The sequence below is a fragment of the Oncorhynchus mykiss genome, chromosome 8 (assembly GCF_013265735.2).
Source record: "Oncorhynchus mykiss isolate Arlee chromosome 8, USDA_OmykA_1.1, whole genome shotgun sequence".
NCBI lineage: Eukaryota > Metazoa > Chordata > Actinopteri > Salmoniformes > Salmonidae > Oncorhynchus > Oncorhynchus mykiss.
The window spans coordinates 37,459,374-37,747,731 of record NC_048572.1 but is presented as its reverse complement, the minus strand read 5'-3'; the positions used below and the strand labels follow the sequence as shown (position 1 = coordinate 37,747,731).

General features: G+C 43.0%; 3 protein-coding genes across 7 annotated transcripts; 1 reads left to right on the top strand and 2 right to left on the bottom strand.

Annotated features, from left to right (window-relative positions):
- Positions 1–14,132: 14,132 nt before the first annotated feature.
- LOC110530909 (fibronectin type III domain-containing protein 1) lies at positions 14,133–95,607 on the bottom strand. Its single transcript, XM_036986868.1, has 23 exons — positions 94,694–95,607; positions 82,497–82,691; positions 82,036–82,122; positions 79,386–79,454; positions 73,258–73,539; positions 73,004–73,102; positions 65,370–65,487; positions 65,099–65,286; positions 64,491–64,598; positions 59,579–59,773; positions 58,082–59,379; positions 56,252–57,619; positions 55,989–56,100; positions 55,422–55,763; positions 50,160–50,192; positions 48,798–48,944; positions 43,384–43,620; positions 34,677–34,785; positions 17,765–17,844; positions 17,572–17,601; positions 16,642–16,803; positions 15,072–15,194; positions 14,133–14,824 (listed from the first exon to the last, which is right to left on the bottom strand). Exons 1-23 carry the CDS (start codon positions 94,764–94,766, stop codon positions 14,709–14,711), a joined length of 5,571 nt encoding a protein of 1,856 aa, XP_036842763.1. The 5' UTR covers positions 94,767–95,607; the 3' UTR covers positions 14,133–14,708.
- A 25,164-nt stretch (positions 95,608–120,771) lies between these two features.
- LOC110530908 (otoferlin) lies at positions 120,772–273,503 on the top strand. Of its 5 annotated transcripts, none has more exons than XM_036985431.1 (47): positions 120,772–121,144; positions 133,949–134,007; positions 160,032–160,120; positions 177,075–177,174; positions 182,347–182,543; positions 219,628–219,698; positions 219,854–219,986; positions 220,169–220,223; positions 233,117–233,248; positions 234,652–234,714; positions 234,936–235,020; positions 235,152–235,311; positions 235,474–235,660; positions 235,878–236,064; positions 236,330–236,553; positions 237,389–237,497; positions 237,623–237,827; positions 238,239–238,359; positions 238,707–238,807; positions 239,036–239,126; positions 239,234–239,350; positions 239,706–239,858; positions 240,358–240,550; positions 241,057–241,181; positions 241,270–241,404; positions 242,138–242,299; positions 242,909–242,980; positions 254,686–254,805; positions 255,106–255,267; positions 255,437–255,599; positions 256,072–256,247; positions 256,473–256,502; positions 256,643–256,780; positions 256,948–257,023; positions 257,720–257,868; positions 258,370–258,642; positions 258,842–258,969; positions 260,451–260,621; positions 260,731–260,891; positions 261,094–261,236; positions 261,861–261,949; positions 265,352–265,450; positions 267,028–267,269; positions 267,796–267,974; positions 268,332–268,432; positions 268,954–269,161; positions 270,165–270,268. In XM_036985431.1, exons 1-46 carry the CDS (start codon positions 121,066–121,068, stop codon positions 269,132–269,134), a joined length of 6,186 nt encoding a protein of 2,061 aa, XP_036841326.1. In that variant the 5' UTR covers positions 120,772–121,065; the 3' UTR covers positions 269,135–269,161; positions 270,165–270,268. The 5 variants fall into 5 exon arrangements, with proteins under 5 accessions (XP_036841326.1, XP_036841328.1, XP_036841327.1 ...); XM_036985433.1 differs by lacking the exon at positions 265,352–265,450 and adding an exon at positions 265,045–265,143; XM_036985432.1 differs by lacking the exon at positions 268,954–269,161 and having other exon boundaries at positions 270,165–270,400.
- A 103-nt stretch (positions 273,504–273,606) lies between these two features.
- On the bottom strand, positions 273,607–285,725 carry drc1 (dynein regulatory complex subunit 1 homolog (Chlamydomonas)). The gene is made up of 16 exons (XM_036985436.1): positions 285,470–285,725; positions 285,199–285,286; positions 284,975–285,087; positions 284,522–284,705; positions 284,235–284,372; positions 282,523–282,609; positions 282,297–282,419; positions 282,071–282,210; positions 277,167–277,301; positions 276,391–276,847; positions 275,251–275,340; positions 275,033–275,119; positions 274,660–274,805; positions 274,120–274,272; positions 273,868–273,970; positions 273,607–273,756 (listed from the first exon to the last, which is right to left on the bottom strand). The coding sequence occupies exons 1-16, from the start codon at positions 285,595–285,597 to the stop codon at positions 273,691–273,693; spliced, it is 2,238 nt and encodes a 745-aa protein (XP_036841331.1). The 5' UTR covers positions 285,598–285,725; the 3' UTR covers positions 273,607–273,690.
- Positions 285,726–288,358: the final 2,633 nt, after the last annotated feature.

The following is a 288,358-nucleotide window of genomic DNA, read 5'->3' as shown; positions in this document are numbered from 1 at the left end:
CTTTAGAAGCTTCTGATAGGCTAATTGACATCATTTGAGTCAATTGGAGGTGTACCTGTAGATGTATTTCGAGACCTAACTTCAAACTCATTGCCTCTTTGCTTGACATCATGGGAAATTCAAACGAAATCAGTCAAGGCCTCAGAAAAAAATTGTAGACCCCCACAAGTCTGGTTCATCCTTGGGAGCAATTTCCAAACACCTGAAGGTAGCACTTTCATCTATACAAACAATAGTACGCAAGTATAAACAACATGGGACCACGCAGCCGTCATACCGCTCAGGAAGGAGACGCGTTCTGTCTCTTAGAGATGAACGTACTTTGGTGCGAAAAGTGCAAATCAATCCCAGAACAACAGCAAAGGACCTTGTGAAGATGCTGGAGGAAACAGGTGCAAAATTATCTATATCCACAGTATATCCACAGTAAAACTGTCCTATATCGACATAACCTGAAAGGCCACTCAGCAAGGAAGAAACCACTGCTCCAAAACCGCCATAAAAAAAAGCCAGACTACGGTTAGCAGCTGCACATGGGGACAAAGATTGTACTTTTTGGAGAAATGTCTTCTGGTCTGTTGAAACAAAAATAGAACTGTTTGGCCATAATGACCGTAATTATGTTTGAGGAAAAAGGGGGAGGCTTGCAAGCCGAAGAACACCATCCCAACCATGAAGCACAGGGGTGGCAGCATCATGTTGTGGGGGTGCTTTGCTGCAGGAGAGACTGGTGCACTTCACAAAACAGATAGCATCATGAGGAGGAAAATTATGTGGATATATTGAAGCAACATCTCAAGACATCAGTCAGGAAATTAAAGCTAGGTCGCAAATGGATCTTCCAAATGGACAATGGCACCAAGCATACTTCCAAAGTTGTCCTATAGAAAATATGTGGGCAGAACTGAAAAAGCGTGTGCGAGCAAGGAGGCCTACAAACCTGACTCAGTTACACCAGCTCTGTCAGGAGGAATGGGCCAAAATTCACCCAACTTATTGTAGGAAGCTTGTGGAAGGCTACCTGAAACGTTTGATCCATGTTAATCAGGGATCCGATCCAGTGAAGTTGTAGTGCGTCAAATTCAAATGACAAAATAGTAATATTAAACATTCATGAACATACAAGTGTCCTACATTATTTAAAATCTTCTTGTTAATCCAACCGCGTTGTCAGATTTCAAAAAGGCTCTACGGCAAAAGCATACCATGCTTTTCAAACCAGCACAGGTGTCACAAAAATCACAAATAGTAATTAAATACATCACTTACCTTTGAAGATCTTCCTCTGTTTGCAATCCCAAGGGTCCCAGCTACACAATGAATGGTCATTTTGTTCGATAGTCCTTCTTTATGTCCAAAAAAGTCAGTTTAGTTGGCAACACATCCACTCGTTCAACATGCATACAAACAAATCCAAAAGGTTACCGGTCAAGTTCGTCCAAACAAGTCAAACGATGTTTCTAATTAATCCTCAGGTACTCTAATATCTAAATAAACTATACAATTTAAGACGTAAAATAGTATGTTCAATAGGGAAGAGCACGCACCTCATTCAAGCACGCAACAAGACTACTTTTCTAGTGAGGGACACCTTAGAAAAACTACAACTACATGTTCATTTTTCAAGAAACAAGCATGAAACCCTTTCTAGAGACTGTTGACATCTAGTGGAACCCATAGGAACTGCAATCGGGGTCCTTTTTATTTGTATATCCCATAGGTTAGCATTGAAATGACCTTTGACCTCCAAAACATTTCTGGATGGATTTTCCTCAGTTTTCCGCCTGACATATCAGTTCTGTTATACTCACAGACATTATTTGAGTGTTTTCTATCCAATGCTACTAATTATATGCATATCCTAGCATGTACACATGCATATACACACACTCTCATTAAAATAAACGCATACAAGAACACACACATACATGTAAGAGTGCCAGACATGCACACAAACATATACAGTTGGCATTGCTGTTATAATTTTAGTTGCCCTTGATGTCCTTTTTTTTTGCATTGTTGTTTGCCATTTTCTTGTCTTTTTCTTTTTTCTCTTTAGTTCATTCTCATGGTTGTTGGTGCATTGGGGGGGTTCTTGAGGGTGGAGAATGGAATTAATTGTATTTTTTATTTGTCTTCGGGAGGACTGTGGGAGGAGTCTCGAATTGTTAAGGGACAGCTATTTGGGAACTGGGGGGGGGGATCTTGGAGGGTTCGGGTTGACGCTTTTTGGCCTGGTGGGAGATCTGTCAATATGCCCTTGAGCAGGGCATTGACCCTGGATGCTTATGTGTGTCGCTCTGAATGGGAGTCTGTTGGATGACTGGTATGATGTAGTTGTTGAGGTGCTTCACTGTAAGTATATTGTATGTTTCGGATATTCAATAAAACAATATTTTTTTAATGTTTATGGTGCCGTCTGGTTTGCTTGACATAAGGAATTTGATACTTTGATACTACTTTTGATACTTAAGTATATTTGAGCAATTACATGTGCTTTCGATACTTAAGTGGAAGTGAAGTGGAAATGTCTAGGAGAAAGTGTGAAAAAACGCTGAGTGCTGAAAAAATGTGTCTGTCCTCGGTTGCAACACTCACTACTGAGTTCCAAACTTCCCCTAGAAGCAACTTCAGCACAATAGCTGTTCATCGGGAGTTTAAAGAAATGGGTTTTCATGACCGAGCAGCCTCACACAAGCCTAAGATCACCACACGCAATGCAAGGGGTCAGCTGGAGTGGTGTAAAGCTTGCCGCCATTGAAAAGCGTTCTCTGGAATGATGAATCATGCTTCACCATCTGGCAGTCCGATGGAAGAATCTGGGTTTGGCGGATGCCAGGAGAATGTTCCCTGCACCAATGCATATTGCCAACTGTAAAGTTTGGTGGAGGAGCAATAATGGTCTGGGGCTGTTTTTCATGGTTCAAGCCAGGCCCCTTAGTTCCAGTGAATGGAAATCTTCACGCTACAGCATACAATAATATTCTAGACATTTCTGTGCTTCCAACTTTGTGGCAACAGTTTGGCGAAAGCCCTTTCCTGTTTCAGCATGATAATGGCCCCATGCACAAAGAAATGGTTTGTTGAGATCAGTGTGGAAGAACTTGACTGGCCTGCACAGAGCACTGACCTCAACCCCAACAAACACCTTTGGGATGAATTGGAACGGCGACTGTGAGCCAGGCCTAATTGCTCAACATCAGTGCCCGACCTCACTAATGCTCTTGTGGCTGGATGGAAGCAAGTCCCCGCAGCAATGTTCCAACATCTATTGGAAAGCATTCCCGGAAGAGTGGAGGCTGTTATGGTAGCAAAGGGGGGACCAACTCCATATTAATGCCCATGATTTTGGAACGAGATGTTTGACAAGCAGGTGTGTACACACTTTTGGTCATGTAGTGTATATTTCCTTTTACTCAAGTATGACATGTGGGTACTTTTTCCACCACTGGATACCACCACATTATGTAAATGGTACTCAGATTTGGAGAGATTGCATCCATGATGCCAAAATCATTCAACAGATTGTGGAGAGCATGAATAATTTGGCCCTAGGAACAACAGTTTTTTATTTTTTTATTTGAGAAAAATTTGTATTTTCAGGTCTTCATTTGGCTATCCATACCTGTTATTTATTTGCTTTAGTTTTCATTATTTTCCTATCCAGCATTCTATTTGCTGGCTTGCTCTTGATTTCTGTGGCATTTTATTCAAATTAAAAACAACGTGATTTTCTTGTGTTTTATATATATTTACACGCTATAAGGTCTGAATAACACTGTGAAATTGAGAAAATTATGATAATGAGCTGTTTGAAAAGACTGCCTGAAAATTCTGTAAATTGGGATGGAGTTTTGGTGACATCACCAGGCGATACGTTTGTTAATAGACCAAGAAGAACGAGAGTTCCAAACCTCTGACAATAACAGCTAGTTTAAAAATGTCCCTGCTTCACTCTATGCCTCACGCAGGGTTTAGTTATCTTTTTAGCTATCTGTATACAGCGTTAGTGTTATTAGCCTATTTAGCTAGCCTATTTAGCTAGCTCGAACCAGCTAATATGCCACTGCCACAATGGATATCAGAAACGGGCTTTGCCAAAGTACCAAAACAAAGCCAAAAGGAGAAGGAGAGTGTTGAGCAGCAGCAGCACCATGTGCAGAGCCTACCCACCCCTCTACAAGCGCCGCCAGGATAATGGCTCCACAGCCACCTCCACCTCTGACTGTTCCTGACGATCTTGGAACAGAGGAGCCAGCCTAGGTTTGCCTAGATTCCTACCCTAACTGCAGGTTTTTCTGTCCAAAAATTGTAATTTAATAGCAGCTGGTTCATAGGAAGAGAGTGGCGTGAATACTCAGTTATTACAGAATTCAATATAATTCCAATGCAAGAAGCCCCCACAATTGTGCCCCTCACCAATTTAAACTGCACCCTTACTCACTTTATCCTGGCTGTGCCGAGCGTAGTTCTTCAGACATTGTCAAGAGGTTGAGACTAACTGAAAGGTTTTTGTTTTTGAGTAGGAAATACAATTTCGACTTCTGTCTCCATTAGTAGCTAGTGTCACTGCTAGCTAACCTCACTAGCATAACCTACCTGCAGCATGGTATCATTGCTACCTCCCTTCTCTAGTCTAGTTATCCTACGCTCACCCGTTATGTTAACTAGACCGTCTTCTTAGCGTTCACGGCATCGTCGGTCACAGGAGCACTCTTTCTGAAGGCTGTAGGGGAGCAGTATTACGCTGCAGCGGCAGCAAGGATCTGTGGAGGTAAGAAGGGTCGGCTAACCTAGGGCCCAGCTCTGGCGGCTGAGGAGGATAGTGTGTAAGGCTACGGCTCTCTGCCCTACCCTCTCTCTTTGGGTTTAACGATTGCTACTCCTTCCCTTCTTCAAATTTCGCAACAGTGGGAAGGCAGAGTTGCGATAAGGCAAAACCCAATTCTCTGTGCAGCAGTTCATTTTCGTGACTATGCTCAGAAAATGGAGGAGAAGCACTTTTTATCCCGGCCCAAGTCATTTTCCACACATGTCCCTAACATTATAAAACTCAGCAGGTTCAAGACATGCCAGTTATGTAGCTATCCTACTGCCCAGTATTAAGAAAACTGCTGTGGAGGTATTTGCTTTGGCTATATTGTCTGATGTCTTACGTTATGGTGCTGGCTGCTCTGTCCTAAGAGAGTACACTTCCTGCATCTATCCAGACTGACTTACGGCACGGGGAGACCCCATCCTATAACACAGTGACCACGCTGTTTGGGGTGGAAGGGCTGACACACCCAGTAGAAGTTGGTGATGCCATATGCTTTCCCTCCTCAACTTCGAACCCCTCGATGACCAGTCTGTAGTTACAACCCTGCTTACAACCAGTCCTGTCAGCTATCGTCATGCAGGGTTTATACCCTAGCAAACAAATCAATTCAAGCTGGTGAGAAAGGAGAAAAAAGGGGAGAAAAGGGGGAAAGCGACAAACCTGTGACTCTTGGAAAAGAGTTCCAGCCCCTTATGCACGCTCTCTATTTTTACAGTTGGTGTGCTTTTGTCATGGAGAAGTGGCTTTACTACTGTATGTTCCTTCCTATACTCTGTTTTCCACTGTCCCATGCTTCTATGATCTTTTGGACAGGGTGAAGGTTAATCTTGCTAATGTCCTTTGCCGCTTTCTCGGCCAGCCAAGGCCCCTATAGTGATACAGTTTATCCATAAGGGGGGAACGCCGCTTACACCCAGTCTCTAAGCTTCTAGATCATCCAGGGATGTGTCTAGTGTGCTTAAAGTCCTTTCACAGCAGCTATTAACCCCTGAAAAGTGTGGAGATGTCATATTCATTCTTCTTTCACTTTACCTCTGCCCTTGGCGTCCCTAAGCGTAAGTGTGGACTGCGCTCTACCAGCCACTGTTCATGCCCATAGTCTACCCAGGGGTTTCTAACCCCACATTTGGCCCTGGTCGACTTTTTCCCATCTGTCACCTTCTCTAGAAGGGCATCCTTGTCGTTGTCTGGTATGTGCGGTTCGATCTACTTGGATTGTAGGAGAGCGCGAGTAAAAATGGGTCCCTATTTGTTTTACTATATCCTGCCAGATCATGAGGACAACTGGGGAGCGAGGACCTGCCAATCAGAATTAGTTTTTCACCCCAAAAGGGCAGACAGAAATATTAGTCAGTTTTATCAGCTGTCTGGGTGGCTCGTCTCAAACGATCCCGCAGGGGAAGAAGCCGGATGTGGAGGTCCTGGTCTGTGGTTGTGAGGCCAGTTGGACGTACTGCCACATTCTCTAAAATGATGTTGGAGGCAGCTTATGGTAGATAAATTAACATTCAATTATCTGGCAACAGCTCTAGTGGACATTCCTGCAGTCAGCATACCAATTGCACGCTCCCCTCAAAACTTGAGACATCTGTGGCATTGTGTTGTGTGACAAAACTGCACATTTTAGAGTTGCCTTTTGTTGTTCCCAGCACAAGGTGCACCTGTGTAACGATCATGCTGTTTAATCAGCTTCACTGATTCACCACTTGTCAGGTGGATGGATTATTTTAGCCAAGGAGAAATGCTCACTAACAGGGATGTAAACAAATTTGTGCACAACATTTTTGAGAAATAAGTTTTTGTACATATGGAACATTTCTGGGATCTTTTATTTCTGCTCATGAAACATGGGACCAATACTTTACATGTTGTGTTCATATTTTTGTTTAGTATATAATGCAGGTGATGGAGGGGCTTGGAAAGGCCCTCTCCTACAGAGGAGTATACCTCTTGGGCACTGTTTTTGGGACATCTCTCATTATACTGAGATTTTGTGCACCATATATAGGGCTTCCCCTCACTTTGTTGTGAGGTTGTTCCCGATGGGTTGTCTCTGCACCTTCTCTGTCTACACTCCATTGTTTTCGGGACCTCTGAGGGTTGCTGATGTTGGAACTTTTGAAATACTGTAGTTGGCCATATTCCCACGTGATACATCAAATTGAGTATTTGATGGAGAACTTACTTGCTCAACCCTGGTTCTCTGATAATCAGTGAGATGTTTTCTACCTGTCTGTCTCCAACAGATGCTTTTAGTAGGTACTTCTGACAGAGTAGGCGGTCCTGGCAAACGTGATATGTCTCGCTCATATTATCAAAGAACCAGTGTAATTTCTCTTTCTTTCTAACTCACACACGCACAGCCTCGTTCTCTCTCTCGTTCTCTATCCTCTCAGACCTTCTACCGATTCCTATAGCAATGATTTAATCTCTCCAGAATGAGGACTAACATTTTCCAGCCCAAACAGCGCATGACCTACTTATTCAAAACAACACACACACACAAAAGTATCAGCATGTGGAAAACAGTTAAAAGACCTGCATCATTTTACTTCGCACGCAAATTGTTCTAATTTACGTTTTAATAACCTTGTAATTAAGCGTTGTTATGTCCGTTATTCAAATATATGGAAATTGGTCACTCTTGATGAATATGGTGTAACCAATAGCATTGTGTTTTTTTGATCTCCTGGTATTTGGGAGCTGTTCTGAAAAAGATGCAGAGTTTTATAATATGAGGTCCACCTGTGGAAAAGGACTTGTGCCTGGACTATCAAGCCAGCATGATGTCACCCTTCTACTGAAGGTGGCTCCCCTTCCTGTTCGGGTGGCACTCAGCGGTCACCGGCCTACTAACTGCCACTGATCCAGTTTCCCCTTTATGTTTATTGGTTTCACCTGTTTTGTGTGTAGGCTGATTAGTCGGGCTATGTTAGCCAGTAGGCCCGCCTGCTCTTTGTGCGGGATTGTTTTGTGTTGCTAATGTGCACGTTTGAGGTTGATGTGTTTTTCGTTCCTGGGCTTTTCGCCGGACTGTTTGAGTCCCCGTGTTTGGGGCGTTTGTTTTGTGTGCGCCCTGTGTTTCGTGGGGTGGCTTATGTTCGCCGTGTGTGCAATTAAAAGCACTACCCTGTACTCTCTGCTTCCTGCACCTGACTTCGCACCCACTACGCCCAGAGCGTTACACATGGCCTTTTGGACCTCTTTAGTATAAAGGATCTGCAGTGCTTGCACAGTATCCAGACCTTGACTTTCCCTTAAATGAAATAAAAATATTGTGGAGGATATGACACAGACATTAATGTCTTACATGTACAGTTTTTGGTCTCGCTGCTTAGAGCAAATGTATAGGCTAGCAGTGTAATACATGGATATGAACGTGAGTCAATGAAGAGGAGAGGATAGTGCAGATGAACGTTGAGAAGATAGAAAGTATTGATTTCCTGAACCTCAGGCTGTGGACTGTACCAACCTGTTGATTTCAGGTTACCTGTGCTGAGCTCCCTGCGCTATTTGCCTAGGCCGTCTATCCTTCTCTGCTCTCCTGCTCTCATCAGACGAGTGAGCTCATCATTGGCCCTGATGCTAGACTAAAGCAAATGCTGCCTTAGACAATCCAACTAAACTAAATGTTTACTGCCAAGGCAAGGGGAAAGTCAACTCGCTTTTATTTTCTATCCAACAACAGGAAACTGAAGAACAACAGGAATAAGCCATTATGAGAGCAGCCAAAGCGTTCTCTTTGGTGCATCTGAAACGGAATTCTATTCCCTATAAAATGCACTACTTTTGGTCAAAAGTAGTGCATTATACGGGATATGCTCAGCTTCTTGTGCTTGTGGATCATATCAAACATATTTTAAGTAACTCTGATGTTTTTTTCTTCTTTAGAACCAGCTAAGCTGCTGTTCCAAAGGGATACCATCAGTGATCTGCCCAACTATTCTTATTTTCTTTTCCACTCTCTCATTATTCCTGACCTGTTCTTATCCTTTCTGTTGATGCTCTCTTTTTTCCCTCTCCCTCTCTCTGCCTCTCTCTCTCTCTCTCTGAATCTCTCTCTCACACATACACATCTAACATCTGTAGCAGATGTAGTTATCCCATAGCTTGTGCTTTTGCAGTGCGTTTCTCTTCCCCCTGTCTCCTTCCTTCACATTCTCTCGCCCACTCGTCTCCTCTTCCCCAATGTCAAAAGAAAGATACGTACTCAGGCTTATAGTATAGTCTTTGAATGTGTATCAACTTTGGGGCCACCCCATGCTGTTAAGAACACTGACCAAAATGCCACTGTTCCATCTTCAGCTCAGAATAGCTGCACTCTAAGACAGGGAGGAGCCAATAAAAATAGTTTTGCGTAGAGAAGTCAAACCCAGAAGTAAAGAAGAAGCAGCCATCACCCACAACCCTGTCTGGAAAAATATGTATACATCTGACAGATGTGCAGTAACGTGTTGACAACCCAAAAACAACCATTATCTTGCCCTATTAGTGATGTCTCCCTGTTTACTCTGCTGCGATGCATTTTTAAATGGGACCGACCGCCATGACGCGTCTGACTATCAGCCAACCCAAACACAACGTTGTTTAAATGCCGCAGAGAAGGAATGGGTTCACTCTGATAAGACTGCTGGCTTCACCATACTTTCCTAATGGTGAAACCAGCATGGTGATGGAGACTAACTCGCTCAGTGATGGATGCCACAATGGAAAATAAAAACTCTCCTCTGTTATGGGTCATGGAGGACATACTTAGTTTTAGGCAAGATATTTAATTCATTATAGTGATGATACATTTATTTTTGGGTGCAGCTGTGCGGGGTAGGGCCCGTTTCTTTCTCCAATTTAGCTTGCTGTGGGGACCTATTGAGGGCACAGAAAACAGAGGAACGCACATTATGAAAACCCTGGTAAATTAGAGAAATTACTCTCATAGGACAACCTTTTTAATAAACTCAAGACGTTCCAGACTTACGTAGCAGAGGCTAGACTAGCCTGCTGGTCTTACTGTTCAGAGTTATTGAAGGCATCAATCAGAGACTTATATAAAAAATTAAAAAGATGAATGGACCTTTAGAGTGAGAGTGTGTCATGTTTATGTAGCAAACTAAAGCAAGTGAAACCTCACCACTATTACACACTCTTATCGCCAGTGCCTCTGTGATTCCTAGGAAGAATGTATTTTTTATTGGGTCTTTAAATCTCATAGTCAGGACACAAATAGTGTGCATACAAGTAAGCTACAACCAGAAAGACTGACAATGAGAATGAATTCCCCTGAAAAATAAGTTGTTACATTTTAGTAGGAATATTTTTTTACTTTTAGGGAGGTAATGTGGAAACTAAATAGTGTAGTTACCTTTCAAGAATGAAATACAGTTTCCAAAAAAAACTGCACATTGCATAGACTGAGATTGTTCAACAGAGAAAAGCAGTAAAGCAAATTAACATTCAACCATAAAAATGGCAAAACTGTTTCCAGAAAGTTCCTCTCTTCCCCTCCAAAGAACATCTCGGCTCCTCCAGCGAACTCCTCAATTCTTGAATATATGACAAATCACTATGTTGTTATCGCATGAAAGTGACAGTGTACAAGTAGCTCAATCACAATTCATACAGAGAAACCTGTCGTTCACTGAAAGTTATTGGGCCCTGCCACTCACTTCTGCTGGAATATTTAACTAACAGATGCTCTCTCTCTCTCTCTCTTTCCCTCTCCTCTCTCTGGCTAGGTGCATCGTAACACATGTGGCTGTGCAAGCACTGCACCTGTCACCTGATCTCGCTTATTATTATTAAAGTTTTCCTTCAGCTTCTCTCTCATCCTCCCATCCACTTAAAAATGATATTGTTGGCCATGCTGGCAATTTCAACCGTTTCTAAGTGATTTTGTGGACATATAGTGCCTTTGGAAAGTATTCAGCTGTATTCTAAAATTGATAATAATAATTTTAAAATTCCTCATCAATCTACACACACATTGCCATAATGGCAATGCAAAAACAGGGTTTTAGATATTTTTTCTGAAAATCTAAATGAAATATCACATTTACATGTATATTCAGACCCTTTACTCAGTACTTCATTGAAGCACCTTTGGCAGAGATTACAGCATCAAGTCTTCTTGGGTATGAAGCTACAAGCTTGGCACAAGTGTATTTGGGGAGTTTCTTCCATTCTTCTCTGCAGATCCTCTCAAGCTCTGTCAGGTTGGATGGGGAGTGTTTCTGCACAGCTATATTCAGGTCTCTCCAGAGCTGTTCGTTTGGGTTCAAACCTGGGCTCTGGCTGGGCCACTCAAGGACATTCAGAGACTTATCCCGAAGCCACTCCTGCGTTGTCTTGAATGTGCGCTTAGGGTCGTTGTCCTGTGGGAAGAACCTTCGCCCCAGTCTGAGGTCCTGAGCGCTCTGGAGCAGGTTTAAATCAAGGATCTCTCTGTACTTTGCTCCGTTCATCTTTGCCTCGATCCTGACTAGTCTCCCAGTCCCTGCCGCTGAAAAACATCCCCACAGCATGATGCTGCCACCATCATGCTTCATAGGGATGGTGCTGCCAGGTTTCCTCCAGACGTGATGCTTGGCATTCAGGCCAAAGAGTTCAATCATGGTTAAATCAGACCAGAGAATCTTGTTTCTCAGGGTCCGAGAGTCTTTAGGTGCCTTTTGGCAAACTCCAAGCGGGCTGTCATGTGCCTTTTACTGAGGAGTGGCTTCAGTCTGGCCACTCTACCACAAGGGGCTGATTGGTGGAGTGCTACAGAGATGGTTGTCCTTCTGGAAGGTTCTCCCATCTCCACAGAGGAACTCTGGAGCTCTGTCAGAGTGACTTGGTCACCTCCCTGATCAAGGCCCTTCTCCACCAATTCCTCAGTTTGGCCAGGAAGAGTCTTGGTGGTTCCAAACTTCTTATATTTAAGAATGATGGAGGCCACTGTGTTCTTGGGGACCTTCAATTCTGCAGACATTTTTTGGTATCCTTCCCCATTACTGTGCCTCGACACAATCCTGTCTTAGAGCTCTACGGACAATTCCTTCGACCTCATGGCTTTGTTTTTGCTCTGACATGCAATGTCAACTGAGGGACCTTTGGTAGACAGGTGTGTGCCTTTCCAAATCATGTCCAATCAATTGAATTTACCACAGGTGGACTCCAATGAAGTAGTAGAAACATTTCATGGATTATCAACGGAAACAATATGTACCTGAGCTCAATTTCGAGTCTCATAGCAAAGAGTCTGAATAGTTATGCATATAAGGTATTTCTGTTTGATTTTTTATTTATTTTAAATTTGCTAAAATTTCTAAAAACCTGTTTTCACTTGATCATTATGGGGTATTGTGTGTAGATTGCTGAGGATTTTTTTAAATCCATTTTAGAATAAGGCTGTAACAAAATGTGGAAAACGTTCAAGAGATCTGAATACTTTCCGAAGGCACTGTATGTCCCTTAATGTGTAATACATAGTTTTGACAGGTTATGAAACTAAATTGAACAAGTAAAACTGAAACTGAATATATTTGCTCAGGTTTTGACAGTTTGAGTTTCCCTACACGTGGAAACAATACACTGTATGTGACATTAAATGTGGCCATTCAGATATCCTCACTGAACAAATGAACTGTTTAGGGGGTCCTTGGTTTCCATAGCACCTTTATTCAATGTCCAACCATTCCTGAGCAAATATTAGGTATTTTTTTTCAATGTCCGTATACATACAACACTTCCACACCAACTTCTCATATCGTCTCGTAAATACCAAAGAGTATAAAAACACTATGTATGTTCAAGAAAACAACTGACACCAAAAGTAGTTGTCAAAAGCCATTACTCTATCATACTACTGTTATGAACCAAATATCTTGATTAATAATAAACACACATACAAACCCTTAGCTCCCATTAGTACTGTTCAGTTTGTGCTTTGGTCTTTTACATGATCTCCATTTCATTAGTGATATCATAATCACAGGTGCACTTTGATGAGATAAATAATGCCAGGGGCTGACTCGGCAATAGTTGGGAATGGGAATAAACAAGGACACTTTCTGATCTGGAAGACAAAAGTTAAACTAAGCAATAGCAATACAGTGCCTTGCGAAAGTATCCATCCCCCTTATCCATCCCCCTTAGCATTTTTCCAATTTTGTTGCATTACAACCTGTCATTTAAATGTATTTTAATTTGGATTTCATGTAATAGACATGCACAAAATAGTCCAAATTGGTAAAGTGAAATGAAAAAAATGACTTGTTTAAAAACATTCTACATTTTTTAGACTATACTATAAATAAGATCTGGTGCAACCAATTCCCTTCAGAAGTCACATAATTAGTTAGATAAAGTCCACTTGTGTGCTATCTAAGTGTCACATGATCTGTCACATATATGTTCTGAATGGCCCCAGAGTCTGCAACACCACTAAGCAAGGGGGCACCAACAAGCAAGCGGCACCATAAAGACCAAGGAGCTCTCCAAACAGGTCAGGGACAAAGTTGTGGAGAAGTACAGATCAGTGTTGGGTAATAAAAAAATATCAGAAACTTTGAACATCCTACGGAGCACCATTAAATCCATTATTCAAAAATGTCAAGAATATGGCACCACAACAAACCTGCCAAGAGAGGGTCACCCACCAAAACTCACAGACCAGGCATGGAGGGCATTAATCAGTGAGGCAACAAAGAGACCAAAGATAACCCTGAAGGAGCTGCAAAGATCCACAGTGGAGATTGGAGTATCTGTCCATAGGACCACTTTAAGCCTTACACTCCACAGAGCTGGGCTTTTACGGAAGAGTGGCCAGAAAGAAGCCATTGCTTGTTCGCCAACAGGCATGTGGAAGACTCCCCAAACACATGGAAGAATGTGCTCTGGACAGATGAGACTAAAATTGTGCTTTTTGGCCATCAAGGAAAACGCTATGTCTGGAGCAAACACCTCTCATCACCGTGAGAACACCACCACAGTGAAGCATGGTGGTGGCAGCATCATGCTGCGGGGATGTTTTTAATCTCCAGGGACTGGGAAACTGGTCAGAATTGAAGGAATGATGGATGGTGCTAAATACAGGGAAATTATTGAGGAAACTGTTTCAGTCTTCCAGAGATTTGAGACTGGGACGGAGGTTCACCTTCTAGCAGGACAATGACCCTAAGCATACCGTTAAAGAAACACTTGAGTGGTTTAAGGGGAAACATTTAAATGTCTTGGAATGTCCTAGTCAAAGCCCAGACCTCAATCCAATCTGTGGTATGACTTAAAGATTGCTGTACACCAGCGGAACCCATCCCACTAGAAGGAGCTAGAGCAGTTTTGCCTTGAAGAATGGGCAAAAAAATCCCAGTGGCTAGATGTGCCTAGCTAATAGAGACATACCCCAAGAGACTTGCAGCTGTAATTGCTGCAAAAGGTGGCTCTACAAAGTATTGACTTTGAATTGTTATGCACATTTTCAAGTTTTCCATTTTTTTGTTTGTTTCACAATAAAAAATATTGTGCATCTTCAAAGTGGTAGGCATGTTGTGTAAATCAAATGATACAAACCCCCCAAAAAATACATTTTAATTCCAGGTAGTAAGGCAACAAAATAGGACAAATGCCAAGGGGGGTGAATACTTTCGCAAGCCACTGTACATGCTTTTCCTCCCTCATATACAGACTGCTTTTATAAAAGTGCATGTTAATGAATACATGAAAATATAAATTGTTGTTTAAAGTATTATATTCTCTTCAATCTGAAGTAGTATACATTTGGAATGTTGTTGTCTTTCTGCTGTGGTTAGCAACAGTTTATCTCCAGGGGGCGGGGTCAGTAACAGCATGAGAAAGGCTGCAGCAGGGTGGAGTTGGGTTGCCCTCGATGACGTACTCTTTGTGACCCCCTGTGTTACCACTTGCCAGGGATGGGCACCCCGCACTCATACCATCCTCCGAAGAGATGTGGCGTACGCCGGCCGATAGGTCCAAAGTTCACTGGCTCCTGCCTGTATGAGCGATAGTAACCTGCACAGGGGCAGACAGGACAAATTATTATAATGCATTATGAATGGACGTACCACAACATTTATAATGCTTCGTTAGATGATTCTGACTGTTTCTAGAGCATGGATATTGAGGTTGTATATAATCAAGACTCTGGAACTTAATCTGTGAGAATATTTATTTACTGAATACTATGAAAACAATCCTACAAAAGGCTGTAGGCGCGTGATGAATTCTGGAAGTTTGATTATTATTTAAAAAAATGTACCTTGTGCTGTTGGCAGATGCATTGAGAGGTTGGGGGAGCCTGTCCTCCCATCTAGGTAAGAGTCTACAAACTGGCAGTGGTCCTCCCCATGACCGAATGTGTCTGCTATACTGTAGAATGTTTCTGGAGGGCGAGAAAGAGCAGTCAAAGCTTAACAACAGAACACACTCTCAAACAATATTCTATTAAGTAATGCGACAGAGCCTGGTCGGCTACCACATTTTCCCAAAAATTATCAAACACAACATGTAGAAGAGAAAGAGGGAGAGAAAGTGTGATTAAGAGAAATGTAGAGAGAGGGAGAGAGAGAGAGCGCAAAATGGGTGTTAGTGAAGGAAGGGAAAGCAGAAGAGGGAGAGACGGTGGTTAAGAGGTTATTAATAGAAAGAGGAATATCAGGAGTAATCGTAAAGCTACTTCAATTGAGAAAAGACTTGAGCCGAGAGAGAAAGAGAGAAGTATACTGAACAAAAATACAAGCACAACATGGAACAATTTCAAAGATTTTACTGAGTTACAGTTCATATAAGGAAATCAGTCCATTTAAATCAATGCATTAGGCCCTAATCTATGGATTTCACCTGACTGGGAATACAGATATATATCTGTTGGCCACAGATACCTTAAAAAAGGTAGGGGCATGGATCAGAAAACCAGTCAGTATCTGGTGTGACCACCATTTGCTTCATTCAGCGCGACACATCTCCTTCGCATAGAGTTGATCAGGCTATTGGTTGACCTGTTGAATGTTGTCCTACTATTCTTCAATAGATGTGTGAAGTTGCTGGATATTGGCGGGAACTGGAACACGCTGACCAACATGTCGATCCAGAGCATCCCAAACATGCTCAATTGGTGACATGTTTGGTGAGTATGCAGGCCATAGAAGAACTGGGACATGTTCAGCTTACAGGAATTGTGTACAGATCCTTGCGACACGGGGCCGTCCATTATCATGCTGAAGCATGAGGTGTTGGCGGCAGATGAATGGCACAACAACGGGCCCCAGGATCTTGTCACGGTATATCTGTGCATTCAAATTGCTATCGATAAAATGCAATTGTGTTCATAGCTTATGCCTGACCATACCATAACCCCACCGCCACAATGGGACACTCTGTTCACAACGCTGACATCAGCAAACACTTGCCCACACGACGCCATACACGATTGTGAGGCTGGATGGAAGTACTGCCAAATTCTCTAAAACAACGTTAGAGAAGGTTAATGGTAGAGAAATGAACAATTAATTCTCTGGCAACAGCTCTGGTGGACATTCCTGCACATTTTAGAGTGGCCTTTTATTGTCCTTCAGCACAAGGTGCACCTATGTAATGATCGTGCTGTTTAATCGATATGCCACACTTGTCAGGTGGATGGAGTATCTTGGCAAAGGAGAAATGCTCACTAACAGGGATGTAGAGAAATAAGCTTTTGTGCATATGGAACATTTCTGGGATCTCTTATTTCAGCTCATGAACCATGGGACCAAAACTTGACATGCTGCGTATTATTTTTATTCTGTGTTGATAAAGGAAGAGAGGAGAGGGGGAAGTTACAGCAGTAGTACCTTTTAGCCCATCTCCCATGAAGATCTTGTATCTCAGTGAGTTGCAGAGGACCACACCTACAAACTTTCTGTACCATGTCCTCTTGACGTACTGGCTGCCCTTACAGGCACTGTGCTGGGGGTTGTATCGGAAGGAAAATGGGATCCAGATAGGCTCTCCACCTGTGGGGGAGTGGGGCAATTAACAGGAGACTGTCCTGTGTAGCTAATTTGGTAAGACCGTGGCTCTAGCAAGGCCAGGGTTGTGGGTTTGATCTCTTTTGGGGTCACATATACTAAAATCTATGCATTCACTTTACAGAAAGTCACGGGATAAAAGTGGCATATATTACAATACTACAAAACGGTTGAGGTTAAGCGTTCAGCATATCTTTAATGACAGTTCCTCTATCTGACAGAGTGCTTGACAATGCTACACTCACAAAGCTAGTCATTAGTACCTACACTCAACCTGTCAGTTCTCACAAAGCTAGTCATGACTAACTACACTCAACTCCTTTACAACCCCTTTACTGACAGTGTGCACTATGCTAGTCTCTCCTATTCAGATACACAGTAAATCACCTCCACTCATTGTGCATAGCACCCAGGGGAGGGGGAAGGGTGAGAGAGGGTTGAGGAGGGAACCAGTGCCTGTGCCCTTGTCCCTCCTCTTTGAAATACCTGACTGACTCTCTCAATTAAAAACAATGAATACCAAAACTCTACTTTGACATTGTTTTACCACTATGGCTGTCTGCCAAGTCCAGTAAATGTAAGTGTATTTGTATGCAACCGTATGTATGTCTCTCCACAGACTGTTAACTCCTCACAAGCTCACTCCAGCTGTCATTTTGGGTTTCTTCAAATGATCTGAAGCAATGTTGGTCTGGACTAGAGTATAAGCCAACAAGTTTTGAGTAATATATGAGAAATATCGATACCACTCACCAGGTGGTCGTTCAATAAGAAGAGGGTCGTCTGAAAAAGATTTTTAAAATGTGTTTAAATGAGAGACATGAACTGGGACTGAATTTATACATCAACTAAAAATGGGAGGATACAGACAACTCAGGTAGATGTGGCCTAGCCCAGGCACAAAGTAAAACTGACCCTATTAACCTGACCTAATACTCATACAGACCTGACTCAGTGACATAGGTGATTGTATCGCTGACCGGTCCCAGCCCAAAGACATTCTTCGCCTGCACTTTGAAGTAGTACCTGAGGTAAAATAAGACAAAACAGAGTGTGTGTATAGTCATTAATCTAGTAGTTAAAGAGTCATTTAGACAGGACTCTGTTGCCACATGAAAGGTATTTATACTCTAATGACTAGAACAGATGTCCGGAAGGGAGGCAGCACTCGTAGAATTAAAAGAAGACTGTTTTTATGTTCTTATGAATCTAAAGTGAGCAGAACGCAATAAAATGGTAATTTGGCATGTGTGAAGAGGGATAAAGGGAGTGACAGAAGGAGGGAGAGAGAGAGAGAGAGAAAGAAAGAAGGGGAATGGAGTAGATTGAACGTGGGGGAGTGAGGGAAGGGAGGGAGGGAGGAAGAGAAAAAAGTCCTCAAGTCAGCAATTTCTCACTGAGAGCTTTTCTATGACACAATGTCCCTCCTGACTGAGTTCTGCCCTTACAAAAAAACAAAATGTCAATTTTGCAGTTTCAAATTTTAAAATCACATTTGATCAAGTTAAATGTTTTAACATGTGAAACTGCAAAATATTTTTTTTTTATTATTTTCACATGCAAACTTGCAATTCCACATCTGAAAATGAAAATAAAATGTGGAGTTTCACATGTAAGAAAACTTTCACATGCGAAAATACATTTTTCACATATTGAATTGCAAGTTCACATGTGGGGTTGAAATAATGTTATTCTCCCCACATGTGAAAGATGGTGTTAACATGGTGTTAGCAGTAGCAATGTTTCCCCTGGTGGAACTAAAGTGACCACAACTAAAAAGCCCAAATGCAGGACCGGGGAATGATTTTACGCAATTCAATTCTACATCAATTTTTGGATTTATAAATGTACATGTGCCCATTGATTCTTGAAGAATATAATGTATTTTTCATCATTACTTTAGTTTAACTTTTTTACCCCACCAGAACCCAGAATATAAGCTTGTTTTAATGCAATGTTTGTAAACAAAGTAAATATGAACAACCTAAAAACATGGTTAAACCTATAATTTTTATATCATGGCTGGTCAGTCCTTAGCATAGTCTATGGATTTGAGATAGGTTGCATTTCTCCAGCCCCATCCCTGAGCTTTTTACTAAAACTTTGGTAGGAAGAACACTTTGTTAATGTTTCAATTAAAACTTATTCGGGATCGGTTAGCATGAGGTTATAAGTAACAAGAACATTTCCCAGGACATAGACATATCTGATATTGGCAGAAAGCTTAAATTCTTGTTAATCTAACTGCACTGTCCAATTCACTGTAGCCATTACAGTGAAAGAATACCATGCTATTGCTTGAGGAGAGTGCACCATTTTGAAAATGAAAAGTTTTTAATAAACAAAATCGGAACATTTGGGCAGTCTTGATACAAAATTTTGAACAGAAAACCAATGATTCATTGGATCAGTCTAAAACTTTGCAAATACACTGCTACCATCTAGTGGACAAACCCTAAATTGCACCTGGGCTGGAACAACACATAAAGAAAGGCCTTTCTCTTGCATTTCAAAAATGATGGTATGAAGAAATACAAAAGTACGGTTGTTTTTTTCTTTATATTATCTTTTACCAGATACTGTTGAGGTTGGAAGTTTACATACACTTAGGTTGGAGTCATTACAACTCGTTTTTCAACCACTCCACAAATTTCTTGTTGACAAACTATAGTTTTGGCAAGTCGGTTTGGACATCTACTTTGTGCATGACAAAGAGTCATTTTCCAACAATTGTTTACAGACAAATTATTTCACTTATGAACCACTGGAATTGTAATACAGTGAATTATAAGTTTACATACACTATGTTGACTGTGCCTTTAAACAGATTGGAAAATTCCAGAAAATTATATAATGGCTTTAGAAGCTTCTTATAGGCTAATTGACATCATTTGAGTCTATTGGAGGTGTACCTGTGGATGTATTTCAAGGCCTATTTCCCATGCCTCTTTGCTTGACAGCATGGGAAAAACAAAAGAAATCAGTCAAGACCTCAGAAAAAAAATTGTGGACCTCCACAAGTCTGGTTCATCCTTGGGAGCAATTTCCAAACGCCTGAAGGTATCACGTTCATCTGTACAAACAATAGTACGCAAATATAAACACCATGGACCACGCAGCCGTCATACCGCAAAGGAAGGAAATGCGTTCTGTCTCCTAGAGATTCATGTACTTTGGTGTGAAAAGTGCAAATCAATCCCAGAACAATAGCAAAGGACCTTGTGAAGATGCTGGAGGACACAGGTACAAAAGTATCTATATCCACAGTAAAACGAGTCCTATATCGATATAACCTCAAAGGCCCTCAGCAAGGAAGATGCCACTGCTACAAAACCGCCATAGAAAGCCAGACTACGGTTTGCAATGGCACATGGGGACAAGGATCATACTTTTTGCAGAAATGTCCTCTGGTCTGATGAAACAAAAATAGAACTGTTTGGCCATAATGACCATTGTTATGTTTAGAGGAAAAAGAGGGAGGCTTGCAAGCCGAAGAACACCACCCCAACCATGAAGCACAGGGGTGGCAGCATCATGTTGTGGGGGTGCTTTACTGCAGGAGGGACTGGTGCACTTCACAAAATAGATAGCACCATAAGAAAATAAAATTATGTGGATATATTGAAGCAACACCTCATGACATCAGTCGGGAAGATAAAGCTTGGTCGCAAATGGGTCTTCCAAATGGACAAAGACTCCAAGCATACTTCCAAAGTTGGGTCAAAATGACAACAAAGTCAAGGTATTGAATTGGCCATCACAAAGCCCTGAACTCAACCCTATAGAAAAATTGTGGGCAGAACTTAAAACGTGTGCGAACAAGGAGGCCTACAAACCTGACCCAGTTACACCAGCTCTGTCAGGAGGAATGGGTCAAAATTCACCCACCTTATTGTGGGAAGCTTGTGGAAGGCTACCCGAAACGTTTGACCCAAGTTAAACAATTTAAAGGCAATGCTACCGAATACTAATTGAGTGTATGTTAACTTGTGACCCACTGGGAATGTGATGAAAGAAATACAAGCTGAAATAAATCATTCTCTCTTCTATTATTCTGACATTTCACATTCTTAAAATAAACTGGTTATCCTAACTGACCTAATACCGGGAATTTCTACAAGGATTAAATGTCAGGAATTGTGAAAAACTGAGTTGAAATGTATTTGGCTAAGGTGTATGTAAACTTCTGACTTCCATTGTATATTGTGTTATAATCTCCTACATTGCTTTCACATTTCCACAATCTTCAAAGTGTTTCCTTTCAAATGGTACCAAGAAAATGCATATCCTACAGGCAGTTTTGGGTATGTCATTTTTGGCAAAAATTGAAAAAAAGGGGTGGATCCGCTTGAAACACCTTTAATGGAGGAATAGTGTTATTTAATATATGGTGCAATCCTCTAGTGAGTGAGTTACTTTGTGCCATTAATATCAAGCAAAACCTCTAAAGTTGAGAACAAAATGAATAGTATTTCAAAGAGAAAAACCCCAAAGTATTGGTAGCAAAACCAAATATTTTATGGAAATCATTCTGAAATCTAAGAACAAATTTTCCCTATCTTTGGTTTTGTTACCTTGGCCTTTGTTTTCACTGCCTTTTTTTCCAGTTGCAAGGTTTGACACATTCATTCTAGCAACATGGAAACCTGCATCCCACTGCTGGTACCTCTGAAGTTAAGCAGGCTCAGTCCCTGGATGGGAGACCAGATATAGCTGGAAGTTGTGAAGAACAAAATGCAATGTGGGGAATTTTTCTTTTCACATGAGGGAAAAACACATACAAAAATAAATACAAATTCACGTGATCTGTTCACGCGTGTCCGGAAACCACATGTTTTTTTCAAGCATGTCCGGAAACCACATGTTTTTTTCAAGCAGTTTTTAAATATTTTGGCGTTTGTAAGGGTGAGGTCACTTCACTTTAGTCTCAGTGTGTTTTAAATACATACTGTACAGGAGAGGAATTATTTAATACCCTCATATTCAAAACAACACCGTGAGACGAGGTTTTGCAATCTGTCCATATAGTTGACAATGTGTGTCTTTGTGTGTTCTCCCCCTGCTGTAGGGTTACATACAGTAATTTCACAGTCCGCTAATTTCCACCCAAACCCTTAACAACGTAAAGTCTGCCGGTCTGGATCCAATTACTGGAGCCATGTGGAAACTGACCAAAATATCAGAAAAGAAAAGAGAAAAGGAGGCAGAAAAAGGGAAGAGTGAAAATCACAGAGAGAGGCAGAAAGAGAGAGAAAGAGAGAAATGTTCTCATATACAGTACCGGCCAAAAGTTTGGGCACACCTACTCATTCAAGGGTTGTTCTTTATTTTTACTATTTTCTACATTGTAGATCACAACTATGAAATAACACATATGGAATCATGTACTAACCAAAACAGTGTTAAACAAATCCAAATATATTTTATATTTTAAATTCTTCAAAGTAGCCACCCTTTGCCTTGATGACAGCTTTGCACACTCTTGGCTTTCCCTCAACCAGCTTCATTTGGAATGCTTTTCCAATAGTCTTGAAGGAGTTCCCACATATTCTGAGCACTTTTTGGCTGCTTTTCCTTCACTCTGCGGTCCAACTCATTCCAAACCATCTCAATTGGGTTGAGATCTGGTGATTGTGGAGGCCAGGTCATCTGATGCAGCAGTCCACCACTCTCCTTCTTGATCAAATAACCCTTACACAGCCTGGAGTTGTGTTGGGTCAGTGTCCTGTTGAAAAACAAATGATAGTCCCACTGAGCGCAAACCAGATGGGATGGTGTATCACTGCAGAATGCTGTGGTAGCCATGATGGTTAAGTGTGCCTTGAATTCTAAATAAATCAGACAGTGTCACCAGCAAAGCACCCCCACACCATTACACCTCCTCCTCCATGCTTCACGGTGGGAACCACACATGTGGAGATCATCTGTTCACCTACTCTGCATCTCACAAAGACACGGCGGTTGGAACCAAAAATCTCAAATTTTGACTCATCAGACCAAAGGACAGATTTCCACCAGTCTAAAGTCCATTGCTCGTGTTTCTTGGGCCAAGCCAGTCTCTTCTTATTATTTGTGTCCTTTAGTAGTGGTTACTTTGCAACAATTTGATCATGAAGGTCTGATTCACGCAGTCTCCTATGAACAGTTGATGTTGAGATGCGTCTGTTACTTGAACTCTGTGACGCATTTATTTGGGCTGCTATCCAAGGTCCTGTAATTTTTTATCCTATGCAGCAGAGGTAACTCTAGGTCTTCCTTTCCTGTGGCGGTCCTCATGAGAGCCAGTTTCATCATAGCACTTGATGGTTTTTGAGACTGCACTTTAAAAGTTCTTGAAACTTTCCGGATTGACTTGACCTTCATGTCTTAAAGTAATGATGGACTGTCGTTTCTCTTTGCTTATTTGAGCTGTTCTTGCCATAATATGGACTTGGTATTTTACCTAATAGGGCTTTCTTCTGTATACCACCCCTACCTTGTCACAACACAACTGATTGGCTCAAATTACACAAATTAACTTTCACTAAGGAACACCTGATAATTGAAATGCATTCCAGGTGACTACCTCATGAAGCTGGTTGAGAGAATGCAAAGAGTGTGCAAAGCTGTCATCAAGGCAAAGGGTGGCTACTTTGAAGAATCTCAAATACAAAACATTTGTTGATTTGTTTAACACTTTTTTGGTTACTACATGATTCCATATGTGTTATTTTATAGTTTTGATGTCTTCACTATTATTCTACAATGTAGAAAGTGTGGACTAAAGTGGACTAATGACAAAAGATTGTTTTTTTGTGCATTATTCATGCGCGTGTGCGTGTGCTCATGCGCGTGTGTGTATGTGGAGACGAGGGGTAGGGTTGCTGCAGTGCAGAGAAACTGAAATGTATACATGCCTTTAGATGGATCCTTACAGACAGCCACACCCAGACTCAGGTGAACCTTTCATGAACAATTATAAACTGTCAATCACTCTACCCGCTTTTCGTACACAACGTTTTTACTCATGAATTTACACACACGCACAAGTCATATGCAGTCATGCAGAAACAGACAGACACACAAACCACAGAGCAAGAGCAAATGCATGCACAGTAGGCTTCTACATTCCAAAGTTATGTATTTAGGAACATCGGTCTGTGCGTTTTGTTCGTGTCTGTGTGTGTCCCCGCAGTGACAGTGGATGAGTGTTTAAGGGAGTGTGTGTGATGTTCGTGGGACAGTTCATCAAGATTGTGTGTGTGTGTGACAGAAACAAAGTGTGCTGATTTGTGTAGGCCTACATATGTGCATGGCTAACACCTGAGCGTGAACCGTTGGCTCGGGTCTGAATCGTTGACTTGGGTCTGGCACCATGGAGGGAAAGCTTTATGGCTACTTGGAAGAGCTTACAAACGCACACCACCCCCTGCCAGACCCTGTGTCTCCCTTAGACACCCTGCTCTGTTTAACACCCAGAGCTGTGTGTGTGTGTGCATTTGCGTGTCTGCCTGTTACAGAGCTGTCAGGTTTCCTGCTCGTGATTTATCGACACAACTGCTCTGCATTAAGTTTCCACTTTCTACAATGTAGAAAATAGTAAAAATAAAGAAAAACCCTTGAATGAGTAGGTGTATCCAAACTTTTGGCTGGTACATCATGTTTTCAGTATGATTTAAACGTGTTTTCAAACCTGCCTCTACCCAGTTAGCTCTGATTTACATCACTCTGAGGGCTTCTTAATAACTTACTGTATATAAGCATTGCAATACCACACAGTGCTGGTCTCTGACTGGGGCTGACATCACACACACATGCATAGAATTAAACACACAGAGACAGACACAGTGAACACATGTTATGTGTCTAACATCACTGAGACCTACCGGGAACAATAATCATATAAACGCACATTCCAATACCCTATAGGTAGGCCCAAAGAATTGCCAAACATTCCAGCCACCCCAAGCCATATACGGTTCACTTTGCTACCGTCTGGCCAATGGTACCGGAGCATCGGCTCTTGGACCAACAGGCATCGAGACAGCTTCTACCCCCAAGCCATAAGACTGATAAATAGCCAGACTGCTGAATAGTGAATTAATGGTACAATTCCTGACATTTAATCCTAGTAAAAATCACCTTATTTTAAGACCGATTATTGGTATAACTGAGGCAAGTTTGTAGGCCTCCTTGCTCTCAAACGCTTTTTCAGTTCTGCCTACAAATTTTCCATAGGATTGAGGTCAAGGCCAATACCTTGACTTTATTGTCCTTAAGCCATTTTGCCACAACTTTGGAAGTATGCTTGGGGTCATTGTCCATTTGGAAGACCCATTTGCGACCAAGCTTTAACTTCCTGACTCATGTCTTGAGATGTTGCTTTAATATATCAACACAGGAGCACGTGATGCCGCGGAGCTGTGCAGACGTTGACAAACCGAGCTCTTCAAAGTTATTCTATTTTTACCTAAATAACAACGTTGAAACAATATTCTAACATCGGCTGATAAATTGTCAAGTACTTACCTTCCCAAAGAGCCATGGACCTCCGACCGAGAGGCAAGAAGGACGACCAAAACGTTGTTCATTCCCAAGATAACGATAACGCTACAGCTAGCAAGATTAGCATTAGCCCTCATAACTCAGACAACAGTTCCAGTTCCAAACTGTTGCTCTCAGCAGTCTCTTGCGAGCCTGCCGACATGCTGGCTACTCTCCTCCGGGAAATTCAGGATGGTAACAGAGGTCTTTCTATGAAAATTTATAAGAAATCGGCTGAACTCCATTCTTCCATTGACAACCTGAAATCCTCCATTAATGATCTCCTTTTGAGAACGACTGAGGCAGTTGCGCATTATCACATCATACCATCGCTCGACATGACCAGGTCTTGATACAACTGCAAAAGGACAATGCCTACCTCAAAAACAAGGTAGATCAGATGGAGAACCAGAATAGACGTAGTAATATCCGTGTGGTGGGATTGAAAGAGGACAGCGAGGGCCGTGACCCGGTCCGTTTCTTCACTCAATGGATCCCGGAGGTCCTAGGCATAATCAACTTCACCAAGCTGCTGGAAATCGAACGCGCCCACAGAACATCAGCGCCGAAACCCCAGCCAGATGAGCCCCCACAAGCCATCCTGATCAGGTTCCTCCGTTTCCAAGACAGAGAGAAGATACTGCAACTTGCAAGAGCCAAAGGGGACATCACCATCGGTGGAAAGAGGGTCAGCCTTTTCCCAGATATGAGCGCGGATCTCGCCAGACGTCGCAAGCAGTTCAGACCTGCCGCCAAAGCACTGAAGGAGAAAAACATGACCGGCTACCTCATCCACCTGCGCGGATGAAAGTTCAGTACAAAGGCCGAAGCCATCTCTTCAACACACCGGGAGAAGTCCACACTTTTTTCAAAGAACTGAGCAACGTCTGAGCCAGGACGGTCTCACTGGGGGATAAAATGCAGTTAATTTGTTTTCTCTTATCCGGACTGAACTGCTGGTATCTCCCGGTCACTATAATTGATCTGTACATTTTCAACTAACCGTATCTTTCCGGGGTGAGTTCTATTACATTTACAGGAGAGTATATTTTGGTTTAGTCCATATCCACTGGGCGAAGCAATAAGTGGGCTTAGGCCCACTGCTTTCCCCCACATTTGTGTTAATCTTTCGAAAAGAGACTCAAGCAGCCCTTACCGTGGGCAGTAAATATTCAGCCATAAATATCTATTCACAACATTTGTTTTCAACTTAGAGAGCTCGCAGGTTTTAGTTTACGCCAAGGTTTAGCTAGTAAGAGCAAGATGGAAAGCAGCAACGTATCTCTACAAGGATATTCATTTCGGGGCGGTAGGGTAGCCTAGTGGTTAGAGTGTTGGCGTAGTAACTAGAAGATTCAAACCCCCGAGCTGACAAGGTACAAATCTGTTGTTCTGCCCTTGAACAGGCAGTTAACCCACTGTTCCTAGGCTGTCATTGAAAATAAGAATTTGTTCTTAACTGACTTGCCTAGTAAAATAAAAAAATTAATGTTTGATTGTTGTTTTAGTCTGACAATCGGGGTGGGTGGGATTTTTATTATTATTTTTTTCCTTTTTTCTATGTTTATTGTTTCCTTCCTAAAGAGACACATAGGTCTGCATATGACACATAATTATCTGCATATGATAGATTTCCATTCAGTTACATATTTGAAACCCAACCTATGCTTACTTAATCCACTAAAATATGTCACATTCAACGTAAAAGGCCTTAACAGCCCGATTAAAAGGAAAAGAGTCTATACATACCTTAAGAAATGAAAGGCTGACATTGTGTTTTTACAATAAACACATCTTACAGCCAGTGAACACAAGAAATTGAAGAGGGAATGGGTAGGACAAGTTTTTGCATCCTCTTTTAACTCCAAAGCAAGAAGAACTGCAATTTTGATAAGTAGAAACATCCCCTTCTGCTCTAACAACACCATCTCTGATCCATCTGGCAGGTTTGTTTTGGTGCAGGGGCATATGTTTTCAGAGTCTTGGATCCTATTGAATATTTATGCTCCTAACTTCGATGACCATAGGTTTATTCAGAATGTCTTCCTTCAGGTCGCTCAAGCACCACCAGGATGGCTACTGGTTGGAGGAGATTTAAATTTTTGCTTAGATACAGTTCTTGATAGGTCTTCTGATAAACCCTCACTTCTTACCAAAGCCGGCAAGCTCACCATATCATTCATGAAAGATCTCAATTTACTAGACATCTGGAGACAGTTGCACCCACAGGATAGGGACTACTCTTTTTATTCACACCCACACAAGACACACACACGCATAGATAACTTTTTACTTTCGACACAACTGTTTCATAGAGTGTTAGATGTCGAGTATCTCCCCAGATTGCTTAGTGACCATTCTCCTCTGGTATTATCAATCTCCATTCCTACCAAGGTAAATGGAGCATATAGATGGAGACTAAATTCTACACTCCTAAAGCAACCTGAATTTTGTGCATTCATCAAAGAGCAGATCAATATTTTTACTTTGACAAACAAACCCTCCGCTCCTGACAGCTTCATTCTTTGGCACACATTGAAGGTCTATCTGAGGGGACAGATTATTTCCTATACTAAAGGGCTGAAGAGAAAACACGGTGCGGAACTGAGTGCCTTTGAATCTGAAATCTCCGAGCTAGAGAAAACCTACCAAAGAGGCCCGACTAAAGATCTATACAGGCTTTTGGTAAATAAAAAACTTAAATATAATATTCTGAACACATATCAAGCTGAGAGGGCCATCACTAAATCCAAACAGCGTTATTACGAGCTTGGAGAGAAAGCTCACAAAGTATTGGCATGGCAACTGAAAGCAGAGGAAAGTAAGAGGACAATTAATGCCATAGAAACTCTTACTAATGAGATATATTTCGACCCTACTGAAATTAATAATACTTTTAAGAAATACTATGAAGACCTCTACACTTCCCAATCAAGCGATGATCTATCAGAGATCAACTCCTTTCTCTCCTCTCTCAACCTCCCATGCCTGTCAGGGGAAGACAGCGAGCGCCTGAGTGAACACTTCTCAGTTCCTGAATTGTTGGAGGCCATTAAATCCTTACCTTCTAATAAATCTCCTGGGGAGGATGGCTTCCCTCGAGAGTTCTATAAAGAAATTAGGGAGCTGTTGGTCCCCTACCTTATGGAGGTACTTAAAAAAGCCTCCTATAGACCAATCTCTCTCCTTAACACAGATTGTAAACTGGTCACCAAGATGCTATCTAAGAGACTGGAGTCATGTCTTCCCCTGTTGGTCAACCCAGATCAGACTGGCTTCATAATTAATAGATTGTCCTCCAATAATCTCAGAAGGTTCTTTGATATAATTCACCTTGCTAACAAAAACAAAATACCTAGTGTCGCAGTCTCCCTCGATGCTGAAAAGGCCTTTGATAGGGTTGAATGGCCATACCTCTTTCGCGTCTTGGAAAAGTTCGGTTTAGGTACCGTGTTTGTAAATATGATAAAATCACTCTACAAATCTCCTAAAGCTAGGATTGCTACCAATGGGATTACTTCCTCCTCTTTCCCTCTTTATAGGGGGAACAGACAAGGTTGCCCAATTAGCCCCCACCTCTTTGCCCTCGCCATCGAACCTTTGGCTGAGGCTATTAGAACGTGCCCTGACATACATGGCTTTGAGGTGGGCCCCCATACCATAAATTATCACTCTTTGCGGACGACCTTATCTTATTTCTAACAAACCCAGAACACTCCCTCTCTCACTTGTAGATCCTACTACAGTGTTATAGTTATTTCTCTGGATATAAGGTCAATTTTGATAAAAGCGAAATCTTACCGTTGTCTGTCTTTGACCATCATACCATCAAGCACAAGTTTCCTTTTAGATGGTCGCCTATGGGCTTCACATATTTGGGCATAATGGTGGATGGTAATCTGAACAACCTCTATAAACTCAATCTGGCCAGTTTGTTGCAAAGGGTGGAGGTTGACCTTTGTAAATGGATGGACTTACCTCTCACTCTACTGGGCAGAATCAATGTAATTAAAATGAATGTCCTGCCCAGATTTCACCCCAATTTTAGAATGTACTACTGGGCTGCACAGTCTAGGTTTCTGGCCCAGAGGTTTGACAATGGTCCCTCTCCCTCATGGTTGAACATTGAAAAGCTTGAGGTAAATGATGACACTTGGGCAGAATTGTTTTACAAATGGGACAGAAAATCTATAAAAACCATCACAGACAACCCTTTAATCATACATTCTGTCCTGGCATGGTGCAAACTGCATGAGCTGTTCGGACGAGAGGGATTCCTTTCCCCTAAAACCCCTTTATGGAACAATAGATTGATCCCTATGTTTTTCCAGAATAGAAACTTTAGACCATGGTCTGATAAGGGGATCACTCTTCTGTAACATTGTTACGAGGAGGGAGTTCTTATGTCTTTTGATCAGCTGAAACAAAAATACCACTTGCCTAACAGGGACTTCTTTAGCTACCTACAACTACAAAACTGTATTAGAGTGACTCTCAAGGGACAATGGAACCTACCTAAGATGTCACCTATTGAACAACTTTGCCACGCAGACCAACCACAGTTCAAGACCATTTCCCGTGTATACGATGCTCTTATGTCAGGACTAACACTGCCTGGGCTAGATAAACCTCGACTTAGAAAAATATCTGGGTATTGATCTTGATGAGGATCTATGGAGTGACCTATGCAGGGATGGTGTTACATCCACATTGAACTCCAGATACAGACTGATCCAGTTTAATTTCCTCCATCAGCTCTATATCACCCCACCTAGACTGCACAAGTTCAACCCAGATATATTCTCCCTATGTTTTAGTGGCTCAGATGAAGGAACATTCCTCCATTCCACTTGGCAGTGTTCAAAACTACACGGTTTCTGGCAGGGGGTATGCGATACCATATCCTCAATTCACAGGGTTGTATTCCCTTTAGACCCGGAGGTCTGTCTACTGGGTAACTTTACTAACAACAATCTTAGGCAAAGCCAGATTATAAAGCTAACAGAAATATTGCTAGCGATTTGCCAAGAAATGTATTGCCTTGAAATGGAAATTGGATTCCTCCCTGTCAGTTGCAATGTGGCTATCGGAAGTTAATAGTTGTATCCCTTTAGAGAAAATCACTTACTGCCTGAGGAATACGTCAAAGACATTTTAGAGAATTTGGCAACATTTTATTGACTATATGGAGAATCTCCCCCCACATCTCATTGATTGAATCTCTATATAATCCTCACATAATGTTTCACACGTAATGTATAATATGTAGCCTACGGCAGGTAATCCAATGTCTCGTTATTATTTTTTTCTTATTGTATGTTTGTATATATAATTATAATTATTTTTTTGTTACGCTCGTCTGTTACTGTCACTTTGTCCTATCGTTGTCTGATATCTTTTCACTTTTGTTTTGAATGTTCTTAATTGGAAAATGCAAAAATAAAATATTCAAAAAATATATACATATCAACACAATTTTCCTCCTCATGATGCCATCTAGTCTGTGAAGTGCATCAGTCCCTCCTGCAGCAAAGCACCCTGGCAACATGATGCTGCCACAGTTGGGATGGTGTTCTTCGGCTTGCAAGCTTCCCCCTTTTTCCTCCAAACATAACGATGGTCATTATGGCCAAACAGTTCTATTTTTGTTTCATCAGACCAGAGGACATTTCTCCAAAATGTATGATCCTTGTCCCCATGTGCAGTTGCAAACTGTAGTCTGGCTTTTTTTATGGTGGCTTTGGATTTTCTTCCCTGCTGAGTGGCCTTTCAGGTTATGTCGATGCAGGACTCGTTTTACTGTGGAGATAGATACTTTTGTACCTGTTTCCCCCAGCATCTTCACAAGGCCCTTTGCTGTTGTTCTGGGATTGATTTGCACTTTTCGCACCAAAGTACGTTCAACTCTAGGAGACAGAACGCGTCTCCTTCCTGAATGGTATGATGGCTGCATGGTCCCATGGTGTTTATACTTGTGTATTATTGTTTGTACAGATGAACGTGGTACCTTCAGGTGTTTGGAAATTGCTCCAAGGATGAACCAGACTTGTGGAGGTCTACCTTTTTTTTCTGAGGTCTTGACTGATTTCTTTTGATTTTCCCATGCTGTCAAGCAAAGAGGCACTGAATTTGAAGGCAGGCCTTGAAATACATCCACAGGTACACCTTCAATTGACTCAAATGATGTCAATTAGCCTATCAGAAGCTTTTAAAGCCATGATATCATTTTCTGGAATTTTCCAATCTGTTTAAAGGCACAGTCAACTTAGTGTATGTAAACTTGTGAACCACTGGAATTGTGAATTATAAGTTAAATAATCTGTCTGTAAACAATTATTGGAAAAATTGCTTGTGTCATGCACAAAGTAGATGTCCTGACCGACTTGCCAAAACTATAGTTTGTTAACAAGAAATTTGTGGAGTGGTTGAATAATGAGTGTTAATGACTCCAACCAGTGCATTTAAACTTCCGACTTCCAACTGTACAGACCATATACACACACACTACATTGTCACTCCCACACAAAACCCTCACACATTCAGAAACACTACAAACACACACACACACACACACACACACACACACACACACACACACACACACACACACACACACACACACACACACACACACACACACACACACACACACACACAATACAAACGCCAATGTTGTTTAAGGACAATTTTTTTTTTTATGAGCATGGCCTTATTTCTATTACACATTTTATGCACTGCAGTGCTACCTAGCTGTAACTTATGCTTTGATTACTACATTCATTCTCTGATCCTTTGATTGGGTGGACAACATATTAGTTCATGCTGCAAGAGCTCTAAGAGGTTGGAGGACGTCCTCCGGAAGTTGTCATAATTACTGTGTAAATCTATGGAAGGGGGTGAGAACCCTGAGCTTCCTAGGTTTTGTATTGAAGTCAATGTACCCCGAGGAAGACGGAAGCTAGTTGAGGCTACTGTCAAGACTTTCCCTCCAAGGTGAGGATCAAAGAGAGCCCTCCTCTCTCTCTTGAGAGTGGAATGTCTGAGTGTTACAACAGAGAGAAGCGTTGCAGTATTTTAACATAAAAAAATGGGATATTGAAACAATATTTCTAAAATAAATAATGTGGGAAATGGTTGTTGGGGCTCCAATCAATAATCATGTCAAATCAGTTGTTGTTTTGTGATATCTTTAAGGATGGTTTAACTAAATAACTGTATCTCTGAAAGTGTACGCATTCAAGGGGTCAGGTTTACATCTAAATGTGGTTAAACTTATATGATTAAATATGAAACTATTTGTGAAAAGATAGCAAGATGATTTTAGCCTTCGAAATGAGATAAAATTTGTCATTGAAAGTTTTACCCAGTCAGTAACCACGTCCACGTGAGCACAGACATTATGTCAACAGGATGGAATGCCCCATTTTTCCAGAGTGCATAAAAGGACTGCTAATGAAATTGACCACAGACCGAAAAATGCCGGGTCGCTGCCGGTGTGGTAAGTGATCCTAGCTGTACCTTGAATAATCAACCATTGAGACCAGAGAACGTGAGGATTTGGTCCACACTTTATGAAATGGATTAAAAACTACAAGTCCAAAAAATGGTAAGACCCTCTGAAACTCTCGAGTGAAGAAGATGAAGACTACACAGGAACATTCAGTCTGCAGCTGTTTAAGTACTGTTAGCCTAGGAAACTTGGCCGAAGACAAAGCACAGTTTCCTTTCACCACCATAGAAACCTCTAAAAGATCTATTCTAACAAGCCTCTCTGAACACCGTGTGGTACACCTCTGGAGGAACCGTTCTAACAGACACTGTTAGACCTAGAAGCTACAACCACAAAGGAGTCTCTGATTGACAAACTTCTATCAAACTACTCTCCACAGACGGAACGGGCAATTTCAACAGAGAGATGACAAAGATATACACACGCACATTGCAATTATTTTTGAATGAGCGGTCGTTCATGTGCCAAGTATTCATATTACTATTGTTAGGTTCTTATTTTTCAGAGTAAATAACTTGCGGACACTAGAGAAGCTTTAACCAACTTTAATTCTTCCCAGAGGTTCTGTACAGCTGTAATCAGACAACCCAACATTTGTCCCATCCAGATATTTATATCCCACTTACGACACTCCCTCCCTCCAATCCTTACAGTCTCTCCCTCTCCTTTACACGCCCCTCCCTTTTCATTGTGTACCAAGCCACCATATCGGATTAGTCCACTAAGGACTTCCCATTGTATTATGTTAGTAATCAAGGTATAATCTATCCTTTGTGTGTGATTATGTCCTTCTATGTGATTATTTAGTTAGTTAGTAAATAAATAATTAAGCCAATTTTTAAGCCATGCAGATTTGAAGTCAACGACGTTCAGAACGAGACTGATATGAGATAATAATAATTCATGGATGATAACGATATATTCTGATATATTTTTGAGTTAATTCGGGAAACGGTAACTCATTACAAACTTTTTCTGTTGTACCCCAAGTTACTGATGAGTTAATTGTTACATGATTCATTTAATAATTAAACATAGTTAATTGATTTGATAAAATAGCCATCATCACATTAATGATAGTCACGTCACGACATTACTGTAGACCTTCATAGCAAAGCAATGTGTTTTAACCAATTATTTGGTGATGTGAATATATTTAGTGTAGTATTATCTGAAAAGTTTTTTTTCTGAAATCCACTAAGGAGGATGGTCCTCCCTTTCTTCCTTTGAGGACCCTCTGCTGACATATACGCATACCGGCACGATACAAACACAAATACATACACACATGCACACCCTCACACACACTTTTACACTCATCATATGCTGCTGCTACTCTGTTCTTTATTTTACTCTAATTATTACTGTATCTATCCGGATGCCTAGTCACATTACCTTGCCTTCATGTACATATCTACCTCAAGTACCTTGTATCTCTGCACATTGATCCTGTACTGGTACTCCCTGTATATACTGTAGCTTCATTCTTGTCTATTTTATTTGATTCATTTCATGTTAGTTACTATTTTATGTCGTATTATTATTTTTAAACGCTGCATCGCTGGGAAAGTTTCATAAGCGAGCAATTCACTGTAAAGTCTGCGCAAGCTGCATTCTGCGCATGTGATGAATACATTTTGATTTGATTTATAGTTATAAATACTTACACACAGACGCAAACACGCAGGCAAACACCTCCCCAGACGCACACTCATGGGTAAAGAATATATAAGCCGTAACATCTCGCAAATCCTTTGTTTGTATAAGCAGCCCATTGTGAAAGACGCCATAAACACTCTCACACACACAGAGAGCATATTCTCACCTGGAGTTAGGTTTGAGGTTTTCAACAGCCAGATGTGAGCCGCTGGATGCACTGGAGGACCACCTGTTGTTAAGGACGTCATCGTATGAGGCACTGTGGACCATGTAGCCTGCAGGGGTCACACACAAGGCGTGGGTCAGGGGCCAAATGTCACCAGAGGTTAGAGGGATCAAACATTGAGGGATCAAACATTGATCCATTTTAAAGTTTGAGAAGGAGAAATCAAATGTGTCCATGTTGGTTTTGATGTGTAGCCCAAGGTAAGGGTGGTCTGATGTTAGAGAGGAAATATTTAATTTGACAGGAGAGTGATTGGAGGCAGAAGAACGATCCCAACTAATTTGAGGTATCAGTGGTTTTAAACTAGAGACAGCCACAGTAAGTCACATTGTGGATCTGCTAACCACTACACATACAGAGACAATCTGTTTCTCTGTTTCTCACCTCTTGTTTTGCCTCCTCTCACACACAGAAGGGTAAACTTCCATAAAGCCCCAGGCCAGTACGTGAGTACTGAGGTCATGGAATGCTCAGATCATGCCACTCAGCCAGTGGAAACTCTACAAGGGCGGTGCTCCCTGCCACATCTAGCTCCTATGTGTTCATATTTTTTCTGGAGCCTGGCCAACACAGCTGGCTCAAGGTGGAGGGGAGGAGGAGGAGGGAACCACTACCACAGGCACCACTCTTGCTCTCTGATTGTGTTGATCCCTCTTTCTCTCCCTCTCTTTCATTTTTTCTCTATGATTATATTTTGTAATCAGAAGTGTGAAAACAGAAGCACTGTTGCAGCCTGTCACTCACTTATCCTTCTCTCCTCACTCTTTCATTCTCTCTCAACCCTGCTGCCTCTCTCTCCCTCTTTTTCTTCCCTCTTTACTTTGCTCATCTTTCTGACAACGCAGCCCTTAAGGGAATAAAAATTAGAAAACGTGAAATATTTCAATATTGTAATATATTACAAAATGTGTTTACAAGGTATATATAAATGTATGTAAAATGTATATCACAATATATATTAAATGCATCGGGAAATGTATTTAACGTATTTCAAAATACAATCTGAAGTACATTGAAAATGTATTTTAGAATATATTTTCAGATACATTTTCACATGTATTTATCAAATTATTTAGTAAAAGTCTTTAGAAAGACTTTGTTGGGTTTTTCTTTAGTTTTACTATTTTCTACATTGTAGAATAACAGTGAAGACATCAACACTATGAAATAACATACATGGAATCATGTAGTAACCAAAAAATGCATTTTATATTTTAAATTCTTCAAAGTAGCCACCCTTTGCCTTGATGACAGCTTTGCACACTCTTGACAGTCTCTCAACCAGCTTCATGAGGTAGTCACTTGGAATGCATTTCAATTAACAGGTGTGCCTTGTTAAAAGTACATTTGTGGAATTTATTTCCTTCTTAATGCGTTTGAGCCAATTAGCTGTATTGTGACAAGGTAGGGTTGGTATACAGACGATAGCCCTATTTGGTAAAAGACCAAGTCCATATTATGGCAAGAATAGCTCAAATAAGCAAAGAGAAATGACAGTCCATCATTACTTTAAGACATGAAGGCAAGTCAATGTCAAGAACTTTTAAAGTTTATTCAAGTGCAGCCACAAAAGCTATCAAGCGCTATGATGAACCTGGCTCTCATGAGGACCGCCACAGGAAAGGAAGACCCAGAGTTACCTCTGCTGCAGAGGATAAGAAATTACAGCACCAGAGTTCAAGTAACAGACACATCTCAACATCAACTGTTCAGAGGAGACTGTGTGAATCAGGACTTCATGTTTGAATTGCTGCAAAGACACTACTACTAAAGGACACCAATAATAATAAGAGACTTGCTTGGCCCAAGAAACACAAGCAATGGACATTAGACCGGTGGAAATCTGTCCTTGGTCTGATGAATCCAAATGTTAGATTTTTGGTTCCAACCGCTGTGTCTTTGTGAGACGCGGAGTAGGTGAATGGATGATCCCCGCATGTGTGGTTCCCACCATGAAGTTTTGCACCGTGAAGTTTCTGCAGGTGTGATGGTGTTGCGGGTGCTCTGCTGGTGACACTGTCAGTAATTTATTTAGAATTCAAGGTACGCTTAACCAGCATGGCTACCACAGCATTCTGCAGTGATATGCCATCCCATCTGGTTTGCGCTTAGTGGGACTATCATTTGTTTTTCAACAGAACACTGACCCAAAACACACATCCTGGCTGTGTAAGGGCTACTTGACCAAGAAGGAGAGTGAAGAGTGCTGCATCAGATGAGCTGGCCTCCACAATCACCTGAACTCAACCCAATTGAGATGGTTTGGAATGAGTTGGACCGCAGAGTGAAGGAAAAGCAACCAACAAGTACTCAGCATATGTGGGAACTCCTGCAAGACTTTTGGAAAAGCATTCCAGGTGACTACCTCATGAAGCTGGTTGAGATAATGCCAAGAGTGTGTAAAGCTGTCATCAAGGCAAAGTGTGGCTACTTTTAAGTATTTCAAATATCAAGTATATTTTGATTTGTTTAACACTTTTTTTGGTTACTACTTGGTTACTACTTGATTCCATATGTGTTATTTCATAGTTGTGATGTCTTCACGATCGATCTATTTTACTTCACAGATCGATACCGTTCTAATGTGATCGCAGATCCCCATGGTAGATACATAATTGTCAGTGGTAGGCTGCTCAATACGAACATACTTCTTGTTAATATTTATGCTCCTAATTGGGACAATGGTGATTTTTTTCAAATCGATTTTCTCTACACTCCCAGATATGTCTTCCCATATGTTGATCTTAGGCGGTGACTTTAACTGTTGGTTAGACCCACATTTGGATCGATCCTCCACTAAATCTACTACCTTGTTAACCTCAGCTAGAGTTGTCCGAACCTTTATGTCTGAATTCGCAGTCTCAGATCCTTGGAGAATGTTTAATCCATCTGGAAAAGCATACTCTTTTTTCTCAACGGTTCACCACACTTTTACGTGCATAGACTACTTCCTTGTAGATGACAGGCTTCTCCATTCCATATCTTCATGTTCATATAATCCAATTGTTGTATCTGACCACGCCCCTGTTACTATGGAAGCAGTCTTTCAAACTGTTGACAATCTGCGAGTGACCGCCTTGGCGGCTCAATACTCAACTGCTCGGTAATGAACACTTTGTCAATTTTGTTTTGAGTCAAACCGACTTTCATGGTCACAAATAGAACCCCAAACATCTCTGCATCTACTCTTTGGGAAACTTTGAAAGCTTATATCAGAGGTGAAATTATTTCCTGCACCACACTTGAGAACAAACTGAAAAAGGATAGGCTATCTATGTTAACACACTGTATTGCCCAATTAGATGACATTTATGCCGTTTCACATTCTCCGGCTATTTATTTGGAACGTTTAACTTTGCAAGCAGAATTTGACACATTATTACCAGACCAGGTTACTGAACTACTTATCAAGTGTAGGTGCACTTACAATGAACAAGGAGATAAAGCCAGTAAATTATTAGCTCACAAGTTACGTCAACTATCATCATCATTTCAGATTCCTAAAATGTGTACATCGTCTGGGATATCATTAGACCCTAGGGGTATCAACGATGAGTTCAAGAGATTTTACCAGTCTCTATATACTTCTGAAAGTAATGTGGATGCATTGGAATTGGAGGATTTCTTCCACTCACTTGCTGTGCCTTCGGTCAGACGGGATTTGGTAAAACAAATTAGAGCATGGGTTGGTCAGGTGTTCCATTCCTCATTTCAGAGTAAGGCAAGAAGTTGAAGAATTGTCGAATGCTGTCAAATCCCTTTAATCTGCGAGAAGCTCAGGGCCTGATGGCTACTCAGCAGAGTTTTATAAAAAGTTTATCTCCAAAATAGCCCCTATTCTAATTGAAATGTACAATGAAGCATTTGTAAATGGTGCTCTCCCACAGATTCTCACTCAGGCAACCATTTCTCTTATTCTTAAAAAAACAAAGACCCTCTTGACTGTGTATCATACCGTACAATTAACCTGCTAAATTTTGACTATAAAATTCTAGCCAAACTTCTGGCAACACGTCTGGAAACAGTCCTCCCATCAATTATCTCTCCGGATTTATTAAAAATAGACACTCATTCTTTAATCTTCAACGATGATTTAATATTATATATAATCCTTCTGTCGCCAATACCTCTGAAGCCATTATATCCCTGGTTGCGGAGAAAGCCTTTGACCGGGTGGAATGGAAATTTAAAAAATTACGCTCTAAATAAATTCGACTTTGGCTCCAAATCCATGACTTTGATAAGAGTTCTGTACTCATCCCCTCAAGCCTCTGTCAGGACTAATAACACTCAATCAGATTGCTTCCCTTTGCAACGATCGACACGCCAGGGTTGCCCTTTAAGTCCCTTTCTGTTTGCCCTCGCCATAGAACCACCTGCAATAGGACTTCGCTCCAACCCCCTCATCAAAGGTATAGTCAGATACGGACACAAACAAAAACTGTCTCTATATGCAGAGGATTTATTATTATACACATCCAACCTTTCTGTCTCTGTTCCTGCTGCCCTTGCCACTTTCGCATCCTTCGGTCACTTATCAGGCTAAAAACTGAATCTCAGTAAAAGCGAATTGATGCAGCTTAATATGGCCGCATAAAATTCCCCTTTACATAACTTGCTATTTAAAATTGCTCACAGTAGATATATTTATCTCAGGGTACATGTCACAATCAGATTTGAAAACCTTTTTCATGCCAACTTTGCTCCTCTTTCAACCTGTACTAAGGACGATTTGGAACGCTGGTCTTTGCTACACCTCTCCTTAGTCGCAATAATTAATTATATTAAAAGGAAAGGAATACTCTCCCTAAATTCTTATATCGCTATCAGTGCCTTCAGATTTTTCTTCCCAATACATTTTTCAAAAAGATCGATGGCCTAATACTGCCCTTTATATGGGACAAAAAGCACCCCAGGATATAAAAACAGCTTATGCAGAGGCCCAAACCAGACGGCGGTCTAGCTCTCCCGGATTTCAGATTCTATTACTGGGCCGCTAACATTAGGATTATTCAGTACTGGTTGCAGAGCAGAGAGATATTCCCACCCCCAATTTGGCTCGAGATGGAGGTTGCCTCATCTATACCGGCATCATTGTCTTCCCTCGCTCACTCCTCCGTTACAGGCCCTTACTCCTCCTTCACCAAAAATATATGTGTCAAAACAACATTGAAGATCTAAAATCAATTTAGGCGCCACTTTGGGTTTCAGACAACCTCTTCTTTGGATCCGGTGGCCTCAAACCCAGCTTTTCCCCCCATCTATGGTTGATGGAGCTTCCTCAACATAGTCTAGTCTCGGTATTAAAAGATTCAGGGATCTGTATATTCACAATACATTTAGTACGTTTGAACAATTATCAGCTAAATTCTGTCTCCCCAGAAATAATTTCTTTAGGTTCTTACAAGTCTGGAGTTATGTCCACAGCAAAGATCAAGGATTCACCCTTCCTGGTGAAACACAGTTTGACACACTTCTTATCCCACTTTCTACTCTGAAAGGCACCTCGTCAATAATCTATAGTCAAATTTGCTCACAGCAAAACATCTCATTAAACAATATTACATCCTCATGGGAGGAGGAACTGGGTGAGGAAATATCTGATGAACTATGGGAAGGGGCACTCAAAAGGGTACATAGCAAACTCATTCATAGCATTTATAGCAAACATAGCAAACTCATTCATAGGGCCCAATGGACCAAAGCAAGATTATCCAAAATTTACAAGAATGTGAACCCTAATTGTGTACGATGTAATCAGTCTCCTGCTAATCATGCACACATGTTTTGGTGTTGCCCATCTCTTGTTGGTTTCTGGAAAGACATCTTTAACACACTCTCAGAATTAAGCGGCACACAGATCGAGCCAGACCCTTTTATTGCACTTTTTGGGGTTTCCTTACCCACAATACAACTGACCAAAATGAATAAGGATGTAATTGCCTGTGTCACTTTGTTAGCGAGACGATTAATTTTACAAAGATGGAAATCCTCTGCACCTCCTTCTCATACTCTTTGGATTAAATCCATTTTGAATTGCATAAAGTTGACAAAAATTAAACACACACTCAATGGGTCTGTAGACAAATTCTATGCAATATGGGCTCCCTTCTTTTCTTATGTTTTCTTATGGGGCGGCAGGTTAGAGCGTTGGACTAGTAACCGAAAGGTTGCAAGTTCATATCCCTGAGCTGACAAGGTACACATCTGTCGCTCTGCCCCTGAACAGGCAGTTAACCCACACTCTTAATTCTGAGAGTGTGTTAAAGATGTCTTTCCAGAAACCAACCTAGGCCATCATTGAAAATAAGAATTTGTTCTTAACTGACTTGCCTAGTTAAATAAAGGTCAAATAAAAATGTTAAACAACTAAATTTTCCTGCAGTTCCAGAGTGATGTATATTTACATATTAGTGATGTAAGAGGCCTGGTGCATACACGACATCTCAGATGTTAAGGATTGTATTATCTGTGCTTGTTGACCTATAACAACTGTATCATATATATATTTTTTTCTCTTGTTTTTTTATTTTTTGGTATTTGTATGTTTTTATGTCTCTCTCTCTCTCTGTTTTGCTGTATTGTTGTCTTTGATGTGTTGAGTTGTTTTATAATTACTACCAAATAACTTACAAGTGCAATTATTTTGTAAATGCTGGTGTTGAAAATTCAATAAACAAAGTTAAAAAAAATATTTAAAAAATAAACATTGACCATCTAATACTCAAATCATAGTGGAAAAGCAGGTGAGCTGGTTCTACACTTTTTGGCAATTTTCTGGTGTTTTGTGGTGAAACACTGAGCGTGTTGAGCATAACACATCAACCCTGTTACCCATAGATAGACAGGCTAGAAATGTTTTACCAATTGACATTACTATTTTGAATCTTGTATTCAATTGCCCCTTCCTGTTGCACACAACAAGCTTCAATTCCCCCGGTCACAAGAGGATTCATGGCTGATTTAACTAGTAATTACTGTTCAATTTTTCCCAGATGTGATAAATTCCCACTTCCCACTTGGTTATGAACGCACCATAACACCGCTAACCATACACTGTAGAGCCATATAATTACCACTCATTGGAAGGACAAAGCCTAGACCTACACGTTGACATATTGTGGAGCATTGTACAATGTATAATTTGTTAAAATCGATAAAAACGATTATACATTATTTTTTTTTACAGCCTAGCGCCCGTGATACTAAAGGCACGTACTAGTCACACTTTTTATTACATTTTTTAAGAGGGGAAAATGTGTTTTTTATAAGGTTGAACTTGTGCTCTTTATGACAGAATGTTAAAATTAGGTGACATCCATATACTCACCATCACAATTTAAATTACTTATATCACTGGCAAAGTTTTGGCTTGGTGACCCCAAAAAATGTCTCCATTGATCAATATGTAAAGAGTAATTTAGGAAGGCGAATTAGGAACCCCTTTGGCCACCATGTAGACAGATGTCATAGCCATGCCTTTCTGGAATATTGTCAGGCATAACAAACAGTACATGCATTTGAGGAAATGCAAGGCACTGAATCCATTTTAGCAAAGACGTTAAATACTGTATATTGAAATGAGAGAGAGATCGAAATAGTGGGAAAGAGAAAGTGGTGCGGGTCTGCGATACTATGTGGTTTAGACATCAGAGAATGGCCCAGCCCACTCCAGGACTAGGAGCTTCTGTTGGCCAGCCAAAGGCAACACACAGCTTCTCTCTGGATGACTGAACCCATGTCTCTGACTGAAGCACTGTTCACAAGTCACACTCACTACACACTGGATCCCTCAATCTATCAAATATAGTTTTACAGTACTCAAAACTCAGTTACTGACGTCTAAAACATTGGGGGTTGGGTGACTCCCTAAAATCTAACGAGCAGCTGACTAGTTAGTGTCACACCCTGATCTGTTTCACCTGTCTTTGTGATTGTCTCCACCCCCCCTCCAGGTGTCGCCCAGCTTCCCCATTATCCCCTGTGTATTTATACCTGTGTTCTCTGTTTGTCTGTGGCCAGCTTGTTTTGTTTCGTCTATCATACCAGTGGTTTTCCCTCTGCTCTGGTCTCACGAGTGTTCCTGTTTCCTAGTTTTCCCGTTGTTGACCATGCTGCCTGCCCTGACCCTGAGCCTGCCTGCCATCCTGTACCTTTTCCCCACCAATCTAGATTACTGACCTCTGCCTGCCCTTGACCTGTTCTTTTGCCTGCCCCTGTTTGAATAATACACTTTGTTATTTCGACACTGTCTGCACCTGTGTCTTACCTTAAACGTGATAGTTAGATTATGTCTGCTGACCTGCTATGATCCTTTGAAAAGCATAACAAATGGGTCAGGATAGAAAAGTTGAAGTCATACATAGGCTACGTTTACAGAGGCATCCCATTTCTGATATATTTTCCACTAATATGTCTTTTGATCAATCACATCAGATATTTTCACGTCAGATCTGTTTAAGAGCTGATCTGATTTGTCAAAAGACTAATTAGTAAAAAAAGATCAGAATAATTGCAGCATAAGTGCACACTAACTGCTTGAAGCACTTACAGAATACTCTTCACACCTCTCACATTGTATCTACAGTACACCCCACTATGTGGCCAAGCATGCTAGTCACCCTGCGTGACATTGTGGTCCACTCACCTGACACCATGTCATCCTTCAGTGGGATGGCCCAGTCCAGGATGACGAATGAGTGACAGCCTTCCATGGCGACCACCGTGATGTTGTGGGGCTTGTTTTTGGGCGGCTGTTTCTGATTAGTAGCCAGGCTGTCTTTCTTGAGCAGGTTTTCCAGGACGTCCACCTGTAGGTATTCCAGAGCCTCCGTCAGCGAGCACGGAGCGCCCGGATCCTTCTGGATGAAGTTCACATACGGAGCTGGAGAGAGGGATGGCAGGGAGGGATGGGAAAGCAGCAAGATGGTTGATCAATTGTGTACAATGCTGGGTTTACACACCAACCAAGAAATCCCTTGGGAGAGCACAATGTTTTCTTCGGTCTACATTTTTACTGAACACTAAAATTATTATGTTGAAGAGGCAGTGCAGCTAGATACATGTTTTAAAAAAAGACATTTCCACACTATGAGGTTGAAATTGCCCAATCTGTTCAGGTGGGATGGAGTTTTTGGCCCAGATCATGACATCACAATCTGATGTGATCATTCTGACCAATGACCAGTCATCTTTTATTTGCTTATGTATCTTACTACTTTGAAGGTGTAGGCGGGGTAGGCTCTAGATTCTAAATGACCCTATTCGCCAATAAGGGTTGTGTATATAAATATACCGCCTTCAAATTTGCATCGACACGCCCACACACGATCAGACTGAGCATTTCCATGGCAAAAGGACACTCAGGAAAATAATTTAATTTGGAGTTATTTTTATGACATGATGATTTATTCAAAATTATTTAATTAAAAAGACTGCATAGAGGTTTTAATACAAGAAGGCAATGTTTTAACATCTGCTGGTGGGCAATAAAGTCTCATATTACAATCTATTCCGTTTATAACTGAGTCTACTATGGTTCCCTCTGTCAGGAGTTCAGGAGAAGTCAGAGTGGGTGATCTTGTGTAGCATAACAGGTCGTGTGAGACCCCTGGTCCCATCCTTCTTCCCCATTGGGTGATTTTCTGTCTGTATTTTTGTTGTTCTTCGTGTCCGTGGGAGCTACTGTAGTGCCAGTTGGATCCATACACAGCTGTGAACACTTCCAGAACTCCCAGAATTCTCATTATGATTGGGATGGGAATGGGAATTTGGCTGGACTCAGTCCCACTCCACCACACGACTCGGGACAGGCAACTGTAGCCAACAGACACTGTCCAACAGGGCTACAAGGTTTCTACTCTCCTTTTTTTAAGAATACAATAGATTTGAGAACATTTCAACTACATCAAATAATGTCCTTACAGCTACATGTCCTTACAGCTACATTTCTGGACACTGATGTATGTGTCTGTCTGTGTATGTGCTTTTGAGATATTGTGTCTTCTATAGAGTTTCTATATCTATCTTTTGATCTACTACATTCTGAGGAAGTAGATGTAGTGCTCTTAACCCTTTCCTTTATGTTCCGGAACAGTTTGGAATCACTAAAATACTATTTCATGTAATTTTCCACCATGACCCTTCATCTACTTTCCTAAGTATGGGTCTCAAACTTGTAAAACATGTAATTTAAAAGAAAACTAAAAAAGTTGACCTGGTAGCGACATCCATAATGTTCTGGTTCAATTTGACCCGCAATTTGACCCCTGCAATTTGATCTTGACCTTGGTCTATTATAACCTTTGAACGGTTTGTTCTAGAAACAAGCTGATTTCACATACTGTAGATATAAGTTTATGTATAATTTCCCTATGTTGCTGAGAGGCTGATCAATACTAATCAATACTACCCCTTCAAGACAATTTGACCTTGACCTTTGTTCTAGAGACAATTGTTATTCTGTGCAGTAAAGATCCATCCATGATGATCACAAGGATATAAGTTTGTTTTCCCTGTGACGTTCAGAGGCCGAGGGACAGTGATCTGAATTCTAGCAAAACATTTCATAAATGTCATAAAAATGTATGTAGTAATTTGATGGATTTACGAATTTGGTACAGTATTCAAACAATTGACTTAACATTTTTTACAGTTGGGTCTATCAACTCAGGGGGGGAAAACATACGAAAGAGGACATTCTCAGCTACTGAAAAATACATTTTGAGAGGTTAAAATCATATATTTATGAAATTGACCCGGAACATAAACGGTGTAGGCCAAATCGAACATAAGGGAAAGGATAACTTTATACTTTTCTTCCCTTTTGTAACACTCCATTGACTTAGATCATACGCTCTATACGAGTCTTCAGATAACATGTGTCGGCCTGTAAAGAGGAACCCAATACCCTTTGTCTGGCGCCAGTACAGTTGACTGACACGATTGGTCAATTGAGTTAGCATGGTCAAACCCCCTCCAGATATAGGAATGGTGGACGTGTCAGAAAGCTGGCTGCTGTGTTGGATCTGATATATTAAACTCGTAAATATGAGAGAGTAGGTCTCCTTGTTTGGCCGTCTGGGACCTCTCCTCTCACTGCTGATATCAGCGGGTTTCATATTTTTTCATTATTTCACTGTTATTCTTACTCTATTTCATTCTGTCTTAGGATTTCTATAATAGATGTAATGAGCTTCAGATGTGTTTGCTGTGCGTCCGCCGGCCTCGGCTCACAGGATAGTTTAGCTGGATTAGATTACCTGTTTCAGGGGCCAATGTTGTAATAACATTGTAATAATATGGTAATTAAGGAGACTTTCATCCAATGCTGTCAACAGATAAGCCTACACCATATTCAGTACACATGGCTCTGGTGTTTCAAGCATCGTGCACCAGCCAAACAATTGGAACCAATTCTGTTCCAATTGGTGGTACTGCCCAACTCAGGGGTGGGCAATAATTCTGTCTCGAGGGCCACATCGGGATTGCAAAATTAAGCAGAGGGTTCCACAGATTTCTTTGCAGACCGATTTGTTCGTCAAAAGCAATTTGCGGGCCAGAATAAGGGCAGTTATTTGAAAATGTTATAATGGACCTATTCTACATAATTTCTATCTATTTTAAACGTTGAAGAGTGACCTGTTTGTAATAATGTTTTTACACAAACCTCCCCCAGACCGGATTGAATGGGCTCGTGGGCCAGATCCGTTTGGGCTCGCAGGCCGGATCCGCCGGTCTAACCGGTAAGCCTTGCTTGGAAGGCTGTCCAATGTCACTGACACATTTCGAACTCAGGTCCTCATATTGAAAAATACCAGTTAACACTGCTGTTACTGAGACCCGTCGGTTAGGGTACTGTCCGACTATGCCACGCCAACACATTCACATGGGAGATGTGAGTGGCGCTCCCTGACGGCTCAGCAAGAATGTACACATCATCATTAGGAGCCCAACAAACACAGAGAGGCTCCTTCATGAGAGACAGTAGGAGGGAGGGAAGGAGAGAGAGAGAGGGTGATGGGGAATCAGAGATGTTGGTTTTATTCCTGTTCAGTGTGGGGGGGTTTCAGTCTGTTTTTCCAGCGATAGGAGTGGATGTGGATAAAGCAGACAGAGGAGGAGACAGACGAGGCCAAAGCAAGCACTTTAGAATGGTAAAGAGACAGCAGGACGCTTCAAGAGCAACTGAACGTAGTAAGCAACTTCTCCTTTTGGAAACAGCCTACGTAGCATTGATATGAGTCAGAAACATTTATTCTAGTTTCAAAATTGACTACAAAGTGCAAATAGGGTAATTTTGGTCATACAGTCAGTCTCATCCAAAACAGATTTGCGAGATATTTAGGAAAAAATGGCATGTCACGGAATGAAAGGTACCGCAATAGCTTTCTTTGGGTTGGGTTTATTTCAATCCTGCCCACAAGCCCACAGCTGGCAGTACCCAAGTAATCATTAAAATGGTGCACAGCTGCATGCGACCTGATCGTAATGCTCAGGGACCATCAGTAAATTACACAATGTACATGGGAAAATATTTTTAAATATCAATGCCCTAAAACCCTTAAACCAACTATAACTTGTAGAAATGCATATAAAAATATTGAAAGCATTTCATGAGACAACTAAAAGGTGTGCCACATGAACATATTGTCCCATTTACATTGTGAAATGTATTGATGTTCCCTAACTAGCCCCACAGTTAGGCTATGCAAAGCCAATCCAACTTTGCCACTGTCGCCCATGTCATGTGGACCCTGAACTGTCAAGACCCTGGCCCTTACAATGCGATTGGCGTTGGGAAGTACAAAGGCCTACAGTGCGACCATTAGTTCTACCAACAACATTCTCAACTAACTCCGTTGTCTCCAAATCTCTAGTCTGTCATAGTGACACTTTACACACAGACCCAGTCCCATGTATTATGTACACCATGACCAGAGAAGGGGGTTCCTCCTTGCAGATGCAAGTTTAGCAACCCTAGTGTGTCTTTGTTCCAGCCCAGCACTAACACTAATCATGCTCTTCAATCTAGACCAGGGACCTGGATTAGTTCAATCAGCTGTGTTAGTATTGGGCTGGAACAAAACCCAGCAAACAATGCAGACAGCTTTCCAGGACCATGATTGACCGTTAATCTCTGCAAGAGAGGGTCCCGGAGGGGTGAAACAACATTAGAGGTCATTTCAGGATATCGTCTGTTAGCTGAAAGAAGATACAACTCTGATAGTTCTGCCAGACCAATGCAAAGATGGCACTCCCTCACCTAAAGGGATTTTCCTTGGCCCAGGGGTAATCATGTAAATATAGGCGCTAGTCAAGAACTGTGAATGTATTTATGATGTGCGACTGAACGAGCCAAGATATAGAGAGCCAGAGTTCCTTTCTCCTCCGTGAAAGAAAACTGAACACACACCAAATAGGACTATAATTATTTATAAGGCTGAGACAGGTGTTGCACACAAGCGAACGCACACACACACACACACACACACACACACACACACACACACACACACACGCACACACTTAAAATGCGAGCACGCTCACTCAATCAAACACAAACGCATGCAGGTGTTTCAGCTGGATGCCTGGATGAACATTATTTATGTTACGAAAAAAAAACGGCCTTTCTCTTTGGCATTTAGAGGGACTTCACAGAAGCCCCCCCCCCCCCCCCCCCCCCATTATTATTATTTTTTTTTTAATCACTCACTACAGTATGACAGAAGACATTAAGCTCTCTTTAAACTGAGATCCATCATATAGATAAGGGTAATGGGGTGTGATGACAGGGTTAAGTTCTCAGCAGTAAAGTCTAAATACACAGAGGACAAGGTTAAGCTCTTAGACAGTGATGCTGAAATAACCGCAAGTGGTATGTTTCATCAACGTAAGGTGAGAGATAGATAGGCTGTCAAACTCAAACACAAACAGCTCAAACACACTTACAAGCACTCACCCACGTGCATTCACCCAATCAGGTACACATACATGCAAGCAAGCATGCTCCCACACATTGCGCATACTACTGTTATCACTTTTCTCCATACCGTAGCCTACCTGTGAAGCGTTTCTTCCCGGTGAGGTCGAACTCATTGGAGGGGCTATTGTTGAAGGGCCTGGTGTCTGGTTCAGGGGTGGGGTGGTCTGTCGTGGTGGTGGTGGGGGGCAGCGTGGGGGGCAGCGTGGTCTGCCACAACAACTCATCTAGGAAAAAAAGGGACACAAACTAAATCCAAATACCACTGAATTTAGTCTGTGTGACATTTTGTACGTAGCACTAGACTTTTGTAATGGGCATGTAATAAGCATGCAATAGCTCTTGAAAGGAGTGTGATATCATTGGAAATGACCTTGATGTTTTTTTCCTTTTAAAAGGCAAGTTCTTCATGTGTAATGTTTTGCTGCCAATATTTTTCCATTCCTGAGGCACCGGCTTTTGAGCATCATGCCCGTTTGTTTCGCAGTAGATTACTGTAATGTTCATGGTTCTGAGCCTAACAAATGTGTAAGGATTAAGTCAGTGAAGTCATTCAAATCAATGAGTTACTTCCAGCAGCACCAGGCGTTCTGGCCTGTGGCGTGCCAACGGACCTCTGCATGACACCATCATGTGCCTCACACACAGCCTTGCAGGGAAACACTAAATATATTGGGATGCAATTTGTCGAGTAGTGCATATACGAGCAATAGTTTTCTCATGGCACTAATCAAAGTATAACATCATGGCGTATGCTTACCAAACATAACGTAATCACAGTTCCTCCATTCACTGAAACCATGAATGACCATGCATTACCAGTATACCATAACATGACATGATACACTTTATATACTATATACAAAAGTATGTGGACACGCCTTCAAATTTGTGTTCGTTGGGAACTTCATGAGATGGGTTTCCATGGCCGAGCAGCAACACACAAGCCTAAGATCACCATCCACAATGCCAAGCGTCGGCTGGACTGGTGTCAATCTTTGCTGATTTTTGATTGAGATATTCGACGAGCAGGTGTCCACATACTTTTGGTTATGTAGTGTAAATCATCACACAAGTCATCATCACATGCAGCAAAATCACAGAGCAGAACAGTACAGTAGAGCATGCCAGCGCATTCTCTCCGGGTTAGTAATGCAGTTCACAGACACTGTAGCGGTTGAGTTGAGTTGGCCAGATGAAACATCAGAAACACAGCCGATGATGGAAGGAACCCAAACCCAACCCAAACAAACACACAACCGACCATAGAAAAGACCACAGGCAAGGAAACATCAAATAGAGGAAACAGTCAACAAACAGATGAACTGATAGATAAACAATGCAGGCAGGCAGGCCCAGCCCTACGGCCGTCGGTACATAGCCATTACTCAGCCGGGTACCTTCCTCAATGGCTAAAGCATCAGACAACATGGCAACCATACCCATAGAGTCCGTTTCCAGTCCCGAGGATTCCTCTGTAGGAGAAGTGAGACAGGCTATAGCATGACCAGAAACCACTGTACACACACACACACACACACACACACACACACACACACACACACACACACACACACACACACACACACACACACACACACACAAATATACACACACGTACTGTATAAACATGCAGCAACACTCACTTGTCTTTCTAGCTCCAGCACAAAAATGGTGCACTGTTTTGAGCTAAGAAGGAAGTATTTCCTCCGTTATTTGTTCTTAGTCATCTCAATTGCCATGTAGTAAACTCAAACCAACTAGAGATGGTTATTCCCTTAAAAAATGAGAATTCCGTTGGAAAACACATGACTTATGGCTGTCTGCTTTTGGGTGTATGTTTGTTACAATAAGAGCCTAATACTATGTATGTGTACTATGTATGTGTCTGAATGTGGGCTTTGCGTCTGTACTGTGTTAATCCCTACGGAACACTTAGGTCTAAGCCATAAAAGTGTGTTTGGACGTGTAAGAATATTCAAAGATAAATACACAATACAGAGGACTAAAAGTCAAGAGGGAATTAACCATCAATGGAAGATAGTTGTTTTTCTGTACTGGCGAATTAATGATCAATGGAAATAGTTTATTTGTCATGGGGAACTGAAGATTAATGGGTCAGGGACACGGGTGGAATTCCAGTCTGGGACTCATACCTACATGTGAGGTGGCAAGTTTTCATTGGTCTGAATTGTCTATACGTTGAGCCTGAAACTGAATACTTGGCCATTGGCCCAATTTTACTGCAAGGAATTCTAATTGAACAACCACAGGCTAGGCTTGGGTATAAACTACATCCTGTCTCTTTGTTCAGAGGAGAAACATTGAGGCCAGGGAAGAATGACCATCTGCCATCTACTTTCCAGCATAACAACTATTGATTTGTTCTCTTTGAATAAATATATTTTTTCTCCCCCTGATTTGCTTTGACGGTCTGTGTTATAGAAGAATAACACAAATTGCTAACAAGTATGTGTTAATTGTGTGTCTTGTGGTAAATATAATTGTGTAGTGAGACTAACTGCTTAGCTCAGGGAATGGGTTAGGATGTGGCTGGCCCTGATGTGGTTCCCATCAGATCTGGATTCAAATACTATTAAAAATAATAAAAATAATACATCTGATGGCACCAATAGAATAGTCCCAAAACTGCAAACCCTGCCCATCTTCAGGCTGGTTTATACTTTGTCTATCGACATGTATGGAGACAATTAGAATGCGACAAGTCTCACTGTTCAAAGCAACATTTAATTTATACTCCTGTGGAATGTCTGTAGACTGTCGCTACGACTGTCATTTTCCTTGCTGCAGGCAGATGAAAAAAGTTCAACTTTGACCCTGTTGCTGGGTCCGTTGCCATGGTTACCTGACTGAGACCGCAATGAGTGCACAAGTTCTAAAATTCCCAGGTAGAATGCCATGCTTATTTTGTCACAGTCATCGCACAATATTTTCTGTAATTAGCTTGCCATTAACTTGTAAATAATGATCTCGTTGTGAATTTATTTTCCTACAATAATGAATAAACATTTGCTAAATTTAAGAAGCTGGATAGATAGCTAGCTAACAAGCTAAAACTAAACCAAAACATTGTTTAGAAAGTTGATTTTAGTTACCTGACTTGCTAGATTGACATATACAGTGCGTTTGGAAAGTTTTCAGACCACTTGACACATTTTGTTACAGCCTTATTCTAAAATGGATGCAATCAAATAAATCAATCTACACACACTGCCCCATAATGACAAAGCAAAAAACAGGTTTTTAAAATATTTTGCAAATGTATAAAAATAAAAACCCAGAAATACCTTATTTACATAGGTATTCAGACCCTTTGCTATGAGACTCGAAATTGAGCTCAGATGCATCCCGTTTCTTCAACTGATTGGACATGATTTGGAAAGGCACACACCTGTCTATATAAGGTCCCACAGTTGACAGTGCATGTTAGAGCAAAAACCAAGCCATGAGGTTGAAGGAATTGTCTGTAGAAGTCAGAGATGGGATTGTGTCGAGGCACAGATCTGGAGAAGGGTACCAAAAAATGTCTGCAGCATTGAAGGTCCACAAAAACACAGTGGCCTCCATCATTCTTAAATGGAAGAAGTTTGGAACCACCAACACTCTTCCTAGAGCTTGCCGCCTGGCCAAACTGAACAATCGGGGAAGAAGGCCTTGGTCAGGGAGGTGACCAATAACCCGATAGTCACTCTGACAGAGCTCCAGAGTTCTTCTGTGGAGATGGGAGAACCTTCCAGAAGGACAACCATCTCTGCAGCACTCCACCAATCAGGCCTTTATGGTAGAGTGGCCAGATGGAAGCCACTCCTCAGTAAAAGGCACACGAAAGCTTGGTTTGAGTTTGCCAAAAGGCACCTAAAGACTCAGACCATGAGAAAAAAGATAATCTGGTTTGATGAAAACAAGATTGATCTCTTTGGCTTGAATGCCAAGCACAATGTCTGGAGGAAACCTGGCACCATCTCTACGGTGAAGCATGCTGGTGTTAGCATCCTGTTGAGGAGATGTTTTTTAGCGGCAGGGACTGGGAGACTGGCTATGATCCAGGAAAAGATGAACGGAGCAAAATACAAAGAAATCTTTGATGAAAACCTGCTCCAGAGCGCTCAGAACCTCAGACTGGAGTGAAGGTTCAACTTCCAACAGGACAACGACCCTAAGCACACAGCCAAGACAAAGCAGGAGTGGCTTCGGGATAAGTCTCTGAATGTCCTTGAGTGGCCCAGCCAGGCTGGACTTCAACCCTATCGAACATCTCTGAAGATACCTGAAAATAGCTCTGCAGCGACACTCCCCATCTAACCTGACAGAGCTTGAGAGGATCTGCAGAGAAGAATGGGAGAAACTCCCCAAATACAGGTGTGCCAAGCTTGCAGTGGTGTAAAGTACTTAAGTGAGAATACTTTAAAGTACTACTTAAGTTGTTTTTTTTGACTATCTGGAGTTTACTTTATTATTCATATTTTTGACTACTTTTACTTTTACTTCACTACATTCCTAAAGAACATTATGTTGTTTTTACTCCATACATTTTCCCTGATACCCAAAAGTACTCGTTATGTTTTGAATGCTAAGCAGGACCAGAAAATTGTCTAATTCACATACTTATCAAGAGAACATCCCTGGTCATCTCTACTGCCTCCTGATCTGGCAGACTCACTAAACACAAATGTTTATTTGTAAATGGTGTCTGAGTGTTGGATTGTGCCCCTGGCTATCCATAAATGAAAAACCAGAAAATCGTGCCACCTGGTTTGCTTAATATAAGGAATTTGAAATGAATTATACTTTTACTTTTGATACTTAAGTATATTTTAGCGATTACATTTACTTTTGATACTTAAGTATATTTAAAACCAAACACTTTTTGACTTTTACTCAAGTAGTATTTTACTGGGTGACTTTCACTTTTACTTGAGTCATTTTCTACTAAGGTGTATTTACTTTTACTCAAGTATGGCAATTGAGTACTTTTTCCACTACTACAAGCTTGTAGCGTCATATCCAAGAAGACTAGGGGTTGTAATCGCTGCCTAAGGTGCTTCAACAAAGTATTGAGTAAAGGGTCTGAATACTTATGTAAATGTAATATTTCTTTTTTTTTATACATTTGCTAAAATTTCTAAAAACCTGTTTGCTTTTACATTATGGGGTATTGTGTGTAGATTGATAAGGGGAAAAAAGATTTCATACATTTTAGAATAAGGCTGTAACGTAACAAAATGTGGAAAAAGTCAAGAGGTCTGAATACTTTCCGAATGCACTGTAGCAAATACATTTTTAAACAGATGGGTTTACTGGTGTTAAAATACTCCAGTTATGCTATTTTGGACCACCAGGCTGCTGATGTCATACAGCCTGTCGTTTTTGTGTTCACACTTTCTCATAACGACAACGACAAGTTTGAATTCCGGCAACAGTAGGATGTTCATGATGTTATTGCGACAACTGTCTACAGACATGTCGAGAGACCAACTGTAAACCAGCCTTTAGCCTGCCAACTCCAGCCAGGCTAAGGAAAATGCTCAAAGTGTTTGAACATTTTTCAAAAAGTATTTGGACCCAGGTCCTGATCAGGTTCCACTGGTCTCGACTGTGCCTGGCCAGATCTTGCAGGGCTCTCTACTTATTATGGTCAGTATGTTATGGAGATGGTAAACAACAACAGCTCACAGACTAACTGATGACAGACTCCATTCTGATCCACTGCTTTTAGCCTGCATAAGATGTAATAGATTGTACAAGCCCAGAATAAGCCTAGTCCTGGACTGAAAATCATTCTCAGTTGAAAGTGCATAAATCCAGAGAGGTATACTAAGAAGCGGGATAAATTATTTAGTGAGCTAACTTTGGTCAATTCGGAGTTCATCTTAGGATAACTGTTGACACGAAGGTGGCCCACATTTTAGCCAGGTCAATTTTGAATCCTTCAGGCAATGAATTCTTCAGCTGTAACTTCCGGGGAAGGATAACTCACAGCTAACTGTCTGAGCCACGAGTTGAGGGCCATTTACATCAGATTCCCTCCCTCTGACTAAGATTGCATCATCATCCGCTTAATTTTAGGAAGACGGCTGATTAAATATTTTATTAATAAAATATTTTTTTTGCGTACATTTGAAAAAATATTAAAATATCTATCACCTTACACATTTAGTAACGACAGGATGCATTTGAAACTTCACAGATAGTAAAACTTTTGAATGACTATACTACGTGACAACAGCCTGCTGAATATGCGAGGTAACTTCTCTTTCATGCTGATTTTGGCAAAAATGAAAATGTGGCTCTGACATGGATTGGTGTTTCACCATTGTCAAATGAAGAGTTTGTCGTTTGACTTGCTGGGATTATCCACTTGCGACATACAAGCGCAGTCACAAGCCTGGCTGGAATTAACAGAAGATAGAGGATAAATATCCTCCTTCGTAACATGAATGAAGCCTGAACTGGAATGTGAAGCTAACTGAAGCTGGCTAGCTTCATAAAAACCTGAGTAGATCTAGCTAGCGTCGTAGTACACCCCTCTGAAATCGGCTTAATCTGGGTCTGGGAAACTGGCCCTACAACAGCTACAACTACTACTAGTACTACTACAATGATAGTACTAGTTTGATTACTATAACACTACTAGTAATCTGACAGTACATACAGAAGCGTTAGTCAGCGTTAGTCAGACTTGCCTTCAGGATAACAGTCCAGGATGCCATCAGCATCCAGCATTGGGAATCCCTCATCATCCCTGATCAAAAATGTTCCTGGAGGACAGGTCGGGAACACCGGCATGGTTATAGTCTCCTCTGTGGACATTTCAGTGGTGGTTGGTAGCGTTGTCGGTTCAGGTGTGGTCGTGGTAGGAGGTCTGGTTGTGGTTGTGGTCCTTGGTTTAGCCTGGTCCAGGCCAATGATGGGTTTGCCACCCACAGTCAGGAACTTGTCTTTGGGGTTGACCACCGGTTGGCTTTCCCGTCCGTGACCAAACAGAGCCTGGCCCTCCTGGTTCACCAATGGGCTGCCCTGGTGGTCTAGCAGGGGAGAACAATCAATCAGTTATCTATATGTGTAAACAAAACAGTATGGGTCTGTGTTGTAAGTGTGATATCTCCCTTTCTCCTAAGGAGGAATAAATAGGGGGGGGGCGAAGTGTCTTTATATACCAACACATTACAAAGCTCTTAGGAATGTAGACCTTTAATACTCCTAGAAACAGTGTTCAATATAAGAGAAGGGATTAGTTGACAGTATCTCACCAAAGATGGTGCGTCCGTCCTCTCCCAGAACCACCCTCTTGGGTTGGCCCTGAGAGTCCTGGAGAACCCTGCCATCCTCGTTCATCAGGACCCCCTTATCCAAGTCCAACACCTGGAGAATAGAACACGTCCCAGGGTTGGAGATACGTCATAGGGAAACATATTACGGAGAGTCTGCAGAATGGTTAACCATGTAGATGAAATGTCTCCTTTCAATCCCCTTTACTTTGCAATAAAATGTATCGAGACACAGACACACATACCCACTTGGCTCCATCAGGCCCAGTGATGTACCTTCTTCCATTAGGTTTGGTGTTGTCATTGGATGTGCTGGACTCTTTGTCACTGGTCGCCGTGAGATTGGGGCGGCCATTTTTACCATTTCCATGACCATTTCCGTAACCGGGCTTGAGGCCTCCACTGGGGGTTTTACTCCTGAGATGGGGGTCTGACCGGCTGGGGTAGCGTGTCCTTGTACCCTGGCCCACCACAGAGTCTCTGGATGAGAATGACGAGGAGGAAGAGGAGCCTTGAGATCCCTGGCTGCTGCCAATGGAGGTCTGTCTGTGGGAGGGGCGAGAGAGGGAAGGGGAGGAGCCTCCAGTGCTAACACTAGCGGCCCCGCTAACCCCGTGATCTGGCTGCGACAGACTAGAGGAGGAAGAGGAAGAAGAGGAAGATGATGTGTTTGTGTTAGAGGAACCTAACCGTGTGCTCTGTGCTGGTTGTGCTCTAAGCGGGAACCTAGAACCTGTCTGCCTGTTTATGAGCAGGGGAGATCGCACCCTCCCGTTGGGACCTATAATGGTACGGCGGGGGAGCGTAGAACCGGGGATGAAACCGGGCCTGGTTCTACCAGGTGTGGCTTCCCTGTCCACACTCTCGATGGCCCTACTCTGGGGCACCCTGCGGGCGGTAGTTGGGGCTGAGGTAGTGGTAGTGGTGGCAGTGGTAGTGGTGGCAGTAGTTTTGGGGGCGGTGGTTGGGTCTGTGACTTTCTCATTCCACTCATACATCTCCTTACTCCCCTTGTAGAGATAGTCCTCCTTATGGTCATTACTGCTGTCCTCCCTGGTGCTGCTTCCTCTGTGGACGGGCTCACTGGAGTTTCTACGACTACTAGAGGAGGAGTTGGAGGAGGACGAGGAGAAAGAAGAAGAAGAGGAGGTGATGGGATTCCTCGATTCACCTAGAACAGTATTTCTGTTGGGCAGAGAGGGTTTAAGTGCCCCAGCCCCCACCCCATTCTTTAACGGATAGAGGGTGGAGGGTTTTTTAGCATCCTCACTGGTCTCCTGCACTGCGGAGGTCCTTGAAGCCCCTGAGGCAGATGCTGCCCCCGAGGCAGCTGTCCTAGAGGGGAATCCTCTCAGGATGGGTCTTCCAGCCCCAACAGAGGATGAGGAGGCTGTCCTGCTCCAGGGAACCCTCCCGTCCGCGCGGGGGGAAGACACCCTGCTACTGCTCCCCATCCCTGTTCCAAACCTGCTCTGGTGACGTTTCACAAAGGGGTTAATCCTGGAGGCAGGGGGAGCAGGTGTCTTGGAAGGTGGGGGAGCTGGGGTGTTGTAGTAGTTCTCCCCCCTCCCTCCCTCCTCTCTCCTATCTCCCCTCCCTCCCTCCTCTTTCCTGTTTTCTATCTCTCCCTCCTCTCTCCTGTCTCCCCTCGCTCCCTCCTCTTTCCTGTTTTCCATCTCTCCCTCTTCTCTCCTGTCTCCCCTCGCTCCTTCCTCTTTCCTGTTTTCTCTCTCTCCCTCCTCTCTCTTGTCTCCTTTCTCTCCCTCCTCTCTCTTGTCTCCCCTCTCTCCATCTTCTTTCCTGTCTCCCCTCCCTCCATCCTCTCTCCGGTCCCCCCTCCATTCTTCCTCTCTCTTCTCTCCCCTCCCCACATCTTCTTTCCTGTCTCCCCTCCCTCCATCCTCTCTCCGGTCTCCCCTCCCTTCTTCCTCTCTCTTCTCTCCCCTCCCTCGCTCTACTCTCCTGTCCCCCCTCCCTCGCTCCTCTCTCCTGTCTTCACGCCCTCCATCCTCTCCCCTGTCTCCCCTCCTTTCCTGTACTTTTCTGTCTCCCCTCCCTCCATCCCCTCTCCTACCTCCACTCCCTCGCTCCTCTCTCCTGTCTCCCCTCCCTCCCTCCTCTCTCTTGTCCTGTGTCCTGTCCTCAGAAGAATGTTTAGTGGAAATGGTCCGGGAACTGGAAGTGGGTTCTTCTTCTTTGGTGGCCTCTGCCTCTGTGACTTTGTAGTCGTTGTAGTCATTATTGTCCTGGTGGTGTGTTAAGTCCTGTGTGCTAGGAGTGTGTGAGCCGTCAGTGTGTGATGTTTCTGGGATCTTGCCTTTGGTCGGTAGAGTGGACTGGGACATGCCGGCGGAAGTCGAGTCTGACCCAGGTTTGATGAGTCCAGTAAGAACCCGGCCATTTGGATTCCCTCGAGACAGGATCCCGGGTTTCCGCCTGCCATAACCATATCCACGGCCCGGCAGAGCAGATCCTCTTCCCACAGATGGTGCCTCGGTCTTGGGCTCTGAGACGGCCTGGTTTGGGGTAGGGGTTGAGGTGGAGGGTTTGGCCGCTGTGGCACTTGGCTGGTCGTAGGTCTTTTTGCCCTCGGAGTAGTTGGTGACAGTGTCGTCCTTCCTGATGGCTGCAGACTCCTCGTTTGGGGATGGGCTGGAGGACGAAGAAGATGAGGAGGATGAGGAGGCGCTGTCCTTTTCTGCATCCTGTGTCTTTGACTGGGACACTGACCCTGAGACTGATGTCCGGGAGAATGGTCTTCGACCAGAATTGATGCGTCTGCCAGAGAGAGGTTTGCGGAGAGGGTAGGAGGGTTTAGAAGATGATGAGGAGCCCTCTGATGAGGGAACTTCTGTTTTGAGGCTTGGTCTGGAGGGCTCATCTACATCCTTCCCTTTACCACTCCCTCTGACGTAGCCACTGTCCTCAGGTGTAGAAGGAACAACATTGTTCTGAGTCACTGCTTCTTTCTTCTCCTCCACATCTTCGTTAGTGAGCTTCTCCTCCTCTTCGTCTCGAGTGGTTTCTGTTGTTTTGTTCTCCTCCTCCTGTTCATCCTCTGTTTCTGTCTTTCTCCCCTTGTCTCTGGCCGGAGCAGTACCGGCTCCTAGTCGCTGATTGGTCGCCCTGTTCCTGACCGTGCCCCTCACATCTGAGAAGATGCTGTGATGGGAGCGTGTCTTGGTGAGGGGCCGTGTCCGCCTGGAGGAGGGCGGGGCAGATGTGGTCTGAGTGGGTGTGGTCGGCTCCTTGGTCACGTCTTCTAATTGGAGGTTGACGACATCGTCACGGTAACTGTCCTGTTTGGACGTCTGAGAAGGGGTGTAGCTGGTTCTACGGCCACCTTGAGTTGGCGAGGAGGCAGCACTGCTGGCTGGCAAGTAAGATGGAGTATTAGTTAAGTGTACACACCATTAGGACATTAGAAATGTAACTAACATCACGTTGGCAGGCGCACGCACGCACGCACGCACGCACACACACACACACACACACACACACACACACACACACACACACACACACACACACACACACACACACACACACACACACAAAGTAGATATGCTTACCGGTGCCTCCAGGCATGGCTACGCTAAAGGCTTTGGTCTGGGGGCCCTGGCCCCTCCTGTTGGTGGCTCTGATCTTGAAGATGTAGAGGTCCCCAGGCAGGAAGCCGTCTATGATGGCTGAGGTGGTGCTGCCGCGGTATGTCACTGACTTCATCCCAAAGGGTTTCATGGCAGGAGCATAGGACATTATGTACTCTGAGGGGAGGAGGACCAGGATCATTACAAATTAGCACCAACTGAAAACACTTGAGTAAATGAGGGACACAAAGTACACTACCGTTCAAACACCGTCCTTGTTTTTGAAAGAAAAGCGATTTTCTTGTCCATTAAAATAACATCAAATTGATCAGAAATACAGTGTAGACATTGTTAATGTTGTAAATGACAATTGTAGCTGGAAACGGCTGATTTTTAATGGAATATCTACATAGGTGTACAGAGGCCCATTATCAGCAACCATCACTCCTGTGTTCCAATGGCACGTTGTGTTAGCTAATCCAAGTTTATCATTTTAAAAGGCTAATTGATCATTAGAAAACCCCTTTGCAATTTTGTTAACACAGCTGAAAACAGTTGTTCTGATTAAAGAAGCAATAAAACTGACCTTCTTTATACTAGTTGAGTATCTCAAGCATCAGCATTTGTGGGTTCAATTACAGGCTCAAAATGGCTAGAAACAAAGACTTTCTTTTGAAACTCGTCAGTCTATTCTTGTTCTGAGAAATGAAGGCTATTTCATGCAAGAAATTGCCAAGAAACTGAATATCTCGTATAACGCTGTGTACTACTCCCTTCACAGAACAGCGCAACCTGGCTTTAACCAGAATAGAGAGAGGAATGGGAGGCCCCGGTGCACAACTGAGCAAGAGGACAAGTACATTAGAGTGTCTAGTTTGAGAAACAGACACCTCACAAGTCTTCAACTGGCAGCTTCATTAAATAGTACTCGCAAAACACCAGTCTCAACGTCAACAGTGAAGAGGCGACTCCGGGATGCTAGCCTTCTAGGCAGAGTTCCTCTGTCCAGTGTCTGTGTTATTTTGCCCATCTTAATCTTTTATTTTCATTGGCCAGTCTGAGATATGGCTTTTTCTTTGCAACCCAGAGTCGCCTCTTCACTGTTGATGATGAGACTGGTGTTTTACGGGTACTATTTAACGAAGCTGCAGGTGTTCTTAATATTTTGTATACTCAGTGTATATTCAGTAGAAACATACGTTCATACGGCAATGACAGACAATTGAGGAAACAAAACAAAACAAAAACCTTTTAACTTGTCTTGTTGCATCTCCCAAGCTTTGGAGATAAAAGTTGCAACCATCTTTGCTAAAATAGCCATTCAAGTTTTTCTTCATCTCTATTCCAGAAAAATTGTATCAAACAGTATAGCTCTCAAATGATCATATAAAGTATTATACAATAAAAAGTGCAGTTCATTCTCTACCTCTCCTAAATCACAGACTGTACATATTCATTCTTCTTCATCTATGGCATTGAACCTACCTACTTCAATTGCCAGAGGCACTATCCCGGTTTTCAACTGAGCACACAAGGACCATTGGTTTCTGGTTAAGTGAGAGGTGATATAAGGTTCTGGATTGTTGCCGTTTTTGATCTGGTTGTTCTGAGTTCTGAGTTTGGGTTTAGCCATATGTCAGTTGACTATTTTTCTTTGTAGGTTAGGATTAACTTGTGTTTGATCATATTGACATTGCAGAGTAATTTGTTTTGAAATATGTGTTGTAGATCAGCTTCCTTAATTGTGGAATTGATTTCCTTTCTCCAGGGGTAGTTGTGTGTTTAAACCCAGTTAAAAAGCTGTTTGTTATTCTGTCCTCTGGCATATTCCATAACCTAATCATTTCACCACTCTGCCATATTTCACTGGGTTCCACCCCATGTCACCTTGAATAGCAAGGCTTGGGGAAAACTTATGCACTCCCAAAAAATATTGTATGGCTCTATTCTGAATAGTTTTGGATTTGATAAAACCCCAGGTTCCAGCAGCATAGTTCAGTATAGGACACACACATGAATTATAGAGCTGTGAATAGATACCATAGTCATGGTCTTTACAGATTTTCAGTTTACTTACAACAGACCCCAATGCTCTCCCTGCATAATCTGATACAGACTTTATACCCTCTTCAAAGGTCATACATTCAAAAAAAAATTGAACTAGGAATATATATAGTCCTTGGTTCATTCCAGACCTGTCTGCCCTTGACCAGCACAAAAACAATCTGTGGCGTTCTGCATTAGCATTGAATAGCCCCCGTGATATGCAACTTTTCAGGGAAGTTAGGAACAAAATATACACAGGCAGTTAGGAAAGCTAAGGCTATCCTTTTCAAACAGAAATTTGCATCATGTAGTACTAACTCAAAAAAGTTCTGGGACACTGTAAAGTCAATGGAGAAGAGCACCTCCTCCCAGCTGCCCACTGCTCTGGGGGCTAGGAAACACTGTTACCACCGATAAATCCACGATAATTGAGAATTTCAATAAGCATTTCTCTACGGCTGGCCATGCTTTCCACCTGGCTACCCCTATCCCGGTCAACTGCCCGACACCCTCAACAGCAACCCACCAATGCCCCCACCATTTCTCCTTCACCCAAATCCAGATAGCTGATGTTCTGAAAGAGCTGCAAAATCTGGACCCCTACAAATCAGCCGGGCTAGACAATCTGGACCCTCTCTTTTTAAAATTATCTGCCGAAATTGTTGCAACCCCTATTACTAGCCTTTTCAACCTCTCTTTCGCATTGTCTGAGAATCCCAAAGATTGGAAAGCTGCCGCGGTCATCCCCCTCTTCAAAGGGGGTGACACTCTAGACCCTACAGACATATATCTATCCTACCGTGTCTTTCTGAGGCCTTCGAAAGCCAAGTTAACAAACAGATCACCGACCATTTCGAATCCCACCGTACCTTCTCCGCTATGCAATCTGGTTTCAGAGCTGGTCATGGGTGCACCTCAGCCACGCTCAAGGTCTAAACGACATCATAACTGCCATCGATGAGAGACATTACTGTGCAGCCGTATTCATCGACCTGGCCAAGGCTTTCGACTCTGTCAATCACCACATTCTTATTGACAGACTCGACAGCCTTGGTTTCTCCAATGATTGCCTCGCCTGGTTCACCAACTACTTCTCTGATAGAGTTCAGTGTGTCAAATCGGAGGGTCTGTTGTCCGGACCTCTGGTAGTCTCTATGGGTGTGCCACAGGGTTCAATCCTCGGGCCGACTCTCTTCTCTGTATACTGTACATCAATGATGTTGCTCTTGCTGCTGGTGATTCTCTGATCCACCTTTACGCAGACACCTCCAATGCCATACAACTCTCCTTCCATGGCCTCCAACTGCTCTTAAACGCAAGTAAAACTAAATGCATGTTATTCAATCGATCACTGCCCGCACCTGCTCGACCGTCCAGCATCACTACACTGGACGGCTTTGACTTAGAATACATGGACAACTACAAATACCTGGGTGTCTGGTTAGACTGTAAACTCTCCTTCCAGACTCACATTAAGCATCTCCAATCCAAAATTACATCTAGAATCGGCTTCCTATATCGCAACAAAGCATCCTTCACTCATGTTGCCAAACATCCCCTTGTAAAACTGACCATCCTACGGATCCTCGACTTTGGTGATGTCATCTATAAAATAGCCTCCAACACACTACTCAACAAACTGGATGCAGTCTATCATAGTACCATCCGTTTTGTCACCAAAGCCCCATACACTACCCACCATTGCGACCTGTACGCTCTCGTTAGTTGGCCCTCGCTTCATACTTGTCGCCAAACCCACTGGCTACAGGTTATCTACAAGTCTCTGCTAGGTAAAGCCCCGCCTTATCTCAGCTCACTGGTCACCATAGCAGCACCCACTCATAGCACGCGCTCCAGCAGGTATATCTCACTGGTCCCCCCCAAAGCCAATTCCTCCTTTCCTTCCAGTTCTCTGCTGCCAATGACTGGCACGAACTGCAAAAATCACTGAAGCTGGAGACTCATATCTCCCTCACTAGCTTTAAGCACCAGCTGTCAGAGCAGCTCACAAACCACTGCACCTGTACATAGCCTATCTGTAAACAGCCAATCTATCTACCTACCTCATCCCCATACTGCATTTATTTATTGATCTTGTTCCTTTGCACCCCAGTATCTCTACTTGCACATTCATCTTCTGCACATCTACCATTCCAGTGTTTAATTGCTATATTGTAATTACTTCGACCACCATGGCCTATTTATTGCCTTAACTTACCTCATTTGCACTCACTGTATATAGACTTTTTGTTTTCTTTTGTTCTACTGTATTATTGACTGTATGTTTTGTTTATTCCATGTGTAACTCTGCGTTGTTGTATGTGGCAAATTCCTATGCTTTATCTTGGCCAGGTCGCAGTTGCAAATGAGAACTTGTTCTCAACTAGCCTACCTGGTTAAATAAAGGTTAAATAAATCAAATAAAAATAAATATATTTATCAAAAAGGAAACCAAGGTATTTATATGAGCTTGTGTAGTTTAAGGGCATTGTTCCAAAAGAGAAGCCATGAATACTTCTTACCCTACCCTTTTTTTTAAGTGCATTATCTGGGTTTTTATCTTGGTTAATCATTCATCTCCATTTGGTACACCAGAGATTGACAGTGTTCAACATACATTGCAACTCAAACTCACTCTCTGCAAGGAGGACACTATCATCTGCATACAATAATATCCCCAAAGTCGTGTCATCTAATTCAACTCCGAGATTAGCATGCTTGATTTGCTGGGCCAAGAAAAAAAAGGGGCAATGTTTATTTTGTCTTTTACATATACCCTATATATTATGTGATTGATTAATAAGAGAGATACAGTGAAGTAATCCCCTGAAGGTTCTCGTGTTCGAACCTCGTATCCTCCCGTTGGGTTCCTCAGGCGGGTCCCAGGTCGCCGTGACAGCGGTTCCCTTCCCTCTCAGTGGCTTCACATCAAAGTTCTCCGGAGGACCAGAGGGAGCTTAAGAACACAGAGGAAAAAAGGGATGGAAAAAAGGAGGAGAAATAATGAGTCCCGAGAGAGAAAACAGGAGCAAGGAGAGCAGAAAGAAAGACGCTGTAACAGTAACAGTAGTGTTTCTCCTGCCAATGGGGTTCAAATGGGGAAAAATTCACGTCCTGTTATAGATTTCCAGAGAATAAAACCCAGAGATCCTCTAAGGAAATTTAGATTAGAGCTCCAAGTCGGAGCCAGCCAGGCTGAAAATCTCCCTGAACCCTTACTTATTCAGTCAGAAGCAGCTATGAATTATGGCAGAAGTTTTCATGACGGATTTCATTGAAGGGAATAATCTGAATGAAATATGAATGAACGCCAAAACCGGTTAGAACTATGATTTACCCCTAAATCTTTCATTTGTATGACACTGTAGGATGCCATTTACTCTCTTAAAAAATGGGAAATTACATGGAAGACTTGGGTTTATCTTATATTTTCAGACAGGCAGTAAGAAAACCTACCAGATTCTGGGGTCCTCTGGAACACGGACACGCTCCACTTGCCGTGGTTGTCTCCCTGGGAGATTCGGACGGAGAACTCGTACATCCCGTCAGCTGACAGGGTATCTATCAGCAGCCTCCTCTGGGTGGTCTCCTTGTACTCCCAACGAGCAGACTCACCCTTCTCCCTGTACTTCACTGTGTAGTGTCTGGAGAGAGGAAGAGACATTACATTCTCTCTCACACACTCACACACACTCACACACACTCACAAGCACGAGCCCACTCTCACCTGGAGCCACCAGGTAGGACCTTCTCCATCTCGATAGCCGGGTCCACCCAGCTGATGAGGACAGACTGAGGGGACATGACCCTCACACCGATGTCTTTGGCCTCATACTCCTCAGGCTCTGCATGGGGAACAAATAACAATAAACATGGTCTAGAGGGCTGCAGGTCTAAGTAGAATTGCAGCCCATTATCAGACAGAAAATGTCAAATATTACAGCAGCTGTTGTTCTTCTCAATACAATTCAGGGAATGGGAAAGAATGAGTGACACAGGGTTGACATTTATCTCAATACATTGCAGTCAATGAGACAAGATGAGTGTCACAGGGTTGATGTGTATGTTAATACATACCAGTATTTACATTCTATCTCCGGCCTTCTTTCCCCCTCCCTCTAATATTTTCTCCCTCTCTCCACTCACTCCATCCTCTCCCCCACCTCCACCTCTCTCTCCATTTTCCCAACTCCACAGACAGGATATTGACGCATAGATATGCTTCAAGGGAATTGGCACACAAGTCAATACATTGCATTCAAGGCAAAAAGCTGCAATGGGTAAATTGGTGAAACACTCAGACAGACAAACAGAAACACAGATCCACTCAGATAGACAGAGAGGGAGAAAGGCAGGCAGACAGACAGACTTTTATTTTTATTTATTTTATTTCACCTTTATTTAACCAGGTAGGCTAGCTGAGAACAAGTTCTCATTTACAACTGCGACCTGGCCAAGATAAACCAAAGCAGTGAGACACAAACAACAACACAGAGTTACACATAATAAACAAACGTACAGTCAATAATACAATAGAGTGACCAGTGAGCTGAGATAAGGCCGGGCTTTACCTAGCAGAGACTTGTAGATAACCTGTAGCCAGTGGGTTTGGTGACAAGTATGAAGCGAGGGCCAACTAACGAGAGCGTACAGGTCGCAATGGTGGGTAGTGTATGGGGCTTTGGTGACAAAACGGATGGCACTATGATAGACTGCATCCAGTTTGTTGAGTAGTGTGTTGGAGGCTATTTTATAGATGACATCACCAAAGTCGAGGATCCGTAGGATGGTCAGTTTTACAAGGGGATGTTTGGCAACATGAGTGAAGGATGCTTTGTTGCGATATAGGAAGCCGATTCTAGATGTAATTTTGGATTGGAGATGCTTAATGTGAGTCTGGAAGGAGAGTTTACAGTCTAACCAGACACCTAGGTATTTGTAGTTGTCCATGTATTCTAAGTCAAAGCCGTCCAGTGTAGTGATGCTGGACGGTCGAGCAGGTGCGGGCAGTGATCGATTGAATAACATGCATTTAGTTTTACTTGCGTTTAAGAGCAGTTGGAGGCCATGGAATGAGAGTTGTATGGCATTGAAGCTCGTCTGGAGGTTAGTTAACACAGTGTCCAAAGAAGGGCCAGAAGTATACAGAATGGTGTCGTCTACGTAGAGGTGCATCAGAGAATCACCAGTAGCAAGAGCGACATCATTGATGTATACAGAGAAAAGAATTGGCCCGAGAATTGAACCCTGTGGCGCCCCCATAGAGACTGCCAGAGGTCCGGACAACAGGCCCTTCGATTTGACTCTGTCAGAGAAGTAGTTGGTGAACCAGGCGATGCAGTCATTTGAGAAACCAAGGCTGTTGAGTCTGCCAATAAGAATGTGGTGATTGACAGAGTTGAAAGCCTTGGCCAGGTCGATGAATACAGCTGCACACTATTGTCTCTTATCGATGGTGGTTATGATGTCGTTTAGGACCTTGAGCATGGCTGAGGTGCACCCATGACCAGCTCTGAAACCAGATTGCATAGCGGAGAAGTTACGGTGTGATTCGAAATGGTCGGTGATCTGTTTGTTAACTTGGCTTTCGAAGACCTTCGAAAGGCAGGGTAGGATAGATATATATATGTCTGTAGCAGTTTGGGCCTAGAGTGTCTCCTCCTTTGAAGAGGGGGATGACTGCGGCAGCTTTCCAATCTTTGGGGATCTCAGATGATACGAAAGAGAGGTTGAACAAGCTAGTAATAGGGGTTGCAACAATTTCGGCGGATAATTTTAGGAAGAGAGGGTCCAGATTGTCTAGCCCTGCTGATTTGTAGGGTTCAAGATTTTGCAGCTCTTTCAGAACATCAGTTATCTGGATTTGGGTGACGGAGAAATGGGGGAGGCTTGGGCAAGTTGCAGTGAGGGGTGCAGGGCTGTTTCCTTCCGTGTTTGAAAAAGCTAGCCTTTGCTTTCCTAACTGCCTGTGTATATTGGTTCCTAACTTCCCTGAAAAGTTGCATATTGCGGGGGCTGTTCGATGCTAATGCAGAACGCCATAGGATATTTTTGTGTTAGTTAAGGGCAGTCAGGTCTGGGGAGAACCAAGGGATATATCTGTTCCTGGTTCTACATTTCTTGAATGGGACATGCTTATTTAAGATGGTTAGGAAGGCATTTAAAAAAAAAAAACAGGCATCCTCTACTGACGGGATGAGATCAATATCCTTCCAGGATACCCCGGCCAGGTCGATTAGAAAGGCCTGCTCGCTGAAGTGTTTCAGGGAGCGTTTGACAGTGATGAGTGGAGGTCGTTTGACCGTTGACCCATTACGGATGCAGGCAATGAGGCAGTGATCGCTGAGATCTTGGTTGAAGACAGCAGAGGTGTATTTAGAGGGCAAGTGTTTAAGGCTTTGGGGAGGTACCTGGTAGGTTCATTGATAATTTGTGTAAGATTGAGGGCATCAAACTTAGATTGTAGGATGGCTGTGGTGTTAAGCATGTTCCAGTTTAGGTCGCCTAGCAGCACGAGCTCTGAAGATAGATGGGGGGCAATCAGTTCACATATGGTGTCCAGCGCACAGCTGGGGGCAGAGGGTGGTCTATAGCAGGCTGCAACGGTGAGAGACTTGTTTTTAGAGAGGTGGATTTTTAAAAGTAGAAGTTCAAATTGTTTGGGTACAGACCTGGATAGTAGGACAGAACTCTGCAGGCTATCTTTGCAGTAGATTGCAACACCGCCCCCTTTGGCAGTTCTATCTTGTCTGAAAATGTTGTAGTTTGGGATGAACATTTCAGAATTTTTGGTGGTCTTCCTAAGCCAGGATTCAGACACAGCTAGAACATCCGGGTTGGCAGAGTGTGCTAAAGCAGTGAATAAAACAAACTTAGGGAGGAGGCTTCTAATGTTAACATGCATGAAACCAAGGACATTACGGTTACAGAAGTCATCAAAAGAGAGCACCTGGGGAATAGGAGTGGAGCTAGGCACTGCAGGGCCTGGATTCACCTCTACATCGCCAGAGGAACAGAGGAGGAGTAGGATAAGGGTATGGCTAAAAGCAATAAGAATTGGTCGTCTAGAACGTCTGGAACAGAGAGTAAAAGGAGGTTTCTGTGGGCGATAAAATAGCTTCAAGGTATAATGTACAGACAAAGGTATGGTAGGATGTGAATACAGTGGAGGTAAACCTAGGTATTGAGTGATGATGAGAGAGATATTGTCTCTAGAAACATCATTGAAACCAGGAGATTAGATTAGTCATCGCATGTGTGTGTGGTGGAACTAATAGGTTGGATAAGGTATAGTGAGCAGGACTTGAGGCTCTAAAGTGAAATAAGCCAATAAAAACTAACCAGAACAGCAATGGACAAGGCATCTTGACATTAAGGAGAGGCATGCTTAGTCGAGTGATCAAAAGGGTCCAGTGAGTAGTGAGGTTGGTTGGGGTCACAGCGATTCAGACAGCTAGCCGGGCCATTGGTAGCAAGCTAGCATAGGATGGAGGTCTGTTTTTAGCCACTTCGTGCGTTTCCGTTGGTAGGATTAGTGGGGTTCCGTGTGGTAGAGGGGATGAATCCAATTCGCAAAAAAATAAAATAAAAATAGATATAGTTATAGAGGCCCAAGCAAAAAATAAAAAATAAAATAAATTGTCCGATAGGTCTATTCAGATAGCAGCCGATAAGATTGCTAACGATTAGCGGACCGCAGATGGACATTCAGGTAACGTCGCGACGGAGGAGCCAGCCAGATAACTCCCTAGGGTAGATAACATCGGTAGTCCAGTTGTGAAGGCCCGGTGGGGCTCGCCCATGAGTGACTGATGGAACTCTTCAGCTGGCTAGCTCCGGAATAATTGATGTTTTCTCCGGAATCGACGGAAGCCGTTAGTCACACGGATAGCAGCTAGCTAGCTGCGAGATCCAGGTATAAATGTCCAGAGTTAGCGGTTGAAATCCGGGGACATGGAGAGAAAAATAGGTCCGGTATGTCCCGGTCCGAGCCGCGCCGTACAAAACTGCCGATAGATTTTCGAGCTAAAGGATAGCTGATGACCACAAACCGTGTTTAGCTGAATACTAACGATTAGCCAGTAAAGAAGCTAACTAGCTTCTGATTAGCTTCTGGTTAGCTTCAGGCTAGCTTCTGGCTAGCTTCTGGCTAGCTTCTATGGAGGACTACAGATTTGAGGTAAATAATACTTTCTTTTTTTAAAATATAAATTGGTGAGGCGGGTTGCAGGAGAATGTTTTGAAGATGAGTTTATGGAAAATAAAAAATATATATAAAAAAGGTATGCGAAGAAAGTTGTAAATATATATATATATATATATACACGGGACACGACAAGATGAGGACAAAAGACTTCTGACTGCTATGCCATCTTGGAGCATGTATTGACAAAGGTATGGTAGGATGTGAATACAGTGGGGGTAAACCAGACAGACTGACATACAAACTCACAGACAGACAAGACATACAGACTGACTGATATACTGTATCCACTCACAGACAGACAGAGAGACAGTGAGACAGAGAGACAGACAGACAAATAAACAGACAGGTAGGCAGACAAACTTTAAACTCAACCGTAAACCTAGCTTCATGTCCACAACCTGGCTCAACACTAACCCTAGTAACAACCCTAACCCTAGCTCTCCACATCTTGACTCAGCTCTTGGAGTTAGGGTTGAGCCGGGATGTGGACAATAAGTTAATGTTAGGGATGTGCCTATTGTTAGGGCTGAGCCAAGATGTGGAGATGAAGCGTGGACTAGGGTTGGGGTTAGCAGGGAGTTGATATGAAGCTAGGGTTAGGCTTAGGGTTGAGGCTATGTTTAGGGTTGATCCCGAATGTGGCATGTCTGTCTGTCTGTCTGTCTGTCTGTCTGTCTGTCTGTCTGTCTGTCTGTATGCTTGCCTGTCTGCCTGTCTGTGGGAGAGAGTGCAGGGAGTGGGAGAGAGAGGAGGAAGGGTTGAGAGAGTCAACAGACAGACAGACAGAGGAGGGAAAGAGGAGGGAGGTAGAGGAGGGGGAGAGGAAGGGGAGGCAGGGAAAGAAGGAGAGAGAGAAGGGGGAGAGTGAGGGAGAGTGAGGGAGAGGGTGAGAGAGGGTGGAGGTGAAAGGGGAAAGGAGAGAGAAGAAAATGAGGAGGGATGAAAAGGCGGTTTGAGAGTGAGACGACAGACATGAGATAAACGAGAAAAACGTCAACCTTTTTACACATCTTTTCACATTGACTGCAATGTATTGAGAAAAACATCAACCCTGTGACACTCATCTTGTTCCATTGACTGCAATGTATTGAGAAAAACATCCACCCCGTGACACTCATCCTGTTCCATTGACTGCAATGTATTGAGAAAAACTCAACGCTGTGACACTCCTCTTTTCAACCCTGTGACACTCATCTTTTCACATTGACTGCAATATATTGAGAAAATTATCAACCCTGTGCCACATATCTTTCCCCATTGACTGCAATGTACTGAAAAAACGTCAGCTAGTGTGACATTTTACATTTTTACCAAAACGTGTTAGGATGATGTTTTCCTATGATGCAGTGCCTTCTGAAAGTATTCAGACCCTTTGACTTTTTCCACATGTTGTTAGGTTACAGCCTTATTCTAAAATGTATTCAATGGTTTCCCGCCTCATCAATCTACAGACAATACCCCATGATGACAAAGCAAAAACAGGTTTTTAGAAATGTTTGCTAAATTATTAAAAATCAAAAACTGAAATATTACATTTACATAAGTATTCAAACCCTTTACTCAGTACTTTGTTAAAGAACCTTTGGCAGTGATTACAGCCTCAAGTCGTCTTGGGTATGACGCTACAAGCTTGGCACACCTGTATTTTGGGAGTTTCTCCCATTCTTCTCTGCAAATCCTCTCAAGCTCTGTCTGGATGGATGGTGAGTGTTGCTGCACAGCTATTTTCAGGTCTCTCTAGAAATGTTAGATCGGATTCAAGTCCGGGCTTTGGCTGGGCCACTCAAGGACATTCAGAGACTTGTCTTGAAGCCACTCCTGCATTGTCCTTGCTGTGTGCTTAGAGTCGTTGTCTTTTTGGAAGGTGAACATTCACCCCAGTCTTAGGTCCATCAAGGATCTCTCTGTACTTTGCTCCGTTCATCTTTGCCTGAATCCTGACTAAACTCCCAGTCTCTACCGATGAAAAACACCCCCACAGCATGATTCTGCCATCACCATGCTTCACCGTAGGGATGGTGCCAAGGTTTCCTCCAGATGTGACGCTTGGCATTCAGGTCAAAGAGTTCAGTCTTGGTGTCAGCAGATCAGAGAATCTTGTTTCTCATGGTCTGAGAGTCTTTAGGTGCCTTTTGGCAAACTTCAAGCAAGCTGTCATGTGCCTTTTACTGAGGAGTGGCTTCAGTCTTGCCACTTTACCATAAACGCCTGATTGGTGGAATGCTGCAGAGATGGTTGTTCTTCTGGAAAGTTCTTCCATCTCCACAGAGGAACTCCAGTGCACTGTCACATTGACCATCGGGTTCTGATCACATCCCTGACCAAGGCCCTTCTCCCCCGATTGCTCAGTTTGGCCGGGCGTTCAGCTCTAGGAAGAGTCTTAGTGGTTCCAAACTTCTTCTATTTGAGAATGATGGAGGCTATGTTGTTCTTGGGAACCTTCAATGCTGCAGAAATGTGTTGGTACCCTTCCCCAGATCTGTGCTTCGACACAATGCTGTCTCTGAACTCTATGGACAATTAATTCGACCTCATGGCTTGGTTTTTGCTTTGGGACCTTACTGTATATGGACAGGTGTGTGCCTTTCCAAATAATCTCCAATCAATTGAAATGACTTCAGGTGGACTCCAATCAAGTTGTAGAAACATCTCAAGGATGATCAATGGAAACAGGATGCAGCTAAGCAATTTCGAGTCTCATAGCAAAGGCAAAGGAAATAATTATGTAAATAACGTATTTCTGTTTTCCATTTTTTTATAAATTTGCTAACATTTCTACAAACCTCTTTTTGCTATGTCATTATGGGGTTTTGTGTATAGATTGCTGTGGATTTGAATTGATTCAATCCATTTATAATTAGGCTGTAACGTAACAACCTTTTGAAAAAGTCAAGGGGTCTAAATACTTTCCAAAGGCACTCAATCATATTGAGAATTTACAAAAAATATGTAGTCTGTTTTTACATTGCTACTGTATATTCTCAGCCAGTCGAGTGGTTGAAATGGTTTAAAACTCTTGAGTGTTGTCTGAAGATGAGTTCCTCGCAGCTGGACATAGTTATGCGTGATTATAAAGGCTTCTAAGGATGTTATAAAGGCTCATAAAGATATTATAAAGGCTCATAAGGTGGTCATAAGCTGGTCATAAGGCCTACCTGGGGGAGTTTTTTTGGTCAGGGTGGCTCTGTTGCTTGGCACGCTCCGCCCCGTGGCTCTCTGTGCCTGCAGTGATACCACATAGATGGACTCAGACGCTACGAATAGAGGGACATACCAGACACATAGGCCAGCGTTTACACACTAGGACACACTATGGATGGACATACTACACACACTCTACATACTGTTCACACAAGAATATTCTAAATGAGTAGCAAACCCGGTGTGAGAGAGATCCAGGTGCTCTTACCTAGTTTGGGGTTGTGTCTGTTTCTCTGGTCAGCCTGTGGCTGGGTGTGATGGTGGTGGTGTTGGGACCTCTGGTCCAGCAGGGGTGTCCCTGCCCTGGCCCTATCTGGCTGACGAGGGCCGGAGGATGATTGGGGGGGTCTCCGGATCCGCTGCCCCTTGGAGGAGGTCAGGCCTGACGGGCGCACCCCCCCATCAACCACTGATCCGCTTCCTGTTCTCACGGGGATCCCGACAGGGGAGTTAGCCCTGGTCCACATGTCTGGAGTAGGAGATGGACGAGCTGGAAGAGAGAGAAAAATACAGCTGTAGTTCAGCATGGTTCACCTGACCCTGATGAGACCACAAGGTACAGTATCTCACGTTGACATGCTGAGATAACTGTGTGAGGGCCAAGCCAGTACCAAGTCTTAAAAAAATATATTATCACTTCAATGAGTTTTATATCTCATAATTATGTTTTGAAATGTTTCAAATGAAATGGAGAACTCAGGGAAACTCCCCATATGTCCTACTTTGCCAAAATACTTTCCTCTCCAATAACCTAAAGTTAAAGTGTATGAGACAAGTGTATGAGTGTATGAGACACTGTAATCATGGGAGATGTCACAACGTGGACACAGACAGAGACCAGGGACCACACAGTCTCCCAATGCTCCCACTTCCTGCTTCTTACTTCCTGGTGTAATAACATGATGTCTGTCTCCAGCCTGGACAGCCATCTCAGACAGACAGGCCAACAATCCCCCCATCCGTCTTCACCTCCCCTCCCTTGCTTTGCTGGCTTGCCGAGTGATTGCACGGACAACATTTTTAAAAAAACAACATTTCCCTGCTTTCTCCTCATCTCTCATCCCTCTGTCTCTCATAATCATTCTCAGATGGAAGGCTCTCTTGTCTTCTTTCCCTCAGAGTAAATGTATTCCTATGCAGCAGTGGCTGATACAGTCCTGACAAGTCAGAGTAATTGTGGGCATAAGATAGGGTCAGACAGGGTGAGTCAGTGGACTTGCATGAATTATTCCCTGCTGGATCAGTGCGAGAGAGAGAGAGGAGAGAAGGGAATACAATGAGAGGTAATAGGAGTTGGGATTAAAGGAGGATAGGACAAGAGGTCCTGACGCGACAAAGTCTGTATGTCAGAGGGTTTGCTGACCTGGGGAGGATCTCTCTCATTCGCTCTCTTTTTCTCTCTCCTTTCTCTCCTAGCCCTCCCTGCTCTATTCACCTTTCCACTCTCTTTTCCTCCTTGGCCCTGGCTGCACAGCTAAGTGGAGCTCTGTCTGGAACGACGCAAGTTTGCTACACACAAAAAAACGATTTTTGGATGTGATTAATTATATTTTTGTGAGTAGTTACAGCTAATGAAAACATATGATTTTTTACATGAAATTATTAATACAGATCCACTTAATTAAATTGTGTTATTGAAACACTACTTAATTGAGAAATAATCATTAGAAAGTGACCAGATGTATTCAGGTAATCATGTTTCAACTCAATTAGAACAAGTTCCTCCCAAATTAAACAATTGTGTCAATTCTAGCTCTTTGAGTTGCATTCATCCTAACTACTACATTTTAAAAAAGCACTTCTTTACATTCAAAGTTTTTATTTGGTATAGTGTTATAGTGGCCATTTCAGTAGGGCGCTTTGTGTTCCCATCTGTTTCTTGCTCATCCGCCAGCTAACCAGCTGTCACACCAGCCTTCGCTTTGGCTCCCGCCTCCTGTCCAGCTCAGGAGATCAGCATCGCCGGCCTTCTAGCTGCTACCAAACCTGCTGCTGGCAAACGCCCTTCACTCATCAACTCCGGACTTGTCTCGTTATCATTACGCACACCTGGTTCCAATCCCCACTCTATCACTGTATAAAACTCCCTCTGTCATTTGTCTTTGTCGGTCCTGAGTACTTTATTATTTAGCACTTTGACGGTTTTCCGCAGCGGGCTACAGGCGGACATCCAGACCGAGCTGGCTCATCTGGACCAGCTCATCGCTATGGCCATCCGCCTGGATACTCTCCTGAGTGCCCGTCAGCGCCCATCCCGGGGGTTCGGCTCTCTCCCAGGAACCTCCAGCGAGCCTGAGCCAATGGAGGTGGGCACGACACACCTTCCCCCAGAGGAACGTCAACGCTACCGTCAACAGGGTCTCTGCTCCTAATGCGGGGAGTCGGACTCCTAATGCGGAGTCTCTGTCCCCCAAGCCCATTCCCCGACACCTTCCCAGACTATCCTGGTCCTCCACTAAGCCTTGCCCCAGTGCAGGCAATTTCCTAGACTGGTCCGTAGCCTCATTCTCACGCATTCCTCTAGTCCCTTTACAAGCCCCTATCACAGTCCACGCCCTTAACAACCATCCCCTAGGAACAGGACTGGTGTGCCAGACCACGATTCCCATTTCCCTCACAGTTGCTCACAACCACCATGAACACATCACTTTCCTCATCTTAGACTCTCCTGCACACCCCGTAGTTTTACAGTTACAGTTGCATAACCCCAGGATATGGGGGATCGTGGGGGATCGTGAGTTGCTGGCCGTCAAGAAGGCGCTGAATACATGGCGGCACTGTCTGGAGGGTGCTCAACACCCTTTCCTTGTTTGGACGGACCACCGGAACTTAGAGTATATTCGAGCAGCGGCTGAACCCGTGTCAGGCCAGGTGGGTCCCATTCTTCGCCAGGTGTGACTTTACCCTCTCCTACCGGCCAGAATCTAAGAACATCAAGGCAGATGCGTTATCCCGGGTGTATGACACAGAGGATCGGAGGGAGAAAGTGACACCTATTATTCCTCTGTCCCGCATTGTGGCTCACCTGCCAACTGTCCAGAAGGGCGTACCTACATGCCCTGTGATGTGTGGGACCGTCTCCTCGCCTGGGCACACACAGCACCTGTGTCGGTGCACCCATGTATAGCCCGTACTATCGACTGTCTGGTGGCCCAACCGCTACGTATCTTCCTGCTCCACCTACGCACAAAGCAAGACACCTCCACCTATGGCAAACTCCACATGCTGCCGGTTCCACAACGAACCTGGTCCCATCTGGACTTTGTCACAGACCTCCCCCCTGGTCGTTGTGGACCGGTTTTTCCAAAGCCTGTCGTTTGATTCCTCTGCCTGGTCTCAATGGAGGCTCTCTTCTCTCACGTCTTCCAGCACTACGGGATCCCGGCGGACATTGTATCTGACCGTGGTCCTCAGTTCACCTCCTGTGTCTGGAAGGCCTTCATGGAACGACTGGGGGTCACGGTCAGCCTCACCTCTGGGTACCGTCCCCAATCAAATGGGCAAGTGGAAGAGTAAATCAGGAACTGGGTAGGTACCTTCGTAGTTACTGTCAGGATCGGCCAGGGGAGTGGACTGCGTTTCTGCCTCCATCACTCCTCCACTAACCTCACACTCTTTCAGTGTGTTCTAGGCTAATCTGGTGCACATCAAGTTCCACCAAGTTAAGCAAATTCTACAAGAGATACAGTGACTTGCGAAAGTATTCGGCCCCCTTGAATTTTGCGACCTTTTGCCACATTTCAGGCTTCAAACATAAAGATATAAAACTGTATTTTTTTGTGAAGAATCAACAACAAGTGGGACACAATCATGAAGTGGAACGACATTTATTGGATATTTCAAACTTTTTTAACAAATCAAAAACTGAAAAATTGGGCGTGCAAAATTATTCAGCCCGCTTAAGTTAATACTTTGTAGCGCCACCTTTTGCTGCGATTACAGCTGTAAGTCGCTTGGGGTATGTCTATCAGTTTTACACATCGAGAGACTGAATTTTTTTCCCATTCCTCCTTGTAAAACAGCTCGAGGTCAGTGAGGTTGGATGAAGAGCATTTGTGAACAGCAGTTTTCAGTTCTTTCCACAGATTCTTGATTGGATTCAGGTCTGGACTTTGACTTGGCCATTCTAACACCTGGATATGTTTATTTTTGAACCATTCCATTGTAGATCTTGCTTTATGTTTTGGATCATTGTCTTGTTGGAAGACAAATCTCCGTCCCAGTCTCAGGTCTTTTGCAGACTCCATCAGGTTTTCTTCCAGAATGGTCCTGTATTTGGCTCCATCCATCTTCCCATCAATTTTAACCATCTTCCCTGTCCCTGATGAAGAAAAGCAGGCCCAAACCATGATGCTGCCACCACCATGTTTGACAGTGTGGATGGTGTGTTCAGGGTGATGAGCTGTGTTGCTTTTACGCCAAACATAACGTTTTGCATTGTTGCCAAAAAGTTCAATTTTGGTTTCATCTGACCAGAGCACCTTCTTCCACATGTTTGGTGTGTCTCCCAGGTGGCTTGTGGCAAACTTTAAATGACACTTTTTATGGATATCTTTAAGAAATGGCTTTCTTCTTGCCACTCTTCCATAAAGGCCAGATTTGTGCAATATACAACTGATTGTTGTCCTATGGACAGAGTCTCCCACCTCAGCTGTAGATCTCTGCAGTTCATCCAGAGTGATCATGGGCCTCTTGGCTGCATCTCTGATCAGTCTTCTTCCTTGTATGAGCTGAACGTTTAGAGGGACGTCCAGGTCTTGGTAGATTTGCAATGGTCTGATACTCCTTCCATTTCAATATTATCGCTTGCACAGTGCTCCTTGGGATGTTTAAAGCTTGGGAAATCTTTTTGTATCCAAATCCGGCTTTAAACTTCTTCACAACAGTATCTCGGACCTGCCTGGTGTGTTCCTTGTTCTTCATGATGCTCTCTGCGCTTTTAACGGACCTCTGAGACTATCACAGTGCATGTGCATTTATACGGAGACTTGATTACACACAGGTGGATTGTATTTATCATCATTAGTCATTTAGGTCATCATTGGATCATTCAGAGATCCTCACTGAACTTCTGGAGAGAGTTTGCTGCACTGAAAGTAAAGGGGCTGAATAATTTTGCAAGCCCCAATTTTTTCAGTTTTTGATTTGTTAAAAAAGTTTGAAATATCCAGTAAATGTCGTTCCACTTCATGATTGTGTCCCACTTGTTGTTGATTCTTCACAAAAAAAGACAGTTTTATATCTTTATGTTTAAAGCCTGAAATGTGGCAAAAGGTCGCAAAGTTCAAGGGGGCCGAATACTTTCGCAAGGCACTGTATTTAAGTGATAATGCCCTCGAAGCCGGTGTTCGGAGGTTATATTGGCACCGTTGTTGTTAGGCCCGAAAAAGAAGTTGAGGGCCGGAATCCGTACCAATATATCCTTCAAACACCGGCTTCGAGGGCATTATCACTTTTATACAACAGGTTACCAACATATTCAAATAATGATGAACATATTTTCGTTAACTTTATTTGATTAATTTATTCATACTATTTCATCCACAAGATATAGTCCTGACACAAATCTAAGGTTGCTGATTGGTTCGGTTCCCAGAGACTCGACCCAGGCATTCAGTCTTTTTGTTCTGTATCTATGGACGAATAATCGTCGAATTATAGTTGTCGAATAATAGTGAAGGCATCAAAACGATGAAATAACACATATGGAATCATGTAGTAAACAAAAAAAGTGTTACAATTGTGAGATTCTTCAAATTAGCCACCCTTTTCTTTGCAACTCTGCCTAGAAGGCCAGCATCCCGGAGTCGCCTCTTCACTGTTGGCGCATTGAAACATGAGAAATCCTATCTCGTCTATTATTATATCTCTCTCTGCACCACTCTGTCTCTCTGTACCTCATAGAGAGAAATGAGCTCCTGCAGAGAGCAGACTAAGACATGTCCCAATTTGGTTTCAACCAGCTGATTTTTTGTTCCTTTTATCTGTCTGTCTGTCTCTCTTTCTCTCTTTATATCTCCCGAAAGTGGTCCTCCGCATAATTTTACTTGGGCTACAGCCTGCAGATGTCTGGAGCATCGACTCAACAATCCTCCGACCACCAGATATCAGCCTCTGTGTTTCCTGAAGCCTGGGGATCCAATGTGCTACGGTCCAGGCCAGGGCAGACATACCATTGGTGCGGGATAGATAGACCCACTTGACTGTTTCTCTGTCTACCAGAGTCATAACATTAGAACCGGAGGACCGGAGAAGGGACATTTTACATTTGCCTCTGCAATGGAACTTCTTAGGACTGTTTAACTTCTAAGACTAAAATATTCATTTTGGTGTTACCTGGAGTTGATGCGTTAACAGGTGCCCCGTCCGCCACTGCGAAGCCATCCAGTTTGACCCACTCACCACCTGGGGAACAGGTAAACCCTAGGGTCAACTTAGAACAAGTAAACATCCATACAAGTACTGTAGACGTCACACAGGTCAAACAAATACAGGTGAGCAAAAAGAAAGGAGGACCAAGGCACTCTTCATATAATGAATTAAAATGCCTTTATTTGTATGGCATGTTCAATGGAAACAAAGTTGAAAACCTGCGTTTCGGCTACATGGCCTTCATCGGGGAGTACAAAGATATGATTTGATATGCTTTCCATTAGTACTGGGAAAAATTGTGTTATTGTTACAGACATTTCAGTCGAGTTGTCACACTCTCTCGCTCTCTCTCTGTTTCTCCCCATCTCTATCTCCCTCCTTCTGTCTCTCTCTCTCTCTCACTCCTGTCTCGCTGTCTAACTCTTCCCTTCTCTCTCTCCCTCTCCCTCTCCCTCTCTCTCTAACTCTAACTCTCCCCTCTCTCTAACTCTCCCCTCTCTCTGTCTCTCTCTCTAACTCTTCCCTCTCTCTGTCTCTCTCTCTCTCTCTCTCTCTCACACTCCTGTCTCGCTCACTAACTCTCCCCCTATCTCTGTCTCTCTCTCTGTCTCTCTCCCTCTCCATCCGTAAGTGATATTATGGACATGTTGCTATAATAGAGCGCTATGTCTGGCCAGACACATTAATGATGCAGAAGCAACGTGGTGTTATTTACGATGACTAATGCTGCTAGCATGCTGTGGGAACAGATTGATTTGCAAGGAGCACGTCGTCTCACACGCGCGCGCACACACACACACAAGCGTTTGCACTGATTTATGGTGAATGGTGTTCGATAGACCGCTGGGACCACAACATGACACACACACACACACACATCCATCCAGACACACACTACTGTTCAAAAGTTTGGGGTCACTTAGAAATGTCCTTGTTTTTGAAAGAAAAGCACAATTTTTGTCCATTCAAATAACTTCAAATTGATCAGAAATACAGTGTAGACATTGTTAATGTTGTAAATGACTATTGTAGCTGGAAACGGCTGATTTTTAATGGAATATCTACATAGGCGTATTGAGGCCCATTATCAGCAAACATCACTCCTGTGTTCCAATGGCACATTGTTTTCGCTAATCCAAGTGTATCATTTTAATAGGATATTTGATCATTAGAAAACCCTTTTGCAATTATCTTAGCACAGCTGAAAATTGTTTTTCTGATTTAAAGAAGCAAAAAACTGGCTTTCTTTAGACTAGTTGAGTATCTGGAGCATCAGCATTTGTGGGTTCGATTACAGGCTCAAAATGGCCAGAAACAAAGACTTTCTTCTGAAACTCGTCAGTCTATTCTTGTTCTGAGAAATTAAGGCTATTCCATGCGAGAAATTGCCAAGAAACTGAAGATCTTGTACAACGCTGTGTACTACTCTCTTCACGGAACAGAGAAAACTGGCTCCAACCAGAATATTAAGAGGAGTGGGAGGCCCCGGTGCACAGGGGACAAATACATTACAGTGTCTAGTTAGAGAAATAGACGCCTCACAAGTCCTCAACTGGCAGCTTCATTAAATAGTACCAGTGAAGAGGCGACTCCGGGATGCTGGCCTTCTAGGCAGAGTTCCCCTGTCCAGTGTCTGTGTTCTTTTGGCCATCTTAATCTTTTCTTTTTATTGGCCAGTCTGTATTGGCCAGTTTTTATTGGCCAGTCTGAGATATTGCTTTTTCTTTGCAACTCCTCTTTCTATTCTGATACTCAACTAGTCTAAGAAAGGCCAGTTTAATTGCTTCTTTAATCAGGACATCAGTTTTCAGCTGTAGCTGTAGCTGTTTCCAGCTATAATAGTCATTTATAACATGAACAATGTCTACACTGTATTTTCTGATCAATTGAATATTATTTTAATGGACAGAAAAATGTGCTTTCTTACAAAAACAAGGACATTTCTAAGTGACCCCAAACTTTTGAACGGTAATGTAGACGCAAACACACGCCCACACTGACGCAGACACGCACAAGTTTAAGCACACACACCTCCCGGTCCCTACACACACACACACAGACACACAGACACACAGACAAACAGACAGACAGACAGACAGACAGACAGACAGACAGACAGACAGACAGACAGAGACAGACAGAGTCAGTGATTGACCACAACACAGGGGTTTGGGTTATTGGACCGAGGCTGAGTTTGGAAGTGGAAAACTAGGGTTGGCTGCTGATGAAGTATAGCCCTGTGATGCCAAGCTCCAAGCTCAGAGGCAAATGGAGTAATGACAAAAGCAGGCTTGGTAGGTTTTATACTGCAGCAACTGCTGCTGCCTGTGTGTATAAAAACGTAATGTCTTGAATTGGGTTTTATAAGGTGAGATTAAGAATAACCAGAGAAACCCATAAAGCCCTAAAAATAATGCCCAGTAAAAATCTAAAATAACTATGCTGATGTTACCTCTCAGTGCTTATGTTTCAGTTGGGGTTTGTTGTGACTGTAAAAACACTGTTGGCCCAAAGTACACGTTTAACATCATGTGCTGAAATGCATCTCCCACCTTCTGGTTTACAGTGGAACACATACTGCTCGCACACATACACGCACGCACACACACCTCACCTCCTGGCGTCTCTGCTCTGTACACAGGTTTGCTTATCCCCTCCTTGTTCTCGGCACTCATCTTGAGAAAGTGCAGAACTCCGGGCTCTGAAATAAACTCCGTAGTTTAGGTTCTCTCTCTCTCTCTCTCTCTCTCTCTCTCTCTCTCCCTCTCTCTCTCTCTCTCTCTCTCTCTCTCTCTCTCTCTCTTTCCCTCCCTCCCCCCCTCGCTCTCACTCTCACTCTCTCGCTCTCTCTCTCTCTCTCTCTCTTTCCCTCTCTCTCTCCCTCTCTCTCTCTCTCCCCCTCTCTCTCTCTCTCTTTCCCTCCCTCTCCCTCTTCCCCCCTCTCTCTCACTCTCTCTCTCTCTCTCTCCCACTCTCTCCTTCTTTCCCAACTTCTCTTTCTACATCTTTCCCACTCCCACTTTCTCACTCTCTCCCTTCCCACCCTCTCTCTGTCTTACTTTCTCCAACTCTTACCTACATCCTCCAGTACCTTGGACCGTCTGTCCTTGTCCACCTTGATGAAGCGGAGTGTCCTCATGGACTTGCCGTAGCCAATGTTGTAGCGGTCCACCGGCCGACCGTCCAGCTCGTTGGGAGGTTCCCAGCTTACCCTCAGGCCCTTGTCCACCAACGTCAGCTGCACGTTCCGCGGCCGCAGGGGCTTGTCGGCTAACACACACCACACACACACACATCACAAAAACATAACATCTTCAGGAAATGAAAGCATTATAGACGACTAAATGTTGGTAAATTCAAAAGAAGGAGGAGAAGGGGCTGATCAATGAAATGAAAAGAAGATGAGGAATGGTGAGAGTGAGGGTTATTTTTCTGTCTTCTTTTTGTCTGCACTTATTCCAAACAAAGCAAAGCAAATACCAGTATAATACAATTCAAAATAATAACAATAATACATGCGGAAAGGTGACATTTGAGATCTCTTCATGTATTCTTTATTTTGATAGTGTTGAAAATGCATGGGTTATTGAGGTGACCGCATAACACGCTCCTAGTCCAACGTCAGACCTAGCAAACGCAATAAAGCATTTAGTGGAGTATTAAAACATGAATATAAAACTCCCAATCTAACTCGTGTGAACGGCCGTGTGTGAGTGTGCAGTTGGTAAATCTCCAGCAGTTGATAACTGGCTTCCTCTATCACGTTCACTAACTGCCTGTAGGAGTCTCCTACAGTAGTTTCCAGGTGTCAGTCCTGTTAGAACCCTCCTCGCTCATAATTTCCAGATGGAAATCAGGGTTTCGCGATTCCGCCGAAAGCCACTAGTAACTCCTGTCAATCACACTGCAGTAAGCAGGCTCTCCCAAATCTTTATTGGACTGATCTGTTTTCTCTGCCTTCCTCTATATTTCTACTGTTTGATGAAAGCGCTTCTCACCACTATGTCTGCTTACTGTATGATGCAACCACTCTGGCGCCTAGCCCAGGAACACAGAACACAGAGCCACAGAAACACAATAACTGGAGATACTTGTGTGTGTGTGTGTGTGTGTGTGTTTCTGTGTGTGTATGTGTGTGTGGGCGTGCGTGTGTGCGTGTGTGCGTGCGCGCGCGTGTGTGTGTCTAATAATAGACCATTAATGAAGGAAGAAAGTTGACTATGAGGCTAATATCATATATTTGACAGTCTGGCTGAAGTTAAAGAGGTTGCAGTGTAACTGTGGTAATTATATTTGCGTTGTTTTATAGTGTCATACTAACTTGGCGTTTGTTGTTTTTTCCCCCCAAGAAAACCCTAAGATACTGTGCATGTGTGTTGTGTGTGATAGTTATGATAGTTTGACTATGTAAGGAATGAGGATAGTTTTAGTGTTGTGTAAGGGGAAATGTGTGAAAGTGTGTGTGTGTCCCTGGTTTTTAGGAAAGTGTGTGTGTGTGTGTGTGTGTGTGTGTGTGTGTGTGTGTGTGTTTGTATGCAACAGAGCAAGCAGCATGTGCAGAAGTAAGCCCTAAGGACGTGTCATAGCCTCGTCCAAAAATTGTCTTAGAAACCCTCTGGGTCATGCACCTGCGCTTCTCTGCAGGTCTGATTTTTACAGCCTACCAACCCCTTTTTCCCCTCTAACCCACATACCATAGGCGGAAATCCCAGGGGGGACGGGGGACACACGACCCCCCCAATATATCACTGTAAACATAACTATGTAATTTCAATAATAATAATACGCAATGAAAGCACTTGTGCTGATTATAAACACTTAATAGCTCGTTTTTAATTAAAACATGTTATGGCAAGGCGTTCCCTGAGGGGAACTCCCCCCATTCAGCTGAAAAGGTGGCGCGGGGAATTCAAAAATATTCTTTAGAAATATTTAACTTTCACACATTAACAAGTCCAATACAGAAAATGAAAGATAAACATCTTGTTAAATTAATCTACCCATCATGTCCGATTTTTTCAATGTTTTACAGCGAAAACACAACATATATTTATGTTAGACCACCACCAAATCAAAAGAAAAACACAGCCATTTTTTCCAGCCAAAGATAGAGTCACAAAAGCTGAATTAGAGATAAAATGAATCATTAACCTTCTTGATAATCTTCATCAGATGACACTCATATGACATGTTACACAATACATTTATGTTTTGTTCGATAATATGCATATTTATATTCACAAATCTCGGTTTACATTGACGCCATGTTCAGAAATGCCTCCAAAATATCCGGAGGAATTATAGATAGCTTCGCCAGATAACAGAAATACTCATCATAAACTTTGACGAAAGATACATGTTCTACATATAATTAACGATACACTGGTTCTTACTTCAACCTCTGTGTCAGATTTTTTTTTTACATTATGAAAAAAGCCTACCATGCAATAATCTGAGACAGCGCTCAGACGTAAATATATTTCTCCGCCATGTTGGAGTCAACAGAAATACGAATTACATCATAAATATTCCCTTACCTTTGATGATCTTTCATCAGAATGCAGTGCAAGGAGTCCTAGTTCCACAATAAATCGTTGTTTTGTTCCATAATGTCCAATACTAGTGTCCAATTAGCGGCATTTGCTAGCACTTTCAGCTCATGTGCCCAAAAGCTGACGCTGGTCCAGGAGAACTCTGACGAAAACTTCAAAAATATATATTCCAGGTCGAATAAACTGGTCAAACTAAGTAGAGAATCAATCTTCAGGATGTTATTTTCATATATATCCAATAACGTTCCAACCGGATCATACGTTTTCATCTGCAGCCAAATGAAACGACGGTGACATCAACAGACAAATGCGCCACAGGGAAATTGCATTCTGCCAAGACAGTGACTCTTTCCCCTCCCATTCGGTCAAAGTTCACACCAGAGGCTCCATTCCACGTTCTACTGAATGAGGACATCTAGTGGAAGGTGTAGGAAGTGCTAACATATCCATATCTTATTTGGAAAGGAAGGGGCGATGACGTCAAATTTGACCCACATTCAGAATTTCACTTCCTGTTTGGAAGATTGCCTGCCCTATGAGTTCTGTTATACTCACAGACACAATTCAAACAGTTTTAAAAACTTCAGAGTGTTTTCTATCCAATAGTAATAATAATATGCATATATTAGCAATCTAGGGCAGAGTAGGATGCAGTTCACTATGGGCACGCAATTCATCCAAAGTGAAAATACTGCCCCCTATCCCCAACAAGTTTTACATTTTCAAAAGATTGCGACCCCCCCCGCCATTTGCCTCACAATGGTTTGATCCACTGCCAGTTCTTTAGCTGGCAAGATAATAGAGGGTTCGTATCTACTGTCCGAAAGGCACTCAATGCACGTAACTGACGTGAGGTTAATCCAGTCAATCGTGCCATATCAATGTTTAAGAAAATAAAAATGTTGCCAGGGTTCACACACTAATTTGCAGAGCTAGCGCACAAACTAAAGCAAACATTGACTATCAAGCTAGCTAGTACCTATTCCATTTATGTGGCGTCGTCAAAGATGGGATCTTTGCTATCGTCAGTTTATTCCAAGATCAGCATGCAGCTGTAGTGCTTCAAAGTCCCTGTGATATGGTTAGCGATAAACTGAACAGAACTACACCCTCTTCTACCATTGTCTAAAATATATTTAATGGTCTCGTTGCAAAAGCTAAATTGTCGCCAGGGAACTTTTAATTTTTTTATTTCACCTTTATTTAACCAGGTACATACTGGACTGATAAGGAACAGTGCTATGACTATTATTAATAGTAGTAGTATTATAATGATTTAAACATTTGAACAAGTTGGGACAACCCTTCAGTTAACTACTGTACCTATCAATTATCCAGTAGTAGTAATTATGGTTCCTCAATATACATTTAACATATTACAACGTAGGCTGTGTTACAGCACTACTTTTGGTGTGCCCCTCAGGAATTGCTCTTGAGAAAATTTCATGCCCCCTCCAAAGTTGATATCAGATTTTCGCGCCTGCCACATACAACTCTCCACAAATTCAGCAAACCAGTGAAACCATGGCCCAATATACTCATCCCTTCACATGATCAATACACCAACCCTAAACCATCATGACATCATGGTTCTCTGAGTCAACTACACTGCAATGCTACCTACTGCTAATCCTGGAGTTCACACTTTCATTCTACACAAACGCATTATGTCCAACACACACACACTCTCTACACACACACACTCTCACTCTCTAGTCCCTCTGTGACAGATGTTCACTAGCCCAGGTGCTACCTGTTTAACCAAACATAACCACGCCCAGAGATGACATCCCGAGGTGAGACCCATCAGCAGCAGGGTTGATGGACACCTGAGTGACAGGTGAGAGAGCCTGGCTCGGCCCCACGTCAGGTGATCAAACACGCTTGCAGTCGACACGCTGGAAAGTATTAGCTACATGCTCCCTGTCTGTCAGTCTGTCTCAATAGATGTTTCTCTCTGTTTCTCCCCTGTGTTACAGTTGAAACCCCGAAGCTCAATCTGAGATCTGCCAATCCTGTAGAAGTGCTCCTGTAGAATTCCTCTTGGTGAGGCGGAACGGAGAAATTCCTGTGGCTTGCGAGGACATGATTCCCTCTTTTCCCCTTCTCCCTTTCTCTAACTTGATTCTCTCTCTGTCTCTCTGCCTCTCTGTCTCTCTGTCACTCAACCAGTGACCTCCTGTCGACTCTGTTCCAATAGCCTGGTCCCTCCCCAGAACTCCTCTAATTTTGTTCATCACAATGCTACTGTAGTGTCATACTTGGCTAGGCTTTTGGGGATTTTAGGCTTTTGTGCTTTTACTAAGTGCTTACTGTAAGAAATGAATAGCCCTCGGCACTGTGTGGAAGTCTGGAGGAGTGGAGAGGAGTAAAAGAGGAAGGGGGGGGGCAGTGGACAAGAAAAGGACAGAACCACAACAAACAGCATCTAAGTTTAATTGGATGACCTCACCCACTGAGCACGCATGTCTGAGAGAAAGAGAGAGAGAGAGAGTGTGAGAGAGCGGGAGAGGGGGAGAGAGAGAGAGAGAGAATAGAGAAAGAGAGAGAGGGAGAGAGAGAGAGAGAGAGTAGAAAAAGTGAGCAAAGGCAGGAATTGGAAATAAGGAAGTCAGACAAAGAGGGTTAAGAAAGATTTAATGAGAAATGGAGAGAGATAGAGAGAGGAGATTAGGGGAGAAAGGGTAAGGGGGAAGAGAGGGCTATTGTAACGTGGCAGCTAAATCAGATCAACAGGGATTAATTAGCTGGCTAATCTTCTCCAAAACTCCAGCCTTTTGAATTTTTTTCACTCAGGCCTTTTTCCCCTCTGGTGAGCAACAGGTACTCTCACAGCAAGTGTGAGCGTGGCTCCAAATTGATTTCACAAACCGTGCGCTCTAGGCACTTCTAAAACATCTGTACTGTCTGTGGATCGGAAATCTCTGTCTGCCTGTGCTATCTCCATTTTACACTTCACCTGCTAACATGGAATGGAATGGATAGTGATAATGAGACCCCAGTGAAACACAAGGTAACCTGCCTGTGCCCCTCAACCTGCTCAGGGAGAACTTCCTATCTGACAGATCAAAATGCTGGATCATTTGTCAGTCTGCCAAGTCATTTGGCTTCAAAGTGTCTTGTTGTTGTCATTGTTTGAGCATATTTTACACTTCCCTGTCACACTGAATAACCCTCCCGCTGGGCACAGATGTCAATTCAACGACTATTCTACGTTGATTCAACGTGATTTAATTGAAACGACGTGGAAACAGCGTTGATTCAACCAGTGTGTGCCCAATGGGCTTCTACTGACAATAATGATGGTTAGGGGATGTGCTCAGGGAGGTCTTTCGAGATGGATATTCCATGGCTCTGCCCACCCCGATGTTCATCATTCCAATTAGTTAGAAGCATGTGTTGACCTATTCTCCTATCCCTATGGTAACAGAGGAAACTGAGCGACACATGTTTCCAGTGACGAACCATGGCTATTGGACCTAGGCCTTCAGTGGGTAAAAAAAATCTTCCAGCACGTTGTACCAAACGCAAAACAGAAAAATAACATAGCATCACTTAATGCGCCCAGCTGAATCTAACCGACCTGAGGCTAAGCCACGATTCATACTGCCACTCACACAGACATCGCAGCAGCAACCACACTGCTTGCACAGCCTAACGCCATCACTTTCCCACTATCACCAAAAGCGACAACAGTGACAAATCCAAGGATGGGAGTGTAACAGGCGTGTGATGCTGGAAGGGCAGTGTCCGTAATGCCAGCACACTCCATGTAGGAGAGAATACTTTTTGTAAAACACAGAGGGCCGATAGAAGGACAGCTGTCACTCACAGCCTGAAGTTAAAGAATAAGCAGCACATTCACTCTGACATAATAAGCAGGTAGGTTCCAATGATAAGGAGACAAAAACACAACCATTAGGCTAAGCATTTCCCAGTCGAAAAGTACAACTATTACGCCAACATGGTCTTCACATTCACATGAAGTTTAAATGCAACAATGTTTCACAAACATAAGTATATTTAAAACAAATATATGCAACATTGTTGCACAGGTCATAGAGGCAGACAACAAGGATTAGACAATCCCCAACAGTTGCAAACAAGTGATAGCCTAGTAGCATAGGGAAATCATGTCTAGACGCTAGCTGGGCTATGGGACAGTGGATAATCCTGCTGGAACTGTTAACAAGCATTGCCTGTGGAATGTGGGGATTGTGGTGCTATAACTACATGCTATCAGCATCCAGGATCCAGACAACCTGTTTTATAATGATCATTTGAAACTTAAGTTCTTGTTGAAAGTTTAATCTTGAAAAAGGCAAAACTAACAAATGAGCAACAACATCCTCTTCGATAACACCTGCTGCAGCCGCTACATGCTTTTAACTAACCTACAACAACGTAGTTACCTAGACCGTGGGAAAACTACTGCTCACTATTGCGTAATGACCTTCCGGCCTTCGAGAAGAAAGAAATGTCCATATGTTTTTGTAAAAATTGTCCCACCCATTACAAGTCTAAATGTAATTGGTTGATTCCACTGTCACTCCAAAATTCTGCCATAATCAGGGTTGGGTTCAATTAATTTCAATTAAAGTCATTTTATAAAGTAAACCAAATTCTAATTCCAATTCCACATTTTCCTAATTGGAAAGCTTTGAAGAGAATTGGAATTTGACTGTAATGTAAATGGAATTGACCCCAACCCTGGCGCTAATACAGTTGAATGGCAGATGCCTTCTATTTAGCTTCTGAGGGCCTAGCCAATGGCTGAATTAGGTAGCTAGATTTGTCTCCCCTGAGACAACCAAAAATAAATCCTGATTGGATTTATGTGTTGTCTAATCCCACATTTTGGGATGTCTCGTGGTCTGACAAACACGGCTGTAGCTCACCGACCTTCCACCGCAGATGCGGAAGACTGACCTAGGCAGATGCATTGGACTGAGATGGTGGTCATATCTCTAGCTTAAACTGACAGATTTTGATGAGGATTTTTAAAATTATGTTACTTAGATTGATGCACGGGCGAGTCATTAGACTCTTACTAACCTGATTTTTTAATGACTACCTCATCTCTGTACACCACACATACAGAAAATTGTTAGGTCCCTTAGCCGAGCAGTGAATTTCAAACACAGATTCAACCACAAAGCAGGTAGATGGGTAAAAAAATAACAATAGTCACTACAAAGATACAAATGTCCTTAATAAACTCAATTGCTGGAAAGGGATTTCACCATGAGGCCAATGGTGACTTTGAAATTGTTACAGAGTTTAATGGCTGTGATTGGAGAAAACTGAGGATGGATCAACAACATTGCAGTTACTCCACAACACTAACCTAATTGACAGAGTGAAATGAAGAAACCCTGTATAGATAAGAAATATTCCAAAACATGCATCCTGCTTGCAACTGCAAAATATATGGCAAAGCAATTAACTTTTTGTCCTGAATACAAAGTGTTATGTTTGGTGCAAATCCAATACAACATATTACTGAGTGCCACTCTCCATATTATCAAGGAAAGTGGTGGCTGCATCATGATATCGCTATGCTTGTAATCGTTAAGGACTGGTGAGTGTTTCAGGATAAAAATGTAACGTATTGGAGCTAAGCACAGGCAGAATCCTAGAGGAAAACCTGGTTCAGTCTGCTTTCTACCAGTCATTGGGAGATGAATTCACCTTTCAGCAGGACAATAACCTAAAACACAAGGCCAAATCTATACTGGAGTTCAAAGAAGGTTGCTGAGGGGAGAACGGCTAATAATAATGGCCAGAATGGAATGGCATCAAACACCTGCAAACAATGTGTTTGATGCATTGAGTCCGCTCCAGTCATTACCACAAGCCCGTTCTCCCCAAATAAGGTACCACCAACCTCCTGTGCTGAAGACAGTGAATGTTCCTGAGTGGCTGAGCTACAGTTTTGACTTAGCGAACCAGTTAAAAGTTTGGACACACCTACTAATTCAAGGGTGTTTCTTTATTTTAAAAAATGTTCTACATTGTAGAATAATAGTGAAGACATCCAAACAGTGAAATAACCAAAAAAGTGTTAAACAAATCAAAATATATTTCATATTTTAGAATCTTCAAAGTAGCCACCCTATGTCTTGATGACAGCTTTGCAAACTCTTGGCATTCTCTCAACCAGCTTCACCTGGAATGCTTTTCAAAGAGTCTTGAAGGATTTCCCATATATGCTGAGCACTTGTTAGCTGCTTTTCCTTCACTCCGCAGTACAACTCAACCCAAACCATCTAAAATGAGTTGAGGTCGGATGATTGTGGAGGCCAGGTCATCTGATGCAGCACTCCATTACTCTCCTTCTTGGACAAATAGCCCTTACACAGCCTTGATGTGTGTTGGGTCATTGTCCTGTTGAAAAACAAATGATAGTCCCACTAAGTGCAAACCAGATGGGATGGCATATCGCTGCAGAATGCTGTGGTAGCCATGCTGGTTAAGTGTGCCTTGAATTCGAAATAAATCACAGACAGTGTCAATAGAAAAGCACCCCCACACCTCCTCCTCCATGCTTCAACGTGAGATCCACAAGCGTGGAGAGCATCCGTTCACCTACTCTGTGTCTCACAAAGACACGGCGGTTGGAACCAAAAATCTAAAACTAGGACTCATCAAACCAAAGGACATATTTCCACCAGTCTAATGTCCATCGCTCATGTTTCTTGGCCCAAGCAAGTCCCTTCTTTTTATTGGTGTCCTTTAGTAGTAGTTTCTTTGCATACATTTTACCATGGAGGCCTGATTCATGCAGTCTCCTCTGAACAGTTGAAGTTGAGATGTTTCTGTTACTTGAACACTATGAAGCATTTATTTGGACTGCAATTTCTGAGGCTGGTAACTCTAATGAACTTATCCTTTGCCACAGAGGTAACTCTGGGTTTTCCTTTCCTGTGGCGGTCCTCATGAGAGCCAGTTTCATCATAGCGCTTGATTGTATTTGCGACCGCACTTGATGACACAAATTTTACGCATTGACTGACCTTCATGTCTTAAAGTAATGATGGACTGTTATTTCTCTTTGCTTGTTTTAGCTGTTCTTAACATAATATGGATTTGCTTTTTACCAAATAGGGCTATATTCTGTATACCGCCCCTACCTTGTCACAACACAACTGATTGGCTTATATGCATTAAGAAGGAAAGAAATTCCACAAATTCCTTTTTAACAAGGCACACCTGTTAATTGAAATGCACTCCAGGTGACTACTTCATGCATGGTTGAGAGAATGTCAAGAGTGTGTAAATCAAGGCAATGGCTGGCTACTTTGAAGAATCTCAAATATAAAATATACATTTTTGGGGGGTTACTACATGATTGTGTTATTTCATAGTTTTGATGTCTTCACTATTATTATACAATGTACCTTTTTTTTACAAACATTTCAGAAAATCCCTTGAATGAGTAGATGTGTCAATGATGTGCGCACTGGGAGCGGAGTCAGGTGCAGGAGAGCAGAGAGTTGTGAATAGGCGCACACTTTATTTAGGCAGGAGAAACCAACAGACGGACACCACTGTGTCGATACCTCCAGCCAATTGGCAAAAGTGCAAATACGCAAACAGTCACAATATTAAGTACAAACAAATAAACATACCTCATGAAAAAAAACACAGAATAAACGCATAGCAGTATGGCGCATCAAAATAGACACGTAACACAAAACAATCTCACACAAAGACATGAGGGGGAACAGAGGAATAAATACATGTAGTGTGATTGGGGAATGAAAACCAGGTGTACAGGGAACAAGACAAAACAAATGGATAAATGAAAAATGGAGCGGCGATGGCTAGGAAGCCAGTGACGTTGACCGCCGAACGCTGCCCGAACAAGGAGAGGAGCCGACTTCGGCGGAAGTCGTGACAAGAAGAGTTAAACTTTTGACTGGTACTGTAACTCTATTTGAAGATATATGGCAAGACCTGAAAATGGTTGTCCAGCAATGATCAACAACCAATTTGACAGTACTTGAAGCATTTTGATGGTGTGGAAAGCTCTTAGAGTTTAACTCAGAAAAAGTCACAGCTGTTGAGGGACTCCAGGGTGGCGCAGTGGTTAAGGGCACTGTACTGCAGCGCCCAGGCTCTGTCGTAACCGGCCGCGACCGGGAGGTCTGTGGGGCGACGCACAATTGGCCTGGCGTCATCTGGGTTAGGGAGGGTTTGGCCGGTAGGGATATCCTTGTCTCATCACACACCAGTGACTCCTGTGGCGGGCCGTGCACAGTGCGCGCTAACCAAGGTTGCCGCGGTGTTTCCTCCGACACATTGGTGCGGCTGGATTCTGGGTTGGATGCGCGCTGTGTTAAGAAGCAGTGCGGCTTGGTTGGGTTGTGTATCGGAGGACGCATGACCTTCAACCTTCCTCTCTCCTGAGCCCGTACGGGAGTTGTAGCTATGAGACAAGATAGTAGCTACTAACAATTGGACACCACAAAATTGGGGAGAAAAGGGGTTAAAATTCAACAACGAAAAAAAGTCACAGCTGTAATCAATGCCAAAAGTGCTTCTACAAAGTATTGACTGTGAATACTTATATAAATGAGATATTTCTTTTTTTTAATTCTCAATCAATTTGACACAATTTCAAAAAGCATGTTTTCAAACTGTTAAGCATTTTTCTTTTCATCATTTGTCCCCCAAATAATATACTTTCCCTCATATTTTGCATAGTTTGTGTGACAAAAAAATATTGAATCTATGTTGAATTCAGGCTGTAACATAACCAAATGTGGAATAAGTCAAGGAGTATGAATACTTTCTGAAGGAATTATAGCCAATTTTGACTTTCGAGAGGAAATCCTTCACCTCTGCCTCCGGGACAAGATTCATCCCAATAAAAGTCAAACTGCTAATACGTGGAAGCTATAGTGACACCCAGATGCATATGGAGCGAGATTGACAGAAACTTTATGAGAAAGTCAACCTTTTCCTCCTTGCCCCTTCTCCCTGCGAGGTTGGAGTTGAAATCCGGGCCTTTTGGCACTGTGACGTCCCATTATCAATCAAAGCAGTTTTTTCTTCATATTTCTTTGGTTTGGTGATTGATACTAATCATATGGCTTATGATCTAATATTCGTCATCTTATTTTAATTGTAGAGCAAAGCTACTTCAGTGTGCGCCAATGAGGTAAGCGCATATTCCATGACTCCTGCGCTCAAAAGGCTACATCACATTTTCCTTCCAGACCAGAAACGATGAAACCTAGTTTCACAGCCCAAATTCATTATTATTGCTCACTTTGACTGGTATGTTCATTCCCCATCTGCAAACTGTTAAGCATTTTTCTTTTAACCATTTGTCCCCAAAATAATATACTTTCCCTCATATTTTGCATAGTTTGTTAATGCCACACAAACCAGAAGATTTGCTAAAATGAGTCTCTCTCACAAACACTTTTCCCTGCAATGCAACGTGGTAATTATGATATATGTCCCAGCAGCAGCTCAATTAGAAGCTATTGGTTTATTGACGTGATATAAAACAAACAAAGAAAAACAATTGCGGATTGGGAACTGGATATATTATATTTATGGGGTAAATAATTAATTGATTATCGATTAGGCTATTAGCCCAGCTCCACATATCCCAGACATAAATCAATTAATAAAGTGCTACCTCATTAGTGAAAAACTGAAACCATGCATCTGCTCTGAAAATATAAATTAAAAGGGTGATTTTACCTGTTGATCCAGTACTTGATGCACAGAAGGTGGCGAAAAGCACTAAGAGAGTCCGTGCTGTGGTGGATGCCATAGTGAGTATAGTGCTCTAGTCCCGCGGTGCTGCGCAACAGAGGGAAAGAGGAGGGAGAGGGAAGGCTGGCTGGACTGGGAGCACCTTCAGTGGGGACAGTAATAACCGGATGCATCTGGTTTTCAGGGGAAATCATAGAGTAAGATAGACTACTCATCTTTGTATCTGTGCCATTATAGCGTCTGTGACAGTATGGGCAGTGCCATTGAGGCAATCTCCATTTCGAAATAGCAAATTTTCTTCTTCACGATTGGCTGATCCCTCCTGATGAACCCGTTGGACATGACTCCAACAGGGTCGCCAAATGAAGTTGGAAGTACTACATTAAAATGGCGGAAGCCTCTAATGGCGCTGCCAATGTTAATACAGCCTTTTGGCCACTAGATGCCGCTATCATTCTCTATAGGGGAAATGGAAGTAAGCCTGTGACATGACTTCCGCTTTTGGATGTTAACCAGTATTCCCAGAGATACTTCAGAGGAGATAAGAATCTCAGTGGCCAATGAATGGGGAAACGTATAATGCCCCACCCAGCAGCCTGTCGACCAATCGCATTCACATTGTCAGGCTGAGTCCCGCCGTTTTCTAAACTAATCATCAAACAATCCCTTCTAAAGGTCAGGATATGAGTCGAGAAACCTGCATATTTTCCTCAAAGTACTTAATATCGCAAGCTTCTTGTTCACGTAAATCATGCTCATGTTGGGTTTTTCTGCTAGTGCACAAATGACTGCCATTGACTCCTTGAATGAGAGATCTCCGTGTCGGAGTGTATTCAGAATGCACCACGTGGCCCATTGACGGGCAACGCACACAGTGGGCATTAATATGATTCCAATGGAGTTTCCCCATCTCCTCAAAAGTATCTCTGGTATTTCCGAGTTAACGAGGCGATACACCGTCTTAACTCCTTCGCCACATTTACTGGATTGGTTGAACAGTACAGAAAAAACCTCCCCCCGACAGTTAAAAACGGAAATGCCGCTCAGATGTTTCTTTTACGCCTGACATGTTAGGTTAAATGGGAGCGGTGAGACAGACAGACCATTGGCGCTCTGTTCCCCCTACTGTACATCTGTCTTCCACTTTCGCACCGCGATGGAGGAATAGGACTAACCTCAAATTTGCATGATTCCGGAATTAGAGTCTATAGCAAGGGAAATTAGGCCTAAATCAGTTTTCAAAACTGTATCCTACCCTTTGGCAGACATAAAAAAAAGTATTTAGCCACCAATTGTGCAAGTTCTCCCACTTAAAAAGATGAGAAAGGCCTGTAATTTTCATCATAGGTACACTTCAACTATGACAGACAAAATGAGAAAATAAATCCAGAAAATCACATTGTAGGATTTCTTTATTTATTTGCAAATTATGGTGGAAAATAAGTATTTGGTCAATAACAAAAGTTTATCTCAATACTTTGTTATATACCCTTTGTTGGCAATGACAGAGGTCAAACGTGCACGTCATTATCTCCAGCACCAAACCTGTGTCTACTTATGTTAAAACAGAGCGTTTCTATGATCTGTAGTTAAAAATGTTTGACAAAAGTGTAAAAAAAAAAGCTTTTCTGTGATATCACAGGGTAGGATTAAAAGTAAGATTTTGATTTTCAAAACCTCCCTAGCCAGAGGGAGGGTATTCTCTTACTCCCCACATCACCGCAAATCTCATAGTGTTTAAAAAAACACTGTTTATTTTAAAGAAAGTCAACTTTTGATGATGTCATCAGGTAGAACTTTTTAACGTTATATACATGCATATCTTTTTTTCACATCTGTAGACACAGGTATTGTGCTAGATATTTTGTTTTAAATGAGGTTGCAAACTGGTGGTTACTGCAAGGAGGATCTAAGCCTTGGTAAAAGGAAAAGTCATTGGCGATTTTTACAAACATTCACATTAGTTCCCCTTGTCCTGTGAGGGTGGAGATGAGAATGCTTGCCCTCCGAAACAGCGTAGAGGTAATAAATAAAACTCTTCAAAGTAGTATAGACTGGCCTATCTCGTAACATCTGCCGTTTGACTTCTGGGCCCACAGGGCTATGCTTGGGTTTTTGGTTCTCAGTTTAAATGGTTTTATTGTTCCCTCGGTGAAGGACAGGCATTCCTCCCGGTGTTACGTTCTCCAGAAGGCCAGAAGAAGTAATGCAAGACACGGTCATACGTCTTGTTGACCTCAAGATGGCCTGCCATACTACCATCTGGGCCAATCGTTTTACTCAGGAGTGAAGCGAGAACAACATTTCCTCATTAGTAAACCATCTCTGTCAAAGTCACCCACAAAAAATTCATCAAACTCCTCATATGGACATACACTACATGACCAAAAGTATGCAGACACCTGCTCATCAAACATCTCATTCCAAAATCATGGGCATTGATATGGTGTTGGTCCCCTTTTTGCTTCAATAACAGGCTTTCCACTAGATGTTGGAACATTGCTGCTCAGACTTAATTCCATTCAGCCACAACAGAATTAGTGAGGTCGGGCACTGATGTTAGGCGATTAGGCCTGGCTCACAGTCGCCGTAGTGAGGTCAGGGCTCTGTGCAGGCCTGTCAAGTTCTTCCACATGGATCTCGACAAACCAAAATATTTTGGTTTGGACCTTGCCTTGTGCACAGGGGCATTGTCATGCTGAAACAGGAAAGGGCCTTCACCAAACTGTTGCCACAAAGTTGGAAGCACAAAATTGTCTAGAATGTCATTGTATGCTGTAGTGTTTCCCTTCACTGGAAGTAAGAGGCCTAACCCAAACCATGAAAAACAGCCCCAGATGATTATTCCTCCTCCACCAAACTTTACAGTTGGCACTATGCATTTTGGCAAGTAGCGTTCTATAAAAAAACTTGCATTTTGTCAGTGGTTTTTATGGGGCAGGGCAGCTCTAACCAAAATCTCCAATCTTGTCTCATTGATTCGACTCCAGGTTAGTTGACTCCTGACTCCAATTAGCTTTTGGAGAAGTCATTAGCCTATGGGTTCACATACTATTTCCAACCTACACTGAGAATCTTTAAATGATGTATTCAATATAGACAAGAAAAATACAATAATTTGTGTGTTATTAGTTTATGCACACTGAGTTTGTCTATTGTTGTGACTTAGATGAAGATCAGATAACATTTTATGTCAAATCAATGCAAAAATCCAGGTAATTCCAAAGGGTTCACATACTTTTTCTTGCCACTGTAGAACATGTATTGGCACATGCTGGGAACACCCTATGGTACTTTTCTGATAACCCATCAGGTTCCTCTACTCTGGGTTCCTTACAAACGACAGGATTTGGCACAACCTTCCCTCCAGCCAAATCGTTCCACAAATGAATTAGACCCCCTTCACCGGTAGGCTAGGCCTCACTCCAACAACAACGGAACCAGAAATAAGTTCAGACTTGAGTTCCAATTATACAAAGGAAATTCCATGCAACCCATCTCCACCCTCGTACTAACAGAGTGTAACCATTTGCTGAAGTGTCAGAAAAAGGCAAAACACCCTCCAAAATGAAGGATGGGCTGCCCCAGTATCTCACAGTGTTTTCACCTGCTCCTTAACAGCATCGCCACTATGCAGAGACACGAACCTGTCTGAAACAAAGGGTTCATACACATCTGATCCAAAATCTTGTTTAGGAGATACACCAGTCCCAACCAGAGACTTAATTGGCTGGAGTGCTTCCACAAGAAGAAATGGCTTTTCCTCTCAAAATTTTCTGTGTCAACTTAGGACACTGAGAGACAATGCGTCCTTTCTCACGGAAGTAATGACAAACTGGTGGATAAAAAAAATGCTTTCTAACTATCTTTATCTTTGGGCACTGTAGGAAAGGACTGAAACTTCACAGCCATGGTAGAGGGTGACATCTCTGGATTGCTTTTTGCGTAGGGATAACTACTGGGTGCTTTGTTTGTGACAGTAGTTTTATGGAACAACACAAGCTCGTCTGCAAGGACTGCTTCTTTCTCAAGAGTGAGATCTTTGTGCTCATTAATGCAGGTGGCAACTATTTCATTTAAGGCAATTGTTGAACTGCTCGAGAAGTATGAGTCTCTTTAAATCCCTCTTTAAAATGACCTTTTGAGAACCACACCACTGATCAAAAAGACACGCTTGTTCCCTTACGAACCCAACATGGCTTTGTGATTCTGTATTTTGTCACTTACAGAACTGCTGTCTGTATGCCTCTGGGATCAACTCGTAAGCCAGAAGGATAGCAGCTTTATTAACAGTGTCATAATCTGAACTCTGGCCAAGCGATAAAGTGACGTACACTTTCTGAGCTTTTCCCACAAGAACACTTTGGAGGAGCCGTGACCAAATATCTTGCTGCCATTTTGGGAATCTGGCAATCTGCTCAAACAGATAAAAATATACATCCACCTCCTAGACCAAGATCAAACATATACAGTATACATGGGCTGTTTCGACCAAGATCAAACCCTTTTGAGGGTATAGGATGGCCTGACTGGTTTCAAAGTACTTTCAGATCTATCTCCCTTTGTTGTGCTTTAGAGAATCGATAAGAGAATTTGATAGTACGTACAACCGGCCTCACGACCACCGACCACGTGTAACCATGCCAGCCCAGGACCTCCACATCCGGCTTCGTCACCTGTGGGATCGTCTGAGACCAGCAATCCAGACAGCTGATGAAACTAACGAGTATTTATGCCTGTAATAAAGCCATTTTGAGGGGAAAAACTCATTCTGAACTCATTCTGATTGGCTGGGACTGGCTCCCAAGTGGGTGGGCCTATGCCCTCCCTGGCCCACACATGGCCGTGCACCTGCCCAGTCATGTAAAATCAATAGATTAGGGCCTAATGAATTCACTTTATTTGACTGATTTCCTTATATGAACTAGTACTCAGTCAACTCTTGCATGTTGCATTTATATTTTTGTTCAGTATATCAGAATCTGATAGCTATTCGGGGCGTCAGATAGCCTAGTGGTTAGAGCGTTGGATTAGTAACTGAAAGGTAGCAAGATCGAATCCCCAAGCTCACAAGGTAAGAATCTGTCATTCTGCCCCTCAACAAGACAGTTAACCCGCTGTTCCTAGGCTGTCATTGAAAATAAGACTAGATAAGTCAGATAACTGACTTGCCTAGTTAAATGAAGATTGAATTTAAAAAAATATGCCATACAGGGCCAGCCCTAGCACATTTTAGTGGCCCCCCTCTTGACATGGAGAGAAAACAAGTACATTTCAAAGTTCATTTCCTGCGATTGTACATATTTTGCCATGAGGCGTAGAAAAAATGTTGCTGTTTTAAAGCAAGTTTTCTGCAATTCTACGCTTTTTGCCATGAGGTGGAGAGAAAACATTGCAATTAAATAATTAATTTCATGCAATTCTACTCATTTTGCCATGGGTTGGAGATAACATTTTATAACAAAATGTCATGCAATTCTGCAAATTTTGGAACATTTAGCAGTTTTACTGAACATTTCCTGAAAATATACACATTTTGACATGGCGTGGAGAGGCTTTTTATTAGTTTTATAGCTCATTTCCTTCAATTCTACACATTTTGCCATGTCATGTTATATGATATCTGAGTGAGAGTGACTAACAAAAGCAATGGGGGTCTCCTAGAGATCAGTGCCCCCAGTCTGTAATTCGACCATGATTACTGCAAGTTTAGATCACTGGCTAGACTAACTTACCAAACTAAAAAATGCTAGCTGACATGGGCTAATTGAGTGACCATGTCAGTGACTGACATAACAGAATAAAAAAACTGCTTATGCACAACCAGATTTCGAAATTGCATCTTGTGTATTCTACTATTCTAACTCTCCACGGTAATTTGAGAACCAGACTGAGAGTTATGATACTAATGGTTTGTTTACATTTCTATGGTTGTGGCTTGATGGAGTAGGCCTAACGCTCCATCTAGTTGTCACATCAAGGACAACAGTTGTTCACAACAGTAGTATGTGAGCTAAGCCTAACTCTTACCCCTTTTCTTAACCTTAACCTCATTCTCCTAACCTGCCACGTTAATTATCCTAACCTGCTACATTAATTATTCTAACCTGCTATGTAAACAAACCATCAGTAGCACCAACAACAGCCCTGGACACAGACTCCCACTCTAGTGTCAGTCTATCTCTGAGCCTAGCCAACACCTCCATCTGGTGGTCACAGGCTCTACCTGCACTTGAAGAACACATCCCACATTACTCCAGAGATGTTCGGATGACATGATGGGAAGGTCTGGTACCCTATCTAAGGTAGCCTTCACAGGGTGCAGTTCTCTGTTAGGGGTGGGGGTTGGTGAAATGTTCAGAAAACGTGTTAGCAATACTTATTCAGCTTGTACATTTTACATTTTAGTCATTTAGCAGACACTCTTATCAGAGCAACTTACAGGAACAATTAGGGTTGAGTGCCTTGCTCAAGGGTACATTGGCAGATTTTTCACCTAGTCGACTTGGGGATTCGAACCAGAGACCTTTACGGTTACTGGCCCAACGCTCTTAACCGCTAGGCTACAGTATGTGCATACATTTTGCAAATGTCCCCCCGAAAAGGAATCATGGAGGACTGGATGATTAAACCTTTACCTTAGTTATCTCTAGACAGAATGTAGGTGGATCTAAAATCTGTATTTGAATTTTTCTCCCCAATTTTGATCTTGTCTCATTGCTGCAACTCTCCAAGGGGCTCTGGAGGCAAGGTTGAGTCATGTGTCCTCCGAAACATGACCCGCCTAACCTCGCTTCTTAACACCCGCCCGGTTAACCCGGCTTGCAAACCATTACAGACTACAAAGGGAAGCACAGCCGAGAGCTGCTCAGTGACACAAGCATGCATACCAGATGAGCTAAACTACTTCTATGCTCGGTTCGAGGCAAATAACACTGAAACATGCATGAGGGAACCAGCTGTTCTGGAAGACTGTGTAATCACGCACTCTGCAGCCTTTAAACAGGTCAACATTCACAATGCCGCAGGGCCAGACGATTTACCAGGACGTGTACTGCGAGCATGTGCTGACCAACTGGCAAGTGTCTTCACTGACATTTTCAACCTATCTGAGTCGGTAATACAAACATGTTTTAAACAGACCACCATAGTGCCTGTGCCCAAGAACACTAAGGTAACCTGCCTAATTGACTACCGACCATGAAGTAGCCATGAAGTGTTTCAAAAGGCTGGTCATGGCTCACATCAACACCATTATCCCAAACACCCTAGACCCACTCCAATTTGCATACCGCTCCAACAGATCCACAGATGATGCAATCTCTATTGCACTCCACACTGCCCTTTCCCACCTGTATAAAAGGAACACCTATGTGAGAATGCTATTCATTGACTACAGCTCAGTGTTCAACACCATAGTGCCATCAAAGCTCATCAATAAGCTAAGGACCTTGGAACTAAACACCTCCCTCTGCAACTGGATCCTAGACTTCCTGACGGTCCATCCCCAGGTGGTAAGAGTAGGTAACAACACATCCAACACACTGATCCCCGACACAAGGGCCACTCAGGGGTGTGTGCTCAGTCCCCTCCTGTACTCCCTGTTCACTCATGACTGCACGGCCAGGCACGACTCCAACACCATCATTAAGTTTGCCGATGACAACAATGGTAGGCCTGATCACCAACAATGACGAGACAGCCTATAGGGAGGAGGTCAGAGACCTTGGTGTGCACTTCACCAACAAACTAACATGGGTCCTCAGATCCTCAACAGGTTCTACAGCTGCACCATCGAAAGCATATTGACTGGTTGCATCACTGCCTGGTATGGCAACTTCTTGGCCTCTGACCACAAGGCACTACAGAGGGTAGTGTGAACTGCCCAGTACATCACTGGGGCCAAGCTTTTTGCCATCTAGGACCTCTGTATCAGGCGGTGTCAGAGGAAGGCCCTCAAAATTGTCAAAGACTTCAGCCACCCTAGTCATGGACTGTTCTTTCTGATACTGCACGGCAAGCGGTATCGGAACGCCAAGTCTAGGTCCAAGAGGCTTCTAAAACAGCTTCTACCCCCAAGCCACAAGACTCGTGAACACCTAATCAAATGGCTACCCAGACTTTTTGCTTTGCCCCCCCCCCCCCTCTTTTACACCACTGATACTCTCTGTTGTTATCATCTATGCATAGCCACTTTAATAACTCTACCTACATGTACATATTACCTCAACTAACCGGTGCCCCCGCACATTGACTCTGTACCGATACCCCCCTGTATATAGTCTCTCTATTGTTATTTTACTGCTGCTCTTTAATTACTTGTTACTTTTATTTCCTATTCTTATCTGTATTTCTTTCAACCGCATTGTTGGTTAGGGGCTCATGAAGAAAGCATTTCACTGTAAGGTCAACACCTGTTGTATTCGGCGCATGTGACTAAAATAATTTGATTTAACCCAGAAGCAAGCCGCACCAATGTGTCGGAGGAAATACCGTTAACCTGACAACCGAGGTCAGCCTGCAGGCGCCCCAGCCCGCCACAAGGAGTTGCTAGAGCGCAATGAGCCAAGTAAAGCCTCCCCGGCCAAACTCTCCCCTAACGACACAAGGCCAATTGCCCTATGGGACTCCCGATCACGGTTGTGATCCATTCCGGTATCAAACCCGGGTCTGTAGTGACGCCTTAGACGGCTGCGCCCCTTGAGAGGCCCCCGGATCTCTTATCTTAACTCTCCACCCATCAGGTATAAACAAAGAATTGGTATTGAATTGTTTTCTGTAAATTGTGTATTGCTTCTTTAGATGCTATATCCCCCCCATGTAGTAGCCTATCGTTTCTAGCGCCATAGCTTCTACTTCTGTATTCTGGTCTTGTTGACCCACTACTTTTATGTGTTCTTTATTCTGATGAAATTTGTAACAAAATTATTGATGATGTTTCTCTGTTTCTCTGATGTATATAATATATACAGTACCAGTCAAAGGTTTTGACAAACCTACTCATTCAAGTTTTTTTTTTTTTTACTTTTTTATACATTGTAGAATAATAGTGAAGACATCAAAACTATGAAATAACACATATGGAATCATGTAGTAACCAAAAAAAGTGTTAAACAAATCCAAATATATTTGATATTTTAGATTCTTCAGAGTAGCCACCAATTGCCTTGATGACAGCTTTGCACACTCTTGACATTTTCTTTCTTGATCATGTGACGTAAGTAATTATCCTTCAAAATATAAGCCAGGTGTGTGTGCCTTCCTATTACACTGATGATGGCGTGATTTCAGCCAAAACGTTTGTATTTTGTATTTCACCTTTTTGTACTTTACACTCATTTGGCATCATGATGACCAAATAAATATTTTTTCTTTTTGCATTTACCCCTTTAGCATTTTTTACATTTTTTTGTGCAGGTTTCCGTCTTCCAAGTATTTTTTTCTAAGACTGCCGGAAATTTCAGCCTGTTTTGGCGGGAGGGAGTTCTGGACTTCCATAGTGGCACGACCATGCGGTAAATTAGTTAATAAACCAATAAGAAAGAGAGTTCCTAACCTCTCTGCCAATAACAGCTAATTTTATGTTTTCCCCCTTCCCACTCAAACCACTCTCAGACTGTCCTAGCAACATTCTTGCTTGGTAAATTGTTCTTTGCAATGAAGCAATTAAAAAAAAACTTTTGGACCATTTTAATTGAAAACAATCTGACCAAATGATTGTTATCCAGAAATTATTTGATATTGAGATAAAAACGGCTGCATTGGACCTTTAAATAAAGTCAGTGATGACTCGTCAATACAGTAATTTTTCTAGTGTGAACAAACAACTTAAAGAACTTACCTTGACATCAAAGTTTTCACTAAATCAATATGGGGAGAACTATTATTCTCTCTAGCCTGTCCCCCAGGGCCTAGGTTGTTATTGAATTGCAGTTTAGTTTTATATCTTAATTTTCAAAAATCACATTGTTATAGCTTTAGTGCTATAAACTCATGCCTGTGCTGTCTCAACAATCTCACTCTTTACCTAGGTCCTATTATTCTGCCAGTCACGCACGCACAAACGCACGCACGTACGTATGCACGCACGCGCACACACACACACACACACACACACACACACACACACACACACACAAAGCAACCTTTTCAATCCAGAGTCAGCATAAAAAGCTTTATAACACCGGCCTCAACATTTTTTTAAATGCCACCTAAGCAGCTACGAAAGTATTTTCATCAAATATATCTATGTTTCAATACTTCTGATCTGAGATCTCTCTCTCACACACACACACACACACACACACACACACACACACACACACACACACACACACACACACACACACACACACACACACACACACACACATAGAATGACCTGCTCTTCGGATAGCGTTTCACAACTGGTGATCTAGAAGGTTCCCTGTCCTGTTAGATGTAAGGCCCTAAAAGTATTTATGTCAGGTCTATGCTGTATCATGGTACTGAATGTTTAATGTCTGTCTTTAAACAGGTGTGAAACCAAGAGCTTGTCATTTGAGATGTGTGGTTGTTCAAATTGTGTATCAGGTTCAGATGGAGACAGGCTTATAATGCATTTCAGAAAAAGATAAGAGGAGATGGGTAATAATAATGTGTGCTTGATTATTTTTGTGTATTTATATATATATATATATATATATATATATATATATATATATATATATATATTCATCCAGTACAGGGAGGTTTGTTCATTTATTTCTTAACTTTCCAGATTTAGACCTTGCATCTGCTCAGTTAGAGTTTGAGGTCACATGGGTTGCGAGGCAGGGATTTGTTACTACGCCGATAAATTACACTATCCATCCAGACCTTTGCCACAAACAGAACATTTGTGTGACCGGACCTTCTCAAATAGTACTTGAGTATCCCTGCTGTAGTGAATCATGATGCAGGCCTATGCCCCGCTGCTGAAGTCCTTAAAGTATTTGATGGTGGCATTTGAGCCTTGTCTCATAGACTAGACGTAACAAAGTAAAAGTAAATCCAGCCCTCTAAAATTAGTATGATATGTTACGTTTAGCATGGTTACATAAGACCGACGGTTACTTAAGGCAAAAACAAAAGTAGGGTTGTTGGCAAAAACAAAAGTAGGGTGGTTGGTTGGGGTGAATGGGTGGGCTTATATCCAGAGATTGCAAGTTTGAATCTCATCACGGACAACTTTAAATTTGAGCTAATTAGCAATTTTTTAACTACATACTACTTTTTAGCTTCCTTGCAACCATTTAACATGTTAGCTAACCCTAACCTTAATCCTTTAACCTAACTCTTAAACTTAAATCTAATCTTAACCCTAACCCCTAGTCTAGCTAACATTAGCCAGCTAGCTAACATTAGCCACTTAGCCACCAAACTAGAATTGGTAACATATACATTTAGCAAATTTGTAACATATTGTACGTTTTGCAAATTCATAACATATCAAACGAAATGGGTGATGGATATCCACAAACGAATACATACCATAGGAAGGTAATATATCATACTAAATGGACTGTCTCTGATTTATATACAGAATAATACAAAAGCTCTGAGACATGGTTGGGCAATCCCGAACGTGTCCCTGTATAATTACTTAGTGCTTAGGACATGGTACCTTAAAAATTGGTACCTTAAAAGATGTGAAAGAAAGTAAACAACATTTTATGAATCATGTTTTATCCTAGCCTCCTTGTCTAGATAAACCATTCGATATGGGCCATTTGGCAGGTGTCCGTTGTTGTGCGTGATAAGTGTTCCATCCCCTCTGAGCGTCATGTTACTGTTATTATCCCTTGGACCACTCAAGGAGCACGACAAGCAGCTGCCCAGCACCGGACCCAAACACGGACAGAGACACCTCTGCACTAACACCAGGCGACCAGAGGGCAACAAAGAGTTCAAAATAATAACAAAATTATAGAAATAGAATGGGATAAAACTGCCACACCTGCACTGTCATTTTCTAGGATGGCCTAAAATAGGATATCACATAAAGACGATTAATAAAATTGAAATTACAATTTAACTAAGATTTAGGAATATACTATTTAGAAAAACGTTGATCCTCTTGAAATCTAAGCTATATAGAAATTGCAAATGGTCTGGAAATATATGGAATTATGGTAGCTTATGTGGATTTGTAAAAACTATTGGTCGCTAACGGACCATGTAAAAAACTGTTGGTCACTAAATCCGTTTAGAAGGACGGTTGGCTGGTATGCCCTCATTTGTCTGAGCGGTTGGCTGTTGTCATGACGTGGCCTTTTCTGGGTGTAGATCGTGGCTTCCCCCTCTCTCTCACTTTCTCTCCTAAACCCAGGTTTTATTGTCTCAGGTTGTAAATTCCTGGCAGAGACTCTCTCCCCCAGTCATGCAGAGAGATCACAGAGAGAGAACAAAGGACTTCACTTGGGCAAACTACTAAATCCCCAAAATGGGATACTAAAACAATATGTCTACTTTTGAGAGTGTGGGAATGGTCCATGAACACTTAAGGGAGAGTTAGGTTGAGTGTGTTTCATTTGAAGATCTCATGAAAGACAGGAAACACACATAACGGTATCTCTTAAAGTGTACATTTCCCAGCTGTCAGGTTTAAATCAAAATATTGTGAAACGTATGTGATTAAACATGAAACTATTTGTGAAAAGATGTAATGTGATGTTAAGCTTCTAAATGAGAGTATGGATTTTTCATACAAAGATGAACTAGTCAGTGGCCACGCCCACGTGAGCATAGACATTACGTCGGCGTCATGGAACCGCACTTTTCTACTGAAATGCATAAAACCCACACCTGATGAAATTCACTTCAGACAAAGCAAAGTCCAGCATGAGCTGTGGTGGCGAGTAGTTAAGACTAAGCAAACCCCAGCTGAGGTTGCAAATGGTTTAATTTCTGAGACCAAAACGTGCTGTGTGAAGTGGTTGAAACTACAACTCTACCAAAGGAGTTGTAGTTGGAAATGTTTCAACTCTGAGATCCCTACAGAATAAGAGCAAATCTGCAGCTAGAAATTACGTAAACTGAGGAGGAGAATACAGACAACCGCTCAAACATCTATTCTATGAGAACATTTCTGAAAGGTTCTCTGAAGTAGCCATTCTAACTACCTTGATCTTCGTGGAAACGCAACCAGAGAGACTCTGATGAACTCTCCAGCAGACAAACCATATTTTTTTTTTTTTTTTTTTAATTTACCCCTTTTTCTCCCCAATTTCGTGGTATCCAATTGTTTAGTAGCTACTATCTTGTCTCATCGCTACAACTCGGTAGAGACGAAAGTCACAGCCTCTTCTTAACACAGCGTGCATCCAACCCGGAAGCCAGCCAATGTGTCGGAGGACACATTCATTCATGCACCTGGCAACCTTGGTTGGCGTGCACTGCCCGCCACAGGAGTCACTGGTGCGCAAAACCTCCCTAACACGGACAACGCTAGGCCAATTGTGTGCCGCCCCACAGACCTCCCGGTCGCAGTTGGTTACGACAGAGCCTGGGCGTGAACCCAGGGTCTCTTGCACAGCTGGCTCTGCAGTACAGCGCCCTTAACCACTGCGCCAACCAGTCTAGTTTGAGAAACAGACACCTCACAAGTCTGTGGCCGCATAATTAAATAGTACCCGCAAAACACCAGTCTTAACATCAACAGTGAAGAGGTGACTCCGGGATGCTGGCCTTCTAGGCAGAGTTACAAAGAAAAAAACATATCTCAGACTGGCCAATAAAAAGAAAATATTAAAATGGGGAAAATATTTAAAAAATATTAAATATTAAAATGGGGAAAAGAACACAGAGGAATTCTGTCTAGAAGGCCAGCATCCCGGAGTCGCCTCTTCACTGTTGATGTTGAGACTGATGTTTTGCGGGTACTATTTAAAGAAGCTGCCAGTTGAGGACTTGTGAGGCGTCTGTTTCTCGAACTAGACACTCTAATGTACTTGTCCTCTTGCTCAGTTGTGCACCGAGGCCTCCCACTCCTCTATCTATTCTGGTTAGAGTCAGTTTGCTCTGTTCTGTGAAGGGAGTAGTACACGATGTGGTACGAGATCTTCAGTTTTTTGTCTATTTCTCGCATGGAATAGCCTTCATTTCTCAGAACAATAATAGACTGATGAGTTTCAGAATCTGTAATCGAATCCACAAATGCTGACGCTCCAGATACTCAACTAGTCTAAAGAAGGCCAGTGCAAAAGGGTTTTCTAATGATCAATTAGCCTTTTAAAATGACACACTTGGATTTGCTAACACAATATGCCATTGGAACACAGGCGTGATGGTTGCTGATAATGGGCCTCTGTACGCCAATGTAGATATTCCATAAAAAATCTGCAGTTTCCAGCTACAATAGTCATTTTCAAAATTAACAATATCTACACTGTATTTCTGGTCAATTTGATATTATTTTAATGGACAAAAAATAGCTTTTCTTTCCAAAACAAAGACATTTCAAAGTGACCCCAACCTCTTGAACAGTAGTGTATATGTAAAGAATAATTTAATTGATTTGCAGATGAAGAAAAAGTGGTGTGTAGGGACGTTGTGCTATTTTCACAATACAATTATTTAATTAGATGAAGCACAACAGAAAACATATGTGGCTGTTGTCCAATAAATGGTTGCCATCCAATTGATCCTGTCAGGAGCTACTTGCAATTTCAACTGAAGGCCCAGCACTCCACTGAGGAAACATTGGATCCTCTTGTGCTTCATAGTCCATGGGATGATGGTTGAATGCTTTCAATTCCAAAGCATGGCTGTTGTCGTCCAATGGATGGCTGTTGTCCAATGAATGGTTGCCGTCCAATTGACCTGGAGAGAAGCCACTCGCGCTTTCAGCTGAAGACCCTGCACTCCCCTGAGGAAGCACTGGATCCTCTTGCGCTTCGTAGTCCATGGGATGATTGTTGAAGGCTTTCTCTGAGACATGTTTCAAGGTACGTCATCTTAAGATATCTGATATCTGATAAGATAAGATATCTGATATCTGATATCTGATATCTGAAGATCCCTTGAATTAATACTCATATTTATACACAGGTAAATCAGAAAATGTGGAGGATTCTGTGTATGAAATTATGTAATAGTGGGACGTACCAAATACGGGGGAGGGCAAAATGAGTTATTATATGTCAGGGGGCGGGACAAAATGCAGAGTCATCAATCAAAATTTTGACATAAGCAGTAGGATACTCTCTTACTCACTGTACTATTGAGATGATCAAATTAAATCAAAGTTCATTTGTCACGTGCGCCGAATACAACGGGTGTAGACCTTACAGTGAAATCCTTACTTACAGGCTATTTACCGACAGTGCAATTTCTAAATAAAAAAAGCTATTAGGTGAACAAAAGATAAATAAGAAATATAACAACAGTAAAAAAGACCATGAAAAATAACAGTTGCGAGGCTATATGCAGGCACCGGTTAGTCGGGCTGATTGAGGTAGTATGTACATGTAGGTATGGTTAAAGTGACTATGCATATATGATGAACAGAGATTAGCAATAGTGTAAAAGAGGGGTTGGCTGGTGGTGTGTGATGGGAAACAATGCCGATAGTCCGGTTAGCCAATGTGCGGGGGGGCATTGGTTGGTCGGGCTAATTGAGGTAGTATGTAGGTGAATGTATAGTTTGTCCTGCTTCACTTTCACTCTCACACCTGTCTACTGTAGCTATTCTGTCCTAACTGACCTACTGCCATCCACTGCTTCCTCTGCTACCTGAATATATACTCTCAGCTGGCAAAAGCCTTATCAAAAAGAGACAAACAAAAGCTCTCCTGGTGACACTATGTGTAACTTTTCCCTCCCATCACATAACTAGGGTATGGCAAAAGCTGTATCAAAAAGAAACAAACAAGAGCTTCTTGATACATCAATATTTTATTGACTAACGAAAATTAGATGAACCACAATTACATCTTGGCAAGTAGGGTCTGGTATCCCTTGAAGGCTTCCCAGGCTGCAGCCCAGTGAAAAACCTAGCACCTCCTGGCAAAAACATAGATGTTTGTCTTCCAATGGATGGCTGTTGTCCAATAAATGGTTGCCATCCAATTGATCCTGTAAGGAGCTACTTGCAATTTCAACTGAAGGCCCAGTACTCCACTGAGGAAACATTGGATCTTCTTGTGCTTCATAGTAATCTTCATAGTAACCATAATCTTGATGGGTGTACAGTCGTCTCAAATCAAACTGTGAAGGACCTCGGCTTTACTCTGGACCCTGACCTCTCTTTTGACGAACATATCAAGACTGTTACAAGGACAGCTTTTTTCCATCTACGTAACATTGCAAAAATCTGAAACTTTCTGTCCGAAAATGATGCAGAAAAATGTATCCATGCTTTTGTTACTTCTAGGTTAGACTACTGCAATGCTCTACTTTCCAGCTACCCGGATAAAGCACTAAATAAACTTCAGTTAGTGCTAAATACGGCTGCTAGAATCCTGACTAGAACCAAAAACTTTGATCATATACAGTGCCTTGCGAAAGTATTCGCCCCCCTTGAACTTTGTGACCTTTTGCCACATTTCAGGCTTCAAACATAAAGATATAAAACTGTATTTTTTTGTGAAGAATCAACAACAAGTGGGACACAATCATGAAGTGGAACGACATTTATTGGATATTTAAAACTTTTTTAACAAATCAAAAACTGAAAAATTGGGCGTGCAAAATTATTCAGCCCCTTTACTTTCAGTGCAGCAAACTCTCTCCAGAAGTTCAGTGAGGATCTCTGAATGATCCAATGTTGACTAATGATGATAAATACAATCCACCTGTGTGTAATCAAGTCTCCGTATAAATGCACCTGCACTGTGATAGTCTCAGAGGTCCGTTAAAAGCGCAGAGCATCATGAAGAACAAGGAACACACCAGGCAGGTCCGAGATACTGTTGTGAAGAAGTTTAAAGCCGGATTTGGATACAAAAAGATTTCCCAAGCTTTAAACATCCCAAGGAGCACTGTGCAAATGATAATATTGAAATGGAAGGAGTATCAGACCACTGCAAATCTACCAAGACCTGGCCGTCCCTCTAAACTTTCAGCTCATATAAGGAGAAGACTGATCAGAGATGCAGCCAAGAGGCCCATGATCACTCTGGATGAACTGCAGAGATCTACAGCTGAGGTGGGAGACTCTGTCCATAGGACAACAATCAGTCGTATATTGCACAAATCTGGCCTTTATGGAAGAGTGGCAAGAAGAAAGCCATTTCTTAAAGATATCCATAAAAAGTGTTGTTTAAAGTTTGCCACAAGCCACCTGGGAGACACACCAAACATGTGGAAGAAGGTGCTCTGGTCAGCTGAAACCAAGATTGAACTTTTTGGCAACAATGCAAAACGTTATGTTTGGCGTAAAAGCAACACACCATCCCCACTGTCAAACATGGTGGTGGCAGCATCATGGTTTGGGCCTGCTTTTCTTCAGCAGGGACAGGGAAGATGGATAAATTGATGGGAAGATGGATGGAGCCAAATACAGGACCATTCTGGAAGAAAACCTGATGGAGTCTGCAAAAGACCTGAGACTGGGACGGAGATTTGTCTTCCAACAAGACAATGATCCAAAACATAAAGCAAAATCTACAATGGAATGGTTCAAAAATAAACATATCCAGGTGTTAGAATGGCCAAGTCAAAGTCCAGACCTGAATCCAATCGAGAATCTGTGGAAAGAACTGAAAACTGCTGTTCACAAATGCTCTCCATCCAACCTCACTGAGCTCGAGCTGTTTTGCAAGGAGGAATGGGAAAAAATGTCAGTCTCTCGATGTGCAAAACTGATAGAGACATACCCCAAGCGACTTACAGCTGTAATCGCAGCAAAAGGTGGCGTACAAAGTATTAACTTAAGCGGGCTGAATAATTTTGCACGCCCAATTTTTCAGTTTTTGATTTGTTAAAAAAGTTTTAAATATCCAATAAATGTCGTTCCACTTCATGATTGTGTCCCACTTGTTGTTGATTCTTCACAAAAAAATAAATTTTTATATCTTTATGTTTGAAGTCTGAAATGTGGCAAAAGGTCGCAAAGTTCAAGGGGGCCGAATACTTTCGCAAGGCACTGTACCTCCAGTGCTAGCCTCCCTACACTAGCTTCCTGTCAAGGCAAGGGCTGATTTCAAGGTTTTACTGCTAACCTACAAAGCGTTATATGGGCTTGCTCCTACCTATATCTTTCCGATTTGGTCCTGCCGTACATATCTACACGTACGCTACGGTCACAAGACGAAGTTCTCCTAATTGTCCCTAGAATTTCTAAGCAAACAGGCAGGGTTTTCTCCTATAGAGCTAAATTTTTATGGAATGGTCTGCCTACCCATGTGAGAGACGTAGACTCGGTCTCAACCTTTAACCTTGAAGACTCATCTCTTCAGTGGGTCATATGATTGAGTGTAGTCTGGCCAGGAGTGTGAAGGTGAACGGAAAGGCTCTGGAGCAAGGAACCGCCCTTGCTGTCTCTGCCTGGCAGATTCCCCTCTCTCACTGGTTGTCTCTGCCTCAAACCCTATTACAGGGGCTGAGTCACTGGCTTACTGGGGCTCTTCCATGCCGTCCCTAGGAGGGGTGCGTCACTTGAGTGGGTTGAGTCACTGACGTGATCTTCCTGTCTGGGTTGGCGCCCCCCTTGGGTTGTGCCGTGGCGAAGATCTTTGTGGGCTATACTCGGCCTTGTCTCAGGATGGTAAGTTGGTGGTTGAAGATATCCCTCTAGTGGTGTGGGGGCTGTGCTTTGGCAAAGTGGGTGGAGTTATGAAAGTGGGTGGAGGGATGATATGACAACAGCCAGTGAAAGTGCAGGGCGCCAAATTCAAAACAACAGAAATCTCATAATTACAATTCCTCAAACATACATGTATCTTATACCGTTTTAAAGGTAGTCTTGTTGTTAATCCCACCAGTGTCCGATTTCAAATAGGCTTTACGGCGAAAACACCACAAACGATTATGTTAGGTCACCACCAAGCCACAGAAAAACACAGCCATTTTCCCAGCCAAAGAGAGGAGTCACAAAAAGCACAAATAGAGATAAAATGAATCACTAACCTTTGACGATCTTCAACACTCATAGGACTTCATGTTACACAATACATGTATGTTTTGTTTGATAAAGTTCATATTGATATCAAAATAACTAAGTTTACATTGGCGTTTTACATTTACTAGTACCAAAAACATCCAGTGATTTTGCATAGCCACATCTATTCAACAGAAATACTCATCATAAATGTGGATGATAATACAAGTTATACACATGGAATTATATATATACCTGTCGTTAATGCAACCGCTGTGTCAGATTTCAAAAAAACTTTACGGAAAAATCCAACCATGCAATAATCTAAGACGACGCTCAGAACAATCAAGTCAAATTAGCCGCCATTTGGTAGTCAACATAAACCATAAATTACATGCTAAATATTCCCTTACCTTTGATGATCTTCATCAGAATGCACTCTCAGGAATCCCAGGTCCACAATAAATGCTTGATTTGTTCAATAATGTCCGTTATTTATGTCCAATTTGCTACTTTTGTTAGCGCGTTTGGTACACCTATCCAAACGCTGGAGCTGGTCGACCATTTTTTTGGACAAAATCTTCAAAAAGTTATATTACAGGTTGAAGAAACATTTCAAACGAAGTACAGAATCAATCATTATGATGTTTTTATCATAAATCTTCAATAAAGTTCCAACTGGATAATTCGTTTGTATCTTGAGGGGGAACGGAACGCAGGAGGATATCATGTGGTATGAGCATGACCTGGAACTGGCTCTCTGCCAGTAGTCTGACTCATTCCCCTCTCATTCAGTCCCACAACACAATGGAAGCGTCATTCAAATTTCTATAGACGGTTGACATCTAGTGGAAGCCCTAGGAAGTGAATCTTCATTCATATCTCAAGGGGATTTCAATAGGGAATGGGTTGAATATATACCAACCTCAGATTTCTCACTTCCTGTTTGGATTTGTTCTCAGGTTCTTGCCTGCCATATGAGTTATGTTACACTCACAGACATCATTCAAACAGTTTTAGAAACTTCAGAGTGATTTCTATCCAATACTAATAATATGCATATATTAGCAAATGAAACTGAGGAGCAGGCCGTTTACTCTGGGCACCTCTGGGCACCTTTCATCCAAGCTACTCAATAGTGCCCCTGCAGCCATAAGAAGTTAAGTGAATGAGATACTGTAGAATAGTATAGAAAACAATATATACACATTAATGAGTAATGCCAGATGTAAACATTAGGATACCATAGAAAAGTATAGACTACAATATATACACATGAGATGAGTAATGCCAGATATGTAAACATTATTAAACTTCATCAGGATTGTTGGGTCCCCTTCGGGACGGTTGAGCTAATGTATGCTAATGCGATTAGCATGAGGTTGTAAGTAACAAGAACATTTCCCAGGACATAGACATATCTGATATTGGCAGAAAGCTTAAATTCTTGTTAATCTAATTGCACTGTCCAATTTACAGTAGCTATTACAGTGAAATAATACCATGCTATTGTTTGAGGAGAGTGCACAGTTTTGAACATGAAAAGTTATTAATAAACAGACTGGCACATTTGGGCAGTCTTGATACAACATTTTGAATAGAAATGCAATGGTTCATTGGATCAGTCTAAAACTTCGCACATACACTGCTGCCATCTAATGGCCAAAATCTACATTTCACCTGGATGGAATAATACATTATGGCCTTTCTCTTCCATTTCAAAGATGATGGTACAAAAACACGTTTGATTTTTTCTTTGTATTGTCTTTTACCAGATCTAATGTGTTATAGTCTCCTACATTCCTTTCACATTTCCACAAACTTCAAAGTGTTTCCTTTCAAATGGTACCAGGAATATGCATATCCTTGCTTCAGGGCCTGAGCTACAGACAGTTAGATTTGGGTATGTCATTTTTGGCGAAAATTGAAAAAAAGGGATTGATCCTTTTAAAGTGATAGTGTTCCATTCCTTAAAGTGGCCAGTGATTCCTAGTCTATGCCTAAATGCTTCTAATGTGCTAGTTATGTCTGTAAACCCTGTTATGGATGATGCAAATTTTCGCAGCTTTTTGTTAAAAAATGTGCAACATTTCAAAGTCCTGCTACTCATGCCAGGAATATAGTATATGCATATGATAAGTATGTGTGGATAGAAAACACTCTGAAGTTTCTAAAACTGGTTAACTCGGGTCTGTGGCTATAACAGAACGTGGTAAAACTGTTTACCAAAAACAAAAACAAAAATATTCGTCCGCCATTCAATGAATTGTTTAAGACGAGAGAATATATGCGAACCCCCTGTAAACGCCTACAGCTTCCACACGATGTCACCATTGCTATCAATATCAGAATCATTTATCCCTGGTTACAACACGAATAGACCCCTCACTTCTTCTGGCGCACCACAGTATGTTGTGAAACTGAAAAAATGGACAATGTTTTCCAGACTTGCTGCTATCGAATACAGATCGCCCCGTGATCAATTTGATACATCATTAACGTTTATTAATACCTAAAGTTGGTTTAGAAACGTCGTTTGAAGTGATTTGTAAAAGTTTATAGGCGACTTTTGTAATTTTAAAAAGTGACGTTGCGTATTGTAAATGGACTTTTTGCAGCATCAGACTGGCCTTCAGCAAATTACATTTTGGGTATACAATGACGGATTTAATCGGGAAAAAGACCCAATTGTGATGTTTATGGGACATATAGGAGTGCCAACAAAGAAGCTCGTCCAAGGTAATGAATGTTTTATATTTTATTTCTGCGTTTTGGGTAGCGCCGGCTACTGCAAAATCTGTTGTTTACGTGTCGTGCTGGTATTTTGGGGGGTGCATGCTATCAGATAATAGCTTCTCATGCTTTCGCCGAAAAGCATTTTACAAATCTGACTTGGTGGCTAGATTCACAACGAGTGTAGCTTTAATTCAGTACCTTGCATGTGTGTTTTAATGAAAGTTAAATTGGTCCATTTCAGTTTGTCAGTAATGTGTACGCCAAGGAAGTTGAAGCTTTCCACCTTCTCCACTGTGGTCTCGTCGATGTAGATGGGTGTGCTCCCTCTGCTGTTTCCTGAAGTCCACAATCATCTCCTTTGTTTTCTTGAAGTTGAGTGAGAGATTATTTTCCAGGCACCACACTCCCAGAGCCCTCACCTCCTCCCTGTAGACTGTCTCGTCATCGTTGGTTATCAAGCCTACTACTGTTGTTTCATCTGCAAACTTGATGACTGGGTTGGAGGCATGCTTGGCCACGCAGTCATGTGTGAACATGGAGTACAGGAGGGGGCTGAGCACGCATCCTTGTGGGGACCCAGTGTTGAGGATCAGCGGAGTGGCGGTGATGTTTCCTACCTTCACCACCTGGGGGCAGCCCGTCAGGCACAAGGCGGGGTTCAGACCCAGGGCCTCGAGCTTAATGATGAGCTTGGAGGGTACTATGGTGTTGAATGCTGAGCTATAGTCGATAAACAACATTCCTACATAAGTATTCCTCTTGTCCAGATGATATAGGGCAGTGCGTAGAGTGATGGCGATTGCATCGTCTGTGGATCTATTGGGGCGGTAAGCAAATTGAAGTGGTTCTAGGGTGCCAGGTAAGGTAGAGGTGATATTATCCTTGACTAGTCTCTCAAAGCACTTCATGACAGAGTTGAGTGCTACAAGGAGACAGTCATTGCCAACAAAGGGTATATAACAAAGTATTGAGATAGACTTTTGTTATTGACCAAATACTTATTTTCCACCATAATTTGCAAATAAATTCATAAAAAATCCTACAATGTGATTTTCTGGATTTTTCTCATTTTGTCTGTCATAGTTGAAGTGTACCTATGATGAAAATTACAGGCCTCTCTCATCTTTTTAAGTGGGAGAACTTGCAGAATTGGTGGCTGACTAAATACTTTTTTGCCCCACTGTACCCCAACCAGAAGCCATGGATTACAGGCAACATTCACACTGAGCTAAAGGGTAGAGCTTTCAAGGTGCGGGACTCTAACCCGGAAGCTTACAAGAAGTCCTGCTATGCCCTGCGACAAACCATCAAACAGGCAAAGCGTCAATACAGGGCTAAGATTGAATCATACTACTAAGGCTGGTAATTTCTCACATCAACACCATTATCCCAGAAACCATAGAACCACTCCAATTTGCATACCTCCCAAACAGATCCACAGATGATGCAATCTCTATTGCACTCCACACTGCCCTTTCCCACCTGGACAAAAGGAACACCGATGTGAGAATGCTATTCATTGACTACAGCTCAGCGTTCAACACCATAGTACCTCAAAGCTCATCACCAATCTAAGGATTCTCGGACTAAACACCTCCCTCTGCAACTGGATCCTGGACTTCCTGACAGGCAGCCCCCAGGTGGTGAGGGTAGGTAGCAACACATCTGCCACGCTGACCCTAAACACTGGAGCTCCCCAGGGGTGCGTGCTCAGTTCCCTCCTGTACTCCCTGTTCACCCACGACTGCATGGCCAGGCACGACTCCAACACCATCATTAAGTTTGCTGACGACACAACAATGGTAGGCCTGATTACTGACAACGACGAGACAGCCTATAGGGAGGAGGGCAGAGACCTGGCCTGGTGGTGCCAGAATAACAACCTATCCCTCAACGTAACCAAGACTAAGGAGATGATTGTGGACTACAGGAAAAGGAGCACCGAGCACGTCCCCATTCTCATCGACGGGGCTGTAGTGGAGCAGGTTGAGAGCTTCAAATTCCTTGTTGTCCACATCAACAACAAACTAGATTGGTCCAAACACACCAAGACAGTCGTGAAGAGGGCACAACAAAGCCTATTCCCCCTCAGGAAACTAAAAAGATTTGTTATGGGTCCTGAGATCCTCAAAAGGTTCTACAGCTGCAACATCCTGACCAGTTGCATCACTGACCGGTTGCATCACTGCCTGGTACGGCAATTGCTCGGCCTTCGACCGCAAGGCCCTTCAGAGGGTAGTGCGTACGGACCAGATCATCACTGGGGCAAAGCTGTCTGCCATCCAGGACCTCTACACCAGGCGGTGTCAGAGGAAGGCCCCAAAAATGGTCAAAGACCCCAGCCACCTCAGTCATAGACGGTTCTCTCCGCATGGCACCCCACCCCCAACCCCTCTATTACGCTGCTGCTACTCTCTGTTTATCTTATATGCTTAGTCACTTTAACTATACATTCATGTACATACTACCTTAATTGGCCCAACCAACTAGTGCTCCCGCACATTGGCTAACCGGACTATCTGCATTGTGTCCCACCACCTGCCAACCCCTCTTTTTACGCTTCTGCTACTCTCTGTTCATCATATATGCATAGTCACTTTAACGATACCTACATGTACATACTACCTCAATAAGCTTGACTAACAGGTGTCTGTATATAGCCTTGCTACTCTTTTTTCATAAGTCTTTCTACTGTTTTATTTCTTTACTTACCTACACACACACAACTTTTTTTTGGCACCATTGTTTAGAGCCTGTAAGTAAAGCATTTCACTGTAAGGTCTACCTACACCTGTTGTATTCGGCGCACGTGACAAATACACTTTGATTTGATTTGATTGGTTTGGTTCTGGCCTCTATAGAGCTGTCCGGTTAGTAGATGATGTTGAGGCCCATTGACTGTACTCTTGATCACCACCACATGCACATACACCCAGGTACAGCTGTTTCTATTTGAGGATGTTTATATGATTTTGGAAATTCGAATGACTTGGAATGCTATTGTTGTGGTTATTTCAATGTGTTATTTCTGATTGGTTGGGAATGGCAGGGCTATGATGGGTGAGGGATCATTTAGATAGGCTGAGCAGCCAAACTAACAGGACTTAATGGAAACTGAATGGACTGTGAGGGTTAGTTAGTTAGGTAGAGAGGAGAGGAGAGGAGCAGGACAGCCTATTTTTACAGCAATAGAATTACTTTATTTTTCTTAAAGGATCTTCTGATGTGGCAAGTCGGATAAGATGAAGATAGCCAAAAGTAAACATTTAAAACAGCAACATGCACACATGTTGGGCAAGTGGGGCACAGCTATTTTTGCAGAAAATATGGGGCTCAAAACTGGTGGATGTCACGGCCGTTAAAAGAAGAGGACCAAGGTACAGAGTGGTGAGCTTACATTTGGTTTTTATTAGAAAAGATGACGCCAACAAAACAATCAACACTACAACACAAACCGTGACCCTACATGCTATGTGCCATAAACAAAAGTCAACTTCCCACAAAGACAGGTGGAAAAAAGGGCTACCTAAGTATGGTTCTCAATCAGAGATAACGACCCGGCCAAAACATAGAAATACAAATAATAGAATATAGAAAACCCACCCCAACTCACACCCTGACCAAACCAAAATAGAGACATAAACAGAATCTCTAAGGTCAGGGCATGACAGTGAGGCTCCACATGCCCTGGATGACTGGTTGCCACTGACAGATACAAATTCTTGCAAGGTAGGCCTATCCTATGTACCCTACAAGATAAATGTAGCTAAGTCACAACATAATTTTCATCTAGAATTAGATCCGCACAAGTCACACAAATCAATTGGCATGTAGGCCTAGCCTATTGATGCATGTTCAAAACTGTTAGTGGCTCTTTTGGTATTAACAAAATGAAATACAATTTTATTCCTGAACAGACTTTTAATATTGATACCCCATTCTGTATTTTGGTATTTTATTAGGATATGTTGCGAAAGCGCAGCTACTCTTCTTGGGGTCCACACAGAACATGAAACATTACATAATACAGAACATTAATAGACAAGAACAGCTCAAGGACAGAACTACATACATGTAAAAACGGCACACATATCCTACATATCAATACATACACAAAATATTCTGTATAGTGGATTTCCTCTCAACAATGGTAAACATTTTTATCTGAGAATGCAACCCTCCCTGTCCAAGACACTTTCTCCCGCCCCTTCCCTCCGTATGACCGCGAGTCGAAGCGCAGACCCCTGTCTTCACCACACGCGCCAGTCAGTCACCTGGATGCGTGAGACCCAGCAGTCGCGAAGCATATAGCGCGGGATAAAACGAAAGCTTATGAGTAATTGGACATCCTTTCTTTCTGTCAAAGGAGATAAAGCAGATGCTTCATGCGGAATGGAAGGAGATTTTGTTTCACCAAAGACGCAATGAGAGGGTCTAGGTTCAGAGATCATTGAACATTTGGTTGATACGCTTATCAGCAGAATATACGAGTTTCTTGCTCTGTGAAGGAAAATACTGTAGTTCATTTTTTCCTGAAGTGCTGTATTGTACCGAAGTTGACATGGCTCTTCTAGTCCACCTTAAGACGATCCGGGACCTTCGTGGAAAGGGGGACAGAATCGCCAAAGTCACATTTCGAGGTAAGAAACTCAAATACTTTATTATCACTACAGATGCGTTGTACGGGATGTTTTCTCTCTCTATGACCCAATAGGAATAGTCATACTGATTGCGCAGTGCCTAGGAGTTTGCGATGTGATCGATGTGATTTGGTGTATGAGCCTGTGGATAGGTAAACCCCAAGGTGGTGACGCGTCTCCTGTGGTTGCACTGAAAAGTTAGGGAAACCCCCGCCTACCTCCACAATCCCAGGAGGTGACGGAGAGAGACACAGATTGTGGAGGCGAGCTTTTATGCATTGGAATACATAATACCCATAAATAAATAAATAATAATTTATTGAGTAATTTTAGTTAGGACATCGTTTTTTAACCGTTAAGTTTAAAAATGTGTTCAATAACCTGTAGTCCTATCGATCAGAAGGATATTCTCTTCCCTATAGCCCGAGTCGTTATACGCAACCGTTATTTCACGTTTTACATTTCTACAGCTCTCATCTTTCTCCACCGTGGCTAGCCTCCCTTGCAATGCGCTCAGCTGAGCTGGATCTTACAGTATCAAAAACCATTGATTTCCATCACGGAAAGGAATGAGACTCTAATAAGGAAGCTGGCCCGTGGTCGGTGGTCCATTATGGCCAACTCCAATGGCCAGGCAGGTCTGATTGGAAACAGATTGGTAATCCCAATGCAACAATTAAACGAATGAACAATATAGGCACTGTAGATGAAGGCTAGACTGCTACGCATTCGTGTGGAGGGAATTGTGTGTGTTTTCTGTTTGAAACTGTTTGCCCGTTTCAGCACCACGGAGAGCAAATTCTGATTTTTGAGACAGCCTGTGTGTGTGTGTAGGCAGACATTAACCTTAATCTTAACCACACTGCTAACCGTTTGCCAAATTGTTATGATATAGCCAATTTGGAATTTGCCGCTAGTTGCAGTGATAAACTTTTATGACATCACAATGTCAAATTCTTCTATTATGACATCACAGTGACTAATTGTTTGTTGTTAACATTTATGACATCACAATGCTGAACTAGTAATTGAAAGAAATGTTGCGATAACTCTTTATGACAATGAGTAGCCTACTTGTTTGTAGAATAAAGGCCAATAACTGTTTACACAGTAACCCTGCCGTTTTACCAGTTGAAGTCGACACCTGCTGTATAAACTGTCTGGCACTGAAACCGTAAATTATGTGGCTTGTTGTTCAATTTAACTAAGGAACCATATAAGATGTTCGGTTTCTGAACTATTAATTTAGGATGTCAGTGAAATGGGCAACAATTTAGTAACTGGGCCGTCCCGCTCAGTAGGCAGGAATATGCAGACGCCTATGGCTGCAGATTGACGAAGGCGGCATTTTCTGAGCTAAATTGACATCCAACCACACATAAAACCTGACATAATCCCCCCCCCCCCCAAAAAAAAAAAAACAATTTCTCTCAACCGGTGGCAAATGTTTTTTTTTTAGGTGAGTGCTGCTGCCGCCCTATGATAAGCAGTGCCTCCTTTGTCAAAGGCAGGGGGAGACTAAATATTTACCATTCCCAACGTGACTCACCATGGTGTTGTTGGAGAGACGCATTACTGTGGCGCTCCACCAACATTCCGACCAAAAAAAGTATATAACACAAATCATGTAGCAGATATCAAATATGGTAGAAAGAGTATGTTGTATTTTCTGTAGCCTACAGGCTGGAGATAATGTAACGAGACAAACATTTTACATCATGCTAGTTTCTCCGATCAAATAGCCTGAACTAAATGGCGCCCAATCAAATAAAATATTAGCTGACATGTTTAACAAAAACAGGACAGGTCAAAGTAAAATGGACAATATGGAATGGACAATCACGCTAATCACGACTGCTGTCCAGGAGTTTCATCCCGTGGCCTAAATTATCATGCTCAGTGGTTTCACGTTTGTATCTGTACATGTTTTATGAGCTGATCATAGCGAAAAATAAAATGCTTCTTCTGCATTTCCCACTGTGCAAACACATTGCAAATGGGCTCAGGATAATAAGCCCTTTATAAAGTTGGGTAGCTGATATTAAGAGCATAAATAGCCACATTGATTAGAGACAGGAATCAGCACTGATAAAGCCCATGCAACGACCTACGCCCCACTAAGCACAGACTAAGGCCGACGTCTTATGGACGTCTTTAAAAAATAAAATAAAAATTACAAACGGAAGGCCTACCACATAGATGGGCATTACTAAAATTAAATTTCAGGCAACTCCAGTCCTCCGTGGCCTGATTGATGCCACACTTTTGCCCCAGCCCCAGCTAACACATCTGACACCAATAATCATCTAATCACGATCTTCTGTTTAGAATGCAATTCGTTTCATCAGTTGTGTTGACTAGGGATGGGGGAAAAGTGTGACACCACTCCAGCCCCCAAGGACTGGAATTGCCCATCCCTTTTGTAGGCTATACCTCAGTAAGCACGGACTTGACGCTAACACATTTTGGACGTATTGTTTTGGTCCTGTCCAGAGTTGTAATTCTTTTTTTGGTGCAGTCCAGACCAGCCTTGATTTCCACGTCCATGGACATTGTTTTTTTGTCCAGTCCGGACCAAATCTGAACTAATCATAGACATCAATGTTTGGTTCAGATGTTGTCCGGTCTGGAATAGCCTTTATTTGGCCCAAACATAGACGTCTATAAATGACATATTTGCAACTTTCATTCAGAACCAAAATGAACATGATTTCAATGTCTTGAAAATATATATTTTCAACACCCGGAAAATATGTGTTTTCAATATCTGTAAAATACCAATTTTCCTCTTTCATTCAGAATGGAAAATTAACCTGATTTCCGCATCCGGAAAATATGTATTTTCACCTTTCATTCAGATCCTAAATTGAACCTAACTTCAACGTCTGGGAAAATATGTATTTTATTTTCAGCTGCAATTGGTTTGTCTCGCCTAGGGTGGCAGAATGGCCATGTGTCTGATTTAACAGTGAAAGAAAACCTAGTCTCTCTCTCTCACTCTCTGTCCCCCTCCCTGTCCTTCTCCATCTCCCTCTCTCTTTCCTTCCCTATCCACCCCTCTCTCTCTGGTGTTTGAGATGTTGTTGATAGCTCCTTGCCTGGAGTACATGCTGTCAGCAAGGCCTCCTGGGTACTTTAAAATCAGACTGTTTCCTGTCTGGAGAGGAAGGGTTCTCTCAGGAAGCCCCTGCCCCACTGGGCAGGTCAACCTATATCCCTTACAGGGACAGACACTGGGGAAGGTTATGTAAGCTTTGTTACCAGTAACCACAGAGTTAGACATCTATCCCGTGGGGGGGAACATATAGATTGACCAATGTGTCTATTAAGTAGAAGAAGCTTAAGATAATATATGTTCTAAGTCCAGATATACAGTACAAAAACCTGAACATACACATGCTGTGCTGTACAGTGCATACAGTACCAGTCAAAAGTTTGGACACACCTACTCGTTCCAAGGTTTTTCTCTATTTTTACTATTTTCTACATTGTAGAATAATAGTGAAGACATCAAAACTATGAAATAACACATACGGAATCATGTAGTAACCAAAAAAGTGTTAAACAAATAAAAACACATATTTCAGATTCTTCAAAGTAGCCACCCTTTCCCTTGATGACAGCTTCTCACACTCTTGGCATTTTCACAACCAGATTCATGAGGTAGTCACCTGGAAGGAATTTCATTGAACATGTATGCCTTGTTAAAGTTCATTTGTGGAATTTCTTGACTTCTTAATGCGTTTGAGACAATCAGTTGTGTTGTGACAATGTAAGGGATTTCCTCCTCTTCTTCCGAAGAGGAGAGGCGAGAAGGATCGGAGGACCAATATGGGGCGTGGTAAGTGTCCATGGTTCTTTTAATAAGAAATACTTAACATGAACACAACTGAATACAAAAACAATAAACGTGGAACGAACGAAACCCAAAACAGTACCGTGTGGTGAAAAACACAGACACGGAAACAAACACCCACAAACAAACAGTGAAACCCAGGCTACCTAAGTATGATTCTCAATCAGAGACAACTAATGACACCTGCCTCTGATTGAGAACCATACTAGGCCGAAACATAGAAATCCCCAAATCATAGAAAACCAAACATAGACTGCCCACCCCAACTCACGCCCTGACCATACTAAATAATGACAAAACAAAGGAAATAAAGGTCAGAACGTGACAGACAAGGTATGGGTGGTATACAGAAGATAGCCCTATTTGGTAAAAGACCAAGTCCATATTATGGCAAGAAGAGCTCAAATAAGCAAAGAGAAACAACAGTCCATCATTACTTTAAGAAGGTCAGTCAATGCAGAAAATTTCAAGAACTTTGAAAGTGTCATCAAACGCGTTCGCAAAAACCATCAGGCGCTATGATGAAATTGGCTCTCATTTCCTCCACAGGAAAGGAAGACCCAGAGTTACCTCTGCTACAGAGGATAAGTTCATTAGAGATACCAGCCTCAGAAATTGCAGTCCAAATAAATGCTTCATAGAGTTCAAGTAACAGACACATCTCAACATCAACTGTTCAGAGGAGACTGTGTGAATCAGGCCTTCATGGTTGAATTGCTGCAAAGAAATCACTACTAAAGGACACCAATAATAAGAAGCAACTTGTTTGGGCCAAGAAACATGAGCAATGGACATTAGACCGGAGGAAATATGTCCTTTGGTCTGATTAGTCCACATTTGAGATTTTTGGTTCCAACCGCTGTGTATTTGTGAGACGCAGAGTAAGTGAATGGATGATCTCTGCATGTGTGGTCCCCACTGTGAAGCATGGAGGAGGTGTGATGGTGTGGGGGTGCTTTGCTGGTGACACTGTCTGTGACTTACTTAGAACTCAAGGCACGCTAAACCAGCATGGCTACCACAGCATTCTGCAGCGATCCGCCATCACATCTGGTTTGCGCTTAGTGGGACTATCATTTGTTTTTCAACAGTACAATGACCCAACACTGGGTTGTGTAACGCTGTGTAAGGGCTATTTGACCAAGAAGGAGAGTGATGGAGTGCTGCATCAGATGACCTGGCCTCCACAATCACCTGACCTCAACCCAATTGAGATGGTTTGGGATTAGCTGGACTGCAGAGGGAAGGAAAAGCAGCTAACAAGTACTCAGCATATGTGGGAACTTCTTCAAGACTGTTGGAAGATCATTCCAGGTGAATCTGGTTGAGAGAATGCCGAGAATGTGCAAAGCTGTCATCAAGACAAATGGTGGTTACTTTGAAGAATACAAATATTACATTTATTTTGATTTGTTTAACACTTTTTTTGCTTACTACATGATTCCATGTGTGTTATTTCATAGTTTTGATGTCTTCACTATTATTCTACAATGTATAAAATAGTTTTAAAAAATAAGAAAAACCCTGGAATTAGTAGGTCTGCCTAAACTTTTGACTGTTACTGTACATTTCAGTGATTGGTAGAGGACAGTCTGTCCACAAAAGCCAAGAATTTTCCCAAATCTATTGTCAACATGTGTTGAATGACAGCATGAATATTTCACCAACATAATTTTGGTAGGGTGTTGAATTGCCCGCTGGTAAAAATAGATTGTTTGGGGCTTTGTTATCTCCTAGCACTTCCCTATTCTGAAGTCAAGTACTTCCCTATTCTAAAGCCAGATACTCTAACTTCTCCTGCACTGTAAAATGGCTTGATGGTAATGCTTGTCTTCTCTTCCCGGGCCTGAGGCGAAGTTAGCACAGCCAATGTGTTACGCTGTATATAAAATAAATGAGAAATTAAATTATTATTTCCACCATCACGGAACTGAGTCAGATTCACTCTGGTTGAGATTCAATTACAGATTACTTGATTCTCAAAGAAGTTGTTATCGTTCTGCCTGCTTAGGATAATTCTCTCTCTCTCTCTCTCTCTCTCTCTCTCTCTCTCAAATTTGAAATAGTTATGAAAGGGACTCTCTCTCTCGTTTTCTCCCTCTCTGTCACTCAATTTGTTTCTTTCTGTTCCTCTGCTAAATTGTAGAAATGAAACAGTTTGCTGAACGCTCTCTTTCCTGTAAATCTTTTTTTTAATTACAGAACACTGCAAATATATTTTTTCCCTCTGCTCTGCTGGTATAACCTTTTACTTTCACTCTACAGTAAGATATCAGTAAAAAAAACGCTCTCACTCTATAAATCCCCAGGTAATTGAAAGTGCACAGACTGTCCCCGTGTCTACTATTCAACGTAGTATATTGATTGACGTACCTCGCTGTAGGTGTTTTCTAATTTTCTCCCTCTCAATCTCCTTACGTCTGTCTGTCTCTGTCTCTCTCTCTCTTTCTGTTTTTATTGACTTGCTGCTCCGCTTTGCCTTGGTCATTTATATCTCTGCCATGGTCCCACATTACCAGGTTTTTTTTAAATCTCTCACTCCCGATGCCTTGTTACATTTGAATTGTTTGGTGTTAAGCGTACTTACATAACATTATGGCCTCTATTTTTTAGCTAGTGCTAAGGTGATGGAAGTATCAAACGCACGTTAGTGTGCAATTTCGTCATGTAATTCTGGTGCACTGGCATTTTCCAGCCCTAACGCCAGGTTTGGCAATTTACCTGTCTATCATCAGCTCGCTTGCGCTGAGGTGGGTGGGAACGGGTGCAATATTTAAGGTGTGTCCTTAAAAACAAGTGTAAAAGTGAGAATTTCATGCAGTGGTAATGGGAAGTTTTAAGACCCACCAAAATCAGGCCTTAACAGTTACACAGTTGATAATGGCATGGATTTTGACATTGGAAGCGCAGGCTATCCAGCCATGACGCACAGTGCTCATGGAAGGCGAGATATGCCTCTTGTACCGGTGAGTCTAGTATAATTCTATATATTTTTTCAAATATTGGTTTCCCGCCATTTCATTTAATTTGACAAAAAACAAACTTATTAGAGAGATTCACCGTCCATGGGTTTACCCTTGAAAACGAACATAGCTTGAATTAAATGCAATTCCGTCAGTTATTTCTGGAGAAGTGCAAATATGATCAGTAAGATGGTACCATGAAGGTTAAAAAACACTACATTTCCCAGCAGTATAACGATGAGTAGACATTCCCCCTTTCTCTTTATATTGGATCTTTATCCAGCTTCTGTGAAAAGTTTGGATGTACAGTTGAAGTTGGAAGTTTACATACACTTAGGTTGGAGTCATTAAAGCTAGCTTTTCAACCCTATCCACAACTATAGTTTTGTCAAGTCGTTTAGGACATCTACTTTCGTGCATGACACAAGTCATTTTTCCAAAATTGTTTACAGACAGATTATTTCAGTTACAATTCACTGTATCACATTTCCAGTGGGTCAAAAGGTTACATACACTAAGTTGACTGTGCCTTTAAACAGCTTTGAAAATTCCCAAAAATGATGTCATGGCTTTAGAAGCTTCTGATAGGCTAATTGACATCATTTGAGTCAATTGGAAGTGTACCTGTGGATGTATTTCAAGGCCTACCTTCAAACTCAGTGCCTCTTTGCATGGGAAAATCAAAAGAAATCAGCCAAGACCTATGAAAGAAACGTGTACTTCCACAAGTCTGGTTCATCCTTGGGAGCAATTTTCAAACGCCTGAAGGTACCACGTTCATCTGTACAAACAATAGTACACAAGTATAAACACCATGGGAACACGCAGCCGTCATACCACTCAGGAAGGAGATGCGTTCTGTCTCCTAGAGATGAATGTAATCCCAGAACAACAACAAAGGACCTTGTGAAGATGCTGGAGGAAACAGGTACAAAAGTATCTATATCCACAGTAAAACGAGTCCTATATCGACATAACCTGAAAGGCCACTGCTCCAAAACCGCAATAAAAAAAGCCAGACTACGGTTTGCAACTGCACATGGGGACAAAGATCGTACTTTTTGGAGAAACGTCCTCTGGTCTGAGGAAACAAAAATAGAACTGTTTGGCCATAATGACCATCGTTATGTTTGGAGGAAAAAGGGGGAGGCTTGCAAGCCGAAGAGCACCATCCCAACTGTGAAGCACGGGGGTGGCAGCATCATGTTGTGGGGGTGCTTGTGCACTTCACAAAATTGATGGCATCTTGAGGAAGGAACTTATGTGGATATATTGAAGCAACATCTCAAGACGTCAGTCAGGAAGTTAAAGCTTGGTCGTAAATGGGTCTTCCAAATGGACAATGACCCCAAGTATACTTCCAAAGTTGTGGCAAAATTAATTAAGGACAACAAAGTCAAGGTATTGGAGTGTCCATCACAAAGCCCTGACCTCAATCATATAGAAAATGTGTTAGCAGAATTGAAAAAGAGATCCTACAAACCTGACTCAGTTATACACAAGCTCTGTCAGGAGGAATGGGCCAAAATTCACCCAACTTATTGTGGGAAGCTTTTGGAAGGCTACCCGAAACGTTTGACCCAAGTTAAACAATTTAAAGGCAATGCTACCAAATACTAATTGACTGTATGTAAACTTCTGACCCACTGGGAATGTGATGAAAGAAATAAAAGCTGAAATAAATAATTCTCTCTACTATTATTCTGACATTTTACATTCTTAAAATAAAGTGGTGATCCTAACTGACCTAAGACAGGGAATTCTTAATTGGACGAAATGTCAGGAATTGTGAAAAACTGAGTTTAAATGTATTTGGCTAAGGTGTATGTAAACCTCCGACTTCAACTTTACGTAAAACCATCCATAGTCCAAGTAGGCTTGTCTGTATTATACGCCCACAGGGAGTAATGATGGTGCCTGTAACTGTATTTAGATATAGCCTATTTAAAATTTGATAAGATTTACAGAGACAGGATTTACAGAGTATAATGGCTGTGACTGGAGAAAATTGAGGATGGATCAACAACATTGTAGTTACTCCACAATACTAACCTAATTGACAGAGTGAAAAGAAGGAAGCCTGTACATAATAAAAATATTCCAAAACATGATTCCTGTTTGCATCAAGGCACTAAAGAAAAACTCCTAAATATGTTGCAAAGAAATTAACTTTATGTCTTGATTACAAAGTGTTATGTTTGGGGCAAATCCAACACAACACATCACTGAGTACCACGCTTCATATTTTCAAGCACGGTGGTGGCTGCATTATGTTATGGGTATGCTTGTCATCGGCAAGAACTTGGGAGTTTTCAGGGATAAAACTGTATGGAGCTAAGCACAGGCAAAATCCTAAAGGAAAACCTGGTTCAGCCTGCTTTTCACCAGACACTGGGAGATCATTTCACCTTTCAGCAGGACAGTAACCTAAAACACAAGGCCAAATATACACTGGCGTTGCATACCAAGAAGACAGTGAATGTTCCTGAGTGGCAGAGTTACAGTTTTGACTTAAATCTACTTGAAAATCAATGGCAAGACCAGAAAAAGATTGTCTAGCAATGATCAACAATCAATTTGACAGAGCTTGAAGAATTATGAAAAGAATAATGGGCAAATGTTGCACAATTCAGGTGTAGAAGTGATTTACCCAGTGACTTACCCAGAAATACTCACCGCTGTATTCGTTGCCTCATTCACAAGAATAGACCCAATAGGCACTGTATTTACTGTGTTTGTTTTCGAACTGTATGTACACTGAATATGCCCAACTTTAGGAACACCTTCCTAATTTTGAGTTGCCCTTTTGCCCCGAGTCCAGCCTCAATTCGTCGGGGAATGGACTCCATAAGGTATCGTAGGCATTTCACAGGGATGCTGGCCCATGTTGACTCCAATGCTTCCCACATTTTTGTCAAGTTGGCTGGCTGTCCTATGGGTGGTGGACCATTCTTGATACACACGGGAACCTGTTGAGTGTGAAAAACCCTGCAGCAATGCAGTTCGTGACACAAATCGCCTGACACCTACTACCATACCCCATTCAAAGGCACTGAAAACGTTTGTCTTGCCCATTCACCCTCTGATTGGCACACATACACAATCCATGTCTCAATTGTCTCAAGGCTTAAGAATCCTTCTTTAACCTGTCTGCTCCCCTTCATCTACTTTGATTGAAGTGGATTTAATAAGTTACATCAATAAGGGATCATAGCTTTCACCTGGATTCACCTGGTCAGTCTATCTATGTCATGGAACGAGCAGGTGTCCTTAATTAATGTTTTGTATACTCAGTGTATATTGGTGCATAATTTCTTAAACAACCTGACGGAAAATGTAAAAGATGTTTAGCTACAAATTCACACAGTGGTAATTGAATTATAATGGAGGTATTGCTGTGCTCGTGCTTCTCCTTTTCTTTAAAAACATAATGTCTGCATAGAGAGATGTAGTTCTCTCTCTATCTTTTCCCCCCTCTGTTTCGTGAGTCCTAAGTTAGTCGTTTATCTGTCTGCCTGTCTTTCTCTCCTTTGGCTCCTCGTATCAAGTGTGGTTTTATGTTTGTCATTAGGTTATTATAGCCCCATTACTCTGTCTTGCCCTTTCCACGTAGTCTGACACATTTAGGATCTTGTAAGGTAGTGGACTCTACGGTCTTGTCAGGGGTACGGAGCATGAGGAGTCAGATGGAATTCACGTGCAAAAAGGTGGTATTCAGTTACAGGTGCAGAAGGTGAGCTGGAATCATGGATATTGATATTCATGAACACTTGACTGGCAAAAATAACAAACAAGTAACATAAATGTAACAGCCAATTCACAGAAGCGAAAGGCTTCTAAGGCAGAGCGCCTAAATCTTTGACAAAGTGCTAGTAACACACCTGACAAAATGTCACTCCAGCCAAAGCTCTCCTAAAAATGAGCAACTTGAAAAGGAAAACAGCCCAACCCCTGACACTGGTATAATCCAAAATGCACCTTAACAGGTATTTCATTAATTAACACGAATGATTTCCTTCACAATCAATAATATCATATCAATGGCCAATACATAATACATTTCAACACCTCAGAATGTCATATCACAAACATTTAACAAATAAAGATACAGTTTTAGGAAAACACCACTCAACATAGAACATTCTAATTACTGCTCTTCAGTCCACAAACAACTTGCGGTGGTGAGTACGGGTCTCCCTTACGAAAAAGATTGCAGTAAAAAGTGCAATAACTGCAGTCGACTGGTATTTTGGACGTAGTAATTGCAGAATAACTGCTTACTTGCAAGCCCTTGACCAACAATGCAGTTTTAAGAAAAATAAGTGTTAACTTAACTAAAGTCAAAAATAAAAGAGCAAAAATAACAATAATGAGGCTATATACACGGGGTACAGGTACCGAGTCAATGTGCAGGGGTACAGGTTAGTTGAGGTAATTAAGGTAATATGTACAGTACCAGTCAAAAGTTTGGACAGACCTACTAATTCCAGGGTTTTCTTTCTTTTTTATATTTTCTACATTGTAGAATAATAGAGAAGACATCACAACTATGAAAGAACACATGTAATCTTGTAGTAACCAAAAAGTATATATTTTATGTTTCAGATTCTTCAAATTAGCCACCCTTTGCCTTGATAACAGCTTTCCTCAAGATGCCATGAGGAATGTTTTTCCAACAGTCTTGAAGGAGTTCCCTACCTTGGCACAACACAACACAAACACATTAAGAAGGAAAATATTCCACAAATGAACTTTTAACAAGGCACACCTGGTAATTGAAATGCATTCCAGGTGACTACTTCATGATGCTGGTTCAGGGCAAAGGGTAGCTGTGTGTGCAAATAGTCCGGGTAACCATAAGATTAGATGTTCAGGAGTCTTATGGCTTGGGGGTAGAAGCTGTTTAGAAGCCTTTTGGACCTAGACTTGGCTCTCCGGTGCTGCTTGCCCTGCGGTAGCAGAGAGAACAATCTATGACTGGAGTCTTTGGCAATTTTTAGGGCCTTCCTCTGACACCGCCTGGTATAGAGGTCCTGGATGGCAGGAAGCTTGGCCCCAGTGATGTACTGGGCCGTACGCACTACCCTCTGTAGCACCTTGCAGTCGGAGGCTGAGCAGTTTCCATGCCAAGTGGTGATGCAACCATGCTCTCAATGGTGCAGCTGTAGAACTTTTGAGGATCTGAGGAGACATGCCAAATCTTTTCAGTCTCCTGAGGGGGAATAGGCGTTGCCGTGCCGTCTTTCACAACTGTCTTGGTGTGCTTGGACCATGATAGTTTGTTGGTGATGTGGACACCAAGAAACTTGAAGCTCTCAACCTGCTCCACTACTGCCCTGTCAATGAGAATGGGGCCCTCCTTTTCCTGTAATCCACAATCATTCCTTCTCCTTTTATTTAAAAATATAATGTATGCGTCGAGAGATGTAGTTCTCTGTCTCTCTCTTTTCCTCTCACATTTTTTGCCTGTCACATTCAGTGTCATTATGAGTCCTAATTTAGTCTTTATCCGTCTGCCTGTCTTTCTCTCCTCTGGCTCGTCGAATCAAGCCAAGTAGAGAGGTAAAAGTTGTATTCGGTGCATGTGACAAATTAAAATGGGATTTGATTTGAGTTATACTGCAATCGAACTGCAGTCATACTGCACTCTGACTGCAATCATTTTTCGTAAGGGCTGCGATACAATAAACATTTTAACTTTGAAATATAGCATTTTTGCTAATTCTTCTTGCGTGTTAACTTTTTATAATAACAGTGGAACTAGCCGTAGGAATACGCTTGCGAAACATCAACATTTGCAAGTGTTTTGGCACCAAACAGCAATGGTGTGAAATGTCCAGTGAATGTATATATTTGCTTTGCAATGTGTTATTCAACACATACTGTATAGAAGACTCATTGACCCACATGCATTTTTATTTTTGTAATTTCATTTGAGACTTTTGAACCTGTCTAACCCCTGACCTCTGTCCTTCCACCCCTCAGGTCTGTCGCTCTACACGCATGTGCTGGAAAACTGTGAGGATGAGGCCAGATTTGATGAGGTTTGTAAACTCTTCTATTAGTCCCATTCCATCTTATAGCTTCCAAATAGCTATCAAGCCCTTTCTCTTTCGAGTTTATATTTAATCTCCACCCAGCACAGCCAGAAGAGGACTGGCCACCCCTCATAGCCTGGTTCCTCTCTAGATTTCTTCCACTAGGCTGCCTGCCGGCCAATGATGGAGACAGAAAGAAAGACAGAAAGGTTATATGTTCGATACCCATCTTAACCCTTCATGTCTGAGTGCCTATGTATGTAATGTATCCATCTCCCCCTACCTATTGACTTTTCTAACACAAAAATATCAATCAATCAATCACATTTATTTATAAAACCCTTCTTACATCAGCTGATGTCACAAAGTGCTGTTCAGAAACCCAGCCTAAAACCTAAAAAAAAGCAAGCAATGCAGGTGTAGAAGCACAGTGGCTAGGAAGAAAGAGAGAGAGAGAGAGAGAGAGAGAGAGAGAGAGAGAGAGAGAGAGAGAGATACTTAAATTGACACAGGACACAGGATAAGACTGGAGAAATACTCCAGATATAACAGACTGACCCTAGCCCCCAACACATTAACTACTGCAGCATAAATACCGGAGGCTGAGACAGGATTCAAGCCAATGAGCTTCAGCCCCTTGCATTTGAATGACAGCTTGCAAAAGGCCTGTCCAGCTTTATCCAATGAGGTTGCAGGGCGGGGCCAATGGCTCAGTGGACACATCAAAGAGAGAGAGAGCAATGATGTGGTGCACATATCTGCACATAACCTTTGGCTTGTGAGTGCTACTTTAGAACTACTAGCTAAAAAGTATACAAACGTACCGGAGAATCTCTTTAAGATAAGAGGAAGGAATCTCCTTTGTTGTCCACTCTAATGGGCCACTTGCAACTTCGGTATTTGGTGGAGGTCTATGTGGGGTTGAGATGGCCGTGAGAGGTAGAGGATGGCAGCCATGTATGACATTAAATACTTGGTTATAGTGGGATTACACCAGACAAAGCGAGATCTGAGATTTATCTGGAATATGATAGGGAGAAATTTACATTTACATTGGCCATATAAATGAACAAATGACATTAGCAGGCATTAGATCCCTGCTCTACTCTGAATATGATTATAATAAATTGTAGACCTGTAATGCCTCAGGATCCAGTAGCTTTGGTGGAGGCTGCCTCTGTTTTGCTCTGTAGCTCTTGGATTCATGGACGTTTCTCGGTAGGATTCCTCTTGTCAGGTTGGAAAATCAGCTTTGTAATGCTTTTAGACATGAAGGCTACCAGTGGGAATGGGATGGAGGTAAGGAGGGAAGGCAGGGTAGGAGGAATTGAAAGATGGTGGAGTGTAGTGTGAGAGGGGTCGAGAATGAAATACAGAGAGAGGGGAGACAGAAATATAACGAGGGAAAGACAGAAATATAAAGAGGGAAAGAGAGATAGAAAGAGAGAGATAAAGTGTACCAGACAAAAGACTATGCATTCCCATGGCGTTTACATTAGAGTTTTAATCTCACATAGAAGAGAGCTTGAGAGTTACTACTTGTTGTTTAAGGGCAGAACATGTTCCCTTTGATGGGAGTAGCTTGACTCAGCTACTGAGTGCTGTTTCCTTTGCTCATAGGATCAACGGTTTTATGGGACTTAACCCTTGTGTCGTCTTAACATTCTGTATCCTCCCCTTGTCCTGAGGGTCAAACATGACCCACCTTCGCTAAACCCCTAAAATAAAGCAGCTTAATTGAATTTTAAACCCCAAATCTATTTTGCATGAAGAAACAACCTGTTATTCATCACAAACTTTGTGAATATCTGGGTTTCCCTCTTCACAGTGCAGAAGGACTGCATTTAATCAGTGGACACAACACATTTTTATTACAACACACCTGTCATGTTTGTTTTCTTTACTAAAGCAGAGGTTTATTATTATTATTGCTAAAGGTACTGCATAGGTGTAAACACATTTTTTTAGCAAGAGATAGCACTTTATAGCCTAAGAAAGTAGCAGAAATGTGCAGAAAGTAGTTTTGAATGCATTTAACTGAAGGGAAACAATAACAGTCTTGACCTTTTTTTGGCAACATAATGATATATTATTATATACTGTACAATGAGGAATTCAACTACAGAATACTAGTCTTCTCCCATTTTTTGAACCATTGCCCTCACCCACAAGGTGTATAAACAACAACAATAAACAATAATAAAATAAGATAATAGATACAAAACAAAAACATAAAACATAACATAAATCAATCAACTCTAATTAGCACATGTAGGACAGTATGCAAGAGTGTGTGCATGGACTTTGTAGATGTATTTCTCACATGCGCAGCACATAGTATTTGTTTTATCCTCCTCTTGCCTGCCCCAGCTTCAGCCTCAGGTGGATCAGGCCAATAGTCTGCTCCAGGAACACCCTTCTCTTGTTCCGCTTATCAGGCATCCAGGTAGGGTTGATCTTGTTCCATATCACAAAGGCATTGTATGAGGACACATCAATGATGTTATGGAAGATGACCAGGGGCCAGCGGGCAGTCATCCTCCTGCAGCTGTAAGTTCCAATCACCTTGTCCAGGTTGTCCACGCCTCCTTTGTTGTGGTTGTAGTCCAGCATGATGGCTGGCTTCCTGTCCTCACGATCACTGATCTCAGCCATTCTGTGCAGTGTGCTCAGGAGGACCACATTCTTGTTCCTCTTTGGGAGGTAAGAAACTAGAGTGGTGGTGGGAGTGAAGGAAAACTTTGATGAGAAGGCTTCTCTCCCCCTTATTGTGAGGAGTGCAGGGGGGAGCTCAGGCTTGCTCTTCCTCTTCAGGAGCTGCTGGATGAGTTCAGAAATTGTCACACGTGACAATGTACCCCCTCAGTCCATCTGTCACATCAAGCACAACCAGCATCCCCTGGTTCTTCTCCGGGCCTCCACTCGGTCGGCTTCCCTGTGTAGACTTGCATCTTCCAAGCGTAGCTGGATTGTGCATCACAGGCCACCCATATCTTGATGCAATACTTTGCTGGCTTGCTGGGCATATACTTATCACATTTCATTTCAAGACCCAAGTGCAGACTGTGTTGAATTAACAATGTTTATTACAACAACAGGGGCTGGGAAACAACAGGTCAAGGCAGGCAGGGGTCAGTTATCCAGAGTAGGGGGAAAGGCACCGGACGGCAGGCAGGCTCAGAGTCAGCCAGAGTGGAAGGCAGGCGGGCTCAGAGTCAGGACAGGCAATGGTCAAAACCAGGACTGCGAGAAAAGAGAGATGGGGAAAAGCAGGAGCTGAGAAACAAACGGCTTGTTTACTTGACAAACAAGACAAACTGGAAACAGACAAACAAAGAACACAGGTATAAGTACCCAGGGGATAATGGGGAGAATGGGCGACACCTGGAGGGGGTGGAGACAAACACAATGGAAAGGTAAAACAGATTAGGGTGTGACAATACTGTCGGAAAGAACAGCAACCCTTTGACAAAAGAGATTACTATCAGTAATTAGTATCAGTGTCACAGAAAACAATCACATAAATCAATGATATTACAGCAATACATAATAAACAGTAAAAATCACTTACATTACAGATATGAAAGTAAAAATGTATCTCTGAATGGAACCAGTTGCTCATCCACTGTTACTTCAGGCCCAGGGTTGTAGAGGTATGGCAGACGCTCCACCCGCTACTCCCAGTCCTCTCTCCAGTTTGTCTCTCACATATCTTGCAGGTCTTTTTTTATTTTATTTCACCTTTATTTAACCAGGTAACTGCAACCTGGCCAAGATAAAGCAAAGCAGTGCGACAAAAACAAAAACACAGAGTTACACATGGGATAAACAAACGTACAGTCTATAACACAGTAGAAATGTATATGTACAGTGTGTCACGTTCGTTGAAAGGTGGATTGGACCAAGGTACAGCGTGGTAGACGTACATTTTTCCTTTATTTTAAATGACACTGAAAAACCAACAAAATACAAAAACGAACGTAAAGCTACATGCAGTGCAGAAAGCAACTACACACAAACATAGTCAAGATCCCACAAACTAAAGGTGGAAAAAAAGGCTGCCTAAGTATGATCCCCAATCAGAGACAACTATAGACAGCTGCTTCTGATTGGGAACCATACCCGGCCAACAAAGAAATAGAAAAACTAGAATGCCCACCCAAATCACACCCTGACCTAACCAAATAGAGAAATAAAAAGGCTCTCTAAGGTCAGTGAATGACAGTGTGCAAATGTAGTAAGATTAGGGAGGTAAGGCAATAAATAGGCCATATAGGCGAAATAATTACAATTTACCATTAAGTAGAGATACTGGGGTGCAAAAGAGCAAAAAAAAAGTAACAATATGAGGATGAGGTAGTTGGGTGGGCTATTTACAGATGTCCTGTGTACAGGTGTAGTGATCGGTGAGCTGCTCTGACAGCTGATGCTAAAAGTTAGTGAGAGAGATATAAGTCTCCAGCTTCAGTGATGTTTGCAATTCGTTCCAATCATTGGCAGCAGAGAACTGTAAGGAAAGGCGGCCAAAGGAAGTGTTGGCTTTGGGGATGACAAGTGAAAAATTCCTTCTGGAGCATGTGCGAAGGGAGGGTGTTGCTATGGTGACAAGTGAGCTAAGTGAGATAAGTGAGATAAGGTGGGGCTTTACCTAGACTTATATACAAAGACTTATAGATGACCTGGAGCCAGTGGGTTTGGCGACAAATATGTAGCGAGGATCAGCCAACAAGAGCATGCAGGTTGCAGTTGTGGGTAGTATATGGGGCTTTGGTGACAAAACGGATGGCACTGTGATAGACTACATCCAATTTGCTGAGTAGAGTTTTGGAGGCTATTTTGTAAGTGACATCGCTGAAGTCAAGGATCGGTAGGATAGTTATTTTTAAGAGGGTATATTTGGCAGAATGAGTGAAGGAGGCTTTGTTGCGAAATAGGAAGCCGATTCTAGATGTCATTTTGGATTGGAGATGCTTAATGTGTGTCTGGAAGGAGAGTTTACAGTCTAACCAGACACCTAGGTATTTGTAGTTGTCCACATTTTCGGATTCATCCAAGTCGGAACCATCCAGAGTAGTGATGCTAGTCAGGCGGGCGGGTGCGCCCAGCAATTGGTTGAATAGCATGCATTTAGTTTTACTAGCATTTAAAAGCAGTTGGAGGCCACGGAAAGAGTGTTGTATGGCATTGAAGCTCGTTTGGAGGTTTGTTAACCTTTCTAGCGCATGGGGTTCCGAAATATGTAACTTTCACACATTAACAAGTCCAATACAGCAACTGAAAGATAAACATCTTGTTAATCTACCTATCGTGAACGATTAAAAAAATGCTTTACAGCTAAAACACAACATATTAGATGTTAGATCACCGCCAAGCCGAAAAAAACATAGCCATTTTTCCAGCCAAAGATAGGAGTCACAAAAAGCAGAAATATAGATAAAATGAATCACTAACCTTTGATGATCTTCATCAGATGACACTCATAGGACATCATGTTACACAATAGATGTATGTTTTGTTCGATAATGTGCATATTTATATCCAAAAATCTCAGTTTACATTGGCGCCTTACGTGCAGTAATGTTTTGATTCCAAAACATTCTGTGATTTTAGCAGAAATACTAATTGATAAAAGATACTAGTGTTATTCACAGAATAAAAGACAGACTTCTCCTTAATGCAACCGCTGTGTCAGATTTTAAAAAAACTTTACGGAAAAAGCATAATCTGAGAACGGCGCTCAGAACCCAAAACAGCCAGAGGAATAGCCGCCATTTTGGAATCAACAAAGTTAGAATCAACACCATAAATATTCACTTACCTTTGATGATCTTCATCAGAAGGCACTCACAGGAATCCCAGTTCGACAATAAATTACTGATTTGTTCCATAAAGTACCATCATTTATGTCCAAATTGTAACATCTTCATGAGGCGTGAGCATTTCATCCAGACAAAAACTCGAAAAGTTCCCTTACAGTCCTTTATAAACATGTCAAACTATGTATGGAATCAATCGTTAGGATGTTTTTAATATAAAACATAAAAAATGTTCCAACCGGAAAATTCCTTTGTCTTCAGAAAAGGCACTGGAATGAGAGGTAACTCTGTCGGTAGCGCGTGTCATGAGACCGAGGCACTATGCCAGGCCACTGACTCAAACAGGTCTCATGAGCCCCTTCTTTATAGTAGAAACCTAATTCAACTTTCAAAAGACAGTTGACATCTAGTGGAAGCCGTAGGAAGTGCAACCTCATCCATATCTCAATGTGTACTCGGTAGGCAAAGTTTTGAAAAACTACAAACCTCAGATGTCCCACTTCCTGGTTGTATTTTTCTCAGGTTTTCGCCTGCCATATGAGTTTTGTTATACTCACAGACATCATTCAAACAGTTTTGGAAACTTCAGAGTATTTTCTATCCAATACTAATAATAATATGCATATATTAGCATCTGGGACAGAGTAGGAGGCAGTTCACTCTGGGCATGCTATTCATCCAAAAGTGAAAATGCTGCCCCCTATCCCAAAAAGGTTTTAACCCAGTGTCCAAAGAACGGCCAGATGTATACAGAATGGTGTCGTCTGCGTAGAGGTGGATCAGAGAATCACCAGCAAGGGCGACATTGATGTATACAGAGAAAAGAGTCGGCCTGAGAATTGAACACTGTGGCACCCCCATAGAGCCTGCCAGAGGTCCGGACAACAGGCCCTTCAATTTGACACACTGAACTCAGAGAAGTAGTCGGTGAACCAGGCGAGGCAGTCATTTGAGAAACAAAGGCTATTGAGTCTGCCGATAAGAATAGGATGATTGACAGAGTGGAAAGCTTTGGCCAGGTCGATGTAGACGGCTGCACAGTACTGTCTTTTATCGATGGCGGTTTATTGATGCCGTTTAGGACCTTGAGCGTGGCTAAGGTTCCCCCATGACCAGCTCAGAAACCAGATTACATAGTGGGTTTCGAAATGGTCGGTGATCTGTTTGTTGACTTGGCTTTCGAAGATTTTAGAAATGCAGGGCAGGATGGATATAGGTATATAACAGTTTGGGTCTAGAGTGTCTCCCCCTTTGAAGAGGGGATGACCGTGACAGCTTTCCAATCTTTGGGGATCTCAAACGATACGAAAGCGAGGTTGAACAGGCTAGCAATTTCAGCGGATAATTTTAGAACGAGAGTGTCCAGATTGTCTAGCCCAGCTGATTTGTAGGGATCCAGATTTTGCAGATCTTTCAGTACATCAGCTGTCTGGATTTGGTGAAGGAGAAGCGGGGGGGGCTTTGGGCAAGTTTCTGCGTCCCCGAGGTGGAAAGCATGGCCAGCCGTAGAAAAATGCTTACTGAAATGATCGATTATCGTAGATTTATCGGTGGTACAGTGTTTCCTAGCCTCAGTACAGTGGGCAGCTGGGAGGAGGTGCTCTTTTTCTCCATGGACTTTACGTGCACTCATGGCTTCAGCAAAGAGAGAACTGGGGAGACTGTCATCTGCAGCACCTTTATAGCCTCTGACTGCATTCCCCATTAGTAAATAATGCTTTCAAGAAATGTTTATTTTGTCTGAAATGTTGTATATTTTTTCTGTGAACTTTTTCTGTCATGTTTGGGGTCATGGAGAGGAGACGCTGCACATGCACAAGAAAGTTTTAGTTTTGTCTGAGTTCAATCAGTAGCACACATATTCTCAATTTCTCATTGTGTGTGTGTGTGTCTTTGTAGTTTTTGTGGTGTGTAAATTATTTTATAACTGCCAGGTCAAAAATGACCCGAAGACAATCTTTGTACCCTGGTGGTGTACAGCTTTCATGGAAATATAAACAAAGGTGATGTTTCACTCTTTTTTATTGTTGGGGCCACTCTAGGAAATGCAATCAAATTTAAAGTTGAAAAAAGATCATTTAGGGGGTTTTCGCTGCTGTCATTTTTGACCCTTAAGACAACACAAGGGATACTTGGGGATTTTGGCAATGGTACACTCTATCTACTTCCCCAGAGAAGTAGACACACACACACACACACACACACACACACACACACACACACACACACACACACACACACACACACACACACATACTACTTTTCTGAGCTTTCCTTGAGCCCTCACTAACAGTAGCTGGTACAGTTACTGTAGGAGAAATTATCTGATCAGACAGAGCCTTATCCTACTCTCCCTGCCCTGTCTTTATGTATCCAAACCATTAAACGATGAAGAGGTCATTATGTCAACTCAACATCAATAGATTGTCCAGTCTGGCCCCAGGCAGCCTAGGGCATAGAGCAAAGCCTCAACAGTGTGAGTATGTGGGTGTTTTATCTTAAAAGTTGACCCAAAAAGCTTTGGATGTGATAGCAGTTTAATTTTCATCATCCTAATCATCGTCCTCCTCATCATCTTCTTTATAAAACTCACTGTATAACCCAGCCCAGGATCTCTAGCAGAGCACCGCACCATTAGCATAAAGATAGGAGGCCTGTTTCTTCATGCATGGCCTGGAACATGCCTTTGATATTCTACTGGATGCTGAATCTGTATTCATAATTCAACGCAGCTGGGTTTGAGGGTTAGCTTTTAGCTGCATTAAATTGGGGCCTCCCACTCAAATCAAAATAATAAAATCAAAGTTTATTGATCTCGTACACAGATTTGCTCCAAAAGTGCAGCAATATCTAACAATACAACAAACAAAAAGTAAAACTAATGTCAAAAAATATCAGAACGAGCAATGTCAGAGTCCGGAATATAAATATATAGTGGGGCAAAAAAAGTATTTAGTCAGCCACCAATTGTGGAAGTTCTCCCACTTAAAAATATGAGAGAGGCCTGCAATTTTCATCATAGGTACACTTCAACTATGACAGACAAAATGAGAAAAAAAATCCAGAAAATCACATTGTAGGATTTTTAATGAATTTATTTGCAAATTATGGTGGAAAATAAGTATTTGGTCAAAAGTTTATCTCAATACTTTGTTATCTAACCTTTGTTGGGAATGACAGAGGTAAAACGTTTTCTGTAAGTCTTCACAAGGTTTTCACACACTGTTGCTGGTATTTTGGCCCATTCCTCCATGCAGATCTCCTCTAGAGCAGTAATGTTTTGGGGCTGTTGCTGGGCAACACGGACTTTCAACTCCCTCCAAATATTTTCTATGGGGTTGAGATCTGGAGACTGGCTAGGCCACTCCAGGACCTTGAAATGCTTCTTACGAAGCCACTCCTTCATTTTGTCTGTCATAGTTGAAGTGTACATATGATGAAAATTACAGGCCTCTCTCATCTTTTTAAGTGGGAGAACTTGCACAATTGGTGACTGACTAAATACTTTTTTGCCCCACTGTATATATACAGTATATATACCACCATGCAGCCATCTCTTCCAGCTAATACTAATGTGTATTTGGGCCTCTAGTTAATTGCAGTTGGAGTGTTGGGAAGTGATTTGTGCTTTAAAAACAGACAAGTCTGAGGATGCAGATCTAAAAATGAATTCACATAACTCTCTCTGTTACTAAACTTTCTGCCCAATTCAGGCAGAAGAACCTCCATAGAGATAATACATAGGGCATATAGACTGACTTTTTCATGAGAGGCACTCCAAGCAACATGTTAAAAATGTATTGATTTTTTCATGACTTTTTCATTTGCTTACATATTACATATTCTCTTCATTACATAGCATATTGTACCTGTCAGCCAGGCCTACAGTGGTTACACTTAAAGTCCCATCTTACCTCTCACTGAAAGCCTTGTCTTGATTCCTGCCCTCTCCCGCTGTGGTTGACCCCAGTGGCTAGTTGCTGGCCACTGTGAGGTAACTTCCTGAAAGTCCCCGCATCACTTCCCTGATTACCCTGGCCTGTGGTTGAGTTGCAGGAAACGAGGGCACTCATGTGACTGTTTGTTATGACGGGGTTTAATTTAGTGAGTGTTCTCGTTAACTCAGCGCCCCTGCGTCCAGTTCATGGAGAGAACGATATTCCTGTCAGACTAACCAAACCAGAATAACCAAGCTCCAGGAAATATGCTGGTTTGTCATAGGGCTTTGCATCTGTGAGATGTTTACTACAGGCATCTGTAGACTACATAGAGACTGGATTGCTCTTCACTTCCAAAATATTCCTGGCTGGTTGCACACTGTTCTCTAAGGTTGGAATGCTGCCCTAGAGAGGTATTCTCCAAAATCTCAGCACATTGAAGAAATGGAAGAAGAAATGTATTCCTAGATAATGCTGAAGGCAAGAAATTCCTGCACCTTAGATTCTTATTTTTCCCCACACAGCGTTACTGCAGGCAGTGGTTTCAGGTACTTGTGACTACGAAGTTCCTCATTGAATTTCTCACTGTGGATTATTCATTGCTCTTTTTATTCGTTTTTGTTTAACAAACGCGCACATACACTGACAGACAGTGTCATTTCTGAGGGGAATGTTTTGTCCTCTTTTCTACTGTGCATGCCTACTCCTTTCGTGATGGCGCCGCCAGAGATGGTCACCTCACTTCGCGTTCTTAGGAAATGATGCAGTGTTTTTTAAATATATTCTTTCTTACACTGTTATCCCAGGAAATTGGGCTGGCAAAATTCTGGATCATTGCTACTCTAACTTCGGCGACGCACACAAAGCCCTCCCTCATCCTCCTTTCGGCAAATCTGACCACATCTCCATTTTGTTGCTCCCAGCCTATAGACAGAAACTTAAACAGGAAATGCCCGTGTTCAGGTCTGTTCAACGCTGGTCCGACCATTCTGATTCCACGCTTAAAGATTGCTTCGATCACCTGTTCACCCATCACGTTCCACCCATAAGGCCTAAGAGAGCGTTTTTGGTCATTGACTATAGGAAAGGGCTACTAACAAGGTCTTCCCACTAGCATGTCTGATAGCATTTTCCACCTCCAGTACCAGAAAGGTATAAGGTCGATATCATATATGTTTGATGGTGACACTTTGCAATAGTTTCAGCAAATCTCCCCCAAAATTGCTATACCATACAGACAATTATTTGGGTATCTGCAAGTAAGTCATTTTATTGAATCCAAGATGATTTTCCCTCCACAGAACCCAATACAAACCCCAGTCAGGACCAGTGGGTAAAATCAGTGGGGAACCCAAGCCATGCCATTAAAAAAGCCATATAGCAACCTACTATATGTTGTGATAATTGCATTATTTGCTCTATAACCCATTTGTTTATATGCCACAGTGATATACAATAAGGCAGAGACAACAAAAATACAAAAGTCACACAGAATAAATTCAACCACACATATGTTCGTTTCATCACAAAACCAGAGAGCAATATCAGTCCGGTGAAGACCACCAAGCAAATATTGCATATTGCATGACCCACAGCATGGTAAAGCAAGTACATTTTCACAAATTAATTAAGAGTGAGAAGCTACATTTTTTTGAGTCAGTAAGTATTCAACCCAGTTGTTATGGCAAGCCTAAATTTGCTTAACACATAATCACATAATAAGTTGCATGGACTAACTCTGTTTGCAATAATAGTGTTTAAAAATATGTTTTAATGACTACCTTATCTCTGTACCCCACACATACACTGCACGACTGATGTCCCTCAGTCGTGCAGTGAATTTCAAACACAGATTCAACAACAAAGGGAGATTTTCCATTGCCTAGCAAAGAAAGGCACCTATTGGTAGATGGGTAAGAAGAAAAAAAGACAGACATTGATTATCCCTTTGAGCATGGTGAAGTTATTAATTACACTTTAGATCATGTATCAATACACCCAGTCACTACAAAGATACAGGGGTCCTTCCTGAGGCCAAAAGTGACTTAAAAAAGTTAGAGTTCAATGGCTGTGATAGGAGGAAACTGAAGATGGATCAAACAACACTGTAGTTACTCCACAATACCAACCTAATTGACAGAGTGAAAAGAAGGAAGCCTGTACAGATTAAAAATATTCCAAAACATGCATCCTGTTTGAAACATGACAATTAAGTAATACTGCAAAAAATTTAGCAAACCATTAACTTTTTGTCCTGAATAGAAAGTGTTATGTTTGGGGCAAATACAACACAATACATTACTGAGTACCACTCTCCATATTTTCAATCATAGTGGTGGCTGCATCATGGTATGTGTGTGCTTGTAATCATTAAGGACTGGGGAGGTTCTCAGGATAAAAAATAAACAGAATGGCGCTAAGCACAGACAAATTCCTAGAGGAAAACCTGGTTCAGTCTGATTTCCACCAGACACTGGGAGATGAATTCACATTTTAGCAGGACAATAACCTAAAACACAAGGCCAAATATACACTGAAGTTGTTTACCAAGACAACATTGAGTGTTCCTGAGTGGCCTAGTTACAGTTTTGGCTTAGATTGGCATGAAAATCTATGGCAAGACTTGAAAATGGCTTTCTAGCCATTATTATCAACCAACTTGACAGAGCTTGAAGGATATTTAAAAGAAGAATGTGCAAATATTGTACAATTAAGGTGTGCAAAGCTCTTAGAGACTTACCCAGAAAGACTCACAGCTGTTATTGCTGCCAAAGGTGCTTCTACAAATTATTGACGCAGGGGTGTGAAGACTTACAGTATTTAAATTATATATTTGTGTATTTCAATTTCAATAAATGTTAAACATTTCTAAAAACATGTTTTCATGTTGTCATTATGGGGTATTTTGTGTTGATGGGTGAGAAAAATATATTTAATCCATTTTGAATTCAGGCTATAACACAACAAAATGTGGAATATGTCAAGGGGTATGAATAATTTCTGAAGGCACTTTATATGTAAAAACTTTTAAGATACACCACATGACCAAAAGTATGCGGAGACCTGCTCGTCTCATTCCAAAATAATGGACATTAATGTAGAGTTGGTCCCCCCTCTTTTGGGAAGGCTTTCCACTACATTAGTGAGGTCGGGTACTGATGTTGGGCGATTAGGCCTGGCTCGCAGTCAGCGTTCCAATTCATCCCAAAGGTGTTCGATGTGGTTGAGGTTAGGGCTCTGTGCAGGCCAGTCAAATTCTTCCACAGCAATCACGACAAACAAATTTCTGTATGGACCTCACTTTGTGCATTGGGGCATTGTCATGCTGAAACAGGAAAGGGCCTTCCCCAAACTGTTGCCACGAAGTTGGAAGCACAGAAATGTCTAGAATGTCATTGTATGATGTAGTTTTAAGATTTCCCTTCCCTGGAACTAAGGGGCCTACCTTGAACCATGAAAAACAGCCCCACACCATTATTCCTCCTCACCAAACTTTACAGTTGGCACTATGCATTGGGGCAGGTAGCGTTCTCCTGGCATCCACCAAACCCAAATTCATCCGTCGGACTGCCAGATGGTGAAGCCTGATTCATCACTCCAGAGAACGCGTTTCCACAGCTCCAGAGTCCAATGCTCCAGAGTCCAACGGTGGCGAGATTTACACCACTCCAGCCAATGCTTAGCATTGCGTATGGTGATCTTAGGCTTGTGTGCGGGTGCTCAGCATTGGAAACTAATTTCATGAAGCTCCCATGGGCAGTTTGGAACTCGGTAAGGAGTATTGCAACCGAGGACAGATTATTTTTACACGCTACGCCACTCAGCGGTCCCATTCTATGAGCTTGTGTAGCCTACCACTTCGCGGCTGAGCCGTTGTTGTTCCTAGACATTTCCACTTCACAATAACAGCACTTACAATTGACCGGGGCAGCTCTAGCAGGGCAGAAATGTGATGAACTGACTTGTTGGAAAGATGGCATCCTATGACGGTGCCACATTGAAAGTAACTGAGTTCTTCAGTAAGGCCATTCTACTGCCAATGTTTGCCTATGGAGATTACATGGCTATGTGTTCGATTTTATACACCTGTCAGCAACGGGTGTGGCTGAAATAGCCAAAATCATTAATTTGAAGGGGTGACCACATACTTTTGTGTCTATAGTGTACTTCTCGCTAACACTTGTTAGGGGTTCAAGCAGCGAAGCTGGTGAAACGCTTTTGTATTTCTTCTCGCACATTATAATTATTAATAGCATTATAACAATTCTGCCACTTTGGTGAAATAATAATGAAATACCCATCAGATAATGAGACCTAGAAGGATGCTTTGGCCACACCCTCTCATGAACTTGATATCTATTGACCAAGGTCTCTCAACACAATATTTTCAGACATGGATTAGTACTGTAACAAAACTTGGGAAACATGTTGTTAACACTGTTAAGAGTCAACATATGCTAGCACATTCGGATCGACCACACAGTGGTGCTATAAGGGGCACATGTTTATCTCTCTTGATCTGTTTGTCTCCAAATTATGAAATTTGGCACACATGCTCAGGGATATGACTATGCTATGGTTCATTTTAGACGCATGGTGGAAGGACAAAACCATTTATGCAAGCTCATTGGCTCATAGAGGCCATATCGTTTGAGCTAGAGGCCCGGAACATGTGTTTAAAGATATGGGTTCATAGATGATAAATATAAAATGATGTGCCAATTGGTCCAGTGGTTCGGGAGAAGATGGCGTTTAAAGTAATCAACATCATTGAAAATGGTCAAAATTACCTAATCGATCTGTTCTATGTTGAGTTCTGATATTAGGCAAGTGTGGTAAGGATAACAGAAGTAGCTCATCCTAAGGCAATGTGTCCAATATGTCCTGATGTTAGCTCGATTGGGCCAAAACTTGAACCCTGGCATTACTGCTCACAGCTATATTGTTTGATCCCATTTCCAAATCTCCACAGGCTAGGGATAGTTTAGTGAAGTATCAGCAGATAATTCTGACTTGTTACATTGGACAGCAGAGGTTAAGCAAAAGTTTTTTAGGGTGAAGAGAAGAAACTTTTGCAGTTTGATTGCATAGTTCTATCTGCTTAATCGACCATGTACGATTCTGTGAAAGCTGCTTCGACATATGTTCCCTCTCTGCAGTTAACTCCACACCAGATGGCCTCAGTGCCTCACACAGCAAGAAAGCAAACACTAATTGGAGTTTAATCAAGACTGCAGTCTAGTCTAATTCAGTTCACAATCAAATCACTTTAGATCAGCTCGAAAGAGTGCAGCAGTCAGAGAAAAGCTGACTCAATGCGGTAAGTATATTGCACTTATTTTTTACTTTAATTACCTTTGCTGGTGGATGTTCTTGATTGTACTTGTGTGGGAAGTATAGTTTAATTATGTGCATCATTAATCAGATAAAAATGTGTTCATGGAAGTGTCATTAACTGCTGGCGTTAATGACCATAATGCGTTGATGACCATAATGATCATCATTGATCATTTGCTGTGTAAATCTAATTTATACTGAAGAGTTTTAATGTCAACAAGTGTTTTTTATTTTGATTGTCATGTTATTTGCATCGGGTTTCATTTGGCACGTAAAGAGTAATTACTCTCTATGAGTGGCTGTATGGCACTCAACATGAATCATTGCATGTGTTGCTGAAGGTGTAGAGAAAGATGCAGAGATACAAAGGAATAGGGAAAGGTATAGCAAGACTGTAAGAACGTGTGAGAGAGATGCTTGAGTGATTGGGAGACAGGGGCTATGGAGAAAAAGAGAAATGGACTGTCCAATTTACAAAAAGAGATGGAGAGAAAGAGAGAAAGAAAGTGTAGGAGCGAAATGGGGAGAGTTGCACAAGATGGAATTTCTCAGCCAGCGAACCAAGCTTGAACTCTTAGAAAAATAGGTGCCATCTAGAACTTAAAAGGGTTCTTCAACTGTCCCCATGTGGGAACCCTTTGAACCCTTTTTTATTCCAGGTAGAACCCTATTGGGTTTCATGCAGAATCCTTTCCCCAGAGGGTTCTACATGGAACCCAAAAGATTTCTACCTGGAATCAAAAAGGATTCTACTTGGAACCAAAAAGAGTTATCCTATGGGGACAGCCGAGGAACCATGTTGGAACCCTTTTTTCTAAGAGTGTTTAAGAGATGCTGTTTCATCTTAGGAGAAACACCCATTCACGCAAACAAACACACATAAAGGCTTTGATAATCTGTTCACCATTAGTGAGCATACAATAGCATTATCTGCAGTCTCTGTACAGCACCTTATCCTGTAGTGCCAGACCTGATCTCTCAAGTCATAGATAAAACAAATTATTGAAAGAAACACTAGTGAATTATGTAAGATGTCATCATCTCTGAAAGTGAGGGTGTGTGTGTTGGTGTGATGTGATGTGAGGTCGCAACGATCCTCTGCTCTTCAATAATGCAACTCTCAGGGTTGAGCTTGGGCTTTAGGCCTACATGCTCAGTGGAGTGCTGAATACAGGATGGGAAACCTTGAGTAGACTACTTCCCCTTTCCCCTCCCCTGTCCAGGAAATACAGTACTTAGTGCTGAGCGTTTAGTGCTTTTTGAGGTCAATTCAGTTTGGGTTTAATTCTTTTTTTTTAAAATCACGATTTCGGTTTTTGATTCAAATGAAGGAAAAAGGAAAAAGGTTTTTGATTAAAAAAAATTAACATTAAATGCACTATGCATTATGTGGGTTGAATGTCCCACAGAATAAAACAAATAAAACAGTGACTGCCCATTACAGATGATCCCTTATTAACCATCATTTATTCACATTACTTTATTTTAATAAAATATTTCAGTAATTGTGTATATTACATTTGTTTTATTTGAGGACTTGATTGTTTCATTCCCAGTCACCATCTCTGTCGAGCTGCTGCCTATGCTGTCTGGCAAAAATCACTATTTTGTAGTTCTTCAAAGTAAATAAGGCATACTTTTATGACTGCTTAATACCAACTATCAATCACTTAAATCATGCCTTTTCAAGTAGAGATACACCGTGAAGCAAAAGCTGCTCTACATAGCACCTCACGATCGTGCATTCTTCTCTCTTACATGGCAGTCATAAAAGACACACTGACGGACAAGTAGATGCGCAATGGATTATGGTCATTGTAGTTAATTACTACATCCCACAGGTCAGACTGGATCTGATTTATCTCTCGAGAAACTGTGCGATTTGCACATTGAGCTCACAGAAAAAAAATTAACGAAATGGAATTCAAATAATGGAACCAAATTTGGTCAATTAGTTGCTTAGAAATACGAAAAATAAGTGGAATTTCAGTTAACCGCTCAGCACTAACAGCACTAAATATTACATCACTTCCCCTGAAAATGACCTATAGCTATTCCTCCAACTGGAGTGAGGTGTTATCAAAGGGATGAAGCATAGGCCATGATCAGGCTGACCCAACTGTTTTTATTCAACACAATACATAAGTATATGATCATTTATTTTACATGGCTTTTGATGGGTTTGAAACTTGAAAAGGACATCAAATGAAGTAGGTGTTAAGTTTGAAAGGATCTTCCTAGCAGATGTTAAGTATAAACTCTCAGAGAGAATACTATAAGGAGCTCTTAATTATAGATACTTTATACCTCAAAGCTGCTCTCTGTGATTGAGACAGAGAGTGCTGTAGCTACATAATTTATCTGAGCCTAGATGTTTTCATTATCTGTGTATATGGCAATAGTTAGGAGGAATCATGTGATATGGCTAGGACCGCACTATTCCGCTCACCCTTCTAGTCGCCCTGGTTTCACAGCAGATCATGGGATTAACATCTCATTTTTAATTGAGCTCTTAGCCCCTCTTAAAAACTGTTATGTATTGGTAACACTGGTGCTCCCAACTTAAAAAAGTGCGGATCACAACATACAATTCAGGGGCACCAGAAGATAGATTTGTTTAATTGACTGAGATATAGCATATTGGGCCTATATGAATTCTAGCTATTTTTGAAGCACATACTAGGTTACTACATTGTATAAAATTACTACCTATTGAGAAGCATTACATTGAATATTCTACACGGCCTCTTTAAGAGTGTCAAGTTAGGGTGTGGGGTGGGGGGGGGGGGGGGGGGGGGATTTTCACTTTATAAGTTACACATATTTGTTTTTGAGGAAAACAACTAAATTGGATATTAAGATTAAGATCACTTAATCTTGAAACTAGGGGGCACTATTTTTATTTTTGGAAAAATAATGTTCCCAAAGTAAATAATTTCTCAGGACCAGATGCTAGAATATGCATATAATGGACAGATTAGGATAGAAAACACTCTAAAGTTTCCAAAACTGTCAAAATATTGTGAGTATAACAGAACTGATATTGCAGGCGAAAGCCTAAGAAAAATCCAATGAGGAAGTGACTTATGTTTTGAAACCGTTGTGTTCCTATGCTCCCCTATTGGCCACTGAAAAGGATATCAACCAGATTCCTTTTTCTAGGTATTCCCTAAGGTGTCTACAGCATTTTGACGTAGTTTCACGCCTTTATGTTGAAGAATGAGCGTAAACGACTACATTGCGTAAGTAGCCAGCTGAGGGCTCTCAGAGTGATTCTTGCGTAAAAGACAGAGGTAGTCATTTTTCCTCTGGCTCCTACTGAAAAGCCAATTGTCCCGGTTGATATATTATCGAAGAGATATTTGAAAAACACCTTGTGGATTGATTATAAAAAACATTTGCCATGTTTCTGTCGATATTATGGATATAATTTGTATTTTTTTTTGGCGTTGTCGTGACCGCTATTTCCGGTGGATTTTCTGAACATAACGTGACAAACAAACGGAGGTGCTTTGGGTATAAAAATCATCTTTATGGAACAAAAGGAACATGTGCTGTCTAACTGGGAGTCTCGTCAGTGAAAACATCCGAAGATCATCAAAGGTAAACGGTTAATTTGATTGCTTTTCTGACTTTCGTGACCAAGCTTCCTGCTGCTAGCTGGACATAATGCTATGCTAGGCTATCGATAAACTTACACAGCCAGCTTTGGCTGTAAAGCATAATTAAAAAATCTGAGATGACAGGGTGATTAATTGATTTCATTATATTTCACTTGTGATTTCATGAATATGAATATTTTCTAGTAATATTTTTTGACCGTTGCGCTATGCTAATTAGTGTAGTTGATGACAATTCTCCCGGATCCGGGATGGGTAGTTCCAAGAGGTTTTTAACTGATCAATTGCACACAAGGTCCAACTGAAATTTCACTTTTATTAAACGCACACACCAGTAGTAATCCACTTTTTTGAGCTGAAAGACGATAGCCAGAGCTTACTGATGATGTTGCACAACGATTTAAGTCATTATTTTAGTCAAAGTAATATGTATTTGGGCTTGAAGTGATAAATCCACTTCGTGCAAATCTTTGCCAGTCTTTTCCTATGATATACAAATTATTTTCAGCCTACATTTCATTTCAGGGCTTTATTTTAATGTTACTACCGACCAGCATGACATTGTTTATTAATCAGAAACAGTTGCAGGGTTATTCCTCTTTGCGACTGAGATGAGCCAAACAGGCTTGTGTCCACTTGAGCCATGGAGCAAATAAAAACACCTACCCCTTTTTTATCATAAAATTATCATAATCCATTGGATTTGTACTTAAAAAAAAAATAATCTAGTCTGTATTAAAAATGCTGTATATTGCGTTATTTTTGGGGCTGGTTATGAGACCTACATAAGCATGTAAAACACCACAAAACCTATCACACAAGGCAAAACATTCCATAACACCATAGCCAACTTGTCAACAGTATGTTTATGTTAAATGTACGTGATAGGCCTATCTGGCTTATATGATTCTGATGGTCATAATGCTTCTTGACAACAACAAAGGATTTAAGAAACACACTTTCAAACGAAAGGAAACTTCTTGGCAGGGGAAAAAACACATTTGACTACTGTAAATGTGGGTGTCATAACCAGCCATAAAATCACGCAATGTATGTCTCAACAAGTGTAAAGTGCATCATGACAGTGTAATGACAGGTTATTGCATGTTAGGACCTCTGTTATGACATATTATGACATGGTTATGACCATGTCATAAAGTGTTATGACGCAAGCTGTCAAGTAAAGTGTTACCACAAAGTCATTGTAGCCATTTCACTTCCGCTGTGAGATGAGCAGGGGCTGGGGCTGGTTTGGCTTTGCTGTGCCGTAGCCAAAGCCTGCCAGCAGCCTACCTACCAAAGGTTGCACTGTGTCCATTAAAACGTTTTTTTAAAAACACATCACCGATCTTTCAACAGTTATCCATATTACCGGAGCTTCATCTTATTCTTTCTAACTCTTCCTATGGTGGAATCGCAAGTTACATTTATGGAAGATGCCAACACGTTGGGTCCTTTAACCGAACCCCTCCGAAAGACACACATACAAAACAGTACACATATACAGCTACACTGGGTGCCAGGGGATGTTCTAAGTCCACAACAATACTTAACCCTTGTGTTGTCTTAAGGGTCAAAAATGACCCGCCACTATGTTTAACAGCAGAGAAAATCCCCTAAATGATATTTTCTCAACTTGAAATTTGATACATTTTCCTAGAGTGACCCCAACATTAGAAAAAGTGAAACATCGCCTTTGTTCATATTTCCATGAAAGCTGTACACCACCAGGGTACAAATATTGTCTTAGGGTCATTTTTGACCCGGCAGTTATTCAATAATTTACACACCACAAAAACACACACACACACACACATTCACACATACACAAACACACACACTGAGAAATTAAGATTATGTGTGCTACTGATTGAACTCAGCCAGCAGCTCCTGATGAGGAAGATCACCATGGTTGGCACAGTTAGAAAGAACAAGCCTGAGCTCCCCCCTGCACTCCTCGCAATTAGGGGGAGAGAGGCCTTCTCATCAGTTTGCCTTCACCCCAACCATCACTCTAGTTTCTTACCTCCCAAAGAGGAACAAGAATGTGGTCCTCCTGAGCACACTGCACAAAATGGCTGAGAACAGTGATCGTGAGGACAGGAAGCCAGACATCATCCTGGACTACAACCACAACAAAGGAGACGTGGACAACCTGGACAAGGTGATTGGAACTTACAGCTGCAGGAGGATGACCTCAGTTCATCACGCAGACAGGAATAAAGCTTTTTTCGAGAAGAAGATTTTTATTTTATTTTTTTTTATTTTACCTTTATTTAACCAGGCAAGTCAGTTAAGAACAAATTCTTATTTTCAATGACGGCCTGGGAACAGTGGGTTAACTGCCTGTTCAGGGGCAGAACGACAGATTTGTACCTTGTCAGCTCGGGGGTTTGAACTCGCAACCTTCCGGTTACTAGTCCAACGCTCTAACCACTAGGCTACCCTATCGACTCATGGTGTGATTGTGATAACATACAGAAACTCAAGTCCTTCTGTTCACCCAACCTAGAATACATCACAATCACATGCCAAGGGAATTATCTATGATTTTAGTCACGTCCGTGTACAGTAAGGGAAAAAAGTATTTGATCCCCTGCTGATTTTGTACATTTGCCCACTGACAAAGAAATGATCAGTCTATAATTTTAATGGTAGGTTTATTTGAACAGTTTGATTTGCATTTTAATGAGGGAAATAAGTATTTGACCCCTCTGCAAAACATGACTTAGTACTTGGTGGCAAAACCCTTGTTGGTAATCACAGAGGTCAGACGTTTCTTGTAGTTGGCCACCAGGTTGGCACACATCTCAGGAGGGATTTGTGACTATAGCTCAGCCTTCAACACTATAGTACCCTCCAAGCTCATCATTAAGTTTGGGGCCCTGGGTCTGAACACCGCCCTGTGCAACTGTATCCTTGACTTCCCGACAGGCCGCCCCCAGGTGGGGAAGGTAGAGACAACACTTCCACTTCGCTGATCATCAACAGAGGGCACCCACAAGGGTGCATGCTCAGCCCCCTCCTGTACTCCCTGTTCACCATGACTGCGTGGCCACGTACACCTCCAACTCAACCCTGCACCTTAGAGTGACAATAGTCACTTGAATAATGTTTACATACTGCTTTACTCATCTCAAATGTATATACTGTATTCTATTCTACTGTATTTTAGTCAATGCCACTCCGACATTGCTCGTCCTAATATTTATATATTTCTTAATTCCATTATTTTACTTTAAAATGTGTGTATTGTTAGATACTACTGCACTGTTGGAGCTAGGAACACAAGCATTTCGCTACTCCCGCAATAACATCTGCTAAATATGTGTCATGTGACCAATAAAATTAGCTAAGAATGAGTTTGTCCAAGCAAGGTTGAAAAGCACTTCGATGTGAAATAATGTGATCGTGTTGGTGTATGTGATTGATTCTACATACCCTAATGACATAAAATGAACAGGGCTACTCACAGTTCCTGGAGAGGAAACATTTCAAGCTCCTTGTAGTTGCCCTTGTTAGCGGAATGTTCCCACTAAAAGCCAACTGTTCCATGCCCAAAAATACAGTAGTGTCGATGAGCTGCTTGATAACATCCCTGTTTCTTCTTACCTTCTCGTTGTGTTGCGCAGTTTGAATACACAGACTTCCACAACATGATTGATGCAGATTTTTCCCAGATGTTGAATCTGATGTGGGAAATTAAATGGGTTATTCAACAAAAAATCCAATACTTTCTGGTGGAGAAAACTGCACTCTAATAGCTAGCTAGTGACTAAAGTTAGAAAGGCACATTTTCTTTTTAAAGTCACTAGCTTACTCGGGTAACGATGTGCGCTGAGAGTCGGGAAGCAAGTTCAGGGAGTGAATGTTTTAATAAATAAATTAAACATAACACAAAACAAGACACACAAACAACGCACAGACAGGAAACAGAAACAATGACGCCTGGGAAAGGAACCAAAGGGAGTGACATATATAGGGCAGGTAATCAAGGAAGTGATGGAGTTCAGGTGAGTGATGACATGCAGGTGCTTGTAACGATGGTGACAGGTGTGCGCCATAACGAGCAGCCTGGTGACCTAGAGGCCGGATAGGGAGCACACGTGACAGCACCCACTCCCCGACGCGCGTCTCCAGCCGCAGGACACCGACCAAAATGACGAACCCGGGAATCAGGAGCGGACCTGATATAGACAGATGTGTGCCTTTCCAAATCATGTCCAATCGATTTACCACAGGCAGATTCCAATGAAGTTGTGGAAACATTTCAAAGGTGATCAATGGAAACTGGATGCATCTAAGATCAATTTTGTGTCTCATTGCAAAGGGTCTGAATACTTCTTTACATAAGGTATTTCTGTTTATAATTTTTTATAAATTAGCGACAATTTCTAAAACCCTGTTTTCGCTTTGTCATTATGGGGTGTTGTATGCAGATTGATGATACTTTTTTAAACATTTGATCGATTTTAGAACAAGGCTGTAACGTAACAAAATGTGGAAAAGTTGAAGGTGTCTGAATACTTTCTGAATGCACTGTATACCCTGCCCATTCCCCTTCCCCGTATCCCAATATCCCAATAAGTGAGATACCTACATGCCAACCATAGATCGCACTAGTATGTGGACACCTACTCGTCAAACATCTCATTCCAAAATTATGGGTATTAATATGGAGTTGGTCCGCCCTTTGCTGCTATAACAATCTCCACTCTTCTAGGATGACTTTCTACTAGATGTTGGAACATTGCTGTGAGGACTTGCTTCCATTCAGCCACAAGTGCATTAGTGAGGCCGGGCACTGATGTTGGTTGATTAGGTCTGGCTCGCAGTCGGTGTTCCAATTCATCCCAAAGGCGTTCAATGGGGTTGAGGGCAAGGTTCTTTGCAGGCCAGTCAAGTTCTTCCACACAGATCTCGACAAACCACGCTTTGTGCACGGGGGCATTGTCATGCTGAATCAAGCTGTTTCCACAAAGTTGGAAGCACAGGGGCCTTGCCCTAACAATGAAAAACAGTGCCAGACCATTATTCCTCCTCCCTCAAACTTTACTGTTGGCACTATGCATTCGGGAAGGTAACATTGTCCTGGCATCCGCAAAACCCAGATTAATCTGTCAGAATGCCAGATGGTGATCACGTTTCCACTGCTCCAGAGTCCAATGGTGGCAAGCTTTAAACCACTCCAGCCGACGCTTGGTATTGCACATGGTGATCTTAGGTTTATGTGCGGCTGCTCGGCCATGGGAACCCATATCTTGAAATTGCTGACGAACAGTTCTTGTGCTGACGTTGCTTCCAGAGGCAGTGTGGAACTCATTAGTGAGGATTGCAGCTGAGGAAAGGCGATTTTTCAGCACTCTGCAGTCCCGTTCTGTGAGCTCGTGTGGCCTACCACTTTGCGGCTGAGTCATTGTTGCTCCTAGACGTTTCCCCTTAGCAGCACTTACAGTAGCAGCACTTACAGTTGACCGGGGCAGCTCTAGAAGGGAAGACATTTTATCAACAGGTGTGGCTGAAATAACCAAATGCACTAATTTGAGGGTGTGTCCACATGTAATGTATATCGTGTTCCCTACAGTTTGTAGAAAAGGTCAGAAGCTCTGAACTATCTTTTCAGACCCCAGTCCTACCTACCTACCAACCTACCTAAACACAACCCCTCTGCTCTTTTAGTATTTCTCCAATAGGTTTCCTCAAGGTGAAGGCCTCCACTTCTACTGTATGTCAAAGATATGTCGAACAAAAACACTATAGTAAATACTACAGTGTGTCTGAAAAAACACTACGTTGATTACTATAGTATATTCTACAGTTTTCTTTAACTACAATATTCATTCTATAGTTAACTGTAAATATTCACTGTGAGGTTTTAGTCCAGTAAAGTCCACCAAAACACTACAGGTAATAGTATAACATTTAAGTACTGTATACTATAGTATTTTTTTCATGTGGGTGCACACACACGCACACACACACCCAAGGGCTTGTTTCTTGTCTGTATTACAGTGGCAGGTGGAACCCCAGGTTTAAGTAAAGGGGCAGGCCTGGTGGATAACTGCTCTGAGTAAAAACAGCCCACTGTGCTGTCAGCAACCAGGAGCAGAAAGGATCAGCAAGGGCTGGATGAGCTTCAAACAGCATTTCCCATCACACATCCAGCACTGACATAGACAAATTTAGTTCAACGTTACAACAGACAAGACTGACAGAGAACAATTTAATTCCCTCAGCTCTGTCTTGCTGTTGTACCCTTGACAGGATTTAGCTAGGCTATCTCTCACTATATGGATCCTTACCCCATTCCACCCTCATTTTTTTTAAACAGAACTTACATAAGGTGATAACACAGGGGGAAAGGCTGCTGATTGGCTAATCAACTGTGGACAGTCATTTTAAGCAGTAAGGCCCGCGGGGGTGTGGGATATGGCCAAAATACCACGGCTAAGGGCTGTTCTTATGCAAGACGCAATGCAGAGTGCCTCGACACAGCCCTTAGCCAAGGTAGACTGGCCATATATCACAAACCCCCGAGTGGCGCAGCGATCTAAGGCACTGCATCTCAGTGCTAGAGGTATCACTGCAGACCCTGGTTTGATCCTTGGCTGTATCACAACCTGCCGTGATCGGGAGTCTCATAGGGCAGCCCAGCATCGTCCAGGTTAGGGGAGGTTTTGTCTGGGGTAAAATAAGAATTTGTTCTTAACTGGCTTGCCTAGTTAAATGAAGGTTAAATAAAAATGTAATAAATAAAAGAAACCTGAGGTTCCTCATTGCTATTATAAACTGCTTACCAACATAATTAGAGCAGTACAACAACAAAAAACAGTCTGATGTACCACGCTGTCAGGAAATCAGCTTTTGGGGCTCGAACCAACCAGTGTATAATAGAGATTAGATCACTGAGATGTATAGCGTTTGCATGCTGTGGTGCAACTTCTGTTGTGTTTATTAGAGATGACTCAGCAGCACAACTTGGGTTTATCTTGAAGAAATCCAATTAAGGTTTTCTGACAATTTCAGTTATTCATGTTGCCGGTGGTGTTGCTTTGGTGTTGGGTTGAAAATGTTTCTCTTGCTTAGTAAAACAAGTAATTAGATATTCTATGGCCCAGTAAGAGAAGGCTGGTGGGCTTTTTTAAATTGCCTGTTGTGGTGAATGATTGACATTAAATACTTTTAAACCGGTCAGTCAAATGATTTTCTTGTAAACTGCGGATGTTGTGGTTGAATCATTATAGCCTGTGGTTGTGCAGCCTGTCACACTGTCACATAGTTTTGGGCTGAATCCTTAATTAGTCTTTCTCGCCCCTCAGACGTTCCGATGGCCGATTGCCAGTAGAGTGGATGAAAATGAGATGCTGGAAGTTCAAGTGTTCAACTACAGCAAAGTCTTCACCAACAGGTCAGTTACCTACAATACACTCAAACACAATACTGTAACATAAGTACTACAATATTCTCTCGTGGAGAGACTACATAAACATAAATAGTACCGTAGATCTGTCATGATACAATGGGATGCGTGAGAGAATGAGCAGCGAAAGTTTCGGTGCTTTGGACAAATCACGATTTCACAGGTATTAGCATCTTTCGAATTTCGGAAAGTGAGGGGACATTTGGCCATAACTTGCAAAGAGAGAGGGCGGAGGTCCTATTTTTTGTCTCTAAACACATATGGAACCAGAACCGAGATTACTGCTACTACTAACAAAACTCAAACCAACAAATACCTGAATCTCAGCATGCTCAATACACACTCCAAACACGGGTCAGAGGAATAATAATACGCACAACACTGCCACACACCACCATACTAAACAGGGTCTAACTAACAGTTGGAACATTGAGGGAAGGTCACCATAACCCTTCCATCACTTTCCTCCTGCCATCCTCAGACGAACATAATGCACACAATAATCTAGCTAAAGGCACTTCAGATAGGCAATCAGCTCCTAACGCTTCTTGACTATGAGGTGATAGATTGATTCAATTGTATGTGGGATTGGCTGCGGGCCGCAGTGCAGCATCTGAATGGGCTTCCAATAGAGTGGAGCGAGGCAGTAATGAAATTGTATTAGCGCCGTATGCTAATGGTTGCATCTGTCGCACCTGAGCTCAACCACTCAGACGCTAAGGCCAAGACTTTAAGGATGAAGTAAAAACACAGGTACAGTATATACAGTAGATGCTATATCTCGGTCTATCTCTATGATTAGAGATGATATTCCACTCAAAGTAGGCTCTGTATGCGTGTGCATATGAATCAAATCAAAATCAAATCAAATTTATTTGTCACATACACATGGTTAGCAGATGTTAATGCGAGTGTAGCAAAATGCTTGTGCTTCTAGTTCCGACAATGCAGTAATAACCAACAAGTAATCTAACTAACAATTCCAAAACTACTACCTTATACACACAAGTGTAAGGGGATGAAGAATATGTACAAAAAGATATATGAATGAGTGATGGTACAGAGCGGCATAGGCAATAGACATTAGCATAGACAGTAGATGGTATTGAGTACAGTATATACATATGAGATGAGTATGTAAACAAAGTGGCATAGTTAAAGTGGCTAGTGATACATGTATTACATAAAGATGCAGTAGATGATATAGAGTACAGTATATACGTATACATATGAGATGAATAATGTAGGGTATGTAAACATTATATTAGGTAGCATTGTTTAAAGTGGCTAGTGATATATTTTACATCATTTCCCATCAATTCCCATTATTAAAGTGGCTGGAGTTGAGTCAGTGTGTTGGCAGCAGCCACTCAATGTTAGTGGTGGCTGTTTAACAGTCTGATGGCCTTGAGATAGAAGCAGTCTCTCGGTCCCAGCTTTGATGCACCTGTACTGACCTCGCCTTCTGGATGATAGCGGGGTGAATAGGCAGTGGCTCGGATAGTTGTTGTCCTTGATTATCTTTATGGCCTTCCTGTGACATAGGTGTGATAGATGAGATACATGAAGAAATAACAAAAATAAGCACGGACTCATTTGATTCCAATTATACAAATGAATCGACAGACCACGTTTGTTTTAGGCACGGTTGACATTCTTATTACAGATACATCATCACTAACTTTGGAGGCTGTCTATTTATTTTTGTAAATATAAAAAAATGATCCCCCTTTTTCTCCTCAATTTCGATCTTGTCTCATCGCTGCAACTCCCCAACGAGCTCGGGAGAGGCAAGGTGGAGTCACGATTCCTCCAAAAACATGCCCCCCCCTAACCGTGCTCCTTAACACTCGCCAGCTTAACCCGGAAGCCATCCGCACCAATGTGTTGGATTAAACACTGGTCAACCGGCAACCCGGGGTCAGCCTTCAGGCACCATGCCCGTCACAAGGAATCGCTATCAATCAAATTTCAAATTACAAATGTATTTATAAAACCCTTCTGACATCAGCTGGTCACAATGTGCTGTACAGAAACCCAGCCTAAAACACCAAACAGCAAGCAATGCAGGTATAGAAGCACGGTGGCTAGGAAAAACTCCCTAGAAAGGTCGGAACCTAGTAAGGAACCTAGAGAGGAACCAGGCTGTGATGGGTGGCCAGTCCTCTTCTGGCTGTGTCGGGTGGAGGTGATAACAGAACATGGTCAAGATGTCTCTAGAGAAATGAAAACAGCAGGTCTGGGACAAGGTAGCACATTTGGTGAACAGGTCAGGGTTCCATAGCCGTAGGCTAAACAGTTGAAACTGGAGCAGCAGCACAACCAGGTGCACTGAAAAGTGCATCAAAGCTGGGCCCGAGAGACTGAAAAACAGCTTCTATCTCAGGGGCATCGGATTGTTAAATAGCCATCACCAACATTGAGTGGCTGCTGCCAACATACTGACTCAAATCTCTAGCCACTTTAATAATAAAACATGTAACGTAATAAATGTATCAATAGTCACTTGAAACAATGCCACTTTAGCATTTCGCTACACTCGCATTAACATCTGCTAACCGTGTGTATGTGACAAATAACATTTGATTTGATTTGACAGGGGACAGAAAGGAGTCATCAGGCCAGGTAGTCCTGAGGCATGGTCCAAGGGCTCAGGTCCTCTGAGAGAAAGAGAGAGAGAAAGAGAGAGAAACAGAGAGAAAATTAGAGAGAGCATTCTTAAATTCACACAGGACACCGGATAAGACAGGAGAAACACTCCAGATATAACAGACTGACCTTAGCCCCCGGACACAAAAACTACTGCAGCATAAATACTGGAGGCTGAGACAGGAAGGGTCGGGAGACACTGTGGCCGGGGGCCTCCGACGATACCCCCGGACATGGCCAAACTGGCAGGATATAACCCCACCCACTTTGCCAAAGCACAGCCTCCACACCACTAGAGGCATATCTTCAACCACCAACTTACCATCCTGAGACAAGGCCGGGGGGGCACCAACCCAGACAGGAAGATCACGTCAGTGAGTCAACCCACTCAAGTGACGCACCCCTCCTAGGGACGGCATGGAAGAGCACCAGTAAGCCAGGGATTCAACTGCCGTAGTAGATATTGATGCAGAGAATCCCAGTGGAGAGAGGGGAACCGGCCAGGCAGAGACAGCAAGGGCGCTTCGTTGCTCCAGTGCCTTTCAGTTCACCTTCACACTCCTGGGCCAGACTACACTCAATCACAGGACCTACTGAAGAGATGAGACTTCAATAAAGACAAAGGTCGAGAGTCTGCGTCACTCACATGGATAGGCAGACCATTCCATAAAAATTGAGCTCTATAGGAAACAACCCTGCCTCCAGCTGTTTGCTTAGACATTCTAGGGTCGGTAAGGAGGCTTGCGTCTTGTGACCATAGTGTACATGTAGATATGTACGGCAGGACCAAAATCGGAAAGATAGATAAGAGCAAGCCCATGTAATGCTTTGTAGGTTAGCAGTAAAACCAAAAGCAGAACTAAGGTCTAGGAGCACTAGGACAGATGCAGAGCCTCGGTCTGATGCCATTAAAAGGTCATTTACCACCTTCACAAGTGCAGTCCCAGTGCTATGATGGGGTCTAAAACCAGACTGAAGCGTTTCGTATACATTGTTTTTCTTCAGGAAGGCAGTGATCTGCTGCGCAACAGCTTTTTCAAAAAACGTTGAGAGGAATGGGAGATTCGATATAGGCCGATAGGTTTTGATATTTTCTGGGTCAAGGTTTTGCTTTTTTAAAAATTTTATTACTGCCACTTTTAGTGAGTTTGGTACATATCCAGTGGATAGGGAAACGTTCATGTTCAACATAGGAGGGTCAAGAACAGGAAGTAGCTTGAAGGTTTAGAGGCCATGACTATTTTCATCAATGTGTCGAGATATAGTATTAAAAAATGTGAGTCTCTCCCTTGATCCTAGTTCCTGGCAATGTTGTGCAGACTCAGGACACCTGGGCTTTAGAGAAATAGGCAGATTTAAAGATGAGTCCGAAATTTTCTTTCTAATGATCATGATCTTTTCGTCAAAGAAGTTCAGGAATTTATCGCTGCTGAAGTGAAAGCCGTCTTCTCTTTGGGAATGTTGCTTTTTAGTTAACTTTGCGACAGTATCAAAAATACATTTTTGACTGTTCTTATTTTCCTCAATTAAGTTGGCAAAATAGGATGATTGAGCAGCAGTGAGGGCTCTACGATACTGCACGGTACAGTCTTTCCATGCTAGTCGGAAGACTTCCAGTTTGGTGTAGCGCCATTTCCGTTCCAATTTTCTGGAAGCTTTCTTCAGGGCTCAGGTATTTTCTATATACCAGGGAGCTAGTTTCTTATGACAAATGTTTTTGTTTTTGGGGGTACGACAGCATCTAGGGTATTATGCAAGTTTAAATTGAGTTCCTCAGTTAGATTTTTGTACTCTGACGTCCTTGGGTTTTCCGATAATTTATAGCACGGCTTTTGATGATCCTTGGTTGGGGTCTCTGAGCAGACTATTTGTTGCGATTGCAAACGTAATAAACTGGTGGTCCGATAGTCCAGGATTATGAGGAAAAACATTAAGATCCACAACATTTATTCCACGGGATAAAACTAGGTCCAGAGTATGACTGTGGCAGTGAGTAGGTCCGGAGGCATGTTGCACATAACCCACTGAGTCTGTGATGGCTCCGAAGCCTTTTGGAGTGGGTCTGTGGACTTTTCCATGTGAATATTAAAGTCACCAAAAATGTGAATATTACCTGCCATGACTACAAGATCCAATGGGAATTCTGGGAACTCAGTGAGGAACGCTGTACACGGCCCAGGAGGCCTGTAAACTGTAGCTATAAAAAGTGATTGAGTTGGCTGCATAGATTTCATAACTAGAAGCTCAAAAGACGAAAACACAGTCGTTTTTTATTGTCTAATTTGAAATTTGCTATCGTTAATGTCAGCAACACCTCCGCCTTTGCGGGATGCGCAGGGGATATGGTCACTAGTGTAACCAGGAGGAGAGGCCTCATTTAACACAGTAAATTCATCAGGCTTAAGCCATGTTTCAGTCAGGCCAATCACATCAAGATTATGATCAGTGATAAGTTCATTGACTATAACTGCCTTTGAAGTGAGGGATCTAACATTAAGTAGCCCTATTTTGAGATGTGAGATATCACAATCTCTTTCAATAATGACAGGAATGGAGGAGGTCTTTATTCCAGTGAGATTGCTATGGCGAACACCGTCATGTTTAGTTTTGCCCAACCTAGATCGAGGCACAGACACGGTTTCAACGGGGATAGCTAAGCTGACTACACTGACTGTGCTAGTGACAGACTCCACTAAGCTGGCAGGCTGGCTAACAGCCTGCTGCCTGGCCTGCACCCTATCTCATTGTGGAACTAGGGGAGTTAGAGCCCTGTCTATGTTCGTAGATAAGATGAGAGCACCACTCGAGCTAGGATGGAGTCAGTCACTCCTCAGCAGGCCAGGCTTGGTGCTGTTTGTGGGTGAGTCCCAGAAAGAGGGCCAATTATCTACAAATTCAATATTTTTTGAGGGGCAAAAATCAGTTTTCAACCAACGATTGAGTTGTGAGACTGCTGTAGAGCGCATCACTCCCCCTAACTGGGAAGGGGCCAGAGACAATTACTCGATGCTGACACATCTTTCTCGCTGATTTACAGGCTGAAGCTATGTTGCGCTTGGTGACCTCTGACTGTTTCATTCTAACATTGTTGGTACTCTCTACACTCGACAGTTTTAGCTTTAGCCAGCACCATCTTCAGATTAGCCTTAACGTCCGTAGTCCAGCTCCCTGGTAAACAGTGTATGATCGCTGGATGATTCGTTTTAAGTCTAATACTACGGGTAATGGAGTCACCAGTGACTAGGGTTTTCAATTTGTCAGAGCTAATGGTGGGAGGCTTCGGTGCCTTAGACCCCGTAATGGGAGGAGGAGAGACCAGAGAAGGCTCGGCCTCTGACTCCGACCCGTTGCTTAATGGGGAGAACGGTTGAATGTTTCTGTCTACTGAATGAGCGACACCGGTTGAGCATTCCTACAGCATTTCCTTCTAGAAGCCATGAGAAAATTGTTCGGCTGCGGGGATTTATACTACTATCTGCACTTATTGGTGGCACAGATGCTGTTTCATCCTTTCCTACACTTAAAATACCCTTTCCTAACAATTGCGACTGAAGCTGGGCTTGCAGCACGGCTATCTTTGCCATAAGGCGATCGTTCTCCAGTATATTAGGAGTACAGTGACTGCAATTAGAAGGCATAATGTTAATGTTACTACTTAGCGTTGGCTGGTGGAAGTCCTGCCGAACCACGTCCAAATAAAGCGTCCGGAGTGAAAAAGTTGAATGAAAAAAGTTGAGCGAGGAACTTAAAAAAAATGTAAAACGGTAATTTAAAAAGTAAAAAACATAAAGTTGACAGGTAGCAAAGTAAGGTTAGCAACAAACCGCAAAGCAGCACATAAACAAGTCTACAAGTTGTGACCGGAAATGACACAAGGAGCTCTATGGCGCGATGAGCCAAGTAAATTCCCCCGGCCAAACGCTCCCCTAACCCGGACCGCGCTGGGCCAATTGTGCACCATTCTATGGGACTCCCGGCCACGGCCGGATGTGGCACAGCCCGTGAATGAACCTGGATCTGTAGTAACGCCTCTAGCACTGCAATGCACATTCAAAATGGTGATATAAATTTGGTAAGATGGATTTAAGTTTCCCTGCATTAAAGTCCCCGGCTACTTGGAGAGCCACCTCTGGGTGAGCGTTTTCTTGTTTGCTTATGGCGGAATTTGGCATGGGTCCTCATATCCTCAAAAGGTTCTACAGCTGCACCATCGAGAGCATCCAGACTGGTTGCATCACTGCCTGGTATGGCAACTGCTTGGCCTCCGACTGCAAGGCACTACAGAGGATGGGGGACAATGTGATATGATGATACTACAAGCTTGGCACACCTGTATTTGGGGAGTTTCTCCCATTCCTCTCTGCAGGTCATCTCAAGCTCTGTCAGGTTGGATGGGGAGCATGACTGCACAGCTATTTTCAGGTCTCTTCAGAAATGTTCGATCGGGTTCAAGTCCGAGCTCTGGCTGGGCTCCTCAAGGACATACAGACTTGTTCCGAAGCCACTCCTACTTTGTCTTGGCCATGTATTTAGGGTCGTTGTCCTGTTGGAAGGTGAACCTTCGACCCAGTCTGAGTTCCTCAGAGCTCTGGAGCAGGTTTTCATCAAGGATATCTCTGTACTTTGTTCATCTTTCCAACGATTCTGACCAGTCTCCCAGTCCCTGCAGCTGAAATACATCACAGCATGATGCTGCCACCACCATGGTTCACCGTTGGGATGGAGGCACATTTCCTCCAGGCATGAAGCATGGCATTGAAGCCAAAGAGTAAAATCTTAGTTTCATCAGACCAGAGAATCTGGTTTGTCATGATCTGAGAGTCTTTAGGTGCCTTTTTGGCAAACTCCAAGAGGGCTGTCATTTGCATTTTACTGAGGAGTGGCTTCCATCTGACCACTGTACCATAAAGGCCTGATTGGTGGAGTGCTGCAGAGATGGTTGTCCTTCTGGAAGGTTCTCGCATCTCCACAGTGGAACTCTGGAGCTCAGTCGAATGCTCAGTTAGGCCAGGCGGCCAGCTCTAGGTAGAGTCTTGGTGGTTCCAAACTTCTTCCATTTAAGAATGATGGGGCCACTGTGTTCTTGGGGACCTGTGCCTCAACACAATCATGTCTCAGAGCTCTACGGACAATTCTTTCAACCTCATGGCTTGTTTTTTTCTCAGACATGCATCGTCAACTCTGGGACCTTATATAGACAGGTGTGTGCCTTTCCAAATCCGGTCCAATCAAATGAAATTATCACAGGTGGACTCCAATCAAGTTGTCGAAAAAGCTCAAGGATTATCAATGGAAACAGGATAAACATGAGCTCAATTTTGAGTTCTGGATAGTTATGTAAATAAGATATTTCTGTTTTTTATTTGTAATAAATTTGCCAAAAACTCTAAAAACCTTTTTTCACATTGTCATTATGGGGTATTGTGTGTAGATTGATGAGGGCAAAAATCATTTTAGACATTTTAGAATAAGGCTGTAAGTTAACAAAATGTGGAAAAATGGAAGTGGTCTGAATACTTTCCAAATACACTGTATTTCACCCTCATTAACATACATGATTACATTGTGCATGTTCATTTAGACAGTAATTATTATTCAATATGTCCTCACCTGGGATTTTAACTCATAACCTTTTGATTCACGGCAATGGAGGGTAAGAGGGAGTGGTGGGATGACCTGGTCATGTTACCAAAACACAATGAGTTTCGTGATGGTGATGACACACATGCACGGACATGCGCACTTTAGTGGTTTACCTGGCCAGTTATATGCATCATTTTAAAACTTCCATATCACCTCATATACTATTGATGCAACCTCGGTGTTGCACTAATGGGGAACACTGCACTTTAATACAACCCAAAACCTTATTGCTTCTCAAAGTTTTTTCCTCCAATTATATCTGTGTTAAGGGATGTGAGCATATGAAATCCTTCCTCCACAAAGCCCCCCACATTGTATAATTCATGTGTATCTTCTCCTCCCAAACTCAGCTTCTCTCTGCTTTCGCCTCCGCTCTCTCCCCGTCTCCCTCCCTCTCTTCTCCCACAGACTGCAAATCATGCCTTCATCCCTATTATCCCTCATTTCCTCTGCACTGTAAACAAAGACTCTTTGGATCAACCAACAACAAAAAATACTTTAACTGGTTACAACTAAATGAGTTAGGTTTTTTCAATTGAAAAATACTACATTTGTTGAAACCAAATATATGATTCAATGCCAATTGTTTTGGCAAACCTATATTTTTAAGTTCAACACTAAATATTTCAACACTCAACTTACTTTTACCCTTTTGTTAAACCTAATAAATAACAAATAAAACCAATACTTCATGTAAATGCAACCCATTTTTTTCCTCTTGTTCTAAGTTAACTTTTGTATTTGGAATTAGCTATCCAAATTTCTTCAAATAATTAAATAAATTCCCTGTAAAACAATTAATTAAGTTGGTTCAATAACTATAAATAATGTTGCCAAACATATTCTTTACACAAGACGTTCACGTTTAGTAGCCACAATATTATAACCAAGCATTGGCTACTCATCAGGCTCTTTAGTGCAGAGGGTCATTGTCATTCCCCAGAGTAGCTGCCCCTCACATAGAGAACTCATAAACTGCCTCTTAACTTTTACAGGGGCATAACAATAACCATACTGTTATAGGGGTGGCAGACAAGAGAGATTGTGTGTGTGTCTGTCTGTCTGTGTGTGTGTGTGTGTGTGTGTGTGTGTGTGTGTGTGTGTGTGTGTGTGTGTGTGTGTGTGTGTGTGTGTGTGTGTGTGTGTGTGTGTGTGTGTGTGTGTGTGTGTGTGTGTGTGTGTGTGTGTGTGTACAAGTTTTATTCATGTCTCACTGTTGGCCAACGGGGGGCACTGCTTTGTAATGTGATGATGAAAACTAAATCATGTGCAAGTGTAAAGCATACAGTAATTTCTATGAGAGAATACTAAACAACCTGTGCATTGTTTCCCACTCATACTCCAAGATCTTCTCTGCATCCATGTCTTCGAACAGCAACACTTATTATTGTAGTTAAGCTTCAATTTAATGTATTGCTTGATTGAAGCCAGGGTGGCAGGTAGCCTAGTGGTTAGAGCGTTGGGCCAGTAACCAAAAGGGTGCTGACAAGGTAAACATCTGTCGTTCTGCCCCTGAACAAGGCAGTTAACCCACTCTTCCCAGGTAGGCCGTCATTGTAAATAAGATTTTGTTCTTAACTGACTTGCCTAGTTAAGTAAAGGTACATTTTTGTATTTTTTTTTTTTTAAACAGCTAACTTGAGATTTTGAGGGTTGACCTAGAAAGAAAAATGTATTTCACTTGAGAAGGAAGGAGATGACCTCTGCTCTAAATTATGAAGCAGATGAAAGTAAATTGTTTGGCACATCAGGATCAATAATGAATGGCACCTTTTGAAGAGCTAAAAAGTGAGCCAGAACATGATAGGCTGGTTTTCTTCAATTATTCAGGAGTTGTACACGCGTTACAAAGGCTGAAAGGAACCGACAAACCGTTCACTTTTCTGAGGAGGTATCGAGGTATCGATCACCATCGTGATAACAAAAGGACAGAGTAGAGAGGAGAGGAAGATAGGGGGGAAGAGAAGAAAGGGGTGGAGGAGAGAGAACAGTGAAGGGGACAGTATCCTGTATCCTCTTGTACCAAATAGATGGATGCAATAAAAGTTGACATTGGTTTTCTTTTCTATGAAAAAAGAGATAAGCTATATTCCAAACTAGAGAATAAGGTATTCTGGCTATGAGCCAAATAAGGACATGTATACCATGGTATTATTCAGTACTCAGTATGGAAAGACTTAGCTACTTCCAGATGAAGCCGAGCTGTCTGCGTTGGTGGGGGAATGATTTGTGACAGTGAGGATTGAACCTGTTGTTAAGTTATGTCCATAAGGTTTATCCTCTATAGAATTATATGTCTGTATTGACTAATGGTTCCTTCATTTGGCTGCAGTTGTTATTATTTGGCTGCAGTATTCTGCTGCATACTGCATCCATCTCTCAGGAGGGAGGGAGAGAGGGAGATTACAGGCACAGAGAGAAGGGGGAGAGAGGGAAAGCATGAGAGATACAGAGAGAGGGTGAGAGAGTGTGAGAATGAGAGAGAGAGCGAAAGAGAGAGAGACACCTGCCTGGAGGTGATAGCATTCCCTCCCCCATACGCCCCCATAGGCAGAACTACGACAACATAACCAACAAAAACAGGTCACAACTCCTGCAGCTCTGTAGCACGCTGGGCATGTACATGGTCAGTGGTAGGCTTCGAGGGGACACCTACGGTAGGTACACATATAACTCATCTCTTGGCAGTAGTACTGTAGACTACTTTATCACTGACATCAACCCAGAGTCTCTCAGAGTGTTCACAGTCAGCCCACTGACACCCCTATCAGATCTTAGCAAAATCAGCCTACTTGAACAGAGCAAAACTCAATCATGAGGCATCAAAGCCAAAGGAACTGAATAATATTAAGAAATGCTATAGATGGCAGGAAAGTAGTGTGGAAACCTATCAAAAAACTATTTGGCAACAACAAATTCAATCCATTTTAGATAACTTCCTGGAATAGTGAAGGTGTGAACTTGGCAGTAGAAAACCTAAACAGTATATTTGACCTCTCAGCTTCCATATCAAATCAAAACATTTCGAACAGAAAACCGAAGAAAGTTAACAACAATGACAAATGGTTTGATGAGGAATTAAAAACCTAAGAAAGAAATTGAGAAACCTATCCAACCAAAAACATAGAGACCCAGAAAACCTGAGCCTATGCCTTCACTCTGGTGAATCACTAAAACAATACAGAAATACACTATGGAAAAAGAAGGAACAGCATGTCAGAAATCAGCTCAATGTAATTAAAGAATCCTTAGACTCTAACCACTTATGGGAAAATTGGAAAACACTAAACAAACAACAACATGAAGAGTTATCTATCCAAAACGGAGATGTATGGATAAACCATATTTTTGTCCCTATTACAAAGAACAAACAGCAAAAACATATACATGATCAAATACAAATCTTAGAATCAACTATTAAAGACTGCCAGAACCAACTGGATTCTCCAATTACATTGAATGAACTACAGGACAAAATACAAACCCTCCAACCCAAAAAGGCCTGTGGTGTTGCTGATATCCTCAATTAAATTATAAATTCCAATTGGCTAAACTTAAACTCTTTAACATCATCCTCAGCTCTGGCATCTTCCCCAATATTTGGAACAAAGGACTGATCACCCCAATCCACAAAAGTGGAGACAAATTACCGTGGGATATGCGTCAACAGGAACCATGGGAAAATGCTCTGCATTATCATTAACAGCAGACTCGTACCTTTCCCCAGTGAAAACAATGTACTGTGCAAATGCCAAATTGTCTTTTTACCAAATTACAGTACAACAGACCACGTATTAACCCTGCACACCCTAATTGACAAACAAACAAAACAAAGGCAAAGTTTTCTCATGCTTTGTTGATTTAAAAAAAAAATGGCATGAAGGTCTTCTATGCAAATTGATGGAAAGTGGTGTTGGGGGAAAAACAATATAAAATCCATGTACACAAACAACAAGTGTGCGGTTAAAATGAGCAAAAAACATACACATACCTTTCCACAGGGCCGTGGGGTGTGACAGGGATGCAGCAGAAGCCCCACCCTCTTTAACATATATATATCAACGAATTGGCGAGGGCACTTAAACAGTCTGCAGCACCCGGCCTGACCATACTAGAATCTGAAGTCAAATGTCTACTGTTTGATGATGATCTGGTTCTTCTGTCCCCATCCAAGGAGGGCCTACAGCAGCACCTAGATCTTCTGCACAGATTCTGTCAGACCTGGGCCCTGACAGTAAATCTCAGTAAGACAAAAAAGAATGGTGTTCCAAAATAGGTCCAGTTGCCAGGAGCACAAATACAAATGACATTTAGACACTGTTTCCTTAGAGCACACAAAAAATGACATATACCCCGGCCTAAACATCAGTGCCACAGGTACCTTCCATCAAAAGGAACATAACATTCGACATACAATTAGGATCTGGCAAAAAATACTTGTTCAGTTATAGAACCCATTGCCCTTTACGGTTGTGAGGTTTGGGGTCCGCTCACCAACCAAGAATTCACAAAATTGAGACCAATTTTCACCAAATTGAGACTCTGCATGCAGAATTCTGTAAAAATATCCCCTGTGTACACAGTAAAACACCAAATAATGCATTCAGAGCAGAATACCCACTATCCCATTACCCAATACCCACTATTACCCATTATCAAAATCCAGAAAAGTGCCAATAAATTCTACAACCACCTAAAAGGAAGCGATTCCCAAACATTCCATAACAAAGCCATCACCTACAGAGAGATGAACATGGAGAAGAGTCCCCTAAGCAAGCTAGTCCTGGGATTCACAAACACAAAAAGATCTCACAGAGCCCCAGGACAGCAACACAATTAGACTCAACCAAATCATGAGAAAACAAAAAAGATAATTACTTGACACACTGGAAAGATTTAACGAAAAAAAAACTGAGCAAACTAGAATGCTAGTTGGCCCTAAACAGAGAGTACACAGTGGCAGAAACCCTGACCACTGTGACTGACCCAAACTTAAGGAAAGCTTTGACTATGTATAGAGCAACTGAGCATAGCCTTGCTATTGAGAAAGGCTGCCGTAGGCAGTCCTAGCTCTCAAGAGAAGACAGGCTATGTGCATACTGCCCACAAAATGAGGTGAACACTGAGTTGCACTTTCTAACCTCCTGTCAAATGTATGACCATATTAGAGACACATATTTCCCTCAGATTACATAAATCCACAATGAATTCGAAAACAAACCCAATTTTGATGAACTCACATATCTATTGGGTAAAAATTACACAGTGTGCCATCACAGCAGCAAGATTTTTGTGACCTGTTGCCACAGGAAAAGTGCAACTAGTGAAGAACAAACACCATTGTAAATACAACCCATATTTATTTATTTTTTTATTTTCCCTTTTGTACTTGAACTATTTGAACATAATATGACATTCGAAATGTCTTTATTATTTTTGAACTTTTGTGAGTGTAATGATACTGTTCATTTTTATTGTTTATTTCACCTTTTTTTATTATCTACTTCACTTGCTTTGGCAATGTTAACATATGTTTCCCATGCCAATAAAGCCCTTAAATTGAAATTGAATTGAAATTGATTTGAATTGAGAGAGAGACATGGGTGGTGGTGAAAAAGGGAGGGAAAGGGTGGAAAGGGTGGAAAGGGAGTGAAAGGGAGGGAAAGGGTGGAAAGGGTGGAAAGGGAGGGAAAGGGTGGAAAGCAAGAGAGTCAGGCTAGAATTGCACAAAGCAACTTTCACACACTTTTAGTTGCAGTTCCAGGTTGCAAGTGACATCATCTCAAGCAACTTTGCTGTTACATGACGCAACAACAAAAATAGCTTGCAACAGCAAATCAGATTGAGGCTGCTTCTGTCATATTTTTATTTATTTATTCAGCACTCCCCCCATGTTGAGCTGCTGAATTACATCGTGGTTTCACCAATTATTTGTTTGTCCAACTGTTTGGTTATTGTAACAGCATGGATATAGACAAAATGCAGTCTGTACAATTTAGCTAGCTAGCCAAAATGACATTGCGAACACCAACATGACTAGCTAGCAACGAGCTAACCATGCTAGCAAGGAATTAAGCTAATGTTAGCTAGCTAATTAGCACAGTTCAGGGTGAACAATTTCAGTTGAAACTGGTCAGGGAAAGGTTTGGGTTCACTTCAATAATTACATTTATTGACTGCCAAACCATGTTCATTTGACTAGCCATGATGCCAAACGGTAGATATCTCCCATTCTGCTAATGTATCTTCTGTCAATGCACACTGGCAGTGACAGGCAGCTGTGTTGACATGACAACTGGTTAGAATGCTGAAACTTCGAATGGATCATGGGACAAACTTATTTTGCTTTGATTGGCTGAGGCTTGCAACTAGTTGCACAAAATTGAAAAGTTAGAACTGGATGCAACCAGGTAAGAGAGATTGGTTGGTGAAAGAAAAGTGTATACAGAGAATTTAGAGTGATGAACACAATGGTGGTTTGTGATTGGTATTTTAGTGAAAGCACCAAATAGCCTCTCTCTTACTCTCTCTCTCTCTCTCTCACACACACACCCACACTCACACATATCCTAATGGCCCAAGTTTGCTCCCTGCCTGTCACTTCTCATAATCCCCAGGCCTCTCACTGTTACTGACCATCCCTTAGGAGAAATTCCCCCCTCAACCTCCTCCAGTGTGTGTGTATGTGACAGAGTGTGATACTATTGACTGTGGTTGGTTTATATTACGTGTAGTTGGGCTCCCAGTGGATTAATGTCTGTGTGTGTGTGTGTGTGTGTGTGTGTGTGTGTGTGAGTGTGTGTGTGTGTGTGTGTGTCTGTGTGTGTGTGTGTGTGTGTGTGTGTGTGTGTGTGTGTGTGTGTGTGTGTGTGTGTGTGTGTGTGTGTGTGTGTGTGTGTGTGTGTGTGTGTGTGTGTGTGTGTGTGTGTGTGTGTGTGTGGCTATATAGTAGTAGTATACTGGGTCTTTGTGTGGTGTGTGATTGATTGCTCTGCTCCAATATTGTCCGGGGAAACTATATCAATTATTCACACCTTTATAATTCTCTGACTGAATACAAATGGAACCAGGTTTCACTCCCACTTTTAACAAACAGAAAATTACATTTGCTTGGAAGTGATTTGGGAAGCACATATGAAGGCCTTATAAATGCTCAATGAAGGCTTAATGAATCCTTTATACTGTTCTTGTTGGTCATAGAGTGTAACCCATATTTCTGTATGCAGTCTGTTACATTGGGAAACTATGGAATGTTAGAGAATGAGAATTGAGATAGGCTTATCGCCCAATAAAGTCATTTGCAGCCTTTGGCTTTTTGGGGGCGTCAAAAACAATTGAAAATAATAAAATGTTGTTTTTCTAGGCAGCAATTTAGCTAAAATGTTGTTTTTCTAGGCAGCAACTTTGCTAAAGGACAGGAAGTTAACAGCACTCTAAAGTTGATATGCTAAAGGAATAAATCATCTACGTTTTCTTAGACACTTTGTTAAAGTTGTTTTTCCTCAGGGCAGCGATAGCAGCTAATGAGTTTCCCCCGACAATATTATAAGGAAATAACTGTCAGGTGTTGGAATGGGGATAGAGTTGGTTGCTACTTAACTTCAACAAGTACTCACTGGCGGAAAGGTGGTGGGGCTGTGCAGAGGATATTGTGTGTGTCCGTGTGTGCGTTTGTAGAGAACAGACCTGCTGGTTTGACAACAAGCTCTGACTGTCTTACCGCAAAATCAGGCGTCCAATCCCTTGTTCATGAACGTAACATTTTGAAGGTTAAAAATTCAGGCATTAATTCTGAATAGTTTAGGGGTTAAGGTTTGCACTGGGATTGCCTAGCACTGGGATTGAACACGCGACCCTCGGAGCCGGAGCTGGCAGTTTACGCCCGTCCACAACACCCTAGCAAATCTCAAGCCAAAATAATTGTAATAGTGCTCACCGTTGTCCCTAGAGGACGGTTTTGAAGTAATCTCCTGACATCCTGCTTACCTGATCGGACGTCTAATTTCGCAGTGGATCTTGAGCGACCTGGCTGGGTTTGAATTTTTTGCAGTTTAATATTCTCTGAGAGAGGAACAGGCATGAGATCACAGGGAAAAGTGACAATATCAGTATCGGAATAGAGAAAGTGAAAGTGTATCGAGCAAATAGGGTGTGTTACCCTTTATTCCGTGTTTGTGTGTGTCCGTATGTGCGTCCGTGTCTATAGCTCTATCTCTGTTGTTCTAATAAGAGTATATTTCTCCGTCTGCTCCTCTTTACTGGTTAGTTGTTGTAGCGGCCAACGACTCTCCCTGCCTGTCAGAGCCAGTTCCCATCACTCTGCCTACACGCTCACACACATACACACACAGGCGCACACACACATATGGGAATCAGATAGTCAAGGAAGACAGTGAAAAGAGAGCAAGATACAGAGAGACAGACTGAGCTGTGCAAGGACAACACTATCAACCTAATTCAATGGAACCTAGCAAACCCAGCTGAAATGCAAATGTGGCCTACTTGAAGCCTTATCTCTGAACAATCACATACAAATACCAGTGTTTTTAGCCAAGGCACAGTTCTATGCCACAACCCACTGAATCAGGAATATTCTGCTCTTTTTGTGAAACAGCGGTTGATCATGGTTATTGTGGTTCTGTTGTTCCAGAGTCATTGGATCCTTCAAGATGGTTCTACAGAAGGTGGCAGAGGAGGGCCAGCTAGAGGTGACAGACACACTCATCGACGACAACAACACCGCCATCAGGGTAATTCCCAACACTGGTTCCTGATCAGTTTAGATATCCATAGCCATAAGAATGAGAATCCTCCATACTGATCTATGGACATCATACAGGATATACTGAACACAGCCAAAAAGATAAGTATTTTATTGACCTCAGGTGAGTATTGATCCAACAGCCACATACAGTGTATTTGGAAAGTATTCAGACCCCTTCCCTTTTTCCACATTTTGTTACTTAATAGCCTTGTTCTAAAATTGATTAAATTATATTTTTTCCTCATCAATCTGCACATAATAACCCATAATGACAAAGCAAAAACACATTTTTAGAAATGTTTACAAATATAATTTTCTGACCCTTTGCTATCAGACCTGAAATTGAGCTCAGGTGCAAAAACTAAGCCATGAGGTCAAAGAAATTGTCCGTAGAGCTCAGAGACAGGATTGTGTCAAGGTACAGAACTGGGGATGGGTAACAAAAAATGTCTGCAGCATTGAAGGTCCACAAGAACACATTGGCCTCCCATCATTCTTAAATACAAGAAGTTTGGAACCACCAAGACTCTTTCTAGAGCTGGCCGCCCGGCCAACACTGAGCAATCGAGGGAGAAGTGCCTTGGTCAGGGAGGAGACCAACAACCCAATGGTCATTTTGACAGAGCACAGAGAACCTCTGTGGAGCTGGGAGAACCTTCCAGAAGGACAACCATCTCTGCAGCATTCTGGCCTTTATGGTAGAGTGGCCAGGCTGAAGCCACTCCTCAGTAAAAGGGACATGACAGCCCGCTTGGAGTTTGCCAAAAGGCACCTAAAGGACTCGGGCCATGAGAAACAAGATTCTCTGGTCTGATGAAACCAAGATTGAACTCTTTGGACTGAATGCCAAGCGTCACGTCAGGAGGAAACCTTGCACCCTCCCTACGGTCAAGCACGATAGTGGCAGCATCATGCTGTGAGGATGTTTTTCAGTGGCAGGGACTGGGAGTCAGGATCGAGGGAAAGATGAACAGAGCAAAGTACAGAAAGATCCTTGATGAAAACCTGCTGCAGAGCTCTCAGGACTTCAGACTGGGGCAAAGGTTCTTCGCCTTCCAATAAGCACACGGCCAAGCACACGGCCAAGACAACGCAGGAGTGGCTTCGGGACAAGTCTCTGAATGTCCTTGAGTGGCCCAACCAGAGCCCGGACTTGAACCCGATTGAACATCTCTGGAGAGACTGAAAATAGCACTGCAGCGACACTCCCCATCCAACCTGACAGAGCTGGCAAGTTTGTAGCGTCATACCCAAGAAGAATCAAGACTGTAATCGCTGCCAAAGGTGCTTCAACAAAGTACTGAGTAAATGGTTTGAGTGCATATGTACAGTGCCTTGCGAAAGTATTCGGCCCCCTTGAACTTTGTGACATTTTTTTGCCACATTTCAGGTTTCAAACATAAAGATATAAAACTGTATTTTTTTGTGAAGAATCAACAACAAGTGGGACACAATCATGAAGTGGAACGACATTTTTTGGATTTTTCAAACTTTTTTAACAAATCAAAAACTGAAAAATTGGGCGTGCAAAATTATTCAGCCCCCTTACGTTAATACTTTGTAGCACCACCTTTTGCTGCGATTACAGCTGTAAGTCGCTTGGGGTATGTCTCTATCAGTTTTGCACATCGAGAGACTGACATTTTTTCCCATTCCTCCTTGCAAAACAGCTCGAGCTCAGTGAGGTTGGATGGAGAGCATTTGTGAACAGCAGTTTTCAGTTCTTTCCACAGATTCTCTATTGGATTCAGGTCTGGACTTTGACTTGGCCATTCTAACACCTGGATATGTTTATTTTTGAACCATTCCATTGTAGATTTTGCTTTATGTTTTGGATCATTGTCTTGTTGGAAGACAAATCTCCGTCCCAGTCTCAGGTCTTTTGCAGACTAATTCAGGTTTTCTTCCAGAATGGTCCTGTATTTGGCTCCATCCATCTTCCCATCAATTTTAACCATCTTCCCTGTCCCTGCTGAAGAAAAGCAGGCCCAAACCATGATGCTGCCACCACCATGTTTGACAGTGGGGATGGTGTGTTCAGCTGTGTTGCTTTTATGCCAAACATAACGTTTTGCATTGTTGCCAAAAAGTTCAATTTTGGTTTCATCTGACCAGAGCACCTTCTTCCACATGTTTGGTGTGTCTCCCAGGTGGCTTGTGGCAAACTTTAAACAACACTTTTTATGGATATCTTTAAGAAATGGCTTTCTTCTTGCCACTCTTCCATAAAGGCCAGATTTGTGCAATATACGACTGATTGTTGTCCTATGGACAGAGTCTCCCACCTCAGCTGTAGATCTCTGCAGTTCATCCAGAGTGATCATGGGCCTCTTGGCTGCATCTCTGATCAGTCTTCTCCTTGTATGAGCTGAAAGTTTAGAGGGACGGCCAGGTCTTGGTAGATTTGCAGTGGTCTGATACTCCTTCCATTTCAATATTATCGCTTGCACAGTGCTCCTTGGGATGTTTAAAGCTTGGGAAATCTTTTTGTATCCAAATCCGGCTTTAAACTTCTTCACAACAGTATCTCGGACCTGCCTGGTGTGTTCCTTGTTCTTCATGATGCTCTCTGCGCTTTTAACGGACCTCTGAGACTATCACAGTACAGGTGCATTTATACGGAGACTTGATTACACACAGGTGGATTGTATTTATCATCATTAGTCATTTAGGTCAACATTGGATCATTCAGAGATCCTCACTGAACTTCTGGAGAGAGTTTGCTGCACTGAAAGTAAAGGGGCTGAATAATTTTGCACGCCCAATTTTTCAGTTTTTGATTTGTTAAAAAAGTTTGAAATATCCAATAAATGTCGTTCCACTTCCAGATTGTGTCCCACTTGTTGTTGATTCTTCACAAAAAAATACAGTTTTATATCTTTATGTTTGAAGCCTGAAATGTAGCAAAAGGTCGCAAAGTTCAAGGGGGCCGAATACTTTCGCAAGGCACTGTAATTGTGATATTTCAGTTTTTTATTTTTAATACATTTTCTAAACTTTCTAAATACCTGTTTTTTGCCTCATCATTATGGGATATTGTGTGTAGATTGATGAGGGGAAAAAAACATTTAATACATTTTAGAATAAGGCTGTAACGTAACAAAATTTGGAAAAAGTCAAGGGGTTTGAATACTTTCCGAATGCACTGTATAAAGAAAGAAACAGTATGTGAGAGAATGAAAAAGAGAAAGTGTGAGATAATGGGAGCAAGGGATGGAGAGATCAAGAGAGATATAGAGAGGAGGACAGAGAAAGAGAGAGAGACCGTGTGAGAGCTTATCCCGGCACCAATAGCTAACAATAGCTAACACTGATGTTGGGACCTTGACAAACTTAACAGGGAATGAGTGATAACCATGAAAACACGCAGGACTGATGGCTATAGTTATGTTCAACAAGTATTTTATTTTTCTGTCTTTATCTAGCTCTAGTTGTGATAATTTACCTAGCCTCCCTGGCTAGCTAACATTTAGGTAATCAATCCTCTGATGACATAGCTGTCACGTTCTGACCTCAGTTCTTTTGTTATGTCTTTGTTTTAGTATGGTCAGGGTGTGAGTTGGGTGGGTTGTCTATGTTAGTTTTTCTATGATTTGCTATTTCTGTGTTTGGCCTGGTATGGTTCTCAATCAGAGGCAGCTGTCAATCGTTGTCCTTGATTGAGAACTATACTTAGGTAGCCTGTTTTCTATTGTGTTTCGTGGGTGATCATTTTCTGTTGTGTGTGTCATCACTAGACAGGACTGTTTCGTTTGTTCGTTCTTCCTAGTTGTTATTTTGTTTAGTGTTCAGTTTTGATTATATTAAAAATCACGAACACTTACCATGCTGCACCTTGGTCCTCACCTTCTTCCACCGACGACGGCCGTTACAATAGCGATGTTGAAGACGATAAACATCTGATTACGTGTTTGTTTACTTGCACAAGCGGCATTTGAAGTTGCATGTGGTCGTATCCACTGCTAGTGAACAAAGCTGGTATCTGCAACTTTTCATGACGCAGCTAGGAAATGGCTCCATAGAGATGATGTCACACACAAGTCAGAATGGCCTTGGGCATGCTCACACACACACAGCTCTCATTCCCTCTGCACACCACTCTGTCCCTGACGAGGGAGAGTAGATGAACACAGCCGGCCCAGAGTCTCACCTGTGTTTTAACTGAATAGAAGTGTTTTTATTTACCACGTCCTGCTGAAAGATGCGGGGATACCATGGTAACGCCTCTAACTTCACTGGCTCTGCAGTCACAGGGCAGAGATAGGGAGAGAGAGAGAGAGAGAGAGGGGGGGGAGAAAGAGGGAAAGAGAGAAAAGGAGAGAAAAAGAGAGCGAGAGAAATGTAACAAATTGCTTGGGTTGTAATAAAGATCAGTTGACTGTCCAGGGAGGTGTATTAGTCCCCAGAAGACAGGAAAGAAAAATTGCTCTGTCTCTGCATCTTCCTGTTCAGATCAATCTAAGCACTTACTGTCAAACCAAATGTGTCTTTGTGCCGCAAGTGACCACAACTGTCTCTGTCAACCAATATTGAGCTTTACAACAATTGTTTTACAGAAATTGTAGGCAGATTCTGTCTCACAAATTTACAGTTGTCACACTTTTTTTCCCCCCATATTCACTTGTCAAGAAAGCCGGAAGTCAATTTTAGTTTAATTTCAACCAAGAATGGATTCTTTGTTCCAGTTTAATTAAAGATGTCATTATGAACATTTTGAGTCTCTTTAACTACAGATGTCCCCTATGGGGACAGTTTGGAGATGTGTTACCCACCCTGTCGTGAAGCAATGGCTAGGGGAGAGTTGGGTTGAGTTACCCCTAGTGTGTTTCCCTCTCTCTCGCCCATTGACTTACATACCAGCAGAGAGGGTAACTAATCCTGGATGCCCCAATCCTGAGGCATACATGTCACGTAACAAAACAAGAAAAGATTAGATCAACGGACCTTGGCTACCTCTTTCAATGGCACTTTTATATTACCATTTAATTAAAGCAATATGAAATTGATTATGAATGATTTGTGGAGCATCTATGTATTGCTAATGATGACCTTGTGAATGCTCTATGAAGCCTTTATTAGTTGTTGTTAATTTACTGTCTGACCATAGTGTGTTTCTAGTTTGTTTTGCCTAATTCATTGGTTGACGCTTCCATTCCAGGCCAGTGTTACCCTATACATCAAGTACACGACGATGGATGGGACTGTGGGGGTTTGGAGTGACGGAGAATTCCTGGACATCCCGGGTGACCCGGAGGGAACGTTCCAGTTTGAGACGGACAGTCTGCTCTCCGGACACAGCCAGGGGTCAGGAGTGTCACAGGGGAGATCCATCCATGGAATTCCCACTTTTAGGAAGTGAGTCGACAACTCCATTAGTATAGCTGAAACATCATCAGCATCATTATAAATGTGCGTGCATCAACACCATCGTTAAAACAATGTCATTAACAAAAAAACAATATCAAAGCAGACATCATTATTGTCAGCATAATCATTAAATACACCATTACGCTCAAAATACACCATATAGAAAATACATATCTTCATCATCATCATTAATAACAACTAAAGTAAAGACATCACCGTAATCATCATCTACTGTACACACCATGCATTTGAACAGACCTTACTACTCCTGTAGCTGGCACCATAGTCTACAAGTTTGTATGGAGTGAATGTGTTACAGCAGTATGTGCCAGCCTCCAGGCAGTGCTTTCTGCGGATGACTATTAGGCCCTGTCTAGACTTGACAGTACATGCAGCTTTAGTATTCTGATCATAGAGTTTTGATCATGGAATCCGGAACGTGTCATGCGTCTACACCTACATTTAAATGTGTCTACCATGTCCACAGTGTGTCCGGATTTCCTTTTCCTGTGTTATATTCAAATGCCAGTATGCATTCTACAAACGGTGGAATAGGCTTAATACGATCATAACACAACAGCAACTGTTGGCAGTTGCTAACTGCTGTTGCTAACTAGACAGATAACCTCTGTAACTAGCCAGCAAGCTAGCAAGCAACGCTAAAAGCATAGCATACTTGTTAGCAGAACTCTAGCCAAATCCCCCAAAATGTATATAAATATTAGTTAGCCAGCAAACACGTTTCTCACACGTTATGAACATATTTCCTCCAACTTTATAATGAAAAGGTGCGTCCCGGTCCCAGAACAACAGTTTTTTGGACTTGTGAGAGAAGTGTTGATGACTTCGCCCACTGTATGGGCTTTCGGTAGCCCGACTGCATCCAGACTGAGGAGAAATCCACACACAATGCATCCCTGACCACCTGTGATCAGCCAGATCTGAACACAATCAGACCACTTTTGTGCGTCTAGACCCGTCCTTTCAATGCGATCTTCGTATTCTGATAGCATAAATCGCATGTAGGTGTCAAGTGTAGACCCGACCTTAGCCTTCTCTCTCTGTGTGATGTTGTGTTTTCTGCTGAATAATGTGTGGGCTAATAATGCGTAGGTGATATTGATTTCACATTGACCAGTCTGCCTGGCTCGGCTAAGACCCTTAATCCATCGTGATAATGTTGTGAATGTGTGCGTGTGTGTGTGTGTTTGTGTGCATGCGTGATCGCCTGTGTGTGTATCTCTGTACATGCGTGTGTGTGTGTGTGTGTGTGTGTGGCCATACATCAGCCACTTATTTGGATGTATTAACATGAGTCTTTCATATAATAGACTGGTTATAATGGGAGTCAACTGGGCATTACAATGAAATGGGGCTCTGGCCATGAATCTTCATCAAATATCTATTGAACTGAAAATAACTCTAATCTCAGAGAGTTTAGATGTACTGATTTAGTGGGTTCTATTTACTGGAAATAGTTTTTATAGTGTGTCCCCATAGTCAAATCAAATCCAATTGTATCTGTCACATGTGCCGAAAACAACAGGTGTAGATCTTACTGTGAAACGCTTACTAATGCCATTAACCAACAACGCAGTTCAAGAAATACGGTTAAGAAAATATGTACCAAATAAACTAAAGTGGAAATAACTGTACACACTGTATGTGTCCTGTAAGGAAGACACAGACTAAGGAGGAACTGTATTATTACACACACACACACAGTCTAGAAACACAGACACAGACTCAGTTTCCACTGTGCTGTCCACAGGTACAGTATACACACACCAGTCCTTGATACTAGACGAGGGCACCTGTCATCCCCTAATCACTGCGGTAACAAAGAGCAAGACCTGTCAGTCGTACAGGACAGTAACTCATGGAAAAACACAGAGGGGACAGGGGACACTACAGTACTGGGGGAACAATGATGACCTCATGGAAGCACTGATGATGTCAGCGGGCATTGATGCCATTGGATTAACCTGTTGGTGCTCCTTGGAGGGAGGACTGTGCTCCCATGCTCCTGTCAGGCAGGCAATACCGGTGCATCAAGGCTCAGACAAACAGACTCCTAAACAGCTTCTATCCCCTGGCTATAAGACTGTTAAATGGCTAATAACTACTTTTCCCCCTCACACCTACACTGCAGGTTCAAATTATTATTAATTTGATTTGATTTATTACTACCACTACGCTGCTGTTCATTGATTATTGATTGCAATTACTATTAGTATATTACCATAAGTATTAATATATTCCTGCTACCAGTCACTCTTCAGCCGTGTTTACTTGTATATCTGCCTACACTGACACTCTTGCACACACACACACACTAACCCGCTCACACTAACACACTAAAACACTCCCACTAACACCCACACACTTACACACACTCACACTAACACAGACACACACTAACACACACATACACTAACACTAACACTCACACTCATATACATACACTAACACACTCACATTAACATTCGCAATAACACACACAAACACACTCACACTAACACCCACACACTAACACCCTCACACTAACACACACACAATAAAACACTCACACCCACACATTAATACCCTCACACTAACACACACACTTACTGTACATACACACTAGATACCTTTGTACCTGTTTCCTCCAGCATCTTCACAAGGTCCTTTGCTGTTGTTCTGGGATTGATTTGCACTTTTCGCACCAAAGTACGTTCATCTCTAGGAGACAGAACGCGTTTCCTTCCTGAGCGATATGACGGCTGCGTGGTCCCATGGTGTTTATAATTGCATACTATTGTTTGTACAGATGAACGTGGTACCTTCAGGTGTATGGAAATACATCCACAGGTACACCTCTAATTGACTCAAATGATGTCAATTAGCCTATCAGAAGCTGACATCATTTAGTGTATGTAAACTTCTGACCCACTGGAATTGTGATACAATGAATTATAAGTGAAATTATCTGTCTGTAAACAATTGTTGGAAAAATGACTTGTGTCATGCACAAAGTAGATGTCCTAACCGACTTGCCAAAACTATAGCTTGTTGACAAGAAATTTGTGGAGTGGTTGAAATACGTGTTTTAATGACTTCAACCTAAGTGTATGTAAACTTCCGACATCAACTGTAGCTTCTACTCTTATTTCTTATTTCTCCTGTTTTTTAAATTTGTATTTGTATTTTCTTTAGTTGATATTGAATACTGTCCTGTTGGGTAGGGCTTGCAAGTTAAGTATTTCACTGTACTTGTGCATGTGATAAGTCAAACTTGAATGTGAACTTATGATTTGACATTGTGTGATGACATTTCACCATAATGAAACAGTAGGTAATTCCATACCGGCCATACATATAAAGCAATGTCACAACAGAAGGTGCTTTCTATTTAATGTACAATAATCAGGATCATATTGTGATTATGCTGAGGGCTAAATGTCGACGGTGAGAGGTAGTAGAATCTGGTGTGTGGGATATTTATTACAGTTTTTTACAATCGCTAGGATCTCCTAACCAACTTTCAGCTTGGCACAGCAGTTAATTTCACATCCAAAATGCACTAAAACTACCAAAACCCTTTATACATGTCTCAAATCAACTCATTCTTCCATAACACTAGCAAAGGTTGTCACCCAACAAGCAAACAATGACCTAAACAACACGAACAACAGGTTTTCTTTTGTAAAATGTCTTTACAAAACAAGAATGACATCTCTCTACTATTTAGAATTTACTGCAGTGTATATTACAGGATGAATCAGAAATGATGCAATATATTTCAATATGTTTTATATCATTTTTTGGCATTGAATGATTGCAAAATACAAGAATTTGTATATACACCATCTACCGATACAGATACACTGGCAATGTTAGTCAATGTTAGTCAACCCTGCATTTGGCCACAGATTCACATCACATTCTGTAACGTTCTGGGTGTAGTGGGTGAGAAGTCAGGCGCAGGAAGCAGAGAGTTCAGGGTAGTGCTAATTTAATGCACAAAACGGCGAACATAAGCCAACCCCATGAAAACACAGGGCGTATAACAAAACAAACATGGGGACTTAAACTGTCCAGCAAAACCCACGAAATGGGAAACACGTAACCCACAGACGTGCACACAAGTTACACAAAACAGAAGGTCACAATAATTAATCCCGCACAAAGAACCAGGCGGGCCAGCTGACTAATAAAGCCTCACTAATTATACCCAACTCAAAACAGGTGTACTCAATAAACACATAAGGAGGGGGAGGAAAGAATCAGTGGCAGCTAGTAGGCCGGCGACGACGACCGCCGAGCGCCACCCGAACGGGAAGGGGAGCCACCTTCGGTCGGAGTCGTGACACATTCACATCACATCTTATGTCATCTTGGGCAATACACATAGGAAAGAATATTTTGGCATGCCTGCTCCATCCCTGGCAATCTTCTGCAGATATGTCCAGGCATCCAGCATTCATTGTGTCCAGGAGGGACAACCTTCCACCTCCATGAGGAAAATAATTCCTCTATGGGGTTGAGGAATGGAGAGTAAGGTGGGAGGAAAAGTGACACTATCCTGGCAAACCACTCTGTGACTGCACGGGAGCGGTGAAATGCCACATTGTCCCATACAATTTCAAACGTTGGCTGATTTCGCCTCTCTGCAACCCTTTCCTCACCTGACACAACCCTTCCATAGAGGTCATCCAGGAATGAAATGAGACGCTCGGCCCAATTAGCGGTTTGTGTAAAAGCAATCCATCAGAGGATATTGCTGCACACATTGTGATGTTGGCACCCCTCTGGCCCAGGACATCCACTGTGGCTCTTTTCCAAATCACATTCCTTCCTCGCCGCTGTGTTTTGGCCAGGTTGAAACAAGCCTCATCCACAAAGATGAATATGTTGGGTGTTTGCCTGGCTTCAATCTCCATGACTCTCTAAAATAAATTTACAAGGCAACATAAGAGTTAGGCTATTACGGTAGTTTACATTATACCTTAAAACATGCCATTGTGTGCCTCTGCCCTGTTTGGTGTTGTTCAAAACCAGTTCTGTATTTTATAGTCACCTTACCTGGACATATTGATTCCTGAGTTGCTTGACTCATTCAGAGTTCCTCTCAAAGCGGACAGTGTAAAATTGCTCCATCCTGACTTGATGTTGTTTCAGGACTCTAGAAATAGTTGTTACTGTATGCTTACATTGTGAATATTTCCTAATGTGATGTTGTCTGCCAACAATCTTTGTGAGTTTTATGCCATTGTTTCTGATGACCATATCAACTATTGCAGTTTCCTTCATAGCAGTGAAATTCCTACCTGTTCCGCCTGTGGGAGGTAACCGTTGGGTTCTAAGCAGAAATACAAAAACAATTACACACCAGTGGGTTTGGAGGCTTTGCTCAATTTGCTTCTGTAATGTGCAGTTCAGTCAGATGCCCATGCAGAATGCACATCTTACCTGCTGTTTTGCAGGAAATTTCTCACAATAGATGCCCCTGTTGAGCGCTACAGATTTGGCTGCACTCTCAGACTGTTATGGCGTGTACTGGAGTCAGGTGCAGTAGAGCAGAGTATAGTTAACAGGTGCACATGCATGTCCCGTCCCAAAAAGAGAGCACTACAATAATCAAACGCGCTCAAAACACGGAACATAAATAAAAGTCAAGTGCATAAATCAAACACCACATAACATTAAACAATTACACACAAATACATGATGGGAAACAGAGGGTTAAATCCAAGTAGATTGATTGGGGAAATGAAAACCAGGTGTGTATGGAAGAAAACAAGACAAATGGACATATGAAAAATGGAGCGGTGATGGCTGGAAAGCCGGTGACGTCGATCGCCGAACAAGGAGAGGAGCCGAGGAGAGGAGCCGACAAGGAGAGGAGCTGACAGTACCCCCCCCCCCCCCGACGCACGGCGCGCAGACACTGGCCTCGGGGACGACCCGGAGCACGAGGCACAGGGCGATCCGGCCGACAACGGTGAAACTCCCGCAGCAGTTCAGGATCCAGAACATCTGCAACCGGAACCCAGCACCTCTTCTCCGGCCCGTACCCCTCCTACTCCACGAGGTACTGAAGGCTGACGCCTCGAATCCAGGATGGAACGAACAACGTACGCCGGGGCCCCCTCGATGTCCAAAGGAGGCGGAGGCACCTCCCGCACCTCAGATTCCTGGAGCGGACCAGCCACCACCGGCATGAGGAGAGACATATGGAACGAGGGGTTAATACGATAATCAGATGGAAGCTGTAATCTGTAACATACCTTGTTCACCCTCCTCAGGACTTTAAATAGTCCCACAAACCGCGGACCCAGCTTTCGGCAGGGCAGGCGGAGGAGCTGGTTACGGGCCGAGAGCCAGACACGGTCCCCCAGTGCGAACACCGGGGTCTCACTGCGGTGACGGTCTGCACTGGTTTTCTGGCGACGCGTGGCTTGCTGGAGATGGACACTTATTCTGGGAACCTGGTCTGTAGGATAGGGTAAACACAAAACGGGTAAAGAACATGGCCCACCTTGCCTGACGAAGATTCAGTCTCCTCGCTGCCCGGATGTACTCCAGGTTGCGGTGGTCAGTCCAGATGAGAAAAGTGTGTTTAGCCCCCTCAAGCCAATGTCTCCATGCCTTCCACGCTTTAACCACAGCCAACAACTCCCAGTCCCTCAGCTGGGCTGAGCTTCGTTGAGAAGAAAGCACAGGGGCGGAGTTTCGGTGGCGTACCCGAGCGCTGTGAGAGCATGGCTTCTATTGCAGCCTCAGACGTGTCCACCTCCACTATGAATGCCAAAGAGGGATCCGGACGGGCAAGCACGGGAGCCGAAGTAAACAGAGCTCTTAGCTGCCCAAAAGCCCTGTCCGCCTCAGCCGACCACTGCAACCGTACAGGACCCCCCTTCAGCAGTGAGGTAATGGGCGCAGCAACCTGGCCATAACCCCGGATAAATCTCCGGTAGTAATTGGCAAACCCTAAAAATCGCTGCACCTCCTTTACCGTGGTGGGAGTCGGCCAATTACGCACGGCTGCAATGTGGTCACTCTCCATCTCCACCCCTGATGTGGAAATGCGATACCCTAGGAAGGAGACAGCCTGCTGAAAGAACAGGTATTTCTCAGCCTTGACATACAGGTCATGCTCCAACAGTTGTCCAAGTACCTTGCACACCAAGGACACATGCTCGGCGCGGGTAGTGAAGTATATCAGAATGTCATCGATATACACCACTACACCCTGCCCGTGCAGGTCCCTGAGAATCTCGTCTACAAAGGATTGGAAAAACCGATGGAGCATTCATCAACCAGCATTGATCAACGAGGTACTCATAATGCCCTGTGGTGGTACTGAACGCTGTCTTCCACTCGTCTCCCTCCCGGATACACACCAGGTTAAACGCACTCCTGAGATCCAGTTTCGTGAAGAAGCGCGCCCAATTCATTGACTCAATTGCCGTGGCGATAAGAGGTAGCGGGTAACTGTACCACACCGTGATTTGATCAAGACCTCTATAGTCAATGCACGGGCGTAAATCTCCATCCTTCTTCTTCACAAAAAAATAAACTTGAGGAGGCGGGTGAAGTAGAGGGCCAAATGTACCCCTGACGCAGGGATTCAGAGACATATGTATCCATAGCCACCGTCTCCGCTTGTGACAGGGGATACACGTGACTCCTGGGAAGCGCAGTGTCTGCCAGGAGATTTATCGCACAATCTCCCCATCGATGAGGTGGTAATTGAGTCGCCTTTTTTTTTATACAGAAGACGAGAGCCAAATGTGCACGGTGAGGACCTGGTCTGGACTTTCCACCGTGGTAGCACCAATGGCAACCCCTACACACCTCCCTGAGCACTCTCACGACCACCCCATGAGAGCCCTCTGTTGCCAGGAAATAGTGGGGTTATGCAGAGCCAACCAGTGAAGGCCTAGTACCACAGGAAACACAGGAGAGTCAATGAGGAAGAGGCTGATTCTCTCCTCATGATCCCCCTGCATAACCATGGCCAAGGAGATAGTGGCCTCCCTGATTAGTCCGGACCCTAATGGTCGACTATTTAGAGCGTATACCGGGAAGGGTCTAACTATAGGAAAAATGGAGACCCCTAACCTAATGGCTAATGCTCTGTCGATAAAATTCGATGAGCGCCTTATGCTGGGAATGTGGGGAAAACGCAGGGAAACAAACAGGCACAAACAGTTGATCAGCAGAGGACTCTGTATGAGTGTGGTGCAAACTCACCTGGGGTGACGCCAGAGTGCCCTGCCTGTTGCCTCAACTCCCAGAGGATCCAACACGGCACCAACTGGCAGTGTGTCCTCTGCGGCCACAGATGGTGCACGTGATGGCCCCTCTTCCAGTCTCCCTATGAGCAGCCCCTCCTAACCTCATGGGCACCGGAGCAGGGGTGCTGGAAGATGAACCGACAGAGCCCCCTCTCGACGTCTGCGGGTGACCAGCAGGTTATCCAACCGGATGGACAAATCCACCAGTTGGTCAAAGGAAATGGTGGCATCCCTGCAGGCCAGCTCACGTCGGACGTCCTCTCGTATGCTGCATCGACAGTGGGCGATGAGGGCCCTGTCGTTCCAGCCTGCTCCGGCTGCTAAGGTCCGTAATTCCACTGCGAAGTCCTGTGCGCTCCTCGTCCCCAGCCTCAAATGGAAGAGCCTTTCCCCCACCGCTCTACCTTCGGGTGGATGGTCGAAGACGGCCCGGAAGCGACAGGTGAACTCCTCGAAGTTTGCCCACTCCAGCGCTGTTCCCGTGAGGCAGGAGACAAGGGCGGCCACTCTCGCCCTTCCCGATGTAGCTGGGTGCACAGTGGCCAGGTAGAGGTCCAGTTGTAACAAGAATCCCTGGCACTGTGCTGCCGTTCCATCATACTCCCTGGGAAGGGAGATACGCATCCCACTGGAATTCTCTCCAGATGGGATGGGTGGAGACAGCCCCGGTTGTGCTGGTCGAGGCACTTCCTGTCTCTCCCAGCGGTCCATGGTCTGGAGATGATGTAACATGGCCGAATGTTCCTGGACGCACTCCTTGACTCCGCTAACCGGGGTACCTGCTCCTGCTGACTCCATTAGAGGTATGTCTTTCTGTTATGGCGTGTACTGGAGGCGAAGTCAGGTGCAGGATAGCAGAGTATAGTTAACAGGCGCACATTTATTTTACGTTCCAAAACGAGAGCACTACAATAATCTAACGCGCTCAAAACACGGAACATAAATAAAAGTCAAGTGCATAAATGAAACCGCATAACATGAAACAATTACACACAAATACATGATGGGAAACAGAGGGTTAAATACAAGTAGATTGATTGGGGAAATGAAAACCAGGTGTGTATGGAACAAGACAAGACAAATGGACATATGAAAAATGGAGCGGCGATGGCTAGAAAGCCGGTGACGTCGATCGCCGAACGAACACGGAGAGGAGCCGACTTCGGCGGAAGTCGTGACACAGACCAGCTCATTGATAGACCATGATTTATTACATGATCAATTATAGTAGCCCTAATCGCATCTGAGACTACAGCTCTTGATCGTCCTCTCAGTCTTCTTCTACCACGCATATGTACTCCTCTCCCTCTCCCATTTGGTATAAACAGCGGACAAGAGAGATGAAGCAGTGTGTGCTGTGGTCTTCAGGTCTGAGCTGCCACGATAGAGTGATTGAAGAGAAAGTGGTTTCTCTTTTCTCACACACACACACACGCACACACACACACACACACACACACACACACACACACACACACACACACACACACACACACACACACACACACACACACACACACACACACACACACACATACACACACACACTACCCCATCTCACCAGTTATAGGCTTTACCCCTTTCTCTGGGAGTCCAGAATGATTTATTGCTGACCTCTTAATGCATTTTATATCATCTCCACCCGGCCATAGCCAGCTTGTTTTGCAGGGGTTTTTCTATTCATATAAATCACCTCCCACTTGTCTTGTTATACTGCCAGTAAAGCACATCCACTAAATATGGAACACACACTCAGTTAGTTGTGATGAATGGGTTGGCATTGGGAGCAACCTACGTTTTTGACACTGTGGCCACAACAAGTGTTGGAAGACCTACAGTGGTTTCTCCTTTAAAACTTGCGAGCTTGCACCCCGGGACCTGGAGGTACCCAGCGCCACGGCTTCATTGCTCCAGACCACCACAAGGGGGAGTTAGAGCACTCGTTATGCATTTGGGTCCCAAGGTTTTTATATGATCAATCATATCGAGTGGTTTCAATGACAAATTTTAACGCGAGCCACCCTTGCCTTTGTGGCGTTCTTAAACAATGATGGCTGACAAAATATTACGGTGGAACCAGATGTAAGTTGTTATAACGTCATAACGAGTAAAGCAAAAAATGTACAATTGAGAGAAATATGTTAGTTAATGTAGAGACAAACGTTTTTGCATATTTTTTTTGTCATACAGTTAATTTACGAAAATCGCTATTTAGCAAGTTATTATCCAGCTAGTTAGTGTTAGGAGAATTCATTTGTAATTCGTGTTGTTTAATGTTATAGGGACTCCTGAGAAAACCAGCAAACCAGGCTTGTTGTCTTGTGAAACAGTGGGTGTAAAGAATCTAGCTAGCTATAGCATTTACTGCAAATTGAAAGTACAATTGTGTAAGCTTGCCTTGAAATGCAGCTGAAGTAACGTAGCTAGCTAACTATGTACTTGCTTATAGTATAGTGGAGGATAAAAATAACTGTATGCCTATGGATGTGTAGCTAGCTACAGTATGTAGCAGTATGTAGCCGTATGTAGCCGATCTAAAACGTTAGGTTCTGAACTAATATCCTGGCTAAATTCCCAATCTGGCCCTCAAACCATCACGGTCACCTAATAATCCCCAGTTTACAATTGGCTCATTCATCCCCCTCCTCTCCCCTGTAACTATTCCCCAGGTCGTTGCTGCCAATGAGAACGTGTTCTCAGTCAATTTACCTGGTAAAACAGATAAATAAAAATACCAATCTATGAACCTCAGCTATCATAGTTGTTATATCAACTTCAAGTCTGAATGGCATTAATGAAGCCTTTGGATAGAGTAGAATATAATAACTTCATTGTGCCAAGGATGCAAGTCCTACCACGCATGAGATTCCCACATTGTTGCCTGTACATTGAATATATTCACTGATCATGTACTCTTCCTTGGCAAATGAAGGTGTGGTTCAGGTATGAATCTCTGAGACATTATTTTTCAGTCATACCAAACTCCATTGTTTGAATGATGCTGTGTATATGTGTATGCATTACAATTATACACTTCAACAGTGTTTACCGTTCTTGTGACATCAATGATTACACATTGTTACTATGCAATAGACTAGAAACATTATTGATCTGTAATTCACATATACAGAAGAAAATAAACTATGCATATCTAACTCCCTTCATCTGCATTAATCTGAGGACACAGGATAGTATTTCAATGAGATACTTAATTTCAACCAGTGGAGAATGTGAAATCCTTTATTGAAAGAAGTTCATTATCCAGGTGTTATAAATAGGTAAATGCATTATAATTATGAGAATTGTAATATTATAAATACTTTGATGCGCATATGTTGTGCATTATAAAACGAGGAAGAAAGACAAGGTGGGGAGAGAGGTGTAGAAGACAGAAAGGGAATGAGGTAAGAACAGCGGCAGACAGTATTTAATTCATCAATTACAGTGCTACCCTAATATTCTCTCAGTTCATCACAATTGCGGTGTCTCCTAACCAGCCTTGGGCCTCCAGTTGGCCCGAAGGTTATCCTAAGAGCGGCTGAGGTGGCGATGACAGGACTGGCTTCCTATCTCACATCAAAACATACCTGCAGACGAGAGAGCATGATTTAGCCTTGTTTTTTAAAATTATAATACGGTCAGTCATCTTAAATCAGGAGGTGAAATGCAAAACTGACCTTGGATCATTAACTCTGGGACTACTACATCTCTGTCTGTATTGCATCTCTTTAATAATACCTCCTGTTGACCCGACCAAGTCACATCATGCTTAGCCCTCTGTGTCTGCCAGTTCAGATGCGGGAAGGGTTCACCAAAATAATTGGTATAACCCAGAGGATTTAGGGAGATGTGGGAGAGGGATGAAGTGAAGAAGAGAGACTGCGTGTGTGGTCTCACCTGGTGTCCACACTAAGTGGCTACAGAGTACTTTATGCTGAAAAACAAACACTTGAGGACAAACAATAGAAGATAATGTCAATAGAAGATACTGAATGTGACGCAGACACGTATCGGAGTGTACCTGAAACATTTAAATATAGAGGGCTATGTGTCTCACCACTTGGTTATTGCAAGGCTAACCCCCAGGGAAATCATGACTTGGCAGCAACAGATAGTCCAGAGAAAATGGCTGTGTTTATGTGGTGTAAATTGGAAAATTAGCAGCTGACATCTTAAGAGTTTTTTAATTAATGCATGTGAGACATGTTCCATGTACAACAATACAGGCAGAGATGGAGAAAAAGAACACAGAACAGTTTAAATACCTCTGGGTATGTACACTTTTGCCAGCGATAAAGCTTCCCATGGCCTGTTTCTCGGACAGTGAACATCTGGCAATATCTACTTTTTCGACCCCTTGGTCAGCTCGGCTTTCTGAAAGTAAAGAAAACAGCTTATTTTTTATAGATATGAAAACAATAACTGAGATGTGACCGTTCAATCTAAAGTAGCAGATGTCATTTTTTAGGATACGTCAATACAGCCCAGTGCTGCTTACCTGAGATGCCATCTTCATAGGTGTCCGCTTGGACTTTTCATTTGGATTATTTTTGATTTAAAATAAAAAAGGTTTTGACCTCGAGAAAAAGACACAAATGTACCTCCATAGCATATAGCAATTTGCCTGTGAATAACCACGCCTTCATACAAACGTGCTACTGTCTGCAGAATACAGTATAATGATATATTCAGAAAGTGCCCCTTGGATTTACCTGAGGGAAACATTTGCATCCCCTTTTGATATTCGCCACAATACCACAACACCTGGGTCTTTAGTGTGAGAGACTAAGGCATTATCCCTTTAGATGCCACAGTCATGAATTAATCAACACTAGCACACTGACACATATGCCATACGTAAATGACCTTTATTTGTTTGAGCTATTGAAATATCCATACTCCTCATTTACAAAGCGGAGGAAACTGAGGCAGGGATTGATGAGAAGGTTCATTTGATAGGCTTTTGTTTACTTCATTCATTCATTCATTTGGTTTGTTTTGTGTTGGGATGCAACCAAGCTCATTCTGTGCCAGTGTGAGGCCATCCTGCTTTCTGGACCTCCTTTGATCCTACCCACAATGCAGCAGATTGGCTGCGCATCAAACAGCATTGGGATAGTGTTGTGAAGTCTTTTAACTCTATAGTTTTTATGTTTATAGGTGTACTGCAGCACCAAATGACAGATGTAGAAAGTGAAATCAAATCTAATTAAATTTTTCACATGAGGCGAATATAACTGGTGAAGACTTAATCGTGAATTGCTTGTTTACGAGCCCTTCCCAACAACTTAGAGTTACAAAATAATATTACAAAGAAAAACAGTAACACAAAAGGAATAGATACATACACACACATGTATATATATACAGTGCCTTGCAAAAGTATTCGGCCCCCTTGAACTTTGCGACCTTTTGCCACATTTCAGGCTTCAAACATAAAGATATAAAACTGTATTTTTTTGTGAAGAATCAACAACAAGTGGGACACAATCATGAAGTGGAACGATATTTTTTGGGGATATTTCAAACCTTTTTAACAAATCAAAAACTGAAAAATTGGGCGTGCAAAATTATTCAGCCCCTTTACTTTCAGTGCAGCAAACTCTCTCCAGAAGTTCAGTGAGGATCTCTGAATGATCCAATGTTGACCTAAATGACTAAGGATGATAAATACAATCCAGATGTGTGTAATCAAGTCTCCGTATAAATGCACCTGCACTGTGATAGTCTCAGAGGTCCGTTAAAAGCGCAGAGAGCATCATGAAGAACAAGGAACACACCAGGCAGGTCCGAGATACTGTTGTGAAGAAGTTTAAAGCCGGATTTGGATACAAAAAGATTTCCCAAGCTTTAAACATCCCAAGGAGCACTGTGCAAGCGATAATATTGAAATGGAAGGAGTATCAGACCACTGCAAATCTACCAAGACCTGGCCGTCCCTCTAAACTTTCAGCTCATACAAGGAGAAGACTGATCAGAGATGCAGCCAAGAGGCCCATGATCACTCTGGATGAACTGCAGAGATCTACAGCTGAGGTGGGAGACTCTGTCCATAGGACAACAATCAGTCGTATATTGCACAAATCTGGCCTTTATGGAAGAGTGGCAAGAAGAAAACTATTTCTTAAAGATATCCATAAAAAGTGTTGTTTAAAGTTTGCCACAAGCCACCTGGGAGACACATCAAACATGTGGAAGAAGGTGCTCTGGTCAGATGAAACCAAAATGGAACTTTTTGGCAACAATGCAAAACGTTATGTTTGGCGTAAAAGCAACACAGCTGAACACACCATCCCCACTGTCAAACATGGTGGTGGCAGCATCATGGTTTGGGCCTGCTTTTCTTCAGCAGGGACAGGGAAGATGGTTAAAATTGATGGGAAGATGGATGGAGCCAAATACAGGACCATTCTGGAAGAAAACCTGATGGAGTCTGCAAAAGACCTGAGACTGGGACGGAGATTTGTCTTCCAACAAGACAATGATCCAAAACATAAAGCAAAATCTACAATGGAATGGTTCAAAAATAAACATATCCAGGTGTTAGAATGGCCAAGTCAAAGTCCAGACCTGAATCCAATCGAGAATCTGTGGAAAGAACTGAAAACTGCTGTTCACAAATGCTCTCCATCCAACCTCACTGAGCTCGAGCTGTTTTGCAAGGAGGAATGGGAAAAAATGTCAGTCTCTCGATGTGCAAAACTGATAGAAACATACCCCAAGCGACTTACAGCTGTAATCGCAGCAAAAGGTGGCGCTACAAAGTATTAACTTAAGGAGCTGAATAATTTTGCACGCCCAATTTTTCAGTTTTTGATTTGTTAAAATTTTTTTAAATATCCAATAAATGTCGTTCCACTTCATGATTGTGTCCCACTTGTTGTTGATTCTTCACAAAAAAAGATTGTTTTATATCTTTATGTTTGAAATGTGGCAAAAGGTCGCAAAGTTCAAGGGGGCCGAATACTTTCGCAAGGCACTGTATATATATATATATATATGTTCATAGATGACCAGCAGGGTCAAATAATAATAATCACAGAGGTTGTCGAGGGTGCATCAGGTCAGCACCTCAGGAGTTAATGTCAGTTGACTTTTCTTAGCCAATCATTCAGAGTATCTCTACCGTTCCTGCTGTCTCTAGAGAGTTGAAAACAGCAGGTCTGGTGAACAGGTCAGGGTTCCATAGCTGCAGGCAGAACAGTTGAAACAGGAGCAGCATCATGGCCAGTCCTGAGGCAAGGTTATAGGGCTCAGGTCCTCAGAGAGAGAGAGAGAAAGAAAGAAAGAAAGAAAGAAAGAAAGAAAGAAAGAAAGAAAGAAAGAAAGAAAGAAAGAAAGAAAGAAAGAAAGAGAGCGAGGGAGAGAGAGAGAGAGAGAGAGAGAGAGAGAGTTAGAGAGAATTAGAGAGCGCATACTTAAATTCACACAGGCCACCGGATAAGACAGGAGAAATACTCCAGATATAACAGACTGACCTTAGCCCCCGGACACATAAACTACTGCAGCATAAATACTGGAGGCTGAGACAGGAGGGGTCGGGAGACACTGTGGCCCCATCCGACGATACCCCCGGACTGGGCCAAACAGGTAGGATATAACCCCACCCACTTTGCCTAAGCACAGCCCCCACACCACTAGAGGAATATCTTCAGTCACCAACTTACCATCCTGAGACAAGGCCGAGTATTGCCCACAAAGATCTCCGGCAAATCAAATCAAATCAAATCAAATTTTCTTTGTCACATACACATGGTTAGCAGATGTTAATGCGAGTGTAGCGAAATGCTTGTGCTTCTAGTTCCGACAATGCAGTAATAACAAGTAATCTAACTAACAATTCCAAAACTACAGTCTTGTACACAGTGTAAGGGGATAAATAATATGTACATAAGGATATATGAATGAGTGATGGTACAGAGCAGCATAGGCAAGATACAGTAGATGGTATCGAGTACAGTATATACATATGAGATGAGTATGTAAACAAAGTGGCATAGTTAAAGTGGCTAGTGATACATGTATTACATAAGAATACAGTCGATGATATAGAGTACAGTATATACATATATGCATATGAGATGAATAATGTAGGGTAAGTAACATTATATAAGGTAGCATTGTTTAAAGTGGCTAGTGATATATTTACATCATTTCCCATCAATTCCCATTATTAAAGTGGCTGGAGTTGAGTCAGTGTCAGTGTGTTGGCAGCAGCCACTCAATGTTAGTGGTGGCTGTTTAACAGTCTGATGGCCTTGAGATAGAAGCTGTTTTTCAGTCTCTCGGTCCCAGCTTTGATGCACCTGTACTGACCTCGCCTTCTGGATGATAGCGGGGTGAACAGGCAGTGGCTCGGGTGGTTGATGTCCTTGATGATCTTTATGGCCTTCCTGTGACATCGGGTGGTGTAGGTGTCCTGGAGGGCAGGTAGTTTGCCCACGGTGATGCGTTGTGCAGACCTCACTACCCTCTGGAGAGCCTTACGGTTGAGGGCGGAGCAGTTGCCGTACCAGGCGGTGATACAGCCCGACAGGATGCTCTCGATTGTGCATCTGTAGAAGTTTGTGAGTGCTTTTGGTGACAAGCCGAATTTCTTCAGCCTCCTGAGGTTGAAGAGGCGCTGCTGCGCCTTCTTCACAATGCTGTCTGTGTGAGTGGACCAATTCAGTTTGTCTGTGATGTGTATGCCGAGGAACTTAAAACTTGCTACCCTCTCCACTACTGTTCCATCGATGTGGATAGGGGGGTGTTCCCTCTGCTGTTTCCTGATGTTTCCAACCCAAGGGGTGTGCCAAACCGGACAGGAATATCACGTCAGTGACTCAACCTACTCAAGTGACGCACCCCTCCTAGGGACGGCGTGGAAGAGCACCAGTAAGCCAATGACTCAGCCCCTGTAATAGGGTTAGAGTCCAGGCAGAGACAGCAAGGGCGCTTCGTTGCTCCAGTGCCTTTCCGTTCACCTTCACACTCCTGGGCCAGATTACACTCAATCATAGGACCTACTGAAGAGATGAGTCTTCAATAAAGACTTAAAGGTTGAGACCGAGTCTGCGTCCCTAACATGGGTAGGCAGACCATGCCTTAAAAATGTAGCTCTATAGGAGAAAGTGCTATCTCCAGCTGTTTGCTTAGAAATTCTAGGGACAATAAGGAGGCCTGTGTCTTGTGACCGTAGCGTACATGTAGGCCTGTACGGCAGGATCAAATCGGAAAGATAGATAAGAGCAAGCCCATGTAATGCTTTGTAGGTTAGCAGTAAAACCTTGAAATCAGCCCTTGCCTTAATGGGAAGCCAGTGTCGAGAGGCTAGCACTGGAGTAATATGATCAAGTTCAGGCTGAAGTGGCTCAACATTGTGGGGGGTGCTCCGAGTTCCAGTTAACAGCTCCATAATTGAAACGCCATTTGAGAGGATAGCGATGGTTATAGTGGGCCCGCTACCCAAATCCGCCAGAGGGCACCAATACATTCCGATCATCCTAGATTATGCCACTCGCTACCCAGAAGGCATTCCCCTTCGAATGATGTCTTCCAAAATTATAGCCAAGGAATTAGTGCTCCTGTTCACCAGGGTAGGGATTCCAAAAGAGATCCTTACTGACCAGGAGACCCCCTTTATTATTCCGCCTTATGGCAGACCTTTGCAAGTTGTGGCAGGTGAAACAGTTGAGGACATCGGTTTACTATCCTTAGACAGATGGGCTGGTTGAGCGATTCAACCGCACCCTGAAGTCAATGCTCTGGAAGGTAATAGATAAGGATGGGAAAAACTGGGATTTCATGTTGCCGTATCTGATGTTTGCCATTAGAGAGGTTCCCCAAGCCTCGCGGGGGTTTTCACCCTTTGAGCTGGTATATGGGAGGCATACCCAGGGAATCTTAGACATCGCACGGGAAACCTGGGAGCACCAGTTCACGTCTTATACTAGTGTTACAGAGCACATCACAGCCATGCAAGACAGGATAACCACAAGCACAAGAGCACCAGAGCACCAGTGGCACACTTATAAGCAGCAGGCTACCCTGGGGGAAATTCAACCGGGACATAATGTGCTGATCCCCATGGTAGAGTGTAAACTGTTAGCCACATTGAAGGGATCATATCAAGTACTGGAGAAAATAGGAGAGGTTTATTATCGGATCCGACAGCCAAGTCGTCGGTCCCCGGAACAGATATATCACGTAAACCTGTTAAAAGCGTGGCTTGATAGAGAGAAACACTAATTGTCATGTACCCCACACCCACTCAGGCGTGCAGCCGAAGTGCAAGTTTCACCTACACTGTCCCCAGCACAAGTACAGGAAGTAAAGACCTTGATCCAGAAAAACAGAGATGTATTTTCAAGGATACAGGGCGAACTGAGGTGTACGGCTCATGATATTGTTTCCCTACCTGGGAGAAAAGTGAGCATGAGGCCATATCAGGTACTTGAGGCTCGACAAGTACATGTACATTACGACCCTGGACCACACCTGGGGCCTGGGGCGGTCCAGACCGGAGAAACAAACATTCAGGTGACCTGACCTGTTGGAAAGAACACTCTCTGGTGTGATTTTGTGTTGGTCTTTCGCTTAATTTGTTTACAAACTCTCCTAACCTTGAAGAGAATTGTCACAATATGTACATGAAGGCAGTGTAAAGTGATAGATAATTCATAAGAATAAGAGTAAGAATAAAGAATGCAGTAGCTGTGTGTATATAGTGTGTATACACTGCTCAAAAAACATAAAGGGAACACTAAAATAACACCTCCTAGATCTGAATGAATGAAATATTCTTATTAAATACTTTTTTCTTTACATAGTTGAATGTGCTGACAACAAAATCCCTCAAAAATTATCAATTTATCAACCCATGGAGGTCTGGATTTGGAGTCACACTCAACATTAAAGTGGAAAAACACACTACAGCCTGATCCAACTTTGATGTAATGTCCTTAAAAACAAGTCAAAATGAGTCTCAATAGTGTGTGTGGCCTCCACGTGCCTGTATGACCTCCCTACAAAGCCTGGGCATGCTCCTGATGAGGTGGCTGATGGTCTCCTGGGGGATCTCCTCCCAGACCTGGACTAAAGCATCCGCCAACTCCTGGACAGTCTGTGGTGCAACGTGGCATTGGTAGATGGAGAGAGCCATGATGTCCCAGATGTGCTCAATTGGATTCAGGTCTGGGGAACGGACGGGCCAGTCCATAGCATCAATGCCTTCCTCTTGCAGGAACTGCTGACACACTCCAGCCACATGAGGTCTAGCATTGTCTTGCATTAGGAGGAACCCAGGTCCAACCGCACCAGCATATGGTCTCACAAGGGGTCTGAGGATCTCATCTCGGTACCTAATGGCAGTCAGGCTACCTCTGGCGAGCACATGGAGGGCTGTGCGGCCCCCCAAAGAAATGCCAACCCACACCATGACTGACCCACTGCCAAACCGGTCATGCTGGAGGATGTTGCAGGCAGCAGAACGTTCTCCACGGCGTCTCCAGACTGTCACGTCTGTCACATGTGCTCAGTGTGAACCTGCTTTCATCTGTGAAGAGCATAGGGCGCCAGTGGCGAACTTGCCAATCTTGGTGTTCTCTGGCAAATGCCAAACGTCCTGCACGGTGTTGGCTGTAAGCACAACCCCCACCTGTGGACGTCGGGCCCTCATACCACCCTCCTTGAGTCTGTTTCTGACCGTTTGAGCAGACACATGCACATTTGTGGCCTGCTGGAGGTCATTTTGCAGGGCTCTGGCAGTGCTCCTCCTTGCACAAAGGCGGAGGTAGCGGTCCTGCTGCTGGGTTGTTGCCCTCCTACGGCCTCCTCCACGTCTCCTGATGTACTGGCCTGTCTCCTGGTAGCGCCTCCATGCTCTGGACACTACGCTGACAGACACAGCAAACCTTCTTGCCATAGCTCTCATTGATGTACCATCCTGGATGAGCTGCACTACCTGAGCCACTTGTGTGGGTTGTAGACTCCGTCTCATGCTACCACTAGAGTGAAAGCACCGCCAGCATTCAAAAGTGACCAAAACATCAGCCAGGAAGCATAGGAACTGAGAAGTGGTCTGTGGTTCTCACCTGCAGAACCACTCCTTTATTGGGGGTGTCTTGCTAATTGCCTATAATTTCCACCTGTTGTCTATTCCATTTGCACAACAGCATGTGAAATGTATTGTCAATCAGTGTTGCTTCCTTGTGCTGGCACCACACTGCCAAGTCTCTTACTTCCTACTTGTAGGTTGTCTCAACGCCGTTGGTGATAAGGACTACCACCGTCGTGTTGCCAGCAAACTTGATGATGGCGTTGGAGTCGTATGTGGCAATGCAGTCGTGGGTGAACAGGGAGTAGAAGAGTGGACTAAGCGAAACCCGTGTTTAGTGACAGCGTGGCGGAGGTGTTCTTGCCTACCCTCACCACCTGGGCACAGCCCGTCAGGAAGTCCAGGATCCAGTTGCAGAGGGAGTTCTCAGGGTCCCAAGCTTGATGATGAGCTTAGAGGGGAGAATGATGTTGAACGCTGAGCTGTAGTCAATGAACAGCATTCTCATATAGTTATTTCCCCTCTTGCCCAGGTGGGAGAGGGCAGTGTGAAGTGCAATTGAGATTGTGTCATCTGTGGATCTGTTAGGGTAGTATGCTAATTGGAGTGGGTCAAGGTGTCTAGGATGATGGTGTTGATGTGTGTCATGACCATCCTTTCAAAGCACTTCCTAATTACAGATGTGAGTGCTACAGGGCGATAGTCATTTAGGCAGGTTACCTTGAAGTTCTTGGAAACAGGGACAATGGTGGTTAGCTTGAAACATGTTGAAAATATTGGTGAAGACACTTGCAAGCTGGTCTGCGCATGCTCTGCGAACAAGCCCTGGTATTCCGAGTGTTAACCTGTTTAAAATTTTTACTCACATCGGCCATGGAGATCGAGTCACACAGTCACCCGAAACAACAGGCGCCTTCATGCAGAACTGTTTTGTTTTCCTCGACACAAGCATAAAAAGGATTTAGTTCGTTTGGGAGTTCTGCGTCACTGGGCATCTCACAGCTGTGTTTCCCTTTGTAATCCGTTACCGTCTGCAAGCCCTTCCACATCTGACACACGTCGAAGCCGGTGTATTAGGAATCCACCTTCCCCCTATATTTCCTTTGCATGTTTGATATCTTGTTGGAGGTTGTAGTGGACTTTCCTGTATGCATCCTTGTCCGTGTCCAGTTCCTTGTTAGCGGTAGCTCTAGCCTTTAGCCCAGCACAGATATGTCCGTATAGTCACTTTAATGTGGTAAACTCCTCAATGCAATTGGATGAATCCTGGAACATTTCCCAGTCTGTACAAGCAAAACAGTTTTGTAGCCTCACATCTGCTTCATTGTACCACTTCCGTATTGAGTGAGTGACTGGTACTTCCTGTTTGAACTGAGTTTGTAAACAGGAAGCAGGAGGATACAGTAATGGTCTGATTTACCAAAAATAGGGTGAGGGGAGGCCTTGTATGCATTTCTGTGGGTTGAATGAAGGTGGTCTAGAGTTTTAGCGCCCCTAGTGGAGCAGGAGCTGTGTCTTAGAAATGAGGTAGAATCATTTTAAGTCTCCCTGCGCTAAAGTCTCCTCCCACCAGAAACGCTGCCTCTGAGTGTATGGTTTCTTGTTTGTTTAGGGCCCCTGTCATGTACTGTCATGTTGTCTTGTCTCTGTCCTTTCCCTTCACCCTGTCTCCCTCTGCTGGTCGTGTTAGGTTACCTTTTCTCCCCCGCTTTCCCCCAGCTGTCCCTTGTCTCCTCTAACTACCCATTCACCCCGTTCCCCACCTGTTCCCTTTTTTCCCTCTGATTAGGTCCCAATATCTCTCTCTGTTTCTGCTCCTGTCCTTGTCGGATTCTTGTTTGTTTGTGTCATTCATGCCTGAACCAGACTGTCGTCATGTTTGCTGTAACCTTGTCCTGTCCTGTCGGAATCTGCCGGTCCATCTGAGCCTACCTATGTTTGGTAATTAAAGAAGCTCTGTTTAAGTTGATTCGCTTTTGGGTCCTCATTCACGCACCGTAACAGAAGAATCCGACCAAGAATGGACCCAGCGACTTCGGATCCTCTCCACTCAGCCGTCGAGATCCAGGGAGCGATGCTAGGCAGACACAAGCAGGAATTGTCTGCTGCTCGACATGCCGTTGAGACCCTGGCCACCCAAGTCTCCAACCTCACAGAACAGGTTCACCATCTCCGCCTCGATCCACCGGCCACTTCCAGGGCTTTCGAATCTCCGGAGCCCAGAATCAATAACCCGCCGTGTTACTCTGGGGAGCCCACTGAATGCCGCTCGTTCCTCACCCAGTGTGATATTGTGTTTTCTCTCCAGCCCAACACTTACTCCAGGAGCACTGCTCGTGTCGCCTACGTCATATCTCTCCTTATTGGACGGGCTCGTGAGTGGGGCACGGCAATCTGGGAGGCAAGGGCTGAGTGTACTAACCAGTATCAAGACTTTAAGGAGGAGATGATACGGGTTTTTGATCGATCTGTTTTTGGGGAGGAGGCTTCCAGGGCCCTGTCTTCCCTATGTCAAGGCAATCGATCCATAACAGACTACTCTATTGAGTTTCGCACTCTTGCTGTCTCCAGTGGCTGGAACGAGCCGGCCTTGCTCGCTCGTCTTCTGGAGGGTTTCCGCGCAGAGGTAAAGGATGAGATTCTCTCCCGGGAGGTTCCTTCCAGCGTGGATTCCTTGATTGAACTCGCTATTCGCATTGAGCGACGGGTTGATCTTCGTCACCGAGCTCGTGGAAAGGAGCTCGCGCTCTCCGTCGCCTCCCTCTCCGCATCACTACCATCTTCCTCTGCCGGCTCGGGTGCTGAGCCCATGCAGCTGGGAGGTATCCGCATCTCGACTGAGGAGAGGGAACGGAGAATCACCAACCGCCTCTGTCTCTATTGCGGTTCCGCTGGTCATTTTGTCACTTCATGTCCAGTAAAAGGCCAGAGCTCGTCAGTAAGCGGAGGGCTACTGGTGAGCGCTACTACTCCTGTCTCTCCTTCAAGATCCTGCACTACCTTGTCGGTCCATCTACGCTGGACCGGTTCGTCAGCTTCCTGCAGTGCCTTAATAGACTCTGGGGCGGAGGGCTGTTTTATGGACGAGACCTGGGCTCGGGAACATGACATTCCTCTCAGACAGTTAAAGGAGTCCACGGCCTTGTTCGCCCTGGATGGTAGTCCTCTCCCCAGGATTCAGCGTGAGACGCTACCTTTAACCCTCACTGTTTCTGGTAATCATAGTGAAACCATTTCTTTTTTAATTTTTCGTTCACCTTTTACACCTGTTGTTTTGGGCCATCCCTGGCTAGTTTGTCATAATCCTTCCATTAATTGGTCTAGTAATTCTATCCTCTCCTGGAACGTCTCTTGTCATGTGAAATGTTTAATGTCTGCTATCCCTCCTGTTTCCTCTGTCTCTTCTTCACAGGAGGAGCCTGGTGATTTGACAGGGGTGCCGGAGGAATATCACGATCTGCGCACGGTGTTCAGTCGGTCCAGGGCCACCTCTCTTCCTCCACACCGGTCGTATGATTGTAGTATTGATCTCCTTCCGGGAACCACCCCCCCCCGGGGTAGACTATACTCTCTGTCGGCTCCCGAACGTAAGGCTCTCGAAGATTATTTGTCTGTAGCTCTTGACGCCGGTACCATAGTCCCCTCCTCCTCTCCCGCCGGAGCGGGGTTTTTTTTTGTCAAGAAGAAGGACGGGTCTCTGCGCCCCTGCATAGATTATCGAGGGCTGAATGACATAACAGTGAAGAATCGTTATCCGCTTCCTCTTATGTCTTCAGCCTTCGAGATCCTGCAGGGAGCCAGGTTTTTCACTAAGTTGGACCTTCGTAACGCTTACCATCTCGTGCGCATCAGGGAGGGGGACGAGTGGAAGACGGCGTTTAACACTCCGTTAGGGCACTTTGAATACCGGGTTCTTCCTTTCGGCCTCGCTAACGCTCCAGCTGTCTTTCAGGCATTAGTCAATGATGTCCTGAGAGACATGCTGAACATCTTTGTTTTCGTTTACCTTGACGATATCCTGATTTTTTCACCGTCACTCCAGATTCATGTTCAGCACGTTCGACGTGTCCTCCAGCACCTTTTAGAGAATTGTCTTTTTGTGAAGGCTGAGAAGTGCACTTTTCATGCCTCCTCCGTCACATTTCTCGGTTCTGTTATTTCCGCTGAAGGCATTAAGATGGATCCCGCTAAGGTCCAAGCTGTCATTGATTGGCCCGTCCCTAAGTCACGCGTCGAGCTGCAGCGCTTTCTCGGCTTCGCGAACTTCTATCGTCGTTTCATCCGTAATTTCGGTCAGGTGGCAGCTCCTCTCACAGCCCTTACTTCTGTCAAGACGTGCTTTAAGTGGTCCGTTTCCGCCCAGGGAGCTTTTGATCTCCTCAAGAATCGTTTTACATCCGCTCCTATCCTTGTTACACCTGACGTCTCTAGACAGTTCGTTGTCGAGGTTGGCGCGTCAGAGGTGGGAGTGGGAGCCATCCTTTCTCAGCGCTCCCTCTCTGACGACAAGGTCCACCCATGCGCGTATTTTTCTCATCGCCTGTCGCCGTCGGAACGTAACTATGATGTGGGTAACCGCGAACTGCTCGCCATCCGGTTAGCCCTAGGCGAATGGCGACAGTGGTTGGAGGGGGCGACCGTTCCTTTTGTCGTTTGGACTGACCATAGGAACCTTGAGTACATCCGTTCTGCCAAACGACTTAATGCGCGTCAGGCGCGTTGGGCGCTGTTTTTCGCTCGTTTCGAGTTCGTGATTTCTTAGCGTCCGGGCTCTAAGAACACCAAGCCTGATGCTTTGTCTCGTCTCTTCAGTTCTTCAGTAGCCTCCACTGACCCCGAGGGGATTCTCCCTGAGGGGCGTGTTGTCGGGTTGACTGTCTGGGGAATTGAGAGGCAGGTAAAGCAAGCACTCACTCAAACTCCGTCGCCTCGCGCTTGTCCTAGGAACCTTCTTTTCGTTCCCGTTCCTACTCGTCTGGCCGTTCTTCAGTGGGCTCACTCTGCCAAGTTAGCCGGCCACCCTGGCGTTCGGGGTACGCTTGCTTCCATTCGCCAGCGTTTCTGGTGGCCCACCCGGGAGCATGACACGCGTCGTTTCGTGGCTGCTTGTTCGGTCTGCGCGCAGACTAAGTCCGGTAACTCTCCTCCTGCCGGCCGTCTCAGGCCGCTTCCTATTCCCTCTCGACCGTGGTCTCACATCGCCTTAGATTTTGTCACCGGACTGCCTTCGTCAGCGGGGAAGACTGTTATTCTTACGGTTGTCGATAGGTTCTCTAAGGCGGCTCATTTCATTCCCCTTGCTAAGCTTCCTTCTGCTAAAGAGACGGCACAAATCATCATCGAGAATGTTTTCAGAATTCATGGCCTTCCGTCAGACGTCGTTTCGGACAGAGGTCCGCAATTCACGTCTCAATTTTGGAGGGAGTTTTGCCGTTTGATTGGGGCTTCCGTCAGTCTCTCTTCCGGCTTTCACCCCCAGTCTAACGGTCAAGCAGAACGGGCCAATCAGACTATTGGTCGCATCTTACGCAGTCTTTCTTTTCGCAACCCTGCGTCTTGGTCAGAACAGCTCCCCTGGGCAGAATACGCCCACAACTCGCTTCCTTCGTCTGCGACCGGGCTATCTCCTTTTCAGAGTAGCCTCGGGTACCAGCCTCCGTTGTTCTCATCTCAGTTCGCCGAGTCCAGCGTCCCCTCCGCTCAGGCTTTTGTCCAACGTTGCGAGCGCACCTGGAAGAGGGTCAGGTCTGCACTTTGCCGTTATAGGGCGCAGACTGTGAGAGCTGCTAATAAGCGTAGAACTAAGAGCCCTAGATATTGTCGCGGTCAGAGAGTTTGGCTCTCCACTCAGAACCTTCCCCTTAAGACGGCTTCTCGCAAGTTGACCCCGCGGTTCATTGGTCCATTCCGTATCTCTCAGGTCATTAATCCTGTCGCAGTGCGACTTCTTCTTCCGCGATATCTTCGTCGCGTCCACCCGGTCTTCCATGTCTCCTGTGTTAAGCCCGTTCTTCGCGCCCCCGCTCGTCTTCCCCCCCCCCCCATCCTTGTCGAGGGCGCACCTATCTACAGGGTCCGTAAAATCTTGGACATGCGTCCTCGGGGCCGTGGTCATCAGTACCTAGTTGACTGGGAGGGGTACGGTCCTGAGGAGAGGAGTTGGGTTCCCTCTCGGGACGTGCTGGACCGTGCGCTGATTGATGATTTCCTCCGTTGCCGCCAGGTTTCCTCCTCGAGTGCGCCAGGAGGCGCTCGGTGAGTGGGGGGGTACTGTCATGTACTGTCATGTTGTCTTGTCTCTGTCCTTTCGGAATCTGCCGGTCCATCTGAGCCTACCTATGTTTGGTAATTAAAGAAGCTCTGTTTAAGTTGATTCGCTTTTGGGTCCTCATTCACGCACCGTAACAGCCCCATACAGTTCACTGAGTGCAAAAGTGGTGTTGGCTTGTAGGAGGATGTAGACAGCCGTGATAATTACGGATGAGAACTCTCTTGGTAGATAAAAAGGTCTGCAGCTCACCATGACGTATTTTATATCACGTAAGCAGAAGCTTGAGATTTCCTTCACATTGGAAGCAGCGCAACAGTTGATGTTAATGAAGAGGCACACCCCTCCCCCTTTGGATTTGAAACCAGTTCTATGTACATAGATTAAACCAGCCAAGTTTTAGAACATTGCAGCTTTTCAAGTCTCTCTGATAGGAGATCTCAAACACATCTCATTAATCTTATTCTTGAGTGACTGGATATTTGCCAATAAAACAGAGGGGAGTGCTGATTGATTTTCTCTTCTTCTCAGTCTCACCAGGATGCCAGCCCATCTTCCACGTCTACGTCTGCAGCGTTTAGGTAGCCCATAAAACAAAGGAATTATGTCCGGTGTGAACAAGCGAACAGCTGAGTCGGAGTTGAAGTCGGTATTAAAGTCAAAATTAGAAATTTAAAGTCAGGTTAGCAACTGTCAATCTGATGTCCAAAAGTGATTGGTTGGGAAAAGATGCAAAAACTGTACAGATAAACACAAAAAAAGTCACTAAATGTCAAAGTCAGGTTGGAACTCGTAAGATGACGGCCTTCTCTATCGGCGCCATCTTTTGTAATCTTTACCACATTAAATATTTTATGTAGAAGGTCTTTATGGGGCTGTATGAGCTCACAGCAGCACTAACAAATTAGTCTTTAATGTAGAGGGTCTGTATTCATATGAGGTCAGTATGAACTTAGCACTGGTAGAATGTTCTGGGGTCTTTGATTCCTAATTTAGCAATGTGTCTTTTGTTTGAAGCTGTGGCTTGTTTGAAGTACTCAGAGAAGAGCTTCAGTTGTAGACATCAAATGCTGTCGTTGAAGAGGTAACTTTAGATTCATGTTATTGCAGGGCTTGAATACGTGTACATGAAGTGCATTTTCTGTGTCCTGATGCGATAGCAAATATCTCCAACCAACTCTTCCTTGGTGTTTTATCTCCCCGTTTTCCCTCGAGGTCTTCTTCAGTGTGTCTGAGTGCTGTGTTTTTGTGGTGTATTGCCTGTGTGTTATGTGCCACTGTGTTGCCCCCCTATGTTGACAGACTGAGCGTGTTAAGTGACCCTCTCTGACTTCCTGTCTAAAGCCACAGTGTGAGAGGAGATCACCATGATGATGCAAAGAACAGCCTCCTGGGATAAATCCTTATAGCAACACCTGTGCCATGCATAAATCTGACCCCTATTTCATGAATGAGTTGATTTGAGACATGTATAAAGTGTTTTGGTAGTTTTAGTGCATTTTGGATGTGAAATTAACTGCTGTGCCAAGCTGAAAGTTGGTTAGGAGAAGTTTGGAAAAAGTGACCTAAGTATTGAGAAATGGATCCTAGCGATTGTAAAAAACTGTAATAAATATCCCACACACCAGATTCTACTACCTCTCACCGTCGACATTTAGCCCTCAGCATAATCACAATATGATCCTGATTATTGTACATTAAATAGAAAGCACCTTCTGTTGTGACATTGATTTATATGTATGGCCGGTATGGAATTACCTACTGTTTCATTATGGTGAAATGTCATCACACATAATGTCAAATCATAAGTTCACGTTCAAGTTTGACTTGTCACATGCACAAGTACAGTGAAATACTGACTGTGCAAGCCCTACCCAACAGGACAGTATTCAATATCAACTAAAGAAAATACAAATACAAATAAAAAAAACAGGAGAAATAAGAAATAAGAGTAGAAGCTACAGTATACTGTCTAATCACCCTTTTTGGATTATGATACAAGGTTGAGAGATGATATTGTGAAAACGAGTCATCCTAAAGAGTTCAGATATCATTAAGGATGTCTTGAAAATAAATGAGAGCCGCACACTCTAGGAGCTCAGATGCAAAAATGTAATGTCCAACATTTCCAACACACACTCGTTTATATAGTGTCAAAAGACACAAGTGTCTGTAATCATGGCCAAGTGTGGCCTAATATCATTGGTTAATTATCAAATGTTAAAATGGCATACAAAGAACAGCATACAAAAAAAACAAATGGATACCATACGATCATAGATACATTTTAGACTACACAAACTTACAAACAATTCCAATGGCAAAGTCACAATAATCACAAGAATGGCTTCAGATCAAAGTCTACGTTGAGGGAGCAAAGGGTCTTTAAATGAAAGATCCAGGCAGCCTCTCATTAAGGATGTCAACATAGATATTTTATTTTTTGCCAAGGCATGTTACCTAGCTCTAGAGAGGGAGTTGTGTTTGAAACAACAGGCAGAAAGCAGCCTGAAGCGTGATGCAATACCAGACTTAAAAATGCAACAGCACTATTTCGGGCATGAGCAGAATAACATTTTTAAGACAGAGGGGGATTCAGAGAAAGCCGAGTGAAAGTTAGCCACGACTACTATTCAGCCTCTCCCTCCTTCCTCAGTCAACTGCTGTATTTTGCAACCTGATCTCATAGTTTGACTTCAAAATATGCCGTAATTGGATGAACGCCGATTTTTTGACCCATTAATTCCACGTGGTTACAGGGATAAAACAGAAACAACTCAAAGGGTTACGTTTAGGTATTCATTACAAGTGGATAAGGCTATGGTTTGGGGCAGGCTCTGAACCTCGTGAGTTTGAGTCCAGTGCTGTGCCACTGTTTTTTTTGTGAGCACTGAGGAAGGCATATATCGACGTCCTCAGGACCTTTTGTTACATCCGAAGTCAACCGCTTTTTCTTGTGACCAGCCGGATATGTTTACCTCCTCTACACATCTCTCTTCTTCCTTCCTTCCTTTCTCCTTCTGTCATCGCTTGTTCTGCATATCTCTCAATCTTCAACAAGCAGGCACGCACGCATGCACACACAAATGGAAGGCTGTCTTTCTTTCTTTCCTGTTTTCATCCAGTATAGGGTACATAGACTCAAAGGATTGTTCTCTGATGTTAAATATTGATAAAGCCTTTTACACTAATGAAGAAATAAATACCACACCAGCCCAGAATACAGCCTTATTACAAATACACAGAGGAACGAATACCACACCAGCAGCCCAGAATACAAGCTTTTTGCAATTACACAGAGGGAAAAAATCTAAGCAATAGCTAAGAGGCCATATTCAATACCCCTGCAGCCCCTGCAGCCAATGCCTAACCAGACAGAACAGCTAAGCTCTTGAGATATTGACAGTCATATTTCAAAAGGCTACATTTTTATAGAAGTCGGGTGGCAGTGCTTGCGTCATAATTGTCATTGAAATAGAGATTTAGAAAACCATTTCTGTGGATATTAATATTAATAATAGGAGAGAACTTCATGAGAAGGCAGTGGAATGGTAAATATTTTTTTAGACCGGAACAGTCCGCTCTAGAACATTGAACCACCACTCTGGATGTCTGGTTCACCTGATCATTGTCTGACCATCTGATCACGAGACACTCCTGAGAGAACACCGTGTGTGTGTGTGTGTGTGTGTGTGTGTGTGTGTGTGTGTGTGTGTGTGTGTGTGTGTGTGTGTGTGTGTGTGTGTGTGTGTGTGTGTGTGTGTGTGTGTGTGTGTGTGTGTGCGTGCGTGCGTGTGTGTGTGTGCGTGCATGTGTGTGAGAGAGAGACTATTCAGCAGAGCCCCCAGAGCAGAACAGAGCTTTGTGGTGATGCATTATTAATTACCTGCAGCTCAATTCTTTTTTCCTCCTCTTTTATTTATTGATATTCAATTTTGCAAGTTTTTGATTTTATACTGACCATTCTCCTCTCTCTCTTTCTCTCTCCGACCCTCTTTCTTTTTATCTATTTTTCGCTCTCCCCTCCTCTCTCCCCTCCTTTTGGTCAATTGAAAAAAAGGAATCCTTTTGTGTGTGTGTGTGTGTGTGTGTGTGTGTGTGTGTGTGTGTGTGTGTGTGTGTGTGTGTGTGTGTGTGTGTGTGTGTGTGTGTGTGTGTGTGTGTGTGTGTGTGTGTGTGTGTGTGTATGTGTGTGTCTCATGAGCATTACGTCAGGTAGCGTGCTGCCCCTCTTTGTATTTCTGTTGTGGTTGCGTACCATCTCAAATTTCTTCAAATAAGTAACAACTAAAATGTCAAGTCTTTTGGACATCTTTGTTTTGTCGATTTTTGGTCTGGCCCTACCAAATCAGAACCAATCATAGAAAAAAACAAGTTTTCATAAGTTTAGACAGTACAGTAAAGTAGAGAAAATGTAGAGTATAGCTCAGTACAGTACGTCAGGTAGCGTGCTGCCCCTCTTTGTATTTCTGTTGTGGTTGCGTACCATCTCAAATTTCTTCAAATAAGTAAAAACTAAAATGTCAAGTCTTTTGGACATCTTTGTTTTGTCGATTTTTGGTCTGGCCCTACCAAATCAGAACCAATCATAGAAAAAAACAAGTTTTCATAAGTTTAGACAGTACAGTAAAGTAGAGAAAATGTAGAGTATAGCTCAGTACAGTACAATAGAGCACAGTGGGGTAATGAAAAGTAAAGTACATGTCAGTACAGTACACTACAGTACAGTAGAGCACAGTATAATGTACTTTGTACCCTACTGTACTCCACTGAATTAAACTAAACTCTACTGTACATTGCTCTACTATACTGTACTCTGCTGAATTAAACTCTACTGTACTGTACTGTGCTGTGCTGTATTGTGCTGTTCAAGCTTGTGAAACATAGATGCCTTTTCAACATCCGGATATTAAGTATTCTCAACGTCTTTTCAACATCATTTACCTTTCTGTGTACATTGTTACAATGGGAATGGTTGTCAGATTGACAAGCAACCCCAATATCAATGGGACAACTATCCCATGAGTTATGATACACATACAGGAGCACTTTTATTCACTATATACCAATACCGAATACAAAATATTCCTTGTAATTACACCAAATCACTCCATAGATAATATTGATCAGTATTAATCGACATGGTCGGTAGTAGGGGGTTGGTTACATCAAGATTGGTCAGTCATTGATGTTGGTCTGATGAGTTACTCCACAACCTCATTCAAGCAAACAGTTTGTGTGGTTTTGATTGGTTTGATGTGATTTGATTGGTTTGATTTGCAGTGTTTTGATTAAAGATACATTTTACTTGGTTTTTCTTCCATTTCAGTTTAAATGAAAAGGGCAAAAATACTGGGTACTTGGTGACATTGTTCTGATTACATATAGCTTGTAGTATTGCCCATAAAGACTTCATAGTGTGACATTTTTGATTTTAGGGATAACGTGACTTTTGTTCATTGAGTTGGAATTCCATCACACCGAGAGGAAAAACAGTGCAGAAATTGCCCCTTCCAGCAGCATATTTGTTCAAATTTAACCCTTTCTGAAGTTCAGTCAGTTTTTAATTTCCATTTAGCATCTCTCTGCTCTGCCTACTCACTGACCTTTCATACATACTCAAACAGCCCCGTCTCTACTCTCTTTATTAAACTAGAGTCGCTGATTAAACAACAGCAAAAAGCCGAAGCCTCTCAATCAGTTCTCTTCTCTTTCTCTCGCTCAGACACTGCTTCTCTCAAAAGATAGTGATGTTTGTTAACTCTTTTTTTTGTCCCGATCTGCATTCACTCTGTGCTTGGCACAGTAAAGGAAAAGAGAAGACTGGAAAAGGCAGAAAAGAGAAGTAGGTATCGGCTCTGTGTTTCTTTTATAATGTTGGTGACTTTATTAGTGTGTCTCTTTGTTATAGAGGTGTTGAAATGTATGAAGCCCATTTGTCTGTGGGTTTTCATCCCTGGTGACAGCTCACTCTGTGGTTGAGCTTGTCTGCTCCAGTTCCATCTCCTCCATTTTGTTCCTGCTGACTGTAATAAGACGCTGTGATCCTCTATAGTTCTCTGACTGACAGACGCCAAACTTTCCTCTATAATCCCCCCAGTTCATTCAACAGTAGCGTTCTGCTCTGGCAGAGTGAGAGGCCAAATACTTCTACAACCACCACAGTGAGTGTGAGTGAGTGTGTGTGTGAGTGTGTGTGTGTGTGTGTGTGTGTGTGTGTGTGTGTGTGTGTGTGTGTGTGTGTGTGTGTGTGTGTGTGTGTGTGTGTGTGTGTGTGTGTGCGTGTGTGCGTGTGTGCGTGTGTGCGTGTGTACGTGCGTGCGTGCGTTAGAGGTTGGAAACAATTATTTTCCAATTGTTTCGTTCTGAAGAGAACCATTGTTTTTTTGGAGGAGGCTTGACTTGAAACGCTGGCCATCTTTTTATGACATGCATTATTTCAATTAGGCCCACAGAATTATACCTACGGAGGAGCGGCTTCTATGAAGGAACTTTGAATGTCTTTGAACTTCTGAGAGTTGGCTTAACATTGGACCATGCTAACAAGCTGGTGTGTGCGGAGTGGCACTAGAATTGAAATAAAAACACATCTTACCTTTGTGAAACATGATAACTATAGCATCCTTAACTAGCATTGAAAAAGTTAATCCGTTCTTCTCTAGTTAAAATGTTTTTAAAAATCTCTCCCTAAATTCTTAATCACACTTGTAACGTCAGTAGGCTACAGTAGCTTATGTTTTGGGAGGGGTAGGTAGCCTGCACACACTGGAAAAGATTTTCAGCTGGCAGGCAGACACTGGAAGCAGTTGCTGAGTGAAAGAGTGAGGGCTTTGAATAGGCACTTTGTTGCATTTTTTGTGGGACTGGGAAAAAATGCTCGTAACAATAAATAACGTTATTAACCGGTCTCCATGCTTTTAAAATAACGATTCTGTTCCGGAACTGTATAGATCACTTTTGTTCCTGGTTCTGATTCTGTTTCTAAAAATGTTTTGTACTTTTCCCGTTTTCAGTTCTGTTCGCTGAACTGGTTCTAAACCCTGGTGTGTGCTTGCATGCCTGTGTGTGTCTTCGTTTCAGAGTGTACTGTATATGTGCTCCAATGGATCCCTTGCCATGCTTGTCTACACTCATATTATTTGGTCGTCAGTGCACCCCCTCCCTCTTCCCCAACACCACAGCAGCTTGTGCACTGCTGTATATTCGCCTTAGATTCATACTCTCACCTGCCTCTCCCTCCTCTGCCTCCCTGCATGCACACCTGTATTCCTCTTTACCTACCTACTTGGATTCTAGTGCACCTGTGAGCTAGGCTCCTGTTTAACGAAGGAACTCCAAACATGGAATAGAGTGAATGAGGGACAGTTGAATCTTATTTTGTTGAGAGACAGAGAGGTAGCTAGTGTTGTCATCCTGAGCTGGGTTTGGACCCTTGGTATTTTTCATATGGTATGTATGAACCACTTGCTTTTGCTTGTTGATTAGTATGATCTGCATAGCCCTTTCCTCTAGCCAAGGACCAAATGCGCCCTTTGTAGCCTAATGGGTGGAATGTTATTAATATTTTTCATAATTTCGTAATTAATAAATATGTATATTAACGACAAAAGTGTTTCTATGTCAAACAGTTTTGTTATATTTAAGTCTTCTGTGATGTATATAAAGTGTAATATTAGGATGCACACTCTAAATTGAATAGATTTCAATGCTATGTCTGACATGCAACAAGCGTCTTCTTTTTTAAGCCCATAACCATATGTGTGAGGTGTATAGATTTGTTTAAGACTACCAAGAATCACTCTGTGTGAGCCTGATTTAGCCCAATGCAGTAAAAGTTTAAATGTTTGTTAATCTGACTGAGGCTGTACAGATGTAGGATCGTATTTTGATCACTCTGATGTTGCTGAGAATGTTCCTGCACGGCAGGAAATGCAAACTTGTCGTATATTCAAGGTTTACAACACAGGCTTTCTAAAGTTTGTAATTTCCACTTTAAAATGTGAGACTTGATTTTCCCAAACATCAAAATGTATCTACCTCTACAAAAATGGTCCATTAATTATAATCCATATAATAATTCACGTTTTCTTTTGCTGCAGGATTATTTTTCTTCTGTAGCAAGCTCAAATTAAGATCCTACATCTGTATTTAACACCCGGTGGTTGCACTCTAGCGTTGTTTTGAGATGTTATTGATTTTGTGGAACAGTTTTACAAATGTTACATTCTAAAGTCCATTGCATTGTGATTATGTCAATAATAATAGTATGGTAGCTAGGTAAACCAGCCTTGAGTGAACAATTGTTTTTGTAGTCTTACTGTATATTGCTTCTTTCTAAAGGATTTTCCCTTTCCAATTCATCCTCCCAAACCTGTCATGTTGAATATGCTATATTTTCTTGAAAGAACACGATCTTATCTCTTTCCTTTTATGGTTCTTATCGAAAGAGGGTTTGATAGATATCAGTGAATTAATGAAAGGAAGATGGAAATCAGAAATTGAACTGGAAATTGAAATTGAACTGATCAACTACACTTTAGAATGCTTGAGAAGACAAACAGAAAACCTCCCTTTCATCTTCTATCTGACATGTATCTATATCTGCAGCTAATTGGATGGTCACGCTCATAGTTGTTCATTATTAAGGCCCCTCATTTGTCGGTCCAGGCCTTTGTTATGGTGGTGATATGTGATCCTCTGTAATAACTGTGTGTCGTTATTGGACACCGCTGAGTTCTATAGTGATGGGGGTCAGGGGGTGAAGAGACTGTCTTGTCCATGTCATGTTCATCTCTGCTAAATGTTTCTCTCCTGATGGTGCAATGAGTTAAGTTGGTTTAGGGCAGGGTAGGCAACCCTCATCCTGGAGTGCCACAAGCACTTCATGTTTTTGATAGATCTGTCCTGGAAGAGCAGGTACACTATATATACAAAAGTATGTGGGCATCTCTTCAAATTTGTGGATTCGGCTATTTCAGCCACACCCATTGCTGGCCGGTGTATAAAATCGAGCACACAGCCATCGCCTTACTAAGGAGCTCAGTGACTTTCAACGTGGAACCGTCATAGGATGCCACCTTTCCAACAAGTCAGTTCATCACATTTCTGCCCTGCTAAAGCTGCACCGGTCAACTGTAAGTGCTATTGTGAAGTGGAAACGACTAGGAGTAACAACGGCACAGCCGCGAAGTGGTAGGCCACACATGCTCACAGAATGTGGCCGCCAAGTGCTGAAGCATGTGACGCGTAAAAATCGTCCTCGGTTGCAAAACTCACTACCGAGTTCCAAACTGCCTCTGGAAGCAACGTCACCACAAGTAATGTTCATCGGGAGCTTCATGAAATGGGTTCCCATGGCCGAGCAGCCGCACACAAGCCTAAGATCACCATCCGTAATGCCAAGCGTCGGCTGGAGTGGTGTAAAGCTCACTGCCATTGGACTCTTGAGCAGTGGAAACGCGTTCTCACACACGTCCAACGGACAAATCTGGTTTGATGGATGCCAGAAGAACACTACCTGCCCCAATGCATAGTGCCAACTGTAAAGTTTGATGGAGGATGAATAATGGTCTGGGGCTGTTTTTCATGGTTTATGCTAGGCCCCTTAGTTCCAGTGAAGGGAGATCTTAACGCTAAAGCATACAATAACATTCTAGACGATTCTGTGCTTCCAATTTTGTGGCAACAGTTTGGGGAAGGCCCTTTTCTGTTTCAACATGACAATACCCCGTGCGCAAAGCGAGGCCCATACAGAAATGGTTTGTTGAGATCGGTGTGGAAGAACTTGACTGACCTGCACAGAGCCCTGACCTCAGCCCCAATCAAACACCTTTGGGATGAATTGGAACGCCGACTGCGTGATAGGCCTAATCGCCCAACATCAGTGCCCAACCTCACTAATGCTCTTGTTGTGGCTTAATGGAAGCAAGTCACTGCAGCAATGTTTCAACATCTAGTGGAAAGCCTACTCAGAAGAGTGGAGGCCGTTATTGCAGGAAGGGGGGGACCAACTCCATATTAATGCCCATGACTTTGTAATGAGATGTTCGATGAGCAAGTGTCCACATACATTTTGGTCATGTAGTGTATGTTGAATTTAGGCAATCACTGAACTGATCAATTAGCTTAGTTGGTCTAGTGTGGTGCCTCGTTGGAACAAAATCCTGCATTAACTGTGGCACCCCAGTAACAGGGTTGCCCACCCCTGGTGTATGTTTTAGTTTTTCCTAATGTACTGCTGAAGCACTCATACATTTCTTGTTCAATGAGGTCCTCCTCAGATAAATATAAAGGTCCCTACATGAGAGTTTAACAAAGTCCTCTGAATGTCACAATAATGAGAATAGTTCATGAATTTGGGGAGCTTGACTTTGTCATTATCCCCAAAGAGGTAGGTCTTCCAAAATATTTGACCTGATTTCACTGTGTAAGTGTTCAGTAGTTCATTTGTTTATTTTACTTCCTCCTCTTCTCTTCCTCCCTCAGAGCGGGGAAGGGGGTATTCTCAGCCATGAAGCTCGGCAAGACCAAGAGCTCCAAGGATGACCACAAGAAAGGTAGGCTTTTACTAATCAGCTGCCCATCGAGACTTTGATAAATTGAATCAGGTGTGTTAGAGCAGAGATAGAGAGAGAGACCTGTAGCTCTCCAGGAAGAGGGTTGGCCTCCCCTGGCATATAGTAACATAGGTTATTGTGATGGCGCCCCCAAGATGAGCCAGCCATCTTGGACATGGAGGATCTGAACAGGAAGGCCATGCGTCTGGGAGGGGTGGGGGGTCTGGACCCAGACTGCATCTCCCTGGCCTCCGTCACTGCCGTCACCACCAATGTCTCCAACAAGAGGTCTGTGTACTTATTTATGTACTTACTTATTGTACATATGTTACTGCGACGATCCATTGACCCTTTATAACACTCTTATTCATGTTTATAACCCATACTGCAGTACTAGTTGAGTAAATTAGCAAACTGCAGGCTACACTTCATTAGGAAAAGCTCTGATTTGTGTGCCTTGACTCTCTCAGATCAAAGCCTGATATCAAGATGGAGCCTAGTTCTGGGAGGCCTGTGGATTACCAGGTGAGATGAGGGAAAGAATCCACCCCAATCCCCGCCTCCCCCCCCAAAAAATATTTTAAAAACAAAAACATGTTTTATTGTCACATACACCAAATAGGTGCAGTGAAATGTGTTGTTTTACAGGGTTAGCCATGTTAGTACGGCACCTCTCGAGCAAATTAAGTGCCTTGCTCAAGGGCACATTGACAGATTTTTCATCTCACGTATTTGATCCAGCGACCTTTCTGTTACTGGCCCAACACTCTAACCGCTAGGCTACTTGCCACTCTAAACATATTTTGTTTTGCAGGTTCAGCCATAGTAATAGGCGCACCCAAAAAAAACATTTTTAAACTGTTAAGTTCCAAAATTAGGACATTTATTTAAATCATGGTATGTTCTAATTCATTTCTAGGCAATAACAAACATATTGTTAAATTAACATGGTACAATGTCATTGTTTGTACAGGTGGCTGTCCCAAACCTGACTCCTAAACGTGATGTTTGAAAATAAAGCAATTCATGATTATTTTTTACCTAACACTATTATTTCAATATAACACCCTTCTTTGTCTACACCCATTCAGCATTGTTTACACCCTCTTAAGCCTTAGCCCCACCCATCTCTTTAAGGGTTGGTCCGTGCGTTCTGTACGAACTTGCCAGCTACTTCCAGAAGATCTAAGAGAGAGAGAGAGAGAGAGAGAGAGAGTGTCATGTTGTGTCTTGTCTCTGTCCTTTCCCTTCACCCTGTCTCCCTCTGCTGGTCGTTGTTAGGTTACCTTTTCTCCCCCGCTTTCTCCCAGCTGTTCCTTGTCTCCTCTAACTACCCATTCACCCCGTTTCCCACCTGTTCCCTTTTTCCCTCTGATTAGGTCCCTATATCTCTCTCTGTTTCTGTTCCTGTCCTTGTCGGATTCTTGTTTGTGTTTCATGCCTGAGCCAGACTATCGTCATGTTTGCTGTAACCTTGTCCTGTCCTGTCGGAATCTGCCGGTCTATCTGAGCCTACCTATGTTTGGTTATTAAAGAAGCTCTGTTTAAGTTAGTTCGCTTTTGGGTCCTCATTCACTCACCATAACAGAAGAATCCGACCAAGAATGGACCCAGCGACTTCGGATCCTCTCCACTCAGCCGTCGGGATCCAGGGAGCGATGCTAGGCAGACACGAGCAGGAAGTGTCTGCTGCTCGACATGCCGTTGAGACCCTGGCCACCCAAGTCTCCAACCTCACAGAACAGGTTCACCATCTCCGCCTCGATCCACCGGCCACTTCCAGGGCTTTCGAATCTCCGGAGCCCAGAATCAATAACCCGCCGTGTTACTCTGGGGAGCCCACTGAATGCCGCTCGTTCCTCACCCAGTGTGATATTGTGTTTTCTCTCCAGCCCAACACTTACTCCAGGAGCACTGCTCGTGTCGCCTACGTCATATCTCTCCTTATTGGACGGGCTCGTGAGTGGGGCACGGCAATCTGGGAGGCAAGGGCTGAGTGTACTAACCAGTATCAGGACTTTAAGGAGGAGATGATACGGGTTTTTGATCGATCTGTTTTTGGGGAGGAGGCTTCCAGGGCCCTGTCTTCCCTATGTCAAGGCAATCGATCCATAACAGACTACTCTATTGAGTTTCGCACTCTTGCTGTCTCCAGTGGCTGGAACGAGCCGGCCTTGCTCGCTCGTCTTCTGGAGGGTCTCCGCGCAGAGGTAAAGGATGAGATTCTCTCCCGGGAGGTTCCTTCCAGCGTGGATTCCTTGATTGAACTCGCTATTCGCATTGAGCGACGGGTTGATCTTCGTCACCGAGCTCGTGGAAAGGAGCTCGCGCTCTCCGTCGCCCCCCTCTCCGCATCACTACCATCTTCCTCTGCCGGCTCGGGTGCTGAGCCCATGCAGCTGGGAGGTATCCGCATCTCGACTAAGGAGAGGGAACGGAGAATCACCAACCGCCTCTGTCTCTATTGCGGTTCCGCTGGTCATTTTGTCACTTCATGTCCAGTAAAAGGCCAGAGCTCGTCAGTAAGCGGAGGGCTACTGGTGAGCGCTACTACTCCTGTCTCTCCTTCAAGATCCTGCACTACCTTGTCGGTCCATCTACGCTGGACCGGTTCGTCAGCTTCCTGCAGTGCCTTAATAGACTCTGGGGCGGAGGGCTGTTTTATGGACGAGACCTGGGCTCGGGAACATGACATTCCTCTCAGACAGTTAAAGGAGCCCACGGCCTTGTTCGCCCTGGATGGTAGTCCTCTCCCCAGGATTCAGCGTGAGACGCTACCTTTAACCCTCACTGTTTCTGGTAATCATAGTGAAACCATTTCTTTTTTAATTTTTCGTTCACCTTTTACACCTGTTGTTTTGGGCCATCCCTGGCTAGTTTGTCATAATCCTTCCATTAATTGGTCTAGTAATTCTATCCTCTCCTGGAACGTCTCTTGTCATGTGAAATGTTTAATGTCTGCTATCCCTCCTGTTTCCTCTGTCTCTTCTTCACAGGAGGAGCCTGGTGATTTGACAGGGGTGCCGGAGGAATATCACGATCTGCGCACGGTGTTCAGTCGGTCCAGGGCCACCTCTCTTCCTCCACACCGGTCGTATGATTGTAGTATTGATCTCCTTCCGGGAACCACCCCCCCCCGGGGTAGACTATACTCTCTGTCGGCTCCCGAACGTAAGGCTCTCGAAGATTATTTGTCTGTAGCTCTTGACGCCGGTACCATAGTCCCCTCCTCCTCTCCCGCCGGAGCAGGGTTTTTTTTTGTCAAGAAGAAGGACGGGTCTCTGCGCCCCTGCATAGATTATCGAGGGCTGAATGACATAACAGTGAAGAATCGTTATCCGCTTCCTCTTATGTCTTCAGCCTTCGAGATCCTGCAGGGAGCCAGGTTTTTCACTAAGTTGGACCTTCGTAACGCTTACCATCTCGTGCGCATCAGGGAGGGGGACGAGTGGAAGACGGCGTTTAACACTCCGTTAGGGCACTTTGAATACCGGGTTCTTCCTTTCGGCCTCGCTAACGCTCCAGCTGTCTTTCAGGCATTAGTCAATGATGTCCTGAGAGACATGCTGAACATCTTTGTTTTCGTCTACCTTGACGATATCCTGATTTTTTCACCGTCACTCCAGATTCATGTTCAGCACGTTCAACGTGTCCTCCAGCGCCTTTTAGAGAATTGTCTTTTTGTGAAGGCTGAGAAGTGCACTTTTCATGCCTCCTCCGTCACATTTCTCGGTTCTGTTATTTCCGCTGAAGGCATTAAGATGGATCCCGCTAAGGTCCAAGCTGTCATTGATTGGCCCGCCCCTAAGTCACGCGTCGAGCTGCAGCGCTTTCTCGGCTTCGCGAACTTCTATCGTCGTTTCATCCGTAATTTCGGTCAGGTGGCAGCTCCTCTCACAGCCCTTACTTCTGTCAAGACGTGCTTTAAGTGGTCCGTTTCCGCCCAGGGAGCTTTTGATCTCCTCAAGAATCGTTTTACATCCGCTCCTATCCTTGTTACACCTGACGTCTCTAGACAGTTCGTTGTCGAGGTTGACGCGTCAGAGGTGGGCGTGGGAGCCATTCTTTCTCAGCGCTCCCTCTCTGACGACAAGGTCCACCCATGCGCGTATTTTTCTCATCGCCTGTCGCCGTCGGAACGTAACTATGATGTGGGTAACCGCGAACTGCTCGCCATCCGGTTAGCCCTAGGCGAATGGCGACAGTGGTTGGAGGGGGCGACCGTTCCTTTTGTCGTTTGGACTGACCATAGGAACCTTGAGTACATCCGTTCTGCCAAACGACTTAATGCGCGTCAGGCGCGTTGGGCGCTGTTTTTCGCTCGTTTCGAGTTCGTGATTTCTTATCGTCCGGGCTCTAAGAACACCAAGCCTGATGCTTTGTCTCGTCTCTTCAGTTCTTCAGTAGCCTCCACTGACCCCGAGGGGATTCTCCCTGAGGGGCGTGTTGTCGGGTTGACTGTCTGGGGAATTGAGAGGCAGGTAAAACAAGCGCTCACTCACACTCCGTCGCCGCGCGCTTGTCCTAGGAACCTTCTTTTCGTTCCCGTTCCTACTCGTCTGGCCGTTCTTCAGTGGGCTCACTCTGCCAAGTTAGCCGGCCACCCTGGCGTTCGGGGTACGCTTGCTTCCATTCGCCAGCGTTTTTGGTGGCCCACCCGGGAGCATGACACGCGTCGTTTCGTGGCTGCTTGTTCGGTCTGCGCGCAGACTAAGTCCGGTAACTCTCCTCCTGCCGGCCGTCTCAGGCCGCTTCCTATTCCCTCTCGACCGTGGTCTCACATCGCCTTAGATTTTGTCACCGGACTGCCTTCGTCAGCGGGGAAGACTGTTATTCTTACGGTTGTCGATAGGTTCTCTAAGGCGGCTCATTTCATTCGCCTTGCTAAGCTTCCTTCTGCTAAAGAGACGGCACAAATCATCATCGAGAATGTTTTCAGAATTCATGGCCTTCCGTCAGACGTCGTTTCGGACAGAGGTCCGCAATTCACGTCTCAATTTTGGAGGGAGTTTTGCCGTTTGATTGGGGCTTCCGTCAGTCTCTCTTCCGGCTTTCACCCCCAGTCTAACGGTCAAGCAGAACGGGCCAATCAGACTATTGGTCGCATCTTACGCAGTCTTTCTTTTCGCAACCCTGCGTCTTGGTCAGAACAGCTCCCCTGGGCAGAATACGCCCACAACTCGCTTCCTTCGTCTGCGACCGGGCTATCTCCTTTTCAGAGTAGCCTCGGGTACCAGCCTCCGCTGTTCTCATCTCAGTTCGCCGAGTCCAGCGTCCCCTCCGCTCAGGCTTTTGTCCAACGTTGCGAGCGCACCTGGAAGAGGGTCAGGTCTGCACTTTGCCGTTATAGGGCGCAGACTGTGAGGGCTGCTAATAAGCGTAGAACTAAGAGTCCTAGATATTGTCGCGGTCAGAGAGTTTGGCTCTCCACTCAGAACCTTCCCCTTAAGACGGCTTCTCGCAAGTTGACCCCGCGGTTCATTGGTCCGTTCCGTATTTCTCGGGTCATTAATCCTGTCGCAGTTCGACTTCTTCTTCCGCGATACCTTCGTCGCGTCCACCCGGTCTTCCATGTCTCCTGTATTAAGCCCGTTCTTCGCGCCCCCGCTCGTCTTCCCCCCCCCCCCCCCCATCCTTGTCGAGGGCGCACCCATCTACAGGGTCCGCAGGATTTTGGACATGCGTCCTCGGGGCCGTGGTCACCAGTACCTTGTCGATTGGGAGGGGTACGGTCCTGAGGAGAGGAGTTGGGTTCCCTCTCGGGACGTGCTGGACCGTGCGCTGATCGAGGATTTCCTCCGTTGCCGCCAGGTTTCCTCCTCGAGTGCGCCAGGAGGCGCTCGGTGAGTGGGGGGGTACTGTCATGTTGTGTCTTGTCTCTGTCCTTTCCCTTCACCCTGTCTCCCTCTGCTGGTCGTTGTTAGGTTACCTTTTCTCCCCCGCTTTCTCCCAGCTGTTCCTTGTCTCCTCTAACTACCCATTCACCCCGTTTCCCACCTGTTCCCTTTTTCCCTCTGATTAGGTCCCTATATCTCTCTCTGTTTCTGTTCCTGTCCTTGTCGGATTCTTGTTTGTGTTTCATGCCTGAGCCAGACTATCGTCATGTTTGCTGTAACCTTGTCCTGTCCTGTCGGAATCTGCCGGTCTATCTGAGCCTACCTATGTTTGGTTATTAAAGAAGCTCTGTTTAAGTTAGTTCGCTTTTGGGTCCTCATTCACTCACCATAACAGAGAGAGAGAGAGAACAGCTCACTGAACATTACTTGTCCTATCACGTTCAGAGCGCACACTGGACGCTCTGGCCAATAAGTAGAGTTGTTCCGAAAGTTCTGACCTCACAACTACAGTCAAGCACCCAAGCTACCTTGCTAACATTGGCTAGCTACTTCCAGAAACATAATGAGAGAACACCCCACTCTGACCATTTTACTCGCCCTAGCAGAGCTGATTAGACTTTTTTCATGTTATCCAGAGTGTTGGTGACTGTAAATGTGCTGCTGGCAACAATTTAATTATGCTTTGTTGCCCATGTTTACTGACACTGGACATATTCAACGGGTGTTGAGTGTTCAAAAGTGCATCAGTTATTCTGCACTTTGGCACACTGAGACGGGAGTATTTTGTTAAGAAATGTAACTAGATAGCTAGCTAGGTAAACAATGAATCCCGACGCATGACGCAACGTTAGTTAGCGAGCCAGCCAGCTAACGTTAGCTAGCTAACAGTACACTTTAACTTGAAATGAAATTACAGTACATTGCCAAAATTAGAGTGGAGTATTTTGTTAAGTCATGTAGCTAGCTAGCTAAACAATGGACCATAATCACAACTCATGACGTTACTGTACTATACTCTACTGTAATATGCTGTATTGTACTGTGTTCTACTTAAGTGATAATGCCAGAGAAGCCCGTGTTTGGAGGATATATTGGCACCGGCTTCGAGGGCATTATCACTTTTATACAACGGGTTACCAACATATTAAAATAATTATTGGTCGTTAGTTCTATCGGTTCCGTTCCTAGAGACGCGACCCAGTTGTTCAGTCTTTTTGTTCAGCATTGTAGCGACCCGCACAGACAGCGGTGTGTTATGTGGTAGGCTATTAGTGGGTTGTGTTGTACTTACCAGTGTTCGCGGGGTCCGACATGCCAATCAACCAGCTATGTGCCAATCACGTGGATGCCTGGAATGTTCTGATGCCGGGCATCCTGGTGGTTGGTGGAGTGGCGTGGAGGGGGGTTTGGCAGGGGGATGGAGCATTGGAAGTTAAGACCAGGTTTAGCCATTGTTCTCTCTCTAAGTATGGGCTTCACAAGAGAAGGTTACGGTTGGCTTGTGGGGTATCTTTCATTTATTTGGCGTGGGCTATGGCCAAACAGTAGCTTGTGTGAAGTTGGGTTTATAAACCGTCAATTGTCAATCCTCTGTCTGGGCAATTGTTCCTTTATGATCTAGTCAGGTCGTTACAGTATCTTTGGATGTGACCCAGTCGTTCGTTCTAAATGTTCCATTGTCATACTGGCTGGCAACATTCTTATCCCTTGCTTTATAGCTAGCCGGCAACGGCTAACTTACAGTCACGTCAAAAAGTGCAGCCAAAATAACAGCAAAGTAGCTGCATTTGCATTTGTTTAAGCTGCATTTATTTGGAGACATTCATAACAATGAGCTAATGAGGCACAATTAGCCTAGCATAGAAAATGTGCTTACTCATCAGGACACTTTTGTTCAGAGGAGCTAGCCAACAACACAGCTAACACAAACCCTTCAAACGGACACTAGAAAGACTACAAACTAGCTGCACTTTGTTTCATTTAACCTTTCTTCAATTTACATTTCATTGTAATAATCCATTGAAGTTACGACTGGCTTAGAAACGCTCCCTGCCTGTCTGTCTTGTCCCGACTCCCGACACATTCATTACTATAGGACAGCTGGAAATCAAATTTAAATATTGAAACAATGTTGCAAATGTTGGAGAGACAGACAGCAAGGTTGATACAAATCTCTGCTGTTGAAAACAAAATGATAGTCTAAAGGAAATGTGAGATAAGGTCTAGATGCTTTTTATAGTGGAGATCAAGTTTATAAATTGCTTGGCTGGGCTGATGAGACAGTGGATTGCGCAGTCAAATGGAACTGAGTAAATAGGCATTTTAGTGTCATAGATTTAGCCGGTGGTAACCTGTGGAATAGACACCGGCTGGAATGCAGTTTTAAACAATCTGCATTCATGATTAGACCTACCCATTATATAATGTACTGTACTGTGCTCTACTGTACTGTACCCTACTCTACTGTACTATTCTGTGCGGTACTGTACTCAAGTTTACTCTACTTGAGTTCCTTACAATTTGAGAAAGGGCCCATGGACCAATGTCCTGGTATAAATCTTGGTCTTTGCTCCTGATCCCTACACTACTTACATGGTTTGAGTCACTTTGGTCAACTCTTGAGCTCAACTCGGGATAACCGGTACCACGCAAGTGGCTCACCTTTTAGCCAGGTAAATGTATATGGCAATGAATCATTCAGAACTAACCTGCAGGCTAACTCAGGGCTAATTGAGTGTCTGAGCCATTGAGGACCAATAAAATCATATTCCCTCCCTCTCACAAAGATTGCACCATCATCCCCTTAATTTGGGGAAGATGACTGATGTCTTGGAAATTCTAAAGAGAGACTGTAGATTCTTCAAACAACAACCTTTATTGTAAGATTAGCAAAAACTGGAGCAATCAACAATCACTCATAGTTCAGAGTTAAATGCCCAACAAACAGAGTTGTCTCTCAGCTTTTATAGAAAGTCCAACCTCTTTGTTTATGTGGCAGTTAGCAGATGTGTGCAAACAGGGATGGGGAACATGGTTTATGAAAGGCTTTTAGCTTTTTACTGCAAGTTTCCACACAGAGAAGTTCCAGCAGATAGTACAAACGGGATGTCACATATTGCGGTCGCACCCGGCTCTTATCTGTACGCCCAGACTTATGACTAAGTCACACAAGACAAGCCTGCATCAGCAAAAAAACACTAGCATATAGCAATGGACAATTCTCTAAGTAAAAATAGTATAGTATGTCTAATTTTGTCATTTTTTGTGACATTTCCTCCCTTTTGAGACTAAGTCTCAACCTAATGGAAAGTTACTTACAAACATTTTCATTAATCAGGCATTAAAAACAAAGAGTCACACACTCCATATGTATTACCACCCAATATTTTATTGGGTAAAAAAATGCCAATGTTTCTGCATCACTGTGCCTTCAAATTACTGGGTGGTTTTATATATGGAGTGTGCGACTTTCTTTGTTTTATAGCTTAAAGTTTATTCCCTGCTAAAAAGCACCTCTACACTAAATCATTTTCCCTTGTTGTGCGCCAGTTGATGCTTTTCATCAAACAAGCATTAACATGATTTGGAAAGTGGGAAAAGGAAAGACTTCCTTACACTTAGTACATTACAATTGTAAATTACCTCAGTCATTGAGTTTCAAACCTTCACATAGTGCAGTTCATTCTCAGAAGAGGACAGGAACATATGAATTAAACATCAGTACACGCTTCATCACCACACACAAGGAAAATCAATTAATTTATACCCTCACCCTAGCGTATGATTGTACAGCAATGGTCACCTATCATTTGGCGCACTCGGCAGGAGATGTGATGCTACTACTACAGTGAACTTAGCCTCCGGTTACAAATACATTTGCACATAAATCATTCCATCTAACCCATAACACATTAGTCCCTACCACGATTCCACTTACAGTACCAGTCTAAAGTTTGGACACACCTACTCAGTCCAGGGTTTTTCTTTATTTTGACCATTTTCTACATTGTATAATAATAGTGAAGATATCAAAACTTAAAAAAAACACATACTAAATCTTGTAGTAACCAAAAAGATTTTATCAAATCAAAATATGTTTCATGTTTGAGATTCTTCAAAGTAGCCACCCTTTTTCTTGATGACAGCTTTGCACACTCTTGGCATTCTCTCATCCAGCTTCATGAGGTATGCATGAACCTGGAATGCATGTCAATTAACAGGTGTGCCTTGTTAAAAGTTCATATGTGGAATTTCTTTCCTTCTCAATGCGTTTGAGCCAATCAGTTGTGTTGTGACAAGGTAGGGGTGGTATACAGAAGAGAGCCCTATTTGGTAAAAGACCAAGTCCTTATTATGGCAGGAACAGCTCAAATAAGCAAAGATAAATGACAGTCCATCATTACTTTAAGACATGAATGTCAGTCAATCTGGAAAATTTCAAGAACTTGAAAGTTTCAAGTGCAGTCGCAAAAACATCAAGTGATAAGATAAAACTGTCTCTCACGAGGACGGCCACAGTAAAGGAAGACCCAGAGTTTCCTCTGCTGCAGAGGGTAAGTTCATTAGAGTTATCAGCCTCAGAAATTGCAGCCCAAATAAATATCACAGAGTTCAAGTAACAGACACATCTCAACATCAACTGTTAACAGGAGACTGCGTGAATCAGGCCTTCATGGTTTAATTGCTGCAAATAAACCACTACTAAAGGACACCAATAAAAGTAAGAGACTTGCTTGGGCCAAGAAACACGAGCAATGGACATTAGACTGATGGAAATGTGTCCTTTAGTTCCAACCACCATGCCTTTGTGAGATGCAGAGTAGGTGAGTGGATGATCTCTGCATGTGTGATTCCCACCGTGAAGCATGGAGGAGGAGGTGTGATGGTGTGGAGGTGCTTTGCCTGTGACGCTGTCAGTGATTTATTTTGAATTCAAGGCACATTTAACCAGCATGGCAACCACAGCATTCTGCAGTGATACGCCATCCCATCTGGTTTGCGCTTAGTCCCACTATCTTTTGTTTTTCAACAGAACAATGACCCAACACATCTCCAGACTGTGTAAGGACAACTTGACCAAGAAGGATAGTGATGGAGCGCTGCATCAGATGACCTGGCCTCCACAACCACCCGACCTCAAACCATTTCAGATGGTTTGTGATGAGTTGGACCGTAGAGTGAAGGAAAAGCAGCCAACAAGTGATCAACATATGTGGAAACTCCTTCAAGACTGTTGGAAAGGCATTCCAGGTGAAGCTGGTTGAAAGAATGCCAAGAGTGCGCAAAGCTGTCATCGAGGCAAAGGGTGGCTACTTTTTTGGTTACTACATGATTCCATATGTGTTCTTCTGTAATGTTGATGTCTTCACTGTTGTTCTACAATGTAGAAAATAGTAAAAAATTAACAAAAACCCTTGAATGAGTAGGTGTGTCCAAACGTTTGACTGGTACTGTACTGTATCTCTTCCATAAAGGTCAGATTTGTGCAATATACGACTGATTGTTGTCCTATGGACAGAGTCTCCCACCTCAGCTGTAGATCTCTGCAGTTCATCTAGAGTGATCATGGGCCTCTTGGCTGCATCTCTGATCAGTCTTCTCCTTGTATGAGCTGAAAGTTTAGAGGGACGGCCAGGTCTTGGTAGATTTGCAGTGGTCTGATACTCCTTCCATTTCAATATTATCGCTTGCACAGTGCTCCTCGGGATGTTTAAAGCTTGGGAAATCTTTTTGTATCCAAATCCGGCTTTAAACTTCTTCACAACAGTATCTCGGACTTGCCTGGTGTGTTCCTTGTTCTTCATGATGCTCTCTGCGCTTTTAACGGACCTCTGAGACTATCACAGTGCAGGTGCATTTAAAAAAGTTTGAAATATCCAATAAATGTCGTTCCACTTCATGATTGTGTCCCACTTGTTGTTGATTCTTCACAAAAAAATACAGTTTTATATCTTTATGTTTGAAGCCTGGAATGTGGCAAAAGGTTGCAAATTTCAAGGGGGCCGAATACTTTCGCAAGGCACTGTATATATATACATGTGTGTGTATGTATCTATTCCTTTTGTGTTACTGTTTTTCTTTGTAATATTATTTTGTAACTCTAAGTTGTCGGGAAGGGCTCGTAAACAAGCAATTCACGATTAAGTCTTCACCAGTTATATTCGCCGCATGTGAAAAATTTAATTAGATTTGATTTCACTTTCTACATCTGTCATTTGGTGCTGCAGTACACCTATAAACATAAAAACTATAGAGTTAAAAGACTTCACAACACCATCCCAATGCTGTTTGATGCGCAGCCAATCTGCTGCATTGTACTTTCGCAAGGCACTGTATATAGTTATAAACATACTTAAACATGCTCATGTCAATTGTACTGTATTATCCAGAAAGCCATATGTATTGATGCACTTTAACATTAGAATTATGATAACATGGTAAATCGAAACCCCTACTATCACCGTCCCCATAATAGCGACACAACCCAAATTTAGAATGACAGTCCTTCGTGCTTCACTTTGAGTCTATCACGCAAATGCAAGACCCTCAACTTAGTGGTTTGTTAATGACAGATCGGTGGCTCAATGCATTTCAATCTAAATCACAATAAGCTTCCTAGTGTGTAGACCTCCAAAATAAACATGATACCCCAAATAAACAGTTTAGGGCAACCCTAAATCAATTTACAGGCACAGTTGACCACCCCCTTCCTTCCTGGCAATCTTCTTCTGGAATTTCTTCATGTTCTGTTTCAGATAGTGTTTCAGTTCGTCAGTTCGTTTCAAAGTGGATGGCCCTTGATAACGTCTCTCACCTGGGCCGCCACTGTCCTTTACAGCCCATTATGTCTTGCCCATTTTCCCACCAGTACACCAGCAGCATGAGAAAAGTCTCTCCATGCTCCCTCCACATGGACCCATGTCGCACTCCTGAGAGAAAAGACATGAGAGAAAAGGCAGTTAATAGCTACGACTGGATGCTGTGTACAGGTTGTCGGCTTGGACTCAGGTCTCACAGTAGAATTGGTGAAGGGTAAGGTCATAGTGAACACATTTTTCGCCAGAAGAGAGGAGAGAAGGAAGGATGGAGGAATGAGGTTTATTAGAGAGGAAAGAAAAAAAGCTCCAGTAAGGATACAATAAGAGGATAGTGTGAAGGCTGGGTGGGAAGAACAGAATCTAACAGCTCATTAACGTAGCCTAACTGCAAACTGCATAAACTCCCCTGCTAACAACAGCAAACTGACCTAGATACAGTAATGTACCAGTCTCTGTGACCAGGAACCACAACACCGCACACCGACTGAGATGTTCACAGCAGGGATAATTAACCCTGAGGGACAGAAGTTGCCTCTGTAGTCTAAACCTCCAGTCTGAGTTGTCATCTTGTTTGTTTCACGCCGTACCCTTTTATTATGGTACTTTCATTCACATTTGGGTGGAATGTTTTGGAATTAAATGATTCCCTCCATGCTTATTCCCTCCCGATTCCGATAATCCTCCAGCTGGATTTCCGGAAAACCTGGGTTTTCCAGAAAATGTTCTGTTACTTTGCAACCCTAATGCTAATATGTCCCATTAGATTAGCATCACAGTCGTTGAGGCCAGGCAGCTGGTTGGCCTTAACATGGACCCTGTGGTCTGTGTGGAGATTGGGGACGACAAGAAGTACACCTCCATGAAGGAGTCCACTAACTGCCCCTACTACAATGAGGTAAGTGCATCTCTCTCTCTCCCGCTCTCCCTCCCCTCCCCTCCCCTCCCCTCCCCTCCCCTCTATCTTCTACATTGTGTATAATTGAGTAGAAAAAGTGGAAAGAGAAGCCAGTCTCAGTTCAGAGGCTCCAGCACCAGCCTGGCTGTGTTCAGATCAAAGCCTCTGCTCTGGGCTCAACAGGAATCCTTTCTGCCTTGAGCTATGCACATTACACTCTTCTTTCACGAGAGGGAGGCTGAGCAAAACGTCAAAGCATTATTCAGTTGGTGTCCTGTTCCTGCTAGACATTAGTCTGTAATAATTCCCCTTGTATTCGATTCAATTCACCCGGACGTGAATGGATTCAGCCAATGCTGAAAGAATGTTAATTTGATCATTGTTGGTTGTATTCTGTTAGTTATTCAACTCAAGCATTAGTGATGGGGGGGGGGGGGGGGGGGGGAACAATACAGTTACAAATCGGGGTATTATTTTGGACGATATATCATGTCGTATTGTTTTGGCAATATCGCAATATTATTATTTTTATTTTTTTTCCTTCATAGCCTGTTCTCCATCTTCTTTCTAAATAGGGAATGTATTTTCAGCAATTTTATTTCCATGGCTAATCAAAACTCATTTTCTCCATGGCTCTCTCTTGTCCCTCTGCACCAGACATTATTTATGGATCATCGAATCGCATTGAAATCACTGTATCGAACCGCAATACATATAGAATCGTGAGAATCATGAGAATCGCAATACATATCATATCGGCACATAAGTATCCACATACTGTCCACAATGTCTATACACCACATATACAGTAAATATATTCCTACTCCGGACTCCAACGCTGCTCATACTAATATTTCTTAATTCCATTCTTTTACTTTTAGATTTGTGTGTATTGTTTGATATTACTGCACTGTTGGAGCTTGGAAAACTAGCATTTCACTACACCCGCAATTCATGATTCAAAATACACTCCGACATCTGAGCTACCTTTTTTGCAGGTGCATGGTAACAGTTGACAAAAAAAGAAGAAACGAAGGCCTTGAGGCCGATACGTAAAGCTTATTAAAGAGCAGTGATACTAGCAAGAGCAGTGTGCGGGTTTCTTTTTCTCTCTCACTACACAAACACATTAACACCTGCTAAATATGCGTACGCAACCAATACAATTTGATTTGCTTTTATAATATCGTACCGTGAGGTCCCTGGCAATTTCCCCAGCCCTATCAGGCATGTAGAAACGTGTTGTGTGGCACGACCAATGAATCCTTCAGGGGTCGATTCATTCAATTCAACCTTTGAATCTACTAAACTCAATGGAATGATCATACAATACATGAGTCATTTGACAGAAAGTGAGGCTACTGTATCTGTCACATCACATTATGCCTCTCTTCTCCCCACAGTATTTTGTCTTTGACTTCCACGTCCCACCAGATGTCATGTTTGACAAGATCCTGAAGCTCTCAGTAAGTGGCTCTTCTACACACACACACAGACGTTCAATCGTTCTCTTTATAGTAACAGCCTTTGAGCTTGAAATCAACATTTTATCCTTCTCCCACACACTCTTACTCCTTACCCTTTCTCTCTCTCTCTCTCTCTCTCTCTCTCTCCTCTCCTCTCCTCTCCTCTCCTCTCCTCTCCTCTCCTCTCCTCTCCTCTCCTCTCCTCTCCTCTCTCTCACCAGGTGATCCACTCTAAGAACCTGCTGCGGAGTGGCACCTTAGTTGGAACTTTCAAGCTGGATGTTGGCACAGTCTACTCCCAGCCTGGTAAGTGGTAAGGTCCTGTGACTGGCACATGGGTGATGTTGATGGTTGCGGTGGTCATATTTAGAATTATTTTATTCCTGTAAGTGGTTGAAAGAATGATTGATTTTTGGATTGATACTTGTCTGTCACAGAGCATCAATTCTACCACAAGTGGGCCACACTGTCTGACCCTGATGACATCACGGCCGGCTGCAAAGGTTACATCAAGTGTGACATCGCCGTGGTGGGGAAGGGGGACAACATCAAGACTCCCCACAAGGCCAACGAGACAGATGAAGACGACATAGAAGGGTAAGAGAATGTTTTATTCTGGCAATATAATGTTGTAGAAGGGTTATACAATGTTTAGGGGGGTCAGGGGTTAAATAAAAAAGTCTGGAGAATGTTAACAAGGGGTTACGTTGAGACAAAATCAGGCGTACAACTGTTTTTCAACCTTTCGTTTCTGGTCAGGAACCTCCTTCTTCCGGAGGGTGTTCCCTTGGAGAGACAGTGGGCACGATTCTACGTGAAGATCTACCGCGCTGAGGGCCTTCCCAAGATGAACACCAGCATCATGGCCAACGTTAAGAAGGCCTTCATAGGGGAGAACAGAGACCTGGTGGACCCCTACGTACAAGTGCTCTTCGCCGGACAGAGAGTAGGTCCACTACAGCCACCCACTACTCAGGAGGTCCTGACTTCTCCATACCATGAACCTGAAACTGTCTTATTGAAACTGTTTGTTTTATATCTTTACTTTACATAATGGATCACATTCCCATTATAAATACAGTATACATTTGCATAATATGAAGTGTCAGTGTAAGAGTTGAACGGGTGTCAATCCAGGCGTATGTTGATGTTATTTCCTCCAGGGGAAGACGTCGGTCCAGAAGAGTAGTTATGAGCCGATCTGGAATGAGCAGGTGGTCTTCACTGAGATGTTTCCTCCGCTCTGCAAACGCATGAAGGTCCAGATAAGAGACTCCGACAAAGTCAATGACGTCGCCATAGGAACACACTTCATTGACCTGCGAAAGATCGCCAATGATGGTGACAAAGGTGAGGTCCTATATGCCCCCAACCATAGCTCAAAAGTAGAATATTGCCAGGACATTGGGTCAATCCAATCTTATTGTAGCACATTAGTCATTTTGGTAGTCAGTCGTTTTTACCAAGTCATTAGAGGGCTTTGACCCAAATGATTAAAGAAAGTCAACAATAGTTTGCTGCTCCTGCCCGACACCACACAGGCAATAGCCTTTCTCAGGACCCTGTTCTTTGTTGAATTGTCCTGTCATCCTCCATCCCTCCTCTCCTCCCCCAGGGTTCCTGCCCACCATGGGCCCAGCCTGGGTCAACATGTATGGCTCCACCCGGCAGTACACTCTGATGGATGAGCACCAGGACTTGAATGAGGGGCTGGGGGAAGGCGTGTCCTTCAGGGCCCGCCTCCTCATCTCCGTTGCCGTGGAGATCCTGGACACCACCTCCACTGAGATTGTAAGCTCCACCGAGGTGCAGGTGGAGCCTGTCTCTAACATCTCAGAGGTGAGTGCTGATTGGGTGGTGACTATTCATTGGTTGCCATGTATGTCTGAGGTAAGTTCCATTGGCTTTTCCTTTCAAAGGGGAGTGTACATTGGCTGGCTGTCATTGACTCACACCTCACACTGCAGTACTATGTTCAAACTTTCCATTATATTTACCTTACATGACCTTTCTCATCCCCATTAATTCTGATTATGAGGCATAGGACTATTGGGAGAAACTGCCGAACTATTGAGTATCCCCAAATCTTTTCAGTTAAGATACATAAAACCCTACACGTCTTCAGGTTTGCCCTTTGACCCTGCCTATGACTTCCTGACCTCGCCGTAAACAGTCAGTGGTTAGATGTCTCCATTCTGTTGTTATACTGCATTGCATTGACATTATATTGCTGTTAAAGTTGTTAGCTGGCCGTTAGGGAAATCAGTAAGCAGTGTTACCCCAGGCTAAACATTAGCTTTCCCAACTGTCCCCTAGCTGTCTCTTTGTTTAGCTAATGCCTCCCTAATGTCTCCCTTGGGTGCAGTAAGTTGTTCATATCAGTTTGACTATATGCCAGGTGCAGGTGTAGCTACCACCCCTTAGCCTAGAGGAGAGGGAGGGAGAGAGGGAGAGAGATTAACGAGGCAAACCCTAACGTGCTCAACATCTCAATCAGTACTAAACAATACATTGTTTGATTAAAAAGAGAAACCTGGGTGTCGGTAACTGAGACTGTATTTGTTTATTTAGCATACTGGGTGGTGTGTGTGTGAGTTTAAGGTCAAATGGGGGTTGGTTCTACCTTTCATTTGTACTCGGTTGTTTACTTTGTCTTCTTCATTCTGTCGTTCAGAGTGTTACAGGGAAAATAGAGGAATTCTTCCTGTTTGGTTCCTTCCTGGAGGCCACCATGATCGACAGGAAGATCGGCGATAAGCCAATCAGCTTCGAGGTCACAATAGGTAAGTACTACACTTTGTCTAAAAAGAGAGTACTCAATGATTTGTATGTTTGGCATGTAAATAACACAAACAATAACACAACCATAAAATTCTACTACTTTATTTTCCCCATTTCCTTCTCCCAGGCAACTACGGCAACCAGATAGATGGAGTGAGCAAGCCCTCGGCAGCTAAGAAGAAGAAGAAAGAGGGAGGAGGAGGAGGAGGAGAAAGTGATGAGGAGGAGTCAGAGCTGATCCAGCAGAACTCCAGTGAGGACGAGGCAGATGATGATGGGGACCTGGTGTCTGTGTCCTCCTCCCCACCCATGAAACCTGTCATAACAGACAGGTCAGAGGGGCAGGGGTCATCAGTGGTGGTTTGGTCATGTTCCGTTAGTTCCTCCTGGGTCACCCCTAAAGCCTTAGTTCTGCTTAGAAATATTGTTTTGATAATGGGGTGTCACAACTCAAAAAAGTCAGTGTACCACTTGGTCTTCTTTATTCATAGAATAAGATACAGTATGTATACCAAAATACTCTAACATAAGATAATGGAGATAAAAAAAAATAACATGGTGCACGGTACAACATGAAAAAAAGAGAGATATGAAAGAAATCAGTTTCCATTGATCTCATTCTCTGAGGCACTCTGATAATGTCAACTCTCTTCCTCTCCCCTGTCAGATGAGAGTTGATAGGATCACATATGTTCTGCACAGCCTAGAAAAGGTTGTTTAATTTGATTTGTGCCAAACTTTAGGAACTACTTCCACCTGCCCTACTTTGAGAAGAAGCCGTGTATCTACATCAAGAGCTGGTGGCAGGACCAAAGGAGAAGACTTTACAACTCCAACATCATGGACAAGATCGCTGACAAACTGGTCAGTAATCACTCATGTTGAATGTGCACCATTGTGCAGGATAATATGTTAATTAATCCCAAATAACTCAAGGTATTACATTCTTAGAAAAAGGGGTTCCAAAAATGGTTCTTTGGCTGTCCCCATAGGAGAACCCTTTTTTGGTTCCAGGGAGAACCCTTTTTGGTTCCACATAGAACCCTTTTGTAGAACCCTTTCCACAGAGGGTTCTACATGGAACCCAAAAGGGTTCTTCAAAGTGTTTTCCTATGGGAACAGCCGAGGAACCCTTTAAAGTTCTCGATGGCACCTTTTTTTCTAAGAGTATATTGTATCTGATGCCCTTGTTTGTGTGTTGTGTCTGACAGGAGGAGGGTCTGAATGATGTGCAGGAGATCATCAAGACAGAGACAGCCTATCCAGAGCGCAGACTCAGAGGGGTGCTGGAGGAACTCAGTACTGGCTGCAAGTGAGATAACATTACTGCTACGACAACCATAATCAATTCATAATTACTTGTTTATTTTTTTTACCTTTAACTCTCCATTGTTGGAAAAAGGACCTGCAAGTAAGCCTTTCACTGTTAGTCTACACCTGTTGTTTAGTAAGTATTTGACAAATAGCATTTGATTTGATTTTGATTTGATCCTATTATGCAAAGTATCTTCTTTAAGTGTCTCTGTGTCTTTACTTTCAGTCGTTTCGTCACTTTGGCCAACAAGGACCAGAACCAGGCAGGCAGAACCAAACTGGACAAAGAGAGACTCAAGTCCTGCATGAGAGAGATGGTACAGCGCTGCTCTGAGAGAGTGATGGATAGAGTTGCTATGGTTATGGATCTATCCTTATGCAGCAGAGGGTGGGAATGTGTATAATGTCATGTCCTTCTCTATAGGAGAGCATGGGCCAGCAGGCCAAGCTGATTCGCTCCCAGGTGAAGAGGAACACAGTGAGAGACAAACTGAAGATGGTTCAGAACTTCCTGCACAGGCTACGTTTCCTTGCCGACGAGGTACAGATTCTGTTACACTCAACTTTATTTATAACACATTCCAGGTGCATCGACAGAGCAATTGATAGAGAGAGCACAGGCAACCTCAGAAAAACATTCAGCAACCTCCCGCCAGTGGATCCTAACTCTCCCTTAAATAAAACACTAGCATAATAATAACCAATCGCTTTGTACAGTTAAGAGCACCACTGTGAACTAATAAACTGTACACTCATGAAATGCCCTTCACTGTTGAAATAGTGTGCGTCCTTGTGGATATCAATGTCATCTATGTTACGCCCAGGAACTTCAGCCTGTATTGACCACTCTGTGGGTGTCAATAACACTTTGAACCTGTATCCCCTGTGCCCTCCAGCCCCAGCATAGTATCCCAGACGTGTTTGTATGGATGATGAGTAGCAACAAGCGTATCGCCTACGCCCGCATCCCCTCCAAAGATATCCTCTACTCCATCGTAGACGAGGAGACAGGCAAGGACTGTGGCAAGGTCAAAGCTGTCTTCCTCAGGGTACGTGAAGCTTCTTTGGTTCTCTCCACCCTCTGCTTCTTCTTCCAGGGATGCCTGCATGACACAATCAAGGCAGGAGCATTGGAAACACAAATAAAAGTACCACAAACACACTCGGAAAAAAAAAACCCACATCCCTCAGTAAAGCGTTCCTCTAACGACAATGCGGATTGCCAGAAAGGCACCAACGCGTCCAACTGTAGGGTATTGCGAAGAATATTTATGTAAGTTAGGTACAAACTTTTGCAAAAAGGGATTTATAAATGTACAGAATGCAGTGTCAGAGAGGGCCAGCCTACTTTCTGGTAGAGAATGAAGTGATGAATGCAAAACCTGTGATAAAACAATGAGCTGATGAAAGTCCATTTACGTTAGCGTTTGCTCTTGTATGTCTGTGACGTTGCGTCTCTAGAACCCAAGCTAAGATGAAAATGTTACTATAGCTGATGAAAGTTACAAAAATGTCCCTGTAACGTCGCTGTAACGTTTGTGTCCCCAGCTGCCTGGTAAGAAGGGATTTGGTCCAGCCGGGTGGACAGTGCAGGCTAAGATGGAGATGTACCTGTGGCTGGGCCTCAACAAACAGAGGAAGGACTTCCTGTCTGGCCTGCCCAACGGCTTTGAAGAGAACAAGGCTCCCAGGACAGGCTCATGTCTGCAGTCTTTACCCCCTATCAGTCTGGTTTATAACAGTACGTCTGTCTACAATCTGTGACCCCTACAGCACTGTATACTGTAGCTAAAGTAGGTAAGTACCCACTGGGCACACACTGGTTGAATCAACATTGAACCAATGTGGAATAGACGTTGAATTGACGTGTCCAGTGGGTAGTTGCTTTAAAAGCCAAGTTTTATAGTTACACATTCCCTCTACCCATTTATTGAAGTACGTACTCAAGTGTTGGTGGCTCACAACTGTGTATGTGAGTGTTGTCTCATCTCTGTGTCCTCTCTCTGCTCTCCTGTGTATCTGAGTGTTGTCTCATCTCTGTGTCATCTCTGCTCTCCTGTGTATCTGAGTGTTGTCTCATCTCTGTGTCCTCTCTCTGCTCTCCTGTGTATGTGAGCGTTGTCTCATCTCTGTGTCATCTCTCTGCTCTCCTGTGTATCTGAGTGGTGTCTCATCTCTGTGTCCTCTCTCTGCTCTCCTGTGTATCTGAGTGTTGTCTCATCTCTGTGTCCTCTCTCTGGGCTGCAGTGAAGCAGGTATTCCAGCTGAGGGCTCACATGTACCAGGCCAGGAGTCTGTTTGCTGCAGACAGCAGTGGCCTGTCAGACCCCTTCGCCAGGGTCTTCTTCTCCACACACAGCCAGGTCACTGAGGTAAGAGAGAGGGTGTGCGTGAGTGTGTGCGTATGTGTGTGTGTGTGCTGGTGTGAGTTCTTTAAAACTTTTATTTGTGTGTTTCTAGGTCCTGAGTGAGACTCTGTGCCCTACGTGGGATCAGCTGCTGGTGTTTGATGATGTTGAGCTGTTCGGGGAGGCCGGCGAGCTACGAGACGACCCACCTATCATTGTGGTAGAGGTCTACGACCAGGACACTGTGGTACGACCCTAGAGATAAGGGAGAGGGGGGGCCTATCCTTGTGGTAGAGGTCTATCTATACCCATAGAGAAGCAATTGTTTTGTGGGATTCAAAGGATACAAGGATTCAAAGTACTGTGAGATCTGTGATCCCAACACGGTGTTTGTCCATATGTCCTGACTGTGTATCTGTTCTTGTCTTCATTTACCATGTTCCTCCTGTACCTCCTCATGTGGTGGATTCTGTTGGGGCTAAGTAGAGTGTGAACGCTTGAAGTAGCGCCTCTCCTGCTTTGGGCTTCTGTTTGCGTAGCAATGTAGCTAGTTAGCGGAGTCATACAAGAGGCAGGACAGGCTATTTTAAAAGGCCCTTCCCAAACTAGGTTTACCATCTGTCCATGACGTAGCCATAAGCATGGTCCTCTTGCATTCCTCCGGTAGTGGTTGAAGTTAGTAGTTGTAGACACGGTTGTGTTTGACAGCTGAAACAGTAGTTGATTAGTTTGGTTAAAGTGTTAATAGTCATGCATGCGTCTCATAAACTGATGGAACCCATAGGGGTATGGCCCCTAGTAGGACTTCTTTTAAGTATTTTGTTAGTCTTACAGTCGCATCTTCTCTGAATAGTCCCCGCTTTTTACACTGTTTTCAGCATTACCTCTGTGCTTACACTGACCCCCAGTGGACATGACAGGAAGTACACCCCAGAAACGTTTCTAACTTTGTTTTTCTTTCTACCGTTGGTTGCATCCAGGGCAAGGCAGAGTTCATTGGTCGTACGTTTGCTAAGCCCATCACTAAGATGTGTGACGAGCACTACGGACCCCCGAGGTTCCCCCCTCAGCTAGAGTACTACCAGATCTACCGTGGTAACTCTACCGCCGGTGACCTACTGGCTGCCTTCGAGCTGCTACAGGTAAACTGATCACACATGCACGCATATAGACACATGTGCACACACACACACACACACACACACACACACACACACACACACACACACACACTAGGAAACTAACACATAACAAGGACACACTGAGAGCATGCCAGCGACAAGCATGAAAAGAGTTTAAAAATACACACCCGACGTACAAGCAAGAAGTTATTGGACAAATGAATCACGCAGAGAATGATCTTCTACCGATTTACTAAATGCGTGGAATATGCAACTACTGAACAGTTGTGCACACCCTTATGCATGGAACACGGTCACTAGCTAACTCTTCAGCAAATCTAGAAAAGAAAGGTCTCTTTCTCTCTGTCTTTCCTTTTCTTCATCTGCCTGTTATCCATTTCCATTTTATCTAATTGTCTGTTCTCCCACATTTATGTGTCCTCCTCTCCTTCTTCCTCTATGCCTCTTCTCCCCTACTCCCACCGTCTCCTAATCCCACGTCCACCCTGTGGTCCCTTGACCCTCCTTCCTCCTCTTTTCTCCCTCTGTCCTTCACTGAACCTCGCCCTACGACCCCCTACATTGTGCCCTCCAACCTACATACTCCGGTATCCTGCCCCTGCTCTGCAGATTCCCTATGACCATGAGGAGATCAGGAGGGCTCTGATTGCTGTCCATGACTTTGCAGTTCCTCAGATTAAGGTGCTCTTTTCACTCTTCTGCCCATCCCTCTATGGTCACTCTCTGGTTCTCACTCCAAGTGTTCTTCTGCCAATGGAAGCTGGTGGGAATAAAGCTGGAATGGAATAAATGAAACGTATCAAACTCATGAATTATATAGAAACCACATGTTTGACTCAATTCCATTTATTCCATTCTAGCCATGACAACGAGCCTGTCCTATAGCTCATCCCACCAGCCTCCTCCGTCTTCTGCTATGTTTTATTCTATAAAGGTGCTTTTCTCCTTTTCTGCCCCATTCATCTCTATTCAGTGTCTTGCTCTGTAACGATTCTCTCTAACGTCTGTACCTCTGCAAAACTAGGAAGAGAATCCAGGCCAAACTAGGAAGCCAAACTAAAAACTTCAGACAAACTAAGTCCTAAGTCCAAAAACTAAGTTTCAACAGCTTCAGTTGGGTCACTTTTATCTCGGAATACTGATGCTGACTGTGTTGTATATCAATTTGTACATTTCTACATGTATAATTTGCATATGTTCTTCTGTTTTTTTTAATACTTAGTGACAGCTGTTTTGTTTGTATTATTTGTTGATTTTTTTTTAACCCGGTATTTCCAGCATTATCCACTTGGTTTGCTGCTGGTCCTCTCTAATGGACTTGAAAGATGTACCGTATCTAAAAATGGGTCAATTAGGGGCAGTTTAAGGGGAGATAATAGTATAATGGTTAAGGTGTTGGCTTGACAGGCTTGATAGTCACTGGACCCAGGTTCGAGTCCCGATAGGGGATACCCCCAAATCCCTTATAACATACTTCCATGGTTGGTTTCAATTACTGTTGGTGGAATTAAATTCCTCTGTTTTAATACCCAATTAAAATCAAACACTCTGTCAATTCATAAGAATTTGTATGACCCTTATTTGTATAAAATGGACAGAGCCCAGTCTTAAAGTCAACCAGCAGCGTTTATTCACGAGAGTACTGCCCATTACACATTTTACCACAGGTTATAAACTGAAAATGACGTCATTAGTTTCAGTACTAGCCCGTGTCATCTCCGCTCTAGTACAATGGCTGTATGGTTCTCACATGTCTCTCCCTATTAAGATAATATATGACCTAACCAAGGTCAGCTTGTGTAGATAAGCCTTCTAGCCAGACTGGCTATAAGTTCATTCATTTCTACCATGGTACAGACAGTCATTGTTCTAATTCTTGATTATATTTACACACATTATATTCAGTACTAGGATTAAAAAGAAAATTCATACATATACAGTAACATAATAGTATTCTGATTAGTCAGTCCTGATTGAAATGTGTACATAATTAGTCATCATTGATAAAAATTCCCTTAACATATCCACCCTTTGATTAAATATTATACATCCAACCACACATGTAGTTATATTGTAATATTAAAAAGCCTATTTCTATTTTTATTAGAAATATTTCTTGTTATCAAAACATCACCTAAACATAACCCACTACTTGCATTCGCAATGACTGTTTCTTAGGCCTACATCAGAATCATAACTCTTCTTATCAGGATTTTCGTTACAATCTTCATAAAACAACAGTCTAATATTGAAACAAGATACAACCTAACCTCCCTAAATATCAAAAATGGTCTCATCAAACATAAGTTCCCCGCAAATGAAGGATCCAGATTCATCTACTTGTTCTGTAGACATCCATTCAGCACTCCACGGGTTAGAACCTGGAATCGGCTGGTACCTCACCATCTATTGTCATCGATTTCTCCAGAGTCCTGGAAATAAGGCCTCGTACACAGGGAATTAGACAACAGCCCCATAAAAGTAAAACAGTCACAAAGGTGCATGTAGCCCATAACACAGTGATCATAATATTTTTCCATTTTCCAAACGTACTATCAAACCAATTAGTCAGATAAGTATCCACCCCAGAGTTTTCTGCCAAACCGTGAGCCAGGGCAAACCAGCTGAGGCTTCGGTCACTGATTCGTCCGGAGCTGTGTTATTTGGGATGTAAAATGTAAAAAGGAAATGGAAATGCTTAACTCTAATCCTGCTATGGTCTGATTTCTTGCTTTGAACTCATCTGGCACCCCCTGTGGAACCCCAATGTTATCAATGTATACGTTGTCATCAAAAGACCCAGATGGAGTACCTCTTTTCTCCCGTTTGGCTAACTTCATGTCTCGGTGTTGAATGAGTGTGAAAGGCATTCCCAAATGTACAAGGGAGCATAATCCTGTCCAAATGCCGGTAAAACCTCACCCTGACATCATTCCCCCACACAACCTCCAGATGTCAGCCCTGACCCACTTTACGTTATTGAAATCCCCAGGGTTCAAACCGCCTATCAAATTAGACATGGTCTCGTCAGTGGTAATATTCTCTGTCCAATTGCAGGTACTACCTTCCCCTACATATTTCCCAAGAGTACTGTACCGGGCCAAACGGTAATAATCTCTTCCGGTCACTGTAAAGGGAGGAACCTGTGGATATAAATAGTGCAAATCAATGCAACTATCATTATCTGGCATTCCTGCTTTCGTGAACAGCTTTACCATACTGGCCTAACCTCCTCTACCCGGAACCGTACTAGGGTTTCGACCGAAAACTGGTCATATCCAACATACCACAACCCTAGATCCTCCTTCATTACTGTTTAAAGGGTAAGGCGTATCTTTATGCAATACATCCCTCTCTCTGGATTACAGTCAAAACTCTCACCTTTACTATACTACACCTCCTTCCATACTGGGTGAGTGGATTCATATAGCCCTCTCTCTCCGTATGAGCTATGACCTGTGTCCACGATCAATATGGGGACCTGCACCGATATATACCATAATGGCTCAGAGTCCTAGACTGCCATGTAGTTAGAGACCCCATTTGGTCTGCATAAACTCAATTGAGAGATCCTTCCCAACCTCTACGCTAACTTCCTGTCTACCCAGATCTAGGGATCTCTTATGCTTGTTTTGGAACAAAATCCTCATTGTCTAAACCATGGGTCAAATTACCACTCTCTGCATACTCAGGTGGAACGTGCTGTATCAAGAATATGGCACCCACTATAAGACAGCTCAGACGAACAGCCCTCCGATGAAGCCCCACCCTTTTCCCCAAAAACATATCACCAGCAAGAGGCCAAGACACACCTTCACTTCTATGAACGCTCACAGCTGGGGAAAAGTCGGGTATTAAGGGAAGTCTTCAGTAGGAGTTTGACCCCCGCACTCTAAAAGATTTGCAGTTCCTCTCGTACCTCTGTGATTGTTCGACAGTGTCCTACCCTCCCACAATGTGTGATACGCACCCCGGGAGCTCCTTCGGCTATCCTCACCTCGAAGGCAGTCACCAGCAGTGCTTGGTATGGCTCCCCCAACAGGCCTCAGGGACTGCATTGAGTGGCTTCACCTGTAATTCACCTGTAATGCAGAAAATCCTGGACATACAGGCTTGATTAACAAACAGTTTCTCATATGTTTTATCTGATTATATCTTTAACTTCTATGCCTATGTGTTAGCTAAAAATTGTTTTTATTAGTATTAGTTTATTATCCAATAGGCCACTAACTTACCCATCCCCCTTTTGATACCTGGCTCTGCCCAGGTAACAACCTTATCTACCCTAAATAATGACTCCAGAAGTTCAGTGAGGATCTCTGAATGATCCAATGTTGACCTAAATGACTAATGATGATAAATACAATCCACCTGTGTGTAATCAAGTCTCCGTATAAATGCACCTGCACTGTGATAGTCTCAGAGGTCCGTTAAAAGCGCAGAGAGCATCATGAAGAACAAGGAACACACCAGGCAGGTCCGAGATACTGTTGTGAAGAAGTTTAAAGCCGGATTTGGATACAAAAAGATTTCCCAAGCTTTAAACATCCCAAGGAGCACTGTGCAAGCGATAATATTGAAATGGAAGGAGTATCAGACCACTGCAAATCTACCAAGACCTGGCCGTCCCTCTAAACTTTCAGCTCATACAAGGAGAAGACTGATCAGAGATGCAGCCAAGAGGCCCATGATCACTCTGGATGAACTGCAGAGATCTACAGCTGAGGTGGGAGACTCTGTCCATAGGACAACAATCAGTCGTATATTGCACAAATCTGGCCTTTATGGAAGAGTGGCAAGAAGAAAGCCATTTCTTAAAGATATCCATAAAAAGTGTCGTTTAAAGTTTGCCACAAGCCACCTGGGAGACACACCAAACATGTGGAAGAAGGTGCTCTGGTCAGATGAAACCAAAATTGAACTTTTTGGCAACAATGCAAAACGTTATGTTTGGCGTAAAAGCAACACAGCTCATCACCCTGAACACACCATCCCCACTGTCAAACATGGTGGTGGCAGCATCATGGTTTGGGCCTGATTTTCTTCAGCAGGGACAGGGAAGATGGTTAAAATTGATGGGAAGATGGATGGAGCCAAATACAGGACCATTCTGGAAGAAAACCTGATGGAGTCTGCAAAAGACCTGAGACTGGGACGGAGATTTGTCTTCCAACAAGACAATGATCCAAAACATAAAGCAAAATCTACAATGGAATGGTTCAAAAATAAACATATCCAGGTGTTAGAATGGCCAAGTCAAAGTCCAGACCTGAATCCAATCGAGAATCTGTGGAAAGAACTGAAAACTGCTGTTCACAAATGCTCTCCATCCAACCTCACTGAGCTCGAGCTGTTTTGCAAGGAGGAATGGGAAAAAAATTCAGTCTCTCGATGTGCAAAACTGATAGAGACATACCCCAAGCGACTTACAGCTGTAATCGCAGCAAAAGGTGGCGCTACAAAGTATTAACTTAAGGGGGCTGAATAATTTTGTACGCCCAATTTTTCAGTTTTTGATTTGTTAAAAAAGTTTGAAATATCCAATAAATGTCGTTCCACTTCATGATTGTGTCCCACTTGTTGTTGATTCTTCACAAACAAATACAGTTTTATATCTTTATGTTTGAAGCCTGAAATGTGGCAAAAGGTCGCAAAGTTCAAGGGGGCCGAATACTTTCGCAAGGCACTGTATCTACAGTAATTTATCACCCCTAAGAACTGAAACGTATTTTTCTATGTAATTTCCTGCCCTATTGGCTTAATACGGTGTCCTGTCCAAACCTCAAAGGACCATGTTTTATCTCCCCCTATTTATTCTCAATGATAAATAGGATTATTTTATGTTGTAATACCAAATCAATAATATCCAATTCAAAAACTTCACAGCTATTATTGTAAAACAGAATCCTGAATCACTTTCTCATCCGTGATTCAAACAATAATTCTAACCACAAACTAAAACACCATTATAATTAATTTACCTTAAAACTAGTAACCCAAATGACCACAAATTCATTATACAAATGGCTCTCCCCTGAGGCTGATCAGACCCCAAAAGATAGCCATGATAAGGTCAATAGGTCATACCACCCTTTTATAGTCATGTTCCATACTACATTAGACATATTAAAGAACCCTTTATCCTTAAAATCAAAAAAATTAACTTGTGTAATTAAAACTCATAAAATAAAAACTCATAAAGTTCCATATGTGAGCGTGCCTCTTTAAAATACCTTTGCACTAAAACAAATAGTCCCAACAAATGTTTTATGTTTATACATCTGCAAACCTTAATGAATAAACAGAACTTCCAGGCCTTTTTCAATTTGGTCGTTTATGGCCTCAATCTCACCCACTCTCCCCAAGATTATAATCCCAGGAAACAATCTAAAAGTGAGACACCTAAACATCAATTTTCCCAGAAGAACTCAAAACCCCTCAATAGCATTCACTATGCTACTTCGATTCAGAAACTCAAAAGTGAACTATAAACTAAACCAAATTATAATTCCCCTTTACCTCAAATCATGAATCATAATTTTTAAACAACATCAATGTATATGTTTACTTAAATGAACATACTACCCTTAGATAAAATGAACCAGATAACATTATTATCCAATGTATTACTTTTCCCCTCTGCCGCAAATGTTGTACATTTCTCAGTGTAAGAAATCCGTAATTTAATCCCAGATATTTAATAAAAATGTAAACGCATTCTCCCATGGCTCCTTCAACTTAAATATTTTAGATAACTTCCATCCGTCCCGGAATAAGGAATCATACTTAAACACACCAGAATACAATGTTTAATTAAGTTAAATCAAACCCTAAAATAGACCATAACCAGTAACCAAATAAACAAAACACTTTTATCAGCAAACAATTTTCTCCGTTACCCCCAGTCACAACATCATTTCCGTGGCGACAAAAGTGCCTTGCGAGTGATGTCATCAACAAGCGCTCAACCTAGAGCCGAGCCGCAACGACTTTCAATGAGTAGTAAATAATTGTTGGCTGTCTGCTGCAACAGTAGTACGGGTTCGATAAACCAAACCTAATTTATCACATCTGTTGAATCCTGAATTAGAATTTACAACATCAATCAACATCTCTCATCTCTCAATTTGCTAAATTTATAAGAACATTTCGATGGGCATAAATCTATCATAATTGTCTCTTCGTTATTATTTAGAATTCATATGATTTAAGTAACTGTCTCGTCTTTGACTTAGCATTTTAATTACGACTCTATTCCCAATATATTATTCACTTGTCTAATTAAAACTCAGAAAATAAAACTCCTAATATTCCATATGTGAGTGTACCCCTTTAAGATATCTTTTCTCTGGGAACAGGGAAATCCCCTTAACCCAAACGTTTACTACAACAACGAAACCTAATAATTATGATAATCCCTTCACATCATTCGTTTTAAATCCCTCGATATTTTGTGTAACTCATTCAGTCTATCTCCAAATTGTTGCCCCAAAATATTGTATACACTGCCATATACTCAAACCACTGTGATAAACGTGCACTGTCCCTTTAAGATAAGACATTTACTTGTTCCCCGTAATGAAAACAGATAATGTTTTTAGAATACGTTAACTTCTTGTTCGAATTCACTGGCGTTACCTAACCAAAAATCAATACTCGGGAAACAATCACAACTTTTTACGATTCAACTATTCTTACCTATTTTATAGTCCAATATAGCCCAATGGAATGCCTAGCAATTCCGTTGCTAGCTGTAGCATCTTTTCAGACTATCCTTACAATATTCAGCTCCTTAAAAAAAATATTTGGAACTTTTAGCCACTTTTGAAAAGTAACTCAAAGCTATAATGCATGCATTTTCCCTCTAAATGCCACAACCCATTTTCTCTGTTTAAATTTGAAGGACGGTGTTGTGTAACCAACGTAAAATGACGCCACACGTCAGCCTGCCTCTGTAAAATATATATTCCCTATTCAGATTGAGTTCTGCTTTAAATTCTATCAACAAAGTAAAACCAACCAAACTTCTCAACTTTCTATACCCTAACATTTAAACGTACCATGTTCTGTGCTAAATTTATCCTATGTCAGTCGAGTCATAAAAAAATATAACATCCTGGTAGCACATAACTGAATCGTATCTCTCCGTTATTCCCTACATATAACCAGGTTTAGGTAACTTTCTCTTCTATGATACATTTATTTAAATATGACTCCCATCTCAATACATTATTCTAGCAGATAATTTTGGGCAAAATAGCATATTACATCGAAATTGTCTCGCCATTATTTTGAATGAATTCTTCTTTCAATTCAATCTAAACAACATATTAAACGTTCAGTTCATATCTTATACAAACACTAGCGACCATATTTTTTCAGGCAAAACATACAAATAGATGAATTACAATCTAAAATCAATTTTAGTCTATCGGTTTCAAAGCTGAAATACGAGCCTTTAGTGTCCCGCTATTGAAATGATTGAGTTTCCCCGCCAATAACTATATTATTAGAATTGTCTGTAGTCGCGAACTTCGACACCGAGAATTCTCAGAAAATCGTCCTAATTTAAAACCCTTCCTGACTATTTTAGTAATATCAGCTTCTATTCAGGTTCTTTGTCTGAGTCAGATTTTGGACGCCTCCCTTCCATTCTCTTTGTTCTCCTATAACGGTAATCTCCCGTTAGTTCCGGGACCTCTTTGGATTTCTATTTGTGTTTTCTCCTTTATGGAAACCTTATCAATAGCTTTGACTGTTGAATCAGATATTAGGTCTTACCTATACAACTATAAGCCCAGGGGTCGAAAATCCCTAGTTAATATCTTATTTTCCGGTTGTGTCAGAGGGCTTTTAAAGAACGCTAATAATCGTTATCTCACGCCACTATTTCTTAGGCTTCCCTCTCGCATGGAACCTCTTGTCTATAGATTTGACTGTTATCCCATTTCTCTAGATTTTGGTTACCCTCTCCTCCTCATTTGGATATTTCAGTACTATTTGTTGAATCGGAACGATGATCAATAGTCCCACAATTCAAATGACCATTCAAGTTATCTTGTCCGCATATAATTCCCTTCCTGTCCCCCCACGCCTAGTTAAAACAAGATCACTGTCCTATCCCCCAGCACCTATTTAATATCCCGTCTTAATCTCGGGCGAATATGCCTCTCATGATTGTCTGTGTATATATTTCTATGACCTATTTAAGTGTATTTATCGTTACACAGTTATTTTAGTTGCTCTTTTGTCTGACTATGTGTGTGTCTCTTTAATGGTAATCAATGTGTATGGGATTCTATATGTATTTCTCCTTTCTGGAAACTTTGTCAATAGATTTGACTTTTGATCGGACTTTACATTTCACCCGTATGATATTCTCCTTGGGACTTTCAACGATAATATCTCATATCTCACTACTCTAGACTAAGTGTCCCTCTCCTCCTCTTTGGACATTAATTTCTTTCAGCATTGTACAGGTTCAATTTTTCTGTTCGCCTAGAATTACCCTGCCTTCTCACCAAGCCTAATTTATCCTCACCTGTTTTAATATATCTATCTGCTACTTCTTTATAGTCAGACTACTTCCCATATACAGATAGACTACTCAGGTTATGTCTTTATTTAGGTATGTCTTTTCAATTAATGGCTATCCTATTTGTACAGAACGACCGTCCTATCATCCAATACGTACTATATCCCTCCATGACCCTTATTTGTATAAAATGGACAGAGCCCAGTCTTAAAGTCAACCAGCAGCGTTTATTCACGAGAGTACTGCCCATTACACATTTTACCACAGGTTATAAACTGAAAATGACATCATTAGTTTCAGTACTAGCCCGTGTCATCTCCGCTCTAGTACAATGGCTGTATGGTTCTCACATGTCTCAACCTATTAAGATAATATATGACCTAGCCAAGGTCAGCTTGTGTAGATAAGCCTTCTAGCCAGACTGGCTATAAGTTCATTCATTTCTACCATGGTACAGACAGTCATTGTTCTAATTCTTGATTATATTTACACACATTATATTCAGTACTAGGATTAAAAAGAAAATTCATGCATATACAGTAACATACAGTGCCTTGAGAAAGTATTCGGCCCCCTTGAACTTTGCGACCTTTTGCCACATTTCAGGCTTCAAACATAAAGATATAAAACTGTATTTTTTTGTGAAGAATCAACAACAAGTGGGACACAATCATGAAGTGGAACGACATTTATTGGATATTTCAAACTTTTTTAACAAATCAAAAACTGAAAAATTGGGCGTGCAAAATTATTCAGCCCCTTTACTTTCAGTGCAGCAAACTCTCTCCAGAAGTTCAGTGAGGATCTCTGAATGATCCAATGTTGACCTAAATGACTAATGATGATAAATACAATCCACCTGTGTGTAATCAAGTCTCCGTATAAATGCACCTGCACTGTGATAGTCTCAGAGGTCAGTTAAAAGCGCAGAGAGCATCATGAAGAACAAGGAACACACCAGGCAGGTCCGAGATACTGTTGTGAAGAAGTTTAAAGCCGGATTTGGATACAAAAAGATTTCCCAAGCTTTAAACATCCCAAGGAGCACTGTGCAAGCGATAATATTGAAATGGAAGGAGTATCAGACCACTGCAAATCTACCAAGACCTGGCCGTCCCTCTAAACTTTCAGCTCATACAAGGAGAAGACTGATCAGAGATGCAGCCAAGAGGCCCATGATCACTCTGGATGAACTGCAGAGATCTACAGCTGAGGTGGGAGACTCTGTCCATAGGACAACAATCAGTCGTATATTGCACAAATCTGGCCTTTATGGAAGAGTGGCAAGAAGAAAGCCATTTCTTAAAGATATCCATAAAAAGTGTTGTTTAAAGTTTGCCACAAGCCACCTGGGAGACACACGAAACATGTGGAAGAAGGTGCTCTGGTCAGATGAAACCAAAATTTAACTTTTTGGCAACAATGCAAAACGTTATGTTTGGCGTAAAAGCAACACAGCTCATCACCCTGAACACACCATCCCCACTGTCAAACATGGTGGTGGCAGCATCATGGTTTGGGCATGATTTTCTTCAGCAGGGACAGGGAAGATGGTTAAAATTGATGGGAAGATGGATGGAGAGAAATACAGGACCATTCTGGAAGAAAACCTGATGGAGTCTGCCAAAGACCTGAGACTGGGACAGAGATTTGTCTTCCAACAAGACAAGGAATCAAAACATAAGGCAAAATCTACAATGGAATGGTTCAAAAATAAACATATCCAGGTGTTAGAATGGCCAAGTCAAAGTCCAGACCTGATTCCAATCGAGAATCTGTGGAAAGAACTGAAAACTGCTGTTCACAAATGCTCTCCATCCAACCTCACTGAGCTCGAGCTGTTTTGCAAGGAGGAATGGGGAAAAAAATGTGTCTCTCGATGTGCAAAACTAATAGAGACATACCCCAAGCGACTTACAGCTGTAATCGCAGCAAAAGGTGGCGCTACAAAGTATTAACTTAAGGGGGCTGAATAATTTTGCACGCCCAATTTTTCAGTTTTTGATTTGTTAAAAAAGTTTGAAATATCCAATAAATGTCGTTCCACTTCATGATTGTGTCCCACTTGTTGTTGATTCTTCACAAACAAATACAGTTTTATATCTTTATGTTTGAAGCCTGAAATGTGGCAAAAGGTCGCAAAGCTCAAGGGGGCCGAATACTTTCGCAAGGCACTGTAATGGTATTCTGATTAGTACATATACAGTAACATAATAGTATTCTGATTAGTCAGTCCTGATTGAAATGTATACATAATTAGTCATCATTGATAAAAATTCCCTTAACAATTACTCTCCCCTTAACCTGCCCCTAATTGACCCATTTTTAGCTGCAACTTCCCTGTCCATTAGAGAGGATCAGCTTGAGCAAAGTAAGGTGTAGAATCACTGATCTACAAATAGTCATCCCTGCTAAATAATAGGCTTTGTGCAATTGAGATTATTACAGCTACTCCTCCCCTGGCTTACCATACACTCGCGCACAACCACACATTGATTGATTGATTTTGGATTTTCGACCTGCAGAAAACCAAGTGGATAATGCTGGAAATACAAGTCAATCATTTCTTTTTAAACAACCAAAACAACTGGCCCTGTGTATACTGTATGTGGCGCAGCGGTCTAAGGCATTGCATCTCAGTGCAACAGGCGTCACTTCAGTCCCTGGTTTGAATCCAGGCTGTATCACTTCCGGCCGTGATTGGGAGTCCCATAGGGCGGTGCACAATTGACCCATTGTTGGCCGGGGTAGGCCGCCATTGTAGATAATAATTTGTTCTTAACTGACTTGCCTAGTTAAGGTTAAAACATTTGTTTTTTTACAAATAACCCCAATTCTCTTCCCTGAGTAGATTGGGCAAGGGGGGAGGGCGGAGCTTCCTGCCATCAATGGTCCGACAGACTCAGACCGTGGACCCATCCTCCCTGTGCCAATGGGCATCAGACCTGTCCTAAGCCGTTATCGCATAGAGGTGAGACAACACTCTATGACTAGGGTACAGAACTCCGAGAGGGCACTAAAACTACAAATAGGGGGATGATATCCCAAACTAGAGGACAAAGAGAAGGTACCCCAACACTAGACACTTAAAGGAGGAGGAACTCCCTCATTACTGTGAGTCCAAGAAGTGGAGATCCTGTAAGGGAAACTAAAGGGAACCCCCAAAACAAGTTATTCATAAGTGTGTTAGATGCGGAACCCTCAAATAAGTTGTAGATCTGGGGGGGTGCTGCTCAAATGGCCTGATCCAGTGTGATGGGTTGTGGTCCAGGTTCTGTTCTGGGGCCTGCGGGACCTGAAGAGGGTGAATTTGGCCCAGGTGGACAGACCCAGGGTGGACATAGAGTGTGCAGGGAGAGGAGTCCAGTCTGCACTCATCGTGAACTTCAAAAAGAACCCCAACTTCAGCACACTGGTCAAGTGGTTCGAAGTGGTGAGTAGAACCTGGTCAAATCTTGATGGCCTTTCAGAGAGTGAAAGACAACAGATACTGTACTGTACATAGATTCCAGATGTTTAAACCTTAGATCAGGGCAACTTCATACCACCTAGTCCTAACTCGATATGTGACCCCCTGACCTTTGCCCCCATGGCACCATCAGGACCTGCCAGAGAACGAGCTGCTCCACCCTCCTCTTAACATCCGGGTAGTGGACTGCAGGGCGTTTGGCCGATACACCCTGGTGGGTTCCCACGCCGTCACCAGCCTACGACGCTTCATCTACAGCCCCCCAGACAAGACGCAAAACAACTGGGCCAGCGCAGGTAGACCTACTCACACTATGCAAGACACTTTTCTAGGACTTTCTATTCCTATTACAAGATTTTACATTTTTGTATTGTTCAGGGGAATCCAATACCATGTATTCATACTATTTGAGTATATACTGGACATTTGGTGATATACTGTATATTCTCTGAGTCTAATATTCCATATTCTTTTCAACTGTTTCTGATTTCCTCTCAGACCTGTGTGAATATGAATGTGTTTCCTTCTGCTTTACTTATATTGAAGCTTTCTGCGCTTGCCTTTTCCCACTCCTGCTCTCCTGCCTCTCTCTCTCTCTCTCTCTCTCTCTCTGTCTCTCTCTCTCTCTCTCTCTCTCTCTCTCTCTCTCTCTCTCTCTCTCTCTCTCTCTCTCTCTCTCTCTCTCTCTCTCTCTCTCTCTCCCTCTCTCTCTCTCTCTCTCTCGTCCTGTCCTATTCCTCCTCGGTCACACCCCTGACCCCACTCCAGCTAGACTGATGAATGGCTACATGGTCCTGACCAACGGGGGGTCCCAATCTCGCCCCTCCTCCCCTTACTCCCGCACCCTGCCCCGCACCCTCTCTCACCCCACAGGTGATGTCATAGTCAACTTGGATGCCAACCCCTCAGTCAGGAAAATGGACACGGTGGTGAAGTTAGATGCTGTAAGCTTTGGCACGCATGTCTCAGATTTGTTTTATCTCTTTTGATTTTTGAAAAGGACAGAAGTAGAGATGCACTCAAGGACTGAAATTGAGGTTCATGGCTTTTACACCTCTGATGCTGTGTGGTGTAAAACGAAGATTTTTTGTGTGTGTTTTATATTGATATATTTTGCATTTTCATTTGTGTGTAATTTGGTGCCGTTTTGTGTGACCCTCTCCCTGTAGTCGTCTGATGCAGTAATTAAAGTTGATGTGGTAAGTGGTATGGATCTGTCCCTCCTCATTTGAAAGAGATCACCATGTGGACAGACATCAATTGCCACTTGTAACATTTATTTACTATGCCAGGTAGCACTTTTGTTCGTTTGTTCAGACGCTCTCTCTCGTATCTGCAGAATGAGGAGGAGAAAGAAGAGAAGAAGAAGAAGAAGAAGAAGAAAAAGAAGGGAGAGGTGGAGGAGGACGATGAGACCGACGAGAGAATGCTGGACTGGTGGTCCAAATATTTTGCTTCCATAGAGACACTGATGGAGGTGAGAGATCTATTATAATCTATTATATTGCTTTTTGTTCCGTCTAGTAGGAATATGGTTATATTCTGGAAATAGTGTTTGAGTAGTTCCAATTAGACTACTAGAGTGTCCTAGAATAAAGTCAGTTCTATGTGTGTGTTGTGGGAATAATCATGATCTTTTCCCAGATCCTCAGGGCCCAGGAGGCAGCTCTGGCTGAGGCCGAGGAGAGGGAGGAGCAGGAGATAGCAGCAGAGGGAGCAGGTACAACGGTCTCTCAGGATGACTACCGTGTCTCTCAGAACGACAGGATTCTGTTTAAGCTCTAAATAGTGGATAATAATGGGAGCAGTGGATGGCTGTGATGTGTGATTTTATAGATGGATGCTATAGGATCAGAGTGTCTATCTCTGCCTGCTTGCGGACTGGTGGAGAGGGCACCAGTTGAGTTGATAATGTGAAGGCATTGTATGCATTGCACACCATCATCACTCGCCTCCTTCATCCCTAGGACCCCCCCCCCCCCCCCCCCCCCCCATCCGATTACCCCCGCCCATCTCCACCTAAAATAGAAGGAAAGCATGACTCCATATCAAATCATGTATAGAAATCTATACATCTACTAGCATGTAGCATGAACTCAATTTTAAATAAAAATGGGAAAAAACACATAAATTATTAATGTCTTGTTTACCAAGTTCCTGTTAAGACATTCTCCCAGAATTTGAATAAAGGATGAGGTGGCTCTTGTGATAACAAATATGTTCCAATTGAAATTACTCATGATGGCATGGATATCAGTTGCCATGGCAATGGATGGCCAGAGGGGTCAGATGTCAACTTTCATGTTGATTGATATCTGGGGTGCTGTAACGTGCTCCACTCAACTCCCCTCCCCTCCCCTGCCCCCTGCCACCTCCACTCCCCCTTCTCCACTCCTTTCCCTCGCTCCACCCTCAGATATCAAACCTGACGACCTCCCTGTAAAAGGCTCCAAGGGGAAGGAGAAGAGCCGAGACAAGAGCAGGAACAAGGACAAGAAGAAGAGTCACCATGCAGGAGAGGGGACAGAGAAACGCCCCAGCAAACCCAAAGTGAACGAGCTGCTGGTCAGTAGGCCTTAGAGATTCCACTGATACCTGTGTGTGTGTGTGTGTGTGTGTGTGTGTGTGTGTGTGTGTGTGTGTGTGTGTGTGTGTGTGTGTGTGTGTGTGTGTGTGTGTGTGTGTGTGTGTGTGTGTGTGTGTGTGTGTGTGTGTGTGTGTGTGCGTGTGTGTGTGTGTGTGTGTGTGTGGGGACATGTTTAACTATATTTGTGGATCCACAAGAGTAGTAAACTAACAAAAAGTTGACCAACTGGGGACATTTTATTAGTCCCCACAAGGTTGAATGCTATTTCTAGGAGGTTTAGGGTTCAGGTTAGAATTAATGTTAGGATTAGAATTAGGTTTAGGGTTAGGAGCTAGGGTTAGGTTTTTGGGTTAAGGTTAGGGTAAGGTTAGGGGTTAGGGAAAGTAGGATTTTGAACGGGACTGAATTGTGTGTCCCCACAATGTCAGTTATAAAACTGTGTGTGTGTGTGTGTGCGTGCGTGCGTTTGTACTTTCCAGGTGTACAACAAGGAGTTGGAGGCAGAGTATGATAACTTTGAGGACTGGCTCCATACCTTCAACTTGTACAGAGGGAAGGCAGGGGACGACGATGAAGCAGCCCTGGATGACGACAGGATCGTGGGCAGATTCAAGGGCTCCATGTGCATGTACAAGCTGCCTCTGTCTGAGGAGATCACCCGGGAGGCGGGCTTCGACCCTAACATGGGCATGTTCCAGAGCATTCCACACAATGACCCAATCAATGTGCTGGTGCGAGTCTTCGTGGTCAGGGTGAGTTACAGCCTAGACTCTAACCCCTGACCATAAACCAAACCTTTGTAGCTCTAAAGCATAGCGACTTAGTCATGTATTCTCAGTCAACAAATTTTTTTTTGGGGGGGGGGGGTAAAATAAGGGTTCAAAAGATTTTAAGAATAAATGAATGAATAAAAACCTGAACTATACCACATTCTTCAACTTTCTGTTCCAGGCCACAGACCTCCATCCTGCTGATGTCAATGGGAAAGCGGACCCCTACGTCGTCATCAAACTGGGCAAGTCAGAGCTGAAGGATAAAGAGAACTATATCTCCAAACAGCTCAACCCTGTCTTTGGCAAGTGAGTGTGGATGGATACAGTGACTGCACTTTGCTTCTGATTCAGCTATTGTATTGAAGCATTGCTTGACTCTTGTAACTCACATAGATGCATTGGCAGCGCCATCTATGAAAAGCTTACCATTTCCTATTTGCATTTTAGTCATTTAGCAGATGCTGTTATCCAGAGCCTTTTTAAAACACACCTTCGGTGACAAAATCCTTTCTACATACAGTTTTATCCAAGCAATATCAAAGCTCTTTTGGAAAATGTTGATGTGGAGTGGCCCCCCTCGCTATTGAACCTGGTCGATACACAAATACCCCCTTAGGTAAACGTGTTTGTACTTTTTGTAACAATGGTTCCATTGAACAGAAGCTCGAGCCTTGCTTTAGGTGTGGGATATACGATTACATTAGGTATGACATTTTTCTTCCGCTGTCCAGACCAAATGAGAATGTTAACGGTCTAGATGAAAATGATAAATGCCGTGACATTTTATCAGCTGAGAATAATGTAAATGCCTGCGCCAAAGCCTGCCACCTTATCCTCCAATGGACACATTTGTTTATTAATGCCTAATTGTCCTTTTATCTACTGTGCTTTGTTTTTGTTTATGCATACATGTATATAGATCAGGGGATGGAACCAAAATCATTTTCCAAACTTTCCATCCTGAACAGAATCCCTTTTTTCCTCTCGTTCCGTTCCAGTGTTCCGACCAGTTTGAACCCCCCCAAAAAAGTAACGGTTCATATGGTTTATTTTCTGTTGTTTTACCAGTGAAATCAACATAGGTTTTAGATAATAACAAATGTATTTATTGAAACCATTAGCACGGATAGAGAATCCTTCAACAGTATGGAATGCGTAAGCTAGTTGTTTACATGTTTGATTGGTCAGATAAGTGCAGCCGTGAGAGGCGACTGAAATTTCACGATGGGAAGAGGACAGAGCGAGAGAGAGGGGTGGGCATGGATGGGGCTTGGAATGTGTTTAGGCTATTATTAGCATTATAACGTCACCAAATTACAGAATGATATACTAGACATCAGGAATATTTTTGGAACAAAAAATTTACATTTTAACATTTTTAATCATCAAGATTTAAAAATAACGGCTCTGTTCCAGAACACCAGAGATCACTTTCGTTCCCGATTCTGTTTCCTTCATCAAAAAATGATGTTATATTTCGGTCTGCAGTTCTGCTCCCTGGACCCCTGGTAGAGATGATGTTATGTGTTATAGATGATGCCTGTCCCATGTTTGACTATGATTGTTTTAAGTGTCTCAACTCAATTTGAGTGGTCCACGATGTGGTTCTGTAAATAATTAGTATTTTGTATCAGTGTATCATTGTGAAGTGACAGTTAAATATTTGTTTCTGAACTCCGCAATATCAGAATCTTATCTCAAATGTCATCCGTACTCTCTTCATCTCATCCTTTTTGGTCTATCCCTTCCATCCCTTCCTCTCCTTCCCTCCCTCAAATCCTTCTCAGGGCGTTTGACATGGAGGCTACGTTCCCCATGGAGTCCATGTTGACCGTGTCAGTGTACGACTGGGATCTGGTGGGCACTGATGACCTCATCGGGGAGACCAAGATCGACCTGGAGAACCGCTACTATAGCAAACACAGAGCTACCTGTGGCATCGCTAACAACTACTCTGTGTGAGTTCCTGTCCGTCTGTTAGTTAGTATGTTCCTCTGTCTGTCTCTTTCAAAAGAAAAAGCAAGTAAATATCGATAACAGTCTGGTGGTGTTGTTTGTTCCTGGTAGGCATGGTTACAACATGTGGCGTGACCCCATGAAGCCAAGCCAGATCCTGGCCAAGCTCTGTAAGGAGGGCAAGCTGGACGGACCCCATTACGGCCCTGGGGGAAGGGTCAAGGTCGCCAACCGTATCTTCATGGGTGCCACAGAGATCGAGGATGAGACTGGTATGTTGTTAGTATTTGATGCGTTTGTGTCATTGAACAGAGCAAGCTTTATTAAGCTTTGCCTACATTTAGAGAGACCTGGTATTTACCGTGTGTGTGTGTGTGTGTGTGTGTGTGTGTGTGTGTGTGTGTGTGTGTGTGTGTGTGTGTGTGTGTGTGTGTGTGTGTGTGTGTGTGTGTGTGTGTGTTTGTGTGTGTACAGGTCTAAAGAAGCAGACAGATGAGCACCTGGCGCTGACGGTGCTGAAGCACTGGGAGGAGATCCCTAGGGTGGGCTGTAAACTCATCCCAGAACACGTCGAGACAAGACCCCTGTTCCACCCTGAGAAACCTGGCATCGAACAGGTCACACCAAATCCTATATCTCAAAAACTATCCACATTTTATTATTATATAATATATATTATATATATATTATTATTAGGGTTTATCTAGAACCATGTTTACCCCTTTTTTCTCCCCAATTTGCAACTTCCCAACAGATTTAAATGTAATGTAGTGCTTTGAGTTGATTTAAATGTAATGTAGCGCCTAACAAGGGTGAAATAATCAGACCTGGGTACAAATTCTATCTCAAATATCTCAATTACTTTCACATGCATTTCAAATAAGTATTTAGATATATTTTAGGAAAAAGGAAAAGCAGTTTAAATACACTTGGAAAGTATTTGAAAATACTCAAATACACTTCCTTGAATTTAACCTAGGTATTTGAAAATAGTGTTTGAATTAAGTATTTGAAAATACTTTCAAATACAATTTGGTAGACTATTTGGTTTTCAAATAGCCATTCAAATACTCATATGTTTTGGACTGTGTATTGGAAAATACGTAGAAAAAAGTATTTGAAATACCAGATACTCAAATACATATGTATTTGAACCCAGATCTGTAAATAATTAAGAGTAGTGGATAATGAATCTGTAATAAGTGGTTATAACCTTTTGTGACTTCTATTAAACTCCACAGGGGCGGATTGAGATGTGGGTAGACATGTTCCCCATGGACATGCCAGCACCTGGACCCGCCATTGACATATCACCACGGAAACCAAAGAAGTAGGTCCTGTCTGGGGCTGGCGCAAGTCTTCAGTCAGTGTAGATACAGTGTATACAAGAGGTGGAACCAAGTCATTGTTTTACAAGTCACAAATAAGTCTCAAGTCTTAGCACTCAAGTCCCAAGTCAAGACAGGCAAGTCCGAGTCAAGTCTCAAGTCAAGACCATCAAGTCAAGTCTCAAGTCCTAAACTTTGAGTTTCGAGTCCTAAACAAGTCATAATGTGCTCTTCACCAAATGCAATACCATTTCATATTTTTAACAAGAGTAATAGTACACTGCTCAAAAAAATAAAGGGAACACTAAAATAACACATCCTAGATCTGAATTAATGAAATATTCTTATTAAATACTTTATTCTTTACATAGTTGAATGTGCTGACAACAAAATCACACAAAAATTATCAATGGAAATCAAATTTATCAACCCATGGAGGTCTGGATTTGGAGTCACACTCAAAATTAAAGTGGAAAATCACACTACAGGCTGATCCAACTTTGATGTAATGTCCTTAAAACAAGTCAAAATGAGGCTCAGTACTGTGTGTGGCCTCCACGTGCCTGTATGACCTATCTACAACGCCTGGGCATGCTCCTGATGAGGTGGCGGATGGTCTCCTGAGGGATCTCCTCCCAGACCTGGACTAAAGCATCCGCCAACTCCTGGACAGTCTGTGGTGCAACGTGGCATTGATGGATGGAGCGAGACATGATGTCCCAGATGTGCTCAATTGGATTCAGGTCTGGGGAACGGGCGGGCCAGTCCATAGTCTCAATGCCTTCCTCTTTCAGGAACTGCTGACACACTCCAGCCACATGAGGTCTAGCATTGTCTTGCATTAGGAGGAACCCAGGGCCAACCGCACCAGCATATGGTCTCACAAGGGGTCTGAGGATCTCATCTTGGTACCTAATGGCAGTCAGGCTACCTCTGGCGAGCACATGGAGGCTGTGCGGCCCCCCAAAGAAATGCCACCCCACACCATGACTGACTCACCGCCAAACCGGTCATGCTGGAGGATGTTTCAGGCAGCAGAACGTTCTCCACGGCGTCTCCAGACTCTGTCACGTCTGTCACATGTGCTCAGTGTGAACCTGCTTTCATCTGTGAAGAGCACAGGGTGCCAGTGGCGGATTTGCCAATCTTGGTGTTCTCTGGCAAATGCCAAACGTCCTGCACGGTGTTGGGCTGTAAGCACAACCCCCACCTGTGGACGTCGGGCCCTCATACCACCCTCATGGAGTCTGTTTCTGACCGTTTGAGCAGACGCATGCACATTTGTGGCCTGCTGGAGGTCATTTTGCAAGGCTCTGGCAGTGCTCCTCCTGCTCCTCCTTACACAAAGGCGGAGGTAGCGGTCCTGCTGCTGGATTGTTGCCCTCCTACGGCCTCCTCCACGTCTCCTGATGTACTGGCCTGTCTCCTGGTAGCGCCTCCATGCTCTGGACACTACGCTGACAGACACAGCAAACCTTCTTGCCACAGCTCGCATTGATGTACCATCCTGGATGAGCTGCACTACCTGAGCCACTTGTGTGGGTTGTAGACTCCGTCTCATGCTACCACTAGAGTGAAAGCACCGCCAGCATTCAAAAGTGACCAAAACATCAGCCAGGAAGCATAGGAACTGAGGAGTGGTCTGTGGTCACCACCTGCAGAACCACTCCTTTATTGGGGGTGTCTTGCTAATTGCCTATAATTTCCACCTGTTGTCTATTCCATTTGCACAACAGCATGTGAAATGTATTGTCAATCAGTGTTGCTTCCTAAGTGGACAGTTTGATTTCACAGAAGTGTGATTGACTTGGAGTTACATTGTGTTGTTTAAGTGTTCCCTTTATTTTTTTGAGCAGTGTATATTACATTTACGCAAATCATGAATGCTTTTAAAAATATCTATATATTTATTACTTTCCAAATAAACGTTATATTTCCATGTAAATACATGGGTAGCCATGAGAAACACCCCCAATAGTGGTCGACAATCGGGGCGCAATCGGGCGATGTAGGCTTGTACACAATTGCCCAACCTTAACACACACACACACACACACACACACACACACACACACACACACACACACACACACACACTCTGTGTATGTTTCCAGTAGGCTAACGTATGTCAATGGTTTTAGGAACAGCAGTAACACCAGGCAGGATTTAGGCTACCAACTCATTGGGTGCAATGATCACGTTCCCGCACTGACTGACTGTGTAGAGGCTCATTGATTTAACATTACATCAGCCTACATGCTACACTAGTAAAGTTATAAATTATATAGCTGTCGGCTATATTAACCACGATTTACTGTTCTTTGTGCAGCTTCAAATGTCGAACAAAGTTGGAAATTGTTGCGCCTCCGTCTGTAATTTTCTTCCCGCATGTTTTGCAAGTTGCAATCCGTTTTTTGTTGATACAGAGTCGTCTTTATATCCGAAAATAATAATTTTGGGTATCATCTTTCCAAGGGCTCCATCTGAATTCACCCGCTGACGTTCCTCTGCACTGCCACGCACAACTTTTTCTCAGCTGGCACAATTTGATTGGCTGCTGTCCAATTCAAACTGTAATCCGTTTAAATGAAGAGTTGATGCGCTGCACACTTTGTTAATAACATAATTGTTTATATTTGGGCTTGGAGAGGGTATCAAGTCAGGTCAGAGTCATAAGGCTCAAGTCCAAGTCAAGTCACGAGTCAATTGGTGTTAAAGTCTAAGTCATCATATTTGTGACTCGATTCCAAGTCATGTGACTCGAGTCCACACCTCTGGTGTATACTATACATCACAGATAGATCATGTGACAACTTTTACATATGAACTCCTTTCTGAAAGGTTGACTGAAGTATTGTATCTTATTTATGGTCCAATATGAAGTGCTGTTTACATAACTCTTAAATCAAATATTCCTACTAATTGCGATTACAGGTTTTCTGTGGTAAGTGTTGTATGTCCTTAGAGTGGGTTGGTCATCTAGCATTAACCCTGGGACATGGCTATAGAGTCCACACAGCCATGTTCCAAGGCTAACTTAGCACCAGACAACAGCAGTCCAACTGTGTGTGTTCCTCCCTCCCTCCCTCCTCGCCAGATATGAGCTCAGGGTGGTTATATGGAATACAGACGAAGTAATACTCGAGGACGATGATTACTTCACTGGGGAAAAGTCCAGTGACATATTTGTCAGGGGGTAGGTACCACAGAGGGCCGTGGCGCTAAGCCCTGATCGCCCCGTGGGTGTGACAAAGTGGCGTGCTGCGTTTTTTGACGTTAATCATTGTTTTTTTTTTGTTTTGTTTTTTGTTTCTACGTTTTCCGTGTGTTGGGTGTTTGTTTGTTGTGTCTCGTTTGATGTCCTCTCTCTCTCTCCTGTGTGTCGATGCTGTGCTGTTGTCTAGCTTTGAGCTGCGTGTTATTATTTGGAACACTGATGACGTAGTTCTAGAGGACGATGCTTTCATGACAGGAGAGAAGATGTCTGACATCTATGTCAAGGGGTAAAACACATATGATTCCATCGCATGGCTCGTACAAACCCCTCGCCCTCCCTTTACCCGCCCCTTCCTCAGCTAAACAACCAGAACTCTGCTCCCCTGCTTAAGTCCCACCCCTCTCCCTCAGCCCTCCTATCAGCACGCAGTAAACCACCATGCCTTCACGCCTACAGACAGAGGAAGCCAATCAGGGCCATACCACTAAAACCGCCTAAAGAGTCAGTGTCATCAAAGACATCACACAAATGACACTAGGGCCAGGCCATTTACTCATCTAAAATGGACTAATCGTTATTGAATTATCCAGATCATGGATAATGGTTTGCAATATGTTCTGTGGATGACACACGTATTGATTTAGAATTTTTCTTTTCAGTAGGTCTCATACACATTATATTGGATATAAGCCAGGATATGTCCATGGCAGCCAATTTCTAATCATCCTTACTGCCATTTGTTTAACTGGTATGGTCCTGCATTCCTACAGCACATTCCTACATTGGCTTGGGCAGGGGTTAAACGATAGCATTAGTCAAGAATGTTTGCATGGGAAATATCCTTATTGTTTTTTGCAATTTTATTGTAATATGATGCTTCTTATTAATGATAATAGTATAATAAATTCTAATGGACATTGAAAGTCATAGAAATGTTTTTGGCCTCCCCTCCTGCTTCTCCAATGTGCCCACCTTCAGGGTTTCAATTCAGTCCATTCATCTTTTTATTATTCCAGTTGAAGAATTTAAAACTGCCATCAATTTTGAAAGATACATTTTTTATTTATTTAAATGAGAATTTTGATTTCCTTTCTGAATTGAAAATGAATGGAACCCAACCCTCTTTACCAACCACTGCCCGCTTGACACCACTGCAGCAGTACAACTCACCTACAGTACTGTACTGAGCCTGCATTGAGACACATGTTGCATTGTATGACCCTTCTGCTTACGTTAACCTCGTCGTATATGCATCTTCCCTCCAATGAAGGAAAGCACTGTCATAAACTCTTTTGAGATCATTTATGTGACTCTTTTTTGTTTTTTTGGAAAGCTTTGTGTTGTGCATGGCAATAGAAATCATGTGACCCCCCCAACACCAAATCAGGTCATTTGTATTTAAATACACAGTTCAAACGATGTTCTTATTCAGTCGTTATCAGATGGTACACTTCATATGGAATTTACCCAGGTCCACACAATCAGCATTATTTCATAGCCACATTTCAATTGGTTTGAATCATTCATCTCAAACTGTTTTTTATTGGAGGGTCACATCATGCATGTGTTTTGCTTTTAAAATACTAACTTTCCTTTTTTGTATTAAATGGCCCAGACCTGTAATGCATAAAACACATTCGGCCATACTATAAATGATCCACTAACAATCTCAAATCACATTCACTGATGTAAGATGGTTGATCTTCACTGCATCTGCCTAACCTCCACAGATAAAATTCACACAGAGCTAGCTGATATGTAACAAAATAACTTAATAATAACACGGTCCTTACACCCAATTTACAACATTATTACCCTGCCCTCTAACCTTTGACCCCTGTGATATTTAACCCTTTATCCCAGGTGGCTGAAAGGGCAACAGGAGGACAAACAGGACACAGATGTCCACTACCACTCTCTGACAGGCGAGGGGAATTTCAACTGGCGCTTCGTGTTCCCCTTTGACTACCTGATGGCCGAGGAGAAGATTGTCATCTCTAAGAAGGAGTCCATGTTCTCCTGGGATGAGACAGAGTACAAGATCCCTGCACGCCTCACCCTGCAGGTCTGGGACGCTGACCACTTCTCCGCTGATGACTTCCTAGGTAGGCCTACACTGCTAGGGCTCTCTGGAATGCAACAATTCCCCTGTTGCCCTGTTGCTACATATTCTTCTTTTCATGTCTATTTTCTCAAATGTTCTGTATTTTCTCAGCCACTTCTTCTATAGCTCCTAGATCACATCCCTCAACCTCTTTCATCTCTTGTCATCTTTCTCTCCAGGTTCTCGCTGTATCTCAGTCTGTCTTTGCCTCTCCATCTTTGTACAGGCGTAGGATCTTAATTTGAACCCTATTGCAGGAGAAATGTTTTACTTGTCGTGTATTTGAGGTTTAATAAGACTTTCTAAAGTCATTTCCACTTTGATATTTCAGACTTGATTTTCCCGTATGAAAAATGCATCAAAAATGTCAATTATAATTCAACATAATAATTCACATTTCCTGTTGCTACAGGGTTCTTTTCCTGCCGTAGGAAACGGACTTAAATTAGGAGCCGGATCCGGCATCTGTATCTCCTCAGATATTTCCTCAGTTATTCACTAATGCCCTGTATTTTCTCTCCTGACAGGTGCAATAGAGCTGGACCTGAACAGATTTCCCCGCGGGGCGAAGACAGCCAAGCAGTGTTCCATAGGCATGGTCCAGAATGAGGCTGAGCTGCCCTGCATTTCCATCTTCAAACAGAAGAGAGTCAAGGGCTGGTGGCCATTCGTGGCCCGCGACGAAAACGACGAGATGGAACTCACGGTGAGAGAGAGAGAGAGAGACTAATCTTCGAAACCCAGAATAAAAATGTCACATGATTATTTAGGTTCAGGGTCGAGATGTTGAGAGAAAGATACTAACGCGACTAGCGAAGTCTCCACCCCCCTATCTGGAAACTCTCAGCCGTCCAAATAACCAGTGACTAAAAACCTGGGCACTGGAACTACTGTTGCTAGCTAGTCGTTGCATCCCAGAACCCTTTTGACGGACGTTACGATACCCTTTCTTAGTAGTCTGTCCACTAGAGATTACACATACATAGCCACGAACGCATACGCACACACGCACCGCACACACCCACACGTTGGAGTATTGGATTGATTGTTGTCGTCTTCTCAGGGTAAAGTGGAGGCGGAGCTTCATCTGATGTCGGCAGAGGAAGCGGAGAAAAGTCCTGTTGGTCTGGGACGCAATGAGCCTGACCCTCTGGAGAAACCAAAGTAAGATATTTACAGTTACAGTATACACACATTAAGACGATACACATATACAGACAAAATTAACACAATCACACAAAAAAATGATTTTAAACGTGAAGGTGGGAAAGAAAATAATGGTGCGGAGTCAGACTCATATATTCATCCACTTCCTTCAGGAGTCCTATTTACACGATGCAACAAAAAAACAAACTGGGACCATATTTCATTCAAATGTCAATTTATATTCAAACCCTCTCATTGTGCATCCATCAGAAGCTAATAATGGTTTATTCAGAGGATATATGGTGCACACAAGACATACGGCCTATTTTGTCAACAGCACCTCTTTGCGCTGTGAAAATGCCACCCTTACACCTTCACACTATCACTCCATTCTCCTCCTGTCATTCCTTCACCTGTCTCCCTCTGTTTCTTTTCTTCCTTCCTTTGTGTTGCCTTTCTTCCTCCCCTCCAACCTGCGTTGTCTTTCCTTCCACATACATCCCCTCCACCCCTCCCTTCCTTTCCTCCCCCTTCTGAAGTCGCCCAGACACCAGTCTCATGTGGTTTGTGAACCCTCTGAAGTCCATCCGCTACTTCATCTGGCACAACTACCGCTGGCTGATCCTCAAGGCCCTGGGCCTGCTGCTGCTGCTGCTCCTGCTCGGCCTCTTCCTCTACTCCTTCCCTGGCTACCTGGTCAAGAAGATGCTGGGGGCCTGAGAGAACGTCGACCCACCAGGGCCACCGGTAGCCCCCTCTCTCTGTCCTATCCTAGCCTCTCGTCTCTTGTCCTCCGTTCCGCATTTTCTGTCAGCTCCTTTCTCCTTTTCCCCTCTCTCTGTTCTCTCCTCTGTTCCCCCTTTTCACTGAACCCATATCGCTTCACTCTTTGTCTTTTCCCTTCTCACCTCTTTCCTCTGCGTTCGACCACCTTCCTTTTCCATAACCTCTTTCTTCCATCCCTCAACCGCTCATCTCATCCTCTTTTTTCCCCCCAGGTATGTCTCAGTCTTTGTCTTTCCTCAGATATACAAAGATTGTCTCTGGTAGCTTTTGCTGCATCCCTCCCCTTTTTTTCTTTGCTCTCAGCATCTTCATGTCCCTGTCTCTGTCCCCTATACTGTCCTCTGTCTCTTGTCGCTCAACCTGCCAGTGTCTGGTGTCAATCCACAATCTTCCATTGTGCATCACACTGTCATTACACTAGCGGCTTCAGGGGAAATACTTTTTTTATATGTAGCTGCGTTCAAGCGAGCTGTCAAACAAACACCATCTAATTTTATATCTGTGTCTCCATCGTCTGAGTCTCCATCGTCTGTGCTTCCCGATTGTGCGGTGGTCTTCTGGTTCTGTATCAAATAAAAAGAACGTTGCTATTTTGTAAACAGGGTTGTTTGTGTAGTAGGGTGTGGAGAAATTGTGATCAGTTAGAAATAGTCATACATCATATGGCTTACGAACCACTAACGCTTGCTCTCCTCTTTCCTCTCTTGACCCTGCACTTCGGCCCCTATTACCACTGTTTCCCCACCCCACCCACTACCCTCCCTTTAATCCACTCACCCTTCTGTTCCCCACCTCTACCTCTCCCACAACCGCCCCCATCTACCCCATATCTTTCCCCACTGCCTTCCCTTATACCCTCCATCACACCCTTTTAACCCTCAACCCCCATCCCATCCATCCCATGCCCCACTATCTACCCCTCTATCCTCACCCTTCCCCTCTAATCTTACACCCATCCCCCCAGTCGGCCGGACACCACATTCCTGTGGTTCCTGAGCCCGCTGAAGGCTATCCGCTACCTGGTGTGTAACCGCTACAAGTGGCTTATCATCAAGATTGTTGTGGCCCTGCTGCTGCTCATGATGCTGGGGCTCTTCCTCTACAGCATGCCTGGCTACCTGGTCAAGAAGATGCTGGGGGCCTGAGGGGGCTGATTGGGGCTGCAGGGATGGGTACCAGGGTGGGTTGGGGGTGGTCGAGACACAGAGGAGTGGTGGGGGTGGTGGGTGGGGTTCCATGCACTTCCACTTTCCTTTGTTAATACTCACATCCACCAAACAACATCCCCCAGTCTCTCCATCAGTACCCTCCCCCCAAACACACTCGCCTCAGTGCTGCTGAGAGAGGGCGTGTAAGGGAGAGAATAGGGGAGGGAAAGGTGGATAGATGGGAAGACAAGATGACAGCAGCCCCCCCAGTCCACTCCCTCCGCATCCCAGCCTTGCCCCTTCTCCACCGCCCCTCTAACCATGGCAGTGCTGCTCAACACACATACTCAAGGACTTCCTATCCCTTGGTCTTCTGAAAACTAGGAACAACCATCTACTTTCGACTGCTACAGTAGCACAGTGGGCCTAACCGATCAAATGCTTCAGGACGCTAACCAATCAGAAACCTCATCCCTGCACTGGCCACTGACTAACCAATCAAACAACTCAACCCTGATCTCATCATCAGCAATGCAGCAAACCCTGATGTTACATTTCAGAGATGGTTTATTTACCTATGTATGTATTTGTTTATTCATGACTTAAATTGATTTGGAAGTTGCCGGAGTCTGGTGTAGCAATCTAAGCTTCCGATTCCGGACTACACATGCCCCCTGTCGATGGGGATTCGATCCCCGGCTCGGCGGATTGTCCGCGCCCTTCCTTTCTGTATCTCTCTCCATTGTCTACTATTCTGTACTTATAACTGTCTTGTCAATAAAATAATAATAAATATGGAAGGCGATCGGAGCTCCTGGTCTCCTAAAAACATATACAATTATTTGGAAGGACATGGTTAGTTTGATCATTTCTCAAGTGATGTTGTAATCATTTCCATTACTATTTATTTAACTAGGCAAGTCAGTTAAGAACAAATTCTTATTTACCATGACGGCCTAGGAACAGTGGGTGAACTGCCTTGTTGAGGGGCAGAACGACAGGTTTTTTACCTTGTCAGCTCGGGGATTCAATCTAGCAACTTCTCGGTTACTGGTCCAACGCTCTAACCACTAGGCTACCTGCCACCCCATGAGACAGTGCCTTCAGTGCCATTGACTTTTTCAAAATTTTGTCATGTTGCAAACCTGAATTTAACATTTCATACAGGGATTCAAACGCAAAGACCAGGGAGATTTTCCAATGCCTGGCAAAGAAGGGAACCTATTGGTAGATACAATTTAAAAAGCAGACATTATAAAGAGGTTATCAAAGTTGCTTGTTCTGCCCACTATGATTCATTTTCTCCCTTCAGAAATGATAGGCTGTGGTCTATATTGGGTTAGTTATAACAAATCTTTGTTAGGGTTATTGCTTGTAATCGATAAGGACTGGGGAGCTTTTCAGGATAAAAAATAAACGTTATGGAGCTTGGCACAGGCAAAATCCTAGAGGAAAACCTGTTTCAGTCTGATTTCCACCAGACACTGGGAGAAAAATTTGCCTTTCAGCAGGACAATAAGCTAAAACACAAGGCCAACACTCAAGTGGCTGAGTTACCGTTTTGACTTAAATCTACTTGAAAATCTATGGCAAGACCTGAAAATTATTGTCTACCAATGATCAACAACCAATTTCACCAAGCTTGAAGAAGTTAGAAAATAAGAATGGTCTTAGAGACCCAGAAAGACTCACGGCTGTAATCGCTATCAACACAACAAAATGTGGAATAAGTCAAGGGGTTTGAATACTTTCTGAAGGCACTGTGTGTCGGTTTCCAAATGGGAATCATGGGGTTGGTGTGAGCTCTTGAACTGGATCAAATGAAATGTTTTTCCAACAGTTCATTAGCGTTCCTCTTTAGCTCTTGCAGCCTGTGCACACGTCTTCTAAAATAATGAGACTGAAAACAGGTGTCTATTTTCCTACTGTAGTTTAACAAGATTTAAAGAGGGACAAGGAATACAAGAATAGCTTTCGAATATGAATCCATTAGAGAAGTAAACTTGCTATTGTTTGGCTTAAATTATGTCGTCAAACACCAACATTTTATGGAACAAAGTTTGTTTCTTCACCACTTTCTTCAGTGACCTGGAATGCTCTTATTGGTTCTTAGTTATCCAGTTAAAATATCCAGTAGTTTTAGAGTAATATAAGCATGCATCTGTATTCTAACATCTCACGGTGATTGAGTTCACATGGTCATCAGATATGGCATGACTTCCTTTCTACTATAGCTTTTACAGTCGGCTTCTAAACCTTTTATCTGTATGGATCCTGACACGTTTTAATCCATGCAGATTTTCCCGGAAGTGGTTATGTGCACCTTATAGCACAAGAGGTCCGGTAAAAGGGAGGTGTGGCTTGGCCTCTTGACCTCTGCCCTGTCGGCCTGTCAGATGACTTTGTTTGCAGTGTGCAGTTCCCTCTGGTTTTCCCTTGCTTGACCTACTTGTAGTTATGACATCATTTGTGTTGCAGTCATTTTAGTGATCTCATGTTCACAAAATACAAAACCAACAAAAATGGATTTTGTTTGCACTAACACTAAGTCTATTATATTCTCCTGTTGATGAGTATGCAATACAAACATTTAGTCTGTTTTAACAATGATCTTAAATAAATGGAATTAATTGAAATAACAATTTTGACAACTGTTTGTATCTGGTTACAATGTGTCGTCCAGTGTGTGTCGCTGTGTTCTTTGTGTGTTTCAATATGTATCAATATGACTCGTTATTAGTAGTGTTTGTGTGTCCGTGTGTGTACATTTCAGTTTTGTGTGTGTGTGTGTGTGTGTGTGTGTGTGTGTGTAAACATCTCTTCCTGCAGTCGTCCCAATACCAGTCTGTCGTGGTTGCTGAGCCCAATGCATGTGGTGTGTATCCTGGCCTGGAGGCAGTACAAGCTGCACTGTGTTCTACTGCTGGGGGCTGTCCTGGGACTACTGTTCCTGGGCCTGCTCTTCTTCTCCATGCCCTCTGCCCTCAGCAACAAGATCTTCAACATCGCTGGCTGAACACACTTATCAACCACACACATGCAAACTTTCTCTCAATGTGCCTGATCCCTGAGTGTATTTGCACTATCTTATGCATTGTTGGTATTTGAAAGGCTCTTTGTACACACTCTAATGCATTGCACTATTATCACATATTGTTGGTATAATCTTCTATACATTCTACTTTACTATAAGGTAATACTCCCATTATGCACTTTATATTTTCTATTAAAAGTGTAAACATCAATTCTCATACCGTATGTTGATGAAGTGCTTTATTTTCATCATTAAATATTGAAGCATTTCAACTGCACTGTGGGTTTGTGTGTGCTCTTCCCGATTAGTCAGTTTGTTCCCTCAGGAGCCAACTGCATCACCAGGTTAGGCGGGATCTCCAGCTCAGCATTAACCTATGAGAAGAATGTAGATAGGTTCAGTGGACGTGTCATTAAATTAGCAAACACATTCTGGACACAAACCCTCTCGATGCAATCACAGGCACACACACACACCACACACACCCTGGAGTTGACGTATTGGTGGAGCAGCATCCGTAGCTCCGTGTTCTGCTGTTTCAGGCTCTGTGTGTCTGTGATGAACTTGGACCTCTCTGTCAGAACAATGCTAGGAACAGACAGATTCAAATAATCAATCAAAGCGACGCTCAGTCGATCACCACTTTTTATATCACCTGTTTTGTAACGCCATACGAGGCCGCTACTATCTTGTCATCATGTGTATGCGTGTGTGGGAGCAGAGTGTGTGATACTCACTGGTACTTGTCAAGTGCTGCCTCCAGGGCGCCCCAGATCTTGAGTTTGGCCTCAGGGATGACGTCACCCATGGCCTCCCAGTAAGCAGCGTCTTCGGTGTCATCTCGCCCTCCTAGACCCAGCATACTGTGCTGGTGAGAGGCAGCTAACTCTCTGGGGAAATGTCACAATCATCACTTTCATTGTGAGAAATATTGTGTGTAAAGTTACGCTTCCCCACATAACATTTGCAAGGTGGTTTCTACACTGATTTAAGTTCGCCGTATGGAGTCCAACGTGTCACCACATAATTAAGCAATGAGGCCCGAGGGGTTGTGGTATATGGCCAATATACCAGGGCTAAGGGCGGTATCCAGGTATTCTGTGTTCCATCGTGCAAAAGAGCAGCCCTTAGCCGTGGTATATTGATCCTTTACCACACCCCTTTGGGCCTTATTGCTTAATACATGGGCAAGGCACTTAGAATGCATGCCCAATACATTGCTTGATTATAAGTGGTATGCTAGTTTGGGTATTGAAACAGAGAGCCCCAGTGCTGACCTGGGCCGGCAGTGTTGAGCAGTGAAGGCCCTCAGGGCCACCAGGACATCATTGGGATGGATGAGGTCAGACGGCGGGCTGCAGGAGGAGGTAAACTCCCCTCGCTCAGCCTGAGGACTGGCCACGCCCCATTTTGCAGACACATCCTGAATACAAAAAAAAATAAGAAAAGAAAGAGGGGATCATGTTTTCTGATCATTCTTACAAGACGTCAGTGCGGAGCTGGTCATCATGGCTACTAACATCAGCCTTCTTCCCTCCCTCCCTCCCTCCCTCCCTCCCTCCCTCCCTCCCTCCCTCCCTCCCTCCCTCCCTCCCTCCCTCCCTCCCTCCCTCCCTCCCTCCCTTCTCTTCTTCCCTCCCCCCTCCTTACCTGGGTCTGCTCCCCTTGTGTATGTCTGTACTTCATGAAGAAATCCGCCAGCTTGTACACGTCCTCCTCGCTCTCGATCCCCATGGCCTGGCAGAAAAGAACAGAGCGGAGACAACACTGGCACAGCTCCTCTGTCGCGACTGTCCTGTGTTTATGTGACAGTAAATGTATAGTTACAGGTGACATAACATACATATAGCCGTCACGTTGTAACTCACAGTGAAGATGGAGTCCAGCTTCATGAGGGACTGTTCATCCTTCTCCAGTGGAGAGAGAAGCTTCAGAAGTTTACTCTCTATCAGAAAACCCTGTGGAGGTGAGGGAGGGAAGGAGAGAGAGACAGAGAAGCTTCAGAAGTTTACTCTCTATCAGAAAACCCAGTGGAGGTGAGGGAGGGAAGGAGAGAGAGACAGAGAAGCTTCAGAAGTTTACTCTCTATCAGAAAACCCTGTGGAGGTGAGGGAGGGAAGGAGAGAGAGACAGAGAAGCTTCAGAAGTTTACTCTCTATCAGAAAACCCTGTGGAGGTGACGGAGGGAAGGAGAGAGAGACAGAGAAGCTTCAGAAGTTTACTCTATCAGAAAACCCTGTGGAGGTGACGGAGGGAAGGAGAGAGAGACAGAGAAGCTTCAGAAGTTTACTCTATCAGAAAACCCTGTGGAGGTGAGGGAGGGAAGGAGAGAGAGACAGAGAAGCTGTAAAGGCTAAATGTTGAAGTAGTTGAGTTAGATGACACAGTTCCTCTTCCTCTCTCTATTCCTCTGTCATACAGACACACAAACTCTTAGCCCGCTGTTGGAGGAAATTATAGTTGAAATGATTAATTATGTATACATTTAAATTAGAACCATTTATTTTAATACTATTATGTTATGGTATGAAATGTATGGGTTCTTGGTTAAACTAGGACTGAAAATGTAGGTATAACGAATTAATTGTCTGTACCTTGCGGGTTTAAGGGAGAGGGATGGCATCTCTCTTTAGACAGATAAAAACGTTTGTTTTATGATCCATTAGTGGAGAAGAGTATATATTTTTAGACAGATTGGAATGTTTGTTTTATGAGGGGAGTAGAAGACAATTTCCAGACCTGAAGACACTGCGCTATTGTGTGGATCGGAGAGAGTGTGAGAAACTGATGACGTCACTTTTATCTTCTCTCTTTAAAATGTAATGTTCTTTGTATTTTGGGTCAGTACTCTCTTGAATTAAACGCTGTTACCTGACTTTTAAGACTGGTCTCGATCTATTTCATGCATAAATGATAAACTTACAACTTATTATGAAATAGAGAGAGTGTGAATTTGGTTTTGGCTACAAAACATATAGGAATTTAGAATTCCTCTAACACCCGCTCACCGCCTCGTCACACAGCAGCTCCAGGAGCTTCTTGACAATCTTCACCGACACCGTCCCACTGTGCTCCCCCTCACTCCCTTCCCTCTCTCTCTCCACCTCACTGCTCCCACTCTCCAGCCCTGCTCCTGAGTCATACACCTCCACAGCCAACCCAGGGCTCTCTGCCCCAGGCCCAACCCCGGCCTCCTGGTACTTCCCCTTCCCCAGGCCACTGGTCTGCCCAAGCTGGAGCAGCTCGGAGATTGCCTGGTGCGCAGTCTTCTGGGTCTGTCTATGGGGCTGAAGGGGGCCGCAGCGCTCCATGAAAGCCAGTGATGGGCGCTGCCAGGCCAGGCCCAACTGCTGCTCGTGGACCAGCCGGTCTGTATCCAGGGCCTTCTCCACCAGCGCCTTGACCTCCTCCTCGTTCATCAGCCACACCTCCTCAAACTTCTTGGCATCGATGGCCGCAAAGTGCCTGAATGGAAGGAGGGGAAAGAGCATAGTCTTATTAGTAGGGATGGGCAAAACAAGGCTTTCTGAAGCGAAAAGCAAGTAAGACATTGTGTCGAAGTCTCCCCAAGTGCATGGGACATTGCACTTGACGTGAAAAGAACATGAAAATGCAAAGACTGACAATTACATTCTCTTTGTGTGTGTGTGTGTGTGTGTGTGTGTGTGTGTGTGTATGTGTGTCCGTGTGTGTGTGTGTATCCGTGTGTGTATCCGTGTATGTATCCGTATGTGTGTGTGTGTGTGTGTCCATGTGTGTATCCGTGTGTGTGTGTGTTACTCACCTCATCTTCTTCTGCATGTGTTTGTACTGTTGCATGATGCGTGTGTAGTCGTCAGTGAGGTTCTGGTTCTCCTCGCGAGACTGCTTCTCCTGGTTGGCACACTTAATCTTCAGGTTGTTGACAACATCCTGCAGCCTAGATGATAAAAGTCCCAGTAACTACAGCAGAACTACACAGGTATAAGTGTTATTTACAAGCTAACCAGTTTCCCCCAAACTACAGCCCCAAACTGTTGTCGACTTTTGTCAATAGGTTTAAAATATCTAATGGTGCTAAAGTAAACAAACCCACTGTGATAGAAGAGATTGGCGATTCAGCACCACAGAAGCGCACACCGGTGGAAACAGAACTCAGAAATTCAGCGCCACATTGCAGTGGACAGCGCCCATCTAAGATGCAGCAAACATGTCTTTTGTACATCAGGTGGTATAATGGTGCTATAGTGATAGTGTTATAGGGTGCATTCGGAAAGTATTCAGACACCTTTACTCTTCCACATTTTGTGACGTTACAGCCTTATTCTAAAATGTATTAAATAAAAACAATTCCTCATTAATCTACACACAATACCTGTTGTCCCCACAGTGACTGTACGTATATACCCCAACCAGAAGCCATGGATTACAGGCAACATTCGCACTGAGCTAAAGGGTAGAACTGCTGCTTTCAAGGTTTTGGACTCGGGAAGCTTATAACCTGGAAGCTTATAAGAAATCCTGCTATGCCCTCCGACGAACCATCAAACAGGCAAAGCGCCAATACAGGACTAAGATCGAATCTTACTACACCGTCTCCGATGCTTGTTAGATGTGGCAGGGCCTGCAAACCTTTACAGACTACAAAGGGAAGCACAGCCGCGAACTGCCCAGTGACACAAATCTACCAGACGAGCTAAATCACTTCTATGCTCGCTTCGAGGCAAGCAACACTGAGGCATGCATGAGAGCATCAGCTGTTCCGGACGACTGTGTGATCACACTCTCCATAGCCAACGTGAGTAAGCCCTTTAAACAGGTCAACATTCACAAGGCTGCTGGGCCAGACGGATTACCAGGACATGTGTGCTCCGGGCATGTGCTGACCAACTGGCAGGTGTCTTCACTGGCATTTTCAACATGCGTCCCTGATTGAGTCTGTAATACCAACATGCTTCAAGCAGACCACCATAGTCCCTGTGTAAATGACTACCGATCCGTAGCACTTACATCCATAGCCATGAAGTGCTTTGAAAGACTGGTAATGGCTCACATCACATGCTGTCCCTGGAGGGGGTGCGTCACCTGAGTGGGTTGAGTCACTGATGTGGTCATCCTGTCTGGGTTGGCGCCCCCCCCCCCCCCCCTTAAGTTGTGCCGTGGCGGAGGTCTTTGTGGGCTATACTCAGCCTTGTCTCAGGATGGTAAGTTGGTGGTTGAAGATATCCCTCTAGTGGTGTGGGGGCTGTGCTTTGGCAAAGTGGGTGGGGTTATATCCTTCCTGTTTGGCCCTGTCCGGGGGTGTCCTCGGAGTGGGCCACAGTGTCTCCTGACCCCTCCTGTCTCAGCCTCCAGTATTTATGCTGCAGTAGTTTATGTGTCGGGGGGCTAGGGTCAGTTTGTTATATCTGGAGTACTTCTCCTGTCCTATTCGGTGTCCTGTGTGAATCTAAGTGTGCGTTCTCTAATTCTCTCCTTCTCTCTTTCTCTCTCTCGGAGGACCTGAGCCCTAGGACCATGCCCCAGGACTACCTGACATGATGACTCCTTGCTGTCCCCAGTCCACCTGGCTGTGCTGCTGCTCCAGTTTCAACTTTTCTGCCTTATTATTATTCGACCATGCTGATCATTTATGAACATTTGAACATCTTGGCCATGTTCTGTTATAATCTCCACCCGGCACAGCCAGAAGAGGACTGGCCACCCCACATAGCCTGGTTCCTCTCTAGGTTTCTTCCTAGGTTTTGGCCTTTCTAGGGAGTTTTTCCTAGCCACCGTGCTTCTTCACCTGCATTGCTTGCTGTTTGGGGTTTTAGGCTGGGTTTCTGTACAGCACTTTGAGATATCAGCTGATGTACGAAGGGCTATATAAAATAAATTTGATTGATTGATTGATCAACACCATTATCCCAGAAACCCTAGACCCATGCCAATTTGCATACCGCTCAAACAGATCCACAGATGATGCAATCTCTTTTGTACTCCACACTGCCCTTTCCCACCTGGACAAAAGGAACACCTACGTGAGAATGCTATTCATTGACTACAGCTCAGCATTCAACACCATAGTGCCCTCAAAGCTGATCACTAAGCTAAGGATCCTGGGACTAAACACCTCCCTCTGCAACTGGATCGTGGACTTCCTGACGGGCCACCCCCAGGTAGTAAGGGTAGACAACAACACATCTACCACGCTGATCCTCAACACTGGGGCCCCTCAGGGGTGCGTGCTCAGTCCCTCCTGTACTCCCTGTTCACCCACGACTGCATGGCCAGGCACGACTCCAACACCATCATTAAGTTTGCAGACAACACAACAGTGGTAGGTCTGATTACCAACAATGACGAGACAGCCTAAGGGAGGAGGTCAGAGACCTGTGCCAGAATAACAGCCTATACCTCAACGTAATCAAGACAAAGGAGATGATTGTGGACTACAGGAAAAGGAAGACCGGGCACGTCCCCATTCTCATCGACGGGACTGTAGTGGAGCAGGTTGAGAGGTGTCCACATCACCAACAATCTAGAATGGTCCAAACACACCAAGATAGTCGTGAAGAGGGCACAACAAAACCTATTCCCCCTCAGGAGACTGAAAAGATTTGGCATGGGTCGTCAGATCATCAAAATGTTCTACAGCTGCAACATCGAGAGCATCTGGTTGCATCACTGCCTGGTACAGCAAATGCTCGGCATCCAACCGCAAGGCACTACAGAGGGTAGTGCGTATGGCCCAGTACATCACTGGGGCTAAGCTGCCTGCCATCCAGGACCTCTACACCAGGCGGTGTCAGAGGAAAGCCCAAAGAATTGTCAAAGACCCCAGCCACCCCAGTCATAGACTGTTCCCTCTGCTACCGCATGGCAAGCGGTACCGGAGTGCCAACTCTAGGACCAAAAGGCTTCTCAAAATACCTGCTGTTAACTTTAAAATGATTGGAATGAATTATCCAAAGAGACTGACTGGGGCAAAGGTTCACCTTCCAACAGGATAACGACCCTAAGCACACAGCCAAGACAACGCAGAAGTGGCTTCGGGACAAGTCTCTGAATGTCCTTGAGTGGCCCAGCCAGAGCCCGGACAAGGTTGCGTTCTGAGCCCTCTCCTGTACTCCCTGTTCACCCACGACTGCGTGGCCACGCACGCCTCCAACTCAATCATCAAGTTTGCGGACGACACAACAGTGGTAGGCTTGATTACCAACAACGATGAGACGGCCTACAGGGAGGAGGTGAGGGCCCTCGGAGTGTGGTGTCAGGAAAACAACCTCACACTCAACGTCAACAAAACTAAGGAGATGATTGTGGACTTCAGGAAACAGCAGAGGGAACACCCCCCTATCCACATCGATGGAACAGTAGTGGAGAGGGTAGCAAGTTTTAAGTTCCTCGGCATACACATCACAGACAAACTGAATTGGTCCACTCACACAGACAGCATCGTGAAGAAGGCGCAGCAGCGCCTCTTCAACCTCAGGAGGCTGAAGAAATTCGGCTTGTCACCAAAAGCACTCACAAACTTCTACAGATGCACAATCGAGAGCATCCTGGCGGGCTGTATCACCGCCTGGTATGGCAACTGCACCGCCCTCAACCGTAAGGCTCTCCAGAGGGTAGTGAGGTCTGCACAACGCATCACCGGGGGCAAACTACCTGCCCTCCAGGACACCTACACCACCCGATGTCACAGGAAGGCCATAAAGATCATCAAGGACATCAACCACCCGAGCCACTGCCTGTTCACCCCGCTATCATCCAGAAGGCGAGGTCAGTACAGGTGCATCAAAGCTGGGACCGAGAGACTGAAAAACAGCTTCTATCTCAAGGCCATCAGACTGTTAAACAGCCACCACTAACACTGAGTGGCTGCTGCCAACACACTGACACTGACTCAACTCCAGCCACTTTAATAATGGGAATTGATGGGAAATGATGTAAATATATCACTAGCCACTTTAAACAATGCTACCTTATATAAATGTTACTTACCCTACATTATTCATCTCATATGCATACGTATATACTGTACTCTATATCATCGACGGTATCCTTATGTAATACATGTATCACTAGCCACTTTATACTATACTATGCCACTTTGTTTACATACTCATCTCATTTGTACATACTGTACCCGATACCATCTACTGTATCTTGCCTATGCTGCTCTGTACCATCACTCATTCATATATCCTTATGTACATATTCTTTATCCCCTTACACTGTGTACAAGACAGTAGTTTTGGAATTGTTAGTTAGATTACTTGTTATTACTGCATTGTCGGAACTAGAAGCACAAGCATTTCGCTACACTCGCATTAACATCTGCTAACCATGTGTATGTGACAAATAAAATTTGATTTGATTTGATTTGACTTGAATACGATCAAACATCTCTGAAGAGAACTGAAAATAACTTGAGCAGCGATGCTCCCCATCCTACCCAACAGAGCTTGAGAGGATCTGCAGAGAAGAATGGGAGAAACTCCCCAAATGCAGGTGTGCCAAGCTTGTAGCATCATACCCAAGAAAACTTGAGGCTGTAATCGCAGCCAAAGGTGCTTCAACAAAGTACTGAGTAAAGGGTCTGAATACTTAAATGTGATATTTCAAAAACCTGTTTTTACTTTGTCATTATGGGGTATTGTGAGTAGATGGAAGGAAGTGAAGGGGTCTGAATACTTTTTGAATCATTGTAGATGTAGCTACCTGGTGATCTTTCTCTTCTGCTGGGACTTGGTGATGGTGTTCTCTTCGTCTCTCTTCTTTAGCACCTGGAAGTTGTACTCCAGCTTCTCCTGGTTCAGCTGGTACGTAGCCTTCATCTGCTGCAGCTGCTGCTCCAAGATCTACACACACACACACCACAGCTCATTTAAATACAGTCCCTAACATGCCTGCATACTTGTTCCACTTTTTCATATTTTGTGTCTACCTGAACATCTGTGTCCAGTTTGATCTTGATCATATTGTATTCCTCCGTGTCCTCTGTCCTCAGCTGCTGCAGCAACACCTCATACTCCTCCACCCTCTTCATCCTCTGCGTCACGTTCTCCAGCTAGAGAGAGAGAGAGAGAGAGGGAGAAAGGAGAGACACAAACAGTTCAAGTATATTTTCAGGGAGGGAAGAGAGAGAGTGTATTTATTTGAATCTTATTTACCTCTTTGTCCCGGCGCTCCTTCGTGTACTGTTCCCATTTCTTCCTGTTCCCCGTGAGTAGGATCTTCCGCTCATGCTCAAAGGAATTCTGCACAAAACAGGAGCAGGTCAACAACCATCAACAAACAGATCAATGAACATGTCAACAACCACAATAACCATCCTGGTGACCAAAAACCAACCAAACACAGGAAACAGCCCCACTCAAAGTCAGCAGGACACTGCATGGTCAGGGGAGACAGAAGGTGGCTCAGTGGAGGCTGATGGGACGAGCTATTGGAGGATGTATTTATTGTAATGGCTGGAATGGAATAAATGGAATGGTATCAAACACATCCAACATATGGAAACCACATGTTTGACTCCTTTCCATTAATTCCATTCCACCCAATACAATGAGCCCGTCCTCCCACCTGGCTCATATCTTTCATGTCAGCTCGTGGATCACCCACCAAGGGTTGACCCCTAGGGAATGTGTGGATGCTGTTCATCGACTACAGCTCGGCCTTAAGTACCATAGTGCCCTATAAGCTCATCACAAAGCTCATGGCCCTGGGTCTGAACTCCTCCCTATGCAACTGTGTCCTGGACTTCCTGACGGGCCACCCCAAGGTGGGGAAGTTAGGCAACATTACCTTCTTGACACTAATTCTCAACATGGGGGCCCCACAATGGTGCATCCTCAGTCCCCTCCTGTATTCCCTGTATACCCACAACTGCATGGCCTCACACAGTTCCAACTCCATCATCAAATTCGCTGACGACATAACAGTCCGTATATCCCCAACATAACGTACATAACAGCCTGTATACCAACAACGACACCCTACAGGGAGGAGGTAGGCACTCTGACAGCATGGTGCCAGGTAAACAACCTCTCCCACAACATTAGCAAAACAAAGGAGCTGATTGTGGACTTCAGGAGGAACCAGGCTGGACACGCCCCCATCCTCATCAACAGGGCCACCATGGAGACGGTCAATAACTTCAAAATCCACCGGCATGCACATCTCAGAGAAGCTGAAATGGTCTAACCATACGGACACCGTGATGAAGAAGGCACGACAACGACTCTTCAACAACCGTTGGGTGGACACTGCCTGCCCTACAGAACACCTACAACACCAGGTGTCGCAGGAAGGCCAAGACGATCATCAAGGACCCTAGCCACGTCCTGTTCTCCCTGCTTCAATTCCTCAGACGCAGGAAGTACAGGAGCATCATGGCAATAGACTGGCCAATAGTTTTCTGAATAGTCACCACCAGCTGCTTCCCACTCCTATGGACCTTTCCCCCTCCCCACACCCACGCAACGGTCACTTACCTTACATGCTGCCCCCCCACCCCCGCAAATGACTTTTACTCTGCCCACATCCCAACTACATTCATCACTGTTGCAGTTTTTAATATGTATATTATAGATGGTTTTTATTATAATTTGCATTGTTTTTATTTCACTTGGTCCCCACAACTTCTATATGGTCATGTTGCTCCCCCTATGGTCATCCCCCCCCCCCCACGTCCTCAACACGCTTTACTATATAGTGCTATTTATATTTATATTGTTTTTGTTTTTTATCACCATTTTCATTATTTTATTTCACTTCATCCTGGATGTTTTAGCTCGGAGCCTAAGATTTTCACAGTACCCTGCATTCACACCTGCAAGCCTGTACATGTGAGTATTAAACACTGATTCTGAATGTGTCCCACCTCTATCTGGTCCAGTTCATCCCTGTAGGAGCCCATCAGAAACTTGACCTGGTCCTCCATCCTCTCAATCATCAGGTCCACATCCTCTGCCTGCTTCTTTAGATCTTTGACGTAGCGATCGTCACTTAACTTCATCTCCTACACACGCACACACACATTATACATACAGACAAAACAAATTAATACACACACACACACACACACACACACACACACACACACACACACACACACACACACACACAAACAAACAAACAAACAAACACACACACACACACACACACTACCTTCTGCAACTCATGGATGAGTTTGTTCTTGTCCTCTATGAGCAGGGCACACAGCTGCTGCTGGCTGCTCAGAGAGTCTCTCAGGTCCTGGGGGATCTCCTTCATCTTTGCCACCGTCCACTTCCTGGTGATCTCCTCAAACTTCTCCAGGCTCGACTTGGCCTCATTCTCCAGCTTCTCCACCCTGCTCAGGGGAAGGGGTTGGAGGGGAGAGAGATAGAGGGAGGTCGGAGAGGAGAGCAGGGTTGGAGCACATGAATGTTTGGTTGATAGTCAACAACGTTCCAATTATTGGTAGAAGAGTTTGTTTGTTGAGCGGTGCTGTGAGGAGGTTGTATTAGTTTGACCTGCTTTTTGTCATAATGAGATAAGCATTTACAGTCCATGGTCAGCAGAGGGAGCACTTCCACTACAACTGCTGCGGGGCACAGTCACTGATCCTGGGTATGGTACCTGAGTCTGTGGGCCTCCTCCACCTCGGTTTGACGCCGCGATTCCCTAGAATCAGCTGCTACCTGGATGTTGGTAACCAGCTCCGTCCCATCACTCTGCAGCTTTATCATACGCTGGTGGGAATGAGAGAAGGAGACATGTAGTGTGTCTGTGTTGTGTTGACGTTATGTTTCATTGCTTCAAATGAATTTCTAATGCTAACAATAACATAGGCCTAATGGTACCTTCTCACTCTGTTCCACTTGATGCTGGCTTTTCCTGGCCTCCTCTTTGATTTCTTTCTTTTCACGGGAGTCATCTCCCAGTTCTTGTCTGAATGACAGATGGGAAAAGAACATCTTATTTTGGCATATACTATATAACTAGCTATAGCTAACACTAAAGTTGCAGAGGACAGAATACACCTTCACCTGCAATAGCTAAACAGCTAAGCTAAAAGTTTAACAGGCGGCTAACAGGTGCTATCTCAAACAGAAGCCAGCTAACGTTAGCTACCTTTTCTTGGCTTCACTTCGTGCAGCTATCCGGAGGCGACGGGCTGCAATTCTCTCCTCTGGATTTTCAGAGTCCACGGAAGGTCCAGCCTCCTCCGTATCCTCGCGTAGGTTACCGGCTTGACTCATTTTTTTTCTTAGCTAGCTATCTAGTTAAGCTTATTACTTCGCTTCTACACAAAAGTGGAAAGTGTCAACATCACTCACTCACTATATTATGGTTTGTTGTTGTAATTGTTGCTATGGGTACAGTGGCCAGTCTAAAAAAGTAGGATATTCTGCACCCTACCGGAAAGAAATGTGAACTGCAGTGAAATGTCGCGCTTTGCTACTGATTATGAAATAAAAGTGAATCAGAAAAATAAATTACAACCTTTCTTCTAATGTGGAATAGACAGGGTAGGCTATCCTCACATCTCAGACTATTATTGCTCAATAATAATAATAATACAATAATACATTTGGTAAATACAAATAATGGGCATTTGGTACACTGTCTATTTTTGCCCTGGTAAGTAGCCTATTCATGTCAAGACCTATACATACTGAGTAGTTATTTAACAAGAAAATCAGCTTCAGTGTCAATGTTGAGAAACATCCCACGTGTGGGATAATGTTAGAATTCTGCTGATCTAACTATTTTGTATTCATGAAAAGTTTATAAAACCAGATCGTATTTGATCTCATGTGGGCTAAAGGTCTTTGGATGTTCAGTTTCCTGCAAAACAAGCTGCATATTTCTCCCTGAATATCTCCACTCTGACAGCCTGCCATTGGGGTTACACTCTTTATTTATGAATCTTTAACTTGCGGTGTGGAATGAACTTATTTCCTGTGCATGAGAGAGCTTCATCAATACAGACCCTAGTATTCTGAACAAAAATATAAACGCAACATGTCAAGTGTTTCATGAGCTGAAATAAAAGATCCCAGAAATGTTCCATACGCACAGAAAGATTATTTATTTCATATTTTGTGCACAAATTTGTTTACCTCCCTGTTAGTGACCAAAGATAATCCATCCACCTGACACGTGTGGCATATCAAGAAGCTGATTAAACAGCACGATCTTTACACACGTGCATCTTGTGCTGGGGACAATAAAAGTCCAGTCTAAAATGTGCCATTTTGTCACACAACACATTGTCACAGATTTCTAAAGTTTTGAGGGAGCGTACAATTAGCATGCTGACTGCAAGACTGTCCACCAGAGCTATTGCCAGAGAATGTAAGGTTAATTTCTCTACCATAAGCCGCCTCCAGCATTGTATTAGAGAATTATGAAGTATGTCCAACCGGTGGGGGGAGGGGACTCATTCTGATTTGCTGGGCCTGGCTACCCTTTGGGTGGGCTCCCAACAACTCCCTAGGCCCACCCATGGCTGTGCCCCTGCCCAGTCATGTGAAGTCCATAGATTAGGGCCTAATGAATTTATTTCAATTGACTGATTTTGTTTTCTGTAACTCAGTAAAATCTTTGAAATTGTTGCATGTTGCGTTTATTTTTTTGTTCAGTATGGACTATGCATTATTAACAGAGGGTTTTTCTGTCTCTGATGTTGTTCTCTCTCCTGAGTCCTGATCCAGACATATATGTCTTTAGGAGCTCATCATATGCCTAACCATTTGCACACATCCTGGCAAAGGGAATACTCTATTCAAAGCGAGGATGCTGTGTTAAATGTATCTTTGATGAGAATGTGGTTCAGTCAGGTTGTGTAAAGCATGTCTTCCAGGTCTACCTGCATAAGTTCTTTCTTTCTGGCTCTTAGTTTTGTCTCCTTTAGCTGTTGAAATGAATGGAGGTATTTCTGGTTCTGTGCATTACATTTCTACACACTGCACCCCATCTACCCTCTGACAGCCTCTGGATGTCCTCTGTCTCACTCACCTACTCACTCACACACACACACACACACACACACACACACACATATTCTAATCTACCTGGTTGAGGCTTCAGTCGTCTTCCTAAGCACCTCTACGTTAATGTTAATCCCAAATTTAGCGGTCTGAGTGAAGAGACTGAGTTCTGCTCTGAGGCTTGGAGCCCAACGGCTGATGAGATTGTGTACAGACAGCTAGGCAGGGGTAGGATAGTAGTGGAGTGTGTAAATGCTATTTATGCAACTTTTGATTATGGTAAATAGTGTTTAAGGATTATGCTGTATTACAGTGCTTTCAGAAAATATCCAGACCCCTTAACTTTATAACATTTTGTTGTGTTACAGACTGAATTTTAAAATGATTCTATTTAGATTTATTAGTCACTGGCTTACACACAATACCCCATAATGTCATAGTGGAATTATGTTTTTAGAAATTTTGACAAATTAATAAAAAATGAAAAGCTGACATGTCATAAGTACTCAACCTCGTTGTTATGGCAAGCCTAAATAAGTTCAGGAGTAAAACATGTGCTTAACAAGTCAAATCAAATCACTTTGTATTGGTCACATACACATGTTTAGCAGATGTTATTGCAAGTGTATAGAAATGCTTATGCTTCCAGATCTGACAGTGCAGCAGTAGCTAACAGTGCAGCAGTATTCTAATAATTCCACAACAAAATCTAATATCTAACAAATTCCACAACAAAACCTAATACACACAATCTAGTAAATGAGATGGGATGAGAATATATACGTAAGTATAAAATATATGGATGAGCAGTGACAGAGCGGCTAAGATGCAATAGACAGTAAAGAATAGATAGTGAAGGATACAGTATACAGTATATACATTGAGATCAGTAATGTGAGATATGTAAACATTCTTCAAGTGGCATTAATAAAGTGACTAGTGTTCTGTTTATTAAAGTGGAACATTTTATCAAGTCTGTAGGCAGCCACCTCTCTGTGTTATGTTTGGGTCAAATCCAATAGAACAT

Bases quoted from the DNA above. Each gene is read 5' to 3' on its own strand.
- LOC110530909 (XM_036986868.1), bottom strand. From the start codon at position 94,766: ATGGCATCCACCACAGCACGGACTCTCTTAGTGCTTTTCGCCACCTTC. The intron at 17,845-34,676 runs GTGAGAATATGC...ATTTTACCTCAG, and splicing joins AACCTCAAACCTAACTCCAG to GTACTACTTCAAAGTGCAGG. The intron at 17,602-17,764 runs GTCTGTATGAGT...AATCTTTTTCAG, and splicing joins CACCTATGTCACTGAGTCAG to ACGACCCTCTTCTTATTGAA.
- drc1 (XM_036985436.1), bottom strand. From the start codon at position 285,597: ATGAGTCAAGCCGGTAACCTACGCGAGGATACGGAGGAGGCTGGACCT. The intron at 276,848-277,166 runs GTGAGTAACACA...CCTTCCATTCAG, and splicing joins CACATGCAGAAGAAGATGAG to GCACTTTGCGGCCATCGATG. The intron at 274,806-275,032 runs GTAAGGAGGGGG...TTTTGTATTCAG, and splicing joins CACAAGGGGAGCAGACCCAG to GATGTGTCTGCAAAATGGGG.
- LOC110530908 (XM_036985432.1), top strand. From the start codon at position 121,066: ATGGCTCTTCTAGTCCACCTTAAGACGATCCGGGACCTTCGTGGAAAG. The intron at 235,661-235,877 runs GTAGGTCCACTA...TATTTCCTCCAG, and splicing joins TGCTCTTCGCCGGACAGAGA to GGGAAGACGTCGGTCCAGAA. The intron at 236,554-237,388 runs GTGAGTGCTGAT...TCTGTCGTTCAG, and splicing joins CTGTCTCTAACATCTCAGAG to AGTGTTACAGGGAAAATAGA.